General features: G+C 40.9%; 14 protein-coding genes, 1 long non-coding RNA gene and 2 other non-coding genes across 22 annotated transcripts; 8 read left to right on the forward strand and 9 right to left on the reverse strand.

Moving 5' to 3' along the window:
• Window positions 1-13,413: 13,413 nt before the first annotated feature.
• LOC145450577 (nostrin-like) lies at window positions 13,414-16,621 on the reverse strand. Its single transcript, XM_080329093.1, has one exon. The coding sequence runs from the start codon at window positions 15,962-15,964 to the stop codon at window positions 14,309-14,311; it is 1,656 nt and encodes a 551-aa protein (XP_080185219.1). The 5' UTR covers window positions 15,965-16,621; the 3' UTR covers window positions 13,414-14,308.
• A 12,512-nt stretch (window positions 16,622-29,133) lies between these two features.
• Window positions 29,134-33,882, forward strand: LOC145450666 (porphobilinogen deaminase-like). The gene is made up of 10 exons (XM_080329175.1): window positions 29,134-29,302; window positions 30,409-30,481; window positions 30,571-30,620; window positions 30,678-30,811; window positions 30,870-30,947; window positions 31,009-31,207; window positions 31,289-31,438; window positions 32,347-32,400; window positions 32,472-32,570; window positions 33,464-33,882. Exons 1-10 carry the CDS (start codon window positions 29,240-29,242, stop codon window positions 33,653-33,655), a joined length of 1,092 nt encoding a protein of 363 aa, XP_080185301.1. The 5' UTR covers window positions 29,134-29,239; the 3' UTR covers window positions 33,656-33,882.
• A 1,143-nt stretch (window positions 33,883-35,025) lies between these two features.
• Window positions 35,026-70,880, reverse strand: LOC145450102 (synaptotagmin-16-like). 4 transcript variants are annotated; one of them, XM_080328588.1, is made up of 12 exons: window positions 70,629-70,880; window positions 66,390-66,548; window positions 45,960-46,097; window positions 44,308-44,475; window positions 43,218-43,312; window positions 43,018-43,152; window positions 41,890-42,129; window positions 41,672-41,830; window positions 39,947-40,057; window positions 39,132-39,318; window positions 37,973-38,088; window positions 35,026-35,989 (listed from the first exon to the last, which is right to left on the reverse strand). In XM_080328588.1, exons 1-12 carry the CDS (start codon window positions 70,651-70,653, stop codon window positions 35,792-35,794), a joined length of 1,731 nt encoding a protein of 576 aa, XP_080184714.1. In that variant the 5' UTR covers window positions 70,654-70,880; the 3' UTR covers window positions 35,026-35,791. The 4 variants fall into 4 exon arrangements, with proteins under 4 accessions (XP_080184714.1, XP_080184713.1, XP_080184712.1 ...); XM_080328587.1 differs by lacking the exon at window positions 70,629-70,880 and adding an exon at window positions 70,219-70,476; XM_080328586.1 differs by lacking the exon at window positions 70,629-70,880 and adding an exon at window positions 67,708-68,255.
• LOC145450107 (uncharacterized) lies at window positions 57,003-58,571 on the forward strand. The gene has a single exon (XM_080328592.1). It carries the CDS (start codon window positions 57,397-57,399, stop codon window positions 57,943-57,945), a length of 549 nt encoding a protein of 182 aa, XP_080184718.1. The 5' UTR covers window positions 57,003-57,396; the 3' UTR covers window positions 57,946-58,571.
• Window positions 61,405-63,330, forward strand: LOC145450106 (uncharacterized). Its single transcript, XM_080328591.1, has 3 exons — window positions 61,405-61,432; window positions 61,843-61,915; window positions 61,979-63,330. Exons 1-3 carry the CDS (start codon window positions 61,420-61,422, stop codon window positions 62,832-62,834), a joined length of 942 nt encoding a protein of 313 aa, XP_080184717.1. The 5' UTR covers window positions 61,405-61,419; the 3' UTR covers window positions 62,835-63,330.
• A 2,784-nt stretch (window positions 70,881-73,664) lies between the features above and the next one.
• LOC145450470 (RNA polymerase II-associated protein 1-like) lies at window positions 73,665-88,895 on the reverse strand. Its single transcript, XM_080328991.1, has 19 exons — window positions 88,007-88,895; window positions 87,819-87,939; window positions 86,750-86,936; window positions 86,513-86,680; window positions 83,667-83,821; window positions 83,101-83,258; window positions 82,789-83,020; window positions 81,467-81,710; window positions 79,001-79,170; window positions 78,800-78,937; window positions 78,054-78,207; window positions 77,781-77,926; window positions 77,520-77,708; window positions 76,660-76,779; window positions 76,444-76,583; window positions 75,805-75,937; window positions 75,310-75,481; window positions 74,766-74,930; window positions 73,665-73,909 (listed from the first exon to the last, which is right to left on the reverse strand). The coding sequence occupies exons 1-19, from the start codon at window positions 88,842-88,844 to the stop codon at window positions 73,718-73,720; spliced, it is 3,822 nt and encodes a 1,273-aa protein (XP_080185117.1). The 5' UTR covers window positions 88,845-88,895; the 3' UTR covers window positions 73,665-73,717.
• Window positions 88,896-89,268: 373 nt separating this feature from the next.
• LOC145450208 (serologically defined colon cancer antigen 8-like) lies at window positions 89,269-100,110 on the forward strand. The gene is made up of 11 exons (XM_080328715.1): window positions 89,269-89,522; window positions 89,582-89,716; window positions 89,827-89,943; window positions 91,063-91,301; window positions 92,029-92,320; window positions 93,300-93,477; window positions 94,006-94,208; window positions 94,859-94,991; window positions 99,476-99,650; window positions 99,747-99,948; window positions 100,008-100,110. Exons 1-11 carry the CDS (start codon window positions 89,370-89,372, stop codon window positions 100,023-100,025), a joined length of 1,845 nt encoding a protein of 614 aa, XP_080184841.1. The 5' UTR covers window positions 89,269-89,369; the 3' UTR covers window positions 100,026-100,110.
• Window positions 97,609-99,018, reverse strand: LOC145450227 (uncharacterized). Its single transcript, XM_080328730.1, has 2 exons — window positions 98,216-99,018; window positions 97,609-98,156 (listed from the first exon to the last, which is right to left on the reverse strand). The coding sequence occupies exons 1-2, from the start codon at window positions 98,289-98,291 to the stop codon at window positions 97,696-97,698; spliced, it is 537 nt and encodes a 178-aa protein (XP_080184856.1). The 5' UTR covers window positions 98,292-99,018; the 3' UTR covers window positions 97,609-97,695.
• A 1,984-nt stretch (window positions 100,111-102,094) lies between the features above and the next one.
• LOC145450205 (metastasis-associated protein MTA3-like) lies at window positions 102,095-130,127 on the reverse strand. Its single transcript, XM_080328712.1, has 19 exons — window positions 129,970-130,127; window positions 129,770-129,910; window positions 120,581-120,648; window positions 120,420-120,513; window positions 117,978-118,104; window positions 117,081-117,144; window positions 116,903-117,017; window positions 115,583-115,682; window positions 112,703-112,802; window positions 111,705-111,893; window positions 110,241-110,374; window positions 107,981-108,054; window positions 107,754-107,914; window positions 105,123-105,360; window positions 104,308-104,460; window positions 103,705-103,803; window positions 103,612-103,640; window positions 103,461-103,552; window positions 102,095-102,633 (listed from the first exon to the last, which is right to left on the reverse strand). Exons 2-19 carry the CDS (start codon window positions 129,798-129,800, stop codon window positions 102,438-102,440), a joined length of 2,064 nt encoding a protein of 687 aa, XP_080184838.1. The 5' UTR covers window positions 129,801-129,910; window positions 129,970-130,127; the 3' UTR covers window positions 102,095-102,437.
• Window positions 108,442-157,606, forward strand: LOC145450223 (uncharacterized). The gene is made up of 4 exons (XM_080328727.1): window positions 108,442-108,463; window positions 155,264-155,682; window positions 155,743-155,853; window positions 156,801-157,606. Exons 2-4 carry the CDS (start codon window positions 155,299-155,301, stop codon window positions 157,086-157,088), a joined length of 783 nt encoding a protein of 260 aa, XP_080184853.1. The 5' UTR covers window positions 108,442-108,463; window positions 155,264-155,298; the 3' UTR covers window positions 157,089-157,606.
• Trnah-gug (transfer RNA histidin (anticodon GUG)) lies at window positions 135,892-135,963 on the reverse strand. The gene has a single exon. It is a non-coding gene; the product is annotated as a tRNA-His (tRNA).
• Window positions 135,969-136,040, reverse strand: Trnam-cau (transfer RNA methionine (anticodon CAU)). Its single transcript has one exon. It is a non-coding gene; the product is annotated as a tRNA-Met (tRNA).
• A 25,298-nt stretch (window positions 157,607-182,904) lies between the features above and the next one.
• Window positions 182,905-196,292, forward strand: LOC145450202 (glycogen phosphorylase, brain form-like). The gene is made up of 21 exons (XM_080328710.1): window positions 182,905-182,951; window positions 187,449-187,657; window positions 187,723-187,818; window positions 188,848-189,000; window positions 189,059-189,206; window positions 189,273-189,409; window positions 189,468-189,608; window positions 189,668-189,779; window positions 189,850-189,932; window positions 189,990-190,133; window positions 190,192-190,431; window positions 191,208-191,371; window positions 191,434-191,563; window positions 191,625-191,726; window positions 191,988-192,068; window positions 192,128-192,253; window positions 192,323-192,444; window positions 192,500-192,599; window positions 193,150-193,292; window positions 193,368-193,575; window positions 195,930-196,292. The coding sequence occupies exons 3-21, from the start codon at window positions 187,726-187,728 to the stop codon at window positions 196,113-196,115; spliced, it is 2,613 nt and encodes an 870-aa protein (XP_080184836.1). The 5' UTR covers window positions 182,905-182,951; window positions 187,449-187,657; window positions 187,723-187,725; the 3' UTR covers window positions 196,116-196,292.
• Window positions 196,293-200,507: 4,215 nt separating this feature from the next.
• Window positions 200,508-201,977, forward strand: LOC145450234 (uncharacterized). Its single transcript, XR_013918457.1, has 2 exons — window positions 200,508-200,783; window positions 201,786-201,977. It is a non-coding gene; the product is annotated as an uncharacterized LOC145450234 (long non-coding RNA).
• A 3,001-nt stretch (window positions 201,978-204,978) lies between these two features.
• Window positions 204,979-215,128, forward strand: LOC145450200 (glycogen phosphorylase, brain form-like). Of its 2 annotated transcripts, none has more exons than XM_080328707.1 (21): window positions 204,979-205,136; window positions 207,755-207,945; window positions 208,004-208,099; window positions 208,743-208,895; window positions 208,955-209,102; window positions 209,168-209,304; window positions 209,363-209,503; window positions 209,561-209,672; window positions 209,743-209,825; window positions 209,885-210,028; window positions 210,083-210,322; window positions 211,137-211,300; window positions 211,359-211,488; window positions 211,551-211,652; window positions 212,112-212,192; window positions 212,260-212,385; window positions 212,455-212,576; window positions 212,632-212,731; window positions 213,327-213,469; window positions 213,535-213,742; window positions 214,766-215,128. In XM_080328707.1, the coding sequence occupies exons 1-21, from the start codon at window positions 205,010-205,012 to the stop codon at window positions 214,949-214,951; spliced, it is 2,934 nt and encodes a 977-aa protein (XP_080184833.1). In that variant the 5' UTR covers window positions 204,979-205,009; the 3' UTR covers window positions 214,952-215,128. The 2 variants fall into 2 exon arrangements, with proteins under 2 accessions (XP_080184833.1, XP_080184834.1); XM_080328708.1 differs by lacking the exon at window positions 204,979-205,136 and adding an exon at window positions 206,943-207,056.
• A 1,359-nt stretch (window positions 215,129-216,487) lies between these two features.
• Window positions 216,488-219,331, reverse strand: LOC145450204 (beta-hexosaminidase-like). Its single transcript, XM_080328711.1, has one exon. The coding sequence runs from the start codon at window positions 219,166-219,168 to the stop codon at window positions 216,676-216,678; it is 2,493 nt and encodes an 830-aa protein (XP_080184837.1). The 5' UTR covers window positions 219,169-219,331; the 3' UTR covers window positions 216,488-216,675.
• A 10,606-nt stretch (window positions 219,332-229,937) lies between these two features.
• LOC145450216 (uncharacterized) lies at window positions 229,938-254,269 on the reverse strand. Of its 2 annotated transcripts, none has more exons than XM_080328724.1 (10): window positions 253,807-254,269; window positions 253,503-253,603; window positions 247,050-247,130; window positions 240,548-240,641; window positions 240,259-240,347; window positions 238,977-239,105; window positions 235,406-235,566; window positions 233,066-233,250; window positions 230,552-230,697; window positions 229,938-230,243 (listed from the first exon to the last, which is right to left on the reverse strand). In XM_080328724.1, the coding sequence occupies exons 1-9, from the start codon at window positions 253,928-253,930 to the stop codon at window positions 230,555-230,557; spliced, it is 1,107 nt and encodes a 368-aa protein (XP_080184850.1). In that variant the 5' UTR covers window positions 253,931-254,269; the 3' UTR covers window positions 229,938-230,243; window positions 230,552-230,554. The 2 variants fall into 2 exon arrangements, with proteins under 2 accessions (XP_080184850.1, XP_080184849.1); XM_080328723.1 differs by having other exon boundaries at window positions 230,559-230,697; window positions 253,807-254,267.
• Window positions 254,270-269,937: the final 15,668 nt, after the last annotated feature.

Here is a 269,937-nt window from a genome sequence, read left to right on the forward strand (position 1 = left end):
AGTAAATCAACCACACTATTGAGATTTCGTCTACTGCAGGGGTTCTCAACTGGGGGTCCGCGAAGCCTCAAAATAGTTAAAAACCTAATTCGTATTTTTTTGAATTAATAAAATCACGAGGCAGTTTCGCTTCATTACTAGTGAAACTCCAGAGCTCACATCAACAGAATGGCCGTCTGAGATGAAATATCCTACTGTGCAGACTCATTTTAATTGCTAAATTGCCAATAGCCTACTGATACAAACATTTTGCTGTTTAGAACTGTTTTGTTTGAGATTATGGGGGAAAAGTTGGATGAGTATAAGATCAATCATTGTGACTTCAAAATGTCAACAAAAATCCATTTATCCTGTGATATACATAACCATTTTTCTGTGATAACTTCAAGATAAGCTGCTAGATAAAAATGACAAGGCTTGACGTTACATGTTCATTAAAAAAAAAATTCGTCAATTTTGGTGTTATCTTTGTTGCGATCATATCCAAATGTGTCGTCGCAAGCGTAACGCGTTATTATTGCATTCGCCACCACTTATATTTGTGGAAATGGATTTTTGGCACTACTTTATATCAAATCGAAGCAGTGTTGGGATGACTCGAGTCAACTTTTTCGTATGACTTGACTTGACTCGAGTCACTTTGGAAAAATGACTTGACTTGACTTGACTCGCAGCTTTAAAAATGCGCATTGACTCGTGACTCGGAGCAAAATTTACGAGTCAATTTCAAGTCATCAAGTAAACGGTGTCGAATAAATCACTGTATCTTGTATATGTTCGGATCGTTCGAGATACGCCGGTGTCACTTGTGAGAGCAGCCAGTCATTCACTGATCGTACGATACACTGATCCTCGATTGTTAGATCACAAATAAATAGACCGCAAACTAAAGTATCACAGCTTGCGTTGTCGTAGTAGTAGTAGTAGTAGTAGTAGTAGTAGTAGTAGTAGTAGTAGTAGTAGTAGTAGTAGTAGTAGTAGTAGTAGTAGTAGTAGTAGTAGTAGTAGTAGAAGATTACTCTAAATAGCAATGTATCTCTGTTTCTTAGACGGATCAATGCTTACGTTGCGCAGTGCTCACCTTTACCAACTTTTATGTAGCCTATGATTTAAATCAAACAATTATAGTTTGGGCGTTTATTTACTCACGGATGTATAGATGTTGATTATGTCCTATATTTTGGCTGATAATAACTGACTGTAGCATGTGACTGTGCAGTTACTCACGTATTTTATTAACAATTCTACGTGTGCGTGAGTGATACAACGTCTTTTCGCAGGTATATTCAACTAGATATTCGTTATTTGATTCAAGATAAATGATCAGCATTGATCAATTAATCTGTCTTTCACACAGCCAGCAAAGTGTAATGACTTTGAATCATCACTCATACATCGAAAATTCAATTTGACTTGAATTGTGACTTGACTCGTGACTTGACTTGACTTGACTCGAGTCACCTCCAAAAAACGAGTGACTTGACTTGACTCGAGTCACCTTTGAAAATCGATTGACTTGACTTGACTCGAGTCAAAATCTGCAATGACTCGAGATGACTCGTGACTCGAAGGTAGTGACTTGATCCCAACACTGAATCGAAGGCGCGAATTTTCAAGACAGGACCACGTATTTCAAGAAATGCAGCTGCAGAATTAGCTTTGAAATAATAAAATGCAACCCAATTACCACATGAATAGTATGATCTTACTTTCAAGAAAATTCATTTTGTCGCTGTTTATCACTAAGCCTATCCCAGTTATCATTTGCACAAGTTAAATGACGATTGCACGATAGTTAAGCTAAATTTGAACTATAACTTCGTGGGGGTTCACGGGAGCCCGTGACGGTGCGAAAGGGGTTTGCGAAAACAAAAAGGTTGAGAACCACTGGTCGATTGGTACTGGTACTTTAAAATGCGACCAGAGACTGCTAAAGTGGGGAAAGTTAGTATATTATAAATGCGCACCATTCGATATCACCAAACAGAGTTATAAAAAGTGGGTTTTAACAAACTTTAACTGGTAACTGAGCAGCAGTCAACACAATGACTTGGACTCGAACTCTCGTCATAATACCATCACTCAGACTTGAAGCTCTGCTCACTGAATTGTACTCGGACTGGACTCGGTGGTGAATTGAAAATGACTCGACTTGACTCGAGTCAAAACTATAAAAGTGAGATTTTGACTTCGTTATAACCCTGCCTGATGTGTCTTTAATAATGACAAAATTTACAACGCAGCGAGAGGACATCATTGAAGTCGAACAATCATTCTGTGAAAGCAGACAGTTGATTTTCGACTGCGCCGTCGCAGTGCTCTGATGATGAGAAGTAACCAGCATTTTTCCATTTTACCCAATCCGGGAGTAGGCTATTCGAGGCATATTTTTGATGACCTTTATACAGTATTTAAGACATTTATTAACTAAAATACGTAATACACCTAGGCCAACAACTGTAAGGTACCACAGGGAAGCGAGTGGCGCGGTTGGTTAAACACCAACGTCACGACACCCATGAAAGTGATTTCTATCACGGTTTTGACCTACTTCTACGTGTCGGAGGTTTATATGGATTCCATTGGGCCGACATCACTGCAATCGCAGTGCATTGAAAAGCCAAGACGTAAAAATTGAGCCAAGCTACATAGAAGTTGGCAGCAGCGACGGCGATCGAGACGGATGGGTGTGAGAGAGACTGAAGAATAACTATGCGAGTGCGATAGAGGTTGAAAGACGTTCCTGAGAATATCAAAGACCGATGAAAATTATGAAATTTGTGTCGAGGAGCACAGGGCCTAAACCGGCGATAAGCTCGCTGTGTTGTGCCCATTAACACAATACAATATAATCATAACGTACCATATAAGAACAAATTAGGAGCTACACAATACATAGCGGAGAATATCGGTAATCAAGTAATTATCGGTTGAATAAATGTAAAGGGCGAGACAATCGGACACAAGATTGCGCAACAATATTGACTTCAATATTGACAACAGTATTGACTAGTATCTTTCATAGAGGCCTATCCTTTTTTCTGGTGGGATGGTTATTGACAACAGTAAACACTAAACAGTCTATCGGTTTTCTAAACATTGTTCAGATATGTAAGTCCTCGAATTGGCAGTCTAATCCTAGAATTCTCGTTTTTTTGCAAAACGTTGCCTTGGCGCGCGAACATATCATTGATTGTTGTTGTTTGTTTGTTTGTTTTTGGGTATTCATGGTGCTTGTCGACTACTATGGTCATGTACACCAGACCGATATTTTTCATATTTTTTGTAACTGCCGACTTATAGCACGACCCACCTCTAGGCTTTTGTAAGACACCTCTGACGCGGATGAGGTGGCGATTGTTGTTGTTGTTGTTGTTGTTGTTGCTGTTGCTGTTGGTGGTATTCATGGTGTTTGTCGACTACTATGGACATTTGCACCACGCCAATCTTATTCCTTTCCATTCCTTAGCTGCCGACTTCTAGCACGGCCCACTTCTAGGCTTTTATAAGACACCGCTCCCACGGATAAGATGGCGATGAGGAGCCTAGATAAACCTCCAACACTTAGGTAGGAATTCTGGAGTCGACCTCGGTCGGACTCGAACCCGCAACCCATTGGTGTTGCAGCTGTGGATTGCGCCACTTTACGCTATCTCCCTACTATCTTTGCTGCGTTACTGCATTCAAGTTTTAAGCACGAATATATACCTATCATCGTCTCAATTCCGGATATTGCATCATAAGATCGAATGTACCGAGGTCAGTAGGTCCATTGAGTTTTGAAATCTGAGTATTTTTCATCACTGTCTCCCATTAAGATCGAACTGAGAAATCGTGTACCGTAACGCATACGACAATCCTGGTATACCTTGCGGTTATTCAGCTCTGAAATACTGGCTTTACGATTACCGTGATATTTTGCGGTTTGCCTAGAGGAGAATGAAAATTCGCATGATGATCATCGCACGTGGGATTGTATTGGAATACGTAGATAAGATAACTATAACGAACCTTGTCTTTTATTTGTAAAACGGACGTGACAACTATGCGAGATTGAGAAATGAAAATTTCGCCAGTCAGTGATCAGTGATAACAGGCACAAAAGACGATGATATGTTATATTGTAATATATTCACAATTGAATTGTATATTCATACTGAAATGAACCCGAATATTTTCGGCTGACACTCGTCAGGGGTAATCGTCAGCAACTAGTAGAGAATGGGAAGGAATATTGTATGTCAACAATCGTATCTCAAAATATGACGTCACCAGCATGAAATTTCGAATAAGAGGTTATATTTGCAGCCACATTTTAGATGGGTGGCAACTTTTCCTCGTGAATCCTGTATCTGAGGTTCTCCAGAAAAATTAAGATAGATCCCTATAGTGTATCGACGGCTCGCCCCGGTTGGAAAAGTGCAGTCTGTAGCTGTTTTACTCAACCAGCAAATGCAGGGGAAAACGCCCTCTACACTAAGACGTCCACGAGCTTTTAAGGAAGGAACAAATTAAGCAAACGAAACAGACGTTATGCAATGCCCGGATCGAGATTGTTCCTCCGGGTGCCAGTAGGGGAGACCGGGGACAATTTTAACACTTTTCGTATTTTCCAACATTACGTGCTTTTCTCGTGGAAATTTCACTTCCAAAGTTTTATATAAAGAAGCCAACAACTCGATAGTTGATATGAAAACTAAATTGGAACTCAATCAACAATCAATCATGGAAATTTTGGGTCGCAAAAATCGCTGCTCAAATGTTACAATCGCCCCGTACCCAGGGGCAATTGTACCACCCTTGCGGGGCAATTGTAACAGTGTTATTTATAACTAAGCAGAAACTAAAAGAACAACGAAAACGGAAGCACAAATTGTAATATTGCATGAAACTAAAGGAAGAGACGTTTGAACGCTTCCAGGCTACGCCCCATCGCATTTATGGCATCTGAATGCAATATCACCCTTCGTGTCTTGTTCAAGCTTAAAGTGTACAAGAGACACATTCATTCTATCATCTCCATACACATATTCGGCCTCTTTTACCAAGGTTCTGTTGTTCAGTGGGCATAATGGGTTGGTCATTCGGTCACCTGCGAAACCGACCTGGCTAATATATCTTGGTTGAATGGGCCGATGATATTGTAGTAAAACGAGGACGCAACATTGTGTGGCGTCAAAGCTATAATGACATTTATCTGTGCTGTAGAAAATTAACATAAATTGTTCACATCAAATATCAAAATGTAAGTGGGCCATGATCATAGTCAGAGGACGAGAATTAAGCCATGACTATTGAAGTTCGACACACCAAAAGTCGATCAACATGATAAAGGGTGGTTGAATCACGAAAATAAGCGAACCGTCAGATTCACATCAACACTATTGTATGGCGGTTTCGCCAGATGATCATGTTAGAATTGGGATCGCAAGGCAGTATCTGTTCTGTTGAACTTCTGGCTGTTGCAAGATTATTCTGCAGTAGATGAATGGTAATACCAACATATGAACAAAGACATTCAGAATTGATAACATACTGTAACGGGGCAAAAGTAACAGAGTGTTACGATTGCCCCTGACACTCTCGACCATGATTACCGTCTCAGTATGGTACCTTCCCGGCGATGCAAGTCCTATTCTTTCCATCACCACGGTAGACTATAGTAACATTGTTCCAGCTACACATATTACGTTGTAACTACTTGAGGTACTATTCGTCTAGCAGGGCTGGCCAACCTTTTTAGCCAAAGGGCCACATTCGATTGACGAACTTTCGCGCGGGCCACTATCCGCGCGAAGCGCGAAAATTTTTTGAAGTTCATAGGTCAATAATATTGTCACCTGACTATATTGCGGGCCTGCTGTATATCGCTGGGCTAAGTTTGCGAGGACTTGACTATTCGGCGCATGGACATATCGATATCGAAAACAGCGACCAACATGCGTCAATCATTTCGTGCCTAGGTTTCATAGTCGACGGTCTTACTGCGAGAGCAAACGCAAGGTCGCATATGTTGAACGACGCTTTGTCTCATAATCGCTAATATAGTTGGACTCAATCTGATACATTGGGTGTTCTTCAATTTTCACAAAAGGGCAACAATATTATGAACAAGAAGTCGAGTGACAACATATTGCGCTAAGCTTGTAGAAAATTTTTACCTTTGATAAATCTATCGCAAATTATTCTGCTTTATTGTAGTGTACGAAGATATACCAATAAATGAATGGCTCATGGATCTGCCAATGCGTCGGAACTCATATTTTAGCCAACACATCTCAAGTGTTGCTGCCAGACTAATCAAATTTTTGGTTGGCCTTGCAAGTTCACAATCTGTGCAATCCATTTTTGATGATATTAGAAATTTTGGAAATTACCTCGCGGGCCACTCAAAACTTTCTCGCGGGCCACGGGTTGGCCGGCCCTGGTCTAGACAAATTATTCCAGACCAGAAAAACTTTACTCAGGGGTCAAAAATTTCGTTTTTTGCAAATTATTCCGGGGTTTCGCATCGAAGCTCAACGTAACTCCGGGTATAATAGGAGAGATAACTACTGCATGCGCACTTAAAATATCAGGCTGATTTCTCCATCCTACTAGCGGTGAGGTCGATTGTTACATTTGCCCCTAGTTACATTTGTCCCCGGTCTCCCCTATACTCCTGATCCCTACTGACACCTAATTAAAGTGAAGCAGTACTTCTGAGTGAAAAACTTCGCATAATATCCTGAGTAGTGCGTTCTAGGAGTGCTTGTGCTGCTGAGTGCTCTGTGGTTAGGCATGTTGCTACGGTTTGTTTGGTCATCTTTCCCCCGATTACTCGGCAGATTGGGCAAAATACGTCACAACACCAAACTTTATCTATTGTCATGGCCAGTACGAATTGGCCTATACATACAATTTATGCGACCCACGACCTCGGCCATCACTATAATCTGGTCTTTAGTGCGCACGGAAATTAGCATTTTAATAAAAATCTTGCAATTTCACAAAACATGGAGAATAAGAATTAATATTCAGACATACGGGCTTGATTTTCTACGAGAAGCCAGCTGCATCGTAATTTTAATTATCTCGACGGGCGTTGGAACGAACCTAGTAAAATGAGCGATTTAAAGCTTCTTAATTATACCCATTTCCAGTGTTTTTTTTATTAAATATCACGGGACACTGGTGGCTATAATTATTTGTCTTCGATGTGCGCTGCAGCTTGAGATTACAACTAAACTGATGTCGAAGAAGATCTTGTACATATTTGCAGTCTCGTCTGCGATGGTCCTCGGGCCAAAGCTTTGCTTGATGGATCTGAGGAGTACCGTACAAGTCAATGGAGGAGTCGGCGTGATTTCTCTAGCTCTACACTATGTAGCGAATATCTTCAGTGGACTCGTATATCCTTTTGGTGTACAAACAATAGGGCTAAGGCGTATCATACTCTTGGGTGATTTCGTGTGCTTTATCTTTATTCTGGGAAGTCTCCTCACTGGATGGGTTGGTGTTATTCCAACATCGATATTGTTAGGTTTATTTAATGTACCGTTATGGGTAGGTACGTGTTCTGTGGCCGCTTCGTTTACCATTGATAACGACGGCGAGTCCATAACAGACGGAGAGAAAAACGTACGCCTGTTTCTCACTGTTGTAACCCTGGGACAAGGTTTGACAAATCTCATACCCGAAGTGGTTCTTCGAAATTCGGGTGGGGAATTGATTGCAACGAATGAAACGGATATGGCGCAATGCTCAGCTAAAGATTGCCCCACGAAGTACGAGTTCGAAAGCGATGTGCCGATATTTGGAAGACTGACTCCTACACCATTAAGCTACGACATTCTGATTGTCATATTAGCTGGGCTGGTGGCATGTGGAATGTTCATCCATTATTTGGTGCTTCCCAACGATCAAGGTTCCACTTGTGAAGAATCTCAACATCTGGTTGATCACGATGAAAATAGAAAACGTACAGTTAATCAAAGTGGAAACTTTTGTGACAAACTCACAAAATCGTTTATTTCGATGTATGGTGTATTAAAAAATCCAATGAATTTCTTCACGTCACCGAGTGCTCTATGGTTCGGATTTTTTCTCGGATTTATACGGTCGTCGTTCACTCGATCGTACGTTGCATGTACTTTGGGTGTCCGCAGCATGAGTCGTATCATAGCCGTCGTTGATTTTGTGCAATGCTTAATGTGTTTAGTAGTTACATGGCTTAGGAAATTTGTATCAATTTGGCACCTTTCCATTATCAGGTCAATAACAAATTGCATTGCCCCTGTACTGGCGTTGACATGGATACCTACCTTCACAACATTATACGTGCCATACGTAATGGCGCCCCTGCTGGGAGTTTCATATGCTGTGGGTAGAGATAGTATATTACACCATCCCCGTAATCTATTACACTGACAGGGATCCCGCATATTCTATGAGTACCGTATATTTTTGCAGTGGATCTGTCATTTCTCTTGTTATGTCCATTGAAACGTGCACTTATTGGAGCATTTAAGTTATAGCTACAATTTCGTTGTTGTCCAGTGTCCTACTTCTAGTCGGACACTGTAAAAGAGAGAGAGAGATATGATATTCTTTTTCGCCTGCACCATCGAGATGCTTTGACGACGGAGTTGCGATACGGCCCCATGAGGTCATCTAGTCTGCGCCCCCGTTTTTTTTTCTCCTCCGTGCTATCCGTGATTGCTGAGCGCCTAGCAGGATAGCTGCGGATACCAATTTTCAAGTCTTTGGTATGACCCGGCCGGGGATCGAACCCACGACCTACCGCTCGAGAAGCCGGACGCATAACCATTACACTATCTCACTGTAAAATGCACAAATCGCTGTAATCGCTTCGGTTTCAACTCAACTTTGAAGTGAATATACGCTAATTCGAGAATGGACAAATTTACTCAGTTGAGTGGGCCATAGACGTAATCGAGAGCTTAAACCAGGAGTTCTAAATTAGTGGGCCGTGGCCCACTGGTGGGCTACAGGAGCATTTTGAGGTGGGTCGCAGATATATTTGGACAATTGTACATTTAGTGAAAGTTTAGGTATATATGTGTTATGTTATTCGCTCAAAACTATATTCAGATTATCGAATTATACGTAGGTTAGCTTACATAAAACTTTTTATACGACTCTGATGAGACGTATATAGTGGCATGAATGGAGTCATAATGTACAAGTCCAAATTGGGAGAGGGAAACGGCGGATTTTGTCGGCTATAAGACAACATACGGCTAACAGCAACGAAATTAATTTCGATTATATAATAACGGGAAGTTAATGCTCAAGTAACCAAGAATTCCTATAGGGTCGTATGTCGTAAGCCGTTGAAAAGGGTTTGCATTAGACGCGGACATCAGTGCATTTCATCTAGATCAGTGCTTTTCAATCTGTGTGACGATTCGCACTTGCACGAATGAAAAAAATTCAGGGCGAATGACAAGCGTGGGGCGAATGAAAATCCGGATAAGTGCGACTGAAAATTGTCTATATTGCTCGCTTTTTCTGACGTTGCATATCATTCAAATAAACTTAGAATATTAAGTACAGTGAGTCAGTAACTTTCATAATTTGGAGTCAATTCTAAAAAAAACTGCTGTGTTTTCCAGCTCACAGGTGAGGAACGCTCCAGATGCGTTTATAATGTAAAGTCCGAGAGAATATTTCTGCGCGAGATGCCAGTGTTGACATTTGGCATATTTTAATGCAAAGTATTGTAATTTTGGCACATATTCATGCTATGGTTGGCACCAAAATTTTGCGTTTACCACGTTGGCACTTACCACTTTCTTCAACCAACTATCTGTAACAAATGCTGTTTACTCGCGTACCTATAACCAAGTATGTCAGGCTGTTAAAAATAAAATTTGAGTAAGCACATTGTGTCTTACGTCCGATGAATCTTTATCTTACATAACATCGAATCAGTGTTGGGATCAAGTCACTAAACCTTCGAGTCACGAGTCAATTAGCGTCATTGCAAATTTTGACTCGAGTCAAGTCGAGTCAATCGATTTTCAAATGTGACTCGAGTCAAGTCAACTCACGAGTCAAGTCACAATTCAAGTCAAGTTGCCTTTTCGGAGTACGAGGCAAGATTACGTCACTGCAATTTGCTAGCTGTCTGAAATACAGATCGAGGGGTCATTTATTCTGAACCGATGAACTAATATAGAGTTGAATATACACCGAAGAAGGTGCTATATCGCTCGCATATAGGTAGAACTGTTAAATTACGCAAGTAATTGCATAGCCTCAGTTTATAGTTACCAGCCAAAATGGAGAATAGAGAAATGAATTGATGAGATGCAATACATAACCCATTTACATATCGATATGATATAATGGTTGAGACTTGAGGAGTACATAAACTAATTTAGAAGTCAATTTCAATAAAACATGACTCGAGTCATCCAAACACTGCATCGAAATATTAAGTCACTGGGCAGTTTATCTACTGACCATTGCAATACCCTGTTCGTGATGCGAACTGCACTATTTGGGCCTAGACACGCTTTCATGTTCTTGGACCGGTGATCTCCGGCCGAGTCTAGATCGTTAAGGCATAGGCCTATATATAATTAATTGATGATGCCACTAAGCTTGCTGATCCATAGGAAAAATTTGCCTAGTTCATTCTGCAGCTTAATTTAAGTTTAATTAAACTGCTGAAACTTATTCCTCCTTATGTATAAGGGTATTTGGGATATTAAAGATAATTTGGCATTATTCCAGTATGTCTGTTAATATTGTACGATTGCCCTAACATCACTTCGGCTTTCTTGTGCACGGTACACGCTGCAACTCTGTCAGCACACACGCAACTTAGAGGGAACATTGCATGAGAGCCATCCCGCAGTTGGCAACCCTGGCCGATATAACTGTGTGTTAATCATGAATCTTATGTAAGTAATAAATATTCAATAAGGTGTAAGTGTTGCCTTTGACACCCGCAAGGATACCGCACGTTGTTCTTGATAGATATGTTGATTTGTGCATTGCATAGATGAGAAGTGCATGAAGCCTAAGCCTATCCATAAATACGCGTCATCAATGACGCGGATTGTGTGGGTTTATATACAGGCCGTGTTATTTTTGGCATTTCAGGAGCCAGATGCCAAAACTGTCAAAAATAAAAATTTGAAAATGCCAAAAATAAGCAATTTTTGGCATATGCCAAAAATAACACGGCCTGCCAAATAGTGTATTTCGTTCGTGGTATTGTGTTAACAGGACCGCGTTACAAGCGAGAAGAGCGTTTGTGAAAGGCAGGTTTCTTGATCTGGGTCCAGCCCACCCATTAGGGGTGAAAGCATGGTGTCCTAAATGGTGTGGGCACAGCGAGATTAAACGGCTGACTGTATTTGGTTTACGTCATACTTTCCATTTGTCCAAAGGCAATTTTACGACCATTTTTGACCGGCTTGTCGGGCGCTAAATTTGATAAAACGGGTATCAATGAGAAGCTGCCGCAGTAATGATTATTAAAATATAAATTATATTCTGCTCATGGAACTGGAACCCCCAAATTCAACCACGATTTTTGCATTGTGATCGAGTTGAACATTGTGACGCAACAAACTGTCTGGCTATTTCTGAGCTGCATAGTCTCGTTTTGCCAGACAGTCATGTTGCGTCAATGTTCTTTAACAAGCTAACCTTCCCAGGACTCTTCCATGCGAGTTGGTAATATTAAAGCCACCTGAAGTGACGAAAGTCCTCCGAAAATATATCGGTAGACTGAAGGAGAAATGATAGTCGCACTACTAAATAGAATGTGTTGAGAGACAACACAGGAAACTCCTGGAAAAGGATCGGGAAGAAAATTCTTTCCGCGACGAGATCGATGGCACTGGCGAAGTGATCTCTTTTCATGATCCATGGAAGCCGGTTCGGCCGTCCAAAGATTTTGAAACTCTGAACTCCGTTTATGGATGACTGGCAACATTCTTTCCCTCAACGGCTACTGTTGAAGCCGGTATTTCCCAGATTCGCTGGGCGAGAAATGAATTTAGGAGAAACTTAGCTGACCTGAGTTTGGAAGCACTGTTACAGTGCAAACGATTTAAGTCTATTCGACAGCTGTACCAATCAGCTATTGAGCGTGTTTGTTAGGCTTTTCTTTTTTTTTTTCTTATTGGCACCGATTCCGATGGATACTGCACATTTTGTGGTTTCGTTTTATATTTTTAACCTTTGAAATCGTTGGTTTTTTTCTTCTTCTTATTGTTTTTTGGCACTGATTATACGTGGATGCTGCACATTTTGTGGTGTCTTTTGACAAACTAGCCCAAATAAAGCGTTTTTGTGACTAATTCTAGGCTGAAACTATCTATTTAGAGGACGATGCCAAAACTGCCAAAAATAAAAATCGAAAATTGCCAAAAATAAGTTATTTTTGGCAGTTTTGGCATATGCCAAAAATAACACGGCCTGTTTATATAGCAATGAATTACAGTTTTAATGTCCACCGTACCATCCAAGCGGCTAACATACCTTATAGTACGGTGGAGCGACTGTTCGAATGTTGTCAGAAAATGAACCACCAAAGGTGTTAGTCGCAACATTGATACTACGATTCAAGTGCAGTTACACTCGTTCTAAATGCGAACAGCGAACACATTCACGTCGCGTGGAAAAGTGATATTGTTGCGAGTGAATATTGTTCTTGGGTTCGCCCTTTCAGCTTCGAAGGAAAAGACTGCACGATGCCCATGGAAAAGCAGCGAACACCTTGAGAACAACGGGAGTTCGATAACTGTGATTTTTCTACTGCAGTGATTTTAGTACTTGATTAATCAATAATACGATACGCTTAATGTACAATAATGAAGCTCTGTACCTCCAAGAAGCCCTTCGAATACAAATATGATAAGTTTCTTTATTTTATTTTTATGTGGTAAATTCCGTCTGACTGGTGCGAATGAATTTTTTTTTTCAAAAAGTGGGAATGGAGCTCAAAAAGGATGATAAGCACTGCGTTGGTGCAAGTAGGCTCATCCTCCTACTTATCAACTGATGTAACTCTGTAAATTGCGATGTTTCCGAATGATTTACGTATGAGGCAGTTTCGTGAAATTAATTGACGCGGGATCAACCCAGAGGTCATTCCGGAACGTGGAAATGCTCTATTTGTATTTGCTGCCATAAAAGATGAGAGTATAGCTTCTCGTGTCATCTACCGGATCAGGTCAATAATATAAGCTCCATGAGACTATTCGAATACCCTGTAGCAGTGGTTCTCAACTTTTACTAACCTGTGGAACACTTGCGTTATATGCAAGCCTTTCCGGAACCCTAAAATGTCGCTTGATTCATAAAAATAAAAACATATCATAAAACTCATCTAACTGCACAGTGCACATCTGGTACATTACTGTAGATAAAACTACAATGCATCAACAGACTGTTAAAACAGCAAAGCCATTAAAATATATTTTTCACACATTGGCATTTCAGAAAGATGGGATTTTGAATTCAAATCCCAACCTCCACCGCATGCATCATTCCGTCCGACCACAAAAGTCGAAATTCGAGCCTATTTACCTGCAATCAATGGAGTCCAAGACAGGAATATCACCACAAATCATATGTATAAGTTGAGTGTCGTCTTCACCTCCGGGGAACCCACAAGACTGGTTCAGGGAACTCCTAGTGTTCCGTGGGGCAGCGGTTAAGGACCAATGCCCTACAACAGTTTACTATCTATAGCAGGGGCGGCCAACTCGTGCCCCACGGGTCAAATGTGGCCCCCGATGCAATTCTCGAAATTGTTCATAATATCCAAAAAAATAGATTACCCCAGGTAGTTTATGTTTAACTTAATATCATGTCCTGGCGAAATGAGCCGAGCGGTATACAGAGGCGACCAACAGTCAATGTTCCCTTCAATTTTTCATGAGTCTGTGCTCACCAACTCACTGTGCGGTCCCGTGGACAGCAGGACGTTTTCATGGCATAATTGTTATCGATTTTGATGCGTTGTAATATAAGCTCTATTTTTCAGTTACCTTTATCGGACGACTGAAAACGGACATCAACATTCAAGTGGCCCGCGCAACGGTTCGTAAATCTCACGTGGCTCTCTTGCCGAAAAGGTTGGCCAACCCTGATCTATAGCCTATATTTCGTAACCATAAAAGACGTGTCCGCTGGTTATCCTGTGGCAATAGGCACGTTACTGAGACAGAAACTGGGTTCCTAAAAAGAGATAAGTTCCAATAAATCAAAGAACTATGTATGATCGAATATCATAGTCATGCATATATATATATCATAAATTCTTGTTAAGTCGATGACTTCAAACCATCATTTCCTCCGTCGTCAACACCTCGTCAACGTAGCTGGCGGGAAACACACCGACATTTCCGCGGAGTTCCCCCCTCCACCAATCGTGATCGCATTTCTCAATCAATCTTATGACGTCACCTTCGTCTATCGTCAATTCATCATGCTGGCGCGAGTCATATCTGTACTTGGCGATACAGGTTTTCGTGGCAGGGTGGGCATGGTTGAAATTCTGAGGTGGTACAGGGGCATGCTTTCGGGAGTGTCCGTAATTTCGTTGCATACTCTGTAATTGCTTGGCTGTTAGCGTCCCGCCTTTGTCGCTATGTAACCTATGATCTCTACGCCCCACGCCAATGTCATCCACTGTAGTTCGGTGAATTTCCGACCGGGCCCTTTGCACAACATGTCTTTGGGAATAATCTCGGTCGGTAACAAACACGTCGTTTTCTTCAGCCGAGTCCAGTTCTGAAAATGGTATCGTTACTGTGGAATGCATAATGCCTTGCTTGTCAAGATGATGCTGTATGGATTCCGTAAGTGGGTGCAGGGCAACGCCACCGTCACCCTTTATACTCCGGAGAGATTTCTGCAGTTTGGAGCGGTTGATGTCCAGAAAACGGATCATAGCGGTGGTCTTTTCGAAGCGCTGTTGCATAGCTAGTTTGTCGTCTTCTGAAGCGCGCGATGACTGCGCTTTTATGAGGTTCGAAATGCCTTGTTTGTGAGCTCTCTCCTTCTGCAGGTCGCCGAGGAATTTTTCGAGCTGCCTGCTGATACCGGACACGCGCCTGTCTTCTTTCATGCGGTTCGTGAAGTTTTCGTAAAAATAATCGCACAACATCAATTCGGATTTGTATTTCGGTAATTTTCGGTTTTGAACGACGATCCTGATTTCTCCCTCCGCTTCGAGATTCTGCGTTTGGCCGTTGAGTTGCTCGCACGCTGCCGACAGCTGTTTAGACATCCCAGTTAACGACGTACAGTACGACATCGCGATTCGACAGAGATGTTCCATTTTACACCGTTCCGACTCCTGGATTTTGACGCACGAGGTTTTGCTGACCAATTCCCACTCAGTCTGTTGTCTCTGTAGCTCAAGTAACATTGAATAATAGTCGTCCTCGGTCCTTGAGAGAAGCACATCCGTTTTTGATTGCTTCTGGGCAAGTTTGCTTTCATCGTTTTTAGTTTTAGGTCGCGCGCCTTCTTGCTGCTGGGACAGCACTTCCCTCTCTTTACAAAGCTGATGATGACGCTTTTTCAACTTCGAATGCTCCCCTGCTTTGTCGGCCATGCTCTTCCAAGCGCTGTCCACAACAGTTTCTAAGTTTTTCCGGGATTTCGCTAAGTTATCCAAAACCGACGACGACGATTTTATCGTGTCTTCCAGTAGACCCGACCAGCATTTTTTATGTCCTTCGGCCTCTTGTTCCATTTGCAAAGATATGCTTTTCCATAATGTCGATAACGGGGATGTCATCAAGTTAGAGCAGGCTTTGTTCAATCTTTGTGAGAGTCTCTTTATTGATTTCGAGTACTGGATCTCGCAGGTAGCCCTTTCACTCATAACAGCGATTACTTCTCGGCCGAATTCGTCACCTTCTCGACAATGTTTTTTCAGCTCGTTGAATCCAACATTTCCTATGAATGCCTCTGCGAACTCCATTGTGTCTGACAATAATGAGGCGACAAGTATAGAGTTTCTGGGCGCTTACTTGGTTGCTGTATTTTCCACCATGTCAATATCACTACACCGTGCGGTTAATCAATAATTTATCGAGTAGTTTCGCTGCTGTAAGTAAAATTGATGCTAATACACACGGAGTATACAGGTATTTAGTGTGCACCTTCCTGTCGCAATATCGGTACGTATTGTCAACTGCAAACCATTAAGTAACTACAATATGCAGTAAACTCTACCGCAATGTTACCTTGTAAATGGCGATTCTTCAACTCGCCCAATATGTCCATTGTCCATCTTCCTATATATCATTGCGGCATACACTGAAGTTACAATACTGAATAAAGTAAGTTTTGTGTCACATTTTATCTACCCTCTCGTACATTGGCATTGACAGCAGTACTGCTCTATAAGGGATATGTACTCTATTATGAAACAGCTCCTCATACTTCATGCATTTAGTAAGTATTGCTATCGTCCTGTGATGCTACTACAAAATACATATTTTATCACAGCATGAGCGCTAATAATTTGAAATGTTAACATTGGCTAAACGCAGAAGAAGAACGACTTGTCATCATAATCCACGAAAACGAGTTGCCCTGCTAACCTCGTCGATTAATAAGCGCGTCGATGGAATTTGATATCACCCGAAAGTAAACCATCGAAGCGGTACTCTATACCAGTCGCCGTACGTACACGTAAAAATACCCATGTTTACGCAACGCAAATGTTTAAGAATGGATAGATAGAAATACGTTGTTCGTTCGATAGCGTAGTACTTACGCACCCGACTAGTTTAGTCGGGCTTCGTTTCAATCCTTGTCTGCCACACACCTTGTATTGCACTGAAATCCTATACTGTTAAGGCAAAATTTGGTACTGAACAGAACTTAACCGAATACAAGACAATACAGCACTACACTGGACAACTCCTTGGTACGCTGCTGTATTAGCATATTATCGCGATGAACAATGTGATCAATGCGTTTGCTGAGTTCAACAAATTCTCTCAAACGGTAAGTAGATCACACGCCAAATCTGAAATATCGATATAGTCCTCTGCATCGACCTATCTAATTTGAAATCCAAACGGATTTCATGATACATTCATACATTCGACTATGGGTACAGCCTTCTTCAGGAGAATACTACTTAGCCTATATATTCAGAGTATGACCCTGTGTTAGGAAATGTTTATAGATCGAATTGTATTCCAACGTATCGTTCCATTCATATGTAGATTTTCCTCTCTCGTCGTTCTCGATGGACGGCATGCCTATACCATAGATCTATTGAATTTACAAGTGTATTTTTTCTTACGAATAGACCCGCTCAATCCAACTATTAACTAGGAATCGATGGCTTACTCACACTCGGTACTCACTACTCATCGTTCTTCAGTGGTGCAAGTAGCATACGGGATTATAGGTTGTAAGCGAATGTATGAGTACTCGTATAAGTACTCGTGAGAAATAGATTAGAACAGTGCTTTTCAACCTGTGTGACGGTTCGCACCTGTGCGAATGAAAAAATTTGCAGTGCGAATGACGAGCATGGTGCGAACGGTGCGAATGAAAATCACGGATGAGTGCGAACGATGAAGGTGGTGCGAACAGTGCGAATGAAAATCCCATATGAGTGCGAATGAAAATCGTGAATAATTATTGTCAATTTTTCTGGCCTGGAATAATTCAAATATACCTTATAGGAAATTCAACGCTAGTGTAACTTTTGTTGTTGCGACGCAATTGTAAAAAAAATTGTTTAAGTTACGACGCACCACTAGTCGTAGCTCTCACAAGCCGTAGTGAATTAATATTTTCGCCTCATAATTATTACGTAACCAAAAGCTTGGTTTGGAAGCTGGTGTAGTGGCAGACATACAGTATATCAGCCCGTCTGAGCCTGCGACAGGCTGGGAAAATGACGTTAAATTGACTTTCTGCTTACTTTCGCTAAACAATCATCATACTTCCGTAATACCAGTTCGATTAGTGCGAGGCACGAGGATAGTAGTAAATATCACAGACGCCCATTTGCAGGTTACTGTAACGCAAATCTTACCCCTTCAAGGATTATTAAAGTATAGATTGCAAAAGATATAATTTTGGGTCGACACGGTGCCAGAGCTATGTGCTAATATGTATGTAGTATTTGTTGAATTTATAGCAAAAATCCTGCGATATATTTTGCAAATCTAAGGTCACGGTGTTGGGTACTGGAGCGAATAAGCTTTATCATGAGAATTCATGATAATATTTGTACGACTGGTTTTTCTGGAAAACATATGGTTGAGGACCATTGGGATGAACTACTGTAGTTACTAGGGATCTGCAACGAGCTAGTTCACGTCTATGAGACCCATTCATTTCGAGGACAACCCTTTCTGCGTCGGGTCACCTGAAGACGGAAAGGTTTGGTCAACAAACGGCTGATAAAATGCGGTGACAAAACATAAGCGTCGACAAAACCTTGGCCAAAGATGACCGATACTCAGGCCTGTTTATTTTTGGATTTCTCCAAAAATAACAAAAATAGCTTAGTTTGGATGTTTTCAAATTTTATTTTTGGAGAATCTCCAAAAATAAGAAATGAAGGTGTTTTTAGCCCTAATACTACATAGAAAACTTCACCGAAAGCATGTTATTATCATGTATTCATGTTCTTCAACACATCGACATCATCAGTGATCTTGATCTAACTTTCTAATACTTTCGTCACAAAGTCTTTGGCCTGGAGAATACCCTCCAAAGAAAAATCAGCGGGTGACGCCCGGTAGAGACCTTTCTCCCTGTTGATTTTCGAGAAATCGGCTTCGACCGTCGCAGTTGTGGGAGACATCGAGCCATGTGGGTCCAAAGAACTGTCGCTCGTCAATAATGCACTTGAAAGTGACGTCCATTTTGCAGTGTTGGGATGACTCGAGTCATGACTTGACTCGAGTCAGACTCGAGTCAACTTTTTCGTATGACTTGACTTGACTCGAGTCACTTTGCAAAAATGACTTGACTTGACTTGACTCGACGCTACAGAAATGCGTATTGACTCGTGACTCGGAGCAAAATTTACGAGTCAATTTCAAGTCATCAATAAGTAAATGGTGTCGACTAAATCACTGTATCATGTGTATATTCGGATTAATCGCGATATGCCAGTGACATTTGTGAGAGAAACCAGTCATTCACTTATTGTACGTTTCACTGGTCCTCCATTGTTACATCACAAATAAATTGAGCGCTAACGAAATCATCACAGGGTACGTTGCCGTAGTAGTAAATAGATTAATAGCAACGTATCTCTGTTTCTGAGACGGCTCAGTGCTTACATTCAGTGGCGTAGCAGCCACTTGGCGGTTCTGGCTCTGCGCCAGGGGCGGCAGGCTCCCAGGGGGCGGAAAAATGAGGCTGCACAGTGAGAGAGAGAGAGATGGTATTCTTTTTCGCCTGCACCATGGATATGCTTTGACGACGGAGATGTGATACGGACTTTATAGTAAGGTCACCTAGTCTGCACCCCCGTTTTCCTTCTCCCCCGTGATTGCTGAGAGCCTAGCGCGATAATCGCGGAAACCAGTTTTCGAGTCCACGACCTACCGATCAAGAAGCCGGACGCATCACCATTAGACTATCTCGCTCGGCACAGTGTACAGACAGTGTACACAGCCTGCTAAAAGAAGCGTAATTGGTATTCCTATAGCTGGCGTCCCGTGAGGTAAAATTTAATCAAACAGGTCTCAATCGAAAGCTATAGTGTCGCGCTGATTCCGAGAACACGAATTAATATGTTAACATGGCGATGGAACCACTCTGAAATAGCCGTCAAGGCCTATTGTTCGGAGAGTTCGCAGAAAAAGGAGAATGCCTGGCGAACAATCAGAAGATGCTGGCCTCAGTGTTGTTGAAGAAGTTAGACGATGCATGTTTCAAGCTTTGGACGGATTTAAACTTGAAGCTGAAACTTGGTTTACCGGCATACACCACTAAAATGATATGTTTGGATTTTTGAATTCCCACGCGCTGCTGCAAAGCGAAAGTCACAATTTATTCACCAGCGCTTTTAGAAGCACATATGACGACGAGGTGGACTTTTTGGAGAGAAAATTGTCATGTCTTATACCTTTGAATTAGGGATAATATAAATCAGAAGATTGCTAGCTTTTCGTACAAACCAATATGCGGCCTCTAGGACGAACACAAATTAAGATATGATCATATGAAGTTGTTCAACTTAAGATTTTAAAATGATTAAGAGGCTGGTGCGGAGCAGTGAAACCACGTTTGATCGTAGTGCAACAGCGTTTGATGTTTTACAGTGGTTAGTCAATGTAAAGCTACTTAATTCGACTTATTTACGTTCTACCTTGAATGATGATAGGCTATCAGCTCTATCCATTCTGTGTATAGAAAGAGACTACGTTCCAAAACATGAATTTGAGGATATTATCGCTGATTTTGCTTTGAGGCGGCTATTGATTTTCTATTTGCACAATACTTTCGTTCACTATTTCTTGTGTTTATTATTTTTGGCCTTGTAACGTTGAGACGGTGAGGCTGAGACCGGGCATATTATTTGTAATAATTTTTATTGACAAGATTGCTTGAACACGAATCTATGTCGAAATTTGCTGCGGTTTACTTAGGGGGGCGGCATTTTAAGCGAGAGCCAGGGGCGGCAGCACATGCTGCTACGCCAGTGCGTACATTGCGAAGTGATCAACTTTAGCAACCCTCTTGTATGATTTAAATCGAATGAATATGGTTTATGCATTCATATTCTCGCGGATGTGTAGATGGGTAGTGTATTATTGTACCATATCAATTTGTTTAAACTTGTCGAGGCTTTGTATTCGCTCCTCTATTTTGGCAGATAACAACAGACTGTAACATGTAGCTTTAGCAGTTTTATACGTGTGCGTGTTCAATACAACGCCTTTTTGCATGTATATTTAAATTTATATTCGCTATTTGATTCAAGATATATAGCTAATTCATCTGTCTTCCCACAGCTGGAATATGTTACGACTTCTAATCATCACTCATATACTTCGAAAATCCAATTTGACTTGAATTATGACTTGACTCGTGACTTTTCTTGACTTGACTCGACTTGAATCGAGTCACCTCCAAAAATCGAGTGACTTGACTTGACTCGAGTCACCTTCCAAAATCGATTGACTTGACTTGACTCTAGTCAAAATCTGCAATGACTCGAGATGACTCGTGACTCGAAGGTAGTGACTTGATCCCAACACTGCCATTTTGTATCGGACAGACATGGATTGGAATTGGTCTTCGATATTCTGTATCTGCTCATGTGTCCACTTGTTCGACAGCCCACCCCGGTGTTTGTCGATCAATTCACTGAGCTGCAAATAAAGTAGCTTACATATACGTATCACTCTTGTTTATATTATTAGAATCTAAAAGAGCGAGAAGTGTTTGTTCTGTCCTACCTACGAGGTTGCACCTACGAGGTTGGTGTGGTAGACAGGGCAGAACCCGTTCATTGTCGGCAACTTCAATTTTCTTTATGCCGTCGATGAGCCCTGCTATAAGGCTCCTGGATGCCTCGAACGTGAACTGCTTCTCTTCTTCGTCGATATTCTCGAGAAGGTCGAGGACTGCACAGTGCACACTCTGATCCTCCATGAAATTGCGTGTCTCAGTGAACTTGATAGCCCAGCACCCTCTGACCAGAATTCCATAGACTACTCCTTGTCGCTTCGACATCTTCCTGTCTTTTCATTGTATCGCATTTTTGTGGTGTATTGAACTGATAAAATTGCTAATAAACCAATGATGATGAAGACCTTCCTTGCCGCGGGTGGCATTGTCCCAGTTCTCAGCTAGGCACCAAGCTCGAAGGCGTTCGAACAGGCGATGGAGGTCATCCTGATGCTCCACGATCAGATGGCCAAGTCCCTGAATCTTTGTGACGGTGGTGCTCACCTCTGTGGCCATGCGCTCGAGGACGATTAGTTGGATCCACTACTGCAGCGGAGGTGCACAGGCCGGACTTTTATTGTTTATAACCCCGAGGAGTTTGGCACGGTGTCTAGTCAACCAAGTGGTCATCTTCTTAATTTACAACCAACATGTGTCTACAAACTTGGGGCACATACTTTTCTTTTCCTGGATCAAGCCCACTTGCCGTTGGAGGTAGCCATTCTGTCCCATCATCGTGTGGACGAAGTTATTGTTGTAGAGGTGGCGGTATTCGGCCTGCGTTACAAGGTCCCGCCCGCACAACACTCGCACCATTTCATACCATGCCGCCTCTTCAACCCTTGTCGTGTCGCCTCTGATCCTTCCAGTGAGTGGAAGTACTTTTACCGTTTCGGAGACCCCCTCCCGCACACACATGCTGTTTTTGTGTGTGTTTGTGAGTTTACTGGTTGTTTCAACAGTATTTACACTGCTCTGACTTGTGCATTTCACTAAAAAACTTGAAAAAACATCATCCAAAAAAAGCTTATTTTTGGATGTTTTCAAATCTTATTTTTGGAGAATCTCCAAAAATAAAAGCTAATATCCAAAAATAAACAGGCCTGCCGATACTGGATGGCCAATTCATTCGATATGGATATGCTCCATTGTCAGCACGGAATAGTCCCGTTCTTGCAATCTGAGTAGACCAGGGGTGTCGAACTCAACTGACGTCGCGGGCCGGATTCAACACTTCAGATCGCTCGGCACCTAAATTCCCCATTCCCAAAATACCTTAAAATCCATGCCTTATTTTTCATTGAATACTCCATTAACCAGCGTATATACACAATAGTGTGTTACATTATATTTCGGATCATGGGGGTTCTATTCTAGCTGCATCTTTTATTCGCATACAGTGGAATTGGCAATAGCGTAATACGATGATTGGGCGGTGAGTAAAGTTATAAGCCTATAAAGCAGTGGCTCTAACGATGGTTTAAGTTGGCATATTTCTATCCTCACTTCGTTTTAGTGATATATTGGCATCAACCCTGCGAATGCGTTGTGAGGAATGGAAACACGATCGTGGGAATTTGCTTCATAGTAATATATCGCGAATCGAGTTTCTCTAAGAGGAATGGTAGACCATGTAACCTGCATATCAGGGTTCTGGCGTTTTCCATTCTGTGAATAACTAATCTTTCGTCAGTAAAACGAGTTCGCACTTTCTTGCCTTCTCGTAATTGGGTGTCAATGTCAGCGACCTGGTACTAATGGTGACTAGAAACCACAACGCCGTAGTGTGGTGGTTATGATGTTGCTCATAAACATGCTCGACATGTGCTATCTAGGGAGTATAGGGGGACTATATATTGATTATATTTGTTACTAAAAATCTCAACATCTTTTAGAAATGTTCTGGATATGAAAAGCATTCATCAATCTACTCAAAATTGCTTCCCGGGCCGGATGAAATCACCTGACGGGATGAATGCGGCCCGCGGGCCGTATGTTTGACACCCCCGGAGTAGACAGTAGTACAACTGCGACACGCAAAGGAATTTTATTCATCCTTATTTGAAATCGCGTCCGTCAGACACATTCTGTAGAGCTGTGTTGGATAGAATTGTTGTGTGCGCGTTCTGTATGTCATGCATGTCCGTCAGATCATAGCATACTACTGTAATATTAAAATGAATTCCTTTTTATGGGTGAGGATCGGGTCGCGAGATGCCACGAAAAAAACTCCGATTTTGGTGGTTGTCTAAATAACTGCTTTAACGTTATAAAACTGTCATGAAATCTCATGTTAGATTGAGCTAAAGAGCAGAACACACAGTATCGTGAGTTTATTTGCTATTACCACATATACTCGCGAGACATAAAATGGGAAATCGAAAAAAAAGTTGGAGCAACGTATCATAAGGTAGCGAGCTCAAATGTGCCTACTCTCCTTGATCATTTGGACCTTATGTTCCAAGACATAAGGCAAAAGCCTCAACACACACAGGTGAATTATTCACACTTCCAACATACTGGAGCTTCCTAGCTAGACCTTTCTGTCAGCTCTCAAAATCGATTTTGTCCAGCAAGCATTTTTCACTCTTGAAAAATACGCTGTATGTTGGATAGGAGGGCAGAACAGAATTCAAGACCTGTTCATCCAAGCACTATATAGTAAAAGGGTTTTAGTAAAATAGTTGAAATCAAAACGAGCGAAAATAGTAGCCTATTTAATGAGACACTTGATAGCTTAAGATAGATCGTAACCAATTTGTTGCACATCTGAGCAAATAAATGTTGTATTTTCATCTTCTTTTTGTATAACAATATTCGGTTAGTTTGTGCGAATGAAATATATTTTACAAAAACAGCGCGAATGAAGCTCAAAAAGGTTGAAAAGCACTGGATTAGAATATAATAGAATAGATTGGAACCATTCTATAAAATGTTATTTGATGAAACCTACGGAGAAGTTTGGAAATGACTGATGCATAATGAATATGTATCTGAGGCTACTCGGTCATCGTATGCATATCGTTGATGAGTTGTCACTGTCAGACCTGGCCAATACCAACGCGGGATCGTTGTGTTCGCCATGTTGTTGAGTTTTATATATCGTCGGGCTACCAGTCCTCCTTTAGGAAGATTTGTCCTCCGTTTTCAGGTTTTTGAAAAATATCCTCCGAAGACGCCTAATTGTCCTACTTTTTGGGAATTCGTCCTCCTTTAACCGAGCGAGATAGTGAAATGGTTATGCGTCCGGCTTCTCGAGCGGTAGGTCGTGGGTTCGATCCCCGGCCGGGTCATACCAAAGACTCGAAAATTGGTATCCGCAGCTATCCTGCTAGGCGCTCAGCAATAACGGATAGCATGGAGGAGAAAAAACGGGGGCGCAGACTAGATGACCTCATGGGGCCGTATCGCAACTCCGTCGTCAAAGCATCTCGATGGTGCAGGCGAAAAAGAATATCATCTCTCTCTCTCTCTCTCTCTTTACTGCTTTTAGAGATAAGATAGTGGATAGACTCGAGTGAAAATGGGCATAAATGACTCTAAATATGAAATTAGTGGTTCGAACGAAAGTGACGACCTTTTTTTAGTCAACCAACCACAAAGCCACGAAAAATTTACCATTTTTGGGGGGGGATTTTATTCCTGTAGCCTATTCTAAGTTTGAAAATTTTGAAAAAGTATCCTCCTTTCCTGATTCTAAATTATGGTAACCTAATACATCGTCGTGCCAACAAGGATTTCTCCCGCACCTATGCGGCCACACACGTTATCACAGCATACCCGTCGCCCACTATAATACATTTTACAATTTTCACGATCGTCACGGTTGTAAATTCTAATTGTTGAGGATTCGACAGCAGATTCGGAGACCAAATTCCAAATTCGTATGTGCCCTCGTAGCTTATAGGACTATACTAGCCATACTCTTCACGTTTAACACGTTTGCGACTTTCTTTGGGTTGAAGCTTACAAAAAAAAAAGGTTTTACGTCGTTCCAAATTTACTTTGGAAACCCCTACGATTGGTAATGAGGGGAAGTTAATTTATTGTTTTTTTTTATTGCTTTGTGCAACTATGTAAATCAACTGAGAATGTGGTAGAGATCTTTGCTCACGTTCTCAAGTCTATTCATAAAATTTCATCACTTCAAAACATCACAAAATTGCAATACAATGAGAATGACAGGAAGATGCCGAAACGACTAGGAGTAGTCTTTGAGATCAGACACCCACCTTGAATATTGTACTGCCAGCTATACTTTAACACAGGGCCGTAACTCGCGCACCCCAAACCCCCCAATTGGGGGAGGCCCGAGCTCGAAGGGGGCCCAAAATCATTTCGTGAATTAGCATTAATTATAGAGTATTTTTTGGAAATTTGTGGATCTTTTTCAAAACAGTTTCGCGCTGGGCGCGATTTCAAGTTGCCAAATATCTTTACTATTGGGTACTCTTCCCCCACGAAAAAATACGCAACATATATAGAAATGGGCATATCGGCGTTGGCCATTACCGTGCCACGACGCACCAAGACATAAAGTTTTAGGCCATGTAATATGCGACTCCAAGAAGTGTGCCAGAACGTGTGCGAGAAAACCGTGGCCGAAAGGGACTGCCCTTATAATTACCGAAAACTTTTTTATATATAGGCCTACAGAATACACATAGGTTTAATTGACTGGCGCCGAATGTTCCTGTCTTTGCAATCTGAACCTCACTAGACAAATATTCTACCATCCCGCAGGGAAAGATTATATGGCAGTGAAGAAATCCCAATTTGAAATCGTGTGAACTTTTAGTTTAGTTCGTTTGGGCGATTCTATATTTTTTTATGTAACAGACAGGAGGTCACGAAATAACATCATGTAACGAATTCATAACAAAGGGTCCGCCCGCCCGAATATGTTCAATTATTATTTACGGACTCTACAGTTTCGAAGACACCTCACTCAGCTATCCAGGTAAGTATGAGTAGATAGGACAATAAATTCATAACAATATATGTCCAATTACCGACCTTATTGACCGATTTATCATGACTTACCAAAATATTTCGCGCCTCGCGCTGACTCACGAAACGGTACCACTATAATTACGTGGTAAAATCGAACACCGTGATGGGGGACGGTTTATCACCTTATGGAAGCCCATGACTGAATTTTTTTGGGGGGTGGGGCCTAACGAAGTGCTGTTTCGTTCCTGGCAACGGGTATACACCCGGAGGTGTTTAATTATTATTGAGGGTTCCTACCTTTTCAAACACACCTGACTCATCTCTACCGGTACATCCGATTGCACGAGCAGAGAGAGGGTAAAAATTATTAGCAATATATATGCAATTCCCGATCATATTGACCGATTCAGTCATCGAATTATAAAAAAATTTCGCGCTTCGCGCGTTTAGGCTATAAAAGCTGACACACTGAATGGACAGCCAATGTAGATAAGAAGTAATGGGAAACAGCGCAGAGGCTGATGGAGGTCTGGGGGCGAAGCCCTCCAGAAGTTAGGTTTATCACCCTATGGGGGCCCAAGACGAACGTTTGGGGGGGCTAACGAAGTGCTGTTACGGCCCTGCTTTAACATGAATGTATTTTTTAAAGCAATCCATATTAAATAACGTTCATGCGAGGTTGTGGGTTACAACACTAAACAGCATCATCCTTTATGATACGATGAAGAAATATTCTGACGATTAAATTTCGTAGCACTCATGCAAATACAAGTAGGCTATATTTAGTCCGAATCATTCTGACCAAAAAGCTTCAAAGCATCGATACTGTATTAAGGGATCTCACTCTCAAAAGTGGTAGGCCTACAGTGCCCTCTTTCTTCGATTTCAACTGCGCTGCAGAATAAAATACTTCGAAAACTTTTGTGGAAAATAACCCGAGCTAGCGTGGCGGGAGTGTTTTAACGGAGAGCTGGCGATCTAAAAGTACGCGCAATTCATTTTACATGAATAATAGTAAACCACTGAATTCATGAAAAATGTTACAAACATATCGTAGGTATATATTTCTCACGGAGCGCGACGAAAAACTTCGAGATGTGACAGATTTTGTCGGATGTAAATTTGCAATGAGAACTCAGAAAAACAAAGAACTGTTTTTCTACTACATATTCGTATGGCCATAGCCCCATACTACACCATATATTGTCACGCCATTTTTATTCAGCACCCACATTCCGCCCCCTGAGCCCAGCGTTCCCCATACCGCCCCCTGGGCCAAGGACAGTCAGTCAATCAATCAGGTTTATTAATATTTGCATAGTTTCAAAACCATAAATTATGAACCATATTGGAACCACATTTCCCCCTGCGACTTCGTGCAACATCAAATCCTGATTTCCTTTATTCAACTCAGTTTATGACTACAATTTTACTTTTCAAATGACTGTAATAACCGGCAGAGTTTCATTTTCTACCATAAATATTAAAATATTCTGTGCAAGCTTCCTGTAAATTTCTCTCTCTCTCTCTGCCCTCTACCTTGCTAAAACGAAGCCAAGCGTGGGAAATGACAATGCACAATATCAATACAAGCAAGGGTAGCGGTCGGTCAGCTGGTGTGTCGTAATCTTCGTAGGTTACGGTACCGTATCAATCTATAGTCGTACGGGAAGTAATGTACGGACACGATACTACTTAGCATGGATATCCCTGCTATTTCGTTAGTAGTAAGTACTTGGAGGTTGGAAGTGAGAGGACGTTTCTATTGTTGGGCACTGGGCCCACTGCGCCCAGTCATGTATATAGTTGAAATCGAAATTCAATTTATTGCTAATAAGGCGAGATCGATATGTCAGGTCGTGGTCCGGTGAAATAGAGGGCTAACTCGTGTTGATTCAGTAGAAATTGTTTGTATTTTGACTTGAATGTGGACGTCCTCGGTGCCTGTCGGATAGTCGGCAAGATACTGTTCCGTTCCACAAATCAGGTCCGGCATATTTGATGAAGCGATCATCTTTTTTGTCCACCATCTGATAGTTGGACGTGGACACGCGTGTGTCGTACTTGTGCAATTTGATACCGAGGTAAAGAAGTCATGGGAGTTTTCGGCCAGTATGGAATCGGTGTCCACGGCACGCGGGATCACTCCGACTTGGTCCCCCCAGTTGCACGCGGTCACGCCGTCACGGGTCGTTGATTTTATTTTAAAAATAAAATGAAAAATGAAAAAATGAAAAAAAAGTCAATATTCTCAGCCACCCCAAATGCTATATTCCAGTTAGTGTGTGGTATATAATGTTCTGACCTAATCCTTAAGCCAGGATCTGTTGATTACTGTGTGTTGGTAAAGTACTTGCCCCTTGTCTTGTCAGTTGTTATAACCATTAGCATCTGATCTCTTGTCACTGGCTTAGCACAGTCATTTGAAATCAGTAACCTTGCTTGTCACGCCAGTTCCGTCACGCGAAAAAAATCTCCTGTCACGCAGGATTTATTTCAAAAAAAGGACCGAGATTCCATAGCGGGTTTTCGGGGCAGTGGCCGCAGTGGAACTGATATATAAACTTGGCAATTTCTAGTTTCCGCATATCTTTCATGTTTAGGACACTGAATCTTTCGAGCAGTGATTTGTAAATAGTACTTTCCAAATCCTAAAAGTTACTTTGGAAACTCGTACCGTACCTGGCAAGCTATAGATCACTGTAGAAGAGTGTGGTGCTTTGACCATTGTATTTGACATTCGATCATTGTCATTTATCAATGATGTCTCTCTGCAGATTTTCGTAGGCTTGTGCATAGGGTTTGGCATTGTTAAACTTGGAAAATCTTGGGAGTATTGTAAACTTGTGAATTAATAATCATGCCTCCGAGTCAAGATGATGGAACTACGAAAATTTTAAAGATTGGTACAAGAAAGAGTCCGGTTTGTAAATATCATATATCGATAGACCGATTACTACCAGAATGGAATTAAAGTCCTATGCAGTGTCAACATTGATCATGGCTCCATCCAGGGATCGCATTAGATGAAATGAGTCATTATCAAGATCACTAAGTTGCCACCATCCATTCATAATGCTTTATCACTGCATTTTTGCACAGTAATTTTGGCACTTCTTCGATAGTAGGAAGACATTGAGCAATGTTCACCATGATCATTCTTAGGTATAGCGAAGACTAGACTATTCATTCTTAGGTATAGCGATCAATCCAAATTTGGATAGGTATAAATAACGGCGCTTCTTCGATAGCAGGAAGACATCGAACAATGTTCACCAATGAATGTTTCTCATGAACTCATCAAAATTTATAAGCGTTAAAAGTATTGTTCTTTTGCCTTTGGAGAGACGGATATTTGGGTTGTGAGTGGGTAAGGGTCAAAGGTGGGATATTAAGATTAGGGTTGCCAAGGGGGGATATTAGGGTTGGAGGTGGAGGATATTAGGTTGGGGACGGGGATATTAGGGTTCGGGAGAAATATTCAGGGTTAGAGGTGGGTTAGGGTACGGTATATCCTAATATTAGGGAGCCTGGGGTATTACTCGTATTAGGGTCGGATATTGTGTTCCTCACCCCAACCCTATATCCCCTGTCCCAATCCTAATATCCCCTCCCCCAAACCTAATATCTCCGAGCCCAACCCTAACATCCCTCTACCGAACCCTGATATCCCCATCCCCCAACCCTAATCACAATGCGGGAAAAAAAAACATTTTATTTTGACGTGTTCATGAGAAACATTCATTGGTGAACATTGTTCGATGTCTTCCTGCTATCGAAGAATCGCCGTTATTTATACCTATCCAAATTTGGATTGATCGCTATACCTAAGAATGAATAGTCTTTGAACTAATGTCCAAGTGGCCTGTTTTAATAAATACACAGCCCACTATCACACAGATTTGTGTAATTTTATAGAACAAAAGTGGACGTCATACAGTCTTGTACATGTGAAACATTGTTTGTGATACGCAATTATTCGTAGTCCCGCGTTAGGTTAGAAGTGACGCTCTCTGGTTTCGATTTCAGCTGGCAATGTGGCAGACCGAATGGGTCGTGGACGAACTCAAGAAATTGGATAAAGATCTGATGATTGAGATTGGTTAGTTTGCGTTGTTCACTTTGTTAACCTGATTTTTTTGCACCGATGTTGGTACATATTTTGAAACCCAACTCGTTGCCTTTTCACAGTTCCGATGTCCACTACGGGCGATAAAATTCTCGACAAACCATTGCCAAAAGTAAGTACAAGACAGCAGTTTTTATTCAGTAACTTTTTAACTGTACGTTACATATAGACTGGCGAGAAAAGTCTGTTCACAAAAGAACTGGAACACGCATTAGCGTTAAGAGAAGTTCACATCGTTGTCAACTCCATGAAAGACATGCCTTCCACATTACCCGACAATTTAACCATTTCGGCAGTGGCTAAGTGAGTCCCACTAGGATTTTTTACTCTTGCGGTACTTTTTCACAAACTCCATATTTAGGAGAGAAAATCCAGCGGACGCAGTGGTGATGCATCCGAAACATAGAGGAAAGCGATTAGAAGACTTGGAGGATGGAAGGTGACTGACACCCCATTTTCTCTGCCTCGAAGCAGTGTTATGATTTCGAGTGTATTTTCAGCGTTATAGGTACAAGCTCGTTGCGTCGTATTGCTCAATTGAAAAGGAAATTTCCGCATTTGAAATATAAAAGTGTACGGGGAAATTTGAACACGAGACTGCGAAAGCTGGATGAAGCCAACGATTACAGCGCCCTCATTCTGGCAGCGGCTGGTTTGAAACGCATGGGATGGAATGACAGAATTTCATATACATTAGATGTAAGAAAACTACATTGCCGCTGGATGTCGCGTTACCAGAATGTTCGCATCTTGATCGCTCGTTGATTTGATTTATTTCAGACGGAGGTATTCATGTATGCTGCCGGCCAGGGTGCTCTTGCGGTGGAAACACGGGCGGATGATGTAGAAACTATTGATCTGGTGTCAAAGCTTCACGACAAGCATACTGTTATACAGTGCATAGCAGAGAGGGCCTTTCTGAGGACTCTGGTAAGGAAATGATCTTTTGCGGAAATATCGAATTCACCATCGATTTGTGATTTGAACTGTGCTAATTAAAGTACCTGATTGGTTCGATTCCGAATCGATTATTACACTAGGCCTAGCCTATTACGCATTGTGACTCCATATCGGTAGTAATGACCTGGAAAATTCAAAAACGTATCCTTTTGTGGCCACAAGAAAAATAATGCCACTGATATGTCATTGAAGAGCTTCTTGGAGGTACAGAACTTAGACAATAGACAATTGAATAGTATATTCATATTGAAATGAACCCGAATGATATGTCATTCAAAATATTTCTATATTTCTTGACCATGAAAGTATAAAAGGTACATTTTAGTGGATAAAATGACTCTTGGTGTGAAAGGCGTTTGCGTTTTGTTGCTAGAAATTATCGAGTCGAGCTAGTAGCTTACCTCGAATCGTTACAAATGATGCTCGACTTGGATTTGAGTACTTGAATGATTGTGCCAAGCTCTATTTGCAAAAGCATTTATTCCAAGTTTTTTGGGTATTTTAGCCGCTAGCCTATTTTTATCTTGGGTATTTTTACCCGGTCATTGTCGCAAAGCGTATCGTCACATATTTCATAATCACTTTAAATGTACGTCGCACAAGAGACTAATTACAGGACGATGTTGGCGGTGAATAATTGTCATTGGCTGGTAAATCATTCACGCTTTATCCTTCTACCTTATCGAGCATCAATGGTTCAGACCAGAGAGACATGTCGGGACGCTGTCATTATGTCTCCCGTGATTAGATAATCTGTGGCACATAGGCCTATTCACGACGGTATTTGATTATTATTCATAGTGACGTGTCAGGTAGTTATTGGTAAGAATTTGGTGTTATGCAATGCAATGTTTGGAGTTACAGATATGTTTTTCCAGGAAGGAGGGTGCTCTGTTCCCACTGCGGTTCGTACGTACATTAAAGACGACGAGGTGATAAATATTTTACTAATGAGTTATTGAAGGTAAGGTCAATCGAGCCTTCCGTGAACTTGTTATTTTAGCTCTATATGAAAGCCGGTGTGTACAGTTTGGACGGATCCGAGGCCCTTGTCGCGGATATGCAAACTTCGTTGACGCCAAATGAAGAATGGGACAGAATAGTGAGTGATGAGTGTTACACCTACTTCATTGAGATGTATCTTATACGATACCCAAATACGTGCGTTATCATAATGTGTATGAGCTGCTTATCACTTGCTTTCATGGTGTGTGTGAGGTGGTCAGTAATGAGTACGTTTTTAGAGGTTGGTATTCAATAGGTTTTGCCTGCTTATATTACATACTCAAATGGTTGTTTTAGTCTGTTTTCGCTTCACGGTTTAGTAGGCAAAACTACATTTTTAGAATTTTGTAAACTATAAAATAGTTTCGGGATATGTTTGAGTAACTTCTACGAGTGATAGTGTCGTGACAACCGGCGAAAGAACTCGGGCTCTATCATGGGCGTATACATCTTCCAAATTGTACCTATTAATGGTGTCATTGGATATTTTTGCGTTTGTCGCTGAGATGCAATGCAATCTTAAAATTGGCCACCTGCGATCAACTGCTAAAACTGTGTGACCGATCGACCAAGGCTACTTCACGACACCATTTACTTCGCTATTTTATACCATCAATTTCTACGTCCGCTCGAAGTAGCTTTGAAGTCACTGGAAATCGCTGCTTCAGCTTGTAATTGAGTAAAAAATTTGTGGCGTCACTTTCTCACTTCTACTTCTACATCAGCACCAGCTCTAACTACTTTCACCACCTCTGGATACCGAGTGATATTATGGTGGCGGCAACCTCTCGCCGTTTGCACTCTTAGAATAGGGTCACCCGTAGATAGCTACTGGTTTGTTTGTGTTTGGTGAGCTGCCGGAGTGATACGGTTTATCACTCTGCTTCTAATATACCAAATATCTCTAGTCTGACGCCCGAGGCGTTAAACTATCAGCTTTATCGGGGCCGATTGCTTAGCGACCTTTGTTCAGCTCATTATTTCTCTCAGATGACATCGGGAGACAGGGAGGCGAGCTGCGAATTCGCAAGCATCACCACCAGCTACCACTTCGTCAGTCCCTACTTGCTGAAAGCCGCCGGCCATCTCGGGCGAGACATCGCCATGCTGCTGGTGAAGAAGGGCGCGCGCCGCGTGCTGGACGAGGCGCGGAGGCAGAATCTAATGAGCGATTCGATATGAGTTTTGAGTTCCTGCTACATGATGAGAATCGGTGCAAGTGCTTTTTTTGTAATTCGCGATCGCAATACACAGCCATTCGCCTTCGAGCGTGACGTGGTGGATAGCAGTAGCACGTATATTTTAACCGATTCGAGTGATAATTCGTGCCGCGTGTCTTATGAAATCGATTGCTACAACATTATGCTTGTACGTATTTTTAAATTCGAATATATGACTTTGATGCGATGCATATGTCTGCTTGCGATAGCTTGGACCAGCAGCTCTGAACGCTTCTTCAGAGCGGACCCCTTCAGTTTGGACTCACTAACCGCGGAATTTTGGGAGCTGGTGACTAAAAAAGGTCAACACTTTTGCTCGGTGCTAATCGAGGCATGATTACAAGTTGGAGAGCGAAAATATTAGGGTTCCTATGGCTGTTGTGACCTGAATTGAGAACCGGATAAAATAGGGGCAGGAGGAGTCAGTCTTAAGCTGAGATCTTGTTAATCAATGTGGTTGTGTAATTTGGGCGTGTGGGATTTCATAGACCCGTCAGCTAGTTCACGGATCTCAGCTTAAGAACTTAATAAAGAGGAGCTTAATGAATAGGAACTTTCTTCTGTAGCAATGCGGCTACTGGTTGGAATTGAACCAAATTTGGTGTGTAGGCTTAAATTAGGTATCCTGAAAATTTTATCAAGTAGCCAGTACGTTTGAGAAAAAAATGTCATTTTTGAAGACCCCTAGTGTACGTCCTTCATCGGGTCTTCTTTGACGCCGTAACGACGAGCGACACGGGGAGTGGATCACAGATGAACCTCCGACATCGGGCTTTCAACCATTGCCGCCAGCATAAGTAACGTTGCAGCTCTCCGCTACGCATTTTCACGATCTCGTTGTCAATGATCATTCCTTATACTACACTCGCAAAGGTTGAGGCAAGTATAACCACTCGGGTATGTCGTGCAAGTCGCCAAAGTAAAAAATAGGGGCCTACTGGCTTTGTACGTCGATATCTAAGATCTGATACCCGAGCTATCACTTCAACCCCGGACACATATGACTCCAGGAATCAATCGGCCACTTTGCTTTTGCACTCTCAAACACAATCTATTTCGCACAATATATCATCGCCTCGCACTAAAATTTTTCGCAAAATGTAAAGACAATAAAGAAACATCAAAAATATGGGTGGATTGCTATTTAAACATAGTAGAGTGCTGGAAATTCCGTTTCCAATATGATTCATAAATAACAAACTGAGTTTGGTAGGTTGGTGAATCAGATGACGAAACAATTACTCGATTTTAAGCTAGAAATCAAAGCCAAACAGGCAGGCTAACATATATAACCAATAACCCTATAGCCTATACGGTGTCAGGTTTCCGGTGTGCGCTGTTGATGGTTAATAGATAAGCTCCGTAGTGTAGGCCGAAACGCTGTATAGAGTGTAGAGTATGTTATCAAGTCAACCGCGCCGTTGAGACTTCATCGTGTCATGTGCAATGTACATCTGCATCCGGTATTTTGAGTAGATTCTCCGGTCAGTATTATACGGATCAGCTACGTAACGCTTTCGAAATAAAATCGACAAAGGTGTCTATATTTCGGCTAACGCTATTTGCAGATGATTTGACTTCGTACAGTGGGAAGGTTTATGCTCCCCAACTCTTGAATAACCGGTGCTGAATTCCGAAAATGCGAGACCAGAAGTTCGCACTCTGATCGCGTAATTTCCAAATATAAAGTTTCAAAAGACAATATTTCAGACCTCATAACGGTCACCGCATTGCCATCAGCGTCCCGGCATAATGCCTATTGTAGCAAATTACCATATTCACCTGACATAAAGGTATAGTAAAGGGTAAGTTCTAAATGCACACGCTTTGAATTGTCGCCTATGTATTTCGAATTTCCTCTGAATTCATCCTAGGATACCAGGTATTCGCTCCATCACTCTCAGCGGAAGGAACCGATTGACCGAAAAACGTTATATCCGGACTGAAACAGGATTGGGACGACTCTAATATCTCGTCGAGGACCGTATATACCGTGCAAATTTTCATCTCTGAATATAATCGCACAGTATCTTTAAATTCCTTCACGACGGGCAGTGGAAGTTCCAGCATGATATGGCGGCTCTGGCGTGGAATAAGCCTACGTATCGGCCAGAGCGTGCCAGCGACATATCTCTTGTCCCTTGCCCTCCTTCATCTCGACCCAATGTTGCTCGTCGATGTCGCTACTGCTGTTCCTGCCCATCGATACCCATCCGATCATTTCTTTCTTTTTTATCGTTCTTTTACTGAAGACGCTCACCATCAGCGTGACTTCGCTCAGTTGAAATAATGCGACCTGTAAAGTATAGATATGAGTAGGGTTGCATTTAAAACAAATGGTTGTTTAAAACACTCTGTTTAAAACACGTTTTAAACATGATTTTAAACAAAAGCCTTTTAAAAAAATTGTGTTTTATAAGTTGAATAATTATGAGCCTATATTTATTCCATAATTGTGTAAATACTTTCCAAAAAACATGTTGTGTGAGCCTATACGGACGATTACCACGCGATATAGCCGACATATACGATATGGGATGGTTGGAACCCTCAAAGTAGTCGGTTCAACAGCTATAGTACGTAGATATTTCGTCAAAGGAGCTATATTTACCGTATATTTTCAATTGTCAATGTCAATCCACTATGGCGTCACAACAGCATATTCGTGGCGTCATGCATGGTTTAAAAAAGAAAAAAAAAAACATGTTTTAAGCAAAGACCTTGTTTTAAATGAAGCCCTAGATATAAGCGGGGGTGGTCAATAACGTAGTAGGCCCTACTTCTATTTGGAGCACTCAAGTAGGTTTTCCCTACCTTCCCTTCTACTTAACATTATTTGGCAGAACTACCCGTTTTTACACTTTGGATTTTGTATGGTTGGAAGCAGTTTTGGGATTTGTTTGGACTATTTTCCGAATTAAATTGTCGTGACAACCGGGCGACATATAGCCCGCATATCATGGCAATTGAATATATTTTTCGAAAATTGCACCGATTTGGAGTGTCATTAGCATATTGCGTGTACTTTGCGATATTCAAAGTAGCCACCTGTAACTGCTTTGTGCGGAACTTCACCCAGAACTACTTTTGAAACTATTTACTTACTTTATATACCTTTCATTTTCTGCTTCCACAAGGTAATTTTGACACGTCTTAGAAATCGTTATTTCTACTTGTTAATGAGTAGAAATGTACTTGAACCTGAGTATCTACGCTGACTACTTTGATCACCTCCGAGTATATGTAAAGTTAGGTTAGATTGTCAAGACTGATGGCCTTCATATTAACGGGATATAAAGGCTATTTTGACTCTAATCTGCTATTCATTTTGAGCACTACAACTTTGTGTGGGCGTTGTCTGTCACGTTTGGAACCATCGCAATATTCCGCAAGTTTCGACACTATTGAAAACGTGGCTCCGCAATAATCATGAACAACATAATTTCGTCCCAGAATTCCATAGTAAGGTTCAAAATCGATTACCAGTGGACCCAGCCCTCGGTGAACCCAGCCTTACAAACTCGGCCCTCGGTGAACTCGGACCTCGGGAACTTTTGTAATTAAGTGTATTAACAAGTATTATTATGAATTATTAAACTAATAATGTTTATTATCAACTGATTTGTCGATCTTGTAAGGAGGTCAGGGCATGCGTAGATCACGCAGTCACGGCGTGATAAGATCGATTACCAGTGAACTCGGACCTCGGTGAACTCAGCCTTACAAACTCGGCCCTCGGTGAACTCGGACCTCGGCCCTCGGGAAATTTTGTATTCACCGGCAACCCTAATATCCCCCTCCCCTAATATCCCACCCCCGGCAACCCTAATATCCCACCTCCGGCAACCCTAATATCCCACCTCCGGCAACCGTAATATCCCACCCCCGGCAAACCTAATATCCCACCTCCGGCAACCGTAATATCCCACCTCCGGCAACCGTAATATCCCACCGCCGGCAACCCTAATATCCCACCTCCGGCAACCCTAATATCCCTCCTCCGGCAACCCTAATATCCCACCTCCGGCAACCCTAATATCCCACCTCCGGCAACCCTAATATCCCACCTCCGGCAACCCTAATATCCAACCTCCCACAACCCTAATATCCCACCTCCTCCAACACCCGCTTACTCAATCCGTGAATACAAAATTTCCCGAGGGCCGAGTTCACCGAGGTCCGAGTTCACCGAGGGCCGAGTTTATAAGGCTGAGTTCACCGAGGGCTGGGTTCACCGGCAACCTCAAAATCTACCGGGCAGGCATGATTCGAAACTTACTTGAAAATAGAAATGTTCTTTGAATACGGGATTGGGCTGCCCGCGCCGTATTGTGGTCTTGCTCTGTGACATCTCTTGACAAGCGGAATTCAGTAAAGAAAGTTTCACAAACGTATCTGCAAAAATGCTGTGTTATTAGGATGAGTGTATTACTCGGGCTAAATATATGTACAATCGCAATGTGAATTGAAAGTCAAAGTTTGCATGTAACTTCCCATAGAAACCGTACTGACCGTACGTTATATGCTGTACTGAAAAAATTGAACAACGACAGAAACATCATGGAAGCGATATGCTGCTGTGGTAAAACAAACGACAAAACAAAAATAGCAATCTAAAACCAAAAAGTGACAAGTCAAGGGCTATTAGAGTTCTTCTTCACGAATCCGGCGTATATAACAAGTCCAGTGTACACATCATTATTTATGCCGTATCTCTCTACGAGTCTTCAGTTTACTTTAGAAAGTTATGGGCATATTCAGGTCACGCAGAAACGAATATTAATGACATTTAACTGTGGCAATAATATAAATAATGGTCTATTTTATTTCCATGAACTCGAAACTATTACTAAATACATTTGAAACTCGCCTTATCATTCATATCAAATACAATTAATGTCGCCATCCAAATGATCCTCACGGATATTTGAACAATCGATGATCAAAGCAGGCCTATAGTCCTTGATGTCATTTAAGTAGAAGTATGGAAGTAATGCTACGAAATTCTAATGACGAAAAAGTAGAAATAGTGATTCACAATCAACGAGAAACTGGTTAACGTAGACACAGATAAAGGGAGATATAATATATTATATATATAAAAAAGTAATATAAATATATATAAAAAGTGTTTATCTAACTATAGCTCCAAGAAGTATTTCTCACACACCAACTCTTAATATCGCAGGATGCCTCTCCGCGACTAACGCTGAATAACTAACGGTGCTACGAATCGTACATAGGCACATATTTATGAGGTGGAACAGGAGTTTCATTGTTCGAAGGAAACGGAAAGATAAATGATAAAATAATGCATTTCGATATAAATATTGTTTTATTCTCAAAACATATTCCAAACACGCCTCATCATCCTAAGTCAGAGTATAAAATAAAATCGCATGTGACGCGCCTTCACGTTGGAAACTAAATAATGTTACCTGGTGGTCTTGACATCGCGAGATTTCGGAAATGCGAACCCTTTATAACTTGTACGCACAGCCGTCCGGTGGGCGCGCTGTAGGACAATCCGATTAAGATTTCGGGAGGACTGCCACCGTGAGACAAGCTCATCATAGACGACGAACGGCTCCCGGTCTGATTTAGCGACGTGTCAGAATCTCCGCGCTGAACAAACAGGAGTTGAATTTATTGCCGTCCGACACCCGAATGTCCCGCAAACAAATATAAAGATTCCAGAGTTAAGGAGAAATTAATGCGTAACCGTATCCTCATGTATACGCAAGGTTTGTAGGTTATTTATTTGCAGTAAATATGGCGTCATTGAATTTCTTAAGCAATAGGTGGGCCGTTTTCGCAATGGAGGATATCTGTGGCGTAGAGTTGCTCAAAAATATCCTTTTTTTTAATTTTAGTGGCTATTTGATCAAATCGTTGGGTTTGGTAAAAAAGCCGCACACCAAATTTGGCTCAAAATTTCAGATTTTGGGAAATTCTTTAATTATTAATTTTAAAATCACCCACAGCAAATGGTAATATTTCAAATCCAAAATTTCTACTCCAATAGCTTCGCTTCTACAGGTTGGAGCTGAGTCAAATTTGGTGTCTAGCGTTTTTTAAGCAACCTCACAATTTTATCAAATAGTCAGTGAAATTTGCAGAAAAAAGTTGTTTTTGAATAACTCTGGACTAATGACCGATTTCTTTGAGGGTTGAAAAGGCTCGCCGCGATGTCCAAGCCTATTTCGAACTGAAATTATTATCTTTAGAATTGCGGAAAAGCATTCTTGCTTACGTTGATGTCCGTTCTTGGTTCCATTTGAAGTTGAATCGTGAGCTGCGGGTCCCGGATTAAATTGAGCTCGTCGAATCGAATGACGGCTTCTCCTATCAAACTGTCCGTAATCTAAACACGAATCGAAGGCAGCATTATTGGTGATACGACTGCTGAATGCTGATGTATGAAGTTCCATTGAAATATTTACCAGTGTCAGTCGAATATATTGTAGCCATCGTTGGTACTCAATATTAATATATTATACGATGCGGTTATATACCTCTAAGAGTCTCTTCAGCGTTATTCCAATCAAATGAGAAAAATCATTGTATAAATATGAAATATCTCAGGCTTTTTATGTTTCTTCTATCACGAGCCTCAAAAGACGCCTTTCCATTTGATGTGTTTGTTTTAGTTTGTGGTATTCGTGGTGTTTGTCGACTACTATGTTCATGGTCATTTGCATCAGGCCGATATTATTCATTTTATTCCGTAATTGCCGACTTCTAGAATGGCCCACTTCCAGGCTTTTTGTAAGACGCCGCGTGCGCGGATGAGATGGCGAGGAGCCTAGATAAACCTCCAACACTTGGTATGGTACTCTGAAGTAGACATCGGTCGGACTCGAACCCACAACCCATTGGTGTTGTAGCTGTGGAGTGTGGATTATATCTAGGGTTACTATACGTCCTCTTTTAAGAGGATTTGTCCTCTTTTTTGAGATTTTGTCATCTTTTTTAAAAATTGAGGTCATATTTAAAGCAAAATGCGAGTGATATGCCGTAAATTAGCACAGCAGTGACGCTCAAACGGTATTTTGAGCTCTGAGCGAAAAGATGACCTTTTTTTTAGTCAACCGATCACAAAGTGGAAAAATTTCACCGAATTTTGAGAATTCCTCTCCAGTTTTGCAAGTCTCAAATTTCTGAAAAAGTGTCCTCTTTTTAGATTTCCAAAATATGGTAAGCCTAATTATACCACTACGCTATCTCGCCAGGTATTCGTTTTAGTAAGCTATATCTAGTTATAAAAGACAACCGCAATTCTCCATATATCTTGAAGTTTCACGGGACCGCATCTAAAGTTCCTTGGGCAGTTTCAGTGTGACACATTCGGGCAATTTACAATCATGTATTTCCAGTCTACATAAAGCTACTGTCTCGTCACCATTAAACAAGCTGTCGATGGCAATCCAAATCCAACTTTAAAAAGCATACTGGAAATGCGATGGGCAGCGACACGCGAAAATCATGCATCTGATAAGTCTAGTTCGGTACTATCAAATGATATCAACTGGTTCCCACAAAGTAACACGGACACATTTGGTCAATGTAGCCATCGTTGGTATACTCAAGTAACGTTGTAAACTTATACTGAGGCACTCGTAAAAGAAGCCACTTCCAAGTAACTAAAAAGTATGTATTCTAGGCCTAATGTTGCCGAAAAACTGAAACCGTCAAGCAGAAAAAAACTACTAGTATAGTGAAAACCTATAGTCGAGTATTCCGAAATGTACTTCGTTACTGATCGCTTCTCCACACGTATGACAGATGCAAGCAGTATGAATATTACCGATTTTTGTCTTTCAACAGAAAGCAAGCAAGCGAAGTTAGAAAGGGTATGGCCTGGGTTCCTTGATTTCATTTTATCGCTATTCTTTGAACTTGTTATGAACTGGCGAAGTTGGTTACAAATGACGTAGTAATTGATTGATTGATTGATGGTTATTGGTCCGGAACATACCTTCCCGATTCCGTAAATGCGCAGCCTCAGCGCTAAGCCTTTCAGCTCTTCGGGCGAGGCTCGCGTAAGCTTGAAAGTCTCCGCGAAACGCGGCGAGGAGATGTGCTGCACTTTTGTTTTGTATTTCTTCCGCTTTTCCGGTAACAGCACGGCTTTTACCTAACCGCAAATGACAAAGTCAGCGCTGTCATAGTTAATGATGAGTACAAATCACAAACCTGCACGATGCTAAACCCGCCTCTGGATTTTGACGGCAGGTCGTGGGCCTCGATGATTGTGACTTGCAGCTTCTTTTCTGATACGGAGTATTGCACCGCTACGTCCAGAGTGCCGCATGAGGAAATCGGTTCAGTAGCACCGCCATGATATTCGTTATCTTCCTCTGACGTAGTTTCCGTCAGGGAACTATCCTTGTACTGGTAAGGCCGTTGACCGTGACGGTAATCATCGTCAGAGTCCTGGAAGACGGAAAGAAGGAGTGTATTATATATTTTGAAATCATAATTTTGTTTGAGATTCAAATTCATATCCAGAATTACTTTCGGATCATGCCCAATCCCGAATAGGGTTGCATTCAAAAGAAACTGTGTTTTAAAACACTTTTTTAAAAACATGTTTTAAACAGCGGTTTAAACAAAGGCCTTTTAAAAAAAATGGCGTTTTTTTCAAGTTGTAAAATGTGTAGGTACTTTCCAAAAAACATGTTGTATGAGCCTACGGACAATTACCATCCGATATCGCCGACGTCTGTCAATATGGGATGGTTGGAACCATCAAAATAGTCGATTCAACATTAATAGTACAGATATTTCGTCAAAGGAGCTATATTTACCCTATATTTTCAATTGTTAATGTCTATCCACTATGGCGTCACAATTGAATATTCGTGACGTCATGGCTTACAAAAAAACTGTTTCAAATTAGGGCCTTGTTTTGAACGAACATGTTTGATTGAAATTGATTTTTGTTTTAAACGCAACCCTAATTCCGAATCTGATGATATCGCGTCTCGCAATAACCTCGATACCACGGAAAAAGATAGAGTGGAATATGGTACGTATCGTGAAAAGATTTTGACTGCAATTCGAATATGGTAGCTTTCTGGGGATAGTGGCTGCTGCCAAAATGTCTTCACACTCTAAACTTAAATTGATACCACTTCATTCAGCACGCAACACCCTTTCTAATTTTTTTAAATCATTAATCCATATCCGATCCAAATCCCGGCAAAATCTGAGAATCCGTTTTCAAAATTATCCATAACCATACTATACTTAAGTACTTCGAAAAAGTATATTAGTAGAAGTACTCCGTTACCGACCGCCTCTGGTTTTATTATGACTCACTTGAGAAGAAGAGCCGTGTCTCTGCCTTGCGTAGATACTGCCAGTCTCTTCGGCATCCCATTTGTCATCTTCGGGCACGGATTCGAGCGAACGCCTGCTGCCCATGGACGGGCTGGGAGTCTTTTGTCGCACTGTCTGCAAATGAAGAATTGCGCGAATGAAATTTATACACCAAGCTCTGTCTTGACAGATTTACGCACCCTTCTGGCGAACTCGCGACCTCGCCTTCCTTGGGATCCCTGGGATGTTATGGAGTCGTTGTCGCCGTCGGCACCGTAGACAAAGTTTGTGGCACCTGAGTATGTGAGATATGACGTCCGGGCAAATGTAGTGCGATTCAGAGTTGGGCCACCAGAAAGTATGCAGCTTTTCCACATTACGTTAGAAGTAGAATTATAGCTATACGCATTTTTCTCAAATTAGATTAGAATCAGAATTACTGAATTCGAAAACAAAAGCGTGAGAATGACAACTGTCTGTCCAACAACCTTGACTCGTTTCGCAGTGCACAGCTCTCCCGTAGCATTTTAGGGAAACCATAAATTTGATTAGAAATAAAAATAGAGCATAGAATTATTAGAATTAGATCAACGGCATTTCGCTATAATTACTCTAATTAGACTGGTACGCCTGATACGGTGTATAGTATGCGAAGAGTATAGGTATTTTCACAAGTAAGATTCATTGCAAGTCCTGGAGACGAAAGTATGCTGGCATCATCGTAATATTCCTCAAAAGGCCTACATTCGTGAACGGGTCAATTCTGACTTATAGATAATCAACATAGGAGTGCCGTCTCCAATCTATATTTCCCATATTAAAGGAGCGCTGCTCTACATATGACGTGGTCTCAAATTTGAGTTCAAATCGTGAAAAACATTTCCGCATACCAGCCATTTTCCTTGGAAAGACAACGTATTCGAACTGCAGCTACAAGATTTTTTTTCACGAAATGTACCTTTCCAATAATCCTAGCTCTGTGGTACAACCGTCACGCGTTTGCAATTTTCGTGAAACCGGGTAACGATTTGGGTATCGAATTTGAAACGGATAATAATTTCCATGCCAGTGTTGACGGAATATGAGCCAGAACAACAGATGCGACCTCCAATTTGAACGCGATAATGAAGTGTATTCACAATGTGGTTTTGGATGTAGCTCAAACACGAAATAACATTTGTATTCAAAACATAAAATCGTCTCGTTTTATTCCGACATCGCGGATGCATTATAGTGACGATTGCTCATAAATGCTTATACAGACGCACAAGTAATGGAGAAATAGCTCACCACTATCCCCAAGCTTTGTTTCGCCGGGAGAATAGTCTCCCTGTTCACGGAACTTCGCTGCCTGTGGTGATTTGCTTGGTGACGACACGTTGGGCGACTGGTGTCCACTTGGCGAGGATCGCTGCTTCAAATCGTCCTCTCTTTCCAATTGTCTTTCTCGGTTATATTCTGAAGCAAATCGTGGCAGATCGCTAAAAGATTTGGAACTTGTGCACGTATTTGCCAGAGTTTATATAGGGTCCCGGTAGATTGTGAACACAAATAGTAGAATCTAACGCACTGGGAACAATCATATTCAAAAACCATACAAGTTCATGTATGTCCTTTTACAAACACATGTATCAAACACAAAGTTGTAACATTTGCAAAATTCATCGGCGATTTCAAAATCTCTTAATGTTTCATGAATGGAGAATCATCGTCAAGTCCATTGATTTGTTGTACCGACATATTTTACAGAGAGCGAATGACTACGTCATAATTGTTGATAACAATTACACTATAGTTGAAAATCATGTCAGTCGGTTATCAAGTCAGAGCATCTAACTTGATTTTGTAAACACATCAAACAATAAGCCTTCCCGCACCCCCAAAAAGGGTAAACCAACTCACTGTAAAGTTTGTCGCGTTCTCCTATTCTCAATTTTCGACGAAGCGATTATATAACAGGCCGCAGCTTTTGAGATATTTTGGAAATATCGAATTTGGTCAGAAATCCTGAGCACTTCACTTCGCTACGCTATAAATATCAATCTTGTTTCTGCGATGATGCGGACAAGACCACTTCTGGCATACTTAAAAAGATATGGAGTCATGTGGTTTAATGTATCACTTATCCCTGGGTATGCTGTGTCGCAGTAAAATGGACTTTATGTCTGATAACAGCGCAACGTTGACAGCTCATTAAAAACTGAGTGGAACTAACTATAAGCTACAGTCGTGCGCTAGGATCCTATTGACATCTAAATCTATATTAAGCCCGTTTGAAAGTTAATCAATTCAACAACATGGAATAGTCATTTGGCTGCTTGTGCTCTATTTCCCAGTTCGGCAAAACCTCAACTCCAAGATCTTAGCTACCAAAGCAAATGTATAGAACTATGGATCATTCTTCTAATAGTTGGTGAGATTTAAGTAGCCTGATTATTATAACACGGGGATTTTTTCAACAAGTTTATACATACAATTCATTGTGTATTTTCAGTATATGCAACAAGTTCGGCAGAGTCGTATGCAATCCACGGTATTCGTCAATTAAATAATAAGACGTAGTCATTGGTAAAGAATTTACTTCCAACAGCATGCTCTACTTATGATCCCTATGACGTACAATCATACGCGATAGCTACAGCGATTTGAGGAAATAGCCTGCTGAAACTTCGCTATCGTGTTTGCACAGTATTTGTGGATGTTGTCATAACGCATTGTCTGTCACACAAGGACACCGTGAACCCAAATGTGGATAAAATAGTTCGGTTAGTATGTGCACTGTGCAATGTCCATTAGGTATACTATATGAAGGCGGTAATATCATATGCAAAAGCAATCATATATAGAATGTATCGGGTTTCTCACTCCAAAACCGCAAACGCATACGCCAGAAGCATTTCTGCAAACGGATCGCCGCTAACTGTGTTTTCACAAAAACTCACCATTTTCGATCGACAGAGCTGATGACGACATCGTGTTTCTGCTCGACCTTGATTTTCGTATCGTTCTTTGCATTACCCGGGCTGTTTCTTCCGCGCTGTCCAGCGACGACGCGCTGTCGGAGTCGTCGTAAGACTTGGCTGAAATAGCGATGTACAACGTGAATTTGATATACAATAATTATTACCACCTGGTGCGGGCCATCATATAATCGTATTTATGCCTGAAATTTACCATATTTTCTCGTTTAAAAGTAGGCCTATACAGCCTATTCTTCGGCATTGAACGGAATAGTCAATGACGCCTTATATAATAACTAGACTAGACTGATACATATCCACAACTTGATTAATTCACAGGTGTAAAAGCATGTTATACACCTCTGGTGTGACAATGCAGGTGCGCACGGGACACGAATATGTGACGAATCCATGTGGACACGTGACGAAGAAAAAGACATTTCCTACTGTATAATCGGGCCAATAATTTGTAGAACCATGACGTTCTTAAACGCGTTGAGAAGAATATAATTTTAATAATGGCACCATAAAGATGTATTCCACCATGGCCTACTAAGTAGGGCTGGGCACAATGATTCGAGTACTCGAATCTGAATCGAGTATTAATTTTAATGATTCGAGTCGAGTAGTAAAAGACGATTTTTTCGAGTACTGAAGTTATGGGCTCCCCGCAACTGAAAGTTAATTTACGGACGATAATTATAGTTTTGATACTATTTTCCACTGTGGAAGTCTTCAAACCTTGATTGGCCGTGTCGCAGCATACCAGACATGGTACAAAGCAACGAACGTTACTGCAAATAACACATTTCCGAAGTCATGATCACCTCACAACATTGTCAAGAAGTGCAATCAAATCGGTATGGTCAAAAAATACCAAAGTATCTTTACTGTGACGGATAACAGGCATTTTGTTCCTTGTGGTATTATAAATGGTACATATTTGAACTTTGACATAGTACATTCTGTTGTGACGTCATAACGAGCGATACTCGATTACTCGACTCGACTCGAAGCGTTATACGTGATTCAGAATCGAATCACTTGGGTACTCGATTTTGCCCGGCCCTACTACTAAGCCATGATTTCACTCGCAGATACTAATATTCGACAACATGCTTGTCGCTTCTCGTTGTTACGAAACCGTTCCCCGACGAAACTCAGCGCTAGGTCTAAGTGTTTTATGTAACATAAGTACCGATTTTTTGTCGCCTTTTTTGTACCCTTGGAGTCGATCTTACAGATTCTCGAATCGGGGCCCTTCGTTTAATGCGACTCGATGACCGCGATATGTCGGATCCATTATTGCTCTTCGGTGGTTCTTTCTCAACCACAGTGATATTATTATTATCGGTACTAGCGTAATCTTTCTCTTTGGTTCCGTTAGCTTTCATTTCCAATTTGGCCCCGGCGACTATATCCGTCGGATAATTCCGTACTCCGAATATGGAGAGTAGTCCGCGACAGCACATCAGAGACGACATGGTGAAATATAGTTTCCATATACAGTGTATATATTATAGTTATACAATATACACCTATGTGGGTGCGCGCTGTGCAGATTATATAAGGCACTTGGTTTAATAATCGTCCATCTGTAATTCTCGCACAATCTCGTCTATGCTCGTCACTCATCTCAGCCAACAGATACATAACTTGCACCGCGCTTTTCTAACTATATGCCTCGAAAGTTCCGAGGGACTAACATTTCACTTTCAAAATAATTCTCGTCGAAATCGCTGAAGGTCAACAGCTGATATGTCGGCGTGGATAACGGGACGTGTTCTCAACTATTTTTGATTTAGAATGGGGGCAATGAAGCGACCAAACGAAAACAAGGAAAGCGAGATTGAGGCATGCTATTAAAATGGATGACAAAAAAACAACGGGCGCGAAATATGACGAAGCCATGTAACATTCGCTTTCTGTGAGAAACACTGCCAGTCAACTTGGATACTATGAAGAATATTTTGACAAATGATCTTGTATCTATATCAGTCGATATTTGAAGATTCTGTTCGATATCGATTTTTGGGACTCAATAGCGGCCCGTCCAAATTATGTTATCTTCATATTCATCTGTTGACTTGGAATAATTAACGGTCGATTGGAGTCGACAAAACCAAGCAGCACTAATATCGTGGGTGCAGAACCGGGTTAAGATCAACTTTGTTTATTTGCTCAAGGATGACAACGAATATGTGTACCATGATCGCGCGTATCGTGAGTTACGATTCACCCAGATATACCCGGTAATCCCGGATACTCGCGATGAAACAGGTCTCATCTAAATATACTTTTCGATAGAAAATGTAATCCTACGTGCCTCAAAGTGTAGGCTATTTAATATGTATACAGGCAGAGCAGCAGATGGCATGACGAAATTCCATTTATACAGTCTAATAAAGGCTGCTTAAAATTCACGTGTATTATTAGCTACGTGTTCTCGAGCCATTCATGTTCAGTGTGGTGTTTCAAGTTACCAATAAGGCATTCGACTAATGGCGTTACTATGGCGTTTTCCAGTTCTTCCTGAACACACACATCTAGGTACATTCGTACGCATTGCAAGCAACATAATAATTTAAAAAGAGGTAGCATATAAGAACGAATTCGGAACCGTGGCCTGGCGTATGCTATATCTAGGCTACTTCCTGTGGCGTGAGTAACGTTGTTCAGTTACGGGTGAACTTACAACAATTTGCGAGCAGCACCATTATCATATACCTAGTAAGTATACCCGCTCCTTCATAACTAAACGTTCGCCGAAATACGAGAATTACACCACTTCAGCACTGCATGGTATAGCACGCGTCAAGACTTTTACGGAATCTGAAGGATTCTGAAGCGAACCCTACGACAGAGAAGACATGACCAGAAACAAGATAAACCTCCAACACCTAGGTAGGAAATCTGGAGTCGACCTTGGTCGGACTCGATCCCGCAACCCATTGGGGTTGCAGCTGTGTATTATACCACTACGCTACCTGGTCACTGTGATGCATTGGGAAATAGATTGTACTATATCCCCATTCCCCCAAATGCCCTGAAAACGATGTTATCGAGTTCGCGCCTTAAGCGTGGGAATTTCTCTGTTATATATTTACTTATTTAGCATTCTTTGAACAAGTCCGATTGCTAGCGAACATCACGTGAATAAGCTACCGTAATTTCCAGAACCAAACAGCGGACCATGTGCGTCGTGTATACTTAGACTTAGAATGTATCTATTGCAGAAAATATACATAGCGTTATGACTGTTCAACTTTTCATTCATTCATTTGTTTAAGAATAGTTTCATCGATTGAAAACAGCACAATAATGAGATACAATGAAAAGATACAAATGAGTGGAAACGACCTGGAGCAGCCCATGATGCAATGATATAATCTATAATCACAAAAAAAAATCTTATCAAAATATGTAGTTTAAATTCTGGTAAAATGCTCAAATATGTCGTCCATCTAAACTCGAGTAACTCAACCCTCAGTTTATAGCAGTGAACGCATCGGAGACTATATCACGCTCGACCCGACGAATACTCACATATTCTACGCCAAGCATGTCATTTCTTATTGTACGTGTTATGTACACGCATCGAGCGACTTGACTCCAATAAAAGTTGCTGGAATTATACGCTTTGATGAATAACCGTACCGTAAAGAACGTCATTACTTATTGATACACAATAATTCTCAATTTCAATACGCCACGACGGATAGCACACTAATCTCCGTGTAACGCGGTCTGCGTCTATAAGATACGTCCGAGGCGATCTACAGTGGGCGTACAATAGTTTGGCGTCTCAAAGCAAATATTGATGGGATAGCCTAAGGAATTTATAACTTTTGTTTGCATTGACGTATAGATACTTGTGTAAACCTTTGCGAATTGTACGGTCTCAAAATATGAGGAATTCGGAACACTTGAAAAATAAACCGTAACACGCAATGACACGATGTACGTAAAGGCCGCTTTTATAATTTGAAGTGTTAGTGGTGCACACGTGAGTCTCGCCATGTATCCACATTCCACACGAATCGCAATTTATTTTTGGTATACCACACATTAATATTACAACATTCAGCAAATCGCTTCGGACTCATATATTTATTATGTTGTGTTCCAATCTTTTGTCCGGTGTTAAACCCAATATCAGCGTCGGTCGTCATACGGACGCCCAGGTTTAATTGCGTAATGCTGTTGAAATTTTTCTTCTAACTATTGACATTGGCATACATATCGGCATAGGATATTTACGCAGATCTTTGGAAAATCGCCTCGCGTTATCAATCACGCTAAATGCAGAGAGGTGTACCACTGTACCGCATAGCGGATATACATAGGTAAGTCGCTCCAGTCTAAATTATATCACCAGCTTTGTTTAATAGCTTATTTGATGACTAAGTAAATCACTAAGTCTGGATTAATATTACTCGAAGTATCGACATAATGTCATGTTTTCTTCTTGTGTGTCCCGTCATTCTTAATTCTTTATATCTGTATTGTGATCACTGAACATTTGAACAGTTGGACATTCAGTGAACATAGCTGCGACTAGCGGGCCGACAGCGCGGTATCATGCATAGTGGGTAGGCTGATCTGGTGATTTTATACCGGGCCGATATTCTTATTTTGATTCATGCACAGCCCACTTTCGTTCTTTTGCAAGACGCTACGTGTGGATTGAATGGCGACGAGGAGCCAAAATAACCTCCAACGTGTAGAAAGGGGTTACGTTACGGGGTCGACCTTGGTCGGACTCAGGCCTGCAACCCGTTATTGGGTTGGCTGTTTCAATTGTAGATTTCAACAAGTAGTTACGAATTACAACCTCTATCCTCTGCTGCCATTGAATTACATGCAGTTTTCTGGCGTTTTGAACGGATGGATATATTATTAAAACGAACTATAAATTAGGGATGGTGCGAACCTCTGAAAGGTTCAGGTTCGTGTGAACGCGAACCTTTTTGAAAGGTTCTGTGTGAACACGAACGTGAACCTCATGACGTCACGTGACGTCATATTGCTAATTCCAATCCTATCTTTCAGTGAAGTGATAGCCTATGCACAAGTACACTTGTTGACTTGTACAGTGTACGTCAGGGGTGGACAAACTTTTGAGCTCGCGGGCCGCATTCAACATCTAAGTCCATTCGCGGGCCGCACTATATTGAATTGAGATTATTAGCGAAAAGGCAAATTGGTAATTAATCATATAGCAGTGGTTCCTGAACTTTATTAGACACGTCATCCTTTATGGTAGTGAAAAATCTCGCGCGCCCCTTTATCGTGATATCACAAAATATCCAAGAGAGGAATCAGAATGCTAGCAATCCCAGCGGATATTTTGATGGCATTTAAGGTTATGGCTGTAGACGAGAGAATTATCAAATATGAAATCTGGACAATAGCAATAACCATGACTTGGAGGCAAATCGCGCCGAGCGCAAAAAAATTTTCAGTTTACTGCGGCTTCGCGCCTCATTTCAGATGCTACTACGCCCCCCAGTTTGAGAACCACTGTCATATAGTGAACGAAGAAATATGGAGATAGTATATAAGTGGATCGTCAGTAACCAGTTTGTAAAGAAAAACGCTCGTGGGCCGAGCATTCAACATCTAAATCCATTCGCCTGCCGCACTATACAAAATTGGGATTATAAACCAAAACGCAATATTGGTATTTGATTATATGGTGAAGATGTGGAAATTCTATATATTTTTATTTAAAAAAAACCATTGCTTTGAGGATATGGTACGCGCGTCAGAAACATTGGCGAGATTTCAAAAGCTGCTGGTCGACCTCAATATAACCAATTTTCAAAACTAGGGATGAAAATCGGTTGTCCCGATTCTTAGAATAGGATGGAGATTTGAATCTGTGAGCAGTGATCTGTATAAATTTGCTGATTCTACTTTTGGTTCATCTCCAGGACACACGATGCCGGCAGCGTCATTATCATGTTAACTTCAAATAGGCTATATATAGATTTGATAAATATAAATACTTCTGCACATACAGAGAACGAATCTACCTACAACACGCGCGAATCGGTTTCTTCAAGAACAACACTAAAAGTAATAAACTTTTTGGAGTGGCCAATGTAAAATTACATCGTGATCTGAAAGTCATTCCCATTTTGACTTTCTGGAATGTTTAGCAATTAAAACCTTTTAAAATGCGTGGGCCTGGGCTATCGCACCAGCAATGAAATAAAAATATACTAGTCAGAATATAACTTATAATTATCATGGTCAAATATAATGAGAAAAAGTTTAATCGAGTCCCTGCAGAAATTAAATTTCTACTGCGCATTTCTTCAATATTTTAAATTCGATTCTTGAGCCTTTCGCGGGCCGCACAAAACGGTGTCGCGGGCCGCATCCGTACACGATACCTAGCGACGACTCGGGCCACATAATGCCACAATGCTGAGGTACATATTGGAGTTTTAAACGTCGCTAAATGTATCAACTGAGGCAATCAAATGATATAATAATCCCATAAAATCAATATTTTCCGTCGCTTAGCCAACAATTTCGACGACGGCTTACAAGGGAATAAAAGCTTACGCCTTAACGGTCTAGCCCAGACCGGACAATGTATTCAGCGTCTGAGTATTGCTACATTGATATCGAGCAGAGTGTAAAACAGGTTTCTATACTTGCTACCGATTTTACTCCATTAACAAGTTATACAGCAATAGCCAACACCTCAACCATACGGCTTTGGATTTAATGATACAGTGAACCTATACAGTCAAGTTTGACCCCGAACTCCTGCTAGATTTTTTACATCAGAAAACGATATTAATCTCATTGATTGGTGGAGTAAGCATCATTGCCGATCCCACTGTACTAACAGTGTGTTAAAAAGCCCAGACACAGAGCAAGCCACGCTCTCATAAAGTCGGCAGCTGAGACCCGAAGACGGACGCATGCAAGAGAAAGAGTGAAAGAGTGAATGCGCTGAGTGAAAGTCGTCCAACGAAGCAATGCATGATGTTGAAGATACTGACTGTACGATGAATCTGAACTGTACTATGAAACTGAACTGTACCTATATCTGTGTCGTGACGCACAAGGCCTAAACGGCGATAAGCGCCACTGTAATACCCGTGTAATAATAATAATAATAATAATAATAGCCAACACCTCAACCGTACGGCTTTGGATTTAATGATACAGTGAACCTATGCAGTCAAGTTTGACCCCGAACTCCTGCTAGATTTTTTACTTCAGAAAACGATATTAATCTCATTGATTGGTGGAGTAAGCATCATTGCTGACTACGCATTTCGCTCGTGATGTTGTGTGATTGCGGGTCAAGCTCACAGCAGAGAGTCACTAAATGTTCGCAAAGGGTAATAAAGCTGGATATTTCGAGCAAACATTTGTAACAAAGCAAGTAAAACTTTTGAGATTGTCAAGGTGCATGGTCGTTTACTGTTTATTTTTATACTGCCAGCGCCATGCATAGAGTGGCCCGCAGTTGAAATGCAATAAATTTGAACGAAAGATGTCATAATGAAGTGAAAATTGTAATAATACGCGAAAGGTTCACAGTGCAGAACCTACCAAGGTTCTGTTGTGAACGTGAACCTCTAAAATTCCGAGGTTCACACACAGAACGCGAACGTGAACCTCGCGTTCACACCATCCCTACTATAAATATCAGTAGAGACATTGGTTAAAAAATTTAGGTACTCCGTCATTTGATTTGCTGAATTTTTCTTTTTTACGATGCCCATCTTCGCCATTGCTTATTTTTATTCAGGAATAGGGACCGTGCCTTCTGTGTCCAATGGCAGGCGAATAAATACTCTGACTCATGCGTACAACCACTATGTTCCGCGCTTTAACCAATTGTACGTGAATGCACGCATTACGAATTTGCGATGATCAATCACGACTGACTGATGTAGAGAAAGTACGCTGTGTAATTTCTTTTCTGTCTTAGGCCACTAAGCGGATCTTGTAAGCCAGGGATATCGGAAAAACTGCCGAAATATTTACGCCATAGATCGGAACGACCGACAAGGTTCAGACTATATGTTACTAACAGCGGACGGAAATGAAAATGTGTTCCGATTTGGTATGGTGCAGCTTACAAACTGTAGATTACATAAATGTATCAGTTCTTCAGTGTAGCCTTTGGAAATGACTTACATATACGGCATCAGTCGTTGTTATTAGGGATGGTGTGAACGCGAGGTTCACGTTCGCGTTCTGTGTGTGAACCTCGGAAATTTAGAGGTTCACGTTCACAAACGAACCTTGGTAGGTTCTGCACTGTGAACCTTTTTCATATATTACAATTTTCACATCATTATAACATCTTTGGTTGAAATTTATTGCATTTCAACTGCGGACCACTCTACGCGTGGCGCTGGCAGCATAACAAAAAATGGACACTAAACGAGCATACCTCTTGATAATCACAAAAATTTTACGTGCTTTGTTACAAAAGTTTGCTCGAAATATCCAGCTTTCCATTTGTGAATATTTAGTGGCTGTCTGCTGTGAGCTTGACCCGCAATGACACAACATCAAGGGCGAAATACACTACATGTAGTTAGCGAATGATGCTTATTAAACCAATCAATGGAATTGATATCGTTGTCTGATGGAAAATATCTTGCAGGTGTACGGTGTCAATCTTGACTTCATATGTTTATTGTATCATAACAACAGAATCCACACTATTGGGATGTTGGTATGCTACAGCTGTATAACTTGTTAACTTAAGGGTAATATCGGTAGTAAGTATAGAAACTCGTTTTACACTCTGCTCAATATCAACGTCGCAATACTCAGACGCCGAATGCATTGTCCGGTCTGGCCTAGACCGTTAAGCTTATATTCCCTTGCAACTCCTCGTCGAAATTGTTGGCAAAGCGACGAAAGAGATTGATTTTATGGGATTATTATATCATTTGATTGCCCCAGTCGATATATTTGGCGACGTTTAAAACGGTAATAGGTACTTCAGCATTGTGGCATTATGTGGCCCGAGTTATCGCTAGGTATCGTGTAGAATAATATAGACCAGTGCTTTTCAACCTGTGTGACGGTTCGCACTAGTGCGAATGAAAAAAATTGCAGTGCGAATGACGAAGGTGGTGCGAACAGTGCGAATGAAAATCCGGATCAAGTGCGAATGAAAAATGTGAATAATTGGTAATTTTTGTAACGTGGAATGATTCAAATAAACCTAATAGGAAATTCAAGGGCAGTGTAACTTTTGTAGTGGCGACGCAATTGTAAACTTGTTTCACTTGCGACGCACCACTAATCGTAGCTCTCACAAGCCGTGGTGAAATAATATTTTCGCTCTATAATTATTACGTAACCAAAAGCCTGGTTTGGAAGCTGGTGTAGTGGGAGACATACAGTATATCAGCACGTCTGAGCTTGCGACAGGCTGAAAAAATTACCATCATTACAGACTCACATTTGAAAGTTACCGTAACATAAATTTTTATCAATTTTTACCCTTTCAAGGGTCAAGGCAAAGGGTGTAATTTTGGGTCGACACGGTGCCAGAACTATATGTTAATATGTAGGTAATATTTGTTTAATTTCTTGCAAAAAATCCTACAATAGTTTTTACAGATCCAAGGTCACTGTGTTGGGTACTGTATAGCCAATAAGCGAGGCACGCAGAAAAGATGACTTTATCATGATACTTCATGATAAGATATGTCAGACTGTTTGTTTGGAAAACATGGCCGGTGTGTTACTACATGTTACTAGTGTACGGGTATGTAACGAGCGAGTTCAGGTCTATGAGACTCATTCATTTCGAGGCCAACCCTTTCTGCGTCGGGGCACATGAAGACGTAAAGTTTTGGCCAACAAACCGCTGATAAGATGCGGGGCCAACATAAGCGGCGACAAAACCTTGGTCTAAAAACTACCGATGCTGGATGGCCAAAACTTTCCATATATGGGTATGATCCGTAGACAGTAGTACAACTGCGACATGAATATGAATTTAATTCGCCCTAATTTAAAATCGCGTGCGTCAGACATGTTTTGTGGAGCTGTGTTGGGTAGAATTGTGGTATGCACGTTCTGTATGTCATACATCTCTGTAAAATCGTAGCATACAACTCTAACGTTACAAATGAATTCCATTACATGAGGCTCGAGTCGCGAGATGCCACAAAAATTGAGATTGAGTGTAAAAGATGCTTTACCGTTATTAAACTGTGATGAATTCTTAAGTTAGATTGAGCTAAAGAGCAGAACACACAGTATCGTGAGTTTATTTGTTCCTTCCATATACTCGCGAAACAGAAGCTGGAGCAACAAGGTAGCGAGCTCTAATCAATGTGCCTACTCTCCTTGATCGTTTTGCACCTAATGTTCTAAGACATAAGGCAAAAGCCTCAACACAAACATGTGGATTTTTCACCATTTCGACAAACTGAAGTCTCCGGGGCCTTTGTGTCAGCTCTCCAAAACGATTTCTGCCAGCAAGCATTTTTCACTCGCCAAAGATACGCTGTATTTTGCATAAGAGTGCAGAACAGATTTCAGGACCTGGCCATCCAAGTACTAGTAAACGTTCTTGTACAAAACCCAACAATTTGTTTGGCCGATAAGGGTTTTAGTGAAATAGTTGAAATCAAGACGAGCGAAAAAAGTTGCCTTTTTGAGAGAGTTGATAGCTTAAGATAAATAGTAGCCAATTTGTTGCACATCTCAACAAAATGTTGTTAAGTATCTTAATTTTCTTATTCTATAACAATTTTCGAATAGGTTGTGCGAATGAAATTTATTTTTCAAAAAAAGTGCGAATGGAGCTCAAAAAGGTTGAAAAGCACTGATATAGACTATCACTTCGCTGAAATGTTGGGGTGTAATTAGCAATATGACGTCACGTGACGTCATGAGGTTCACGTTCGCGTTCACACAGAACCTTTCAAAAAGGTTCGCGTTCACACGAACCTGAACCTTTCAGAGGTTCACACCATCCCTAGTTGTTATAGAGAAGTTGAGGTATCGTGAGATCTTATCAGCTCATAGTCTGCGATTGATGCGTACTAGACTGGACAAAATAGAGTAGGCTACCTGCCTGATTCTAATCTGAATCAAGTATTTATTTACAAATTGATTAGAGATATATGAGAGCATTAGTCCACACTCCAGACGTTTTCGAAGATGTGAAATAGTTGCCTGTTGACTTCTTAGTATCGGGGCGTTTACGATCTAGAAAGGCTGCATTATTTTGTTCCATATGTTGTTAGCAATCTTAAGTGGGACAATAACATTCAATAGCCAGGGCAGTCCAAATGAAGTGTATTCTTTTCTACATATCCTGAATGTATATATAACATTTATATTTATAGTATATATGCTAGACTACAAGTTTTAAACACATTTCCACTGTCACTACGGGGTTATAGATATGGCGGAGCTTTACAAGATACAACAGGCGGTGTCGGAGTATTCTTCAAACGTCAACAACAACTTCCCCGATTTCGCGAGGTCAATCATCAACTTCGTCAACACTGAGAGACAGATAACAGACGAAACGAGCCCGATGGAATTGCTGGTAGATGCCGGCTGCGGTAGCGGTGGCCCAACGAGAATTTTCGCGCCGTTTTTCAAACGCATTATCGGAGTCGACCCAAGCGAAGAGCAGATCGCTGCAGCCGAAAGCGACACCAATTGCGACAATGTGGAGTACATGGTCGGATCTGGCGAAAATATCCCAGTCGGAATGGAAACCGCGGACGTCATTATCTCGTACTTTGCGATACAATATATGAATTTGGAGAAGTATGTTGCTGAATGCAGGCGGGTTTTGAAACAGGAAAGGCTTGCTTTATCATTCGGTCACGATTACAGTAATATCGAACCGCTCGACTTGGGTGACAGTAAACCTGTTCAGGACCTACTGAAGTCATTTTTTGAAGTAGCAAAGATCTTCTTCGCCGATAACCGGCCGGATTAAAGCTGCTGGCTTGACCGATATCAATCGATCTTTGACAATATCAACGGCATAAGCAAAAAACGCGTGGACGATATCTGTCATCGACAAGAAATGAGACTGATCGATTTCAAACTCAGACTTCTCTCGATACCGGAATATCGCAGTTATGACGAAGACGTGAACCTCAAAACTGGCAAGCACCCAGTAGATGAGCTCATGCTCGACATCAAGCGACGATGGGAGTTATCACAGTTACCCGACGACGCAATTCGTATCAGAATGACGTATTTTTTCTTCGCGATATGCTTGCGAAAATGAACCCTAGGCTTCGACTGACCGATGAACATTTGACCCAGAACAGTGGTTTTTAACCCCTGGATCGCACCGACGGTTCGGTTACGAATCTGAAATTTGACTCATTCTGTATTCTTTAAACATGGCAGAAGGACCAGCACCACGACCATTCGACGAGGGTCCTAGATAACCTCCAACGCTTGAATGGATTCTGAAGTGCTTCATTTACATATTGCTCCTGTTATAGTTTCGACCTCTATCCTATCCTCTCGTGGCATTACAATATCCTGGTGTTTTGAACCGGTGGACATGATATATTAAAACGAAATATATGTCCGTGCAGTGATTGGCTTTACACGCTCAGTTTGTCTCATCTTCACAAATATTGTTTCATCAATGCCGAATAGCATCGGTGTCTTTTGTGTTCTATGACATGCGTATAATACTCTTTCCTCAGCGCACAACGGCTGTTTGTTGCTTTAGCGTTAACCAATTGCACGTAAAAGACACTGATTTCAAATTTAGGATGACCAATAACGGCCAATTGTTCTACACAAGCTACGTAAGCATAACAGCCGGATAGTTGATTGTGTTTCAAGCCGCTGAGATGACCTGGTCTGGTGTATTAAAGGAATCATCCATGCACGGGAAACTGGATAGAAGATCAATGCAAAATTTTAAAACTGTATGACCTTCACGATTATCGGTTGGAAGGGAATCAAATTTGGTGTACAACGTTTTTTTAGGCAATCTGACGATTTAATCGCCTAGCAAGCAAGATTTGGAAAGGAAATTTATGAACACTGAACAGCCATTGTGTTCAGTTAAGTCAGGAGTGGCATTGCGGTGTTGTCTTCTCAAATCCCTTTAGCTACACATATGTATTGGCCTCCAAGTTCCATGCTCATTTTCCATGTCGTTTCAGGGTTAGAGCCTGACAAGACACAACATGTGGATTGTGGAATCATACTACTCGTCAAAAGTCACGGCAGATCCGTCTGCCTTGACATCGCGTCATCAAGCAACAACCTCACCAAGACAGAGACAGGCAGATATCAAACGACTCGAGCCCGATGGAACGACTGGTAGCCGACTGTGGCGAGAATCTTCGCGCCGTTTTTCAAACGAATTCTCGGAGTTGTCCCAAGCGAACAGCAGATCGCTGTAGCCAAAAGCGAGACTACGTTGATGACGTTGTCGTACTTCGTGATAGTCTTGCGAAAATAATTCGAAAGCTTCGACTGACTGACGAATGTTTCAACTAGATCGGTGGTTCTTCATCTCTGAGTCGCGACCGAACCTTAGATCGCCGAGCCTACGAAAATGGTTCGCGACGACCTGTTCGTTACGAAACTAAAATGTGACTATTTCTCCATTGAGACATAGTCGAAGGACCAGCGAGCTATTAAAATATATTCATGGAAGAAAGGAGATAAATTCCAACTTCCAGGGATGAATTCTGCAGTCGAGTCGCTCGGACTCGAATCTGCAGCCCGTCGGTGTTACAGCAGTGCAACGTACAAATACGCTACTGTATTCTCACCGCCACCGCGGTGGATCTTTGATATATACTACGTGCCGCGAAGCTTTTTGGAATAAACTGTATCAATCAGTGGTTCCTAAACTTTGACAGCCTGTGCCACACTTGTAGAAAAATACTTATTGCACTTGTGCCTAGGGTTGCATTTGAATCAATTGGTTGTTAAAAACACTTTGTTTAAAACATGTTTTAAGCAGTGTTTTACACAAAAACATTTAAAAAAATATTGCGTTACTTTTTAAGTTGTATAATTATGCCATAATTGTGTAAATACTTTCCAAAAATCACGTTGTATGAGCCTATGGACGAATTACACCCGATATAGCCGACGTATGCGATATGGAAAGGATGGAACCCTCGAAATAGTCGGCTCAACGGCTATAGTACGTGGATATTGGTACGGAACGAATGTTCTGATGATGATGTCCGCTGATCGTAAAAATGCTGCATGACGATGTAGTCCTGGTTAAGAATATTTTTGGTCCGTATATGACAGGGGTTGGAAGCCTATTTCGACAAAGGAGCTATATTTACCCTATATTTTCAATTGTCGATGTCAATCGACTATGACGTTACAATTGAATATTGGTGACGTCATAGCTTAAAAATGTTTTAAACAAGGGCCTTGTTTTAAACATGTTCGTTTTAAATTGATTTTTGTTTTAAATGCAACCCTACTCGCGGCACACTTACAAGGGAAGAAAAGTTTCTGAAAAAGTTATTTTCACGTGGCAATACGATGAATGTGCTTTTGATGCGAACATTTGGATACTGCTGAAACGCGGTGGCATGTCATGCATATCCGTTGCATTCTTTACTTCCAAACCGTCCCTCTCGTTTACGTCTTTTAATTTTCGTTAAAGCAAGAAAGACCTGATAAAAATGCCGTTCACTTGCAATTGGCAATATAATATTGATTTACTTTTGCATCGATCATGGAACATGCATAACCGTGTTTTGTCTTCAATTCTTAGCAGTGTCTCTCGTTTACAGCTTGTAATGTCGGTCAAAGCAGGCGAAATATGTTCAAATAGCCTGAGTTGATGAACATGTCAATGGGAACACAATTCGGATTGCTATTGCACCGATCGTGGAATAGGATTTGGAAGCGTCCATTTATTTCGTGTTAACAGCGATTGAAAAAACTGGTCGTTTCGTTAATGAATGAGGTGGTCTTCTATTTCAGCAGAATCGAATCGATTCCAAGTCGAGTATTTATTCACGAAGTCTGGAAGAATGTTCAAACTGAATAGAGGGACTTGGCCGTGTAACCTCAGATGTTTGCGAAGACGTGTAAAAGTGGTCAGTCAGGAGTGACGTGGATTCTCAAATGCGCATCGTCATAATTGTTTTATTTTATTGCCGAATAGAATCGGTGTTCCGTGACAAGCGTATAAGTACTCTTCCTCATGCGTACAACGACTGCGTCGCGCTTTAACTAAAGCAATAGCAAGAAAAGGCACGCATTACCAAATTGCGGATCAACAACTACTGAACGGTTTAGAGAACCTGCGCAAGCGTGACGGCCGTGTATTTTCTTGTCTACCTTTGGGGCCGCTAAGCGGATTTTGTAAGTGAGGGAATCGTCAATAGCTTAGTTCTGACAAACTGCGGTACAAGGTTCATCCTTATGTTTCTCAACACCGGAAGGAAATGAAAACATGTTCAGATGCGGTAGGGTGCAGCTTACAAAATGCAGATTAGGCTACATACATGCATGTAAAATTGACTGTAGATTACTGAACACGTTGTCAGTTCTTCAGAGCAGCTTTTGTGTTGACGTCGTTATGGCATCAATCGTTGTCATCGGTTAAACTAGAGAAGTTGGGTGTCGTGAGATGTCATCAGCTCATAGTGTGCGATCAATGCGTTCTAGGCTGAGGAAAATAGAGTACCTGCGTGATTGGGTTCCGAGTCAAGGGTTTATTTACGAACTCTGAACGAATGGTCGAAATGAGTAAAAAATATTTGAGAGCCCGAGTCCAGACGTTAGCGAACATGTGAAATAATGGCCTGTTAACTTCGTAGTATCGGGACGTTGACCATCCGGAAATGCTGCATAATTTTGTTCCTTATGTTCTTAGCAACCTCAAGTGGGACCATAACATTCGACACACAGGGCAGTGCAGATGCAGTGTATTCTTTTCTACATGTTATGTATGTATTGTATACATAATATATGGACTACAAGTTTTATACACATTTCCACTGTCACTACAGGGTTATAAATATGGCAGAGCTTTACAAGATAGAACATGCGGTGTCAGAGTATTCATCAAACGTCAACAACAACTTTCCTGATTTCGCAAGATCAATCATCAACTTCGTCAGGACTGAGAGACAGCTAACAGACGAAACGAGCCCGATGGAATTGCTGGTAGATGCCGGCTGCGGTAGCGGTGGCTCAACGAGAATTTTCGCGCCGTTTTTCAAACGCATTATCGGAGTCGACCCAAGCGAAGAGCAGATCGCTGCAGCCAAAAGCGACACTAATTGCGACAATATAGAGTACATGCTCGGATCTGGCGAAAATATACCAGTCGAAAAGGAAACCGTGGACGTTATTATCTCGTACTTTGCGATACAGTATATGGATTTGGAGAACTATGTTACTGAATGCAGGCGGGTTTTGAAGCAGGACGGGCTGGCTTTATCATTCGGTCACGATTACAATAATATCGAACCGCTTGACTCGGGTGACAGCAAACCTGTTCAGGACATATTGAAGTCATTTTTTGAAGCAGCAAAAATCTTCTTCACAAATAACCGTCCGGATTTAGGCTGCTGGCTGGACCGATATCAATCGATCTTTGACAATATCGACGGCATAAACAAGAAACGCGTGGACGATATCTGTCATCGACAAGAAATGAGACTGATCGACTTCAAACTCAGACTTCTCTCGATACCGGAATATCGCAGTTATGACGAAGACGTGCACCTCAAAACTGGCAAGCACCCGGTAGATGAGCTCATGCTCGACATCAAGCGGCGATGGGAGTTATCACAGTTACCCGACGCGGAAATTCGTATCATAATGACGTATTCTTTCTTCGTGATATGCTTGCGAAAATAAACCCTAGGCTTCAACTGACAACGAACATTTCACCAAAATCAGTGAATCTTGACCCCTGGATTGCGACGACGGTTTGGTTACAAATTTAAAATTGGACTCACTTTGTGTTATTTAAACATGGTAGAAGGACCGGCACCACGACCATTCGACGAGGGTCCTAGATAACCTCCAACGGATTCTGAGGTGTTTCATTTATATATTGCATCTGTTCTGGTTTAGACCCCTATCCTCTCATGGCATTACAATATCCTGGTGTTTTGAACCGGTGAACATGATATATTAAAACGAAATATATGTCCGTGCAGGGATTGGGTTTACACGTTCAGTTTGTCTCATCGTCACAAATGTTGTTTTATCATTGCCGAATAGGATCGGTGTCTTTTGTGTTCCGTGACGTGCGTATAAAAAAAACTCCTTCCTCGGCGCACAACCGATGTTATTGCTTTCACCAATTCCACGTTAAATAGACTGATTGCCAATTCGGGATGATCAATAACGGCCAAATGTACTAGACAAGTTACGTAAGCATGACATGCTTGTCTTTTGAGCCGCTGAGATGACCTGGTATATTGAGGAAATCGTCCATGCCCAGGAAACTGGATAGAAGATCGATTGAAGATTGTAAAACTGTAAGAGGTTGCAAGGGATTAAAATTTGGTGTGCATCGTTTTTTAGGCAACCTGACGATTTAATCGCCTAGCAAGCAAGATTTGGAAAAATTTTTTATGAACAGCCCTAGTGTTCAGTTAGGAATGGCATTATGGTGTTGTCTTCTCAAATCTTTTTTGCTGCAAATATGCGTATTGGACCTAAAGCTCCGTGCTCATTAGGGCTACTCAAAAATTACTTTTTCTCAAATCGTACTGGCTACTTGATAAAATTGTTAGGTTACCTAATTTAAGCCTACACACCAAATTTGGCTGAATTCCAACCAGTAGAAGCGGAGTTATTGCCGTCGAAAAATTTGGATTTTAATAAAATAGTATTTTCTATAGTAAATAATTGAAGAATTGGTCGCCGTAAATACTATTTTATTCATAATCCAAATTTTTCGACGGCAATAACTCCGCTTCTACTGGTTGGAATTGAACCAAATTTGGTGAACTTAGTTTGTATAGACATATTAGACAACCTATGAACCTAACACTTTCATGGGGTGAACAGAAAATTTTCAAATTTTTTGTTATTCATTTTAATATAATAAGTAGAGACTTTCTTCTCCTGTAGTAATGCGGCTACTGGCTGGAATTGAACCAAATTGCGAGTGATATGCCGCAAATTAGCACAGAAGTTAAGCTCCGGCGGGTATTTCAGAGTGAAAAACGGTGATTTTAGCTCTGAGCGTAAAGGTGACCTTTTTTTATTTTCTTTATTTTTTGGTCATCCACCTGGCAATGTTGAGAGAAAAACGGTATTTTGAGCTCTGAGCGGAAGTAATGACTTTTTTTTACTTTTAGTCAACCACCTGGCAATGTTGAGAGAAAAACGGTATATTGAGCTCTGAGCGGATATGATGACCTTTTTTTTTTTCTTCAGTCAACCGATCACGAAGTGGGAAAAATTTACCGGTTTTTGAGAATTCTTCTCCGGTTTTGCATGTCTGAACTTTCTGAAAAAGTGTCCTCTTTTTAGATTTCCAAAATATGGTAAGCCTATCTAAGATGGTTGCGAATATGTGTAAAAGTGGTCAGTCAGGAGTGATGTGGATTCACAAATACACTATTATAGAGTCCCCACAGGCTGTGTCGGGCAAGAATGGTATTTTCACTGGATTAGCGAAGTCCTGTTATATTTGCCATGTAATTTCGTGTCTGCGGTGGATAGACATTGACGAAATGAATGATGAACGGTCAGTTGTTTCTGCTAAACTATATCGGTCTCAATGTTTTATGCCTATTTTCTCGTACCGTTTCAGGGTTATAGTCTAGATGTCTAGCGAAACGAGAGAGTAGCTCAAGAGAAAAAGAGCCAGACAGCATTGTTGCGTCCCAATGCCAATCTCCATAACAATGAAAATTCGAGGCTGATTGTGGGGGTTCCAGGGACGCGAGCGGAATAAAATTTATATTTTCGTAATCAGTGCAGAGTCAGCTTTCGATTGATATCCGTTTTACCAAATTTAATGCTCGACAAGCCGGTCAAAAATGACCGTCAAATTGCCTGTAGCCAAATGGAAATTGTGACGTGATACAATTTCACTGAGGGCGTGATTCAGTAAATTCTGAGCTCTGTAAGACAACTTTTGGATTGCCAGAAATCCTACTGTAGCTGCCGTAAAATAGGTCTGAGTAAAGCTTCAGCGAAGCGGAACGAAGCTGCAAAATCGGTCGTTGCCATTGTACGTTTACATTCTATAGTCGACACCATATAGGAGACTATGGTGTAAAAATACTGCGGTATCTCTTCGTGATATGCTTACGAAAGTGAATCCAAGGCATTGAACAATTCATCAAACTAAGTGGTTCTTATGACCGAGGTTCACGACCATTGAGTTTGCGAAAATTAGTCGTGACAACGCTTCGGAATTGACACAGAGTAGAAGAACCAGCATATGCCATTTAATGTATTCAAGGTTAAACGCGAGTCATATTGGCATGTTACTGAAAACAAATCACTCACTGACCGATATCCAGAAGGGACATAGTCTTATAAATGAGTGCACATGGTACTTGATAAGAAGCAACTTCCATCATCCATACGTACCATAATACATGCATACATTCATACATTCATTCAGTCCTTTCTTTGATTCTGCTTTGTCGGGTGAAAATTTTTCATACTACATTGAACATTAAACTTGAAGCCACTCATGATTTCTAACCATTGGTTAGGTAGTGATTGCTGCGATCCGAGCGTAAGCGGTATTGCGATCTGTGTGAATGCCGGAAATTTTGCACACAAATAGCGAATGGACTATCGAGATCAGATATTGCAGAAGCAGTCGGTTTTTGTATCTGGCGAATTCGCACACCGAGGTCGTTGTCAATTCGATTTCAATGTTCCTGTTTGATGGCTCAGAGTGTATACCACTCACTTTGAGTCTACAAATATGAACTCATGACGATGCCAAAGTTGCCAGAAATAAAATCAGCTATTTTTTATGAATGTCCCACCATTTCAAACTTAGTGGTTGGATGACACGATTTGCGCGTAACCAATAAAGACAATTCTAACGAAGTAAGTCACGATGATGCATGTCCAAACGCTAGTTATGATACAAAAACTTTCCTTCCTGGAAAATCCTTCGTAGCCCTAACCAACGTAATGTGAGTGAGACTCCCGACACCCTAATTTACAAGAGAAAACATCCAACGACAAGCCATTCCTGCAAATCGCCTGTCTTTCATTCGCGTGTAAAACTGCAGATTGACAATTCAACATAATCATAACCACTACACACTACACTGCACGGACGACTATTTGGTGAGAGGCGGTACCTTACCTAATATTGCTAAACGGCGACGTCTATTGTTCTGTTTAAATAATTCAACACTAGGAACAGTCTCAGACATATGAGATGAAAATATGTAAGATTACAAAACGCAGAGTACTCACAGACTGAAGATCTCCGAGAATTGCTGGCGGGTCGCAGCAGGGGGTCGCATCCATCGCATTGTCTGAAGCACAGTCTCTTGGTGATGAAGAGGAAGAAGATGACGAGGAAGACCGTGCTGCAGATAACACCGACCAAAAACCACACCGCCGTTTCAGATACTGAAAATGTCTCAGCTTCAGTGTGAGGAAAAACACTATCCGTTATGGTAGCAGAGGCAGACCGTTTTCCGGTTCGATTTTATATGAAAGCGGATTTATATACAGTTCACAGCATACCGCACCATCATCAATTTCGCACTAACCCCAATTTGGACACAATATATAAGCAACACCACTGCATGGAACAATTTTCCCCACGCGCCATTAATAATATGCACGCATAGTCACGAAAAAGGCTCACACAGGGTACATATCGACTAAGATGCAGCTCAATTTACTACGAAATCATTCGAGGAAGATACAGCTCGTTTCAGTGGCACGTTTATAAGCACAGAAGGACTTGGTCATTTTATAGACTAACCCACACTTTGCATGCATCTTAATTCCCCGATCATTTTAGGCTATTTATCATTGAGTGTGCTCCGCACGCATCTTTCTAGCATCATCCCTCGATATTCTACTATATATGTGCTATACAGTGAGAATTAGATTGAATAACGTCGCCGAGTCTTTTCGACTACTTCCTTACACTGTATCGCAATTTACCATCATCCTGAATCGGAACTATTACAATAAAAATACGACGATGGTAATGATGACCCCATATACTCTCCCTCTACCGTCTACCATAATATCTCATTAATAATTTGAAATCAACAGACACTCAAATATCTGACATCCAAATGACTTGTTAGTCAAATGAACACGACTGCCCACTGAGTGCCCAGCTGGCCATGTAATAACTAAACTGGAACAACCTACCCAATGCACGTAAGTCGAAGAGAGTTTCATATCGATTCGTCAAAAAAATATGATGAACAATTTGTCCATGTTTCTCTGATTAAGCTATTTGTTGAGAAACTGTTACAAGGTTGGATTCGCACCGCGATTATTCTACACTTCCGACTAACATCAAAAGTAAAACACAATGGACAGCAAACAAAACGAAAAATAGGGATACATATCCTGAAAAAGAAAAAAAACGAAACACTTGTCTATTGTCTAATTGTTTATTCTCGCGTGCCACTGAATCTGAATTACAGCTGATTCAAGATTTTCTGGTATTGATTACATCCTGAAAAAATAAGCTCTCACACAAATCAAAACGGTTACGAAAATTTCATGCATACACAAATAGATTCAGAATAATTCAAATTACTGTAAGTCGGAAGAGTCTTGTTGAGAAGCTGCATACCGCCCTATATTCACTGAAATGCCCCCACTTCACAGATTTCACATGGCAGCATATATAAATCTTAGCCGCTCGTGAAATGCATGCAATGATGAACGTCCGATTTCAGCTTCGATTTTCTTACGCACAACGGCACTTTCGCAAAACTAAATAATCATTGATCAGGATATAATAGGCCTGCAGCCTTACGCAATTGGTGCAACTGGTCCTCGATGCAAATTTGCGTGGGAACAGGATCATAGATACAGTATTTCACTTGGCGGTGGTATAGCACCGGTCGTTGGTGCGTTCAGCGTAGATGATCGGTAACCATATGTGAATGACTCAACTGCAATCAATCATTCATATACGCTAAATGTCATCTTACTTCCCGCGTGCGCTAGCATCAACCCATCCCTATTTGTAGGTCATCAATATTGATGAAAGATGTTTCCTTCTTGAGATATAAATATATATGCATATGCATTACAATTATACATATATTATAAACACACTTGCGGGAGGGAATTGCGACAAGGTGAGCCTAAAGCAGCCGTACTACACACTGACATGCAAAGCAAATGCGTTTCGTCTTATTATTAAAATTGGTCGCAAAATCAACATTCAACCCACCGTGTACGCCAGAAACACCAGTAAGTGCACATTACACATTTCCTATGCATGGTTAGCAACCGTATTTACGAATGTTAGACGCAAAGAACAACTACGCATATTAAATACTATAACTCTGAAGCTATCCATGATTCATGTTAATTATTCAGTAGTTGACTCTCATCAGTCACACCCAGGCCGTGTTATTTTTGGCATATGCCAAAACTGCCAAAAATAACTTATTTTTGGCATTTTTCGATTTTTATTTTTGGCAGTTTTGGCATCGTCCTCTAAATAGATAGTTTCAGCCTCGAATTAATCACAAAATCGCTTTAATTGGGCTATAGTTTGTCCAACGACACCACAAAATGTGCAGCATCCACGTATAATCAGTGCCAACAAACAATAATAAGAAGAAAAACCTAACGATTTCATAGGTTAATAATATCAAACGAAACCACAAAATGTGCAGTATGCATCGGAATCGGTGCCAATAAGCAAAAAAAGAATGAAAAGCCTAACAAACACGCTCAACAGCTGACTGCTACAGCTGTTGAATAGACTTAAATCGTTTGCACTGTAACAGTGCTTCCAGACTCAGGTTAGCTAAGTTTCTCTTAAATTCATTTGTCGCCCAGCGAATCTGGGAAATATCGGCTTCAACAGTAGCCGTTGAGGGAATAATGTTGCCAGTCATCCACAAAAGATTTTCAGAGCTTCAAAATCTTTGGAGGGCCGAATCGGCTTCCATGCATCATGAAAAGAGATCACTTCGCCAGTGCCATCGGTCTCATCGCGGAAAGAATTTTCTTCCCGATCCTTGTCCAGGAGTTTCCTGTGTTGTCTCTCAACACATTTTCTTTAGTAGCCAGACTATCATTTCTCCTTCAGTCTACCGATACATTTTCAGAGGACTTTTGTCACTTCGGGTGGCTTTAATATTACAAACTCGCATGGAAGAGTCCTGGGAAGGTTAGCTTGTTTAAGAACATTGACGCAACAAGACTGTCAGCAGCTCATAAATAGCCAGACAGTTTGTTGCGTCACAATGATCAACTCGATCACAATGCAAAAATCGCGGTTGATTTTGGGGGTTCCAGTTCCATGAGCAGAATAGAATTTATATTTTAATAATCAGTACTGCGGCAGCTTCTCATTGATACCCGTTTTATCAAAATAAGCGCTCGACAAGCCGGTCAAAATTGTCGTAAATTGTGTAACGGCCCGGTCTTCGGATTGGAAATGCTTTATTACGGAGCTTCACATACAAACTGCAACGTATATCGACATCATGACACAATAAGGCATTACGCCGTCGGTCACACGACCGGCCAGCACGACGACCAAACCAGATTACAAGAAACCACGTGCACAGTTCATGACCACAGATACAATAACAAGGTTAACAGCAGAACTTGGGCTGCTGCAGTTGCCTTTGGACAAATGGAAAGTATGACGTGAACCAAATGCAGTCAGCCGTCCAATCTCGCTGTGCCCACACCATTTAGGACACCATGTTTTCACCCCTAATGGGTGGGCTGGATCCAGATTAAGAAACCTGCCTTTCACAAACGCTCTTCTCGCTTGTAACGCGGTCCAGTTAACACAACACCATGAACGAAATACACTATTTGGCAGGCTGTGTTATTTTTGGCAGATGCCAAAAATTGCTTATTTTTGGCATTTTCAAATTTTTATTTTTGGCAGTTTTGGCATCTGGCTCCTGAAATGCCACAAATAACACGACCTGGTCATACCCTTATGGCGTGCATTGAGCCCCGTACAGAAACAATTAACCCGTAGGGCAGGCCTATTTAAAATAGGAAATTACAGAAACAATTGACCCGTAGGGCAGGCCTATTTAAAATAGGAAATTTTCGAACTTACTCGTATCATAATGAGTTTTCACAGCCATATCAGGAGACCATAACCAAATCAAACACTGGTGATGATATATCCAAAGCAGCTAACGATTACCTAGCTAGACCTACATATTTCGATGCTGCTCCGCACATTACATAATCCATCAGGCGGATTTATACCACAACCAAACCCTCGTGTTTTGACTACTTCTCTCAACGACGTCGGCTAACTCAATCAATACTGATGATTCGGAACTTGTAAAACGACAAAAGATGACTAATATCCACATTACGTGATGTTAGCACAATTGTCAAACCGGCATTAAAACGTGGACATTCGGTATTGGCCTCTACACGAATGTAAGAAATGAAACGAATACGTATGTACTAATGTAATAACGTACGTGTAGTAGAATTAAAACAATGGCGACTTACCATCTTCCAATAATACTTTCGCCATAGTGTTGGCTTCCTCGCATTTTAATTCACGCAAAACACTCGCTCCGGAAGCTATACTAGGCACGTAACCTGTGCTATGCTCATTTGTTCAGCGCACCTTATAGGAAACGTCGACAGATGAATTTTTCATGTGGGCTTCATTGTAACAGTCTGCGTCGCAACTCCGGCTTTGGCGTCACGCTAACACGGTGCTATGGAAATTGACGGGGAACTTGGTTCGATCAAGGACAGCTGTTACTGTCAATACGATGTCCAAAAAAAGGAGATCGGTTTACTTTCTTTTGTTGGTGGAGCAACTCCCATTGTGTTTTTTCCGGTTGTAGGAGTCGCGCGGCCCGCTCACTGGTTTGATTATTGAAGCATGCTTGATTTAGGCCTAGCGTAGTCGGTATTATGACATCTAACTTTTCACTGTGTTTCAGAGGTGAAAAAAGAGCATTCAGACGGATGTAGAGATTCTGGATGAATTCATGATTATTGTTCTACCTGAGCATTCAATATTTTAAACGACTTCTGAGATAATTAAAATCAGTATCAATCGGATATTGGGCGATGACAGGGTTGCAATGACTATAACACGCAATTTTCACGTGGCTCGCCATGATTCGATTTATCTACTTGAAAATTGGAAATGGCTTTACGTAACTTATTCAACCTTTGTATTGATTCGGCTTGTACTCGATTCACCGAGTCAAAGTACTCGAGACATTCTATGTGACTTAATTGAAGTCATATATATTTCGAAACAACGTTGCGTGCTAATTCAAGTTTCCGAGATATTGATGGACACATGAACAATTGAACATGAGCACTGAGCAGTGAACACTGAGCAGTTAAGAACGGCGTTTGGACAGTATGTGCATGTGCATTGTGCAATTGTGCAGTGTGGAATGTGTGACTGCTGCATGCAACGCGATTTTACAACTGCATTAATTTAGCGTCGACAGAGCGCTATACCTGATGACATTTGTAACAATACAATTACTGATCAATGTGTTCCCAGATCCGGCATAATGGCAAGCTCCAGCAGCCTCTCACCAGCGTGTACTCTCTGCTCCCACGTGAAACCACACCGCCCGCTTGGGGACATCACATTGCCACCAACTGAAGCATAAGATAGATACAAAAACTTACAAGAGTTGATTAGAGAAGGCAAAATAATCTGCAAATTAATTGATTAATATTGCACGCGTCCGATATAAATTACACGATCCAAGAACTAGTCGAATTAGGCAAGAACGAACGCGAGACATTATCTATTTATTTAGGCCTTTATTTGGGTTACCATATTTTTGTGGCACAAATTCCGCACGCTCTTTGGCGCCGACTAGCGTATTCCAAAAGGAGCACATTGTCAAATCAATATGACGTCACACCAGCAAAGCTTTGTCTATATCGACTAGAGGTGGTCACGATCCGGTTCAGGAGTATGCAGTTGTGTGTTGTAAGTTGTAACCAGGACCGAAGTCATATATTTTCAGCCCCTCCCGCCCAAACAAACATTGATCTTGGGCCCACCGTAGGGTAATCGATGCAACTCCTAAGGGCTTACTATATGCATGCGGCTTCTATATATCTGATCGTAAAATGGTTTGAATGAATTTTGCCAATAATATGTTTCTTTCATGTATTACTATATAATTTTGATCCTCTATCCGCCCACATGATCAGAGTTAGGGGTAGAGCTGGTGGAGAATGATGAATTCGAAATTGCAGGGAGCGTAATCGTACATGGTTGAATCATGTTCATGTCACACCGATAAGATTATTTATCAGACTGATGCCGATGCGCATCACTGAGCTACATAAAGACCGCACACCCGGCGGTTTCCAACCTTTTAAGATCGCAACTCCATTTTCAATTTGAAAATGTTCCGTGGCCCAGCTCAAAATCTGATAAGCTGATTATCTTTGCCCCGGCTTACTCGTACGGCCTATTTTGGAAGGTGATTACGTTCAACATCCTCTCGAACCTCATAATATAGTCAAACGAACCCACGTTTGAGAACCACTATCTTTAAATAAAGCATCTAAACGGCCTAAAAAGACTCTAGGAATATACCGTTCTACTATAATAGCGATTACAATTAGACGTATTTATGTAAATGGAAGGTTATTTTTATTTATTTTTGATCGCAGTTTTTGCGAGGGTGGTAGTCCCCATATTAAAATCAATACAAGTGATACTAAATCGCGTACCGCAGCGCGAAGAAAAATTTCATGTAGCATAAATCTGCCCAAAAATAATATTGTCTGAGTTGATTAACAAAAAAAAAATTATGAGCTTACTTCAAGCCTTCAAAATTCCGGACATTCAAGCATTTTAGCAATTCCTCCCGGACGCAGTTTTAACAGTGAAATTCCGCACACGTCCGGGAAATTCCGGACGTATGGCAACCCTACTATAGCAGGGTTGTAACCAAATCACAATTAAGGCTCCGAGTCACAAGTCAATCTGAATTTTATAGTTTTGACTCGAGTCAAGTCGAGTCATTTTGAATTCACCACCGAGTCAAGTCCGAGTCCAAGTCACCGAACAGAGGGTCGAGTCCGAGTCATGGTATTATGACTCGAGTCCGAGTCCAAGTCATTGTGTTGACTGCTCAGTTTCCAGTTAAAGTCTTGTTAAGTCCACTTTTTTAAACTCTGTTTGGTGATATCCAATGGTTCGCATTTATAAATTACTAATTTTCCTCACTTTTAGTAGTTTATGGTCGCGTTTTGAATTACCAGTACCGATAGACGAAATCCCAACAGTGTATAGTAACTTGACTATTCTGTGAAATTACAATGAAATGTAGGTCTTGGCCGTCTGAGTCTCGAGTCATATGACTTGGTTCGAGTCATGCGCAATGACTCGAGTCCAAGTCGAGTCAATACACAGATTGACTCGAGTCATTTCCGTATTTTGAGAAAATGACTCGAGTCATTACAACCCTGTACTATAGGCCCTAATATCGAACCTAGCCTTGAAAATACACCGTCCATCGAGATCCCTTGATCAGGCTGTAGTGATTTTAGCGATTAGAAAAATTGTATTGTCAGAAATATATTCACAACACACATCAACGACCAAGAAATTCCAAATCGGCACATCTCGACGCAGTCGCTTTCTCGGTAAAGCGGAATCCGACTTCCACAGCACAATCGTCGCTCGCCGGCCGGTCGTAATGGAGGATGTGTTTCCGAATGTCCTCGGACCTTATTTTGCGGACGCCTATGTAGATTTCCCGCCTTTGCGACGGGTGCACGTCGACCTGAACGGCGTTGGTACATTGAATGAAAACAAACGATCAGTTTCCGATGCCGCGAATAAAAATTCGAGTCGGTTTTCAATTAAAACGAGTGACAGGTATCGATCCGAGGCTATTGCAAAAATTACTCCACATTGTAGTGCCATGTTGCGTGAGACCCGTCTTACAATTTTAAAAGTATCCCCACCCCCGTTCAATTGCTAAATGTTGTCTCCAATACCTTACATACCCTTTCAATGTGGTCATGATATGAATAGTTACTGGTACCCGTTATGGTCGCGAGAAGCCCCGACATTTTTTTCAGATTCACGGAATAATTTCGTCATTGATATCCGTTTAGTATCACATATTACTATCAAATACTTCTCGTTATTCAGCCCATGTGATCAGATTTCACCGGTAGAGTTGATGGAGGAAGTTTTTTCGAAAATTTAGGGCAAGTTATAAATGATGGTGCGTTTCCGGCTGGGCTTATTGTTCTGTACTGTGGAGCTCAGATTTCAAAGGGCGCTACTATATAAAAATTCTAAAATGAAGTCGCTTTGAATCGCGCATGGCGCGAAGAAAACTTTAAAGTAAATAAATTGAGTCAATACGTAAATTCAATTTGCATGCCGACGGCCGCTAACACATACTAATTGAATTACGTATCGCCGGCCGCACAAATTTCTTTCTATCGCCGTAGGTTGGCCACCCCTGTCGTAAAGGTTAACTCGAGTTGAGCCAGATAGTATGCAGCTTGAACACCTCCTTGTTTGTGAAGAAAAATTTTGTTCTCACTAAAGCACCGGAGGCTGTCTTCAAGAGCACAAAACTCGCCGCCAATTGTATTGTAACGCGAGCCGCGAAAGGCACTTACACTCTTGTCAAAGAGAAATCCGGCCGTGTGATGCACTGCGATGGTGTACAGAACGGGGCAACGTGCCCGACTGCAATTTCCCGTCGCCAGCGCTCGCAGGTACGAACGTATCACGAATACATCGTTCTCAACAGGATACAGGTACCACGATAGAGGAATCAGCAGCTGCAAAGTAATGTGCATGCAAAATCGAGATAACAAGAAATAGGTGGGTGCATGGCGATCAAAAAGTAATAGAGTGTAAACTTGACCGGTACTATTTCCACTAAACGGGCAGAGTCGGAGACACAGGTTGAACAGCGTCGATGCTCACTCAAAACATCCCACACTGACATTGAGACGCCAATCGTTTTCACTACGTCACAATGGATATTCATGATGTCACGTCAACACCAAAGAAATTCGTCACCCGAAATTTTTACCCTGCCCACTCCCCAATCCAAACAGCATCAATCATGCAATTGGAATTCTTCAGCATAATCAAGTTTGCTGAATACATACTGCAATTTCTGGATAATTTCAAAGTGACGATTCCAAAACTTACCTTCGATATGGGAAGGGTCATAGTGCGGATCAACTCGACGTGGTCGCACCACAAGGCCTTTTTTATATCCGTTATTCCGCCGCGCAACTGATGCAAAGGCAGCAATACCGCTGCTGCGAAAAGTTCATCGCCAAACGACACACTCCCGTATTGTTCGAGCAACGACAAGAAACTGCAAGATAATGATTCATTTAATAGACTAACAACAAACTAACACTTACTAACAGCAGAGAGACAACAACTGAAAGATACTATCAGCGTACTGGCAAAAAGTGGGCTCCGATTCGATTGCACACTACAAAGTCCCGCAATCATTTTCCCACAACGATTCATTTCAGTGAAGGATACAGACTTTGGAGACATGGCGCGTCATGATAGCCAATTACCACGCCTTCCTCTATCAACAGTAAATAAGGTAGATATTGCACTGCATTAAGACGTGACATGAGAAATAGGAATAGTTAACTGCTGTAAATACACGGTAAATTCCCTTACAAATCAAAAAACGACGAAATGCCCGGTATTGATTTTGAAAAATCCAAATCTTCTCTCCTGCAGGATTTGCAGTAATGGGAAAACAGAAAAGCCAGGCATTCTCTGACTGGATGTTCCAAGAACAAGTCATTTCCTAAAAAAGAATACGCAAGTGCCAGGAGTAAAATACTGAATGGGAATTCGTATTCCAACGACGCAGTAGTGAAGGACTATCACCAAGTAGTCATTTCTAAAAACAAGCCATTAATCCCGCACTTATGAGATTTAAATTTATTAATTTTCCAATGGCTTTAATCGGAGGTACACTATACATTACACGAGTACGTCTTTGCAATACTGATTCGCATCTCGGAAAGCACAATATATCTCATGTGTGACAACACAGCCGACTGAGGCGAAAGTCAGACTTGCCCCCAAAATTTGGTTATTTTGAACATTGTGACATCATGCTCGGCAGATACATCAAACTTATTCTAGCCGTTGCTGAAATATTCGCCCATATCAAAATTTTCATTTCAAGTACACCATCGCAAATGCCATGTTACCGGTTTATGAGTATGGTCAGTTGTTTAAGATGATTGGGTGCAGTCAATCAACAAACTGATAGCAACACACGCGTAACAAGCTGATGCAACTTACCTGCAATGAACACGCACATAGCCCGCACCAACTTCGCAGTCAGCGAAACATTATCCAAACAATCCTTGCAGACCAGCTCAATAAAACAGAGGTAACGGAGACAATTGGCAGTGTGTGTCAAACAACCGGCCGGCAAACTTCTGATTTCCCACGAAAGAAAGAAAGAAAAAGTTTTCCGAAAACAGCGTAGTTATACGAATAACAGATATACTTTACCCATTGAAGCTGTAATCATACAACTGCAGTAACGGAATGAAGGGCCAATCGGCTGGGACGCAACTGCTGTGACTGGGTGGCAGCAGATAGGATGATATATCGTGTACTTTGTGGAAATACCTGAAATACAGCATCAAATACTCTTGACACAGTCGTTGTCCACACAGCCGCTGCTCTCAAAACTCGTAACAGTATTTACATTCTTTGATTTTGGACTCAGGACAGACGGCACATAATAATACCATTGACAGAATATATGTGCAAGAGACTGCACCTGAGGTTGCTCAACTAGGGAGGCTAAGATTCTCGTTAGGAGTGATTACATTGGACAAGGACATGATGCAAAATAGATATATATCAGAGGCACAGCCCATACCTAACCATTTGGTTCTAAAGTTTGAGAAGGCAGACTTGGGCATATATGGGCATGCGAAAAGGAGGGACGTACACTATATCGACCACAAGATGCTCAAAATACAATATACCAAGTAAAAAGGAGAGATGAAGGCTTTGTAACTGATATTTAGACATAGAAAGAGAGGATCAACCTTAATAGGATCATCAACCATTATAAGCCCGCAAACAGGCAGTCCTCTGCTGCCAGAAAGAGTATCTCTATACTCTGGGGATATTGCATTAATGTAATATGCCTCTGTTATACCGTCACCTATGTGATGTCATGTCATTAATGCGTCAGTTTACTAGTCATTAATATGTCATTACAACAAAATTCCTTTTATATTTCGAATTTGATTAACCGCATTTACTAACATTCCAGATGAGATTCAGTTGAAAAGCTTAAAGTGCAATAAATTTGGCAATAACAACATATTTTTGTTGCGATATTAAACAATCCACACCTCAATTTCGATTTCTCTAGCGTTTTAGCGTCGATCGTCAGACTCTGAAGGTATGTGGCACGAATCGACGGCAACGCCGTAATGGCAGATTCCAAAATCTTCGACGGTGCTGGCGCCATCGATGATGTCACTTTTGACATATCCAAGGCCTCAATATCTCTCGTAACCGTACTCAAAGTCGGAAAAGACCTGCGATCAACGCCAGCGTTGGATCATTTACGACGCAAATCCATATCCGTGTAACCCGAGCACCTCACTCACCTGAGTAAATCGATGTGGAACAAAGCATTGGATAGCATGTGGTGCATCATATGTTCATCGCCATCCAGAAGCTCGCCAAAACACCGAAACGCCGCTTTGAAAAAGAAACGGCTGTGCTTAGAAGATGGCGGCGGCGTGTTAGCAACCTGAAAAATATAAATTGTACGACCGAGTAAGTAGCAAGATATTGTTTAAATGTTTACACTTACATAATATCGTGGCATGACTATGAAGTGATACATATATATAAAAAAAGTCATACAATACACCTACCACTTTCAGATGCAGCAATGCGGCCCAGTAGAGTGAGTAGGTACGACTTTTTAGCAAGAAGATTTTCGCAATATCATATTCCAGCATCCACTCACAATTTTCAGCAAGATGAGAGACAGTTGCACAGAAATGCTGACAAACGGACTTATCTAAACTGAAAGCACTGAACATTGATATCCCGTCTCTAAAAGAGTGTTATTGACACACCGAACAAGCAGCAAATACAGAAGCACAGGGTTCCTGGGACTGCAATTAGCATCAAATATTTTACAAGTTAGGACATTATATATTTTTGTCCTTGATGTTTTGCCGGCATATACATCGACTCATGATATACATACACACGATCTGTGCATATATATAGCATGAGTGCATGATGTGCATATAGCAGTGGACAAAGAAGGTGCAGATATAGCCTTGTAAGGCTTTTCAAGTCTTGCACCACTTCTCCATGCTGTCCCCACCATATTTCGACAGAATGCAAGTATAACAAATGAGGAGTGAATTATGTAGCCATATAGAATATCACATCACAAACGACTTGTATATTTGGGGACTCAAGCCATAGATTAGCATGAATTCAGGGCTCGTTACTAAGAACTGACGGGTTCTGTGCAATTTTAACAAGCTCAGACTCGTGCTTATATTAATATTTGTAAAGTCAGCTACCGTACGCAAAATCATCACAGAAGATGAAGTGTTTTTTCTGAGTGCAACACTGTAATCTCAGTATTCAATAAATTTACCTGATCAGCGCAACACAACTCTGCAAATATGACGACAAAAGCTGAAAGTCACACACGCATCCCGGATTTGGCACAGACAAAATCCGAGGCAAGGCAGATATCGTTTCTCCACTAGTTTCTTTGATCAAACGTGGATACCTGCCAAATCAAATTCACATTGTAGGAGAAGTAATCAAAACCTTATCGTTCCAACTTTGTTACCCGATCGATTTCATGTATTCAAAAGCCTGTTTCAAAGTTGTCGTAGCGATTTTCTTTGTGAACCGAGTAACACTCTGAATGTCACGATCTGTCTGGCTTCTCAAATGATTGCAGTAACAGGAAAGATAATCCAAAGTCGAGCCGTACAGGACTTTCAACTCGTCTGAGATCTAAAATAAGATTATACTGCTTTCGGGTGAATCATTTTAAAACTCCATACTGATCAGTAGGGCGCTTTTTTGTGACATGTCAAAATAAGCCAAAATTTGGTCAAAAATGTAGCGTTAGGTCAAAATATTGTCAAAATTGTTTACATAGGTAAAAATATTTTGCAACCTGGATTTCGTTTGTATCATAGATGTTTGCACTGTCGTTGAACTTATCATTCGACAGTTTACAGCTTGTAGCCTACTTTATAGGCCTACCGTTGTAGACGGCCAATTGCCTGCTCATAATGAATCGGTCAAATGAAACAAATAGGTTGACATGGTGTTATGCTGCCCAGCGGCATCAATATCCTAACTGAAGCAAGACTGCGTGGGCATTGGTTCTTATATCGAGAAGCGCATGATGAAAAATTGTGATGTACACACCATTGTTAGAATGAAGTGTGTGTCACCAGCAAAGTACGCACAACTTCAGTGTTTCCAGCCAGCAACTGCTGCGGTTGAATGGTCTTTCTCCATTCTTGGCAAGCTATTTAGTAAGGACAGACACTTTCTACCCGAGAATGTAGAAAAGGATATTTCGTTGTACTGCAGCAAATTTTAATTATCTCTACCATAATGCATGATGTAACTACTGGAATTCTTGATAGGTCCAGATTTCGTAAAAAAAGTTTTTCAGGCCAAACTACTTTGTAAGAACAGACAGTTCCAACCAGAAATAAAGATAAGTAGTACACTTCTATATTTACGTGTGAAAAAACCTAATTTACAGACATGAGGTCAAAATTAAGTTTATTATGGTCAAAAAATGTCAAAATCTTCCGCTTTTTCGGTAAAATAAATCGCCCTACTGATCAGTACTATACTGAAGATTACGGTGGATACTAAAAATATAGGGATGTGCAAAAATGGACTGCACATTATACTGATATAACATATATTCAGAGGTGCTCAAAGGAGTCAGTGTGGCTACTCCATTAACATGGTCGATTTCTACCCATTTACAAGTGGAAGTCTCAATGTTCATAACGACAAAACTCCTTAACGAAAATCTGTAAGTAGCTTCAAAAATTGGATTCGATCGAGGAATGCCTGCTTCCAAAATTGCAAGATGCATCTTCGTGAATGCAAAATTGTGATCGACACTATAAATCCGCAAAATATTCCAAAATTTATTCAGTTAGTGTGATACGGAAGCTATTTCACTCAAATAGTTTATGCAAGTATATGTCAAAACTACGATCTACTTTTCAAAGTCAAAAATAAAAAAACAAGCGGTTTTGCCTGAAAAATGCTCAAGTAGAAGTGGAAGTAGCTTAAAAACAAAATGACTTGGGAAAGAAGTTCAAGTAGGCAAAAATTACTCTGAAAAGTAGAAGTACTCGTTACTGACCAGTTGACCACCTCTGGACATATTTAATGATTTCAATGAAATAATGATCCAATCTAACCTATAGGCAGGCCTATATGCATCTTAAAGTACCAATAACATATCGAATATAAGCATAAGTCTCTAAGTCGGTCGTCCTCAACCAGGGTCCACGAAGCATTTTCAGGTGGTCCGCGAAACCTTCAAATTTGTAAAATGGTAGATAACCTAATTTATATTTAGTTTTAAATTAGAGAAATCACGAAGTACTTTCGCTTCATAACTGCAAAAACTTCAGGACTCACAGAAACAGAATGGGCGTTTGAGATGAAATATTCTACAGCGCAAACTCCTTTTAATATCCAAATTGCCAATAGATTGCCGATACAAACATATTACTGTTTAGAGATGTTTTTCGGATATTAGGACAAATTTTTTTGGCAGAAATCCTTGTTTCTCCTGTGATATCCATAACTGCTATTGCAGAATAACTTCAATCATGAGCCGTCAGATATAGAAATGACAAGGCTGGGCGGTATATTGGTGCCATATATGTTGCGATAATAACCAAAGGCGTCGTTGGAAGTTTTACGTGTATTCGCCATCACCGACACGTCCGCTACAGAATTCGCTATGAAATAATAAAAGTCATCCTAATTTCTACATAAATAGTATGATGTCATTTTCTAGAGAGGTGATTTTGTTCTTGTTTATCACCAGCCTACAGTTAATATTTGTACAAGACAGATGACGGTTGCATGATAATAGAGCTAAATTTGAACTAAAGCTGTCTGTGTGTGTGGGGTCCATGACAGTCCAAAGGGGGGGTCCGTAAACCCAAAAAGGTTGAAAACCACTGCTCTAAGTCCACAAGCAACATGATGGCTTACACCGGCTCTTAATCTACAATCTGCGATAATTCACAATTACCATAGATCCTCTCGATGATTCCGTCAAATATTTACTCAACACATCACACATGATCTCGATTTGCGCCGTTATTTCCTTCCATTCCAACATATCCCGACTTTTCGACGAAAGTAGTACGGTCGCGCTCAACTTGCACACAAGCTGAGCGCGACGAATCAGATCCAACGTTGACTGGTCGTTGTCTGCGTTTTGGAGTCGAGCAATTACAAATTGTATGAATTTGGTGATTATGGAAAATAGCTCTCTGAAAAAACAAAGAGAATCAATTAGTTTAAAACAGGGTTGTAATGACTCGACTCCAACTTGAGTCGGGATTTTCTGATGACTCGAGTCATTTTCTCAAAATAAATGACTCGACTTGAGTCAATCTGTATATTGACTCGACTTGGACTCGAGTCATTGCGCATGACTCGAGACACAGGCGGCCGAGACCAACATTTCATTGTAATTTCGAAGAATAGTAAAGTAACCACCCTGTAGGAATTTCGTCTATTGGTACTAGTACTTAAAAATGCGACCAGAAACTGAAAAAAGTGAGGAAAATTAGTATATTATAAATGCGAACCATTCAAAATCACCAAACAGAGTTATAAAAAGTGAGTTTAACGAGATTTTAACCGGTAACTGCTCAGTCAACACATTGACTTGGACTCGGTCTCGAGTCATAATACCATGACTCGGACTTGACCCTCTGCTCGACGACTTGGACTTGACACGGTGGTGAGTTGAAAATGACTCGACTTGACTCGAGTCAAAACTATAAAAGTGAGATTGACTCGTGACTCGGAGCCTTCGTTACAACCCTGGTTTAAAAATTGGACAATTTGGGGATGTAAAAATAGAGCAGATATTGCAACACCGCAACAACTCAACCTGAATTCGAAGCTAACAACGTTATGATCTTCGGGGCCAGGTGGACACTGGATGCGCCTCCTATCTGCGAATGTGAAATCCTGAATCCGCATAGGTAACACAATTAGTCTAAAATCAAATAGGCCTACTTATTTTTAGTTCATAATTATTTCAATGGAAAACTCGAAATTCAGAATTTTAACAAGAACGAATTCGTAACAGCAGCCAGGACGGTATATGCCGATACATTTTCATAAACTTGTGATATGATTTTTGATTAACAATGTTGTTTTCAATTCTCTGCTATTTGCTGACGATTCCCCCTGAATAGTGTCAGCCGAAAATATTCGGGTTAATTTCACTATGAATTACTATTTAATTGTATATTGAAGTTGGGTACCTCCAGATCAGCAACGGATTGATACGCCTTAATATCGATGAAAATCAACCTTCAGCCCTGATAAACTTACTTGAATTTTTCACAAAGAAGACCGTACGAGCATAACACAATCCAGAATCTCCAGACTTCGATCTCGACGGATAAACGCACATTATCGTTACCGCCGTCATTACAGCCAGCAATGTACTTGTATATAATAGTAGTCACGGTCTTGCGGTCGTTAAGCAATCTCGAAGACAAGTGCCTGCCCGCCAGACACATCGTACGAAGAAGTGCAACGGACTGTGGGCAACGACATCCATCTAAAACAAATACAATTATGTTTTGTGAATTGTGATTGCCGGCTAACAGGTCACTAAAATACAGCTTTACAATACATTACCTGGACTTAGAATCAAAGTATTGATGACATAATCTATTAGCCTTGGACATTCGTAGACCGCAACAGCCGATTGTAGGGAATGCCTGCAGATGCGGGTGATAATTTCCAGGCACTGACCTACCACAAACATCCCGGGTCTCGTTACTTCGAGAATATACCTGGAAATGGGTATCATCCATAAATGGCTAGGATAGTGGTAATGGTAAGTTATGTGATAAATATTTATTTATATTATTTCCACATCAGATATGCATATAACTGGTATAGACAGGATCATAGGGCCGGCAAAAAGTCATGATCAGAAAAGAAGACCAGGGTAAACTGCAAGCGACAAAAAGAGATTTATGTCTTCAGAAAAAATCCACTAGCCCAAGTCTACTGCTCGGTATGACTATGGCTCAACCATACAGTCATCAGAACCAACTTCAGTAATTACTAGACCATGAACCAATTACCATAAAAGATCAAGAAGTGCTACTGTGCAACCATATAACTATATATCACCTCCATAAAATTATATTTGCCAATTCACTGTCAAAGGAGATATTTTACCATCAAACAAATACCTCAAACGTAGCAGTATTTTCATTCTAATCAAGCCGGCGATGATATCTTTTTGTGCGGCATCATGATCAGTCGTATCTTGCTCGATTTTCACACCTGGATTCAGGCTCGGAAATTCACACCCGCGATCAGTCACAAATATCCGATTCAGAGCATCCTGAGGGCGGATATAATAAAGTTAGCTGAATCAGTAGAATCGTGTGATTAAAAACCGCTAATCGTGACGCATTTTGGGCAGAGATAATAAGGTTAGTTGATCCGGAAAAATGCTCTTCGTGTGATTAAAAACTGCTAATCCGCACGCATAAACTTTGATAAGGTTCGGGCGATGACGAACTAAACGGATTTTTCACTTCTACGAATCTCTTCTTACTAATGCGAGCTGGCGGGGGGTTCGTCCTCACGATTTTCCAACGGGTCAACAAGGTCCACAACTTCCATTATTTCTGGCTATCTGCGATTGGCGTTACTCGAAATCAAAGTCGTGTGTAATCAGTACCGTATATACAGCGACGAAATGAATTACAGAATATAGAATAGATACATCGCTCTGCAATTGTGCGTGTATAATTGGTTGATTGTTGAGTGAAGCCATATTTCCTTGGAGACAATCGTCACGGTCATTAGCGGAAATATTTGCGACTTGCGAGTACGATTATTACGCAGTGTACGACTGTACTTAGGGCTCTTCAAAAATGACTTTTTTTCTCAAATCGTACTGGCTACTTGATAAAATTGTTAGGTTACTTAATTTAAGCGTACACACAAAATTTAGTTCAATTCCAGCCAGTAACCGCTTTGCTACAGGAGAAGAAAGTTTCTATTTATTATATAAAAATAAATAATAAAAAATTTGAAAATTTTCTGTTCACCCCATGAAAATGTTAGGCTGTCTATAGAAACGATGCTCACCAAATTTCATTCAATTCCAACCAGTGAAAGCGGAGTTATTGCCGTCGAAAAATTTGGATTTGAATAAAATAGTATTTACGGTGACCGATTCTTTGTTTATTTATTATAGTGGTGCTCACCGTAAATACTATTTTATTAAAATCAAAAATTTTCGACGGCAATACCTCCGCCTCCACTGGTTAGAATTGAACCAAATTTGGCGAGCATCGTTTCTATAGACAGCCTAACACTTTCATGGGGTGAACAGAAAATTTTCAAATTTTTTATCATTTATTTTTATATAATAAATAGAAACTTCCGCAGAACCGTCCGCAGAAACACTTTAGCCAAACAGTAACAGAATCTGACTGTCATCCTTGTTTGTGTTTATGTATCTTTTTGATTAAAACTTATGTCCTTGTCGAACAAATTGTGCTCGTTGCCATTGCCGAATCTGGGTGTGCAGGTATGACTAGCGCATCCTGTAATCGTAATTATTGCGGGTTTGCAGCATGCCTGCAATTTCGCCATCAGTGCAACCTTGCCGGCCAATTGTACAGTTCGATAAAATAGATCACTGCTATGTATTTCGCACAGGGCACTGATGCTAATTTCAGCAAACTAACGATCCTTATTAGATGTACAAACTCGACCTCATCGTTAGAAACGTAGATTTCCTCGCGTGCTCTGAGAAACACCATCTCCTATCGCGATTTGACGACCAAATATACGCTCACCTTCTACAAATTAATAATGTGCATTATATGCATCGATGAGGGCCGCAAGCCGCGTTTAAAATATGTGAAAATGAATTTTTTTCCAATCCGAAAAAAGGGGGTTCTTAAATCTCGACAAATGACCTAAAACTTCAATAAAAATTGGTTTTAGGGATTGCTTCGATTTTCCATCCGGCAACCCCCCAATGTCTGCGCGAGAGGGGTAAAATTACCCGTCTCGGCGACCACTGGTCGTAGAGTCCTGATATATAGCTCAAAAGTTGCCAAAACATGATGTTTCTATCTGTATTAAGAAAGTTTTCTCCATTGCGAACACAAAACGAGTTACAGCCAAAAAACACTAAAATCTTGAAGCGGGTAAATGGCAAGAGTAACTAAGTTACATGTTAATGTGATTAACACAAGAACAGCTAAATAAATCAATCTCATTATGTAAAAGCTCATTGGTAAGGGCTGTTACTCCATCTATTTTCAGAACAGGCCAGCGGGCGATTCAACTGGTCCTTGCGGGCTACCTGCGGCCTGAGGGTACCGCATTAATGACCCCTGAGTACACGCTGGTGTTACTACTCATTCCAGTGACGAATGCCGAGCGCGCGGCATTCAATGACCTAATTTTGCAGTCATCCCGGCGGGAGATCGCGTCGCGTTACATTGTGTGATGTGCATGCACACTTTGATGTGATGTGCACTGCACAGACGAATCTCGCTAACTGGCCGCTGCCGTGTGTAACACTGATAATACGACTTGTTGAATTGCAACTGAATACTGGCATCAGAGCTAATAACGGTCATTTCGAAAGGACGGGGTTTTACGTTTCAAAAGGACGGGGGTTTCGACACCACCTGACTACGCGCCTGCCGCCACCCCATGCAAAAATTAAAGTCGCCGCCTGTAAGTTAACACACAGATGTGACTGGTTAAGAAAATACGGCACTCAAATAGATCACACCCAATTGCGGTGCTTGTCTTAATACTATAATGTTTACTTCGATAGATCTTCAACCACAGAGCACTTTAAATATTCGTCAGTGTGCATGTGCAAAGTAAAAAAAATTTACAGGCTGATTTGTATTCCTTTTTGCCGCAGCAGGGCTGGAAAGACCCTGTATCATGAAGCATAATCATAGAAAATGTTTAAAGATAGCAATAACAGCTGCCCCGGTAGAGACATATTTCAAAACTTCACTAGGTTTTACAGCATTACTCCTAAACTTACCTCACTCGTTGGATCACAAAGCAGCGAATGTAAGGCAAACACCGAGGCTTTTATCAAGGTTTCCGATTGCTCGTCGAGAGACCAGCGTAGAAGAAAAAGAAGCCCGGCTTCAAGAATACGTTCCAGGAATTTTTCTGCCGTTTTTTCACAAAGCTCACCTGCTTTGGCCTTAAATGAATATCACATCAGCCTCAAAACTGTTTTGAAGCTTGGCAACATGTCAGCCCTATCTCCCACCTTGGCAATGATTTTTCCCAATAAAGTTATGGCGAGCACCCGCTGTTGCGTGAATTTCGACCTTGATAATATGAAAAGTTCATCCAGAGTGTATCCTGGTAACCCAGGCTCATCCCCGTGGTGGTGAAGTCCGAGATGAGTAGGTACATCCTCCCCAACATCCATTATATCTCCATCAAAATTAAACCTGACAACCAAAACAAAGTACAATAATAATTAATAAATTTACATTTTAGAAGCTATAAAAAGATCGTTGATCTTGTAATATTGAACTTGGAGCGTAACCAACAGGGTTGTAATGACTCGAGTTATGACTCGACTCGAGTCCGACTCGAGTCACGATTTTCTGATGACTCGACTTGACTCGAGTCATTGTTTCAAAATACGGAAATGACTCGACTCGACTCGAGTCAATCTGTGCATTGACTCGACTTGGACTCGAGTCATTGCGCATGACTCGAACCAAGTCATTGACTCGAGACTCAGACGGCCAAGACCGACATTTCATTGTAATTCCGAAGCCAACACACTATTGGGATTTCGTCTGTTCGTACTGGTACTTGAATATGCGACCAGAAACTGCTAAAAGTGAGGAAAATTGGTAGGCCTATATTATAAATGCGAAACATTCGATATCACCAAACAGAGTCATTAAAAGTGGGTTTACCAAGACTTTAACTGGAAACTGAGCAGTCTATACAATGACTTGGACTCGGACTGGAGTCATAATTCCATGACTCGGACTCGACCCTATGGTCGCTGACTTGGACTCGGACTTGACTCGGTGGCGAATTGAAATGACTCGACTTGACTCGAGTCAAAACTATAAAAGTGAGATTGACTTGTGACTTGGTTACAACCCTGGTAGCCAACCATATATGAAGAACGATTTCATAGACTACAGAAAATCATGCTATATTACACAGGTGCTACTTGTGCTGCAAAATTCAAATAGTCTATATAAGTATTCTTAGTTTATGTGATGTAACAGAAAATGAACCAGTTTCCGTGCATCTGGGTTTATCATGATTAACTATAAATTTACACTCCGAGGTAATCAAGCATTCACCTGTGATCGGATTTTACTTCTTTGAAATTACTTTTTGGAATTTCTTCGGTCCATGCGAGTTTCTCTGGTTCCACAACATCCATGTTAAGGTAGCTTTGCGTTGGAAATTCAGGCTGAATTTCTGAAGAAAATTGAAAACTGACGAATTAATCTAAGAGACACGAATACAGTTTCAGAGGTAAGCCTACCACTTGGTTTATGTTCCGCTTTGTCATCTTTCTTCAATGTCAATGTGTCGTTTCCAATCTGTCGACGTGAATCGTTTTTCGCGGTGGACTTTTTTCTCCTCAAAAAGTCAATGATATCCGGACTCATTTCTTCAAGTAGCTTATTTCTTTCAGTTAAAGCGTCAGATTCTGACATTGCCGACAATCTTTCCAAGTTTTCTTCATGGATTTTCTTACTCTCTGCCAATTGATCGCCACCGGACAGTCCAGACCCCGACACAATTGCCGATGAGGGGTATAACTTGGTAAGACTTTCCATAGGTATTGTGCTCGGTAACGGTCGAAAACCACAGGACTCGATGATACTATTCTCACATGATTGTTCAGTGTTCAGGCCATATTCTTGATCTGACTTCTTCTTGAATTGAAGAGCGAAAATACTCTTTTTTGATTGCTTTTTTCCTTCTAACTTTGTGATTGAACGATGATGGACCGTAGGGAAAGCGTTCGTCCTTGACTGTGGGAAAGTGATAGGTACATTATTCGTATTTCTTTCCATAATTTTCGTCAAAACGGAAGTAATATGCGTGTCTTTCAAGTCCATTTCTTCACTCACGTCGTCGACATTGTCATTTGCCGCGGACTCGTCGAGTTTTGTTTTCTTTGGTGAATCCACATCCATTTTTATGATGTCTCTCTCCGCTGTTTGTGATGAATTCACCGTTTCCCCCACATCGCTTACAGGTTTACGCTTTCTAACCACTTCGACTGCTGGTTTTATGCCGCTTTCTAAAAATTGTCGCTGGAATTCAAGAAGATCGTCTTCGGTGTCTTCGACTTTGGGGCGTTCAAAAGACATTACGTTACTGATGATCTATACGCTGGTAATGTAAAGAAATTGAAAAAAAACATAGAAATTTGTGGTAGAACGAAAAGTGTTAACGAATGATAGAGTCATCTATTCCGTGCCTGCACCGAATCTGCTTGCTCATTTGATAGCAGATAATAAAAAAACATGTTGAAATGTGGAGGCGAAGGGGTTTCCCCAAAAAGTTATTTGACTTTATGGTTGAGTAAATTTCGTCGGGCCAAATGGAATAGTACTTTACACCGAGGTAAGCATGCATATTTATTTTCCAAGATCTTCTAAATACTATCAACAAAATTACTCTACATTCAAAACTATTAACAGTGTTTTAAATTACTATACTGCATCATGTATTCATGTTCAATAGCGCCATCACTATCAACATCAAAATAAACTAACGGCGGCTGCAGATTTTGAGAAACGAAATCTTTTCGCTGCGGCCTGCGGGTGATAATACATAATCCATAAATATATATTTCTTGTTCGGAAGGAAGCTATTCTGAAGCAGTGGTAGTTATGTCGCGGAAATCGCAATCAAATCGCAGGGATAAACATCGCCGTGGAGCAGATAATCCTCAAGACGACGACGGAACTGCGGAGATTTTAGACGTTCTCAGGCTACAATCAGAATACATCGATCAGATTGAGAAGGTAAATAAAACCATGAAGGTGAGTGTTCGATAATTTTTAAATAAATCACAATATCTTTAAAGTGGTTGTTTTCTCAGGACGAACTGTTTGCGTTCAGAACACGTCTGGAGGGGGTCGTGAGAGAAAATCAGAGTCTCCATGATAATATACGTTCAAATGTCGTCCAGGAGACAATCAGCAAAGCCAGTTTGTTGGCTGAAGAAAATCAAAGGGTATGATCTGATTACCTAAAGTAATTTCGCGTCAATTCACAGATATTTCCTTATGCGTTCGCCAAACGTGTTTCTCAAGACAAGACACCTATTTTTAACACTGTTTCCAGGAGTACATAGAGCAGCACGAAAGGGAATTGTCAGAAAAATATCACTCGTTACACGAATCTCATTTAACAAAAAATTCTCCAAGATCGGAAACCTTGAAGCAATGGACACAAGAAATGGTAATTATTGGTAGAAATATTTGATAGCGGCAAAGGATTACCAGAGAACCCGGCACTTGGAGAACCCGTCCCTACCAACTCGGCCCTCGGGAAATTTTGTATATCAAGCACGCGTGGTCTACTTGTTGTGGTATTCACGGTGTTTTTCGACTACTCTGGACCTCGGTGAATGCGGCCCTCGAACAATTTTGAAATAAAAATGCATTAAATGTGTACCCGGCCCTCGGGAAATTTTGTATTCACCGGCAATCCTAATATCCCACCTCCGGCAACCCTAATATCCTAACCCTACCCTTAATATCCCACCTCCGGCAACCCTAATATCCCACCTCCGGCAACCCTAACCCTACCCCTAATATCCTAACCCTAACCCTAATATCCCACCCCCGGCAACCCTAATATCCTAACCCTAATATCCCCCCTCCCCCAACCCTAGTATCCTACCTGAACCCAATATTCCACTCCCCGAACCCTAATGTCTCCCTACCCCACCTAACCCTACAGTTGCATTGCCCTTAACAGCCTGCTCTGACCAACTTCACACAATCAATTGAATCAGGTAAATGTCACATCTAATATAATGGAATAAAAACGACAAAATCACATCTAATATAAATAAAAACGACAAAATCACGCGTGGTCGATAATGTGAAAGTCGCGTTCTTTCCCGCGCTTGGCGCTTGCGCAATCCGTGATCACGTGATCTGATCACACCGTGACTGCGTGACCTACGCATGCCCTGACCTCCTTACAAGACCGACAAATCAGTTGTTGATAATAACATTATTACTTTATTAATTCATATTAATACTTGTGAATACACTTAATTTCAAAATTTCCCGAGGAATTCACCGAGGGCCGGGTTCTCCAAGGGCCGGGTTCTCCGAGGGCCGAGTTGGTAGGGACGGGTTCTCCAAGTGCCGGGTTCTCCGGCAACCCGGCAAAGCATTTTAAAGACTGAGCACCGGGTATATAGACATTGCTAAAGGCATAATTATAATATTTGGCAGGGGAAGCTTTTCCTGTCTTGTAATTGTATTGTAGGGCTACCTTTCTGCTAATACTGCTAAATATGCAGGTAAACCCATTTTATTAATAATTAAAATATTATCTTCAAAGAAAAATATCAAGGCAATCTACGAAGCAAAGATCGAAGGGTATGAAGCGGAAGTGAAAACGTCAAAAAAGGACCTTGAAAATGCACTCAAGGACTCGGCAGAATTACGGGAGAGGATAAGGACTCTGGAAGCCCTGTTGAAAACTCCAAGATACGACGCAAACAATCCCTCATTTAGTCATTTACAAAAAGGCAAAATCGCACTCAATGCAAACGCACCGTTAATTGAAAGATTGACCAAGTAAGTTTAATGATAATCCAGTTACAAAGTGACCACTATTGATCTATTACTGTTCACCAGTGTAAATTCCCATTACTGGTATTACCATGTCAAACATTTTAGTTTTTAAACTATTGCTCAAACTGTTCTTGCAGCTGATTCAATTTGTTTTGTTTTATTTTTTAAAAGTATGTCACATAGAAGGCAGTTTACAAAAAACTTTTGAGAAAATATCTTATTATCCAATCACCCAGTTATCCGATTTAGCTCCGTGTATCACAACGACTCCATAGTTTTTGGTAAATTGTGCATCATGATAAAGCATATCCTGCTTCTTCAGTCATATAGCAGAATACATGTAATTTTTAAGGTCGTCGCTAGCCAATCGCTGTAAAATTTCGCGCTCACATATTGTCAATTCATCTTTACTGCTTGGTGCGAGTCTGGCCTATTCGGAAGAGCACTTGACGGGCTGCTTAATTGAATTTCACGACAGTTTTCTTATTTTGTTTTATGTTGTGTTACTCTTCATTCAGTGCCCACATTATTTTATTATTATCTGTTACCCAAGGTAGGTGTTTGATTGAAAAGCTGTTCAAGTTGTTTCCACTCTTAACCGTGTTATCATTGTACCGAAATCTTGTGCTGTTTTTGAATGATAAAATTAATAACAATTTTCAGTGACCTTTTCCGCGTCAGCTCCAATTTACTCTGCTTCGCTCAATAAGCAAACAACTAACCATTACAGAGAAAGAGATGACCTTATGAAGTCAGTCGCGTCGATGAGAAACTCGGTGACGGACGCGCAAAAGACCGAGTCTGCGCTACGACGAGAAATACAAAAAGGCTTGGCTCTCGTCGAAGATACGCAGCTGGAGAAATCGCAGCTCAAAACGGAGAACGACCGGTTGAAAAAGGACTTGAAATTGACGAGGCAAAGACTCGAAGACGAAATCACGTCTGCGCAGAATCGTATGGCCGAAGTGGCGGCGCAACAGAGAAAGGCTTGTCGAGAGGAGATAAACGAATTGGCCAAGAAGGTGATGTTTGTTTGGTGGTCAGTGACGAAGTACATCTACTTTTTGCACACTTTTCCGTACGTCCGCACTCGAATCAACATTTATTAAATCCACCAACCACGCTTGTGTCAGCAGAATAAATTTTTGCTCAAGCCACTAGTTTGCCTAGGTACTTCAGTGTTGTATTCATTTCTATGATGTCATACTGGCATGCATACAATGTAGTTAGATGCAAGTTTTTGAAATTCCTTATTTGCTGACGATTGTCCCTGAAAAGTTTGGAGTGTCAAGATATTTACGTAGCCTAATGATTATATTAATAAACTCTATAGCCTATTAAAGTTCTCTACTCAAAAAAGTTCCTTCAAATACTTTTTGTAGTACTCAAGTGAATATCGTTCTAAAAAATACTCCTCTTCTACTTAACGGTTTTGAAGGAAAAAACTTAATTATGTTTTACTATTTGATTTTGTAAAGTATAAAGTAGTTCTTGGATAGGTTTGCATCACTTTTACGGGTGAAATCGTCATGTCATGCAACGCCCTCACCAAATCTGCTTTTTGATACTACTTGAGTGATTTTCAGACCTCTTGACTTTTTATATCTACATGAAGTCTTGTCATGTTTTGACGTGATGGAATTTTATGAATGCACTTGAAGTGGCTCTGATACTCCTAAGGATTGATACCTCTACTTATAATTGTATAGAAATTTACGGCATTACATGTACTTGAGCAGCAAAACACCGCTAAACCGAGAAAGTTCTGTAATTAGAGAAAACCTCTGAGTACTCTCTATGGACAGACAGTAAAAAAAACTTTTGCGCCATTTTGTTATTGGCACTCTTATATTGACTACTTATTGCCACTGATGTTTTTTTACCTCAAAATTCTTACGGAGTAATGGGAAGTGTGACGGCACTTGTTATGGCACAGTTATTTGCCCACTGCTATTCTCAAAATGCATGTGTTTGTCTCTGAAAAAGCTTGTTGTTATATAGGTTGGGGAATTGACGACCATCTCATCAATGTATGAGGATTCGATTCAAAGCGCCGCTAAAGAGAAAGCTTCGTTGTGCGAACAATTGCAAGAATCGAAGCGGCAACTTTTAACGGCGAATGAAGATCTCGGACGGATGAGATCGGAAATCGAATACGAAGTTCGGTCGGCTCTGAAAGGTGCCCTCATTTTCCTTGTTTGTAATGCATGAGCATTTTTCGGCAGTCACGACTCGCGTTTAAGATGTTGATTGAGTCAAAACTATTAGTCTCGTGATAGCGAATGTCATAATATGGAAGCATTCAAAATAGCAAGTCTTTAAAAGTTTTAAGATTTTTCGTAATTTATCAATTCTTTCATCATTTCTAAACACCATAAGATCGCGATACCATGAAAAAACAAGATGGAGTTGACTTGCAGTAGTCTTTCAATCAAACACCCACCTTGGACTACAGATATTAATGGCATGTACATGTACATCAAGTACATCAATGAAAATTAGCAGAAGATAGCGCTACTAGGAGACAACACTAAAAATGAAATGGCATGTATCCATTGTATCGGTAGTAGAAATCTATTCAAGCACAAGTAAAAACGATTGTTTTTGATGAATTCTTCGAGGCAACATACATGGCTGGACATGTTGACCGCCCGGGCTGCATAACACTTTGGTGTTTGAAGGATTTGTATTTTTGCGTCATATATAGGATATAAAGGCGCTGAAGATGAGTTGAGAAATACCAAGCTGAAGTTACAAGAGGAATTGTCACGGACGAAACAAGAGCGGGTGCGACTGGAGCAGGAAGCGTCCGACCAGCAGCGTCGACTGCAGGCCGCTCAGGCCGACGCCTTGGCGAGCAAAGAGCTGAACGTCACTCTCACAAAGCAATGCAACGATGCTCTTAGCAAGGTGAGAAGAAATTTGGCTGGAAGTTGCGCCATTTGCTAGTGATCCGACTTTTCTACGAAGCTTAATTCAGGCATAGGATGTGCAACATTGACCGCAGGCTGGCTGCGTTAGTGCCTCGATATATCGTCGCAGTGAAATCAGTAGCTTATGTTCATTTCATACAATTTGACTAATACAACCATAGCCAAGATAGGGCTGAAAGAAAATGAAAATCTTACAAAACCTCGAATTTTCCAAGATGATAAAAATGGACACAAGCTACTCTAATATGTTCTGTAGATCAGTTCTTTCTAATTTGCGTCAGTGATTGATATTGTGTTGCCATTGAATGAAAACCAATATATCAAATTTAATGTTCGGTTGAAGCTTGATTTCATGGTGGTGGTTGAAATGACACTTGATAGCAGTTATTCAGTGTTTTGGTGGATTGGACGAAACTTTCTCGGTATCTTACCGTGACTCTTACCTCTAGATTATACAAAGGGATGAACCAAGTCGTTTATTTGGCATTGCACCCCGGTGTTTTGGTGAAAATCTGTTTTAATTATTTGGATTTCTGGAATCTCACCAGGAGTCTTACCCTCTTACCTATACAATTGATGTAACGGTAATGCATTTTACTGTTTCATGTCGGTTTTTCCGTTGCTTAGCTCCAGAAAGCGAAGGATGCGGGCTATCGGTCGGAACAAGCCTTGAAAGAGAGTCTTCGGGACCTTCAACTTCGAGCGGAAGAAAAGGAGACGCGTTTGGAAGACATCATCAGGAAATCGTCGATAGAGTATCGTAAGCGTTTTGGTATTCTTACGTTTCGAAGCCGATGACATAGCGAAGGTGGTCATAGTAGTCATCATCAGCACTCAAGTAGAAGCTCTAGGCCTATTTTTACCTAAAAAACTGAAAACTCCGACGTAGAAGTAGTCTGAAATTATAACCACTGAGTAAAGTGCAAATAGGCAAAAATGACTCGGAGTACTCCGAAAAGTACAAGTACTTTATTACTGACTACCTCTGTGCTGCAGTTTGTGACATTTTAACAGAACATTTACCCTGCTGACTCAATTATACCGGCGATGGGTGAATGGAAATAGCACTGGAAAATCATGTAGGCTTTGTTGGGAGAGAAAGGATGATTTGTCTTGAATCGTAACATCGACCTGTCCGATGCTCAATGAAGGATGGAATTTTTGGTGTCCGGTCAATACCGAGAATGCTATTACCGAGAATGCTATTACCGAGAAGGCTATTACAGAGAAGGACATTACCGAGAATGGACACCACCGAGAATGGACATTACCGAGAATGCAATATATGCAATTATAGAGTATGACTGGAGTGACGACTCGATTGTTCTCCCATTGTTAGCCGGCAGAATGGTCACGGTCAGATGGATGCACCCAAAACAGGATAGCTCAGTGCTTGTTTCAATGGCGTTCAAGGCGATTCGTCGTGTATTTCTTGAAGTTGCGTCGGAATTAGTTAGACAGTTCAACATTTAGGTAGCGGTGGCGAGTCGTTATGACTGGTGAATAATACTGTGTAGCCTATGATACATTTCTCACGAGATTGATGTGATATTGTGGCTTTGATCCTTTGTAGAGTTTGCTACGTATATGAATATAATGACAGAAGGTATGGGATATCTGGTTCGTGTGCATTGGCTATTGTGAGATGACTTCATGGAAAGAAAGACTGAAGAATACTACAAAGTGAACAAGTGGAAAGATATTGAACTATACCGATATGCAATTCACAATATCGTTGATTGAAAATATGTCCTATATTAACTGCAGAAACTCGAGTATGAATATAACAAATAATATTGCAACTGTCTTGTAGTCTTATATAATGCCTGTCCGATAACCGCAGAAACTTGAGTATGAGTAGCAGGACCGTAACTGCCACACCTCAAACCCCCCAATCGGGGGGGGGGCGAGCTCGAAGAGGGCTCAAAATTATTTCGCGAATTAGCATAAATTATTGAGTATTTTTCAAAAATTAATGCAACTTTTTCAAAAATTTTTCGCTCTTCGTGCGATTTCGAGTTGCCAACTTTCTTAGTTATTTGGTAGCCTACTCTTCCCCAAGACAAAATACGCAAGATCTATCGAAATGGACATATCGGCGAGACATTTAAAGTTTTAGAACATGTAACATGCGACTCCAAGAAGTGTGCCAGAACGATCGGCAGCGAGAAAACCTGGGCCAAAAAGGACTGCCCGCTTACGCTGACCAAAAACTTCGTTATATATGCAAAATGCATATAGGTTTAATTGTCCATAGGCGCCTAAATGACTGGCGCCGAATGTTCCTGTCTTGGCAATCTGAACCTCAGAAGACAAATACCATTCCGCAGGGAAAAATTGTATGCCCGTAAAGAAATACCAATTTGAAATCGTGTGCGTCGTTAATCTAGTACATTTGGGCGATTCTATATTTTTTGATATAACAGACAGGAGATCATAAAATGACATCATGAAACGAAGTCATACCAACGGGGCCGCCCGCCTGAATATGTTTAATTATTATTTACGGGCCCTACAGTTTCCAAGCCACCTCATTCAGCTCTACCGGTAAATCTGACAACGTGAACAGAGAGAACAAGAAATTGATCGCAATATATATGCAATTCCCAATATTATTGACCGATTTTATCATGAATTATCGAATATTTTCGCGCCTCGCGCTGGCTCACTAAACTGTGGCCCTTATTTCGTGACAAAAGCGAACAACGTGATGGGGGGGGGGGGGGCGGTTTATCACCCTATGGGAGCCCAAGACCCAAGTTTTATTGGGGGGCCTGGCCAAGTGCTGTTTCGTTCCTGCGAACGGGTATACGCCCGAAGATGTTCAATTATTATTGAGGGGTCCTACCATTTCAAACACACCTCACTCAGGTCTACCATTAAATCTGATTACGTGGGCAGAGAGAGGATAAAAATTGATAACAATATATATTCAATTCCCGATCATATTGACCGATTAAATCATGAATTTTGAAATTTTTCGCGCTTGGCGCGTGTGGACGACCAAATCTGCCCCACTAAACGGACGGTGAACACAGATGATGACTAGCGGTAAACATCGTATAGCCAATGAGGGGTCTGGGGGGCGAAGCCCCCCAGAACTTCGGTTTATCACCCTATTGGGGGCCCATGACCAACGTTTTTTGGGGGGGCTGACGAAGTGCTGTTACGGCCCTGATGACTAGAACAAGAGCCTTGTGTAATGTTAATGTTCTGCCTGAGCTCGACTCACAATAGCCAGAGCTTACTCCTTGAAAGTGTGCAAAATCGCACTTGAAGGGAACTCGTTGTCATTGCCAAGAACACAGGAAGACGTCTGCCGGTCGACATTAGTAGTAAGCCAATGCACCACGTCAAGGTTTCGACCAACGCATTGGTTTCCTTTTTTAGGTAGGGAACCTCAATGTGGATAGGCAGCATTTGCCACAGAGAGAAAAAACTACCATACTAAAAGAGCATATTGTTCATTTTTTTTTCAAGCCATCTCGCAAACTTTTGGAAAATTTGGAGGACTTTTTTTGCTTCTCATGCAATGCAAACTTTGCAAAATTGTGAGAGAAGATGTTGTTCAAGTGTCTCATTGCCTTGTCCATGACATCCTCAACCTCATTTAGGTCTGAGCCAGATTGAAGTGACACAGTATGAATTAATTTGTTATAGAATGGATCACAGTGAATTGCGTCAAGTACCCTGAAAAAATTGATCTTTTTCAGGGGTTTTCCCACTTCTTTACTGTAGATAACATAAAAGCGGAGAACCATGCCATGAAACTGTTCAGACGGGCTCTTCAATCCACCGACTTTCTTCTGCATCACTTTAATGAGGTTTCCCGATGGCGCTGCAGATGTTAGGCATGTGGCAATTGCTTCGTTAGCTTGCTTAGAAATGGCTCCTAAAAGCACTCCACCAATATATTCAAGTATGTCTAAAAACATGTCAAAGTTTTTCCATGGAAAGGCAAAGTATCAAAGGCTATTTACTTACCAGATTCCTTGCTGTTGACTCCTCCAATCTCTGTGATTGGATCCTGTTCTTTACCGCACACGAGAGAATCAAACATCTTCAAAAGTAATGCTGAAGCTGGCAATTGCGGCAAACCCAGCAACTTGTTAGCTTGGTGACAGATATTTGAATAATGTTGATAAAATCCGTCAACACCAAGTTTGCAATATTCAGAATGGAGTTGTTTCACCAATGGAACAGCTTTGGTCACGTCTAGTTCCTCGAATGATGGGGCGCATTCAAAGTATTTTTGCTATTTACACAAGCCCTCTTTAAAACAGCAATTACCGCATCCTCAGATATATCCCAAGTACTGGTGGGAACTTTATGATTTTTGTAATGTTTTTTCAGAGCTTTCACAGTCGGAAAGGATGCTTCGCATTCCTCACAAATCACACCTTTCCAGTTATCGAGTCCTTCGAAACATTCTTCAATTTCCATTTCAGTTAGTCCCTCCCAGTCATCCCAAAGTGATGCAGCTGAATCAGTCATGATACCGATTTCTATCCGTGTCGAAATATGATCTAAATCTGGCGAAAAATATAACAGAGGCTACAAGGTATTATTCACTAGTCATAACGACTCGCCACCGCTGCCTAAATGTTGAACTGTCTAACTAATTCCGACGCAACTTCAAGAAATACACGAAGAATCGCCTTGAACGCCATTGAAACAAGCACTGAGCTATCCTGTTTTGGGTGCATCCATCTGACCGTGACCATTCTGCCGGCTAACAATGGGAGAACAATCGAGTCGTCACTCCAGTCATACTCTATAATGCAATGCAGGCATGTTATGCATGTCGTGTCGTGCATGTCGTGTGTGTGCATCAAGGCGTTGCCACATTAGGTATCGATTCTCGGGTATATATTTCTCGACAGGTTCCGTTACTTTAAGCTAGATTCTTGGCATTGGCCATTCTTGGTAATGTCCGTTCTCGGTAAAGTCCGTTCTCGGTTATGTCCATTCCCGGTAATGACCATCTCGGTAATAGCATTCTCGGTAATAGTATGGAACCAGAATTTTTGAGGTTGAATCCGGCACTTGAGCCGGTCATGTTTTTCGAAAAAGGCACTTGGCCTATGTTCTCCATGTTTATGTTCAGTGAGGGAGTAAAGTGACGTCGGTTCAACAGCATCACCATTTTTATTCAGATTTTCATTGAATTAAAACACCACGACGGGTTAGAAACACGCGTGCAATACGCACGAAATGCACCTGAGATCCTTTATTCCGTTTTAGAACAGCGATTGTCCGAGCTGGAGAATATTAGTTCAAAACAGGCCAATCTCATTGGGAAGCTGAGGGACGAAGGGAAATTGATGGAAGCCGAATTGACGCGTGTGACCAAGAAGTACCGGAAGGAAATTGGGATTTTATCGCAGGATAAAGACAACGCCACGGCGCGGTTGAATAGGTATTACGATTGTGACGTAATCGGAATTGTCAGCTGAGGCGTATCATAAGCTCTACGCTTAGAGAAAGCTGTCCTACCACTACTCTTCATTTACAGGCTGATAATAGCGAACAAAGACTTGGAGGAACAGGTTGTACAGCACGGTATCACGCATCGAGAAATGCAAGTGCGATTACGGCAGCTGGACGAACGAACCAGGCGGACAACCGGGTACGCGGCCGACGTCGTGGAAGAGAATGATAAACTCAACCTTGACAAGTCCGCGCTTTTGAGAGAAGTGGAATTTTTACAGTGTCAGGTAGCAAGGTTTGTGATCGTTTGAAGAATCGGGCTTACGTTGTCGGTTTCTTTCTACAGGTGATGAGCGAAGGCTGACGAGGGAATGTCTGTTTTAATTGATCTTTTCGTATCATGCTTGTCGCCCAGAGTATATTTTGTATGAATAAAACGGAACAAAACAGGTTGTTGACATGATATCCGAACAGGCAACGGGCGTCCCGTGTGTGCTTTGGTGATATTTGATAAGTCGCGCTGTGAAATGACATTGCATGAACCAAGGCTGCCCACGGTGCAGTGAGCAGCCTGGGGCCCGCAGAGCATAATGTGAAGTGCGAAGAAATTCCAGTTGAGAATGATGTGCGGCCCACGAAATTGGATTCTGATATAGTTTGGGCTATCTTCAATAATCAATGAACGAAGAGAATGGCCAAAAGTTATATGCTGTCTCCGCGCATAACTCAAACATCAACACATCAATAGCTGCATAGCACATATATACCATGAAACGGGGCTTGAGGCGTCCCCACTATATCAAGCTTTATGACAGTGGTTTCCAACGTGGGCGATATCGCGAAAATAGCGAAGGGGGCGATGACGCGTCAAAACGGCTAACCTTTTTTTTTAGAGAACCCGCGGAATTTTAGTTACAAAAGTGCGTCAACTTAGCCATCGAGCCGAAAATTTGACCTTTTTTTAGTCAACCCGCCGGTGATTACAGTTTGTATGCCCAATTTTCGGTACACAAGATTTGGGGGGCGATGATCGGTGTTGACCTTGCTCAAAAGGGGACGACGGGTCGAAAAAGGTTGGGAACCATTGCTTTAGGAGGAAATAGTATTTCAGCTAGTAATGTGTCTCGCCAGTCCCAATATCGATTCCTTAGTCGCTGAAATGCGTTGTCATCAGGTATCGTGCGCAGATCGTAGTCCATAATAAAATGATGTTTAAGATCTTGATATTATTGTTATTGTTATTGTATTTCTACTTATTTAATAAAATATCACCTCTTTTGTGGTAACTATGTCCATCGCCCATGCTAGAGTACAGCGTAAATATTTAAAACGTGGTGGGTCTGATGAGGCCTGTTTTGATTCGATATTGCATAATGCATACTTGCGGCCCGCGGCCTCTAGAAATTTGAAAAGTGTGCCCGCGACACGTTTTGACTTGGTGACCCTTGCACTATAGTACACAATACACAAGAAATTTACTATTGATGCGAAAGTTTAGTTTCCATACTAGATATTATCAGCTCAAGTCCAAGCCAACTAGAAAAATGTCCAGAAACACTTAAAATTGAGGATACCCATTTTCTATCAACCAATGTAAGACCGACGGTATCCCAGTAGTTTGCTTTATTTATACCTAAAAAATTGGCACCATGTCAATGACAAGATTGCTGACATTCCATAACATCCAAAAGCAGCTCTATATGACATATTGAATGGAATACTGAAACATTTAGAAATGCTCCGCGGCCTACCTGAAATAGCGCGTAAGCCTGCATGAAAATGAAGATTTAGTGGGGCACTTCCAACGGATTGAGAGATTTAACGATCGACCTCTGCGTACGCTACCATATCCTTCATGGGTACACAGATTTTCGTAAAATTATAGTAATAGCTAAAGCTCATAAACCAAACAGCGTAAATTCGTAATGTTCGAAAGAACGTAAATCGACCTGGGTGGCCTTGGCGACCGCCCACCCGAAGAGTTAACTAATCAACGTTATATGTCATGATGTCACCACAGTGCACTAGGACATATCCGCGCTCTATTTCGATCCGGAGCTGATACCTGCGCACCAAACAAACCCAGGTATGGTCCAGACCTGATATCTGCTTACTATTTTCATCCAGACGAGCTCTGACACTGATATCTGCGCATCAAATGCCCCCAGGCATGGTCCGCGCCTGATACCTGCGCACTGAATTAGTTCAGAAATGCTTCAGACAGGATATCTGCGTCCTAAACGACGCGTGACCTTTTTATGTCCTCAACGTCTGCGGTTTTTGGTGATGTCTGAGTATATCCACTTGACCCTAATAACTCAACTCGATAAATTTCTGCACACCAACAATCTAACGCTAAAAATCGCAAATGCATTATATCGTCCTCACCCCGCACCCAGATCCTAGACGCAAACACAAGCCCACAGGGGCGTGTCCCGGACGCGTTTTATTTCACAAAAAAATAGTAACAACGTCCCTCGCTAAACGCACGCAAATTTATTCACAAAGGCGTCTCAAAGCGTGAAACGACAAGCAACTCCACGGGCGGGGCCGCCAACGGTCCCATACGCTCCCAGCAGCTATAGAGAATAAATAAGTAAAAATGTACAAACGGAAAGACGGGAAGGGGGGCAAATAGTCAATCACACGGCAGCGGGCCGATGACCCTCGCCCCCCGGCCGGATATGGCCGGTCCGTTTGCTCGACCGGGGCAAGCCTTCACTCTTAGGCTTTTCTGACGGACAAATCACAATCTGCGGGGCCCGACGGCCCATTTTCAATCGTCGATCACGATGGGCTCCGGCACCGCGGCGGTTTTGGTCCCGTCCGCCGGCGGGGTGGCCGATTTGGCCCGGGCGTCCGACGAGATGACGGCCGTCTTTTCCGGGGCGGCTTTCGTCGGCAGGATGGGTCTTTGGGGCCTGCGGGCCGCGCTACGTTGCTCCGGCACTTTGATCTGCTTGCGGAATTCCCTGAAAACGAAAAAATAGTGGTTTCATCAAAAAAGTCGACTGGAGCAGAAGTAGAGCTTTGGTCGTAGTCAGCATTGCTCCTCCAACAGAAAAATATGTAACACAGTAAATTTTTAGAATTAGCAATTTACAAGACATAGTAAAACTACCTCAACTGGATATAGAACTAAAGTGAATAGTAAGTTCAGTCGAAGTGTCGCATATTTTTAGCAGTTTGTCGGAAGCGGCTACTTTAAAAATCGCAATACGCATCTTTTCGATTCTAAAATATTTCTCCGGCTTCTCCCGCACCTGTGCACGTACAGTCTTTGAAATCTGTGTCGAGTAAAGCAGAAAATTCGCATGACCTACTGAATTTCCACAATGCGCAGCTAGAACTAGAACTGCACACTTTTCAAAACCCGCAACTAAAGCTAGAACCGACTAACCCACAACTAGGCTTACTCGACTAAAGCACAATTAACTAACAACTGATAATACGAATCGCTGAATAGCAAATGAGCAACGAAATATTGGAGATAGAATCGGCATTTCAAAAAGACAGGGTGTAGAGTTTGAAATGGGGTGCGTATCGACCCCTAACACCAAACCCTTGGCTACGCCGTTGTCAGTAATGATGACTATTGAGTTAGCAATAGCTGCAAGAGCATCACGCAACAGAACATCGGTATTACGACACATATTTCCTAGTTGCACCACAACTATTTTTTTAAACGCGCAACTGGAACTAGAACTACTGACTTTGCAAAACCCGCAACCACAACCGTCAAGTGACTAGATTGGTATTTGTACGAGTCTCGACTAATTTCGAAACAGGGCATGCTTACCGGACTCGATCGGTGCAAACGAAAAATATATCGTCGGAAACTTCAGCCGCGTTCAAGCAACGTTTCTTCTTTTGCGGGCCGTTTTGAATTTTCTGCGTAAAACGAAGACAAGTCGCAACAAACGAAAAGCGCACCATCAAAGGATACTTACATATAAGGATCCGGAATGGCCGTTTTTCCCTGAAAAAAAACAACAACGATATGCTCAGAAACGTGACAGGGAACACGCGATCAAAAGACTCACCGGGTTGCACGCCGTTTTCCCTCGGTCTTTTCACGCCCGGTGACGCTACCGCGGCTACCTTGTTTCTCGGGGTGGAATGCGACGCCACGCCGAGAAGAGCTGCAATCCAGTAATGACAGGTCAGCTACAGGTCCCGAATATGGACATGAAGTAAACTTACGCTAACTTCCAATAAGAATCCTATGTATACGATCACTATCCGACTACAGAGAAACAGGCTATAAATGAAGCAAGGGACAAAAGGAAAAAATGATTACTAGTCCAATACAAACACGAGTCGAACAATGTCAACGTAAATGCACAAAAGTAGCAGCTTTTCAAGCTGGAGCTGTATTTGGACATGAAGTTTTCAAAATTGAAGCTGGATTTGGAGAATCTGTTTTCAAAAATTTCGTGCTGTATTTGAACTAATTCCAACAATTACCAAACTTATACATGTTACGAGTTTGATTCTGAATTTGAATTTGAAAATACAAAAACGGACTCGAAGATTTGGCTACTTCGTACGTAGATCTACGGGTCGTTTTGTAGCTGGATTTCGATTCAAATCTAGAACAGGATTTGAAAACATCAAATCCGCCGAAATACCAGCGATGTACTCACATTTGTTGGTGTTGACAGCCGGCAGAGTCCTGTCCGCCTTGACCCTCTCCTCGGACAGGGTCACCAGGCGAGCCACGACAGTCGACAGCTGCGGCCATTTCTTACGCTTGACCGTGAGCTGGTCCTGCGAAGCGTTCGGAAAACGGAGTTGGCCTGAAAAGAAAAGGTAAAACGTCACGACGCGATGTCATTAAACCCAAAAACTGCGTCGCGTTGGCAACCGAAAGAAAGGAAGCGTATCGGTTCTATCCAGAGATAGTAAGTAACAAAGTAGTTCCACTTTTTCCAAGTGTATCAGTTGATTTTCCTCATTCCGCTATCGGTACTTCATTATGTGACTAGTCTACTTCGACTTTTAGTTCACCGTCACTTTCGTGAGTGAAATACCACAATGATTACAGTGTTTTTACGCGGCGGTCGAGAAGATGCCGGTGGTGGTGTCATGAAAATCGCTTTGGCAAAAATTTTCTTTTACCCGAGTCCTACAATAACGAAGACTCTGACCACCTCTGGCTCTATCTGACAGACATTCGCAACAGGCAATATTACCCACCCAAATCTCAAGTTACTGTTTAATATTAGTAGGGGATTTGTCAGAATCTATCCCGAACCAGAGACTAGAAGTATATGTCGTTAATCGTCTACCGTGGGCCGGAAAAACTACAAATTCAAATCGAGCTTAAATTCCAACTCGAATATTCATTCTAATAAACATTTCATCCAATCCGAACCAAGTCTAATCTTAATCTGATTTTTCAAGACCAAAACGATATTCCCGAGTGCAACAAAACCAATATATATATACACTAGCTCACATTCGGCCTTGATAGCGGCGATGTTGATCGGGTGAAACGGCCGCCGGCTGTAACGCCGCGGCCCCAGTATATCGGAGCAGAGCCTTCTCGCCAGTCGCGTGAGTTTGGTCGCGCACAGGAAGAACGCCTGCTTGGTCTTGAGCGATATGCGTTGCGAGCCGCCGCGGACGTTCACGCCGTGATGGTGGTTGACGGCAGGCACGGGCAGGATTTGGTGGGGCGGTCTGTAGCGAAGCTCCTGGCAAAGCAAAATCGTGTTAAGAATAGGGGCGAATCCGAGCACGGTATTAATTGTGATTAGTCTGGTCGAGTAGTGGAATTCAACTTTTTCGAATGACAAAAATATACGTCTTCACATCAAAAGTGATATTTTATGAACAAAAAACGTAGTTTTAACACTGTTTTTCCACTGTTGGAGCCCCGAAACCTCGACTGGCCATGGTACAGCATCAACAAACACAATACGGAAGGATACTAACGGATCGAGTATCGACATTTCTGTGAAAACAAGCCACGAAATAGTCATGGTTTAGAACAGTGGTTCTCAACCGCCGGTCCGCGACGACATTTCTGCCGGTCCGTCAGATATATTACAATTTTATACCTAAATTTCATGATGCAATGTTGAAGGCTTGTCCATTGATAAAATAAATAAAACATCAAATTTTAAACTGATTCATAACTTCGTGAGGTGACATTAGGGCTGGACTTTCGCCAATGAACATGAATCAGCGTATTTATTCGAAACTTTTTCCAGCATTTTTCAATTTCTTTTCGCGCTTTGCACGAATTAGTGTGCCCAGATGCCTTGCTTATTAGGTGCCCTTCTCCGAGAAATACGCATGATTTATAGGAATTTCGGCGTCATCCATTACCGCGTCACGACGCACCAACACATAATGAAGTTTAGGTTAACATGGGAATCCGAAAGGTGGACCAAAAATTCGGCCGCGAGAAAACCGCTTCAATTGTGAATGATCGAAAATTTTCGCCATTGGCGCGATCAGTTGCGTAAACTCTATGTTTACGCTGAATAGAATGGATGTGATCACAAGTACAGGTGAAATATCCACCCAACTGTAGGGTCTGGGGGCGAATCCCCCGGAAGTTTGGCTTATCGCCTTGAGGGGGCCACAAGACCAACGTTTTTGGGGGTGGGCTGAAGAAGTGCTTTTTTGGCCCGGATTTGTGGATGGCCGGTATAGCTGCTGTAATGTGTTTTCTTGCGGCACGCATTGTATTCGTAGTTGGCAGAGTAGCCTTCGTCTGGTGGCAGTGGGCAATGAGCAAGGTAGCACGACAAGATGCTTGGTTCGACTCCGATACGCTTCTTCTCTCGAAATTATCAAAGGGAAGAATATTATTGGAGTTGGCGTGGTCGCTTAAACCCACGGCCTTCGGCGCGAAAGACTGTAAACGACTCTCGGCGGTAGCACGTTAATCTGGCAAGGCAATTTTACCTCGACTCGGCAGACTCACTACCATAAAATCACATGGATGCCATCATGGATATAATTAACTACGATGAAAACCCTCTAAAAGTCACTCTCTAGCACCATATAATTGCAAAAAACGGTTGCATACTTTACATTTTGGCCTCATTTCAATTTTGAAATTTCACCGGTCCGCCAGACATTTTTTGAAATTTTACCGGTCCGCGAGACGAAAAAGGTCGAGAACCACTGGTTTAGAACAGCACTAGAATGAGTCAAGCATTGAGTCACTTTTCCATCAATTAAATTCACTGAACGTTTTAATATTTGCACCCCACAATCGATTCATTCGTCATTTTCGCTCCCCGTCTCTTAAAATCTTCCCCAGTGGGGCAATATGGCCTCCTTTGGAAATACGCGCCTAGCCAGACGCGAACCACTAGAACGAGATACATGTATGGATTTGGATTTTAGCAGGGTTGTAACCAAGTCACAAGGCTCCGAGTCACAAGTCAATCTCACTTTTATAGTTTTGACTCGAGTCAAGTCGAGTCATTTTCAATTCAACGAGTCCGAGTCCAAGTCAGCGAGCAGAGGGTCGAGTCCGAGTCATGGTATTATGACTCGAGTCCGAGTGCAAGTCATTGTGTTGACTGCTCAGTTTCCAGTTAAAGTCTTGTTAAACCCAATTTTTATAACTCTCTTTGGTGATATCGAATGGTTCGCATATCTAATATACTAATTTTCTTCACTTTCAGCAGTTTCTGGTCGCATTTTCAACTACCAGTACCAATAGGCGAAACACCAATGGTGTGGTTACTCTACTATTCTTCGAAATTATAATGGAATGTCGGTCTTGGCAGTCTGAGTCCCGAGTCAAGTGACTTGGCTCGAGTCATTCGCAATGACACGAGTCCAAGTCGAGTCAATACACAGATTGACTCGAGTCATTTCCGTATTTTGAGAAAATGACTCGAGTTAAAGTCGAGTCATCAGAAAATTGTGACTCGAGTCATTACAACCCTGGATTTTAGGCCCCAGGACAGAACAGGATTCGGATTGTGAATATCAAATCCGCTAGACTTCAAAGAATCTCTCATAGCGTACATATAGAGAACGAAAGCAATATCCGACAACTTACAGGTTAATCTCAACAGCTAAAATAACTAGTAGAAAATAATTGAAAAATGGCCGCCACCTTGTCCGTCCCCTTGATCTTGTGATTCTGCATCCTCTCCGACCGGCTGTTGGGCGGCATCTTCAAGCCCCCGTACTTTTTCCAGTACATCCAGCAGGTGCCGCACAGCCTGCAGCCCATCTGCGGCGGGCCCCACGAAAACCAACTGTTGGAATTCGACGCTGGAAAAAAGAGGGGCGCAGCGGTAAAAAAAGCCACCGCAAAACGCGCCAAATTCCACTACTCACTGAAGCAGCCTTCGCAAAGCCGGTCCGGCGAATCTCCGTTGGAGACTTTGATTTGATTGGGATTGGGCTTGTTGCTGCAAGAGAAGCGCGGCACATATATAATAACCGAAGAATGTTTTGCCTGCTTGGTTACATCTATTTCTGTTTACAGCGGTTAGGCAGAACCAAGCCTAAAATGCCTTACGTTTTACTTCCTGATTTCTACCTCTACTTTTATGTTACTTCTACTTCTAATTGACTACCAACGATGACAACTTTGACTACCTCTGAACGACAGTAAAAAAATGGTATCTTGGTCGATCAATTTAACGTGGGTTTAATCCCGTTATGTAAGCATAGGTACTAATACTATCGTAATTTTCAATGTATAGTGCGCAGAGCGCACCCGTGTATAATACGCACCCGAATATTGTAGGCCCCGACGCACCCTTGAAATGGCAAGTTGAAACTGGGAAAAAGCCTGGAGTATTTGGTTGTATTAAGGTAATTGGCTTGATCGGATACTTTAGTTAGTAATAATTACTGGTTGAAAGCTGTATGAGTTACGCCTGAAAGGTAACCATACGACGGAATTAAAACTGTGTGTGAGCCACGCCTGAAAGGTGGCTACATACGACGGAAGAATTAGACACTGTTTTATCACTAATTGTCGTACACTGGCATCTTTGCCTGACAATTTACAAGTGATAGTGCATACTACAAAGGAACTGGACACTGTTTTATCACAAATTGTTGCACACTAGCACCTCTGCCTGACAATTTATAAGTGACACTTATGGTATAGGTGACCCGTATAGAGGGCATTGTGCCAACGCAATCTATACGCTGCTGTCATAGCTACATATTCAGGTGTAAACACTGTGCAAGGCTCACCCATGTATAATACGCACCCGAATATCGTTGGCCCCCGACGCACCCTTAAAATGGCGTGTTGAAACTGGGAAAAAGCCTGTACCCACGTATAATACGCACTCCCTGCATGAGCAGGTGATCGAGCAAGCGTCCGATACGAGAGCATTGTGTTTGTACGGAGCGTGTTTAAAGTAGCCAGAAAAGAAAGGTGTATCAACTAGATTTCCACAATCACAAGGGGTGCGAACGTGTGAACCAGGCACATCCTTACAATGGGTGAAAATGAGTCGAATACACCTACGCCGTGGGTGGAAAATAGGTGCGGTAATCAGATTTCCGTCAAGTCCGCGCACGATGGCTGAATGTGATGCGTGATTGACGACAAACAAAAAGAAAGGTGTAATTGCAACTTGCAAGATTTATTTCGAGGGACATTTTTTCAAAATTCTTGTGCCCATGCATAGTACGCAACATGCACCCCTCGATTTTAGGACAAAAAATTTATTAAAAGCTGCGTATCATACATGGTACTTTTTCGCAACTCAAATTTTCACCAAAAACCTGCATACTTTCGTCGTGGATAGGAGCGTGTGATATTTTTAAATCCATCGTCCTTATTGGAGGGATTCAATTGTTTGTCAAATCGAATACGAGTATGACCTAGACGTCAAACACCAGGGTTGTAACCAAGTCACAAGTCGATCTCAATTTTATGGTTTTGACTCGAGTCAAGTCGAGTCATTTGCAATTGACCACCGAGCCAAGTCCGAGTCCAAGTCGGCAAGCGGAGGGTCGAGTCTGAGTCATGGTATTATGACTCGAGTCCGAGTCAATGTGTTGACTACTCAGTTTTCAGTTTAAGTCTTGTTAAAACCACTTTTTATAACTGTTTGGTGATATCGAATGGTTCGCATTTATAATATACTAATTTTCCTCACTTTTAGCAGTTTCTGGTCGCATATTCAAGTACCAGTACCAATAGACGTAATCCCAATAGTGTGGTTGCTTTACTATTCTTCGAAATTTCAATAAAATGTCGATCTTGGTCGTCTGAATGTTGAGTCATACGACTTGATTGTCCAATGTCCAAGTCAAGTCAATACGCAGATTGACTCGAGTCAAGTCATTTCCGTGTTTTGAGAAAATGACTCGAGTCAAGTCGAGTCATCAGTTTCTGGTCAAGTCAGTCTTTTTCAAGTGCCAGTACCAATGGACGAAATCCTAATAGTGTGGTTACTTTACTATTCTTCGAAAAGGCTCAAGTCCATTCATAACTCGAGTCATTACAACCCTGTCAAACACTCTGTGGTGAACTTGAACTTTGGAAAATGTAGGGCCAACATGAGTTCCTTGACCAAAAAAACTGGAGAAAATTTGAATACACATCGATATGTAGGCCTACACTTACTAATTTGGTATGTAGACTTGTTTCAATTTGTTTTCGGCCTCGGCAGCTTTGATTCGCTTCTGCTGAACGTATCGGTCCGAGGTTTTCCACATGTAGTAATATTCCACAATGCTCGGAAGAGACTTCCATGATAACTGAAAGTCATAATATGAATATATAATATATTCATATTGAAATAAACCCGAATCTTTACGGCTGACACTCGTCGGGGGTAATCGTCATCAACTAGTACAGAATTGAAAAGAACATTGCATATAGCCTAAACAAATGTCTCAATATATCAATACGTCCTGAATATATATCAGACCAGACTTGGCTTTGAAATTTTGTTTATTATATTTAGATCTAAGTAGTCCAAACATATGTTGATATAGCAGTAGATAGATATAATGTCAACCCAAAAGAAGTAACGACTAGGGCTGGGCAAAATCGAGTACCTGAGTGATTCGATTCTGAATCACGTAAAATGCTTCGAGTCGAGTCGAGTAATCGAGTATCACTCATTATGACGTCATAGCAGAATATTATTTGTCAAAGTTCAAATATGTACCTTTTAAGTGACCACAAAGAATATAATGCCTGTTATCCATCACATTGCACTTGGTGACAATATTGTGGGATGATCATGACTTCGGAAATATGCTATTTCCAGTAACGTTCGTAGCTTTGTACTTCATGTTTCGTATGCTACGATACGGCCAATCAAGGTTTCAAGGCTTTAACAGTGAAATTAGCATAAACTCGTTGATCATTGATAAACTCCTCGTTGATAAATCAACTTTCAGTGGTGAGGAGCGTATAATTTCAGTACTCGAAAAAATCGTCTTTTACTACTCGACTCGAATCATTAAAATTAATACTCGATTCAGATTCGAGAACTCGAATCATTGTGCCCAGCCCTAGTAACGACTTCATCCAGTTCATGTCTGCACGATAACGTCATAATAAGAACCAAAACAGGAACAAGGTGATCAACGAGGAGCATAAAGTGCATCTCAGTTTTGGAATGCTATATATATATCGACTTCTCCATTTGATAAAATAAAAAAGGGCAATTGGAATGCTGCCGTTATGACGTCACTAACGGACGACGTCACAGTATACCCATGACGTCACATCACATACATGATGCTATGATACACCTATGAAGTCATTTTGCGTGTGAAATAATTTCGCCTCAATCACTTTCAATCTGACCAGCAGAATGCAAACCACAACTTAAATAGCAAATACTCCCCTCTCTTACATGATACATCAAGACTTCACATTCACGCAAATTAGTTTCGATTACTCACGAAGAGACCAACACTATATCAAATGATATCATACTTATAAACAGGATTGAGTGCACAAGTACTAACCAGTAAAACACAACACACACGCCTGCTAATCGAACAAAAAAGCGAAATCGCGCGTCTAAATCAGCAACAACCTGTGAAAGTAATAACAAAAACCGTGACTCACAAAGTCCTGCCTGATGTCCGAGAAGTCCTTGCCGTATTTCTCCAGCGCCTCCTCGAACAGGTTGGCCTCAGACGGGGACCAGTCTTCCATCTCGTCCTTGCATAGAACCGGGCCACCGCGAGGCACCAGGCACTCGATCGCCTTCGAGATGTCGTAGCCGTTCTTGTGTAGCGTGTCCATGGCGTGCAGCTGCGCGTGTCAATTAGCAAAATACAATCAAAACCAGCTGAGATCAAAGCGTTAATACAGCGATTGTCGCGGTTTTCTGCAATGCCTCTGCAGGATCCTATTACAATCGCGAGAAACGAGGGCTTTTTGCGTCCGTGAAAACTGCTTTTACCGGCGAATTCGGCATTAGAATTGTAATAACTACTATCATTATGCAAGTGATACATCAAGATTGTATTAATATATTCCAAAACGAATGTTACACTGAATATGAGGGTCAATTGTGATACACGGCATTTGGTGAGTTAGGTTCAAGATACCGGTAGGTTATGATTTGAGGACGTCAAGTGCCGAATTTAACATGTAGTATTCACCACGTTCCGAATTCACTGGTAACCAAAACGGCTGGTTGACCGCGATTGCTAGAATCAACACAATCTGTATGTATAAGTAGTTCTTCGAACAAACGCAGTAAAATAAGCAGATCATGGTGCCGACTCTCACAAGCCTAAACTGAATATGAATCATAGATCCTTGCCAGCGTTCATTGAAAGAGATAGGCCGATGACCAGACGTAGTGTCCTCTAATGCTTTACCATGAAACGAACGCAATAAAAGGTACATATTTGTCAGAAGAAATTGGTTTCCAACCCCACACAAGAAATATTGAGAGGCCGGACGTAGAGTCCTCGATTACTTTACCGTGCGTTGAACGCAATAAAAGGCACGGGAAAGGCCGTTACTGCTGCCTGAAGAACGCACGGAAAGATGGTGCTACACAAAACCGTCCGGCGAACGTGTTCGTTGTAAAAAAGCGAAACTATACGTACCAACGTTATATCTCTTGAAGCGGCGGCGGCGCTCATGTGTAGGCTAGGCTGCCTTATTGTACTATTGCAGTCCAGCGCTCGCGCGAAGGTGCCTACCGATCTGTAGATAGATTTGGATCGGTTGAAATTCGCGTGCATGAATGGAATCGTCATTTTACGCGTACAATATACGATTGAGCGAGAAATCTAGCTGGAAGCTCGAAATTTATGTATCAGTTCCATTGCATTCAATTCACCGCGAAATTCAACGACAACTTTACGTCGGAATCATATTAGTTGACGCGATTGTTGATATTTTATACAGTGTTGTTTTCAATTCTCTACTGGTCGCCAGTGATTACCCCTGACGAGTGTCAGTCGAGAATATTAGGGTTAATTTCGATGCAAATATATTATTCAGTTGCATGCTGAATTTCTGCGCCTCCGAGAGACACTTCGGAATCAAAAGGGCGCGAATTACGCGTCCGGCACGAATTACAAGAATACGAATTTTCCCATCAATTATGACACACCACGACTGCGGAACTGTCGGCAATCAGGCAGCTCCGGGCTTGTACAATTGTCAACATTCAAGTCAAAATACGGAATAAATACTAGCCAGCGCTCGAGATTACTGGACCGCGATCAGACTTAGACTACCGACACACGCCACTTCATTTTCACCGCTTGCCCTTTTCATGTTATATTGTATTACTTTTCATTCAGTGTGCAGGCATCTTACATTTACATCTTCTTACCCAGGTGGGTATCTGATCTGATTGAAAGACTACCCCAATTCGTAATCTCTGGGTGCTTTGAATCGATAAAAACGCTAATAGCTAACAGACAGAAAAGCGCCCCGTTAATTACGCTTGGAATACAGACGCGCGATTGCAAAGTCACGTGCGACAAACGGCTAACATCTTCAATCGAAATTGCGCAACCACGCCACGTCATCACCACGTTTCGTTAAAAACGCGTAATAGACGTATGAACAACTGAACGGCCGAAATTGATTGCTCTAAATAGAGAGGCGTAAAAAATGCCGGACGATATACGCCAACTAAAGACGCGCTTCAAGATGACAGATGAGAGAGGACTGATCAATAGTCAAAATTTCAGCGATGTGAGCGACGGACACCCCGGCGCGCGCTTCGCACACACACGCAACGCACACGCACGCGTCTTCAGCGACACAATAGTTTTCGTTCGAAAAAGCTTGCAACCGCCTAATCATAATAAACGGGGCCCCCGGACAATGGAATCACGCGAACAACAGCGTACTCGGCCGGGCCTGACAACGACGGACTATTCCTCGCCGTGACCGAAACATTTTTCAAGTAGATCGGTCGGGCGAGTCGGCCCGTTAATCACGAGATTTGCATACTGCTCGCGACACGAGCGCTCGTGTCGCGAGCCTTGGTATGAATTTATGCGAGCTCACGAAAGCGGAAGTTCGAGACTCGCTATGGATGAATCACGAATCCAGACTCCGTACTCGAGAAAAATCTCGGCGATAATGATATGACACCCAAAATTAATCAAAACTCAAATTAGCCCGGACGACGGGGCCCGCGAGAAATATAAATCCTAGCCGCCTGGGCAAGTTGCCTTGTTTATCAACTGCATCCTCGCCCGACACAATAATCACACAGGAAATTGTACAGAATATCATTTAGAGCGCTTCGCGACCGCGACATCGCGCGCCGACAAGCGCGAATATTGCCAAAGACGCAACACGCAAGAAGAGCTTTTTCCACATGTATAACAGTCCTGCTCGTTACACGGGTCGCTGCTTGAACGGGAATTAGAGGGCATTCAAAAAATTTGTACTCTTGTACTGTACGCCTGATGATTTACTGATAGCATCACGGCAAACCCCACGCCGTACAAGTGTACACAGTCGGAGAATCCAACTTCATCGATCTGTGCAACTGTTAGTATTTAGTAATCACTAATTCAATAAGTAGGCTTGGTCACTTCAATCGAAGCAAATTTCGTCAGTAATACGTTTCCAGGTCGACAATAACTTTGTAGAATACAATTTCATTGGCACAAATACTCTCCGCGAATTTTGATTTCAGAACAGTAGATTAGCCAAATATCTGACTGGTATTCATGACCAGGCCTAGCACTAAGTCGGTCCTTGTGAAAATTGCTGTCGTCCTATGATTCGTCCCGAAAATACGGTACAGTATGACCACAATGACTATAGACTGATCCGGTATGCCAAATCTAGGAATCGCCTATCTTCCAGGTGAAGTACCTTTATTCCGCATGAATTTTGACGCGAAAAACAGCAACCGAATATCGAGCTGATATAATCATAAGCTAGCCTGCGGTGAAAACTGCTGTCAATTAACGATTCATTCAAATAATTGGTTACAGCATAGGGTTACCATATTTTGGAATCGGGAAAGGTGGGCTCTTTTTGAAATTATAAGACTCACAAATACTGAAGTAGAATCGGAAAAAAGACTGAATTTCCCACGACATTGTGGTCGGTTGACTAAAACAGAAGTCTACTTTATGGCTCAACTCCCGAAATAGTCTTTCTTTCACATTTACTGTTGGTTGACTTGAAAAAAAAGTCGTCGCTTATGTTTGAATCACGAATTTACTTTTAAGCATCGTTTATGCCCATTTTCACTCAAATCTATCCATTATCTTAGCTCTAAAAGTTGAAAAGGAAGACGAATTGCCAAAAAGGAGGATATTTAGGCGTGCTTGGAGGACATTTTCAAAAACCTGAAAAAGAAGACAAATCCTCCTAAAGGAAGACGTATGGCAACCCTAGTATAGCATGACCATGACCACATGGAGAAAGGGCCGGTCCAAATCCAGAAGATGCGAAGACGCAAATAGTTCAACATCGTCATATCCACGCCAAGAAGTACTGACCTCGCAATCACTAAAAATTGGTCTATTTGTTGAGAGGAGGCACCGTTTCCCGTTGTCCAAATGGGTACCTCGATCTCTTGCTTGTCTCGCGGATCCGGACCTGGTCAATCGAAAAATGAAATGCAAATCAAACTGCGGCACAATGGCAATTCGAACGTAAAAAACGGAGGGAGCGAAACATTCTCAAACAGTGAAGTTCCATATCAGTGCCATCACCCATCACGTCATCAAAAACCAGATGACTTATGACTTGGACTGTGCTAAGTGCAGTAGGCCTATATAAGCGATTTGATTCCTGAGTCTAGTGTTATGCTTCTAATCGTGTATTCAAGTATCACTCATTATGACGTCACAACAGTGTATGGCAGATTTTTTTTTTAAATTTTTTAATCACAAACCCCTCCAGAGTTCCCGCAAGTATCCCCAGAATTTGAGAACCCGATGACTTGAAGGTCATCACATCAAGCCGCCTTTCACGGACCCCTGGGTCCGTGGACCCCAGTTTAAGACCTCCTGGTATTGGTTGATTTGGAAAAGTTCAAATGTACCTTTTATATGACTACAAATTATAATACTGTGATAGTTTTCTACCATAGGCTACCAATTTCATTTCGCTTGGAGACGATGTTGCAGTTTGGCCACTAGTGAGTTTCTACCAATGTGTGCAGTGCAGCTATGTGCTGCATATTTTCGCTCCTATGATACTGCCAAGAGAGGTCTCAAGGCTTCCTACTGTGTAGAAGAAGTATACATGGAAACTAAATTTCAGTAGTCAAAAATTTCAGAAATTCATTGATACTCAATTCAGATTCCAGAACTTGAACCATCGTGCCCAGCTCTACTTATCACTGAAGGCCTACAACGTCAGCAATGTTCGAAAAAAAGAATTCGCAACCCAAGAGGACCTTCGGACACGACTGCAGTCCGGTTCTGAAGCTCGTGGATGGCCAAGGTCAAGGCTCGTGCACCAGACATGGTATTGTCAATTGTCTATAAACAGATACGGATAGGACGGTTTCAAAAATGAGCCATCTGCGCTGCGTACACTGACAGTGTGGAAAATAATAGCCGAAATAATAGTATGCAAACAGAATGTGAAAATTTTTAACATGGATGGAAGATCAACTATTGAATCATCTATCAAATTCCTTCTCGGTATGGTAACTGTGCCGTTTAAGGCGTAGGACACCAATGGACAATAGAACGCTGTTAGCATGAGCAACAGGAAACGAAGCGCAGATACAAGCAATGCACGAAAATCGATAAGCCTCACAACAGTTAGGATCATATCATGAATCATCACGCACTAATAAGACTCACCTTCAAGTAGATCGGGTATTTCTGCTTGGTATTTCGAACCGACACGTATTTCGCCCTTATCCGCGAGCAGCGTCTTTTGCGCCGGGTCGTAAACCAGTGAATAAAAGAAAGCGTCCTGAATGACAAAGACTCTCCGTTGAAGATGAGTAGAGTACGCTCTGACGTTTTATCGACTTACATCTTTCGAAGTGTAATTTCGCAAATCTTCGGTTTCATTCAATAACGTAACGCTGCATTTTCCGCTAAAATAAGGACATATCTAATCAAATTTACAATTACAACAATCACGGGTGAACGTTGGAAATGATATTCGCAAAAATATAATATGCCGGACGGCCGGTGCTACCCTTTGCATGAAACAGCTACTTAAATAACACAGGCATACTACAAGCAAAGAAAACTTAATCTCTAACGGAAAGGAGCAGTATGGTTGTCTATGAGTTTCGGCAGTACAAAGCCGTCCCTGACAAATTGAAACATGACCATTAGGCCTACGCCTTGGGCTTTGGCATATGCCTGTCGCCGGTATCATTGGGGCAACGATCAACCCGTAGTCTACAGTTTAAAAAGAGAATATCCCAGAGACTTCAATTTGGCGTTGTGCATCGTAATTATAATTTACTTGCAAACATAGAGCTTCAGGTCATGTACTTATCAGCTTACGATCGACAGCTTTCAAGTTAGAAGAATGCTGGTAAGCTATGGCTCATCCACAGAACCGCTCAAAAGCATGACCATGACCACCCTGGAGAACAGAGCCCGCATTGCATTACTCTGAGAGGACGAATAAAAACAAATCTGAAACACAAATAATGTATGGGAATGGGAAGAGCTAAGACTCATTATTTTTCAACCATAATATTCGTTTTCATAAAGGAAATTCAGATAAACAAAACACCTCCACTTTTAATTTGCAAGCTACTTCATATCATAACGCCACTCATACCTATGATTCATGCAGATTTGTCAGTTTGCAACAACCATGATATGATGAGATTTTACAAGTGTGAAAAAACCTATCAGTATCAAAAATCAACTGTTCAGGGAGTAATGTAAAATTTCTTTTTGATCTTACCGAATATGTGTTGCAGGTAAAGTGTCGAGTTGTCTTGATAAATATAATTCTCGATGATTAAGTTGATGTCTGTCTGCCTCTGTTAACTCGCTCGTCGTTTCCGTGTCCATTTCCTCCTCCATATCACCTGGAACGAGACAGACAACGAATTAACCAAGGTGTCAGAATTCCACATTATCAATGTCCCTCGATTTCAATACTTGCCCTAGCCAATCCTATTTCATATACAACAGTCTGCGAATGGCTTATAAGGGAGCTATGGTGAATTTTCAGGGCACCACAACCTCCAGGAAATCGAGGAATGTGTTGTCCAGTTGACCACACTCCATTGTTGCCTGGGAATTTTCTCAAAGACATTGCTGGTCGTATTAGAATTTTCGATCTCAATCCCGAGTAAAAATCTGGCGATCTGGTGAACCAGGACCCGGAAAACACTCTGTGCCATTCCTTATTCTGCCATTAGGCCTTAACCGTGTGAGTGTTGTCACAGCGGATCACGGATTTGCATTGTAGTCTGTCTGCGGTTTTGAGTCGGATATCCTGCCCATTCGCCGGACGTGGGGCCAGCACTGAAATGGATTTTGCTCGCCAGTTGCTGGGATTTAGGGTGACGGCCGTCAATGCGATTTGAAACCGGGCCGGCATATTGCAAGGCCAGTGTTCCGACCGCTGATCTACAGAAGCTGACATAACAATTAACAATCCACTACAGTAAAGTAGCCAGAATGAAAATTTGGAATGTTTAAAGAATTAATTGCGAATGATGAAGTCATAACTAGGGCAATTTTTTTTTGACATGTCAAAATAAGTCAAAGTTAGGTCAAAATTGTGGCGTTAGGTCAAAAATGTCAAAATTGTAAACAAAGTCAAACATTTTTTACAACCTGCATTTCGTTTGTATCATAGATTTTGCACTGTCGGGAAATTATCATTTGACATTTTACAGCTTGTAGCCTACTTTATAGGCCTACCGTTGTAGACGGCCCATTGTCTGCTCATTGTGAATCATAAACATTCAAATAAAACAAATAGGTTGACATGGTGTTATGGTCAACGTACCTCAAAAAAGTTTTTTCAGGCCGAACTACTTCGTAAGGACAGACAGTTCGAACCAGAAATGAAGATAAGTAGTACAATTCTAACATTATGTGGGAAAACCTAATTTGCAATGCACACGTTAGGTCAAAATTTGGTCAAAATTATGTTTTTTTAGGTCAAAATCTTCTGTTTTTAGGTAAAAAAAACTGCCCTAGTCATAACACACATTTAGACTTTTTTCAGTTGGTGCACTTACTCAAAGTCAGACTTGGTTGTATTTGATTGGGACTCGGGCACCCGGTTTCTACTGTGTCACGTTCAGTCAGACGTGATTGCAAATGTGTCCATTTTGCAGCAGTGTTTTAGTATATTAACTTTAGCCGCAAACCTCAAGTCAATGGCGGCCAACCCGCGAGCGAGCGACCCGCGAGCGAGCGGCCCGCGAGATCATTCTCGAAATTAGTTATATTATCAAAAAATATATCATCCAGGTAATTTATTGTGTACTTGCAAGGCCTACCAAAATTTTGATTAACCTGACCGCAAAATTTGGGATGTTGATGACTGAACTATCAGTTCCGACGCATCGGCGTAGCCAGGGGCCAGCCACATGTTCCGAAGATCTTCGTATATGAGTAGAGAATTTCGTGGAAGATTTATTTGACTTGAAATAATTCTTATCAATTTGTGCGAGTTATTATCACTCGATTTCTTGGTATTGGTAGCCCCACTCGAAAATTACCAATTACAGATACACACAATTTACAGAATTAGGTCTAACTATATTCAGAGTTATGAGAGAACGATCATGCAAAATGCGACTTCGCGTCTGCACTCGCAGAAAGATCATCGGCGCTGAAACTTTTCCAATCAGGGATAGATGCATGTTCGCCGAAATCTTCGATATTTATATGTCCAAGAGTCGAATAATCTTTGCCTTGTCAAATGAGCCCAGCGGTTTACAGAGGCGACCCACAAGTAACATGATTATTGACCGAATTCATTTATTACCTTCCAGCTTCCACCTACGACATTTAGTTACACACTAACTTTCCATGACATAATTGTTACCGGTATTGATTTTGGTGATGCTTAGTAAGATGAGTATTGTTTTCACCGTTACCTAATCCCTGTTTGCTCCTATCGGACGACTAAAAATTGGTCATCAACATTCAAATAGCCCGCACAATGGTTCGTAAATCTCACGTGGCCATGTGGACGAAAAGGTTGGCCGCCCCTGCCTCAAGTCATATCCCTGCACACATACGGGGAGATCCAGTGAGTTTAAAGCATGATAATGCATAATACAAAGAAAATGGTTTTGGACAAGACAAACACAGAAGCAGAGTGCAAATCTTTACGAAGATCACAGGATGCTCTTCAACTTAAGCAGCTTCAACTTACGAGCATGCTTGTCTGCAAGCTGCAATAGACTGCTGGAAATGTCCCGTCTCCGGTAGAAACACACGACTTTGGCTTCAACGTTTCCATTTGAAGTCTGAAATGAAAACAACACGTTCAAAGCTGCCCGTCTTTTTTCCTGCGCAAATATTAGTTCGACTCACTTTATTAAGTTCTTCGATTCTTCTTATTAAATATGGATTACTTGACGAATTTTCGAAATATACATAGTCTGAAAAACGAGAGTGATGTATAATCTCTATAATTTATAACCCATTTCACTTATAAAGCATGCAAAACTACCAGTTACCGTACTAGACCAAATGGAAGGGGTTAAATTGGAATATAATTAGTTTGATTGAATTTCAAATGCAAATTCTGCGAACAAGTGCGTGTTCTCAGGATGTGATGAAATATCAGGCAGGATATTGAGTCATGGCGAACAGATAAACAAAGCCATGCTGTCTGTGTGTACTTGTATTTTTTATCAAGCAACCATAAATTATATCAGTTAACTGCATACGGTATATTAAATATCGATGATCAAATATCTTTGCCTTCACAACTATGATTACCAATGAACTCATATCACTTTGATACAACCGTGTTTGGTGCAAAGCACACGACAAACATGAATTCAGGAATTTCTCTCAAAGACTGCAGCGGCATAGCAATTTCTCTGCAGGTAGTGTGACCTTTCGGTAGAATACAATTCATGTCTTTGAACAAACTCATTGAGGGAATGGAATTTCTGCTGATAAGTGTAACTACAAGGTCTACTCTTACACTCAAAGGCACGTGAATGCGTAGCGGTTTGATGGAATACGCAGCACCAGAGTGCATATTCCAACTTTCACAACATGATGAATCTGCTTAATGGTTAAAAGAAGTACATGCTGTTGCAAAGCTGCGTTTCTGCCATTCAGGAATTAGTTGTCGATTTAAATTTACCTAATGGTTTCGAAAAAGAAAAATGAACAAAGATAATGTCATCAGATAATCATAAAGTGCATGATTCATCGCTATGAAACAGTGCACTCATGCTTTGAGGCACGTAATTGACCACGAAAACCAAATCTGTCGTATCTAATGCACATTATCACTGCTATATCTAAAATTATTCCATGTAGTAGGGCAGTAGGCCCTAATAATCTCACGATTGCGTTACCAAGATGATCATACCATTGTGAAGTTATAATTATTCTTATTAAATATCAGATGTTCTTGATGATGTTCTTTACTTCATATCTAAATTTTCACGACTAGGATAAAATGGCTGAAACTAATCAGTCAAGAACATAGTTTGTGAAGGACGCGTATAGTTTGAGATCATACACATTCCAACCAAAACTGATCAGAAAATACACGAGCGCTTGTTCGCCACTAAAAACTCAGTCAATAAACCTATTATACCGAGATTTTCTCTAGTATCAAAATGATTTAGAACTGATCCCTAAACCTAAACCACAAAATGACCCATGACATAACAAGTGTCCTGACACATAGCTTATCAATGATATCATTATAGAGATCTAAGCCAAAGTAAAGATATTTTACATTCCTGAGGATTCCACTAATAAACCCTAGTACAACGTAAGGCATAAATATAGTGGCATTCTGAAATGGACCATACCATATAGGGAGTCATGATGGACTGTCCAATTCAACAAGCTAACCAACTGATCAAATAGCCTATAACAGTGCTTTTCCACCTGTGGCATGGTATGCACTTGTGCGGATGAAAAAAATTGCAGTGCAGATGACGAATGTGGTGCGGAGTAGTGCGGGCGAAAATCGTAAATTTCTTACATGAGTGTAAACCTAATATGAATGTGAGGTGAGGTGGCGCCCTGACTTTTGTAGTTGTGACGCAATTGTAAAAACTTGTTTCACTTACTAGGGACTCGTGACTTTCTTTGATCTTTTCATTTACTAGCGAGATAGAATATGGGAAATTGAAGAAAAAACACAAGTTGGAGCAAATTATGATAAGGTAGCGAGCTCGCCTTGGCAGTTTCGGAATTTATTTGCCAAGCCATCAGGCAGGAGCATTAAAACAAACGTGGTTTTTGTGACATACTCTCAAAACGATTTCTGCCAGTAAGCATTTTTCACTGTGGAAAATATGCTGTATTTCAGTTGGAGTGCTGGTTTGCTGGATGGTTCTTATAAAGACATGGCCATCCAAGCATGACAAGTCATTCTACACAACTTATTTGGACGAAAACAGTTATAGTGCACTGTAGTTGAAATCAAAACGAGGGAAAAGAATTGTCATTTTAACGAGACACTTGATGGCTTAAACCGGTAGCCTACTTGTTGCATATCTGAACAAAAGATTGTTGTGTATCTTCATTTTCTTTTTGTATAACAATTTTCGGTTGGTTTGTGGTTGAAAAGCACAGGACTTTCACAAAGATAACTATCAACCAGCCATACTAAGAGCTACAACTGTCATTGTAATGAACTCAAAAAAATTGCATTGAATATATGAATACTGATATGAATTACTTTAGCACAAAGATACATGGCGCAAAACAGTTCGGCGAATCTCAAGGACCATGTGGGTGTGAGCAACATGGTAACATCATTTATCTCATGGTGCAAATTGTAATCGACAGATACTAGATCATTTACAAGCATGGAGTGAAAGATTGTAGACCTACATCAACAAATAATAAATATATTTAGTTGCTATTGTCACAGAAACTAGGAATCCTACAAAGAATTTGAGTTATTGACAACTGATTGTTAGGAAAACAGCATTCATTCGCCTTTATCAAAGGTCAACTATGTTAAAAACTATGTGCTTTTGAGTACTGAGTAGTAGCTAGTAGGGCACCATAGAAATACCAATAACTAACAAATCCATGTTGAGTGACTTTTTCAACTTGGAAAACCAAAATTCAGATGCTAAAAAGATTTGTATGTAGCAACCAAAAATGGGGTGTACACTGTACGTACAACTTGAAATCTGGGACCCAAATGCAATTCGTAAAGATAAATTGTAACAAAGTGTTGATTTATGAATGGTGCGCGAATAACTACCGGTAATTGCTTTTTTTAAAATTAATTTATTGTGGTAGGACTGGTATCCTACGTGTGTTTGAGTGAGTAGTTGCAATTCACCTGGAAGCAGAAAACTGCGGTCAAATTTGATCAATTCGTTCATGCCTGTGACATGAAAACATGCTGCAACACACAGATCACCAATGACAATGAAGGACCACATGCAAACCCGAAGCCTTCAAGAAATTCATCCGAAACCTCCACTTCGATAACTAAATTTTGACGTAATTTACAGCCAATCATATCATATAATTAGCCTATGCATTTTACATACAGTACCAGTAACCAGTATTAAAGTGGTAACCTATAAAGTTTTGATGTTACTTCTGACTTGGTTAGCGTATTGAGGGATATCGTATGTGAATTTGACCCCATGGCGCAATCTTTTCAATTCATTTTAATAATATACATAAAATATTATAGGCCTACCATCATTATCAACTTTTGCAGTAAATTCTGTCACCGACTTTTTTGATTTTTATTGGCCTACACATCACCATTCAACGATATGAAAATTAATCTTGCAGTTGCTTAGAAATGGTGCTTCAAAATTCTATCAGTTATTGAATGAATGCTATATAAATATTAGCACACATCAGTACCGGTCTATGCATATTTTAGATTCTTCATGGAGCTGCTCTCAGACCCTAAATGACTTGATTTACCAGTACTACGGATTTAGATGGTGTGAATGCAATGTGTATTGTGTAATAGGGTTGATTCCGTGTGATATATGGCCCCCAGAACTGCAATCAGTAAGGCTCAAACATTTCGGGCACAGAATACAGTCCAGTGGTTCTTAACCGGGGGTCCGTGAAGACTTTTCAAACCAATCATTTGAAAAATCATTTATAACCCAATTTGTAATTTTTAAATTAAAACTTTAGGATTCACATCAACAGAATTGCCATCTGACATGAAATAGGCCTATCCTACTGTGCAAACTCATTTTAATGGCCAAATTGCCAACAGTCTATTGATACTAACATATTGCTGTGTAGAGATGTTTTGTTAGGGTTTGTGGTAAAAAATAAAAAGTTGTAAAGGTCAATCAGAATGACATTGGAATGTTTGCAAAACATTTTGGATTTGAAGTTTTCAGTCTCAACAAATTAGTGAACAGTCGTTTGGAATATAAATTCCAGAAGACTTTTTCCAAAACTGTCCTGTGAGATAAATAGCCTAACCACCACTCCAGAATAACTTCAAGATGAGCGCTGGATAAAAATGACTAGGCTAGAAGTAGCATGTTCATTAAAAATCTATTTCACAAATTTAATTCCATATATGTTGCGATAATAATACCCAAAGGTGCTATCGGAAGCTTTATGCGTTATTAGTAGGCCTACATTGAGACATTCGCCTCCACCCACCACCTATATTTGTGGAAATGGATTTTTGGCACTCATTCATATCAAATCGAAGGCGCGGATTTTCAAGGCACGAACACGTATTTCACGAAATGCAGCTGCATAATTCGCTTTGAAACAATAAAAGTCTACCCAACTTCAACGTATAGTATCATGTTATATTCAAGAGAACAGATTTAGTTGCTGCTTATTACAAGCCTACAGTTAATATTTGCACAAGACAGATGCGCGATGCACAATAAATGAGCTCAACTGAAACTTGAGGGGTTCACAGGGGTCCATGACGGTTCAAAAGGGGTCCGCGAAGACAAAAAGGTAGAGAACCACTGATATAGTGTAGGCCTATACAGTATATTCCATCAATAATATTATAAATGAAGATATATATTGTTCTGATAACAGTCAAGTCTATTCTGAAGGTTCTCGGGCACTCTAAAGGTCAGTTACTAGGTCTACTAAGTTAGAAATTAACTATACATACATATTTTTATTGCCATACTCACAAAGTATTGAAAGCACTTACATTAGATTATAAAAAGGTTTGATTTAACTTTTTCAGTCCTTGAAATTCAATCTAGACCGTCTACAAACTTTTTAGAATTTTACCGAAAAATTGCAATACTGGTAGTCTACTGTCTGTAGTACATGTGCTAGAAATTTCTTAACAGAAATGGTAACCAGATTTCAATGACTTACAAGGCTTTGAAATCACAATTGCATGTAAACTTATCGTTAATGATACTTACGATATACCAGTACTCCAGTAGTCTAATTGAGCGCAACTACAATGAAACGGCTAGCCTGACAAATGTGGATATATGCGAATAGGGTTGTGACTAATCTCACTAAAAAGCTTCATTTTGAGATGCTACTATAAGCTTTGGCAAAAATCAGGTTGGGTAGTAAATTTAACCCAGTGTATGTGATGATGCTCCCAGCCAGTATGTTTGCGTTTGCATTTCCTGATAAAACTACCATCGTTTATTACATAGCCTACTCTACAGTACACAAAAATCTCAAATCAAGACCAAAGGCCGACTACACACTGAAAGAAGCTGTCGAAATTCCCAATAACTACCGTATGTATCATAGAACAAAATCCATTTAATCTGCAACAAGCAAAATTAGTTTTGTAAATTTTGAAAAAGCAGTTGTGCAAACATTTCATCTGCTAATATATATACATTCATTTGCTGAATTTTTTATACATGATGCTGATCACACACTAAACAGGCCGTATAATGCTGGAACAACACACTAGGAATTGATCCACGGATTAGATCACAAGCCACCCATAGTATAGCAGCCAATGACTTGGTATGCAGTCAGAGGTTGATCAACAACTTGATACTTAAACATTGAACAACATTGTCATGAGACAGCATCGAAATAATTAATCAAATATCTTAAATCCTAGATCACTCATTTAGAGGGTGACCATAGTTTCAATAATAGGCAAATAGCATTCATAACAGCTGCATAACCCCCATTCACATTTGGACTGAATGCAGGACTTCTGATTATGTGTACACAATTGTAGCACATCAGTATGATAGGTGTAATATGAAAGCATGCGCTGCACTCTGTCAATGTGACCTTGAAAGCGACAGTGGAAATATTAAAACTGGTATTGCAGAACGAAATACACATTTCAAGTTCTACATATACGATTCAGTTTCAGTCAGATGGAGAATTTTGCCATCCGACTAGTAAACAGATAATGATAGGAACAAAAATCATCAAGGCATAATAAATTTACAGTTTAATTACACTATGTGTGCCACTTCAAAGTTGGAGCGGGGAAGGGATTATATATTTAGGTCGGTTGCCGGTGAACCCAGCCTTACAAACTCGGCCCTCGGTAAACTCGGACCTCGGTGAACTCGGCCCTCGGGAAATTATGTATCAAAGCTGGGAGCTGGGATATTAGGGTTGGCGGAGGTAGGATATTAGGGTTGGTGCAGGTGGGATATTAGGGTTGCCGGAGGTGGGATATTAGGGTTGCCGGAGGTGGCATATTAGGGTTGGGGGAGGTGGCATATTAGGGTTGGGGGAGGTGGGATACGAGGGTTGCCGGAGGTGGGATACGAGGGTTGCCGGAGGTGGGATATTAGGGTTGGGGGAGGGGGCATATTAGGGTTGCCGGAGGAGACATATTAGGGTTGCTGGAGGAGACATATTAGGGTTGCCGGAGGTGGGATATTAGGGTTGCCGGAGATGGGATATTAGGGTTGGGGGAGGGGGGATATTAGGGTTGCCGGAGGTGGGATATTAGGGTTGGGGGAGGGGGATATTAGGGTTGCCGGAGGTGGGATATTAGGGTTGCCGGGGGTGGGATATTAGGGTTGGGGGAGGGGGGATATTAGGGTTGCCGGTGAATACAAAATTTCCCGATGGCGGAATTCACCGAGGGCCGGGTTCACCGAGGTCCGAGTTCACCGAGGGCCGAGTTTGTAAGGCTGAGTTCACCGAGGTCTGATCGATATGTGAACGTCGCGTTCTTTCCCGCGCAATCGCATACCCTGACCTCCTTACAAGATTGACAAATCAGTTGATAATAACATTATTAGTTCAATAATTCATAATAATACTTGTTAATACACTAAATTACAAAAGTATGCCCTGACCTCCTTACAAGATTGACAAATCAGTTGATAATAACATTATTAGTTTAATAATTCATAATAATACTTGTTAATACACTAAATTACAAAAGTTCCAGAGGGCCGAGTTCACCGAGGCCCGAGTTCACCGAGGGCCGAGTTTGTAAGGCTGGGTTCACCGAGGGCTGGGTTCACTGGTAATCTTTAGGTCACTATCGGGTAGCTGACAATTCATGTTGATATCAGCCCCATTACATATAAAAGAACCCAAAGCACAGAGTGGTGATGTTATATTCAACGAGATTAGCGAGCTCTCAAGGGGATGAACAAATGATCTTCTTCCTTAATGCAAAGCATAGCCTACGCTGTTTGTTCAAACCTCACACATTGCGATTTTTAATTTTCATTTCGATTTCACTAGTTAATCTATAGCAGAAAAGACTCTGTGGGCAACATTGGGCCTAAACCCAAATGTTAATTGGGGCCAGATTTAAACCCGAATTGACCTAGAAAAATAGTTCAAATTTTATATTGTTGATTTGTCGAGAGATCAATGAACCTCATTCAGAGCCGAGACATATCTATTCAAAACTGCAGACTAAACCCGGCCAGGCCAAAACCCGAAAAGCCCAACGTCCACCTTAGCTATGCGGAATCGCATTTGAAAAGTACACTTGCAGCAGTAGCTGCTTATAAAGATGGTGCATGACATACTCATAACGAATTTCCACAAAAATTGTATTTTTATATTCCTTTCGAATAGTCTCTTCTTCGAACTGTAATGATATCTTTTGATTCGTCCAGATAGCAAAATTTATGAACAGATTTTACATACGAACATAAGGTTTGATCTAGTAACTGTACATTTTGCTAATACTTTTACAATCGTGGCGAAACTAATATCCTGCAGCCTGTGTGGTAAGTTTTTTTAATGCAATGCGAGTCAAGCAAATGGCTGTATAATGACAAAAATATAGAAAATGGTCGAATGTCATTCAAAACAAGCCAGGAGCTATAAATCCACGAAGAAAAGTTATCTGTAAGTGTGACAATACGAACTGGAATCATGGTAGATTTTTACCGCAATTAATTGAATTTGTGACAGTTACCTATATGATGTTCATGGGATGTTTTCAAGTGATTTACAGACAGGTAGGCTACCTAAAGAATGTCGTTCATATCATTGAAGGTGCCAGTTTAGCGTTGCAGTAACCCGTAACCCGCTTAACCTGAGGTAGTCTACAGTCTACCTATGTTAGGCAACCTATTACAGCATTCTTGGTGACAATGTATTTTCATCATCTAATGACCCCCTACCAACTGTTTGTGTGTATTAGACACGGATTTTAAACTAGGTTACAATAACGGTCAATTTCAAGTAATAAAGTCATACTTTTTTGTACGTCTCAATGGGAAAATATTAATCTATTTTTGGTATGTATAATGTGGCGATAAAACTGCACGTGGCACGGGCAATCGCCCATCGAGACACCCCCAACCGTGATGGAGTAGGTAGTCCAGCAGCCAGCCAGTCAAGATCATGGTCTAACCAAGCAAGCAACATTAAAGGAATTCTAATCTGGTGGGATAGGCCTGCATATTTGATATAATCTATACAAAGCAAGATTCGAATCTGTTTTTTACACTTTATAACACTTTATATTTGGGTATTGGTCAAGGAATATATTCTTTGAAATAGAATTTACAGACAACCTCAACAGTATTTGAGGATAACATGTTACAATTAATAATGAGGTGTCAGTCATTATGCAGTCATCATCACTAATCAAACCAGAATAAAGCTAGCTGAGAAAAAGAGGGCCAGTTCAAGATTTCATACTAGGAGTGTGAAATAATGTTTCTTTCACATACACAGGTAATCCCAGGATTCGCGCAAATTTCGTTCTGCAGTTAAATGTATACTAAGCCAAAGACGGCAATACAATAACCTCTCAGCGTAGCAGAGCCGAGTTGCATTCTTTGTGGAAGCGTGGTCAAAATCACTTCGTTCAAACCCTAACAGCGCGAACATGCCGCAGATGTGTAACATTGGTTCAAGATATGTAAGGTCGCGAATATTGTGTAAAACAAATTTTTAAGAATATTGAACAACTTGGAGGCATTTCATACGTTTCAATCGAACACAACGCGACCAAACAACGCGCTCTCTGACATCATAGACTCTCCGTTATGGTTGTTTGAATTAATCACACGCGCGTCGGCTTCGCGCGATATCGAGAGACTCGAGACAGTGAAACATAGCGGTCATTGAAATAGTCAGATAATAGAAAATATATGCAAGGAAACTTACCTCCAAGACGGTACATATTATTTGAAGCCATTATATTATATCCTCCAAATCAATATACTCCTGTTAGTTCATTATAATCCATAGAAAAACGCGCCAACGATCTTCCTGACCCCTCTACGGGCAAGTCCGCGACTGCTTCCTCTAAAATGGAATGACGTCACACCTCCAATGCATTTGTCAACGTAACCCTATTTACTCACTTCGCGCTTTCGCGTACTCGGGTCTTATACGCTTCTCACAACTGATCCCAGTTACGATTTCAATTCCAATTTCATTAGCACGGTGTTTATGAAATACAGTATTTCGGGGTCTTTGATAACAAAATTGTTTTAATTTCACCAGTAAATCAAGTCCACAATCAGCAAAATAGTTGGGACAACACGAAAAGCGACTTTCTCCTGTGCTCACGGAGCTTGTCACGTTCGAAATCGTGAGTACAATAACTCGTGTTATGGATCGAACCAAATCTTTCGAATCCCCCAAAAATCGCACTTCGGTCGAATATAGAAGGTGTAACTTCACCGTATAACCGACATTAATACGAATGCCATTCATGTTATCGGGCCGGCTATCTGTAGTCATTTTGGTCACTGGGACTTCAGGCACATCCATAGTGTCCTTAGTTGTCACTATTTTTATCAATATAAACTTTGCAAAACGGATTGAATTGTTTGATTCACGAATGGTATGCCAACACCTAATCTGACAGTTGGGCATTGGCAATTCGGGCATTGACGGTTTTGATTCAATGCTCTCAGATAGTTTCGGCATAGACATACATAATAATGTACTCATCATTCGAAACAATGAAAACAAAGTCTAGTTCGAACACATTTATGCCAACATTTAGTTCTTCAAGTTTCCCTTTCCGCGCGTAAGACAACCACAAATATAATCATCAAAGGCGTATCGTCCATAAGAAAAATAAAGACAGATAAGGGATACCATACGCGTGTTCGTTGAGTCAATTACGCAATCATGAGCGTGCACGCCCGACGCTCATACACACATTAGTACGAATTGTTTTTCCGAGTATAGGCCGATGTGTTTCTACCTCATTCCGTTGCGACCTTGCGAGTTCAGCTGGCGAAAGCAAATTCAATGTCCTACTGTCATATCTTTTTCATTCTACCTATTAATACAACCGTAAAGCCATCGGTACTAGCTCTCAATAGCGTGTTGGAATACTATACCTGCCCTCAAAATTTTACAAACATAGTATACATATTTTAATCCAGTTATTATATACCCGTCGTATATATTTTCAGTATAATACACTCTGCCGTTCAGTCCACATTAACTATGGGACCCGAATGAATTGTTCTTACATATTACTTTATTGTTACTGTAACTGCATCAACTATAGATTTTACTACTTCAACTTTAGTTGTAGCCTACTTCCAGCTTCATATACTATCCAATGTTTCTGAAATTTACCGTTCGAAAGATTGCCTGTTTGACAATTTTTGACAAGCGACTCGAATCACTTTATTCGATCATAACTGAAAGTTTGTAAACCAACGGAGAATATAGCGCCTAATATTGTGCTTTAAAAAATATTCCGTATTTGTAGCGCCATTATCTATATTCATGTAAATTTGAAAGCTGTTGCATATGCTATTGACAATCTCACACGGATTCATATTCAGTCTCACCCAAATAGTCAGAGTTGGTCAAAGTAGTCGTCAATGCTAAGCTACTCAAGTAGATCCAATAGTAGAAGTACACGTGAATTTCTACTCACACACTCACACAGCCGGAGTAAAGATTTTTAAGAAATTCCAAAACCATTTCAACTAGAAGACAGAAAGTACTTAAGCAATAAGTAGTTAGAAAAGTAGAATGGGATTCGGCGTCGCAGACTTGAGTTAGGCCGTCGGTAGTGAGAGCTATCAAAATTCCAAGCTGCGTCCAAATGACAAATAAAGAATGACTTATGCGTCCCCCTAAATGTGCAATATTGACAGTATAAATTATGATACCTTAGTATAAGTGTTACATTACCTGCGTTGCTAATGATGGCGTATGACCAGCAAGCCCACAGAAACTTTGGATATCTCAGTAGGCGGAACATTTCAACATCAAATTTTTATAGGCGTGTTTGTTGTAAGTCACTCATAGGCGTACGAAATTCCCGAGACGTGACTTCATCCGTCCCAGGGTAAATTTCCTCCCAGACGATTGATAATGATAAGTTATATCGTGAATAAGTGAAACATGACATTGGGTATGCGAAAAGAGGTACGATGCCAGAAGAGCAGATACTATGGCTTATCGCGTAGGCCTACGTGTTACGTCACAACGTGATTGCAGTTGCATTCCATCGATTCCATGTGTAAAAACGTGAAAGTGACATCTGATCAAAATTACTTGCAATCGTTCTCGTGGTCAAGTTTTATACCGCACAAATCATTGTCAGTTGGGGTCGTGTAATAGGTGTGTAGACTCGGGCTGATACCGTTTGTACTGGCAACATACTTGCATTTATATTATAGAAATGAATGGCAAAGATAAAATTTCATACATCGTATCCACCAGAATTCTCATTCTCATTCTATACGTCTTGATAATGTCGATTGTCGAGTCACTTTCTGAACGCTTAGAGTTAAAAACTGTCCGGTGATGTGGCGCCACCTACTGATGTGAGGTTTTAGAAATTACGAGTTGATTGGTGTCATTTTGTGTGATGGCTAGGGTATATGTAGGCCTACTCACTTTACCTGTACTGTCAAACCAAAAAGGTCGAAATGAAGTATAAGCATGCGTATGGCAATTCTTGTGGTATCCTGAGTCGACGAAAATATAGAAATAAAACGATACTGTTATAAAACAGATATTAACGAAGTCATACACGCAGCTGCATTAATAACACCGATACATCTTCTCACAGTATGCACATTGCACATTGCATGATATGCAAGCAATGTGCAATATGCACAAAGTGTTTTATTGCCCATTTATTGAAATATAGTATTATGTCTGATTTATCGTTGTTCGTACGACAAAATTATTTCTATATTTCGAATTTGGTTGACCGCATTTACTGACGATCGCTTCTAATGAGAGTCAGTCAAAAATCTTTGAATGGAATAAATTTAGAAATATGAACAAATTGAACACATATTAATGTTTGTTGCAATATTGAAGTTCTGTACTTCTAAAAGCCTACACTATATCAGAGAAAATAGCGAACCAGTGTATATCAACAGAGACAATTTATGATGCACAATTGCACAAGTATGCAATATCACGCTTCCCGATGACAAAAAAGTCGTATTATCCGCATTGCAGAATCAAGTTTACAGATTCGATTGACAGATCAATGCCAGGAGCTGTTCACTATTGCGGGTGCGGTTCAGACAAAACCAAATACTATGAGCGATAAAAATATGCTACGATTGTTAGTATATTTGCTCTCGCCAACTTACAGTTATGGCGACAATATGTGTAGAATTGTGGAAACATATATGTACCGTGAATAATTCAAATCCACGCACACGTAGTATTATCAGCTCTGCAGCGAAACATAACACCGTTTGGCTAGCTCAATGAAACTACTTTGCGGCAATTGTCCCGTTCGACAAAATGCAGGCATTTCACTTGGAATTCAATTATAAGTGTAGTGCGCATGCGAGCGTAGCGCCGCGCATTGCGTGCACAGTGCACACACGCGGCGAATACGTCAGTACAAGCCGAAATCAATCTGAATACGCAATAACGCTCTTTGCCCAGATAGCGAATTCGGAAAGCGGATGAATAAATTCGAAATAGTCTCGAAATTCGTGTCATGATTGGCACGAACTACGTAGTCCTCCGCCGCGCAGTTTAATAAACATTAATTTAGCTGCGCACATCTACAATTCGCGGCAAAGAGGAGGTAAAACGAGAGAGCCGAAGAAACGAGAGAATATTAACTCGTGCCCCACCGACCAACATCTGTCGAGTAACGGGGCAATCGATTATAATAAACAAAGGTCAATTTTTTTACTGCGTTATTACGAAATAATGTGGCCGTGGATGACATCACTCGTGGATATTCAAATGAAATGACCAACACGCGAGAAATTTGAAGTCTCGGTAATTATTCGGCAATTATCAGGCCATGTTTATTATGATGTCACATCGAAAAACGTCATCAATGTTGAAAATATCTTCAGTGAGATCTCATTCATCCATCCGCTCTTAGAAATTGCCAGAGGTCTACAGCCACCGAACGAAATGAGTGTCCGTCACGAGGAAAGTTATGACTTCGACATAGCAATGATAATGAAGTCATGACATACTTCTTGAGTTGGATGACAAGAACTTTATAAAACTTCCTCGTTAACCCTCGGACTTTGTCACTGCGAGCGCAAATACCCCGAGATCAAATGGATTCTTGGAACCTTCGTCAAGTTTTTAATACTTTCTCGAGATCGTTCAGAAAGAAGACATTTTCCGTATATTCCCGAAGATCACGATATGTCATTTAGTCTAGTTCCGAGAAGTAGTGTATAAGTATAGGCCTATACTCAAAGGGAATCATTCAATCAATCATATTTGCGGAAATATATCAGAGGAAAACATCACATACGATGAAATGTTATATAAAGGACTCGAAACGAGCTGGTAAAGTTCATCAATGAAAAACACCTCCTATACTAGGTATAGTAATACCGCAAAGGGGAAGATATTAATATTAGGCATGCATAGTGTATGAGAACTATAGAAAGATATCATAAAAATGAATGGGTAATCGAACTGCAGAGGAATTAATCGGAAGAGCTGAAGGGGAAATCGATATTTCAAAACGCGACAGGGTAAAATGGAGCGCTGGCTAAGTCGAAATTGCTTCGATTTTCGTCTTGAAGGAAAACTGGACAATGGACATACTCGAGATCTCTTTCTTAGAAAGACAGACAAACAATTTATTGTTTTGTCAAAATTAAACAATATAGGCTATACTGGGCCAGGAATGCCATATGACCTGTTGTCACTTCCGTGGCAACTCAGTAACACGCATAATGAGATGAACAGGCCTAGCAGGCTACATATAGCCTACATATGCATTGTAACAGTGAATAGTATGCAAGTCATACCCGTAGAATATAATTGAATGAGTGGGACAAGGCAATTCGATTTAGTGATTCAGTGTTCTGCATCTATTCGCCCGAATGTGGCATTGGAACCAAGAGACTCTTGTATGTTTTGATATGTTGAAGGGGAACAGAGGGCCAAGTTAATATGTCACATCAGGGATTCAGGGGTATCGCTATATCTGATTAACTGTTGTCACTGTCCTCCCAAATCAAACGACTTCACGCTTCAGCGAATCCACGGCTTTCTATACTCATGCTCATTGCTCATGCTCACTGACGGAAATGTTGTCAATTTCGGAATTTTCGTCCTTGGCAGACTTCGTACAATATGCCACTGTCTCAACATTCGAGAAAGGAATATATAACAGGTAATCAGAAGACGAAGGTTTTCAAATTTATCAACAATACACCATTTTGTACCTTGTACAATGTACATCCATCCCCGTAAAATAAAGAAAGGAGGTGGATAGCCACTATCTACCTGCGAAAAATATTTGCATTAAATGTATATAATGTACATTTCCATCGACTATTTTACCATCATCTGGTAATGGATCTCTTTTCAAAAGCATGAATTTGAGAGAACTGGTGGGAATCTATTGCAAAATTGGCAATCAATATAATGATATACCCGAGGTTTGACTGAAAGACTGGTACATTTAGACTACAACCTATCTTTGTTTCTTATCGCAACCTTGTAGTGTTTTGAACTGATGGAGAACGAGATGGCGCAATGGTGATGCGCCCGGCTTCGTGATCGGTAGGTGGGTCATGGGTTCCACCCCCGGCCGGGTCAGACCAAAGACTCGAAAACTGGTATCCGCGCCAAGGCTAGGCTAGGCGTTAAGCATCCACGGATAGCATGGGGGAGAAAAAAGCAGTGGTGCACACCAGACAACGTTCGTTCGTCACAGAATGTCCAACTCAAACTAGAAGCGTTGTAGTGGATTTAATTGGTCGTATAGGCTTTACAAACGGATTTGAATCAACCTTCTTTTCATTTCACAAATTGCAATGGGACGTTATGAAAAAAAGGAAAATCTATGCTGTGACCAGGATTCGAACCTGGGTTATCACGGCCACAACGTGAGGTACTAACCACTATACGATCACAGCAACAGTAGCAGAGGATGGTTTCGATCCATCGACCTCTGGGTTATGAGCCCAGCACGCTTCCGCTGCGCCACTCTGCTTGCCGTGCCTGCGTTCTTGATAATGCGCCAAATTGGGTTTCTCAGTAGACGTTGCTACTGCTGAGGTGGCAGATCTCATGAATATTTTTCTTGGAGCAAAACATCATCGGAATCCGGCATCAGACTTTTGCTCTGACGTTGTGACGAAATCTGAATATATAAATCCAAATTCATGTTCAAGGTGTTAGCTTTCCATGTTAGCTGGGATAAAGAAGAATAATGAAGTGCCTTTGAGTATGATTGTGATCGTATAGCTTGAGACCGTGATATATTATGCAGTAATCGCAATAATCTTTATAGGTCTGAGACAGTCTATCCGCTTCTACTGTGTGCGGGATTTCTAATTGGATCGGTGTCCTTGATTAGTACTCCATGATACGCCTCAGTATTTTGATCAAGTTTTTACGCCAAATGATTGACTTGCAGCGCAGCCACTGATCTACTATAGCTGTTTTATTTGTATAGATTATTCGAGTTTATATAAAAACTGTAATCAAGTAGCCACTACATACTGGGGTCAACTTTTTGTAGCTATGTGGTAAACGTTTGAATACATTGTTGTAGCTCCATCGTATAGTTCTATCGCCGGCTCTTGTTCGAATCATTTGGACAAAAGGAATAATTAGAATGAATTTCTTCTACGTGGTAGTTGAGTTTGATCTTATTATATTATCCCACTTATGAAGGCACTACGCAGCTGTTGGAAGCTGATGGTTTATAAAGTCAGGTTAACCGACGCTATAGGTGACACTATAAAAAAAACGAATGAACCGCACACGAATCCATCGATTCAAATCAGACTGGCCCGATGCACGAAAATTATGTTCTTACAGTAACCGGTATATTGTGTCGTTTTCATCCTATTGTGTGAAATCAAGGGTCGTGGTTGGCAAAGTAACATGTCCATTGTCCAAATAACGCATGTTTTCTAGATATTCACTTAAATCCGAAAGAAGTAAACGTAGCCTACATCTCACATATGGCTTCGAAAACTAATCTAAGATGTCTGTAGTCAATCTATTTATTCGTGTGCCTTTACCGCCTATCTATCTGAGTATAGTATCCCATTGGATTATATTTTACTAAATACTGTACGTTAGTACCATGTATTCCTGTAATAATTATCCGAGATTAATAGAACATAAACTGTTATCTTAGTTTCCCAAATCCTATTCCTTAAACTGTTGTTGTCATGTCCAAATCTAGATATAGACATATAGACATAATTTTTAATTCAAATATTTGTATCTAGTTTTGGGTCACGAAGCACCCAATAGTGCAATATTCAAAGGTAGCACAGCGTAACCCATGCAGACGACAGCGTTTCACGAACAACAACAACGCAAAACAGTGTCTGTACAAATCTTGACGTAACTTTCCACGAAAATTATCCATAGTTGGTTATATACGTGCTTGTTACTAGGGCTGGGCAAAATCGAGTACCTGAGTGATTCCATTCTGAATCACGTACTATACGCTTCGAGTCGAGTCACTCATTATGACGTCACAACAGAGTATACCACTTCAAAGTTTAGATATGTACCTTTTATGCCACCACAAAGAACATAATGCCTGTTATCCGTCACGTTAAAGCAGTGGTTCTCAACCTTTATGACCTCGCGGCACCCTTTGGAAATGGAAAATGGTTCGTGGCACACCATCACAGTGGTTCTGTACTTTTTTGGCTAACGGCATCTGCAAACTGCCATAATACTTATTAGCACCCAGAAGTAACGCTGACTAAAGTGAACACTTCCTTTCTTTAGAAATAAACTTCTCCATTTGATTATTTCTGTAAGAAAACTTTTGTGCGTATAGGCGCGTGCCTCATATAGCTTACTTAGCCGTGATAGAAAGTAGTCGTTTTCTTCGGGCCAGAATATCGCTCCTTCGTGATTACAACAAACAGGACGGGCTGCCCTTGGATACTACTTCATAAGATTTGTTTGACAATAAGTTTACCCATTGCCGCATTGTGTCGAAGAGGTCAAGCACGATCTCTGATGACGATTACGGAGGCGAAGAGGTGTAGGGTATACCAGGCTAGAGGCTATACAATGTATTACCACACAGATCGTGTATCATGCGTGAGGATACGATAGCCATACCTCGATAGTTATAATGGCAGTCACCCGCAGTTTAATTATACTTCCAACAAACCAAGATTATAACCTCAGCGGCGAAGATGTTTGCTGACTGATATACTTTGATCTACCTTACTTCACGATTTTCGTATTCGTCGACAATGACACAACGTTGTGGTAGTGCTATAAGCCAACGTTGGGATCAAGTCACTAACTCACTACCTTCGAGTCCTGAGTCATCTCGAGTCATTGCACATTTTGAATCGAGTCAAGTCAAGTCAATCGATTTTCGAAGGTGACTCGAGTCAAGTCAAGTCACTCGTTTTTTTGAGGTGACTCGAGTCAAGTCAAGTCAGGTCACAAGTCAAGTCACGATTCAAGTCAAATTGGATTTTCGAATTATGAGTGAGGATGCAAAGTCATTACATTTTTCTAACTGGGTTAAAGACAGATTAATTGGCCATTTATGTTGAATCAAATAACAAATATAAAGTTAAATGTTCAGTGCATGCAAAAAGGCGTTGTATCGTCACGCACAATGAGAACCGCTAATAACATACGTGAGTAACTGCTGCGTATAGCTACATGCTACAGTCTGTTAATATCATCTACAATAGAGGATCTAATACGAAGCCTCGAGAAGTCGAAACAAATTGATATGGTACAGTGGCCTGCACTACCCAACACATCCCCGAGAATATAAACGCATTAACTATGTTCGTTCGATTTAAATTATACAAGATGGTTGGTAAAGCTGAGCACTACGTAATGTAAGCACTGAGCCGTCTCAGAAACAAAGATACGTTGCTATTAGATTTTCTACTACTACTACGACAACGGAAGCTGTGATCTTTTCGTTTGCGGTCAATTTACTATCAGTGAATTACTGGTTGCCCTCACAAGAGACATTTTCGTATCGGGAACAATCCGAACATATACATAAAGATAGGCTGATTTATTCGACATCGTTTACTTTATGACTTGAAATTGACTCGTAAATTTTGCTCCGAGTCACGAGTCAATTGACATTTTAGAAGCGCCGATTCAAGTCAAGTCAAGTCATACGAAAAAGTTGACTCGAGTCATCCCAACACTGCTACAAGCCTATATTTTAACGGAAGTGCGGGTACGATAATCGCAATGTAGATTGCAATGTTTGTAATTCAAATATGTTAACGCGAACATCACTTCCAAAGGAGTTCATAGCTCGCTAGTAATTGGGGACACAATTAGGATTAGAAAACTGCATTGTCATACAGGAGCCGCCATGTCTGCTCTTCTCTACGATCAATCAACATATCGCGCAAAACTGAATTTAGCCTTCAAGTCACGCTATATATCCGGTAAAGCGAATTCGAGGGGGTTATTGATTGCGGGCATGACGTCAATTTTGATTGGTCAAATGTACAAACTTCACATCAAGTTCGATTTAGATTATTGATCGTTTGCTATAGACTAGAATTATTTTGTGCATAATTTTAAAATTCCGAAGAAATCGCTCGCGGCACACTTGCGTGACGTAAATGGCACCCTAGTGTGCCGCGGCACCCCGGTTGAGAACCACTGCGTTAAAGATAGTTTGGTATTTTTTCTACCATACCGATTTTATTGCACTTCCTGACAATGTTGTGGGATGATCATGACTTCGGAAATGGGATATTTCCAGTTACGTTCGTAGCTTTGTACTATGTCTCGTATATTCTGCGACACGGCCAATCAAGGTTTCAAGGCTACCTCAGTGGAAAATAGTATAAAAAATATCATTCTCGTTAGTAAATTAACTTTCAGTTGCGAGGAGCGTATAATTTCAGTACTCGAAAAAATCGTCTTTTCTATACTCGACTCGAATCATTAAAATTAATACTCGATTCAAATTCGAGCACTCGAATCATTGTGTCCAGCCCTACTTGTTAGTTGTTACTCGTCCAATCATTTGATCGTATATTTGCACTTTGTTCAAAACATGTATTGAACTAACCAACGTAGGTTAGTTATCTATATAGTTTAAGACAGGGGCTGGAAGCCTTTTTCGTCAATGGAGCCATATTTACCCAACATTTTCAATTGTCAATGTCAATCCGTTATGACATCATCACTAAAAAAAAACAATGAAACCATGTTTTAAAGAAGCGCCTTTGTTTTTGGAATGTCTGTTTTAAATGCAACTCTACGTGTCGTCATCTGGTAATGGATTTACTGAAAGGCATGAATTTGAGAGAAGTATTGGTAATCGTAATACCGAATCGGCGGCCAATATACTAAAAAATACCCGAGATCAAAGTGAAACACTAGTTCAATTAAACTCGGCTCAATCCTATCTTTCTATTTTATCGCATCTTGTGATGTTTTGAACTGATGAAACTATTTTTGAACGAATGAATGAATTTGCAAAATGCGCGAAGAGCGAAAAAATATATGTCAGGTTCAATGAACTTGAGTAGGTAAATCTCGCTGCTACAGAATCCGCGTAACGACTAAAAATGAATCTGATCCCTTGCGATCCTTGATCCTCACTAATTGAAGTTTTGGTGCCTTATTGATTGTAAAATGCTCGAAATGTGATGCAGGTCCACAGTATAGTTCACGTTCTTTGTATAGCTGTATTTTACACGCATATTGTCCGCCGTTGCGGCATCTCTTCCGCTCGGAAGAACAACACTAATCCTAATTTCACAGCAATGACGAGGTACAATAACATCTAACTACAAGATAATTCTCTAATGAAAGTGGCGGAATTCATTGGTCAAATAAACAGTTTCGAATCAATCTGGTGTTGTGATATTGTGAAACAAACAACTAAAGATCTGCCGTGACCAGGATTCGAACCTGGGTTATCACGGCCACAACGTGAGGTACTAACCACTATACGATCACAGCAGGGATAGCAGAGGATGGTTTCGATCCATCGACCTCTGGGTTATGACCCCAGCACGCTTCCGCTGCGCCACTCTGCTCGCCACGGATGTGCAGTGCACGCGATAACGAGAGAAATTCGGATTCCTAGCAGCTGTTGCAATTGAGGTGATAGATGTCATTATTAAATTTCTTGAAAGAAAAGATGTTCAGTTCGGATCAGACCATCTGAATCCAGCATCAGAAATATGCTCTGACTTTGTGCCAAAATCGGACGGTCTAGTCTAGATTCAAATTAAGATGAAGAATAAAGTACCGTTGATTATGATTGTGATCGTGTAACTGTGGGACCGTGATAACATATGCAGTAAAGACGTTAACATTATAGTTCTGACACAGAACTACCGTGTGCGGGGTTACCATATTGGATCATGCCCACCCATGCCCAGTGCTCAGTGATCCACCTCAGAATTTAGCTCACGTTTTTACGGCCAATGCGAGATAGCCACAGGGACACTATAGCTGTGTAATTTATAGAGATTCCATAGGTATCTATAAATACTGTAACTGTAATCCACTATAGCTATCTTGCTTTTGAACTATACAAACTGGACTCAAATTTATGTAGCAATATTTGGTAAACGTTTGAAGATATTGTAGCTGCATCATATAGTTCTATCGCATCTTTAGGAGAGATGCAATAATTAAAATTAACTGCTTGTCCATGGTAGTTTAGTTTGATCATGTTTTAGCGATATTATTTGTTTTCTCCACGGTATACCCAACTAACAGAGTTACTATACACACTACACAGCTATTATAGAAGGTGATGGCGTTGCTAGGTTGACATTTTAAAGTCAGAATAACCGACGCTAGGTGACACTAAGAAACCTAAGGAACTGCACACGAATTCGTCTATTGAATGAGGCTGCCGCTATAGATGGAAATCATGCTTATGCACTAACTGGTCTTGTGCCTCATATTGTGTCTTTGTCATCCAATACGAAACTAAGGTTCGTGACTAGCAAAGTTAACGCATTTATCTACCGCATCTTTACAAGGCATAGCCTACTTTAGAAACCGAAAGAAGAAAACGGACATCTCCGATATGGCTTCGAAAACTAAAATTATAGACGCCTATTAACAGAATCTATTTATTCGTGTGTCTCCATCCATCTACCTGAGAATAGCATAGCACTGGATTCTAAGAGTGTACAAATGAGTACGTTATTAACATGTGCCTATGTATTCCTGTTATAATTATCCGAGATGAACTCTGAACAGGAATGATAAATTTAAATACCGAGTCAATGTCTTATATCACAGGTCTCAAACTCAAATGTGCTCGCGGGCCAATTTCCTACTTTATGATGGCGCCGCGGGCCGCAGCACCAATAATAGGGGAATTCAATGTATTTCAAAGTAGGCCTTATTTCCGGGTTTCGAACATAGGCCTAGCCTACTCCTGATAACTAGGCTTTATTGATAATGTCATTACCGAAGTCAAATAGAATAAGCGTTTGATTTTACTTTCGAATATTAGAACAGATCAATAACAACAACTTGAACATAATGGATCCGTGCCATAACAATAGAAATATGCAATCGCCGAAGAATCCATTGGTGTTACAGCTGTGAAGAGTAGGCTATGACCAGTTGATACTCGCCACATTCAATTGGCGATAATAACATATATAAAGGTACTCAAGATGACACAGGATGTAACCAACTATACATCAAAGGGGCAACATAATGTCAATGGCGGTTGCCATACCTACCTGCTTAGATATCTAAATAAGCTACGCCACGCAAGCTACGACCTTTTGATATTTTACTATTTCTCCTACCAGTTTCATAGTTTGTTCATTGTGTTCTATATGGTGTGGACACAAGCGGATCTCACGGACCAGTGAAATTGATCTACGTCACACTTTCCATTTGGTCAAAGGCAATTTGACGGTAATTTTTGACCGGCTTGTCCAGCATTAAATTTGATAAAACGGGTATCAATGGCAAGCTACGACGGTACTGATTGCGAAAACATAAATTCGCAATCGCCAAAATAAGCCTCGAATGTTGCATTGTGAGTCAGTTTGGCATTGTGACGTTACCATGCCGTTTGATCAGCTCAGGAGCAAATGCGCACGAGCGTGAGAGTGTGAATGCTCAATCGCTTGCAGCTTGCGGTGCTCCTCACCTGCTCCATACGTCATTGCTGCGTCACAATACCAAACTCACTTACAATGCAACATTCGAGACTTATTTTGTGGAGTTCCAGGACCACGAGCAGAATAGATTTATATTTTCGCAATCAGTACCGCGGTAGCTTTCGATTGATACCCGTTTTATCAAATTTCATGCTCGGCAAACCGGTCAAAAATTACCGTCATATTGCCTTTGACCGAATGGAAAGTGCGACGTATACCAATTTCACTGAGCCGTGAGATTTGCTTGTGTCCACACAATATATAGGACACCATGGGTTTTTGCGTGCGTGGTTGTACCAAGTCACGGCATTCCGAGTCACAAAAGACCTTCTCTGATTGTAACGTTTGACGCGACGAGTACGAGTACGAGTAATTCTACAGAAGGTCGCGCCCAAGTCCAAATCACAATTTTCAGTCACGAATCATCAACGGGTCATGTTTTACCATCATAAACAAGTAATGTCACGTAATAGTTGATCTTCCACTGCGTGGTAACTTTAGAAAGAGATGTGTTAGTGAAGTTTGATGAGTAGTTTCAGGCTTCTGGAGTAGTTTTATGCGAATTTAAAAAAATGGTAGTTAGATATTGTCGAATGCTTCGAAATTCAAAATGCCGTCGCGGGCCGCACAAAATGGTCTCGCGGGCCGCGTGTTTGAGACCTCTGTCTTATATAGTTTGCCGAGTCATATATAGGGTTGCATTTAAAACAAAATTCAATTTAAAACAAACATGTTTAAAATAAGGCCCTTATTTAAAACATGCTTTTTATGTTTTTTTTTAAGTCATGACGTCACCAATATTCAATTGTGACGTCATAGTGGATCGACATTGACAATTGTAAATATAGCTCCTTTGACGAATTATCTGTACTATTGTTGTTGAACCGACTGTTTTGAGGGTTCCAACCATCCCATATCGATATACGTTGGCTATATCCGGTGGTAATTGTCTGTAGGCTCATATCACATGTTTTTTGGAAAGTATTTACACAATTATAACATTATTTTACAACTTCAATTTTTTTTCAAAAGACCCTAATTTAAAGCACTGTTTAAAACATGTTTCAAACAAAAAACACCGTTTGTTTTTAATGCAACCCTAGTCCTATCCATACCATTGAAGCCGTTTTTTCATGTCAAAATCTGTACAGTGTACATCGATGAGTGAATAAATTCGCTCCACCCCGCTCCACCCCATTCCGGTTAATTCGGGATTCCATATATCCTATAATCCACATAAACATACATTGCGCAAAACTTCGAAACCCAAACATTCCGAATAGGTTCAAAGGTGCAAAATTTGGATTCATCAAGTCGAAACCCATATTCATGGTCATCTTTGGTCGTTATGTTCATTTAGATATGTTTGGGAAGAAATTTTCTAAAGTACTGGGGAAAAATTTTGCGTCGCAAGACACCCAATACTGCAATATTCCAAATCAGCGTAGAGTAACAAGTATTGCCGTCGACATCAATATCAATAATCGTCAGATTATATTTTCATCTGATCAAGACACACACAACGACAACGAACAATGAGATATAAGACGCAATGTGATGCAAGGAACAGATCTTAGGATGCCGAACGGCCAGATGCGGTCTCTTAAACTGACATCCACCTTAACCTATCGTATACCCCACCATTGCATTCAATCCATGGAAAAGTGGACGATTCATTTTGATGGGGGAGCTGTCGGCGGTCTACTGAGTTTCCATCATGCTCTGACATGCATGGTCGACATTCATTGGGTATTTACTGTGAAGTTTGCAACCGTAACGTCAAACTTCTTGAACTTAGTCGCAGCCTTCCTTGTCCAGATTCCAGACGCCAACCGTACTAATGCAGTTCTCACCAAGATAAATTTGATTCATGATATTCTTATTTGTAGCAGTTTTGTTCTTGCATTATTTTACCCTCGGAGTAGTAATAACTCGTGCTGCGACGCTCCAATTTCGTTGCATTGCGCATTTCTTCGTTATGTGATTAGTGCTCATTTATTAGCGGCAGTTTCTTGGGCTATATCAATTGGCAATATATCTGTGATGGCACAAGACCTGTGATTCTTATACGTCGTGACGAAAAATTGGGTCACCTGTTAATAGTTATTTGTTTGGGTTGCTTGAAAGCGTGTTTGCAACTAACTGGCATGTACCTTAGTTCAATATTGTTGGCACCGGCGTGCCATGGGACAGGGAAAGCGTCTTGTTAACCAAATTTGGACAACTAGATAATTCTAGTTGTCAAATTAAACTAAATTAGAGCGGAATGCCGGTATTCTAATCTAATTTGTGACATATTTCTTTGCTCTAATTCCAATTCGAATCTAATTTTTCCATGCTCTAATTTTAATTATAATATAATATATGGTTTTCCGGTAAATGCCCCAGGACAGTATAGTGCGAAACGATCCAATAAGCTTTCCAGATGTAATTCTAATTCTAATCTAATTTGGAAAAGCTTAGAAATTTCTAGTTTTCCAAGTCTGGTTATTACGCCATCAAATATTCAACTCGAACGCAGTGAACAAATATTAGGAATTTATCCGAGCATTCATTACATTACAACATTACATCGCAAACGGATTTGTGACTCTACTGCATTTATCCAATATCGTCTTACATACTGTGTTATGTCTGTCTCGTTGCATTATTTGTCAGTAATACACACTATGTGTTTGAATCTGGCGACTTATTTTGTCAGGTGGGAAACTTGAGAATTACCTATAGTTGACTCAAGTATTGAAGAGTTTCACGAGTCCACGCTAGGAGGAGTTTGAACCTACCATAAACTTGAGAACTACCAAGGATCTTTGTTACAGTGTAGTGCCCTATGTTCTTTTTGGATGTTAATCTCTATTTCGCGGCTCTTTGTTTGCTATTTCCATTCCTTGTGAGTGCGTTTTTTCATCGGGTCTTTTCCTTGGCTTTTTTGACGCGGGGGAAGAGGACATATCGACGAATCATAATGCACAAATCTTGACACTATAGCTTCCCGTAAAAATTATATAACAATAGTTAAACACTTTTGTTACGAGTCCTATCTATTGATCGTATTTCTCGTGGTATTTTCAACAGGTAAAATTGCTAGTAAATGATTAATTGCTATTTCTAGTTTCTGAAGAATTCGTTTCCTGCTGAATTTCCCAATTGTTTCGGAAACATTGGAAAATTGGCGGGGATACGTTTTTGTCAAATACTGTGTACTTGCTATCACATTTACGCCGGTTATTTGACGCATCATCACCCATTCTCAAGGGATGGGGAGAAACTGTCTGCTACCCCCGGCATAAACTGCAAAGTATGCGTGATTAAGCGTGAGCCCATAGAGATGCATTCTTAAAATTTTTCTCAAAACAAAATACGTCTAGTAACTTGTATGCGTCGTCGTGCACGCAATCTTGTAGTCCGAGACGGAATACGTTGGCAAATCATTGGACTGTATCCTCCCAGATTGAATCGGAAAGAATGTAGCAGGACCATTGCAAATTTCCAAATTGTGATTTTCACGTATTTATCATACTCTACATTACATACTTAAGTCATGATTTTCAGTCGCCCTGCATTTATATATTGCATTGTATGTTTTAAAATTTATGACAACATTGAAGCAATTTTTAAACATTGCAACGATCTCATTTGAATGATGCAACGTAGCAAGCGATCGCCACAGAAATCACACGATTATCGTACTGCTTCTTACCGTGATGCGTTAAGATCATGATTAGTCAGTATCGCAACAGTATAGTAAATGAGTATTCTACTTATATCTTTGTAGTATCGCCATGTCTGTTCGAATCTCGTTCCACTTGTTTATATTGCATTCGGGATTACGTGAGGACAACAAATCAGTTTTCTTCCTCACAGATAGTAATCGCCTACAGTCACGTCTGCGTTTACCACATACCGCGTGTGGTCAACAGCCGTGACGCAAGGAGCCATTGTGCGTGACGCGTTGGCGGAGAAATCCTCGTGTTATCGTGATCGGGAGTCGCGATAGTAAGTGTAAGTAAATGAAAACACTGAAACTAACAATAATTTGAAGAAGAGAGGATTTGAGAATAAATCTATAAGAAACCAAACAAGGAAAAACCTGAAATTTCGGAATTTGTTTCGGATAACATTACAAGTTGTGGGTGGAACATATCTCAATATCTGCTATCGCCGATACTCATTCGCAAGCATATTTACCCAGTTGCTCCTCAGTACGATTCTGGTACAGGCCCGTGATATCGAACTACTGAGATGTCGTGAACTGTCTTTCAATATTACTTCATATCCGTCGACAGACAAATTTTAATCGATTGATGGGAGAACAACACTCTGATATTTCGACCTGTGAATGCCATGCTAGGCGTATTGTCATCAGTACCAACACTGAATATTGGCCGATATGTAATTAGGCTTATACAAATTTAGGTATGCATTTGTCGGATAAATCAGTGAGAGAAGCCTGACAATAAGAGGGTTACCATTCTCAAAACCAACAAAAAATAGCACTATCCGTCAATATGCGGAGTCGCTGACACAACGGTTAATCAGTATATAGGTTCCAAGTCACCCTGCGGTGAACAGGCTTCGGCTTTAATATTAATATAAAATATATAATTTGCGATGTGCTCACGCTATTTCATTGCGACCACAACAAAAAGTGACAATAGCTCAGGATTCGGCCAATGCCCACACACAATACTAACGCAGGCACACATACAACTGTACCGTTGCATATCTCTTTCTCACGGGGAATGGTAAACAAATAGTAACAGCCGATTTCAGATGATGCGATTCAGCGACATTTGATATATACACTGGACAGCTATTACATCGCTTGACATATACGGATACCGATCGTGGAATATATGTTTAGCGTGGGGTGCTGTGGGAGTTGATGCTTGCGTAATACTTTGCACGACTTGTCAGCGATCGAAACACAGCTTGTGATGAACGCGCCAGTCCCTCGAGAGCAAGGCTAACTCCAGTCACTCAGTGACGCAAGCAATTTGGCCCAAGGTGATAACTCGGCTTCGCGTTGACGTAAGAGACGGAACAACTGAAACATTTATGGTAATGCCGACAACTTTAGATACATTCGTATATTTAGAATATTCGTAATGCTTATCAACGTTAGGCTATTTAAAAAATGACCGCAAGTCATCATTTTCAATTACGCAAAAATGGATAAAAAATAATCCAAATACTGGTCATTCTAAATTCCCAAGTCAGATAGATTAACGTGGCGACAGCCTGCATGTTGAATATATTGATCCTATCTAACATATCTTAACTGCAGATTAGTGAAATAATTATCACTGTATCAAAATATGAAATAGGTGACCTCGAGCCTCGATGATGAAAAAATATTGTTAGCAACAGATATCATATCTGCGACGGTAAAACATTGTACTAAATAGCCGAAATAAAGTCTCTCATGGGCCAATTCACTCAGCCCTCCAGCACCTCCGTGTATTTGTCGCAGCGAAGGACTCCATAGTTACGGGGTTGAAAATTCTTCCCTAAATTTGTCTAAATACCAGGTAAAAGAACATGTGTAAGAAAATACAATGTTTTTCCTGTATATACGTACTATATTTCATCCTATGAAAAGTCAGGGTTCATGGATTTTCAATCTCACATTTTTTATGACCGGGGAAATAATTCTGGAAACCGCGGGATGACGTGTTACATGTTAGCGTTTGTGATCATGATTGACGCGGGAAACTGGCCGACGCGACCTTCTTTGTGTAATAAGATTACTGTGAAACCAGCCACGCTGACAAATTCCGGGTTTGCTTGAGCTTTCGACTTGGTCGTTCATTTTTTTACTTTCAAAACCACACATAATACATTTAATACAGACGGGACATCGTGCGCGGTATAGTTAATGTACATATGAAGTCTGTGGACTTCCCAATAGTAGGCAGTATTCCTATGGTGGGTGGGTAAGCACGACATGAAGTAATCACGTGTTTGCAAATAGCAAACAATGCCTACACATGTATCTGTTCGGATGCCTAATACTAAAAATGTCGATGACCAAATGACCACATATCGTCAACAGAACGGTATTATTAAATGATGGAGTGCTTCTGCTGGTCGCAAACTGAAACTTTATATATCCTCCTCTGCTAACAACCCGTCTCTCGCTTTGGACGGAAGGAAACTATATAAGAAATTGTGGCACTTGCAACTACAATTTGGACACACGGCCCATCGACCTTATATGGAAATATATCGCATCGCCCAAGTCTGACACCAATCAAACACAATTAAATGAAAGATAATTACATCCAACGGAAATACCCTCCCCGAGGTCAATGACTATGTGATTTTCAGAAATAGGTCATCTCTACAAATTTTAATTAGCAAGCTTGCATGAAGAAGCAGACAATATTTTGGATATTACGAACATGGTTACCATTAGGGCTGGGCAAAATCGAGTATCTGAGTGATTCGATTCTGAAACACGTAATATGCTTCGAGTCGAGTCGAGTAATCGAGTATCACTCATTATGACGTCATCACAGAATGTAATATGTAAAAGTGCAACCACAAAGAATAAAATGCCTGTTATCTATCACAATAAAGATACTTTGGTAGTTTTTCGACCATACCGATTTCATTGCACTTGGTGACAATGTTTTGGGATGATGATGACTTCGGAAATGTGATATTTGCAGTAACGTCCATAGCTTTGTACTATATGTTTCGTATGCTTCGATACGGCCAATCAAGGTTTCAAGGCTTCAAAATTGAAAATTAGTATAGAAACAATTATTCTCATTGATAAATTAATTTTCCGAGGCGAGGAGCGTAAAATTTGAGTACTCGAAAAAATCGCCCTTTACTACTCGACTCGAATCATTAAAATTAATACTCGATTCAGATTCGAGTACTCGAATCATTGTGCCCAGCCCTAGTTACCATACGTCTACATTTAGGAGGATTTGTCCTTCTTTTTCAAGAAATTGAACATGTCCTCTGAGGACGCACACGTGATATCCTTTTTGGCAATTCGCCCTCCTTTATAACTTTTACAGTCAGGATATTGCACAATGTACAGGTACAACTAAAACACTGCGTAAATGACGCGAAATCGACGAATGTGACGTCACTGATGACTAAAAAAGAAAAGTACCACAACTTAAATTACGTTGGACCGAGTCTTCCTGGACCTGAGTTGGAAAAATGAGGTTCTCAACCAGAGTCCGCAGACACAAATGAGTTTGAGGAAAGTGTCCATTAGGGCTCTTCAAAAATGACCTTTTTTCTCAAATCGTACTGGCTACTTGATAAAATTGTTAGGTTACCTAATTTAAGCCTACACACAAAATTTGGTTCAAGTCCAACCAGTAACCGCTTTGCTACAGGAGAAGAAAGTTTCTATTTATTATATAAAAATAAATGATAAAAAATTTGAAATTTTTCTGTTCACCCCATGAAAGTGTTAGGCTGTCAATAGAAACGATCCTCACCAAATTTGGTTCAATTCCAACCAGGGGTAGCGGAGTTATTGCCGTCGAAAAATTTGGATTTGAATAAAATAGTATTTACGGTGACTGATTCTTTGTTTATTTATTATAGTTGTGCTCACCGTAAATACTATTTTATTCAAATCCAAATTTTTCGACGGCAATAACTCCGCTTCCACTGGTTGGAATTGAACCAAATTTGGCGAGCATCGTTTCTATAGACAGCCTAACACTTTCATCGGTTGAACAGAAAATTTTAAAATTTTTTATTGTTTATTTTTATATAATAAATAAAAACTTTCTTCTCCTGTAGCAAAGCGGTTACTGGCTGGAATTGAACCAAATTTTGTGTGTAGGCTTAAATTCGGTAACCTAACAATTTTATCAAGTAGCCAGTACGATTTGAGAAAAAAAGTCATTTTTGAAGAGCCCTACTGTACATAGGTGATTCTGCGAGCTTTCATTCAACATAATTTATATAAGTCGTAAAAAGTAACTTTATTCCAATCATCTTGAAATCCAGTCTCTTTTAAGCCCGACTTTTCTGACTAAAGTTAGTCTTCGTCTTCGATTACTTCACACTTCAGGCGTGTCTTTCGTCGATTCTTATGAAAATCAGACATAAGAACTTCAAGCCGGCCGCGATTTGAAGCGATTCTGTTGCGTCACTATGCACACACCAGTGACGCAACATATCTCTTATAAAAAAACTATATTCGCGTGCCCATTGCACTAGTTTAAACCTTGAAAGTTGGAACGGCAGGGCGATACCCTGGCTGCGCGACTCGATATTACGCTATATAAGCAATCATCTTTAAGTAATTGGTATTCTGTGCATGACCCCCTTGAGGTGTAATTCTTATGCCCTCTCTCGTTCTATAAACCCTAGCCCCAAAAATAAAACTAGGAACATTCTCGAAGGAAACCTTAAAACCACGAACTAAAAACAACAACAACATAATTTTCAACAGAATTGGTCAACACGCTTCACCTGTTGCATATAGTAGTTTTGGTGCTGTAAACTACTATGCCTGATGCAAACACGGTGTGTTGTCAGAATTCAATGGGCTCGTAACTACCGGTTTGTCGTCTTGGCCAATTACTCATCCAAGGACCTCCAGTTTTCAACTTGATCAGGTTGGCGGAAAAGCCCAAACTTTAAGTTTACAATATGCGCATTGTGCATGTCTTCATCTACAATGTAACCTTGATTCTAAATCACTGTATTTTATGTGTTCAACGGGCTTATGCTAATACTTCATTTGCATAGTTGAGTCCGCGAATACATTTGCCCAATTAAAATTTAATCCGCAAACTAATAAGATTGAGAATCACTGTTATAAAGTATATAGAACATATTAATTAGGCTACGCTGATCAGTGAACAGAACACTGAACAGTACCCTATGGCCTGTTACTGTGTAGCTTATGTTTGGAAAACAAAGTACAGAAGTTCAACTACGTAACATTGATCTATTATAATCGGATTCTGCAACGTGGAATTTGCTCAGAGTTGCCATCGCAATCGAAAAATCATAACCCCGAATCCGAATCATTACATATACTATCATACGCCAGGCTCGGGTGCTTCCACTATCGATGTCGTTCAGGTAGTCTTTCGTAATGCAAGTAACCCAGGGTATATATAGATACTCTATCGGGTATCTCGTTCCTAATATGTGCACAAAGAGATCGGTGACATGAGAAGTGTCAAAGCCGAGTTCACTTTTTCGTCAGTCCCTTGTGCAGCATTACTTTCAGTTCTCATACCAATATAAGGATAGTGGATCGATATGAAGTTTTCATTCCAGTTGTTACGTCAAGTTTCGACGATTATTTTTCGGGTGTTTCTGGGATGTGATATAACCTGAATCTTAATTTTGGAAACAATTGCATTGTCAATCCGGTAAATATCTATTTACTGAGACAATTTACAGCATGGACTCGCTTCCGGAATTCCATAATTATTTCATTCCAGAGAATTCGAGTATTGGACAAACTGCAGGTGTCTGAGGAAATTAGGACATTTAAACGTCGCACACAAACGAATTTTAGAATATAAATTACTCTGCAGGTGTTCCCTATTGTGGGTAGGTATTCCAGTGCAATTATTTATCGTTTTGGCGAAATTGAATGCATTTTCAGGACGCTATAACGTCAATGAAATAAGCTTTGGATATTGGCCGAACTTGGACATTGTGCGTATAAATCTGAATAAGTTTGAACGAGTGTCCGACACTCGAATGCGAAGCTAGTCCGTATACTATAGTTACCATTTACATCAATTTTTCATCATGCACTTCTAAACGCCACAAAATTGCGATACTAGAAGAACATCTGAAGAAGTCGAAACGACATGGATTGACCTTTCAATCAAATACCCGCCTTGGCCTACATATATTAATAAAACACGTACAGGTACACAGGAGGCATGCTCAGCACATGCAGTATGCACATTGCACACTCACCCACTCAGTTTATCAACTCTCCGCGAAGTATAGTACAAATAAATTATTATCACGTGTTGCAAACATCTATCACCTGATTGAAAATTTTACATTTCCGACGGAGGTATAAAACTTGGTACGACAAATAGCAGCAATCACGTGCTCGTATCTCGTGCCTATATCGTGCTTGGATAGGCATTTGTATGCAACGATACCGCGCAGGAACGTCACCTGTACAATTTGCATGATCGTGTGTTGTTGTTTATTAATCAAAAATATTTGGCGTGTATCGCCTGACGGCTTTTTGCACCACGGTCAATGACATTATAAGCGAAGGAAGGAGGTCGTACGAAATAACGACAAAATATCAGGCAGGAGTAGAATGATTGCGTCTTATATTCTCCGTTGTTTCAATGTACCAGGCGCGGAAAAACTCAAAGACGAAAACCAGCATGGGAATCTGGTTGAGTCGGGTCTAAGTTTATACTTTCATACTTTATGACTGGCAACCAAGCGTCGTCTAATTGAAATATGTCCGTGTTCAGTAAGCAGGGTCGACACATAAATATGTTTATAGCACGTGCAATCCTTAGGACCTGCTTGATATTGAAAATACAGGACAATCCAAATTATGATTTGTGCTATTGTGATCGACCTACATTCGTATTTCAAAACGATGCCGAAATTTCTGAGATGTTCCTATACTTTGTCACCTATTTCGAGGGTCTAAAAATAAGTAACCTGTGCAAGATATATATGATATATATATATGTATATATATAGCCAGAGATTTCTAGATTTCTAGAAATCCCTGTATATAGCCTAGCACTCCTTAACGAATATGAGTAATGTTAAGGCGTGGATCAGCGTACTTATTATCACCAAAGTTTGAGCTAGATATAGAACCAATCAAGCATCAAAACACCCGGAGAAAGAATGACAAAATATGGTATTCACTTTTGTTTCCAGACTTTTTACTATTCCGATATTTTCCAAAACCCCAAAATTGCTTATTGTACAGCTCATTGCTTATACTGTGTCCTAAATCAGACATTAGAATCGCATTTACTACGATGATTCCAGAGGCCACGCATTACCCATTTCGATACCTTCTTGTGGACAGGTGGGCACCCTATCAATATTAAGACAATCCACAATAATTACAGTTACTCCATTGTAAAACTCGCATTGTTGGCCAACTCACAGAAATGGCCGGGCTACAATGTTACAGTGAAAAAATCTCAGTCTAAAGTAATTGCTACAAGTATTGAATAAGGAAGGATATCTTTGTTTTAAGTAATTCAATAACCAATTAGGTTCAGCGATAATACGGACGTACCAGGCCCTGCACTTCAAGTCATTCTCCTACAACTTTCATGTGATCTGAATGAAATTGATTTACACAGGTATAGTTCGCAGCAGAAATAATAAGAATTATAGATCATGGATCATAGCGTCAAGCTTCACGCTATTCATAGTATATATCAGACCACGGTTCAACAAACCAAAAAAAGGTACTTGTGTGTTCCCATACTCTCAAGATACACATTAGGAGTCATCCACCTGTTTTCGTTGGTGACCGGTCACAAGATATTGAAAAGCTATAGCTCAATAAATTTCATCAGCTTGATATTTAATTGCACCACTCACATGAATGTAAAGAATTGAAGTTAATTGCCCCGTGTGATTCACGCAGGGGTTGCATCACGTGGCAGAGATATGACGCTAAGTTTTGTCAGGCAGCTTGTGGCGGTACAACATCGTTGACACTGGTATTCAAAAGTGGTACGAGAGAATATATATATGCTCAAGGTCCGAAAAAGGAGGTATTCATTTGTTTGTTTTCCTGCGTGCTTCGATACAACCTAGAAACTCTCTCGCAACTATACGATGCGGTAACATCAGCGCTATTTTTAGATCTGACGATCTCTTCGCCGGCCTTCTGACGATATATATATTGAGCCTTCGCTCGCTCAATCGCACAACATGATCTGAATTTTGCGCTGGCTTGAGACAAATAAAACCTTCTGAGCGACCTATAAGAACTATAGCGCGGGATTGATATTCTGAATATTGACTGAATTCGTACAACAACGAAATTATCCTAAGGTCACTAGAAATTTAGAAGCATCGTCCGTCGTAATTGAAGATTTTACAATCCTTTCAGAATTGTATAGATTAATATTCAAGTTTGTATTATCAATGAAACTGCAAATGATGACGCATGGTGATATACACCAGTACGAAGACTCCAAAGGGAATATGGTAGCGGGCTACCACAGCCCGAACGACTCGGCTTGTTATCAAAGCACGCCGCATTACATTGCTTCGGAATATATAGACAAAATGTTCACGAGAACAGCGCCAGATTCAGTGACAAGTCCACCTTCAACTACTACTGCGCTAATGGATACGACAACATCCGAATGTGACGCTGGAGTAGTGAACGAGGACCTACTGAGAGAAGCGGAGGAACAGCTACGGCCGCTAATCAAAGAAGAGCTGCGACACACAATTCAATGTAAGAGAGCCGCGAAAGGACTGCCGTCTCATGTCGAAATTGAATACAAAATGCTTAAATCCGAGGTAGGTTTCCTTGTGCCGTCACATGGAAAAACAGCAAACACGCTATACTCGCACTTACAGCCAGAGACTCCGGCAATGGCAATAAGGCGCCAAAGGAGAAGGGACAGGAATAAGGTCGCCGCAGCCAAATGCAGGATGAAAAAGAAATTGGTTTCGGAAAAATTGATGGAGGTAGGAAGTGACAAAATATGAATTTCAGCAAATATATGCTATTGTTGATATACAACGTCGTCTCCAATTCTCTACTTGCTGACGATTACCCCTGACGAAAATCAGCCAAAAATAGTCGGTTCATTTCAATATGAATAGACTATTCAAATATCAAATAGTGGTGACAACTGACAATGCTATCTTATAGCCCGTAGCGAATGAGCCCATTTCGTGTCTGTTTGGAGCGTTAACATATTCCCCAAGGCTCAAAGGATTTATACTTTGGAAAGATATGACTGAACAGCGGGATGTACATAATGAGCACTCTGGGAGACGAGCGAACTCCGTAATGACAAATATAGGCAATGCGCATTGCGCATGCAAGGATGGGAAATTTCACTTTGGACAGAATGGTTGCGAAGAAATCTGATTTTACCGTCGACGGCTTAAAATATTTGGCCCATAAACAACACGCAGGCGGATATATTAGGCCGTACGGATTGAGTGAAAAAGAAATTTTGACCAAATCTTGATAAGTGGAAGGATAACGCAGCCTTAGGATGAGTAACTCACACGCAAATTCTGCATTTGAGACTCAAAACCGAGACTATCAGAGAGCATATATCGTAAAAAGCTAAATATAAATAGATAAACTCGCAGTATGATATCTAATTAATTAAAATATGATGTCGGTTTTAACGGTTATTATATTTTGTGATGCGATTATTGATGCACAATGTTCTTTCCAATTCTCTGCTAGTTGCTGACGATTACTCGGACGAGTGTCAGTCGAAAATATTCGGGCTCATTTCAAAATATGAATATACTATTCAATCGGTCATCATTTGGTATCCGCTCAGAGAACACCTTCTGAGATCACGCAGTCATATTTATTAAGTTATCTACAGCTTTTATGTCTTCACTTCGTTATCAGTATTATTATATATGATATTTCTTTCTTCTCTCAGGAATCAGAACTGCTAGAAAAACAGAATCAAAAATTGAGGATCGACGTGCAACGTTTGCAAGGCGAACGACAAAGACTAATCTACATCCTAAACCTCCACCGTCCGACATGCATAGTCCGCAGTCAACTATTTCCGAGTTATGAAGAGCAAGCGTCCACCACAGCCAATACCCAGTCAGTCACCGAATGTGATGAAAACTACTCCATAAGAAACGATGCTATGAGCCCCGAAACATCACCTGTCTATCGCAGTGTCATAGTCAGGAGTGACTCTGTAGTCAGTTCTTGAACATCAGATATTATTGGAGAGACATGATTTGACACCCTCAAGCCATTGCGTACTTTGCACAAATGCACACTTGTGGGGCATATGCAGGCGTATGACTCGTGGAATACAGCGGAGATCGTAAGAACATCTGCTGTACTAATGGGTAACCCACAGATGGATAGCAGAGCTTTGATTGGTAAACACAGGTGATTTGGGCTGGGCCCACACACATACCGAATACTTGGGTAGAAAATAGCAAGCAAAATATTCACGAAAGATTACTATGCATCAATAAAAGCATTGCTGAAATCTTGTGACGGTACAACCGATTTACTTATAACTACAGCACGATATATAATAATGCAGGTCTATGCTTGTTGGCTGCAACAAATATGTACTTCTCTGTAATATCAGTCAATTTCAGTGTTATTCTGTTCTTTGCCAATTGAAATTTACGACATGTTGTTTTATTTTATACACAAATATTTTTTACGAACCTCTTCTGACGAAAAGAATAAACATGATATTGCACTATGGGCTATACCGATAGTTATTCAATGCCGTTTATGCGGTGAAGAGTATAGCAGAGAGTGTATACCAGTGATGAGCATCGGAGCGGAGTTGGAGTGGATTCGCAGCGGAGTTTTGCCGATTTCGTGACAGTCGGAGCGGAGTCGGAGTTTACTACAGATATTTTTTCGGATAATTTCGGAGTATTGTAACTTTTGTCTCCGATATCTTTGGATAGCTCTGACCAGAATACACTATTGATTATGATTACAAACCAAAACACAGACAGTTGACACCTTGTAAAGTTGTAATAATATGACGGGTAACATGCGAAAATGATTGCCAAGTGCATAAAAACCAGCCATCTGCACTGCAATCGGGGACTGGAGAGTAAACAATACTATGAGGCCAACCATATTGTCACATGTACCACGTTGTACCATGTACCATGCTTGCCACTGTTTCGGATACTTGACGAGATTCATCGGAGTATCTCGGAGTCTGGGATTGAGCTCTTCGGAGTCGGAGGGAGTTTTCTTCAGACACTAAAGTTGTTGGAGGGATTCGGAGTCTCGAAAAGCACTATCCGCTCATCACTGGTGTCTACCTCTTCCACGTATTCAGATTTTCTACTGCGATGAGACAATTTTGTCGCTCAAGTCTAGAGAAATGACACCGTTGTATTACCGATGTTGCGACGTTAAGATGAATATATAAATATGTTGACAATGTATAATTATTTGCACATCGATTTTCCATTGAATAATACTGTATATTCAATTGTATATTGATGTTCTTTACCTCCAAGAGTCTCTTGAAACACGTCGGATTTCGTCATATTTCTCCTATGGGTTGCATTTAAAACAGATGGTGTTTTAAACACACCATGCTTAAAACATGCTGCTACTCAAAAGTTGTATATAGGCTATTATGCCATAATTGTGTAAATACTTTAAAAAAACATGTATTATGAATTATGATCCTTCAGACGATTTGTGCCCGACATAGTAGACGTACGATATGGGATGCTTGAAATCCATCGAAATCTCGTCGGTTCAACAGTTAGTATGAAATGGATGCACTGATGATGTTGACTGCCGACCGTAAAAATTCTGTATAACGATGTATAAGTCCTGGTCAAAGGTCCGTTTAAGACAAGGATCGGAAGCCTTTTTCGTCAAGAAGCCATATTTAGCTTACATTTGCAATTCTCAATGTCAAACCACTGTGATGTCACAATTAAAGGTCCATGATGTTATGACTAAAACAAAAACCAAAATAAAATTTAAGAATACACGATGCAGTAATGTAATTTTTAATACTTAACAGACTCCAATAGAGAAAAGAAGAGTCCAGACTCCAATAGAGAAAAGAAGAGTCCAACGCCGCTGTCACCAGTAGAATCGGAGTCGGTGGAGTTTCTTCATTGTAGATAAAGTGGTGGCCAACCTGCGGCCTTGAAAGGAAATTTGCGCGGAAGTGGACATAATTAGATGAGCGTGTGCTGGCGGCCGTCGACATGAAAATTGAATTTACGATTTGACTCCCGAATTTTTGAGATATTTCATTTAATCTTCAATATTTCTTCACGATAGGCGCGATTCAATGTGATATCATATTCGATTTTGATATATAGTCGTAGCACCCTTTGCAATCTGAGCGAACAGTGGATAAGGAAAATGATGCACCCCAATATAGCAATAGCAATTTCGAATCATGCGCTCCTTTCGAATGCAATTTATTTCTGGTATGTTTTGGAGATTCCAATATCTTACTTTTATACTGAAAATCCTGATGGGAGGTCACGAAAAAACAACACGCCCTGAAGTGACTATACTAACAAATGGCCAACCCGAAATTTTTCAAAACAATTCCTCCATCAACTCTACTCTACTCAATCTCATCTCTTTGGCTGAGAAAGGATAAACATTTGATAGTAATATGTGAAACTACGAATTCTAATGACGAAATTCATAATTTGCGCACTCCCCGCGACCATAACCGGTTCTAGTCATTATTCGTAACATGACCACTATGTAGCGATTTCGATGCATATAGTAAGAAGATATAAACAAAATTAGTCCGGCGTTCACCAGAAATGGACATTGGACATGGACAGTTAGCATGGGTATTTAGTGACAAGTTAGTTCAGTGTGACTATGTCCTGGAATGCGGCTGTACGCCGTATATGTAATCGCAATGCGGCCGTGAATAACAAAAAGGTTGGCCACCCCTGCTCTAGTACCATACTTGCATTTACGGTTGATTTCAATTTTTCAAGGTCCACCGGTCCACTAAATATTTTTTGAAATTTTACCGGTCCGCGAGGTGAAAAAGGTTGAGAACCACTGATCTAGACAACATTGTAAGAATGAAGCAACACGCGCTGTGTCACCACGCACAACTTCATTGCTGTCAGTCAACGACTGCTACTGTTGAACGTTCTTTCTCCATTCTTGGCAAGCTTTTTAGTAAGGACATGCACCTTCTACCCAAGAATCAGGGATATCTAGACTAGGGATTGATAACTCTTTCGGCCTATTACCTGATGAGGACAAAATTCAAATTATTTGTGAGGACTGCTTTCTACGCCTACGGACCCTTTCGTTGCCCAATATTACTCCTTCAAGTTAGAGAGCAAATTGTTAACGACATCATGGTGACCATGACATCATAGCGACTATACTTTTCTTTATTATAATATTCATAAAATGGCATGCAATTAATTGATTAGAAACACAAGATAAACTGTTACAGGACATGCAATACCACCAATTCTGGTTGTGCCAATCCTTGGAAGCCATTGACGTAAGCTTCCTAATTTTACGTAGTTTGTTGCTGGCGGCCCAACAAGAGATGGTTTCCTGTTGAATCGCTTAAGTTCATTCTTCGCAAAGCAATTGAAAGCTGTTTGGACGATGGAGTAGGCTCAGCAAGTCCACCTCGATCAGCCAATTTGAATATTCTTTTGGCCTCTTGAGGGAAGCAGAAATCCAATTCCGGAACATCACGGTCGGTTATCGGTAATTTTTTGCAATCCATGCACTTTCGTCGCACAGAAATTGATCGGCCAATGTATCCACTGACAAAATATATAACACCGGCCTATTCAGTTGTGATAAAATTCAGCGGTGCGGAGATAGGCAAAAGAAAGCTCACCAACCATTTGTAATCTTTTGCAGGTTGTAACATAGTTGCGGTCAAAGGTGGTTGTTGTTCATTCAAATTCAGTATACTCTTCAAACGATGCTGCGGAAATAAGCTCAAGCAGCGGAACTTCTTTTCCGCAAGTAGTGACTGCTTCACTGACATGTGAAAGTTTACCCTATTAGCATGCCGGTACATGCCAAATCTAGCCTCAATGGGATCTGTCATGACTTTTTCGGTGAGAAAATACTTCACGCAATGTCGCTGTTGAATGTATTTTGACAGTGAAACGACTGCGGCCATGGTTGGAGTACAAGCCATAAAGGTCTCGTTAGTGATCCCAGCTCTGTCAGATCTTTGCCACTCCCTGAATGTAGTTATGGCTTTGTTCAGGTATGCTTCCGCTGGTTGGACACATCCTACCATTTCGTGTAAAGGCATGTAGAATTGACGTCGCTTCCTGGTAGCTTTATTAGGACTTTTCACGGATATGATATTCCATATATTTTCAATGAATTCCAGATAACGCGCAGTTTGTAAAATTCCGTAGAATTTGCAAGAGACTCCTTCAAGTAGGGGCTACCCATATGCCTTAAGCCCAATCACAGTGCTTTTAATGAAAACAGCAAGAGCGTGTATAGGCGACTTCGAGCAATACCGCTAGGATTAAAAGATACCTTAGTCAATTTGTGAGCCGCTTTGACGGGAAGGCTTTCTTCAAGTTGATACGATTTTCGTATGTGGCTGAACTTGGCATCGCACGACTCTCCTAAAATATTCTCATGAACTGCAGTGGGAGGATTCATCGGATTTTGTTTACAAAGTTATTGTATATATTTTGGAAATTGTGGTTAAATCAAAAATGAGAAAGAGTTATTCTCCACTCCTCACTTGGCTTGATAGTTGGACGAAGCTGACCACCACAAAGCTCAATGAAGAAAACGTGGTTATCAGTTGACAGCGCTATCTGCAGGAGGAATTCATCCAAAGCCTGCATGACAAATTCAAACAACTTTCGAAGGCGGTCTGTGTCCAATTTTTCAACTGGAAGCAGGCAGGCGATATCTTACTTAACTTGCTTAACAAGAGACTGGACCATAAACGCCAGTACAGTTTTTTACAGGTTTGCCTTCCTCAGTCAGACCCGCGAATGAGCCATTGGTGTACTCAATTCGTTGTGCCGTATATACCAGAGTTGGATCAATTACATGAATTCAGTTTAATTACAATAACAATAACAATTACTTCCTTGCATGTTTCAATTAGATTACAATTACAATTACTGTTAAACATGTAATTAAATACTATCACCATTACAATTACATTTACCGTTAAACGTAATTTATTACAATTACCATTACAATTACATTTACTGTTAAACATGTAATTGGCTCGGTAGAGAGGTGCCCTCTGGCAACCGTATTGACGTAATTAGCAACAATCTCAAGCTAGTCATGTTTCATTCATGATACACTTTAATCAAAAAACTCGAACGTATTCAAACTTTACTGATCATGAGTACAGGATACTACAAACACAGAATTTTTTTTTCAAGCGACCAAAATTTTGAGCGACTGGCAACGACTATCAGCGAATAGGCTACAAGACCGGCAGTGAAATGCAATCAAACGATTACACAAAGCCTGAATTTATTTTGGCAATTGTTGCAGCAAGCCACAGTACTGGTCAGAGATTGATAAAATAACTCTGAAAGTGGTGTAGGAAATGGTTCATCACAGGTTTCACAAGAGTTTGTTTGCTTTTCATCCATATTTGAAATTTCAAGATTTAGTTTAGCCCACTTGTTCACAAACTTTTTAGGAACTCCCCCTTCACGACAGTGAAATATTTCGTGCCTTCATTATCGTCATATCATACAATGAAACCGGAATGTTTGCAATCCTTACAGATAGTTTGATGGTATGAAAGGTTATGGCGGTTGATGAGAGAATTCTCCAATATGAAATTCGGACTATACACAAATCATTAACTATGAAATGAAGGTAAATCGCGCCAAGCGCGGTTAAATCTTTTAATTTACCGAAGCTTCGCGCCCCCATTCAGATGCTTTCGCGCTTAACAAAGGGGTCACGCCCCCCTATTTGAGAACCACTGGTTTAGCCTATATTGTAGTTCGCTACGTATTCTGTTGCTACTGAAGTATGGGAAACAGTTTAGCATGGCTGAATTATCTAGTTATCTAGTAGGCTAATTATTTTATGCTGTGATATTCAATGTAATTGAAATTGTAATTAAGCAAAATTTTCATCAAATTACAATTACAATTACACAAAATAGAGATGCTTCAAATACAATCACAATTAGCCTACATGAAAAAAATGTAATTACATTCAGCTCAATTACAAAGTACAATTGATCCAACTCTGGTATATACCTCGTCTATTATGAGGCATATGATACGATCGCGAGGTGTTAAGTCTTTTAAATAATGCAATTCTACTTTTCCTGGCTCCACAGTCATTTTTGATGATATTAGGCGAGCCGACTCGTCGAACGTAAGGCAAAGAAATGCTTCAACCTTTTGTACAGTACATGACTAGTCAATCTCCACAGGAAAGCTAACATAAGGTTATCAGGTGAGTATCGGCGACCTTCTGGGTGGATTTGAATCAATTTCAACTGATCCAGAAAAAATACCAACACATGGGTCATACAGCCATCCTGTAGAGCTGTGGACTCTGCCGTAGCGAGGAGATAATCATCAGAATAGACACAGCAAGACTAATGCTGCTCGAGTCATCACTGCCACTATACAGTTTCCTGCATACATCAAGCAGATTGGCTACCTGGCTGGTGCTTTGTACAAATCCGGTTGGAAGCACGTTCTCATACATCATAACATCAATCTATGGGAACTGGTTTGGAATTAACAAAAGCAAATACTTCCAAATTATGCTTTATGACAGGGGCGGCCAACCTTTTTGGCCAAAGGGCCACATCTCATTGACGAACCATCGCGCGGGCCACTAATCGCGCGAGGCGCGGAGATTTTTCAAATGTTATTGGTCAATTTTATTGGTCCTTGAGTATATTGTGGATCTGCTGTATATTGCTGGGCTCAGATTGCAAGAGCTAGACTAATCAAATTTTTGGTTGGCCATGCAAGTTCACAATCTGGGCAGTCCATTTTTGGTAATAATCGGTGTCGATAAAAATCACTGTATCTTGCATATGTTCGGATTGTTCCGAAACGCTGGCGTAACCCGTGAGAACGACGAATCATTCAATGACCGTGCGTTTTACTGAGCCTCCAATGTTCTCCCACAAATAAATTGACCACAATCGAAGTGATCGAAGCTTACAGCTTATACCTTGTCGTAAACTAGTAGTAATGTAATTCAATAGCAAAATATCTATTTCTGTTCTCTGTTCTTACTTTAACCACGTGCCTAGATCGACTAGGTCAGTAAACAAGCCTATCGATCGATCTGCACTTGCTCGTCGGTGTAAGGAAGCGGTTGACTCTGCTTCCTATAACCAGGTCTCAGCGTCAGACTTGTACAAACTAAACATTTAGTTAGTTGACGGTCAACTAACTAACGATTTTTTGAGTAGTTCTAGTTCTAGTTGTAGTTGCGGATTTTGAAAATTGCGTAGTTCTAGTTCTAGTTGTAGTTGCGGATTTTGAAAATTCCGTAGTTCTAGTTCTAGTTGTAGTTGCAGATTTTGAAAATTCAGTAGTTCTAGTTCTAGTTTTAGTTGCGCATTTAAAAAAAACATTAGTTCCCGAACAACTAGAAAACACTCGTGTGTCATGCCCTGCGCGATGAGAACTCTCCTCGCGTGACAAGTGAGGTTACTTAGGGTTACTAATGTGATCATGACAAAGGATCACATGCTCACTGTTGGATCATAGTTAATACATTGATTATGCCGAGTTCACTGCTAACTCGGCAAATTTACAACACTCAACAGTGCGCAGTGCACGCGATCTCCCGCTGAGGTTGTTTACTAATTGGAATGTGAACTAGTGATCTCCTGCTGTGCGCTGGCGAGTATTATCTCGGAACTCAGCTGTCGCGTCTGCTAAACTTACGAGATTTGATTCGTGATGATGATGCCGACCACGCCTGCCCTGACACAAAGAGAAGACGATCTGTATTCTCCCAAGGTATCTTTACAAAGGAAATTGCAGAAATTGCCTGGGTCGTCTCGTCCTGGCTCTCCAACGCACAAGAAACCGAGACTCTCACTCTTCAACTTTCTACCTCCAAGTCAGTGTCGTCCGCTTGAAGTTAAATCCGGCCCGTCTGAGGTGAAAAAGTATGCGAGGGAACAGCAACTACCCCTGGGTCAGAATGTGCTAAACTGTTGGCGGAATATGACCGACTTGCCAGAATTACGGAACTTGGCGAAAGATTTTCTTGGGATGACTGCGACATCTGCGCCCAGTGAAATGGCTTTCTCGCATGCTGGGATTTTGTATTCCCCAAAGAGGGCAAAATTCAACGAAAAAAACATTTTCGCGACTTATGTTGATTCGCTGCAATCAGCAACCGCTGCAGAAAATGGTTTAGTTTATTCTGTACTGATTACAGAATAGTTCTGTTTGTCTGATTTTTCAGTAATTTCGTTGTACCGACGTTCATGTGGAAGGCTGGAACGCCGAATTCGAATAAAATAAAAATGAATGAGTTGATTGAGAATTAAATTTAGTTAGTTGTGTTTTAGTTAGTTAGTTGCCGATATTTAAACTTCGTTAGTTCTAGTTATAGTTCTAGTTGCGAGTTTTGAAAATTGAGTAGTTCTAGTTCTAGTTGCGGAATTTGAAAATTGGGTAGTTCTAGTTATAGTTATAGTTGCGCTTTTTGAAAATTCAGTAGTTTGTACAAGTCTGCTCAGCGTTCACCTCTGCAATTGGCCAACATTTAATGAACTACCCGGTGTGTGCCAGTCATTACAATGACAGTATGTTCACTGTGATTGCTAAATGCAGATCTGCCTTCCATCTGTCTGTCTTAGAGTCAACCATAATAAAATTGACCAATCCGGATTTATGTCGGCAGAAAGAGTTTCTATATAATCTCAAAATTTCCCATTAATATATACCGCTATTTGTCTGTGTGTTGTCTTCCGTGTATTATAGTATAATTTCAGTGGCGGCTCGTCCTATAGGGCAACTGGGGCATTGCCCCACCTAAAATTCTGTTCAATAACACTTCTTCACCATTTATAGACGCACACCTATCTATATAAACCGAAATCACAGCGAAAATCGTATACTTCTTGTCCTTTCGCTTGTAAATGCCCATATATAGCGAAGTCTCTGCGAAAATCGAATTCTCTTCTGTGTTTTCGCTTTGCGAATGCCTAGCCGGGGCTTGCCCCGGTAGCGCTCATAACAAGCTTTCACTGTCTATTCTCTCAAAGCCGCGCACAATAAAGAAACGGTGATTTACTCTCTCCTATTCATAAAATTACCGAGCAACCGGGGCACGATAGCTCTGTGCCCTTAAGGTGTGATGTAACAATCGTATCTATAGCTGAACTCTGTTACCGTCATCTGCGTTTAGTTGACCTTTGCTGGTATAGGTCGATTTTAATGGGGTTTCACACCATGAAAACTCTTGAAACTTGTTCTGTCATGTTGTGATGGTGGTATTTAACACTGCCCCAAGTTTCAGGGTTTCTACTTAAAGTTTAGGGTAGTAATTCCGTTTCCGAAGTTGAGTGTGTGCTGATCCGTCATGTATCGCAAACAGATTTTACTCAAAAGCCGGTATTGGTATCCATTGGTTTTGACGATGTTCAATACCGAGATCGGTTATGACATTTGGCACGGCAAGTCTTAATGTTAGTATCGAACGCTGTACCAAGTTTTAAGTTTGTCACTGAACTGTGTTAGTGGTAATTTGGCTTCCTAATTCGAGTGAGAGCTGACTAGTCATTTATCGCTAACAGATTATACGCAAAGCCGGTATTGGTCTCTATTGATTTTAACGATGCTCCTTACCTAGATCTGTCATAAGCTTTTGCACGGTATGTCTTGATTTTAGTATCGAACGCTGTGCCAAGTCTCAAGGTTGACACTCAATGATTAGGGCAGTAATTTCGTTATCAAGGTCGAGTGTGGTAAAGATGTGCTCCGATCTGACACTTTAGCCTACAACACATTGCGGATTTCACGCAAAAGCCGGTGTATCTGCGGTAACGTTAACTGAGATGATGATATCATTCTCAGTTTGCATTCAAATATTTACTTTAATATTATATTCTCCAATGTCAATTTCACCGTGAAATTGTGGCCTTCAAGCCATTTGCTTACAACCCCCTGTCAAGCGCGATAGTTATTTCGTTTTCGATGGCGGCTAACAGCTGATCACTTGATCAGCCTATTCCTCAGTAAATTTTACGCAAAATTCGGTGTTGGTCTGTTCGCATTAATTTTGACAGTGTACCATACCGAAAAGGGCCATGAGGCCACTTCTCGATAATGTCATGTAACAGTGTACCAAGTTTAAGGCTTTCATCCACGTATTTATTCGGTAATATATTTTCCAAAGGCGATTTCGCAGCAGACCTATAAGACAGTAATAAAAACGTATGTGTCGTGTTACAGTCTCCAGTTTCAAGGCCAAAATCTCTTATGCTGTACCGACTACCGAGACCAAATTTCCGAGGCTGCTATTCTTAGTTCTTTAGAATGATGTTTTGGATTCAATAGGACAGGCCCAATCTATGAGATAACAATTGCGTATCTGTCCGAATTCGTTGACCTTTCCAATTAGGCTTACGCTATCTCTCGAGTTATAGTCATTTCCATTTCTGCAGATAATTAGTCAGGTCTAATGCGAACATGAACCGTGTTGAATCTTTGTTCCGTACGCCGTTTACGCAGTTACCACACTTCAAGTCACAGCTCACCAGCAGACCTCTCGTGGCACATACGTTAAAATCACTGTTGCCGGGAAATTCATATTACCGTACCATCATTAAGTTACTTGTTTACGTTGGAAAACGCCATTGTGACGTCATCTTGATAAAAGTCGCTTGCAGCCCTTGCCCCACCACCCGATATTGTCACGAGCCGCCACTGTATAATTTGATTTTCTCTCGTCTCTTGTTTTGACCAAAGAATGTAGAAGGACAAGAAGTGCGAGGTCATTGTTGCGTCACGCCACTGTTACGCAGCGGCATCCATTTTGGTCTCAAAAGACCACAAAAACAGCCTGAACCTATGCGTGCGGCTGTAGTTTTCGGTCATATTGGCAGTGATATTTATGGGATTGCGCTCGCAACTGGGATATTGGACATAAAAACCAAGGTGAATTTATGTATTTTCGTTGTCTGCTGGTCGTTTTTATTTCAGATCACCCCGGACTACCACAGCAAAATGCCTTTCTGGGCTGCCCCGAATTGTAGGCCTACATATGGCGATATATTGACAATCTCAACCTAAAGGCTTCTTGAGAGAATTTTATCCTATTGAAGCAGGAGATGGAGCTAGTAAGATTCAATATTGCCGATAGGAACTTTCCGCATAGATACTGCAACAGCATAGACCACCCACTACGATATAAAGTCACCCATCTTACAATGGGGGAGTTCCACTTCATTTTGGACACACGGTGGCGATAAAGATAACTCGACCCTAATCTGTTTTGTTGCTATATGCTTTACTATGGGACTGGGCTAAACATGGACCTAATTTCGTGTCTTGACGTACAACGAGGATGGTGAAAGTATCCATATCAATATAAATACTACGGTGTAAACTCAATTGATACAAATAGCATCACCATATCCAAGAACAATCAACGAGAATACAAGTGTGAATTGTAGATTGTAAAACCACAAAAATGAGCTGGTGAGCCTTAGTCATTCTTGATCATCAAGTTTGAACTTGAAAATCTTGAAGCTTTTAGCAAAGTTCATTGCGCTATCAACATAATATGTATCAGATACATATAATAAGAGTCCAGGTAGCAAGCAACCGACAATAGTCCTGTTTTGTTGATGTCATATGAGATCGTTTGCTTCACTATCTTACAACTAAACCTAATTTCCAAGTCAGTTGGAAGTACAAAAATGACGCCATCCTTCAATATCCGACAGTGTTCATGGATATCATGAACGCAATAGATAGTTCGTAATCCAGACTGGAAACAGTGGTTGTTTTCGCCAATAAGTTGCGCATGACAGAAGGTGTACTTGCATAGAATAATTAAGAATGAAGCAAAGTTGTGTGTAAACTTGTCACCAATTCCACTCAGGCTCATAATCATCACTGGATTTACTCATCTTCACTGATACTCTTCTGGGTTCAATGTCCAACAGCTGTAATTCAATCCATACGGTAGGCAACGCACCAGAATGTCAAAGAAGAAGTTGTAGTGACTGTACTTGAAAAAAGTACCAGTACAATATTTAATGGATTTATCATCGGAATGATGGTTGCTTTTCACTATCAATTATCAAATATGCTTCTTTCGATAACGGGTGAATCACTTAGATTCAGCTATCCCCTTTTCCAAATTGTTGAATTGACTGAATAAGATGCCGTGACTGATGACTCTACAGTTTATTCTTTTGCAACAGCTTTCGACACTGACCTCTTTCATTGAAAACAGATGAGGCTGCCTCAATTGAAGTTTCATCAGCTTCAGTGTAATTCAAACACATGATTTTTTTATGTTGTAGGACCTCACAGCCTCATTACATAATTTTCCATACCACACAACACTGATGGGTGAACTGATTTACTGCAGGGGAAGCAGGATAAATTATGTTGGTGAACTGATATTCTGCAGACAACTTTTCCAGGACTAGGCATCCTCCATACCTCTTCTTCGTAAACGGAACCATCCTCCCGAAAACATTCTGTTTCTAATTGATGCATCTTTTGATATCAAATGACTATCATCCTTACGCAATGAGTAATATAACAACAGCCATATCATACGACTCTAGAAAGTTTACTGCAATGTAAGGCGTAAGCTGCCTGGATGTCAATGTCCATCACGAGTACAACACGCCAAGAAATAGCATCATTTTCGTCGGCTAACAGCTATTTGATATCCATATGGAAAATTTATATAGATCTGGATACTTTCACCATCCTCGTCGAACCTCAAGAGACGAAATTGGGTCCATGTTTAGCCCAATCCCATAGTAAAGCATATAGCAACAAAACAGATTTGGGTCGAGTTATCTTTATCGCCTCCGCGTGTCCAAAATGAAGTGGAACTCCCCCATTTGCAGCTACAAGGCCGGTGTCAGGATAAAGATGAAGAAATTGCGCGTTATTATTATTATTAAAAGTTTAGAGTCACCCTTATCACCTGTCTAGGTCTTGTGTGCCACGGAATACAGTGCAAACAAATTCAGGGAGAAAGATGAAGAAATTGTGCGGTTGAAATCGCTGGTAATGCGAAACCCTTGTGAAATTATAATTGTAGCATTTTGACGATACAAATACACAATGAAAACCATATACAAGATACCCAAATGTGATTAATAGCGGAATTGCGCAATTTATGATCGTTTCGGTACTTGCATGTAAGCTCGGATACCAAGGAACAGATGGAGGAGGATAGGAAGGTTTTTTTCAACAAGGATCAGATTCAGGCTTTAAAAAGAGAAGGGCAGGCCTCTGGATGCAGATGGGCTGGTGATACAATTATGTCAGCACTGAAAATCGGGTTTTCATTTGGAAAGCACGGGTAGTTTTTGAGCTCCAACAGTGTTTCTATATCGAATGTAAACATTCGATAGTGTGTAGATATCTGAGTAAATCCTTTAGCTACCAGGAACATTTTTATTAATTTTTAAATATATTCTCGGGTTGAGGCTCGTTCCAGTTTCTTAGTAATGATTAATTGGAGTATAAATTAATCACTCATAGTCGGACTTCATAAATAAAGGGTGAAATTATCCAAAAAATAAATTTTAATAGAACCGGCGAGCGCGTCTGCTGTAGGCAAACCGAAGGCAGATCGCTGCAGCTTTTGAGACCAAAATGGCGGACGCCATACGTAACAAATGAAATGACGACACAATGACCTCGCACTTCTTGTCCTTCTACATTCTTTGGTTATGACTACCGGTACAGCTGACTTTGCCTAGCGTTCATTTTTTATTATTGTATTATTACGTCATATATTGCCATTTTGGTTTTCGTTTGAATCTCTCTCTGTATGCTTATTGTTGTGCCGTTAACTCTCGATAAGGGGCACACGAAAAGTCTTCGAGTTAATAAATTGTGTAGCCTCAGTTTTTTAGTTACCAGCCAAAATAGAGGATAGAGAATTGGAATTTACACATTTACACATAGATATGATACCATTCGAGCCTGCGCCAATGGTTGAGGACTATATAAACAGAAAAGGACAGAAATATACATTTTGCTATTCAATTACTTTACTACTAGAGTTACGTCAACGTAAGCTGTAAACTTCAATCACTGCTTGTGCGGTCAATTTATTTGTGAGAGAGCAATCGAGGCTCAGTAAAACGCACGGTCATTGAATCATTGGTCGTACTCACGGGTTACGCAAACGTTTCACGAACAATCAAGATACAGTGATTTTAATCGACACCGATTACTTGATGACTTGAAATTGACTCGTGAATTTTGCTCCGAGTCACGAGTCAATCCACATTTTTGATACGCCGAGTCAAGTCAAGTCAAGTCATTTTAGCAAAGTGACTCGAGTCAGGTCAAGTCATGCGAAAAAGGTGACTCGAGTCTGACTCGAGTCAAGTCATGACTCGAGTCATCCCAACACTGGTATGTACGTTGTACAGTGTACCTGACCTGTACAACAACAAATTAGAGCCAATGAAATGACTCAGATGGTCAAGTAGCCTACTAGGAAGAGACTGACAAGCTCATGTGTAGATTTGAAGGCGATGATTCTTTGCATTTTTGGGCGACTAGAATGGATGAGTATCTAATGCTCTTCAGTGTGGTTCAAAAATGCTTTTCAATTCCCACATCTAATGCACCAGTGGAACGTGTATCCAGTGGATGTGTATTATTTTAAGGCCATGCAGCTTTAACATATATGAGAATCTTTTTCCACTTTAGTATTTTTTAAGTGTATTAACTCATTGGTTTGATCTGCTGTCTGTGAAAACACACAATACCCTCCGTCCATTTGACGTTTGGTTAGGTATGTGCATTGTATTGAGTAATAATGAATGGCTAATGTTGTGTGATGTTCGTACAATAGGGCAGATCCAAAATAACTTTTATATTCTACTGGGTGGCTATACTTGATAAAATTGTTACGTTGCATAAAAAGAACTCTGAATCTGACTTAATTTTAAAAAGTAGAATAAATGATATATAAGAGGAGAAAATTTTGGATTTGAAAATAAATGGAGTATTTCTAGTGAGAGAGAGAGAGATGATATTCTTTTTCGCCTGTACCATCGAGATGCTTTTGACGACGGACTTGCGATACGGCCGTGAGGTCATCTAGTCTGCGCACCCGTTTTTTTCTCCTCCATGCTATCCGTGATTGCTAAGCGCCTAGCAGGACAGCTGCGGATACCAATTTTCGAGTCTTTGGTATGACCCGGCCGGGGATCGAACCCACGACCTACCGGACGCATAACCATTACACTGTCTCGCTCGTTAGTGAGAAATGCTTTCATATAATATAATTACATACTAGTAGTAAGCCGACTATTTTTTTCTTATCCAAAATATTCCACTCTAATAATTTCGCTTGTTCTAGTTGGAATTGAGCCAAATTTGCTATGAATCTATTTTTACACAATCTAACAATATCATGAGGTAGCCGGTAAAATTCAAAAGTCTCTATTTGTAATTATTCCAAAATATTTTATCTTAGCATTGCTTTCTACTGGTTGGAATTCAGCCAAATTTAAGTTCTTTTTAGAAAATCTAACAAATTTAATAAGTAGCCTCCTTTTATAGATTTTGTCCTCATTTTTGAGAATTTTTGGTAAATGTAGGGCAAATTCGACTAAGATAACAGTAAATCAGCACTAAAGTAACGCTCTGGCGACTATTTCGGGAGCTGAGCAAGACAGTTGACCTTTTTCTGATTAACCACCTGATAATGTGAATGCAAAACTGTACCTCTATATAAACGTTTATCTGTTGATTCTCTACCAGCTTGTATCTAGACGTGAATTCGTTGGTTCTCTATCAGATAGTATGTAGACGTTAATTCTCTATAAGCTATTTGTGAGCGGTCGTCGATGTGCTCGTAATAAAACCTGAATGCTTGTATTTGTGATATATCAAACTGACAAGACAGATATTTGATTTAAAGTTCTAAGATTAGTAAAGTTATCGTATTGGCGGCCTGTCTCGTCTATCGGTAAATGAGGCTAGGAACTCTCCGTTATCTGCCTAAATAAACATGCGCCAAGAATATGATGGAGACAAAATAAGCATGTTTATCAAACAAGCAATTCGATATCACCCAAGTAGGATTGACACATAAGTTGAACATGACTTCAATACTGTGACTTGGACTCGAGTCATAACACTATGACTCGGACTTGAGCCTTAAAACGGTGACTTGGACCAGACATGGGGTGATTACTTCATGAATGTAATCGATTGCGATTACGATTACTTCTTAATGACGCGATTACGATTACGATTACAGCAAAATCAGGAAGTAGTCGATTACGATTACGATTACTTTGGAAAAGTAATCACGATTACTCACGATTACATTTATTTTGCATCTTAGAAGTGATATTGGAAGACAATATATGGATTGTGCTGAAAAGGCCTACCTTCCTTTAAAAAAGATGCTTCATTTGCTTGTTACGTCATAATGTACCCATTGCCCATTTTTATAGAGGACGATTTATCGCACCCAACGATTTGCATTCTTCTCAGGTCCCCCTCAACAAAAGAAGCATAGATAATTTATAGTGGGGTTGCATTTAAAACAGATGGTTGTTTAAACATGATTTAAAGTGTATTTTAAACAAAGGCTTAAAAAAAATTCTGTTTTTTAAGTTGTAAAATTATACCATAATTGTGTAAATGCTTTCCAAAAACATGTTGTATGAGCCTACGGACAATTACCACCCGATTTAGCCGACGTACATCGATATGGGTTAGTTGGAACCCTTCAAATTAGAGCAGAGCATTAAAGGCATGACAATTTGTGTGTGCGTCTCAAGAAAGTTTTTCTTTTAGTCTGCTACGTTTGGGATACAACAATATCTTTTGATTATATAACAGACCGTAGGTCACGAATTAACAACACACACGAAAGTAATTATAACAAGATACGAGACGTTATAACTATGAATTACGTGCGCGCTGCTCTGCAAGTAAATCTGACCATCGGGGGCAGAGAGAGGATTAGAAATTAATAATAATATAATGCAATTACCAATATTATTTACGAATTTCAGTCTTCAACTTGAAAATATCACCCCATGGGTGCCAAAAACCAACGTTTGGACTGGGGGACGAATTGCTGTTTTGGTCCTGATTCTTGCTACAACCCACGCTAACTTGATATATATGGCTATAACGGCAGGTCCCAATGTCGAGTAAAGAATTGTGAAATAACGATTGGTGCCCGTTTCAAGTAGAGTCATATGAGAATAAGATGAAGATAACATAAAATTCTGCTTTCAATTTAATACAGATGCTGCACTGCAAGCTGCCGTTACGAGAAACGGCAAAAACGGCTCGGTTATGATATATATCAGCAGCTGTTGATTTTTAATGCTTCGTTTTGGAAACCGTAATGTTTTATTTGACGAGTACAAAATCTCAAATCCTTGTCCGATGTTCGTACGTACTACATAGGCCAGCGTTTAACATCAACAGCGTTTAACAAAGCATAACCAAACATCAATACACAAGTTACTATTTTAAACTGGGCAGAGTGGTGATTAATTATCCTGCTGCGAGGTACTGGCGTGTGGAACGTGTCGATAACCTGATATACTGCACGGCGGGTGTTCTTTCTTACCAGCACACTAATGTACGTACAGCGAATATCTATTTACTGCGGATACTTCTTACGCAATGACTAGCAAAGCTAATAGGCTACTTCTGACGTAATAATGAGCAATGGCATTTGGAAATCAGACGTTAGTGCTATCACGAACCTGGTATAATATCTCTTCCTTGTTCCCGAATGTTCACTTTATGTCGTAGTCCTTGTACAAATAGAAAGTAATCGTTCTTTCACAAAGAAATCGATTAGATATGGGAAGTAGTCGATTACGATTACGATTACTTCGGAATTTTTTCGAATGTAATCGATTGCGATTACGATTACTTGAAAATGCTGTAATCGTCGTAATCGATTACGATTACTAATCGCGATTACCCCATGTCTGACTTGGACTCGACTCGGTGATGAATTGAAAATGACTCGACTCGACTCGAGTCAAAACCACAAAAGTAAGATTGACTCGTGACTCGGAACCATGTGACTTGGTTACAACCCTGTTTAAATGCAACGGGTCAACGCCTTCTGAAACTAATCAAGTGCAACGATCTCTCACATGATGGTAGAGAAATTATCGGACAACGCATGTGTCACTGATATCCCATGATGATGCGATCGCATAACGTCAAACGAAATTAACGTCCGGCAAGGTGTGTAGTCGTCAGGCAAACTCGCTGAATAACCGGCACATAAGCGCCACGCGTTGAGACGTTGGTAAGACGAGAATTTGAAGTTGACACAGGACAGTCAGGGTTAAAGAACACGAAAAATAGCAAAAGAAAAGCAATTCTGTGACATTTACACAATTGAATATTATATTGATATTGGAATATACCATTTTATATCTTCGACTGACACTAATTAAGGGTTATCGTCAGCAACTAGTAGAGAATTGAAAAAAAAACATTGTATAACAACAGCAATCATGTCTCTGACAGAATATTTGGTGATACTATTGTTGATATAAAATGTTATTTTCGATTCTTTACTAGTTGCTGACGATTGACGACTCGTTCGGGAATTCCAAATTGCTGTCAACTACGCAATGAATATTTTTGGGATTGTGCTCCACAGATCGTGGTCACTGGTAATCATTGGTTAAAAGTTAATCAACGAAAGTTGGTGGATTAACTTAGTGATCAGTGATATTACACCATAATTTGCGGCGTTCGGTGGTAGGCCTACAGTTACGGGATGTATCGGGTGGCATTGTAACTGGAGGTATACGAGAATTATATTGTTGTCATCTAGCAGTTGCTATCCTGAAACCCGAATGGCGGTTTTGAGACTGTCTACTACCTTGCGTGGTCGCTCTTCAACATAAATATTTTGTAACTAAAATGAGTACCAGTAGCAAACGTTCCGAGAATTTTACATTTGCACTCTCATGGGTATTGCGCATACATAATAGGGTTATTAATTATTGTGAAAATAAGGAGACTGATACCCCAAAGGCGATCACAGCCTCGGGAAATTAGAAGGGATTCCTGCCTCCAATCGGCTAGGCTAGCGCAAAACAGAATTTACGCAAAAGTCGTTAAACTGAACCGAGGAAAGTATTATGAGTGTAATACAGTGCAAGCATGCAGTTTCTACAAGCCAACAACCAGAGTCAAAGAATTACAAATTCGTGTTCGAAATTATGGGACAGCGGAGACGTTTCCGTACCTGATAACATTCTGAAGTAAGCACCGCACAGGCGCACATTGCAAAATTCAGCGACTATGCATGATGACGTAGCAAACGGCCCAACGCCGTTTCCTAGGTACCGGCGTCAAATGCGTCACTAATCATTGATTTAGAGATTGACAGTGAATCAGCAATCAGCATCCGTGGAATGCACGATGTGATATGGTCTGATCACTGATTACTTATTCAGTGATTACATGATAATCTGACCACGATCTGACGAATCGACCCTCAGTTCTTATTCATTTGTTTCGAACCGTGAGTCTATAACCAGTAGGCAGTAGTGATAGCAGTAGTGCAGTAGTCGTTCTTGTGTCCGAGCATATTCTGTAATTGATCTTGAGCTCGCGCGATCATGTCCTCCGAGAAGAAACTGTATCGCCCTGCTCCGGAGTCGATGCAAGAGAGCACTGTAAGTCTAGTCCAAGTATGTCTACGTGAAATTTTACCGATTGGGTGATTGAAGCTATAGTGAAAGAGAAATGCTCAAGTAGCCTATAAGGATAGTTTAGAATAGCTCAGCCTTGGAATCACCCTATTAATAATATGGAAACCACGGAATTTAGGAGCTTACTGAGTTAACAGTCAATACCCTCAACAGTTTCAAGCACCATCCTTGTTACCCGGTACTTGTCTTCTTTCACTATATGACGCAAATAGGCACCGACACTGTTTCATCACTTATATTGTGCACTTTTTCAGATCAAACAAGGCGTCTTGAAAACCTCAAACCCTGGGTTTACCGGGAGCAATGTTGATGCGAATGACTCCTCGCGTCCACAGGCTGTTGTGTCAAGTCCATGCAACATTAACAGGCAGTCCAGAAGTATGTGAATATAATCAATGCATACCGTGCTGGCATACTCAGGCGTTCCTACATGCTGACATACCGTAATTGTTATTACATCAAGTTCACACTCTTTCTATAGAGGGTTCACTGAGATTTCGTAGTGTGCGATCAAGATATAGATCTCGCAAGTCCGTAGAGACAAAAGAAAATCCATCTTCAACTTCACTGTCGAAGCCTACCTCGAGCTTTTCATCATCTGCCTCAAGCAGTTTGAAGTAATGTTAATTTTCTGCAAATCAATTTCCTATCAGCTACAATCCACTGTTGTATTTCAGTGCACGTGGAGACCAACTGGTTCGGACAACTCAAAAAACATCAACACCGTCGACATATCCACGTAGGGAACTGGTTGAATCTTGTATCGCTAAGCCGACGGAACGTGAGTCTTATCTTTTTTCTACACAAAATATCCTGATGTATTTGGTATCCATGAGCAGCTGTAGTCGACATATATGATAGCCAGTGTTTTCCTGTAGGGTTAAGATACATGCCATCCACTGAAGCCACTTTTAAGGCATTCATTCATATATTCAAACATACCCTTATGTAATAGCTTTAGGATGACTATTGACTAATCAAGCAAAATACCAGTATTATATAGAAAACCGGGGTCTTGAATGAATACTGGTGGTGAACATATGATGGTGTTTCATATGCTAGTAAGTGCAGTCACATGTAGTGTGAAAGGAATTCTGTTTTTGAAATAAATCGGTGCGCGTATGGAAAGATGAGGATATACTTCAGTGTGGAAGGAGTGCCTTTCATTTCTGCCTTCCAACCTTTTTGGCCAAAGGGACACATGAGATCTACGAACCATTGCGTGGGCCACTTGACTGTTGATGACTTTTATTAGCGAACCGGATTAGGTATATGATGGTGAAAACGACAGGCATCAAAACCGATAAGCATTATGTCATGAAAAATCAGTGTGCATTAATGGCAAAAATATTTCAAATGAAATGAACGAATTTGGTCAATAAAAATGTCACTTGCATATACTGTGAGTCACATCTGTATATAGTTCGGCTCACTTGGCAAGGACAGGATTACTTGGATTTTGGATGTATAAATAGCGAAGATGCTTCAATCTTTTTGTGCAAAGGTTTCATTTGCCGATGATCTTTCTGCGAGCGCACATGCAAGGTCGGATGTTGGACGACACGTTCTCTGATAAATGCGAATATAGTCAAGACTCAATTCTATAGATTGGGTGCATATTTAATTTTGAAGAAGGGGTACCAATAATAAAAGCAAGAGACCCAGTGACTATAAATCGTGCGAAGTGCTACGTATAATATCAAGTGAAATATATCTGCCACAAAATACTCTACTTTACCGCCATGTATGCAGAGGTTTCCGAGCCCTGTTCTACTTCATAGTAATTCACGAAGATCTACGAAAAATGTGGCTGGCCCCTTGCTATTTAATTGCTTCGGAACAACTATTTGAAATGTGTTCAAAAATGTCAAATGGCTCTGTATCGGCTTCTACTGGTAATTACCTATCGATTTGCGTCATTATTTAGAGGTCCCACCTTTTCGAACACACTTCACTCGATCAGATCTACCGGTAAATCTGATTACCTGAGCCGAGAGAGGAAAAATAATAATAGCAATATAGATGCAATTCCCGATCATGTTGACCAATTCAATCATGAATTACATAAAATTTTCGCGCGTCTAGGCTGTACAGTGTTTTATCCCATGATGCTGACGAATGCTTATGCTGTTGAAATTTAGATACCTCCCGGTATGCATCAATATGAATTAAGTCAAATTACAGTAGAATTATCTAGTTGCCCAAACCTAGTACTGGCATCAGTACACTGTCCACAAACAAAGACCATGTTAAGAAAATCATCACTGCATAGCATAGCAGCATTAGTTCATTCTATGCGCCATGAAAAAGTGTCATGATATAATATATACATGCGGAATGCAACATCCACCCGCGCATTTATAATTTGATGAAATATTATTCACGTGTCCGCTGATCCAGGAGTGAGTTGCATGCATCTACAACTACATTCTAATGGTTTGGCAGGGGTGTGGGCGTGTGGCGCATTTGGAATACTCAAGAGATGCCACGAGTGCCCTGTCTATAGAATGATATTTTGGGTATTAAAGCCACAGTAGCTTTTAAACATTGCCGGTTTGAATATATTTTCAGTTCGGGTCCCCGGCTTGCAGCAACAAGGCCTCGTATGACTTTGTTCTCGTAATTACTCAATGTGGCAAGTTGCTATAGTCTCAACCCTCAAGCTCTGTTACATCAACGCCTTCTCTGCTCCATAAGCAAAATCAATTGCCTCCCACAAAATTAAACTTGAAACCAGGGTCAACAATAATTAATAATCAATAAACGTCAGATTATATTTTCATCTGCCCAAGACACTCACATAATTTACAATGCGTTATACAATACCAGGGCTGTGGAGTCGGTAAAATTTGCCACCGACTCAAACTACAGACATTTTCATTATACCGACTCCAACTCCGATTCCGACTCGTGAGTCTTTGAGCGTACCGACTCCGACTCCGGTTATTTTCTCAAAGAGAACTCCGTCTCCAACAGTATTACCATAGTCTCCTGTATGGTGTCGATACAAGCAAATCTCACGGCTCGGTGAAATTGTAACACGTCACAATTTCCATATGGCTACAGGCAATTTGAAGGTCATTTTTGACCGGCCTGCCGAGCATTAAATTTGGTGAAACGGGTATCAATCGAAAGCTGACTCTGCACTGATTACGAAAATATAAATTTTATTCCGCTTACGGCCCTGGAACCCCCACAATCAGCCTTGAATTTTTCATCGTTATTGAGATTGGCATTGGGACGCAACAATGCCAATCTCCATAACAATGAAACATTTCAGGCTGATTATGGGGGGTTCCAGGGCCGCAAGCGCAATTTCACTGAGCCGTGAGATTTGCTTGTGTCGACACCATGTAGGACACTATGGTATTACCAATTTACTTCGAAAACTATATGCCACAGTGACGTCTAAATGACTATCATATTACCATTGAATACAAATATAAGATTAACGATGGCATGCCAAATCGTTTCATTGTGGCACAGCTCGAATTATTCACCCTGCAATTAACATGGAAGAATGCCTATTCAAATATACTTCCTTTTTTATATTTTATAAGTTTTTATAGCATGGACTCTCTAATATTCTAATGTGTATGAATCATTCAAACATTAGATATATCCAATCCTGTATAATTAAAATGTAGATAAAACAATGGAAGTGTAGCATCGTGTATGAGTCAGCAACTAATACAGATATGTAACTTACTAATTTTCTCATTACACACTATACTGATTACAAGCACACACACTGTCACTACTAATAAACATTGGTCAGAAACTAAGGTTTCCATATTTTAACAACCCAAATTCCGGGCACTCTTCAGCGCCCACTAGCGGATTTCAAAATGAGTTATGACGTCACACCAGCAAAGCTTTGCTCATAGACCAGAGGTGGTCACGATCCGGTTCAGGAGTATGTGGCTGTGTGTTGTGTAACCGGAACCGAAAGCACATATTTTCAGCCCCTTCCCGCTCAAATGAACAATGATTTTGAGCCAACACTACGGGGTAATCGTTGCAACTTCTGGGCGATGGGTGCTTGCTATATGAATCTGGATTCTCTGTGCATTTGGTCGTTAAATTATTTGACTGAATTCTGTCAATAATATTGGCTGTTCCATATATTGCTATATCGATACTACTCCCCTTCCACTTGATCAGAGTAGCGGTGGAGCGGGTTGAGAATGGTGAGTTCGAAAATACAGGGAACGTAATTGCACATCGTTGTCATGTTCGTGTCCTGCTGATAAGATTACTCATCAGCCTTATGCCAGTGCGCACCACGGAGCTTTAAAATCACCCTACATCACCACTATCTCTGAATAAAGCATTTAAACGGCCTTAATATACCGTTCTCCTATGATTGCGATTACAATTAGGCTTATTCCTGTAAATGAATGTTGTTTTTGTCGGTCCGTGGACATATGAGCATGCGACATTACAGCATGCGAGACTTCGGCATGCGACAATTTAGCATGCGACTCATGAGCATGTGGGTTAAATTACGGGTTAGGGGTAGGTTAGGGTTGGATTTATGGTTGGGTTAGGGTTAGGCTTTAGGTTAGGTTAGGCTAGGTTAGGTTAGGTTAGGCTATGTTTCGGGTTAGGGTAAGTTTTTGGGTTATACAGTCACATGCTGAAGTGACGCATTCTGATGTGTTCCATGCTGAACTGTCGTTTTCCATTGTGTCGCATGCTCAATTGCTCATGTGTCGGGCAACCGTTTTTGTCAATATTTTATTGCAGTATCATACATTGAGTTCAAATTGATTTCAGTTCTTTTGTCTGCAGAACATACATGTTCAAGCATAAGAGCAAGTGTAGTAATGTCTCTATTTTCCGAAAATATATAGCTACACTAAATATAAATTTTACGATCCACAATTTTTGTTATTTACGTATACTCTTCGCGCAGTGTTGAAACCGTATTAGATACGACTTCTCCGTATTGCTCTCCGCCCAAATTTAGGGCCTTATAATATGGGACAGGGAGACATGCCATGGTATTCTCTAAAACGGGGACTTCTAGTGAACAAAGGGTTAGTCTCGCATTTTCATATCAATACTATAATTTGCATCGCATGATGTGGACAAATACTTATTCTGTCGAAAATTGATACCTCCTTGGATGCATCAATACGAATCAAGCTCTCTGCACCTTTCGCATAGCTCAATTTGCAGCTTTTGACAGTCCATGCGAACGAATTAAAACTGTTTTCAAAACTACTTCTTACTTGAGTAGGTTTAAAGTCAGTCAATTCTACTTCTACTTCAAGTAGTTTTAACTGGCTTATGGAAGAAGTACTTCTACCCGTATTTGAGTAGATTATTTCTTCACTACTTCTACTGCTACTTGAGTAGCTTTCTTGACTACTTTGACCACCTCTGCTAAATGCTAATGCGTCGTGGTCCTAAAATCGTTCACATAATACCAATACTCAATGCAGCTGCTCCCTCTGGCGGTTGACTAATAATTCTACAATTTACCAATGTGGTAGGCCGAGAATATATTGATTGGTGTCCAATCTCAGCAATCTGTACCGAATAATAAAACCATTCTCAAACAGTCACACGAACGTGCGATGTAGCCGAAAATATAGCCGATACTAACGTAATGTTATTGTTCCCTAGAAGACGTCACAACTAGTATCTCCACCACAAGGCAATGACTATCGACTATATATCTATAACTGACAACCTATTGAGATATCCATTATAGGCTACCTATTTAATTTCAACCACCGCGAAGACGGCATAATAAGCACAGTGTTAATATTAATATCGTCTCGTGCTCTTCCTCGGAATCAGCGTGCATGATATCCAGAATACAGTCCATTTTCGTTGTAAATCTAAACTGTCCCAGCATGGAGTCTGGCTGGAAGAGGTAAACTGTCGGAACGGAGGCCTGATTGCATCGGGTATAATCAACAAAATATCTGATCTGTTGAGCTCGCCAAGTGTTGACGGTATACGCATTTGGCGCCAGTGTCGGAAATGCTGTCGTTTGACGTTCTGGGTATATTTATTTTCATTTTTGTTGTAGTCAAGTCTGTTATTTCAATGCTTTCGCGCAGGGATATCTTGAAACTAGATATCCCTGGCTTTCGCGGAAGATAAAGACAGGCAATGGAACAAAACCGAAAAAATCTGCAACGGGTAAGTACTATAGGCTATAAAATTTTAGATCGACGTTCTGAGTATAACGATGATTTAAGGCAAATGCCTGGACTCAAAGTGCAGCACGACACACGGACTTATCGGTAACCACCGCTTCGAGATTGTAATATTCTTTCAAAATATGTACCGTATAGAGAAGAGATAACAGTGGCGCTACTATCAAATATATTTAGTCTTCTATAAGCACAATCCACTGTCAGATACGAAATTCTTTGAACCCGCGATCGGAAGATTCCTTCGTTTTCATGATATTTCTGCGAGATAAGTGAGTTAGTGTAATGCTGATGCGTATCGGAAAGTCGTGACTCGTGGGTTCGATCCCCGGCTGGGTCAAACCAAAGACTGAAAAACTGGTATCCGCGGTTATGCGGTTATCCTGCTGTGCACGGATGTCGGATAGCATGGGGAAGAAAATACGGTGGTGCAGATTATAGATGACCTTGCTTGAAGGCCGTATCGCATCTCGGTGGTGCAGGCGAAAATGAATCTGCTCTCTTTCTCTTTCTGCCAAAGGCCAAGTAAACTCTGGAATATATTGCCGTTGGTCGGCTCCTGCAAGCAGCATGCGGTTTTCGGCATGAAAAGAAGTACGAATTGAGAGTAGGCTGACCCGGATGCGCACTGGACAAGCGACGAAACGAGAAATCCGACCGCAATTATGCAATATGCATGTTTAGGAGATTAGCATACGCTCCTGTGTTATGCATGGAACGGTGACCGTAGGGCTACTTCCTGCATTCCACATTCTACCTGGGCTGAAGTTGCGAGAGTTTGCGACAATTGGTTCCCAATTTCAAACTGCCCGGAGCTTTGATGTAGGCCTACATTGCATATAATCCACAATCGCGTTCGTTTCACTGCTCGATCGTCCATCTGCTGTTGGGTTGTAATTTCAGATAGGGATGAGGAGTAGGCCTATGATAGGCTTACCATATTTTGGAAATGGAAAAAGAGGACACTTTTTCAGAAATTTCATACATGCAAAACTGGAGACGAAGAATTCTCAGAAACCGGTAAATTTTTCCCACTACGTGATCGGTTGCCTAAAAAAAAGGTATTCACTTTCGCTCAGAGCTCAAAATAACGTTTTTAACTCCACGTTGCCAGGTGGATGACTGAGCGAAAAGAAGACCTTTTTTTTCTTTTCGCTCAGAGCTAAAATCACCGCTTCTCCCTCCGAAATACCCGCCAGAGCGTCACTTCTCGGCTAATTTGCGGCATATCGCTCGCAATTTCATCTAAATCTGGCCTAAATTTTCAAAAAGGAGGACAAAATCTCAAAAAAGAGGACAAAAGGGCGTCCTCCGAGGACACTTTCAAAAAAGTCAAAAGAGGACAAATCCTCTTGAAAGAGGACGTATGGTAAGCCTATAGGGCCTTATGAACTATGACCGCTCTTCGTGAATATTTTTAGGTTAACGCATTCGCGGTTGACAGCCACCAATAAATTGTTCCGTTTCTATTAGGGCCTCCGGAATCCTCATTGTCGCGGGCTTCTTGATGATCGCCAGTGTTGGTCTTGAAATCACAAAGGAATATATCCGCAACTGGCGCAGAATTGCTAATGGCGATGTTCGGTATTGCGGCAATGATGTTCTATTATCATACTGTCCTACACTATGACATGATCTAGTATCCTGGTAGTTTGACCTCTGAATATCATCCTAGCTAGAGTGTCCTATGTGGGTGAACTTCTGTCACACCACTTCTTTATGCACTCATCTTTACCGAAAAAAAAGTGGTAATTATATCAGGGTCGTTAATGTTGAAATCCATAGTGCTCTTTCCTTATGAATGATTTTTTACCACGCGCGTCCACGTCGTCCAAATATCATATGATCGACCGAAAAGATCATCGCTCTATAAAATATGCCGGACCTGATGTGTGGAACAGTATTCCGCCGGCCATCCGACAGTCGACGAGCATGTCCACATTCAAGTCAAAATACAAGCAATTACTATTAAATAAATACAGTGCATCCTCAAGATTACCGGACCACGACTGACCTATCGATATCGCTTCCCATGACATGCCGCCCTATTCTGGTCGCTTTCTTTTTCTATACTGTATTCTTTACTTTCATTCAGTGTGCATGCCTCCTCTTTACTACGCCTAGGCAGCACCGTAACTGCCGCACCCCAAACCCCCCCAATTGGGGGGGCCCGAGCTCGAAGGGGGCCCCAAATTATTTCGTGAATTAGCATAAATTATAGAGTATTTTTTGAAAATTTATGCAATTTTTTCCAAAATTTTTCGCGCTCCGCGCGATTTAAAGTTGCCAAATATCTTCATTATTTGGTACTCTTCCCCCAAGAAAAAACACGCAAGATTTATAGAAATGGACATATCGGCGTTGGCCATTAACACGCCACTACGCACCAAGATATATAACGATTTTGAGCTTATTCCATGCGACTCCAAGAAGTGTGCCAGAACGATCGGCAGCGCGAAAAGCTTGGCCGAAACGGACTGCCCGAAAACTTCGTTATATATACAAAATAATAGGTTTAATTGTCCATAGGCGCCTAAATGACTGGCGCCATATGTTCCTGCCTTGGCAATCTGAACCTCATAAGACACATACCATCCAGCAGGAAAAATATATGCCAGTGAAGAAATAGCAATTTGAAATCGTGTGCGTCTTTTAGTTTAGTACGTTTCAGCGATTCTATATTTTTGATATAGCAGACAGGAGGTCACGAAATAAAATCATGTAACGAAGTCATACCAACGGGTCCGCCCGCCCGAAGATGTTTAATTATTATTTACGGGCCCTACAGTTTCCGGTAAATCTGATAACGTGAGCAGAGAGGACAAGATATTGATAGCAATATTAATGCAATTCCCGATCTTATTGACCGATTATATAATGAATTATCGAAAATTTTCGCGCTTCGAGCTGGCTCACTAAACAGTGCATCTAATTTCGTGGCAAAAGCGAACACTGTGATGTTTATCACCCTATGAGAACCCCAAACCCAATTTTTGTGGGGGGGGGGGCGGGCTGACGAAGTGCTGTTTCGTTCGTGCCAACGGGTACGCCCGAAGATGTCTAATTATTATTGGGCGGTCCTACGTTTTAAAACAGACCTCGCTCAGCTCTACCGGTAAATCTGATTACGTGAGTAGAGAGAGGATCAAAATTGATAGCAGTATATATGTAATTCCCGGTCATATTGGCCGATTCAATCATGATTTACTGAAATTTTTCGCGCGTCTAGGCGGGAAAAGCTGACCCACAAAACGGACACTCAATGCCCATGTAAAAAAGCGTCAAAAAGCGGATAGCCGAAGGGGGGTCTGGGGGGCGAAGCCCCCCAGAAGTTATGTTTATCACCCTATGGGGGGCCCAAGGCCAACGTTTTGGGAGGGGGCCTGACGAAGTGCTGTTACGGCCCTGCGCCTAGGCCAAGGTGGGTGTCTGATTCCATTGACAAATCCAAGTCGCTTCGACATCTTCCTGTCTATTCATTGTATCGCATTTTTTGTGGTGTATTGAACTGATAAAATTGCTAATAAACCAATGATGATGATGTTGGCTACTCCGAAAATTCAATGAACTGCACACTGCCCACTGCCCAGTGCCCATGCACAGCTGGGGGCTTGTCGTTGCAGCACTCAACAACTAGTGAGGCACTGTAGGCTGTGTTGCGCACCTAGCCACGATACGTATTATTCCGTGTCTGGCGAAAAGCAACGATTGTCATCACGACTGTGGCTGACTAGCGTATGATTATAGAATGTTTACATTCTATAGTATGATCGTTACGTGCGCACTGAAGAGCCCCGAGGTAACCTCTGGCTGTGCAGTGTGTATATTTTGTATGTAAACAATCTGGGCTAGACTAACTGGTATGCAATGTTTCGTCTACTGTCGTCGGCCTATCCGGATTAGACTTTCTTCGATGAAGCAAGTAATTTAGGAATCACATTTCGGGTTATAAATGTGAAGTAAATATGATTCCTCTAACACTCGACTGATTATGGCGTGATAATCGAAAAAATTTACTCCGACGAAAGTCCGGTAACCGGTTTGGCTTGATATCGACGAACGCAGCGCAGACACCTCGAAAGCAAATCAGTGCAGCACCAGCAGCAGCGGCGTATACGTGACCTTTCGCGCAAAATCGCTCGTCCCATCGTCACCTATAGTCATGATAGGAAAGGGCGGATATTCGTTGCTCATTCATAGGATTCGTGCGCTGGAGTGGTATTGGGATGTCTAGCTGTAGGTGTTATCCTTGTTGACGCGAAACTGCTGTCTCAGAAAGATTGGCTGCGATATTTTACCCATGATAACAGCACATGATCATTTTTAAGGCTCTTTCTGGATACTGTGCTCAGTTTACTGGCAGTTCTTGATAAAGCGAGTTGTAGATTAATGCATCGTTCGTTTCCTTTGTGAGAGTCCTCACTCTTGATAAAGACAAACTTTGTTAATAAATAACCACTTGTTTGTACTCTAATAAATGCAGGTCGTGTGACAGTGACTGATAAAAAACCCACAAAAGCCCCAATTCTGGGTAAAGCCCCAATTCTGGGTAGACTGTTTAAGTCGAAAAAAGCTGATAAGCCTGCAGGCACTGAGAAAGTTTCAACGCGGACTGTCAAACCCGGGTCATCCGTTGGTCCACAGAAAAAAGGCCACCCGTCCGGAGCTCGCAGCAAAACAACTCGCTTGGCTGTGAGTATATGAATGTCAATTCTTCTGTGTTTTTTTTTTATCAATATGAGTTCATTGTTATGAAGCCCATGGCTCAAAAACCATCTTCCGACCATGACAAGCGCAAGCAGATATCTGTACGAGGAGTAGCGTCATTGGACAATGTTGCAGAAATAAGCAAAGTACGTGAATTTCATGCATTATACGCGCGTTATCTGTATCAACAAATCTCATGCACGTACCAAATGCGCAAAATACTTAGGATAAATGATGTTTATCCTAGGGCAAGTTTTTGCAACCTTTTTTATAGCTTCCGGCAGCTTTCTAAATACTCGTAAGATATGTAGAATGCTGTTTTAAGCTGTTTGAAGGAATCTTATAGTTTTTTTTTTGCAACTTTTGTCCATTTTTTTCATGCAACTCTTTGCAACATTTTGCAACTTTTTCGATTTTTCATGAAAGTATTTTCGGTTTTGGTGAAATACACGGCCAAACTCGACTGAAACACCGTAAATCAGCACCGAAGTACGGGTATTTTGGGAGCTGAACCGGTAAATTGACCTTTTTTTTAGTCAACCGAGCAAAATGTGGTCTTTTAGTGCAACTATTGCAACTTTTGTCAAAAATGAATAAATAAATGCTACTTTCCGCGGATTTAACTGCAACAAAAACTTGTCCTATTATCACTGTGTGGGGATTTCGAATATCAGCACTGGATTTCGTGCATTGCAAAATGACTTCAAGCTACATAAATTTGTGTAGCAAATTTTTAAAATATATGTGTTACCGCATGTCTCCCAATATAAATCACTGTCGCAATTATAAATATCAACACGGTATGCAAGATGAAGGTTTCACCTCTGTGCTATGTAGCCTATGAGGGGACACTACAAGTAGCGTACACATAGTTACTACACTGGCTGGTTTTTTACTTTTGCACGAATTGCATTTGAATTGAATTAGATATTATGTCTTCATCCTCTCCGTCCTGAAGCGATGCCTCTATCGATTCATATTATTGGTATCTTCTAGCCCCAATCAATAGCAATGCCGCTGTGCTTCAATGTCTTATTTCAATAGGCAGGATGACATTGATTCGATGTATATTATGAAACCGAGTTCACAATTATGGCATCTAAAGCGTTCCATAGAAATGTACCGGATTTGATGTGTAAATCTTGATTCAATCGTTTCGCCGTTTTGATTTTTAGGCGTTCAATCGCCATCTGCATTTTACACTCGTCAAAGATCGCATCGTCGCAACACACAGGGATTATTACTTCGCGTTGGCCGAAACTGTGAGGGACCATCTCGTGGGAAGATGGATTCGTACCCAGCAATATTATTACGAGAAAGACCCAAAGGTATAAACTCTGAAATGCTCTTTGTCTTTCCGCATAAATAGACAGCTTGAATTTGTAGAGAGTGTACTATCTTTCTTTGGAATTCTACATGGGTCGCACTCTCCAAAACACAATGCTCAACTTAGGCGTTCAAAATGCGTGCGACGAAGCAATGTATCAATTGGGACTTGATATTGAGGAGCTGCAAGAGCTAGAAGAAGATGCGGGTATAGAAATGTTTTGGCGTTTCTAATTCACTATATTTATCATCCTACTTCATATAATCTTCATAGGTCTGGGCAATGGCGGTCTCGGAAGGTTAGCTGCTTGCTTTTTGGACTCTATGGCTACTTTAGGGATGGCGTCCTATGGATATGGTATACGTTACGAGTATGGAATATTCAATCAGAAGATTCGACAAGGATATCAGGTACTTGACTTTCTTCATAGGCCAATATTTCGTTAGTTGGTGCAGTACGTTATTTTAGGTAGAGGAAGCTGATGATTGGCTTCGCTTCGGCAATCCTTGGGAGAAGGCAAGACCAGAATACATGATCCCAGTACCATTCTATGGCCGGGTTGAGAATCCCAACGGCTGGGATGGTCCTAGCAACTGGTGCGATACGACGGTACGTACCTAATATTTTGTCAGTCCGTTGATGGAGTGTGACACTTTTAGTCTTCGTAGACCACGTACGCTATGCCATACGATACTGCGACTCCTGGATATGGAAACAACACTGTGAACACGCTTCGTTTGTGGAGTGCAAAATCTCCGAATTCTTTCAATTTGGATGTGTGTAAGTACAATTGTGAACTTGTACCTCGAGTGAGACTTGTGTGGTATTCATGCTGTTACATATGTTTCAGTCAACACTGGGGATTACATCAACGCAGTGTGCGATCGCAATAGAGCAGAGAATATTTCCAGAGTTCTTTATCCCAACGACAATGTGAGTTGATAAACAAATCCTAGTTTACGTGTTCCTTTTGTAAACGATTGTTTTCAGTTCTTTGAAGGAAAAGAACTGCGTCTGAAGCAGGAATATTTTGTGGTTGCTGCGACCCTTCATGATATCATTCGTAGATTTAAATCGTCAACATTTGGTTGCCGGGACAAGGTTCGCACATCGTTCGAAGCCTTCCCTGGTAAGGTACGGCCTATTTTCGATTACAGTAATACGTGTGCTGTACGTAACATATTGCTTCAAGGTTGCGATACAACTCAACGATACACACCCGTCGCTGGCTATCCCTGAGCTGATGCGGATACTCCTCGATGTCGAGAAGATGGATTGGGACAAAGCGTGGGAAATCGTCTATCGCACATGCGCTTACACGAATCATACCATCCTTCCGGAGGCTCTGGAGAGGTGGACTGTGTCGATGCTGGAACACATGCTACCGCGACACCTTCAAATCATCTATCTCATCAATTCGAAGCACCTCGAGGTAAGTCGTGATGTGCGGTTTGGTATCTTGAAACCTGAGGTCGAAAAATTACTGGTAGTTCGAAGTATACGGGACAAGGCATCATAGATTTTAGCACTGGAGTGCGAACATGAAAGGTATAGCTATTGAATATCTGAAGTTGTAGATGAGTGATTAACACTGGCTGAAACTACTCCACAGCTGTCGATGATACTTGAGTACTGGAAGTAGAAGTAGTGTAGACTTGCTGAAACTAGTAGTGTGGACTTGCTGAGACTACTTTGAAAGTACAGAACTAGAGGTCTTGAAATTACTTGCACAACACATGGTACACATACTTTTGTCAGTCAATCGCCAGTTACCACGTCAAAACATGTTACATCTTAGACTCGGCTAACACAGATCAACTATCATTGCTCTGAGTGCCGACATCTTGCTCAGAAATGGGCGTAAATCCATCCAAACACTGTAGTTAAAACTGAAGCTCGAATGTATCGAGTAGTTTGATTTGGACCTGGCAAGTCGAAGTGATCTTGAAGAACTTGATGGAGTACCACAAGTACCTACTTTAGTACATATTATTGACTTTCAAGATGCAATGTTGAATCCGAGGTTGGCAATTGCTAGCACATGAAGTACAGTACTTGGATTGATTCGATTAGCTACACCTACGAGTTCTTTGTTTTTGAGTTACCGAGTTGTCTTTATGTGTGGAATTATTGTGTAAATTGTAGATTATTGTTAGATCACAAATTAGTTGTAACATTTTTATTCACATTCCGGACGTTGCTTTTCAGACCGTGAAGAAAATCTTCCCAGACGATCCTTCCGCTATCAAGAGGATGTCGCTGATCGAGGAAGAAGGGGAGAAGCGCGTCAACATGGCCCACTTGTGCATCGTCGGGTCTCACGTGGTCAACGGTGTGGCCGCGATTCACTCGCAGATTCTCAAAGACCGAACGTAATTGAAAACGTGTTTGGTTTTGATATATATAATCCGTCTCATTTGCGGTCCTGTTTCAGCTTCCACGACTTTTACGTCATGTCTCAGAAATTGGGCCAGACGAAAAAATTTCAGAACAAGACGAACGGAGTCACGCCGAGAAGGTGGCTGCTTCTATGCAATCCTGGATTGGCCGATCTGGTTGCGGAGGTAAGCGATTTTGTTGAGAGGCAGGAAATCGAACGTTAATTTCGATGCAAATGTTGTTCAGAAACTGGGAGAGGAATGGCCGAAAAAGTTGGATCAGCTCACGAAACTGTGGGATTTGCACAAGGATGATAAATTCATCAACGATGTGGCCAAGATCAAACAGGTGCGTTTGCGATCAATTCTTGATTGATTTTGTTTAAGTGAAGTAGTGAACAGTTTAAATAATGCTTGGTGTTGCTTTCGCTTAGCAGATTTTTTCATTACATCTGTCTTCTGGGTTACGGAAATTTTTCTACGCAGTCTTGAACACTTTCCGGTCATTATTCAAGTGTAATATTACAATGCTACTACTTACGTCACTGCCCGGTTTGTGTCGTTGATTGCTTTATGTATTGCAAACCTCATTCTCAAATTTGCTGCACAGGAGAACAAGTTAAAGCTGGCGAATTACATCGAAAAGGAATGGGGTATGAAAATAAACCCGCAATCCATGTTTGATATTCAGGTCTGCAGGGCATCTAAATCTTCCTGGCATTAAGAATGATTTCGCGTTATCTCTCGCAGGTGAAAAGGATTCACGAATACAAACGTCAGCTCATGAACGCTCTCCATATCATAGTGATGTATAACAGAATCAAAGCCAACCCGAACGGCGATTTTGTTCCCAGAACTATCATGATTGGTGGAAAGGTAATTGCGGGAATAAACAAGACTCTTGGAAAGTGCCATCTCCTACCCTCTTATTTGCTATTTGAATAGGCTGCTCCTGGTTATCACACCGCGAAAATGATCATCAAGCTCATCACGAGCATTGGCGACAAAGTGAATAACGATCCGGTCGTAGGAGACTTATTGAAAGTTGTGTTTTTGGAGAATTACAGGTTTGTTTGGTGCGGAAGTCCTTCGGGTTTTGTGCTCAACCCTATTATTTGCCAGAGTTTCTCTCGCCGAAAAGGTGATTCCGGCGGCAGACTTGTCTGAGCAGATATCTACTGCTGGCACGGAAGCTTCTGGTACCGGAAACATGAAATTTATGGTGGGTTATTGGATACGTGTCTGGTATCGTTTCTTCCAATTTTGCTACTAATGGGAAAAGTAAAATGTTCTAACCAATATGTACTGTATTTGAGTGCTTCCTGAGTTTGTGCTGCTTTATATCTACGTCCGTCATTATTGATTTAGTTTGGGTGCGGTGATTTGTGTACTTCTAATCCTAATTGAGTATTAATTGTAAAGATACAAATCGAGCTGCGAAAGATCATCTTTGAGAGTACTCGAATTGCTGTATACCAGGGCTGTAACGAAGTCACATGTCGATCACTGTAATAGTAAAGTTAAGTCGTTTTCTATTCACCATCGAGTCAAGTCCGTGTGTAGTGGCCCGAGTACGAGTCGTTGTGTTTTGACTCGAGCCTGAGACCAAGTCATTATTTTCACTGTTCAGTTTTCAGTTCAATCCGGTGATATTCGCTTTTCCAACTCTTCTCGAGTGATAAAGAACGGCTCGCATTTTAAATATAGTAATTTTCCTCAGTCCGTCAACCTAGCATTCCGCAGGGCAATTTTGAGACTTCATTGTGTAACAGATGAATGGAGCTCTTACCATTGGAACTTTGGACGGCGCCAACGTCGAGATGGCTGAAGAATTAGAAAAACTCGCTAAAGGTCCTGAGCCGGAAAATATCTTCATTTTCGGAATGCAAGTTCATGAGGTCAACGAGTTGGACAGGTATTTGAGTGAATTTCAAGCGATTTTCCAAACACCTGGTTACACCTGGTAAAACCAAACTTCTATCTCGAGCAGCAAGGGTTACAATCCGCGAGAGTACTACGAAAAGTCTCCGGAATTGAAGATGGCGATCGATCAGATCTCGGGCGGGTTTTTCTCTCCCGAGCAGCCGGCGATGTTCAAAGAGTTGATGGACCATTTGCTGAACCACGACAGATTCAAGCTGATGGCGGATTTCGACGCTTACGTGCAATGCCAAGATAAAGTCAACGCCGTGTACAAGGTGGAATTAGTTTCCTGAAACTTGAACTTGAAACTTCCATTATAATTTAGCAAGAATTGTCCAATATCTACGCATGTTATTCTTTTTCGAATTCTAAATTCTTACTACTCTTTCCGCACACGTGTTCGTAGGGGGCCTCCTAACTTGATCATCGACATCAGGGCGGACCAACCCAAGGTTTTGAGTGGCCCGAGAGGTAATTTCCGAAATCTCTAATGTTATCAAAAATGGATTGCACAGACTGTGAACTTGTGAGGCCAACCAAATATTTGATTAGTCTGGCCGCAACACTTTAGATTAGATGACTAAAATATCAGTTCCGACGCATTGGCAGATTCATGAGTTCGTCACATATTGGTAGATATATGTAGACTACAATAAAGCGCAATAATTTACGATTGATTTATCAAAAGTAAAAATTTTCTGCACGCTTCGCGCAACATGTTGTCACTCGATTTGTTGCTTTTATTATTGTTGCCCCTTCGTGAAAATGAAAGAACGCCTAATGTAGGGTTGCCATACGTCCGGAATTTCCCGGACAAGTCCGGAATTTCACTGTTCAAACTAGCGTCCGGGAGGAATTTCTAAAATATGCCAACTGTCCGGAATTTTGAAGACTTGACGTAGGCTCATAATTTTTTTCGTAAATCAACATAAAAATATTATTTTTTCGAATATCTAGGCTGATGCATGATGTTTTGCTTCGCGCTGCGCGCGATTTACTATCGCATTTATTGATGTTAATGAGGACTACCACCCTCGCAAAAAATGCAATATGATATAAATATTAACAACCTTCATTTACTGGAATAAGCCTAATTGTAATCGCAATTATAGGAGATCGGTATATTCCTAGAGATCGTTAAGGCCATTCAAATGCTTTATTCAAAGATAGTGGTTCCAAACGTGGGGATCGTTTGCCTTTATTCTGGGGTTCGCGAATATGTTGAACGTCATCAGCTTCCGAAATAGCCCGTAAGTCTGGGCAAAGGTGATGACTTCCTTCAAATTTTTATCTGGGCCAAGGAACATTTAGCAAATTGGAAATGGAGTCGCGACCATAAAATGTTGGAAACCACGGGATGTGGGGAGTTTATAAAGCTCCGTGGTGTGCACCGGCATAAGGCTGACATGAACATGACTTAACGATGTTCAATTACGCTCCCTTTATTTTCGAACTCATCATCCTTCACCACACCAGCTCTACCACTAACCCTGATCATGTGGGCGGGGAGTAGTAACTATATATTAATACATGAAACTTGACCAATATTATTGACAGAAGTCATCCAAAAAATTTACCGACTAGATGCATATAGAAACCAGATTTATATAGCAAGCCCCTCCTTCCAGAAGTTGCATCGATTACCCGGCCTGTGGTGGGCTCAAAATGATTGTTTATTTGGGCGGAAAGGGGCTGAAAAATCGTGGTCTCGGTCCTGGTTACACAACACACAGCCACATCAGGGATATATAGAACTCCTTCTATATATCCCTGAGCCACATACTCCTGAACCGGATCGTGACCACCTCTATTCTATGAGCAAAGCTTCGCTATTGTGACGTCATAACTCATTTTGAACTCCACTAGTGGGGGCTAAAGAGTTTCCGGAATTTGGGTCACAGAAATATGGTAACCCTAGCCTAATGCATCAGATTGAATCTAACTATATTCGCGATTACGAGACAGAGCGTCGTTCAACATATGCGACTTTGCGTTTGCACTCGCAGAAAGACCGTCGACTATGAAACCTAGGCACAAATTGATTGACGCATGTTGGTCGAAACTTTCGATATCGATATGTCCAGACGCCAATAGCCCAGTCCTTGCAAACAGGTGATATGCAGCAGGCCCGAAATATAGTCGGGTGACAATATTATTGATCTGTGAACTTCATAAAATTTTCGCGCTTCGCGCGGCTAGTGGCCCGCACAACAGTTCGTCAATCGAATGTGGCCCTTTGGCTAAAAAGGTTGGCCAGCCCTGATCGACATAGTCGTCAAGGAGTTAACTGAAATATTGGAGGGGTGTCATTGTTGTCACAATCGCATTCTTTATAGGGGGCCTTTGAGCTTGTCAACAATGTGTCGCGTCACAGATTCACTGACGTCGTGAACACAATGAACTCGCAACGTTTTGGTCGAATATGATCGTTATTGATGGGTGGCCTTGGTTTATTTGCACTATTCGAGATCTTTTGCAAGGGACATCTAGGATTTCCGTGCCAGCTTTCAGGACCATTTTGTTTTTGCGTTACCGGAACCCCTAAATCGTAGAATTCTAGGTCGCGTTATTTACCTAGTGCAACTCCCCACTTAAGGAGATTTAATTTATTGTGATATTTCTTTTGCAGGATCCGAAAGAATGGACCAGCCGCTGTATCTGTAACATCGCGGCATCTGGAAAGTTCTCCAGTGACCGAACCATTTCCGAGTACGCCAGAGAGATCTGGGGTATCGAACCACGTCCGGATTCCAAAATCCCGGCCCCACACGAAGCCCTGGTACGTTCCGATCAGGCCGCGTTCGAGGATTATTGATTCGATCTTCGGTTGCAGACATGCTCGTTCTGTTTGGCGTTTTGGTTGTGTACGTTCATATAATGCACAATTCGCTTTAAATATATATTGAATGTAGTAATTTTTGTCACTGCCGGCGCGCTCGCTGTGTCTGTTGTTCAAATAAATGGATCACTTTGTCTGGGATCATGCACGGAATGGGCTGTTCGGTTTTATTTTTTGCAGGCATGGGGTGGAATGCCGAGTTACCGCTATCACATGCATGGTCAAACCGCGATTGTCGAGCTAAAATTTGACATCCTCAGTTCCGTTGGCGCAGTGTGCTCTTGATAGCAAACTGCAGTGAAATGATGAGTTGTCACAGCGAAACCCAACAGGACACCAAAGTTACGGGGTTGAAAATTGTTCCCTAAATTTGTCTAAATAGCAGGTAAAAGAACATGTGTAAGAAAATACAATGTTTTTCCTAGTACTATATTTCATCCTATGAAAAGTCAGGGTTCAGGGATTTTCAATCTCACATTTTTTATGACCGGGGAAATAATTCTGGAAACCGCGGGATGACGTGTTACATGTTAGCGTTTGTGATCATGATTGACGCGGGAAACTGGCCGACGCGATTTTCTTCGTTTAATAAGATTACTGTGAAACCAGCCACGCTGACAAATTCCGGGTTTGCATAAGCTTTCGACTTGGTCGTTCATTTTTTTACTTTCAAAACCGCACATAATGCATTTACGGTGGTAAAATTTACCACCGACTCAAACTCCAGACATTTTCATTATACCAGTGGCGGCTCGTCCTATAGGGCAACTGGGGCATTGCCCCACCTAAAATTCTGTTCAATAACAATTCTTTACCATTTATAGATGCACACCTATCTATATAAACCGAAATCACAGCGAAAATCGTATACTTCTTGTCCTTTCGCTTGTAAATGCCCATATATAGCGAAGTCTATGCGAAAATCAAATTCTCTTATGTGTTTTCGCTTTGCGAATGCCTAGCCGGGGCTTGCCCCGGTAGCGCTCATAACAAGCTTTCACTGTATATTCTCTCAAAACCGCGCATAATAAAGAAACGGTGATTTACTCTCTCCTATTCATAAAATTACCGAGCAACCGGGGCACGATAGCTCTGTGCCCTTAAGGTGTGATGTAACAATCGTATCTATAGCTGAACTCTGTTACCGTCATATGCGTTTAGTCGACCTTTGTTGGTATAGGTCGATTTTAATGGGGTTTCACACCATGAAAACTCTTGAAACTTGTTATGTCATGTCGTGATGGTGGTATTTAACACTGCCCCAAGTTTCAGGGTTTCTACTTAAGGTTTAGGGAAGTAATTCCGTTTCCGAAGTTGAGTGTGTGCTGATCCGTCATGTATCGCAAACAGATTTTACTCAAAAGCCGGTATTGGTATCCATTGGTTTTGACGGTGTTCAATACTGAGATCGGTTATGACATTTGGCACGGTAAGTCTTAATGTTAGTATCGAACGCTGTACCAAGTTTTAAGTTTGTCACTGAACTGTGTTAGTGGTAATTTCGTTTCCTAATTCGAGTGAGAGCTGACTCGTCATTTGTCGCTAACAGATTATACGCAAAGCCGGTATTGGTCTCTATTGATTTTAACGATGCTCCTTACCTAGATCCGTCATAAGCTTTTGCACGGTATGTCTTGATTTTAGTATCGAACGCTGTGTCAAGTCTCAAGGTTGACACTCAATGATTAGGGCAGTAATTTCGTTATCAAGGTTGAGTATGGTAAAGATGTGCTCCGATCTGACACTTTAGCCTACAACACATTGCGGATTTCACGCAAAAGCCGGTGTATCTGCGGTAACGTTAAGTGAGATGATGATATCATTCTCAGTTTGCATTCAAATATTTACTTTGATCGTATATTCTCCAATGTCAATTTCACCGTGAAATTGTGGCCTTCAAGCCATTTGCGTACAACCCCTCGTCACTTGATCAGCCTGTTCCTCAGTAAATTTTACGCAAAATTCGGTGTTGGTCTGTTCGCATTAATTTTGACAGTGTACCATACCGAAAAGGGCCATGAGGCCACTTCTCGATAATGTCATGTGACAGTGTACCAAGTTTAAGGCTTTCATCCACGTATTTATTCGGTAATATATCTTTCAAAGGCGATTTCGCAGCAGACCTATAAGACAGTAATAAAAACGTATGTGTCGTGTTACAGTCTCCAGTTTCAAGGCCAAAATCTCTTATGCTGTACCGAGACCAAATTTCCGAGGCTGCTATTCTTAGTCCTTTACAATGATGTTTTGGATTCAATAGGACAGGCCCAATCTATGAGATAACAATTGCGTATCTGTCCGAATTCGTTGACCTTTCCAATTAGGCTTACGCTATCTCTCGAGTTATAGTCATTTCCATTTCTGCAGATAATTAGTCAGGTCTAATGCGAACATGAACCGTGTTGAATCTTTGTTCCGTACGCCGTTTACGCAGTTACCACACTTCAAGTCACAGCTCACCAGCGGACCTCTCGTGGCACATACGTTAAAATCACTGTTGCCGGGAAATTCATGTTACCGTATCATCATTAAGTTACTTGTTTACGTTGGAAAACGCCATTGTGACGTCATCTTGATAAAAAGTCGCTTGCAGCCCTTGCCCCACCAGCCGATATTGTCACGAGCCGCCACTGCATTATACCGACTCCAACTCCGACTCGTGAGTCTTTAAACGTACCGACTCCGACTCTGGTTATTTTCTCAAGAGAACTCCGACTTCAACAGTATTACCAATTTACTTCGAAAACTATGTGACGAAACCACAGTGATGAGTGATGACTATGACTATCATATTACCATTAAATGCAAACATAAGATTAACGATGGCATGCCAAATCGTTTCATTGTGACACAGCTCGAATTATTCACCCTGCAATTAACATGGAAGAATGCCCATTCAAATATCCTTCCTTTTTTCATATTTTATAAGTTTTTATAGCATGGACTCTCTAATATTCTAATATGTATGAATCATTCAAACATTACATATATCCAATCCTGTATAATTAAAATGTAGATAAAACAATCGAAGTGTAGCTCTCGTGCAACTAATACAGATATGTAACTTACTAATTTTCTCATTACACACTATATACTGATTACAAGCACACATACACTCTCACTACTAATAAACATTGGTCAGAAACGCAATTAGGAAGTAGTGACATAGCATATGTCTAGTCTACATGCACTTACTCAAGTATTCTTGGTCTAGGACTTGCAGTCTTTCTTAGTCATTTGTTCGACCCAAGCAGCTATGCTACACTAAACACTACAAATATTTTTAATTTTGTCAAGTGGGAAGCAGCAGTGGTTACACTCTTAGAAATATTCGTAGATTTACCCAAATTATACCGGTAAATTTGTCCCGTCAGTTATATTAACGGTAAATGCCCGTTAAATTAATATACGGACACGTCAAAAGTAAATTTACTTGTTTTTAGAGGGTAAAAATATTACAGATTAAATTCGTAGAAGCAATTTACGGGATAACCAGTATTTCAGATTTACTTTTGGATTTGTAAAAGCAATTTACTGGATAATAAGTATTCCGGATTTACTTTTGCATTCGTAAAAGCGATTTACTGGATAATCATTATTTGCAACATTGCTATTGCACTTACAATTCGATCATTTTACACGCTTACGGTCTTATGGACCTATATATATGTGATTTTCTTCATTACATCATGTTTCAATCATCAAGCAAATTACGACATCGATGGCCGTGCTGAATGCTAATCGGTGAATGGCATCCGAACATTTGGGCATTGCAGATACCATCGTTTATATCGCTCTATAAATAGTATCCTTTGAGACTGCAAGGTCTAGCAATAGTAGCATGCCAAGCGAATTTGGTATGTTATGTAGTTTTACTGCAGGTATTATCTTTTGTGTAATTATCTGTTGGACCAGTTCTGCCACCATTGTAGACTCCTTAACGCATGTATGATGCAAACTATATATCGAAACACTGGAGCTGGTGTTTAGCCGCCATGCTCCTTTGCCATTGCGACGAGAGTAGTATACGTCCTTTACCTTTTTCCTGCGAATGGCCTTATGAATTGTTTGATCATGAATTCGTAGCTGCTCGAGCGAACAGTACATTGTGACGTCATACATATTCCAGACATAGCGGCGTCAGACGTCAGACATATCTGAGCCTGAGCACGTGCGGCTGAATGTTCCGAGATAGATATTATATCGACGCGATGTTTTCGTATTGGATAATGACAAGATGCGTTGCTGTAAGATATTGAGGGTTTCGAAGCCACAGCTTAACTCTAGCTTTAGAATATTGCAGGTGTTGATAGCAGATATTGTAGGTAATAGGTATAGCAGTGTCCGAGCTCAAACCTGGCAAGTTATTCTCAATCCTGTTTCTGAAGACGTATGTATTTTCGTTACAGTTTAATGGTGAACAGAAGCTATGGCTTATAAGAATGTATTACATTTTCTGACATTGAACTACACGAAAATGGAAGCGTTATGGCATTATGAATCATGACGTCGAATGCTTATGTGATAGAAAGGGATCATTTCGCCTCTCGCTTCTAGCACGGTGCCGTGCGAAATACATTGGACGTGCGATGCAAAGGAATATTGCCAGAAAAGTTTGCAATCACGCTGGAAAAGATGATTCAGGTACGAAGTCCTAGGCCAGGGGTATCAAACTCAACTTGCATCGCTGGCCGGATTCAAACTTTCAAACCGCTCGCGGGGCGGATCAGTCAAATCATTCCAAAATGTTACGGTACATCAAAACGCCCGACCTTACTTTTTGCTTGAATAGTTTATTATCAATCCTGTATACATTTTGGTATATTACATAACATTCACGATCATATATGGATGTATTCTAGCAGCACCTTTACTCGCAAACAACGGAATTTTGGCAAAAATTCACAAAGATTGATCGTTTGAATTCTACCGCTAAAACACTGACTCTAACGACGGAATAAGCTGACATATTTGTATGCTCCCTTTGTTTTATTCGTAATCTGCCGTTAATTCATCGTATGCGCTTTGAGGAACACAAGTGATTTAATTGCAAACGCAGACGTTAGAATATGGCTCATTATTAATCGTCATTCGGGTTTCTCTGTCTGTCTGGGGCCTTTGAGTAGTGATACAGCAGTGCGACCAAATATATTTGAATTGTATTTTTTATAACTAATATATTCTCCATGCGACCTGCATATAACAGTTTTTTTCTTCACTTCACGAATAACTACTTTTTGGCTCATTTCTTCATAAAAATAAGAACTCAGTGTGCAGTTTTGGAAATGGATGTCATTATCACCAACTTGTTCCTGATGATGACTAGAGTAAAACCACAACACCACTGTCGGATAATTATATCACGGTCTATGATCTTGACATTTGTGGCCTTGCGGGAAGTATTTCTTACAATAATATCTCAACATTTGTTAGAAAATGTGCTGGGTAATACAGGGGTTTTTCAAACTACTCAGAATTTCTTCGCAGGCCGCATGCGGCCTACGGGCCTTATGTTCGACACCGCTATCCTAGGCCATCATTATTCGAGAAATTGACAAGAATATGAAAAGTCGCAGTATGTCATACTATAGCGTCTCAAAGTTTCCAAATTGTAACTGTGTTGATGACTGCATAATCTTTGTTCAGATTATAGAAGAACCTACAAAAGAGCATGGCCCAAAGTACAGTCCTTCAACTGCTGCTGAAGTTTTGATGAAGCCCTCTTCATTCAGGCAGTTGCTGACTGATGATCTCCACAAGAAAGACTGGATTTTCGTCATTATCCACACTTACTTTTTTTTACGTGTTCCCGCACCAAATAAACCTGATTCAAATTTACTGGTCTCAGGAACGTAAAACTGCTGCAAGGGACCAGACGAGTATATTGATATTACTGCAGATTTCTGTTACCTTTAGTTACAGAAATTTTCTGTAAAATTTCCTACGGTCAGCATATGTAAAATCATATTACGGGGAGAGTTATTTCGAATTTACTGGTCTCATCAGCGTAAAACTGCTGCACTGGACCAGACCAGTAACTTGGTATTACACCCGTTTTCCGTTACATCACGTAACGGGAATTTTCCGTAAAAATTTCAACAGTCAGTCTTTGTAAGAATAAATTACGGTCAATAATATTTACGGGAAAATATTTTTCAAATTTACCGGTCTCAGAGTCGTAAAACTGCTGCCAGGACCAGACCAGTAATTTGGCATAGAATATTTTTAACAGTGTATATTTACATCAATTTTACAATTTTACAAAACAATTTTACTGTGTCAGAGTATCATGGTATATAATTCCAAAAATTGCATCAATTTGTGACTGCATATTGGGATTTTTTCCTCTATGCAACTATTTTAGTTATTATTAGTAATTTAATAATACCTTTGAAAGCAATTGTTTTCATAATAAAGAAGTTGCAGTCGGAGTCAGTTTTTCCACGACTCCGACTCCAGCCACTATAGTTTTCACGACTCCGACTCTGACTCCGACTCCTAGGCGTGCTAAAAAGAGACTCCGAATCCGACTTCATAAAGCGAAAATTAACCAAACATCGACTTCGACTCCACAGCCCTGTACAATTCACAATGCTATGTAATGAACAGATAGGAGGCAGAAACGACCAGCTGCGGTGTCTTGTTCTGGCATCCACCTCGGCCTAGCCTCCGATGTCACGGTCTTTTCGATGTTAATCTATATTCTTCGGTATTCCCAGACGCTCCACCTTTAATTTTTCATCGCATCTTTTTTTCTGGGCGTTTTTGTCGCCGTAAGAAAAGCGACATGGAGGTACGAGGAGCCCAGAATAACCTCCGACGAAGGGACTTGAACCCTGCCGACGCTCACCAGTCCCGCATGCGACAGTATTTTGCTTTCTGCCGTTCTTTGAAATGTTGATTCAGTTCTGGGCTGGCGAAAGCGGGAACCATATTCCTCTGACAGGGTGCCGCAAGACAGGGCCAAAAAGACTGGGCAGTTGAGCATCACTGATCTAATGCGCGGAGGTGGTCAGTAACGAAGTACTTCTACTTTTTGGAAGTACTCAAGTAGTTTTCTTCTACTTCTGGTACTTACTCAAGTAGATCTGATTTATCTTCTTCTACTTCTACTTCGTAATATTTTGTGTCTACTTACTTTCTTTTCGCCATTTTTAGTTTGTCAAGTAGAAGTAGTTTAACCCCCCAATACGAAAGATTGTCTGAGGAATTTCGGGGCTGTTTTCCCGGAGTACCAACCTTTAATATTCATAAAATTCGAGTAAAGCCCAGAAATTTTGTCGCGCTTCGCGCACAGTAGTTGTGGGGTTACAAATATGTGTTCACGAAAGTATCAGTGAATATAATTTAGGTACCGGATTGCTTGATTCCGCTCCCACCGCATTGTCGCCCATATCAAATATTCCATCACAGTAAATATGGCTCACCATAACGTTTGAAACTACCGTTTCGCAATCTAGCAATTACCTCTCATATCGTAATCTAGCAGCCCATGATGTGTCCTGCTAATCTGGAAAATCAGGCTTTTTTAAAACGTTACACCTGTTTTAGCATATCACCTTCGAAGCTTTATGGACAAAAGACATGAAATATATTTTCCGCTTTTTAGAAGTGGTATTTGTATTTCACTTTCAATTACGAGTATCATACATTGAGTTCAAATTGATTTCAGTTCTTTTGTCTGCAGAACATACATGTTGAAGCATAAAAGCAAGTGTAGTAATGCCTCTATTTTCCGAAAAAAGCCACACTAAATATAAATTTTACGATCCACAATATTTGTTATTTACGTATACTATTCGCACAAAGTGTTCAAACCGTATTAGATACACGACTTCTCCGTATTTCTCTTCGCCTAAATTTAGGGCCTTATAATATGGGGCAGGGCGTCATGGTATTCTCTAAAACGGGGTCTTCCAGTAAACAAAGGGTTAGTCTCGCATTTTCATATCAATACTATAATTTGCATCCCATGATGTGGACAAATACTTATTCTGTCGAAAATTGATACCTCCTTGGATGCATCAATACGAATCAAGCTCTCTGCACCTTTCGCATAGCTCAATTTGCAGCTTTTGACAATCCATGCGAACGAATTAAAACTGTTTTCAAAACTACTTTTACTTGAGTAGATTTGAAGTCAGTCAATTCTACTTCTACTTCAAGTAGTTTTAAGTGGCTTATGGAAGAAGTACTTCTGCTCGTAGTTAAGTAGCTTCTTCGTCGCTACTTCTACTTCTACTTGAGTAGCTTTCTTGACTACTTTGACCACCTCTGCTAATGCGTCGGAGTCCCAAAACCGTTCACATAATACCAATACTCCATGCAGCTGCTCCCTCTGGCGGTTGACTAATAATTCTACAATTTACCCATGTGGTAGGTCGAGAATATATTGGTCTCCAATCTGTACCGAATAATAAAACCATTCTCAAACAGTCACACGAACGTGCGATGTCGCCGAAAATATAGCCAATACTAACGTAATGTTATTGTTCCCTAGAAGACGTCACAACTAGCATCCCCACCACAAGGCAATGACTATTGACTATATATATCTATAACTGACAACCTAATGCGATATCCATTATAGGCTACCTATTTAATTTTAACCACCGCGAAGACGGCATAATAAGCACAGTGTTAATATTGATATCGTCTCGTGCTCTTCCTTGGAATCAGCGTGCATGATATCCAGAATACAGTCCATTTTCGTTGTAAATCTAAACTGTCCCAGCATGGAGTCTGGCTGGAAGAGGTGAGTGTAATTATCGGAACGGAGGCCTGATTGCATCGGGTATAATCAACAAAATATCTGATCTGTTGAGCTCGCCAAGTGTTGACGGTATTCGCATTAGGCGCCAGTGTCGGAAATGCTGTCGTTTGACGTTCTGGGTATATTTATTTTCATTTTTGTTGTAGTCAAGTCTGTTATTTCAATAATGCTTTCGCGGAAGCCAAAGACAGGCAATGGAACAAAAACGAAAAAATCTGCAACGGGTAAGTAGGCTATAAAATTTTAGACGTTTCTGAGTATAACGGTGATTTAAGGCAAATACCTGGACTCAAAGTGCAGCACGACACACGGGCTTATCGGTAACCACCGCTTCGGGATTGTAATATTCTTTCAAAATATGTATAGAGAAGAGATAACAGTGGCGCTACTATCAAATTTATTTAGTCTTCTATAAGCACAATCCACTGTCAGATTCGAAATTCTTTGATCCCGCGATCGGAAGATTCCTTCGTTTTCATCATATTTCTGTGCGATAAGTGACGAGTTGGTGTAATGCTGATGCGTCCGACAATTCTTTATCGGAAGGTCGTGACTCGTGGGTTCGATCCCCGGCTGGGTCAAACCAAAGACTCAAAAACTGGTATCCGCGGTTATCCTGCTGTGCACGGATGTCGGATAGCATGGGAAGAAAATACGGTGGTGCGGATTAGATGACCTTGCTTGAAGGCCGTATCGCATCTCGATGGCGGGTGGAGGCGAAAATGAATCTGCTCTTTCTCTTTCTCTCACTGCCAAAGGCTAAGTAAACTCTGGAAGATATTGCCGTTGGTCGGTTGATCACCTCGAAGCTCCTGCAAGCAGCATGCTATTTTCGGCATGAAACGAATTGAGAGTAGGCTGACCCGGATGCGCACTGGACATTGGACAAGCTACAAAACGAGAAATCCGACCGCAATTATGCTTGTTTTGGAGATTAGCATACGCTCCTGTGTTATGCATGGAACGGTGACCATGAGGCCTACTTTATGCATTCCACATTCTACCTGGGCTGAAGTTGCGAGAGTTTGCGACAATATTGGTTCCCAATTTCTAACTGCCGGGGCTTTGATGTCGGCCTACATTGCATATAATCCACAATCGCGTTGGTTTCACTGCTCGATCGTCCATCTGCTGTCTGGTTGTAATTTCAGACAGGGAGGAGTATGAACTATGAACGCTCTTCGTGAATATTTTTAGGTTAACGAATTCGAAGAGATTCTTGGAGATACAGAACTTCAATAGCCTACAATTGAATAGTGTATTCACGATTCATATTGAAATGACCCGAATATTTTCGGCTGACACTCGTCAGGGGTAATCGTCATAGCAACTAGTAGAGAATTGGAAAGAACATTGGTAGTATATATCAACAATCGTATCGTAAAATTCCAATTCCATTTGTGTGCTTTCGAGTCGACTTTTATCAAAATACACAAACTGAAACTCTGTCAACAAAAGCGAGTTCGTGTGCCACCTAAAAATAGTGCTGAACGCTCTCTCATTCATGAAATTGGCATTGAAGGGGGCGCGAATGAAGCGGCCAACTGAAATTTTTGCGCGCTACGCGCGATTTACCTACAGTTCGCGCGTGTTTCTCTATATACACACAGAATTTCATATTTTTAATTCCCTCATCAACACTCATAACCTTCCATCCCACCAAACAATCTGTTGGGGTTGCTAGCATCCCGGTTTTATTTTGTGTTATGACGATCAGTGGGGCGCGAATTTTTCTCTATCAAAAAGGGGGGGCGTGTCTAAAAAAGGTTGAGAACCCCTGTCCTAGAGGGTCCTATGTGGGTGAACTTCAGTCACACCACCTCTTTATGCGCACTCATCTTTACCGAACAAAAGTGGGAATTATATCGTGGTCATTAATGTTGAAATCCATACTGCTTTCCTTATGAATCGGAGTGTTTTTTTACCATGTTGGCTACTCCGAAAATTCAATGAACTGCACAATGCCCATGCACAGCTTGGGGCTTGTCGTTATGCAGTACTCAACAACTAGTGAGGCGCTGTAGGCTGTGTTGCGCACCTAGCCAATATACGCATTATTCCGGGTCGGGCGAAAAGTGACGATTGTCGTCACGACAGTGGCTGACTAGCGTATGATCGTTACGTGCGCACTGAAGAGCCCCGAGGTAACCTCTGGCTGTGCAGTGTGTATATTTTATATGCAAACAATCTGGACTAGATAACTGGTATGCAATGTTTCGTCTACTGTCGTCGGCCTATCCGGATTAGACTTTCTTCGATGAAGCATGTAATTTAGGAATCGCATTTCGGGTTATAAATGTGAACTAAATATGATTCCTCTCTAACATTCGACTGATTATGGCGTGATTATCGAAAAAAAGTTACTCCGACGAAAGTCCGGTAACCGGTTTGGCTTGATATCGACGTCTTCGACGAACGCAGCGCAGACACCTCGAAAGCAAATCAATGCAGCACCGCAGCAGCGGCGTACGTGACCTTTCGCAAGTCGCTCGTCCTATCGTCACCTAGTCATGATAGGAAAGGGCGGATGTTCGTTGCTCATTCATAGGATTCGTTCGCTGGAGTGGTATTGGAATGTCTAGCTGTAGGTGTTAACCTTGTTGAGGCGAAACTGCTGTCTCAGAAAGATTGGCTACGATATTTTACCCATGATAACAGTAACAGCACAGCAGGATCTTTTTTTAAAGTTCTTTCTGGATACTGTGCTCAGTTTACTGCTTGTTCTTGATATAGCGAGTTGTCGATTAATGCATCGTTCGTTCCCTTTGTGAGAGTCCTTACTCTTGAGAAAGACAAGATTTGTTAATAAATAACCACTTGTTTCTACTCTAAATAAATGCAGATCGTGTGACAGTAGCTGATAAAAAACCCACAAAAGCCCCAATTCTGGGTAGAGTGTTTACGTCGATAAAAGCTGATAAGCCTGCAAGCACTGAGAAAGTTTCAACGCGAACTGTCAAACCCGGGTCATCCGTTGATCCACAGAAGAAAGGCCACCCGTCTGGAGCTCGCAGCAAAACATATCGTTCGGCTGTGAGTATATGTTGTCAATTTATTGTGTTTTTTATTAATATCAGTTATTGTTATGAAGCCCATGGCTCAAAAACCGTCTTCCGACCATGACAAGCGCAAGCAGATATCTGTACGAGGAGTAGCTTCGTTGGATAATGTTGCAGAGATAAGCAAAGTACGTGAATTTCATGCATTATACACGCATTACCTGTATCCACAAAGGTCATGTACGTACGGTACCAAATGCGAAAAATACATGTATGTATCACTGTGTGGGAATTTCAAATATCAGTACAGGATTTCGTGCATTGCAAAGTGACTTCATGCTACATAAAATTTTATGTGTAGCAAATGTTGAAAATACTTCTGTTACTGCATGTCACCCAATATGAATGTTGCGATTTTAAATATCAACACGGTATGCAAGATAAGATTTTCACCTCTGCGCTATGTAGCCTATGAGGGGACACTACAAGTAGTGTACATATAGCTACTACACTGGCTGGTTTTATGAATACATGCTTTAAAGGTTCACTTCTGCGTGAATTGCATTGAAATTTGGTTGAATGTTGGGTCTTCATCCTCTCCTTCCTGAGGCGATGCCTATGATTCACGTTATTGGTATCTTGTAGCTCTAATCAATACTCAATAGCAATACCGCTGTGCTTCAATGTCTTAATTCAATTGGCGGGATGACATTGATTTGATGTATATTATGAAACCAAGTTCACAATTGTGGCATCTGAAGCATGCCATAGAAATGGCCCGTATTTGATGTGTAAAACTTCATTCGATCGTTTCGCCATTTTGATTTTCAGGCGTTCAATCGTCATCTGCATTTTACACTCGTCAAAGATCGTATCGTCGCAACACACAGGGATTATTACTTCGCGTTGGCTGAAACCGTGAGGGACCATCTCGTTGGAAGATGGATTCGTACCCAACAATATTATTACGAGAAAGACCCAAAGGTATAAACTCTGAAATGTTCTCGTCGCTTTCCGCATAAATAGACAAGTTGAATTTGTAGAGGGTGTACTATCTGTCTTTGGAATTCTACATGGGTCGCACTCTCCAAAACACAATGCTCAACTTAGGCGTTCAAAATGCATGCGACGAAGCAATGTATCAATTGGGACTTGATATTGAGGAGCTGCAAGAGCTAGAGGAAGATGCAGGTATGGAAGTGTTGTGGCGTCCCCGATTTACTATATTTATCATCATACTTATACAATCTTCATAGGTCTGGGCAATGGCGGTCTCGGAAGGTTAGCAGCTTGCTTTCTGGACTCGATGGCTACTTTAGGGATGGCGTCCTATGGATATGGTATACGTTACGAGTATGGAATATTCAATCAGAAGATTCGACAAGGATATCAGGTACTTGCATTGCTTGATTGGCCAATATTTCGCGAGTTGGTGCAGTGTGTTATTTTAGGTAGAAGAAGCTGACGATTGGCTTCGTTTCGGCAATCCTTGGGAGAAAGCAAGACCAGAATACATGATCCCAGTACCATTCTACGGCCGCGTTGAGAATCCCAACGGCTGGGATGGTCCTAGCAACTGGTGCGATACGACGGTACATACATTATTTTGTCAGTCCGTTGACGGAGTGTGACACTTTGGGTCTTTGTAGACCACGTACGCTATGCCATACGACACCGCGACTCCTGGATATGGAAACAACACTGTGAACACGCTTCGTTTGTGGAGTGCAAAATCTCCGAATTCTTTCAATTTGGATGTGTGTAAGTACAATTGTGAACCTGTACCTCGAGTGAGACTTGTGTGCTATTCATGCTGTTAAATACGTTTCAGTCAACACAGGGGATTACATCAACGCAGTGTGCGATCGCAATAGAGCAGAGAATATTTCCAGAGTTCTTTATCCCAACGACAATGTGAGTTGATGAACAAATCCTATTTTATGTGTGCTCCTTTTGTAATCGATTGTCTTCAGTTCTTTGAAGGAAAAGAACTGCGTCTGAAGCAGGAATATTTTGTGGTTGCTGCGACCCTTCATGATATCATCCGTAGATTTAAATCGTCAACATTTGGTTGCCGGGACAAAGTTCGCACATCGTTCGAAGCCTTCCCTGATAAGGTACGGTCTATTTTCGATTATAGTAATACGTGTGCTGTAACGCATTGCTTCAAGGTTGCGATACAACTCAACGATACACACCCGTCACTGGCTATCCCAGAACTGATGCGGATACTTCTTGATGTTGAGAAGATGGATTGGGACAAAGCGTGGGACATCGTCTATCGCACGTGCGCTTACACGAATCATACCATCCTTCCGGAGGCTCTGGAGAGGTGGACGGTGTCGATGCTGGAACACATGCTACCGCGACACCTTCAAATCATTTATCTCATCAATTCGAAGCATCTCGAGGTGAATGATGTGTGGTTTGGCATCTTGGGACTGTGTGGGTCTTTGTGTTTTCCTGGCTGGAACGCAGCGGTAAAAAGTAGCCATTGCTGATGCTCCTTGAGGCAATGTGATATGGCCAAATTTCTTGACGACTAAACGGGGAAGTTGTCATTAATACCTGACTACCTGAATTGATCACCAAAGGACTGATAATTAACGGCAGTTTCGAATAAAACTGACAAGGTATCGTAGATTCTAGGACTAGAACGTGCAAACATAAAAAGTATAACTTTCGAGTATTTGTAGTAGAAGTGATCAACACTTGCGGAAACTACTTGAAATTATATAATAGCTGTTGATGTTACTTGAGTACTCCAGTAGCAGTAGATTTGTAGTCTGAAGAAATATAACACGAGTTTGAGGCATCGCATACTTATTCAATCAATCCCCAGTGACTGCTTTAAAACATGTTAGATCTTAGGCAAAGCTAACGCAGGAAACTATCAGTGCTGCGAGTGATAACGTTTTTGTTCAAGTGCAGCAATCCAGCCATATACTGTAGCTTGAATGTTTTGAAGAGTATGATATGGACTTGGCAAGTAGAAGTAGAAGTGGTCTGAAAAACTTGATCAAGTACTACACGTAGACACAACCTACTTAGTACAGTCATATCCAGGGTTGTAAGGACACGAGTGATGACTCGACTCCAGTCACGATTTTTTGAGTGACCGAGTTGCCTTTAGAGACGTACCGGTATGACATTGTCTTGTAAATTGTTGTTGAAAATTACAAATTAGTCGTAACCTTTTTAAACATTCCGGACATTGCTTTTCAGACTGTTAAGAAAATCTTCCCGGACGATCCTTCCGCTATCAAGAGGATGTCGCTGATCGAGGAAGAAGGGGAGAAGCGCGTCAACATGGCCCACTTGTGCATCGTCGGGTCCCACGTCGTCAACGGTGTGGCGGCGATTCACTCGCAAATTCTCAAAGACCGAACGTACTGGAAAATGTGTTTGCTTTTAATGTAATCCGTCTCATTCGCGGTCCTGTTTCAGCTTCCACGACTTTTACGTCATGTCCCAGAAATTGGGCCAGACGAAAAAATTTCAGAACAAGACAAACGGAGTCACGCCGAGAAGGTGGCTGCTTCTTTGCAACCCTGGGTTGGCCGATCTGGTTGCGGAGGTAAAGCGATTTTGTTGAGAGGCAGGAAATCGAAAGTTAATTTCGATGCAAATGTTGTTAAGAAACTGGGAGAGGAATGGCCGAAAAAGTTGGATCAGCTTACGAAACTGTGGGATTTGCACAAGGATGATAAATTCATCAACGATGTGGCCAAGATCAAGCAGGTGCGTTTGCGATCAATTCTTGATTGATTTGTCGAAGTGAAGTAGTGAACAGTTTTAATAATGTCTGCAGGTTGCTTTCGCTTAGCAGATTTTGTCATTACCTCCACTATCTTGGGGTTACGCAAATTTTTCTTCAAAGTAGAAAATAACTTGTGGGATGTGTTTCGATTGATGTAGAGTGGAATTACCATTTGATGGCCACAGAAAATAATTTGAAAATCTCTGGTGTTTGCAGCGCTGGAAAACTGTGCCATGTCGAGTTTGATTCTGTTCGCAGCTTGTCCCATGGTAGCTTTGTTTTGAATTGTTTGTTTCTTCCTTTTTGAGTGCCAAGTCTTAAACACTTTTCCGCTTGTTACTCAAGTGTAATATTACAATACTACTACTTACGTTACTGCCCGGTTTGTGTCATCGATTGCTTTATGTATTGCAAACCTCATTCTCGAATTTGCTGCACAGGAAAACAAGTTGAAGCTGGCGAATTACATCGAAAAGGAATGGGGTATGAAAATAAACCCGCAATCCATGTTTGATATTCAGGTTGGCAGAGCATCTGAATCTTCCTGGCATTAAGAATGATTTGATGATCTTGCGTTATCTCTCGCAGGTGAAAAGGATTCACGAATACAAACGTCAGCTCATGAACGCCCTGCATATCATAGTGATGTATAACAGAATCAAAGCCAACCCCAACGGCGATTTTGTTCCAAGAACTATCATGATCGGTGGAAAGGTAATAAAAGAATGAATAGGGACTCTTGGAAAGTGGCATCTCCTACCCTGTGCTTTGCTATTTGAATAGGCTGCTCCCGGATATCACACCGCAAAAATGATCATCAAGCTCATCACGAGCATTGGCGACAAAGTGAACAACGATCCTATCGTGGGAGACTTGTTGAAAGTTGTGTTTTTGGAGAATTACAGGTATGTTTGGTGCGGAAGTCCTTCAGGTTTTGTGCTCAACCCCATTATTTGCCAGAGTTTCTCTCGCCGAAAAGGTGATTCCGGCGGCTGACTTGTCTGAGCAGATATCTACAGCCGGCACGGAAGCCTCTGGTACCGGAAACATGAAATTTATGGTGGGTTATTGGATGCGTGTCTGGTATTGTTTCTTCGGATTTTGCTACTGCTGGCAAAGTAAAATATTCTGACCAATATGTACGACATTTGACTGCTTTCACTCAAGCGTTTTACCTTTTTTGTTTTTTGTCAAGTTTGTACTGCTTTATATCTACGTCCGTCATTATTAATCTAGTTTGGGTGCGGTGATTTGTGTACTTTTATTTCTAATTGAGTATTAATTGTAATGATACAAATCGAGCAGCCAAAGATTATATTCGAGAGTTCTGGAATTGCTGCATACCAGGGCTGTAACGAAGTCGCAAGGTTCCGAGTCGCAAGTCGATCACTTTAATTGTCAAGTTGAGTCATTTTCTATTCACGATCGAGTCAATTCCGTGTGTAGAGGCCCGAGTCTGAGTCATTGTGTTTTGACTCGAGTCTGAGACCAAGTCACTATGTTCACTGTTCAGTTTTCTGTTCAATCCGGTTCAACTGACTTTTTCAACTCTGCTCGAGTGATATGGAATGGCTCGTATTTTAAATATAGTAATTTTCCTCAGTCTGTCAACCTGGCATTCCGCAGGGCAATTTTGAGACTTCATTGTGTAACAGATGAATGGAGCTCTCACCATTGGAACTTTAGACGGCGCCAATGTCGAGATGGCTGAAGAATTAGAAAAACTCGCTAAAGGTCCTGAGCCGGAAAACATCTTCATTTTCGGAATGCAAGTTCATGAGGTCAACGAGTTGGATAGGTATTTGAATGAATTTCAAGCGATTTTCTAAACACCTGGTAAAACCAAACTTCTATCTCGAGCAGCAAGGGTTACAATCCGCGAGAGTACTACGAAAAGTCTCCAGAATTGAAGATGGCGATCGATCAGATCTCGGGCGGGTTTTTCTCTCCCGAGCAGCCGGCGATGTTCAAAGACTTGATGGACCATTTGCTGAACCACGACAGATTCAAGCTGATGGCGGATTTCGACGCTTACGTGCAATGCCAAGATAAAGTCAACGCCGTGTACAAGGTAGGATGAGTTTCCTGAATTTCTTGGTTTCTGTTTGTGTGATGCAAGAAGCGAACTGACGAGCAAACTTCAACCGGGCCAACTCCATTATAATTTAGCACGTGCTGTAATGCGTACCCTCTCAATTGTCCAATACCTACCAGAGATGAGCATGGATTAGGATTAGGATTTGAAAAAACAGGATTTGTGAAATTTTGTCGGATTTGGATTGGATTAGGATTAGAGATTTTTTTCGGAACGGATTAGGATTTGGATTGGATTAACCGATTTTCTTGGAGATTGATATGTCATGTGGCGAATGGCGACAAACTTTGTTCAGATCAGTTGATAATGTACTTATGGTTGCTAAGTTATCTTGAATCAAGGGTATCATTGGTTGTGAAAGAAAATTTTCTAATCCCTCCGTTGCATTTATTAGTATTTTTTCTGAATTTCCAGTTGGAATCGGATTAGGATTGGACATGGACTTGAATATGAAAAAGTTATGGATTAGGATTTGGATTTGGAGGTTCGGATTTGGATTGGATTAGGACATAGAAATTCCAAATCCGCTCATCTCTGATACCTACACATGTTATTCTTCTTGGAATTCTGAATTCTCACACCCAAGTTCGTAGAGGGCCTCAAACTGGATCACTGATCAAGTCGCGTAATCGACCAAGATGACGTCATAAAGTTCAACTGAAATATTGAATGGGGTGGTATTCAAGCATTGGTATTACAATCGCGCTCTTTATAGGGGGTCCTTATGCTTATCAACTATCAAGTCTCGTCACTGATTCATTGTGGCGTCAGCACAGATGACGTTGCAATGTTGAAGTCAAATATGATATCCATTGATGGATGGCATTGGTTTCTTTGCACTACTCTGAGATCTTTTGCAAACGAAACGGGAGGAATTCGTGGTCAGCGTTAAGGACCATGTTGTTTTTGCATTATCGTTATCGTCACTAGGTTGCGTTATTTACCTTGTGCAACTCCCCACTTGAGGAGATTGAATTTATTGTGATATTTCTCTTGCAGGATCCGAAAGAATGGACCAGCCGCTGTATCTGTAACATCGCGGCGTCCGGAAAGTTCTCCAGCGACCGAACCATTTCCGAATACGCCAGAGAGATCTGGGGTATCGAACCACGTCCAGATTCCAAAATTCCGGCCCCTCACGAAGCCCTGGTACGTTCCGATCAGGCCGCGTTCGAGGATTATTGATTCGATCTTCGGTTGCAGACATGCTCGTTCTGTTTGGCGTTTTGGTTGTGTACGTTCATATAATGCACATTTCGCTTAATATATATATTGAATGCAGTAAATTTTGTCACTGCCAGCGCGCACGCTGTGTCTGTTGTTGAAATAAATGGATCACTTTGTCTGGGATCATGCACGGAATGGGCTGTTCGGTTTTATTTTGTGCAGGCATGGGGTGGAATGTCGAGTTACCGCAATTAAATGCATGGTCAAACCACGATTGTCGAGCTAAAATTTGACATCCTCGCGTTGGCGCAGTGTGCTCTTGATAGCAAACTGCAGTGAAATGAGGAGTAAGAGTGTAAAAATAGACAGGCCGCTAGCGACTCCTACTATTGGCGAAGTCTATGAAGTGGGGATAATAATGGCAAGCTCCTAAGCAGTTGGCCATTACACGGATCTGTTGCGATTGCGACAAGCCTTAAAGACGGTTGCATTTTATTATACGTAACCCAGTAGCCGTTCGACAAGATTTGAAGTCTTGCTGACAGCACGAGTTGAAATACATAAGTGTACAAAATGAACTGGAATTATTAGTTACCTACCCCTAGGGTTACCATATTTTGGAATCGGGGAAAGGAGGACACTATTTCAAAGTCTTCAAACTTATAATGCTGGAGTAAAATCCGGAAAAAGGTAAATTTTACACGACATTGCGGTTGGTTGACTAGAAAATGGTCAACTTTCCGGCTCAACTCCAGAAATGCAGTTTTTCTTACACATATTACGTTGGTTGACTAAAAAAAAGGTCACTTTGTTTGAACCACGAATTTCCTATTTAGCGTCATTTATGCCCATTTTCACTCTATTCTAACCACTATCTTAGCTCTAAAGCAGCGGTCCTCAACCGGATCACGAAGTATTTTCAAGGGGTCCGCGAAGACTCTAAACTTGCAAAATGATTAATTAGTACTAGTACAAGGCAGTTTCGCTTCATTACTGCTACAATTTTATGACTCATATCAACAGATTGACCGGCTGAGATGGAATATCTTATTGTGCAAAGTCATTTTAATTGTCAATAGCCTACTGATAATAAAACATTGCCGTTTAGAGATGCTTTGTGGGGTTTTTTGGAAAAAATAAAAAATAAAGTTGGAATAATAAGGTCAATCAGCGTGGCTTCAAAATCCATTTTTCCGGTGACATACGTAACCACTATTCCAGAACAACTTCAAGATGAGCTGCTGGATGAAAATGAAATTATTTATCGATCGGTCATGTGTACACTGTACAATCCCCGCCAGACCATCGAATTGACATTATAAGTAGTGTCCCAGTCTTCCCAGCTACATGCTCAGCACGCCGGAATCGCGCGGTAATGGTGATTCCGACTCTCAGCCTCTTGATTAAATTTAATTCCATTTATGCTAAAACCAAATTGGACATGCCATCGTAGCAGTCAGCACTAGCCATCAGCCACTCTGACTAAAACTTGCAGCACAGCGCCAATACTTTCCAATCACCTTCTGGTCTAGAGCTCAAAAGTAAATACACTGATTCAGTTGAATCTATTTTGTTATATTAATATTGTTTCTATCCTACATAGATGAAATATTAATATTGCTTCTATCCTATATAAATGAAATTAGCGGCAGATGAGGTCTGCCGCACCACACAAGGGCACAAAATGAATTCAGGAACACATACAATTGCATATGATAAGTGCAAGGGAAAGAACTACCGCACTAGAACGTCACTGTAACAAGCCGGCTCATACGCGATCCGACACAGGTCGCGAATACATAATCACGACCCTTCTCAAAAGCTTGCATCGACACTGGTGATTCCCCGTCAATCCAAGTTTCAACCCCCTTTTCTTTATACTTGAATCGAAGATTCGGGTAACCACATTCGACAAATACCTTTTCGTCCGTTAATTTCACACCCGGCGGCGGAATTCGGAAACTCACCCCCATCTCGTCAAGCCTACGCAGCTCTTTAAAACCGAGGGTGTTGGCGAAATCGCGCCAGTCCTTATCCAAACCTACGCTGTCGGTAGATTCTTCCCATTTGGACGCGTGCCAAGCTCTCTCGGCGATAGCCAACAGCCTCGGAAAGAGCATGTATTCCAATTTGCTCTCGCTTCTGATCAATTCTCCCCAAACGTGAGACTGAATCCCCAAAATGGAGGACTTTCTTTCGAGCTTTGCGTGTTCGATCTTCGAGAAATCACGGCCCTGACAGGCGTACATGTCATAAGGCTTCATGCCGAAGACAGTTTTCGTGTCCATCATTCTGACGCACCACGTTAACCCGCATTCTTCCGGATCAGGCTCATACGGATGATCAAAGTATGTGTGTGTCGCAGACGACACCACAACTTGATAACCTGAATTCGCTAAAATATTAGGATTGTGACGCTCGTCTCTTCTGGATATTCTCCATGCGTGAACAAGTCTCGGCACATCACACTTTTGCTTTTGGGCTGGGTCCCATATCCCGTCGTTCCAAACGGCGAGTTGCAGTTTCTTTTCACGGCATATCTCCTCCACGTAACCGGTGAAATATTCTTGCAATGTTGCGGTTTTCATTTTCGAGATGCCATCATCTTCATCATTTTCGCATTCGGAAAATACATGTATATCAAGTTTTGAATCTTCGAGAAAATCGTTACATGCTGGTGACCCATCCCATGCGCCGACTGGCACTTCGTCTCCGCCTACATGAAATATCTTCAAAGGCTGTATAGGCTCGTGTAGGTCTATCAAAGTCTGGACGATCTTGGCGGCAAAATTTTTCGTACCTTCAACACACGGATTCATTGTGTTATTTGAAAATTTTTGATCGGAAGAATACATCGACTTATCGTCCAAATCGAGCAGCAAATACTGTTCCGCCGATTCTTTGTCGCCTTTCGACATGAAGTATTTGTATCTCGCCGACATGGCGACTACAGCAGCGTAACTATGCCCGGGCATGTCCACCTCTGGAATGACTTGGATGTGATGGTCGGCAGCGCATTGTAAGATGTTACGATAATCCTCGACGGTGTAGTATTGATTTACGGAAGAATTGTGGTACGGTCCAGACCCTAACGTGGGTTTGACTGCATACCCATCACATGAAAGGTCATGATCTCGTTTGGCGCCTACGTCCGTTAACTCAGGCAGGTCTTTAATTTCGAGGCGCCAACCTTCGTCGTCTGTGAGATGGAAATGTAATTTGTTCATCTTGTAAGCTGCCATTACGCGAATAAGTTTCATGATTTCTTCAGGTTTAACAAAATTCCTGGAGACGTCAATGTGAAATCCGCGATATTGAAACCGAGGTGCATCGACCACAGTCCCGACTGGAACAGTTTTGACGTCACTTTTGTCGCTATCTTCAAGCATCGATATCATACTTTGTACTGCGTAAAACATTCCGGCTGGTGACAAACTGCTTAAAGTTATACTCTGTCCGTTGGGATTGATGACTATCTTGTAACTTTCATTGCTGGAGTAGACATTAGAAATCTCTTCCGATCGGAATTCAATGATTCCGGTATCTTCGCCCATAGGATTATTTGACACTATGTCCAAGTTAAGATATTTTGACAGCATAACCGCTTCATTTTCAAATGAAGAATTTGCGTTGAGCACAACCCACCGTTTTTCTGACAGACTTATTTTTGTCTTTGCATCCAGTTTTGCTTCCAACGGAGTGGGGAGTATTGGAATTGGTGCTTTTCCAAGATTTTCAACCACGCATCGGTCATATCTTTGTTCCGGAGAGAACGGATTGGATGGGTCTGTTTTGCTCTTTTTCCATTTTGCTTGATCGTCAAAATCAGCTACAAACGACAGCGATTCATCCGCAGTAGATGCGATTATCGCTGGCTTCAAACCGGGCTTGGCCACGTACCAATTTGGAAAGATTTTCGATCTTGATATCGTAGGTTCGTCAGTTATGAAATGTATTACCAGCTTCCGCCCGGGGAGTATTTTCTCAAATTTTCCGGTGGGGGTCAACTTGAAAAGTCCGCCCACCACATGCTCTACCAATATTTCAAGATTGGCGGTCTCAATTTGGCATAAATTGTAGATGTAGATGGACCAGCCATCCTCGGGTATTGCTTTGTCTCCATCGTTCGAGAAAGTAATCTCTATTTGGCGCGGTTGCGTGAAATTCGATAGCACTTCGTACTTCACTTTGACGCTTTTCGCGATGTAGTCCAAAAGATCTTGACCAGAGATCATATTGTTATCAGTATTTTTAGTTTATCAATCTCTGTTCAGTTTGCAATATACCGGTATATATTATTGATTACTAACTTACGTGCCCACCGAGAGTTGTGTATCTATCCGTAAGGTTGGTAATTTATATATACAATACACATGAGGATTACGGTAGGTTAGTTATCTATATTGAAACAACTTTAACGTCACTCATAAGGGGAAGCACCGAACAGTTCATTTCCGTTTCGCACTGAGCGTCCTCTAGCGACAATTTGATCACGACCTGACGCTCTCAGTTCACAATGGTTCACAGGGGTGTCCGGTCAATACCGAGAATGCTATTACCAAGAAGGACAATACCGAGAATGGACATTACCGAGAACGGACAATGCCGAGAATGGACATTACCGAGAATGGACACCACCGAGAATGGACATTACCGAGAATGCAATATATGCAATGCAGGCATGTTATGCATAAGCACAGGTCGCGTGAGTGCATCACGGCGTTGCCACATTCGGTATCGATTCTCAGGTATAAATTTCTCGACAACGTCCGTTACATTAGGCTAGATTCTTGGCATTGGCCATTCTCGGTAATGTCCATTCTCGGTAATGTCTATTCTCGGTAATGTCCGTTCTCGGTAATGTCCATTCTCGGTAATAGCTTTCTCGGTAATGTCCATCTCGGTAATAGTATGGAACCCACACAGGGACCGCGAAGGGCGAAGCACGTTTCTTAGCATTCAAACGACTAAAAAACACTAATCTTTGGAATATAAAAAATTTCGGGCACCTTATAATTTTTGAACCAAACTCGATAGGGGCACTGGCGTAGCAGCCACCTGGCGGTTCTGGCTCTGCGCCAGGGGCGGCAGGCTCGAAGGGGGCGGCAAAATGAGGCTGTACCAGCCGGCTAAAAGCAGCGTTATTGGTAGTCCTATAGCTGGCGTCCCGCGAGTTGAATTTAATCAAACTGGTCTCAGTCGAAACCTAGTGTTGCGCTGATTCCGTAAACACGAATTAATAAGTTAACATGGCAATGGAACCACTCCGAAATAGCCGTCATGGCCGGTTGTTCTTAACAATCGCAACACAATGACCAATTGGCCATGATAATGGAAATTATATCGAGCGCTTATTCGGAACTACGCCGATTTTCAGACTAGCATTTGAATTGTATTTCCGGAATCAGGCCACCAATAGCTTTCGATGAAGATCAGTATTGTTAAATTTGAGCACTCAGAAGGCCTTGCCAACTATAGGATGACTAAGACCAATTATGCTGCTTTTAGCTGGCTCAGCAGTAGGCTTGTCTGCGTATTCAAGTGTGAGAACTAAGTTGCGCAATGCGCATCTATTCGTAGGTTAGTGGTCTATACTCTGAGTTACGATTTGGTACAGCAGACCGAGATAGCTGTGAAGGTAAACCAGTCCTAGGAATTGCTTAAGTTGGTAATAAATGTCAGATTGACAGATTGTGCTTAAATTTATACAAGTGTTAATTAAGACTCGAAAATAAAACGTGTCAAGAGAGTGTAGCTTTCTTTAGAAAGAAGAAGAAAGCAAGACAAGCAGAAATACAGAAGCAGATTTAAACGTCGCCAAATATATCAACTGGGGCAATTAAATGATATAATTATCCCATAAAATCAATATCTTCCGCCTTTGCCAACAATTTCGACGAGGACTTACCAGGGAACATAAGGAAAGGAAGGTGTATTTTTGTCTTTGATGTTTTTGCAGCATATACACCGAATCATGATATACATACACACGATCTGCGCATATGCATACCATGATTACATTATGTACATATGCCGCCGGGCAAGGAAGATGCAGATATAGCCTTGTAGCAGTGTTGGGATGGCTCGAGTCATGACTTGACTCAAATCAGACTTAAATCACCTTTTTCGTATGACAGACCGGAAAATGTATTCGGCATCCGAGTATTGCTACATTTATTTTTATCATGGTGTGAACCGGGTATCTATGCTTGCTACTGATATTACCCCATTAACAAGATATAGCCAACACCTCAGTGGCACCGATTTGGTTTTAATGATACAGTAAACATGAAGTCAAGATTGACCCCGTGCGCCTGCGAGATTTTTTACTTCAGAAAACGATATCAATCTCATTGATTGGTCGAATAAGCATCATTCAATGACTACATAGCTTATTTCGCTCGTGATGTTTTGTGATTGCGGGTCAATCTCGCAGCAGAGAGTCGCTAAATATTTACAAACGGAAAGCTGGATCTTTCGAGCAAACTTTTGCAACAAAGCAACTAAAACTTTTGAGATTGTCAAGTTGCATGCTCGTTTAGTGTTGGTTATTTTATGCTGACAGCACCATGCATGGAGTGGCCTGCAGTTGAAATGCAATAAATTTAAACCAACGATGTTATAATGAAGTGAAAATTGTTATATATGAAAAAGGTTCACAGTGCAGAACCTACCAAGGTTCTGTTGTGAACGCGAACCTCTAAATTTCCAAGGTTCACACACAGAACGCGAACGTGAACCTCGCGTTCACACCATCCCTAAAAAACAACCATCATTCACTGACATAAGTTTAGTTGTAGTCGCAATTATTTGAGAATGCTATATTCCTAGAGTCGGTTAAGGCCGTTTTTGAATGCCTTAGTCAAGGATAGTGTTGAAGTTGTTTGCCTTCATACTGCGGGTCGCGAAGATGTTGAACGTAATCACCTTCCAAAATAGGCGGTGAGTAGGTCTGGGCAAAGGTGCTGACCTTTTTTAGCAATCAGCTTATCAAATTTTGAATTGGGCCACGAACATTCTCAAATTGGAAATGGAGTCGCGACCATAAAAGGTTGGAAAATCACTGGATATGCAACCTGCTGATGCGGACCGGCATTTAGGCTCATGTCTTATCCGTGTGACATGAAAATGACTTAACGATATATAATTACGCTACCTGCGTAATTATCATCCTCCACCGGCTCTACCGCTAACTCTGATCGCGCGGGCGGACAGAGGATCAACATTTTATAGTAATTTATGAAGAACCAATATTATTGGCAGAATTCATTCACAAAATTTAACGACCAGATGCATGTAGAAACCGGATGCATATTATAAGCCCCCCAGAAAGATGCATCGATTACTTGAGCTGTGATGAGCCCAAGAGGAGTGTTTGCCGTCTGGAATAATACGGCGCAGCTTAGGCGCATGTGTGGACGAGAATGAGAGTGTGAATGCTCAATCGTTTACGCACCAATGGCCAATACGCTGGCGGTTTGCGCTGCACCTCAACTGCTCCCAGACGGCATGGTTGCGTCACAATACCAAACTCCGGTACAATGCAACATTCGAGGCAGATTTTGAGGGGTTCCGGGACCACGAGCGGAACAAAATTTATCTTTCCGAAATCAGTAGCGTGGTAGCTTTCGATTGATACCAATTTGATCAATTTTCGCGCTCGGCAAGCCGGCCAAAAATTACCGTAAAATTGCCTTTCACCAAATGGAAAGGGTGACGTAACCAATCGCAGTGAGCCGTGAGCTTTGCTTGTGTCCACACCATTGTAAGACACTACGGGCAAAGCTTTGCAATCGTTACGTCACATTGAAAGATAATGTATTCATACCCTATTTAAAATCCGATAGTTGGCGCTAAAGGTCGTCCGGAATTGAAGTCACAAAAATATGGTAACCCTAATTCATGATGATGTGCCCGTCTTGGCCATCATTGGTTGAAGGTCAGTAGTCCCGATCAGTAGACCCGATCAGTAGTCTAATTGTCACTGTTTTGTTGGTGCGACTTGTACAGTGGCGTACACAGGGGGGTTTGAGTTGGGAATCGAAACCTTGTCCTTTTAAAATGCCAATTCTATCTCCAATATTAATATGCTCATTCGTAATTATGCGATTGCTATGAACACGCTGTTGCGTTTCGACCTAACAATACGATAGAAGGGCCGCATTTCTGAACTTGTTTCATAAACGGAACAACAGTAGGCACACTAATTTGCAATACTAATCCACTAGGCTATAACGTTTATCGTTTTGTGTTATAATTATTTTTATTGGTTTTGTTCTTTTAACGCTGTGTTGATGCATAATTCATTTTGTGTACCACTAATCTACCTAATATATTAGATGTATATTAAAGAAGATTCTTGTCTTTTATTTAAGATTCCGCTAAGGCTTGCAGATTAGCGTAAGTGTTCCGTAGATCAGTAAAGGTTAAGAACCAGCTCTGGCAGAGACCACAGTTCTATAGCATGCTCTCATTCGTATCCCATAGGGCGATCGAATTATTATGTTATTGAAAATAGATATCTCCTGCATGGCATGTAGCAGCACAAACTCAGCCACACTTTTCCATACTGCCACTCAAAGTACCTGTCACGGATATTGCTACATTCAATTGTAATCTTGTAGAAATCTTCTACTTCTATCCCTACACGAGTGTCAACTTCGTCAAATACTGCAGCAGTAAAGGTGTATTGCTCTGTGAAGTAGGCCTACAACTCAGAAGTATAGCTGTCCAATATTAGGTTGTAAGCTGTCTGATGAGTACTTAACTTTGAGAAGTCATTTTCGCTGGTCGACATGGCTCTTCTTAAACACAGATATTACTCAAAACATACGGATATATTTCAGACGTTGATGCAAGTAGGTTTAGCAAATGAATCTCCCTGATTCTCTCGAGTCAGGTGTTTTATACTCGATGTAAATTACGACAGGATGTCTATCGACTGCCAGAGTACGGCACGATAATATACGAAATGTGCATGTCATGGTTGAACGATTACAGCGATCTGCGCCGCTGCGGGTCGAATACGGTTTTCTCTAGGCCTTGTTGAGTAGTGAGACAAACCACTTCATGTCGCTGATCATAAATATGTATATTGCAGACAAGACCGGGGCGAACAGCGTCCGGATGTCCGCCGACTTCCAAGCGGTAGGAAACCGGACGTGTATATGACCGCCGGACGGGCAGCGATTGTCATTCCTGCTCACGTGGAGGTATTGAATGTCGGTGCTTCTCACCAGGAACACCTGAGTCGCAATGTATTTGTAGATACGCGGTGAATCTTACTCGGAAACTGTAAAGGGCGTGGTTGCGTGTGCACATCCTACACGATATGCTAAAAATAAAATGATAAAAAAGATGATTTAATTCGAACGGTGGCATGTCTGTTTTTGCTTCTATCCGTATAATCGACGATTGAAGAGGCGTTTTCTATCAGGGCTGGTGGTATGGAATAAAATCTCCATACTCCACACCCACCTCACTCGTTCCATACCGTATTTACAATTTTCCAAACCACAGCAACATTCTTCCATACCATACTTGATACATTTTCCATGCTATCGCAGTTGCCCAACCTCTCAGATAATATTATATTTTTGATGTGTGAAAATTTTCTGGCATTTATATTTTAATTATTTTGGATGAAAGTATCCATTCAAACAGATCTGATGCACACAATGCCATCCCCAATTTCTTTTTGTCATATGTCAGCGATAATCATCGACGACGGAACGTAAACTGGAAATGATTTCCAAGCTCAACAAATTGATGTAAATATTCATGTCGCTGCTACATTGCCAGAGTCTTGTTATTTTAAAACTCCTCTGGAAGTTACGATAAGCGAAATGTAAGCTCTGCCTAGGTGTTGGAGTTTTATCTTATAGGTTCATTCTCATCATATCATCCGTTTAAGCGGTGTCTTATATAAGCCTAGAAGTGAGCCGTGCTACAAATCGACAGCTGCGGAAGCGGAATGAAAATCAGGAAAATTAACGTGGTGTAAATGACCATAGTAGTCGACAAATACCAGGAATACCAGAAACAACACCAAAAACAACAAGCAGCAAGCTATATACCTAACAATTGGGAATATGGATGGCTACGTTTGTAATTGCAATTTTGAATGTCACTTACAAGGAAGTATATTTCTCGCCGACGATCAGAGAGACAATATGGATTAGGAGACTGCATTTTCATCAGAGGCGGTCAAAGTAGTCAGGAAGGCTACTCAAGTAGAAGTAGAAGTAGCGACGTAATCATATACTCAAGTACAAGTAGAAGTACTTTTTTAGAAGCAACCTAAAACTAGTTAAAGTAGAAATATAATTTCCTGACTTAAAATCAACTCAAGTAAGTAAGCAGTTTTGAAAACGGTCATAATACGTTCGCATGGACTGTCAGAAGCTGCAAATTGAGCTATACGGAAGGTGCAGAGAGCTTGATTCATATTGATGCATCACATGAGTTAGGGTTGCATTTAAAACAAACGGTGTTTTAAACAGTGTTTTAAAGAAAAGCCTTTTTAAAAAAACAAAATTGTATTTTTTTGAATTGTAAAATTATGCCATAGTTGTGTGAATACTTTACAAAAAAACATGTTGCATGAGCCTACAGACAATTACCACCCGATATAGCTGACATATACCGATATGGGATGGTTGGAACCCTCAAAATAGTCGGTTCAACGGCAATAATACATATCTTTCGTCAAAGGAGCTATTTTTGCCCTATATTTTCAATTGTCAATGTCAATCCACTATGACGTCGCAATCAAATATTCGTAACGTCATGGTTTAAACAAACAATAAAAATGTTTTAAACAATGGCCTTGTTTTAAGCATGTTTGTTTTAAATTGATTTTTGTTTTAAATGCAAGCCTACATGAGGTATCAATTTTCGAGAGCATAAGCGTTCGTCCGCATCATAGGATGCAAATGATAGTATCGCTATGGAAATCGCTATGGACGCTAATTTTTGTTTACCCGAACACCCCGTTTTGGAAAGCGTCATGGTGCGGCGCGCTCACCCATATTATTAGGTCCATAGTTTAGTCGAAGAGCAACACCAAGAAGCTGTATCGAATACAGTGTTAGACTTTGCTAGATTAGTATACGTCATTAAAAATATGGCGGATCGTAAAAATGCCATACCATAGTGTAATTTTATTTTCGGAAAATGGAGGCATTACTACACTTGCTTTTAAACTTCAACATGTAAGTTCCCCATGCAGATCCAGACAAAGGAACTGAAATTAATCAGAAGGCAAACTAATGATACTGCGAATTAAAAGAGAAATACAAACATTACTTCTGAAAAGCGGAAAATGTGTTACATGTTTCTTGTCCAGATAGCTTCAACAGTGGTCTGCTAAAACAGGTCTCACGCTAAAAAAGTCAGAGACCACTACGACAGATTAGGACACGCCATGCTGGGCTGCTAGATTACGATATGATTGGTAAATGCTGGATCGTGCAACTACTAGTCTCAAACGTTATGATGGCCATATTTAGCCTACTGTATGAACTATTTCATATGGACGACAGTGCGGTGTGAGTAAAGGGAGTCACGCTACCACTACCTAAATTGTAGCCTATTCTCTAATACTTTCGTGAAAACATACTTGTCACTCCATATTTACTTTGCGCGAAGCGCGATGAAAATTATGGACTTTACTTAACTTTTATGAAAATTAAATGTTAGTACTCCATGAAAACAGCCCCGAAATTACTCATATATCAGTTTCTCTTTCGAATTGTAGGATTATACTGCTTCTACTTGACAAACTGAAAATAGCGAAAAGTAAGTAAGTAGATGACAAAATATTACGAAGTAGAAGTAGCGAAAATGAGATTTACTTGAGTAAGTACCACAAGTAGTGAAAAACTACTTGAGTACTTCGAAAAAGTAGAAATACTTCGTTACTGACCACCTCTATGATTAATCAACACATCTATAAATCCATGATTTCAAGGATGTGTGGTATCGGGTGCGGATAATTTGCTAGTAATAAAGGTGGAAGGCGTGACAGCAACCTTGCTTTTTCAAATATACCGACGGACTATATTTTTCCGATGTTGACACCTAAATAACTTGAATGAAGGCATTGCATTTCTCGTATTATAAAAGAAAATATTATGTTGTACTGCTTAATGAGCAGTTATCAGCAGGCAATATTTTAAATGGGGTTCCAAGCCTCTAGCCCCCTCCCCCCCAGCATGGCCTGCATGACCTGTCGACGAAAACAACATATTATCTTAATGGAATCAATTACAAATTCAATTATACGTATTAATTCAGAACAACGCTTATATATTTCATGTAATTCCTCATGGCAAGCACGAAGTATCATGAAAGCCCTATATCGGTTGTTCGTTACTTATTGGGATTGATTGTGTCTCGAGATTAACTTTGGGAATCAGTTTAAGGTACAACTCTTTCCTCAAACTTCGAGCTTGATTGAGTACACGAAATGTCGAACGTCATCTGGATACATTCCGTTACAATGCGGATTTTCAAGAAGTATTTTTTCGTAGTAATCAAGTCCGTGCGGGATATGGCAGAAGGGGGCGGTTGTTGGCCGATTTGCTGATATTGAACCGCTATATGTGCACCAAAATCGCGAGTATAATTGCTAGGAAAAGTTATCTGGATTCCTATAGTCGTGGATGGCGCGAAAAAATTTTCGCCTGGAAAATTAATTTCGTCGATAATATTGGTTGTTTCATATTTATTGTCAAATATTTATCATAGCCTACGTGATCAGATTAACCGTCAAAGCTGATACAGGGACTGTCTTCAAAAATGTTGGCACAAAATTTATGATGATTCATCTTCCGCTTCTTTCTTGATCACTTTGTTGTGTGTTGTTATTTTTTGACCTCCCATCAGGATTGTAGGCATAGTCAACATATCTCAAAGACTTAGGAACCAATTCGTTGATTCAAATTACGTGTTGACGGCTGCCAACACACGCTAATTTCATTATGCGTGGAGGGCCGAATATTGTTTAACGGATTCATGCGACCGTGCGTCTGCAGATTGACCACCTCAGGCTTGTTGAAATAAGTATCAGTAAAGCTGCAACGCATTGGAAATGCTCACTACTAATCAGGGCTCGAGGTTACCGAACCGCCATCTAATACAGTGGTTCTCAAACTCGACCACCACCCCGAGACCCCGTGGCTACACCCCTGCAATTATATACCTACACTGCGCTATTGAGCTCTCGCGGTGGTCTTCATGAATCATTATAAACAGACATAGCAAGCTTAACGCATGTCAACTCCATCCTGTTCTATTCCGAAATGAACCAATTAGTCCAATACCGACGTTTAAATGATGAGGAGAAGCATCTGCATATGACATCGCAAAAGGAATGTAAATTACAAGTTGCGTACACTCCCGTACAGTTGATATGAACATTGAACGATGTTGCACACCTGGCCTACCTGTTCTGAAGCATAAACGTGTCTATTTAGTGTGATAGCCATAGTCATCGCTCCATTGTAATGCGGATCGGGTACACCCCTGTACACCCAGAGGTGGTCAAAGTATAGTCAAGAAAGCTACTCAAGTAGAAGTAGAAGTAGCGAAGGAAAAATCTACTCAAGTACGAGTAGAAGTACTTCTTCCATAAACAACCTAAAACTACTTGTTGTAGAAGTAGAATTGACTGACTTTAAATCTACTCATGTAAGTAGGTAGTTCGATCGTAATTCGTTGGCATTGATTGCATTGTCAAAAGCTGCAAATTGAGCTATGCGAAAGGTGCAGAGCTTGATTCATATTGATGCATACCAGGAGCTATCCAATTTTCGACAGCATAAGCGTTCGTACGCATGACGTAATGAAAATGATAGCATTGATATGGAAATGCGATACTAATCTTCTGTTTACTCGAGCAACACGTTTTAGAAAATATCATGGTATGGCACCCTCCATCATATTACAAGGCCCGTAGTTTAGTCGAAGAGCAACACGGAGAAGTTGTATCGCATACGGTGTAAACACTCAGCGCGATTAGTAAACGTGAATAAAAAATATGGTGGATCATAAAAATGTCATATTTTGTAGCTTTATTTCCGGAAATTAAAGGCATTACTACATTTGCTTTTATGCTTAAACATGTATGTTCCCCAGACAAAAGAACTGATACTAATTAGAACTCAAAGTATAATACTCGGAATTGAAAATGAAGTATATATTATATACTACTTCTAAATGCAGAAAAAGTATTTCATGTCTTTAGTCCAGAAAGTGTCAAAAGTTGTATGCTAAACAGGTCGAAAGCTAGACAATGTCAGAGCCCACTGTTCCACATTAGGACACGCCTGGTCTGCTAAACTACGATATGATAAGTAAATGCTAGATTGCGAAACATCAGTTTCAAACGTTATGATGGGTCATATATACTGTGAATAAATATTTCATATGAACGACGATGCGGTATGAACGGAACCACGCAACCCGCTACCTAAATTATATTCACCGATACTTTCGTGGAATCATATTGGTCACTCCATATCCACTGTGCGCGAAGCGCGACGAAAATTCTGGGCTTTACTCAAATTTTCTAAAAATTAAATGTTGATACCCCGTGAAAACAGCAACGAAATTCCTCAGGCTATCTTCCTGATTGGAGGATTAAACTACTTCTACTTGACAAACTGAAAGCAGCGAAAAGTAAGTAAGTAGATCACAAAATATTATGAAGTAGAAGTAGCAAAAATTAGTTCTACTTGAGTAAGTACTAGAAAAAGAGGAAAACTACTTGAGTAATTCAAAAAAGTAGAAGTACTTCGTTACTGACGACCTCTGTGTACACTCCATCTGAGTGGTACACCCTTTTAAAATGTTGACGTGTCAAAAAATTTGCCCTAGTTATCACTCTCACCAGGCTGCAAAATCCGCTAAATACTACGACTAAAGCTTACTACTACATCGTGAAATGTCGACGAAAACGACGTAGGCCTATTGTGTTTATTGAATCAGTTACAAAAGACCGTACATATTAATTCAGAACAACTCATATATATTTCACGTAATTCCTCATGGCAAGCACGAGGTATCATAAAAGTCCTATATCGGTTGCTCGTTACTTATTGGAATTGATTGTGTTTTAAGATAAACTTTGGGAATCAGTGTACGGTGCAGCTCTTTCAACAGACTTCATGCTTGATTTAGTACACGAAATGCCGAACGTCATCTGGATACATCCCGCTACAGTACGGAATTTCAAGAAGAAGTATTTTTTCGTAGTAATCAAGTCATTGTGAAATACAGCATACTGCGGCGGTTGTTGGTCGATTATCTGAAATTCAAGCATAACCTCACCAAGAAGCTACAGCTCTCCTACATAATAGTAATTTTACGTAGCATCACATCAAATATTACAAAATCGAAAGCAAAGACTGGGTTAGGAATCGTAACAGTGAAGAAGTCATCCAACATACGAACACCTCCTAATGCGGTGTCTTACAAAAAGCCTTGGAATATGCCGTGCTATAAGTCGGCAGTTACGGATTAAAAATGAAGAATATCGGCCTGGTGTAAATGACCACAGTAGTCGACAAACACCATGAATGCCTCAAAAACAAACAAACAAACCAACTAACTAACCTACTACCTGCATCCGTTTTCATCTGTACTCCATGGACAATCCGGAATCCCGTTGCAAATACGACTTTGATGAATGCATCTGTCGCCATAATAGCAGCGAGTTGTGGTATTTGGACATGGCCAGGGATGACGCTTCGGTAATTCATCTAAATGAGTAGGGAGACGTTGTTGAGCAGGTTTACGCTTGGAATGCTACCATTCGACGATGGGTGCGAAATAGTGTCGGGACCAAGGGGAATACCGATCCCGGGATTCCGGGCTTACAGGCTATTCTTTTGATCCCGATCACGGGATTAATCCCGATGAATTCCCGGATTTCTAGTGGTGAGCGTCGGCGCCATCAAAGCAGGAGGCCGGCGTTCTATTACAGCCGGCACTAGGTCGGCATCGCTCGGCATCTCCGTATATGTTCATTACATAGCATTGTGTGCGTGTCTTGGGCAGATGAAAATATAATCTGACAATCGACTATCGATGCGCTCGTGCTTTTGAGTCAATATTACAAAAATATTTGTTGTTTTTATAGCTTGTATGTGTTTGTGTATTTTACTACTTTGCTAATCCCGGGATTAGGAGTAAAAATCCCGAAACTCCCGACCCTGGAACTTCAAATTTGATCCGACTCACTGCGAAAGTAGTCCAGAGGTAACGAAGTACTTCTACTTTTTCGAAGAACTCAAGTATAGGCTATAGTTTGCCATTACTTGCATCACTTACTCAAGCAAATCTAATTCCCCGCTACTTTTACTTCTGTTTGGTAATATTTCGTGATTTACTAACATACTTGTCGCTATTGCCAGTGTGTCAAGTAGAAATTCCTCCAATTATAGAGAGAGAGAGGCTGAGGAATTTCGGGGCTATTTTGACGGAGTTCAAACAAGATTTTAATTCCAGCCCAGAATTTTCGTAGCACTTCGCGCAATGTCGATTTGGAGTGACGGATATATTTCCACGAAAGTATCCATGGGTATAATTTAGGTGGCGGTTTACGTGGTTCCGTTCACACCGCATTGTCGTAGGCTACATATGACATGCTTCATCGCAGTAAGTATGACTCATCAAAACGTTTGGAGCTACAGTTTCACTACCTAGCATCTATCTTATTATCGTAATCAAGCGGTACATGCCGTGTCCTGTCCCGAAAAAGTGGCCTTTAACCTTTTTGAGCGTTTGACCTGTTTTAGCAGACTACTGTTGAAACTTTCTGGACAAAAGACACATGCTTCCGCTTCACAAAATATAGTTTTTGTATATCTCTATCATTACGGAGTATCATTACTTGGAGGTAATTGATGTCAGTTCTTCCGTCTGGGGAACGTACATTTTGAAGTTTAAAACCAAGTGTATTAGTACTGCCACTATTTTTGGGATATTGAGAAGAGTGTAAAACGGGTTTCTATACTCGCTACCGATATTACGCCATTGACAAGTTTTATAGCAGTAGCAACACCGCAATCGCACGGATTTGGTTTTTATGATACAATAAACGTATGAAGTCAAGATTGACCCCGTACGCCTGCTAGAGTCACTAAATATTTACGAACGGAAAGCTGGATATTTCGAGCAAACTTTTGTAACAAAGCAAGAAAAAGTTTTTGAGATTGCCAAGGTGCTGTTGATGATGTTTTTTTAATGCTGCCAGCGTCATGCATAAAGTAGTCTGAAGTTGAAATGCAATAAATTTCATACAAAGAGATTATACTGAGTGAAACTTTTAATATATGAAAGAGGTTCAGAGTGCAGAACCTACGAAGGTTCGTTTGTGAACGTGAACCTCTAAACTTCGGAGGCACACACACAGAACGCGAACGTGAACCTCACGTTCACACCATCCCTAGTAAATACTTTCCAAAAACATGTTGTATGAGCCTACGGACAATTATCATCCGATATAGCCGACGTATATCGATATGGGATGGTTGGGACCCTCAAAATAGTCGATTCAACAGCAATAGTACAGATTTCGTCAAAGGAGCTATATGTATCCTATATTTTCAATTGTCAATGTCAACCCATTATGACGTCACAATTGAATATTCGAGACATCATGGCTTTAAAGTAACTCAATGAAAAATTAGTTTTAAATACGTTTTAAATGCAACCCTATGGATATATAAGAGAAGCACTAGAAAAATAATTTATTATGATATTCGAAATCGTAACAACTTCACTTATTAGGGCTGAACGAAATCGAGCATTATTTTGTTCGCTTACGAATCGATCAATATCAAGATTCCGTCGAATTTTCGAGTGCCACTCATCATGACGTCCCCAAATGTCTAATTACCAGTTCAAGAATATATATATGTCCTTATGAGCGTGAGTACAAAAATATTTATGCTACATGTTTGAAGTGTAGCGATACGCTACGATCTAAACGATAATTCTCCCCAATTTCAATATTTGTAAATCATTTGCATCTAAGATGATAAGTCACAATCCGTACAAATATCCTCGCAGAGAGCATTAGATTGCTTTTCAAAACTGATGAGAGGAAATAATGCAACAACCCACCAATACACTCGACAACAGCCAGTGTGTTACTTGGGCACCCTCTGGTAGACCAAATTCCACCTCCAATGCAATCAGTCAGCGCCCATTCGCCGCCTTTGCAATTCACATTATTCATGAATACGTATTGCCCGCTTATGGCGAATGGCTGCTGCGGCCACGAGCTTGTGGACCATGCGACTCCTCTCCTGTGAATGTTTTTTTAAGTGAACCTTGTGTTCATGGAAAGAGAGCTGAAAGAATTTGGTTACTTTACCATGTAAACCAGGGGTGAGCAAACTACGGCCCCGACAATATTTTTGTGGTCCGCGAAGGCATCGAGAAACGCAATTGAATTATTGATACAAATGCGTAGTAAGAAATTGACTACTATGGAACGACTAAAATAATAATAACTTTTTCTTAATATATTTTATCATGATATAGATTAAGTTATAATATTAATATTGCATTTTCTGATTTAATTGTTAGCACGATGGACCGACCTTGGCGTCTATGCATTTTGAAACGCTTCGGTTGCTAAACGTCCAAGTATATCACAAATGAAATCACTTCGTTCCGATGACAACTGTGATTTTAGATTAGAACTTTTAGTGTAAAATGCTTAAGACAACAGTAAATTATGTTTATGTCGTCCTCACAAAAGACCATGAAAAGCGCGAGTTTAACACAGCAAGCCCTTTGCTGAAACGTATTTAAATGTAACATGCTGGTTATGGAGCTGTCTGCAAGTGTGTTCTGAAGCTTACCCGAACGCAGAATCCACATATCTATAAGCCGATCGGTGTCCACTTATTCAAATTTCCATCAATAATCATCACAACCTATACTTTCATCCTCAACTCAGAGGAATTGATTGAGAATGGCCAGCTTGTAAAATCTAGTTTATGCTCCCGCACATGTGCGTTATCATGAAATCAACATCCGAAATTATTGTAATTTTGATCGGAAGAAAAAGTACGAAATACGAGAGCGACAAATCATCGTATCTCATCCTGCAAATTGCTTCGCTTGATTCATAAGTCGCCGTTATGTCGCCGTGAAGCCGTCCTAGACTGAAAGCCTATATAGGAATACGAACTATCCATCCAAGTATAGCTAATTATGTTAATGGTTATCGAATATAACTATAATATAAATGAACATTAAAGGAATCCGGAAAGTAAGAATACAGATCGGGACGTTAATGAATTTTAAAATGTTAGCGCAAGGACTACTACCATGCCTTCTAGTGAGCTATATGAAATAAGCCTTAGCCTACTTAATATAGAACAAAGGAAATGGTGTCATAGTACCAAGATACTATATTGCCGAGTGTAGCCTACACTCTTGGGGCAAAAGAGTGAGTATTGCGACCCAAAAGGCCGAAAAGGGTGGTACACTACAACATAACCTAACTCTGAATTATACCGCTGCTATAAATCCTACGTGCCACGCTCTTATCTTCTTACATTCCTGCATGCATGCATAATTTGGATTAAAATATTGGACTCGATTTATACCGCGGTATAAGCCTGAAGTAGATTATGATTTCGTGTGATATTGGTGTATATTCACACCCGTATATCAGGGGTGGTATACGGGTGGAACTACACTTTTTTCGCTCTGAATATTATTTGTTGAAACGAGATTTTATATGACTATTATTCAGATTTTCGGAGGAAATACTTTCATCATTGAAAAATGAGCCAAACGTAGCTATATGTTTACAGATACGAAAACGCCAATGCGGAACCGCTATAACTAGTTTACATAAAGATATAATTCATATATTTATGATCGCACTGCTCTACGTGTTACTTCCCAACCTATATAGGTCCCCGGAATTGGGAAGAGAAACCCGACTTGAGATTTATTAATAATTATAACCCAATTCCATAACGTCGGTGTTTACAGTTAAATATCTTGTATTCCTCATACGATGGGCTAACACCTGATTACGACTACAGAAAAGGGAGCACAGAAATTTGCCAACTTATGCCGTCGTTAGAGCTACTTTTTTTAACGGTTCTTTACTGTATTCAACCAGACAGGCGGACATTCGTAGTATTTCTGCTAATTGCATTGTTCGTGAATAAAGGTGTTGCGACTTGTGTATTATTATCTATAATAAAGTATTCGAGTGAAAAGCAACGATACGAGGTGACATTTTGGAATCAGTAGACTGTCCGGCCCGCGGGTGACTTGAAGGTTTGAATCCGGCCCACGACGCAATTTGAGTTTGGCACCCTGATTCACAGCATGCTTTAAAAATAGACAAGAGTTTCTCCCACTTAAAACGGAATTACAACTATTTCAGTACAAATTTTGAAAGAAACATTGATATCAATGAATTTCTCTCACCAAAAACCGAGATATTTACACACTACTTCTGCATTTCCATGGCTCCAGCTATCCCCGCAAATAGTGTCCCATTGTCGCAGTTCGTAGTTGTACATCTGCACAATACCAAGCGAACATGGTATGTTTTCTCCGTTTTGAAGACAGTGGAGTTTCAGATCACCCTGAAATATATGATACAAGGTAAAATTCATCATTATTTCACGACCTGGATGTGCGAGTGCAACTGACGTTCACCAATAGTACACTAATGTTGATTTTGCCAGATCGAAATTTGAATCAATGTTTTATCTATGACGTTCCTTTGATATATATTATTGTCACACTCGACTGATATAATAACAAACAGCTATTTGCAACAACCAAAGGTACATAACTTTTTTTTGTTCACAATAAATAATTTGCTTTTCTCTCTATCCTAAAGTCGCAAAACCACAGATTGGTTGGTTATACTACGCAAACTATTCGGTAGTACATTGTGGTCCAACAATTTCTAACTTGAATACGGTCTTGATTATACTTCCATCCGGTGTATCTGAATAATTAAATAACCCAGCAATGAATTACATTTAGCATATTACAAATAATCGCGGTAATTTTCCAAGAAAAGTTGTGTGTGCATAATGGGTCTATATTCTGGGGGGGCTTCCGTAATTTTTGTTAACCGAACACTAGACGTTGATAAGCTAGACTCGACATGTCATCGGATTGTTACATCCCTCCAATTCAATAGACAAAACAATCTACTTTAATTGCGGAAAGCGATGAGGTATCAAATGTTTGCCCTTACATCAAAACATCCAGAAGATAAGAGATATATTTAAAAATGTCCATTTGCACAACAGCGGTATATCGTACAAGCAATAAGTTTCTAGAATCGAGGTATTGAATAACGTGAAAGTGTTTTCCAGTGTCAAGTCATTATATTGAATAAAGCTTATATTGCAACATCCTGATCAATTTGCATTCATTGGTCACAAACTGCATGCCACTACGCGAAATAATTCTTTTGTACTCAAACACGAAAGCATAGGCTACTTGTCATCAATCGTTTTCATCGAGCATGAAACTCAAGAAACTTATTTACTTACTACGACACGAATTCTGATTCTTTCCTTTGCAAATAGGTACTAATTATTTTTTTAATAACACTTTATCAATTTCATCGAGTTGTGTTTACGATATTAGTGTGTGTAAGTGTGTGTGTGTGTGTGTGTCATACTTACGGTCCCGTATTAAAATTGCCTCGAATTGAATAAATGCGAGAATGGTTGAAATGTTTTGAATATATTTACATGTGGTCTTCCTTGCGATTCTAATCGAAGCATGCAGCATGGACTAACTGTAGCTCATCTCTCTCTACTCGGTGATCGAAATACATGCATTCACATTTGAACAACGATCTTGTTTCGTCACGTGAAAAAATCTGCACTGTCGCAATAAAATAAATCAATACTCTACATAAGATGTGTAAATCCTTTTCTCATTCATAATAGTACACTAGCAGGTACTCTAACCGGTATCAAGCGGTTGGAGAAGACCCATGCTTGTGCTAACCTTCTGTAGAGTAACATACTACATTTCTCCGTGGGTATATTAAAAAAAAACATTTTCTTTTGGAGATCGGACAACCACACTAGACAATTTCATATCTGCTGTATTGACGACAGTTTCAGATTGATTTCAAAGAACAGTGACAAAAATATTCACCGAGAACTATTCCGATATCTTTGTGTAATCGCATATTCACTTGTTCTAGGCTGCATCGCATCAAAATCCTCGGTTACTCACATACAATAACAATGTGTTGTTGTACACCGGCATGTATGTTTTAGAACTTGAGAATAATACAGGTTTCGATATGTCTGTAATGCCTGGGTTCGTGCTTTAGATTTTCCAGAATCGAAAAGTCTAGATAAACTTTGGTAACTTTGGTAACTGGTTGGTACATGGATAACGTTGTTCGGAAAATGGATGAATTTATGATCCCCATCGTGCTAACAATGCCGCGTTGTATGCTTGTGAGTTTTCTCACACAGGTTCACTATAATGTGTCACTCATCATTAGTCAATACATATCGCTCCATTCAGTTGAAATCGGATATTAGAAAGTGTGTAACCGGATCCGGATATTCACTGTGAATCATTGAACCAGCGACAATAAACAATTAAACATGTTAGAGCCCATGTTTTGTCTTCATGAAAAAATACAATGCGTATTCCATCCACACTTCCCCCATACCAAGTATTCGTGTATATGAGGTGTATAAACATCGGGGAACAAGGCGGGCTTCGATCTACAGACATTGTCATTTTGATGCAGATCGGATGCCATCAAGCAAATTCCGTATAATGTCATAGTAAGACCCAACTCACCCATTGCATCAATTCTAATATTGCAGGGTTGAATGAGTCCGAGTCTCGCGCTATTACAGACTGCTACCCCGTTCGCTGATTTACTCGATGACTTCATCAGTCATCACATGACCCTATCTGATGACACGACGAACTTTCTCCCCGACTACTGGTTGTAGTTGTTGTGGTTGCTTGTGGTATTCATGGTGTTTGTCGACTACTATGATGGTCATTTACACATGGCAGATATTTTTGATTTTTATTCCGTAACTGTCGACTTCTAGCCCGGCCCTCTTCTAGACACCGCTTACGCGGATGAGGTGGCGAGGAGCATAGATAAACCTCCAACACTTAGGTATAGGAATCCGGAAGTCGACCTCGGTCGGACTCGAACCCGCAACCCATTGGTGTTGCAGCCGCGGATTATACCACTGCGCTATCTCGCCACCCCGACTATAGAAACTCTATTCATATTGATGGATTTGCAATAATATTATCTTGATATCAAGGTGGTAAATCAACATATTCGGATATGATTCAACTTCACTTGTAGCGCGAGTTTCATTTCAAGTTGACAAAGTAACACATTGATTGAATATTCTAATGATTCTTATGACACAACTCAAGTTAACCCTGTTCTAGAAGTTTGAGAACATAAATAGCGAGCGTGTGAATAATCGAAACGGATCTGAAAATTGGTCAAGACAAGTATAGGGTGCGGGGTCATCACCACGGGCTTTCTGGCAGGTCACCCCCGCATTCCTAAGAGACCCTGCTAGTGTGCCATCGATTACATATAATGCTAACAGTTGCAGGACCAGTGTCGAATCTCCAGAGTATGAAATTGCCATGCCTTGAGGTATATAAACTGCCATGCGTCAATAATCCACTTGGTAGTTTTCTATGTATTTGTATTTGTATTTGTATGCGTGATAAAAATCACAGGTAAGGTTGCCCTAAGAAAATTAATATTTGTCAGGAAGTTTCAGCCGAACAGCGCAAGATTCGACATAATGCCAGCAGTTCAAATATGAAAATACGTCAAAAAAGCCACTTGGTAGTTTTGGTAGTTCTAGTGATAAAGAGCCGCAATCAAAGGCTAGAAAAGTCGCATGCGGCTCGCGGGCCACAGTTTGCACACCCTTGTAATTTATCATACAATATTCTGACGCTATTAATCTGAAAACTCAGTATTATTGGGAAATCGCCAGCAACGTACCGTGAAACTGCCTCCTCCTTCCCAAGGCGGCGACCCTCGGTTGCTTACTTCTTCCATGACTGAAGCTCTGGTTTTGACAGGCAATTTGCGAACTCTACGAGACGGTGGGTAGTAATCGGGCTGACGGGTCTAAAATACGAGACGTATACGTGTTGGTCCGCAAATATTCACTTATTCAGCGACGAGTGACGACCCGGCACCGTAACGAAGCACATGCAATCGCGATGTCGCCACATTCTGGCTGTGCTAGAGCATCCACTACATTTCGAGCGAAGCAAAAGCTCATAAGCAATACAAACAAATGATACAGAGCCACTGCATGAAGATAATATACAATCCGAATAGAGGCAGTTAGCGGTAAACACATGGAGCGCTGTAGCGCATGAGGCAATTGACAGGCAAAATATGAATGAAGGATACATATTTAAGAACACCACAAAAACTCCATCAGTACTTCTCGATGTATCTGCGAAGCGTTGTTCTATTCCGTTCGCACCGGCTCGCCCGAATAGCGGCGCCTCATCATGGTCATTGCTATCGACAACAGTAGCACTAAAACGGCGATCTCCCCCACGAAAGTCCGTCTCAAATATCTAGTCACACTGGCACAGCAGTTTACTATTGTTTGAGCCAGGGCCGAAACAGTACTTCATCAGCCCCCAAACGTCAGTCTTAGGCCCCCAGTAGGATCGCAAGCCAAACTACGAAGTGCAAACTGGGCCTCATCCAATTGTTAACGCGTAATATAAACGTATAAACCAGAGTTACCATACGTCCTCTTTTTAGAAGATTTGCTTCGCCCCCCAGACCCCCCTTGGTTATACGCTGTTTACCGCTACTTATCATCTGTCTTAAGCGTCGGTTTATTAGGTCAACTATTCCCGTCTAGACGCGCGGAGCGCAAAAACATTCAAAATTCGTGATTGAATCGGTAAATATGATCGGGAATTGGATATATATTGTTATCAATTTTTATCCTATCTCTGCCCACGTAATCAGATTTACCGGTAGAGCTGATTGAGGTATGTTTGAAAAGGTATAGGACCCCTCAATAATAATTAAACATCTTCGGGCGTATACCCGTTCGCAGGAACGAAACAGCACTTGGCCAGCCCCCCAATAAAACTTTGGTTTTGGGCACCCATAGGGTGATAAACCGACCCCCCCGTCACGCTGTTCGCTTTTGTTAGGAAATAATTGCCAGTTTAGGGAGCCAGCGCGATTTTTCACGATTTTAGTGCAAACAAAAACATTCCTTAGTAATGAAAAAAATGCCACAAACCGGAGAATTCATGAATGTCGAAGGTAGTTGTGACGAATGGGTTCGTCGACTCACCCCAGACTGGGTTGGAGAGGGTCGAGTGGCGCCGGCTGAAAGAAACGTTGCAATGACTCATGTCGTTGGGACGAAATTCAACGAAGTAGTTGTCGGACAAAATTCCAGTTGAAATCGAATAATAGGTTTAGAATGGAAGGCATGTTATTTAACCGGCATTCTTTCTCCTCTGGCGTAATAGATCGCCCTATTTTCGACGATTTCAGGTCTAGAACGTTGCAAAAATGCGTCATACCTTGGCTGTCGTGCCCCGGATTTTGCCTTGTGTTCTGCTGGGCATTAGCTCTGGTTGTTACAGGTGATCCGCCAGACTGTCCGCTGTTACGTGGCTGAAGGTGGTATAAAATATGATGCGTATGTCCTCAACTCAAGTAGTCATCAGTGATGAGCATCGGACGGATTCGGACCGGATTTTACGCTATTTGGTACAGTCGGCTCAGATTCGGATTTCATCGCAGATTTTATTTTGGATATTTTCGGATAGCTGTACATTTTGTACAACTTTGCTTAGGAAATTTTTGCATAGTTTTTACCCGACGCAGGCTTAGCCAAATTTTACGCCAAATTTTAAAAGGATTTGTCCTTTTTCAATATATTGAAAGTGTCGTCGGAGAACGCCTCGATGTCCTCTATTTCTTTAAAAAGTGTCATAAAATGCATTCAAAAACTAGACCGCGACGTAGCGAACATCAGAGTTTCGTAAAAATCGGGTGAAACGGAGGTCGAGTAAAAGTGTTGATCTTTGGTCAAAAACTTAAAATTAACCATTTTCTTTTCCTGTTTAAAAAAAGTTTTAAATTTTTTTAAAAATCGTCCTTATTTTCACATTTCAAAATATGTTAACCCTATACCAGATGCGATTTCTGATTTGATGTCAGATGACAAAATCGTCAACTCGGCAATTAAAACCGACAGTGTACCCCTGCACTCTAAAGTCGGTCGGTCAAAGGTCAAAGCAAACATATCAGCCAACTCTAGGCTTAGCCTTAGTAAACGATACGCCCTAAATGTGTTTTAGCTCCGCAGATTCTTCGGAAAAGTAATGATATTCGGATATTTTCGGATTCTGGACGATATTTGTGAGATTAGGATGGATATTTTGATCAGACTGTTTGGATTCAGATGGTAGCTTCTCGGAGAATCGAGCTGTCGGATGGATTCCCATTCACAGAAATCAATATCCGCTCATCACTAGTAGACATATTTTCAGTGAAGACTGACGACCCGGCACCGAAGCACATGCGATGTCGTCACATTTTAGGGGCGCTATAGAGATATATCACAGCATGTCCCACTCAAGACAAGCGCGAGCTCATAAGAAACACAAATATAGTATAGGTTACTAACCTACGTAAGTAAACATGGAATTTTCATATTCATTGTTCGAAAATATGGCACGAAAGGAGAGGTTAGGCACAATCAGGCCAAGTCTCACCTGTGACGGCGCAACTTTTCATAAATAGTGTGGAATATAATTTAGAGATGGTGTGAACGTGAGGTTCACGTTCGCGTTCTGTGTGTGAACCTCCGAAAATTTGAGGTTCGCGTTCACAACAGAACCTTGGTAGGTTCTGCACTGTGAACCTTTTTCATATATTGCAATTTTCACTTCATTATAACATCTTTGGTTCACATTTATTGACTTTCAACTGCGGGCCACGCTATGCATGGAGCAGGCAGCATAAACATTCAACACTAAACGAGCATGCCCTTGACAATCTCAAAAAATTTACTTGTATTGTTACAAAAGTTTGCTCGAAATATCCAGCTTTCCGTTTGTGCATATTTAGTGTCTCTGTGCTGTGAGCTTGACCCGCAATCACATGACATCAAGAGCGAAATACACTGTATTTTGTCAGCGAATGATCCATATTCAACCAATCAATGAGATTGATATCCTTTTCTGATGTAGAAATCTAGCAGGCGTACGGGGTCAATCCTGACTACATATGTATACTGTACAGTGGCGGCTCGTGACAATATCGGGTGGTGGGGCAAGGGCTGCGAGCGACTTTTATCAACATGACGTCACAATGGCGTTTTCCAACGTAAAAAAGTAACTTTATGATGGTCACATGAATTTCCCGACAACAGTGATTTTAACGTAGGTGCCGCGAGAGGTTTGCCGGTGAGCCGTGACTTGAAGTGTGGTAACAAATGTTTTATTCATTTATTTTTAATCAAAGGATTATTTTACAAAATGTACGTGAACTAAGAATCGTCCCTATGCCACGAATCAAGTATCAGGTCATCCTTAGTAGCATGCGTTTTGATTTCATGGTAGAGTTATAGATTACGCAAATCGATAGACCCTAAAATCCGACCGTCACCCCAAATTCGAAATCCGGATCCAGTCCGGCCAGGTAAAAAAACATTGAAATCCTGCTCCTGCTCCTGAACCGGACTGTGGCCATCTCTGGTTACGACCAGGTGATAATAGGCAACCAAAGCGGAGGCACCCGGCGTACGATTGGATCAATAGACTGGACAACTTCTAGACCTCTCATTTTCGCTCTAAAGGCAACTGCGTAAACTACGTACGGAATAAAGATTCAATACGATTCATGTTCGCACTTGACTTGACCTGACTAATTCCAATGACTAGAACTCGAGAGATTGCGTAAGCCTAACTGGAAAGGTCAACGAGTTCGGACACATACGCAATTGTAATCTCATAGATTGGGCCTGTCATATTGAATCCAGAACATCAATTTGAATGGTCTTTGAAGAACTAAGGACAGCAGCCTCGGAACTTCGGTCTCGGAACAACGTAGGACATTTTGGCCTTGAAACTGGAGACTGTGACACAACACATACGGCTTACTGTCTATAAGTCTGCTGCGAAATCGCCGTTGGAAAATATATTAATATATAAATACATGAATAAAAGCCGTAACTTAGTATACTGTTACAAGAAATCATCGAGAAGTAGCATACGCAATCTCATAACCCATTCCGGTATGGTACACTGTCAAAATCAATGCAAACAGACGAACACCGAACTTTGAGTAAAATAGATCGAGGAATAGGCTGATCGAATGATCAGCTGTTAGCCGACATCGAAAATGAAATAGCTATCGCAATTGACAGGGGATTGTAAGCAAATGGTTTGAAGGCCACAATTTCACAGTGAAATGGACATTGGCGAACATAAAATTATGCGAATACTTGAATGCAAACCGAGAATCTTGGTTAGCTGTTTCATGCGATCATCGAGATATACCATTGGAAATATCATCACCGATCTCGTTATGGAACGCAGACTATAGATTAGCACAGACCGACACCGGCTTTTGCGTGAGATCCGCAATGACGTAGGTAGGCTAAGTATCAGATCAGCGCGCATCTCTACCATACTCGACCTCGAAAACGAAATAACTGCCTCAATCATTGAGTGTCAACTTTAAGACTTGGCACCGCGTTCGATACTAAAATCAAGACATACCGTGTGAAAGCTCATGACAGATCTAGGTATGGAACATCGTTAAAATCAATAGAGACCAATAACGGCTTTTGCGTAAATTTGTTGGCGATAAATGAAGAGTCAGCTCTTACTCGACTTTGGAAACGAAATGACCACCCACATAGTTCAGTGACAAACTTAAAACTTGTTACACCGGTCGATACTAACACTTACCGTGCCAAATGTCATGACCGATCTCGGTATAGAACATCGTCAAAATCAATGGAGACCAATACCGGCTTTTGAGTAAAATCCGTTTGCTGTACTATGTACATGATAGATCAGCACACACTGAACTTCGGAAACGGAATTACTACCATTATCTTTAAGTAGCAAGCCTGAAACTTGGAGCAGTGTTAAATACTACCTTCACGACATATCATACCAAGTTTCAAGAATTATCATGGTGCGAAACACCGTCAAAATCGACCTATACCAGCAAAGGTCGACTCAACGCATATTACGGTAACCGAGTTCAGATATAGATACGATTGTTACATCACACCTTAGGGGCGAGTAGGCATATTTGCCCCGGTTGCTCGGCCATTTTACGAATAGGAGAGAGTAAATCACCGTTTCTTTATTGTGCGCGGCTTTGAGAGAATAGATAGTGAAAGCTTGTTATGAGCGCTACCGGGGCAAGCCCCGGCTAGGCATTCACAAAGCGAAAACACAGAAGAGAATTCGATTTTCGCAGAGACTTCGCTATGTATGGGCGTTTGCAAGCGAAAGCACAAGAAGAACGCGGGTTTCGCTGTGATCTCGGTATATATTGATTGCTGTGCGTCTATAAATGGTTAAATTGTTATTGAACAGAATTTTAGGTGGGGCAATGCCCCAGTTGCCCTATAGGACAAGCCGCCACTGATACTGTATCATAAAAACCAAATCCGTGCGACTGGGGTGTTGGCTATACTCGTGTATAACTTGTTAATGGGGTAATATCGGTAGCAAGTATAGAAACTCATATTACACTCTGCTCAATATCTATGTGGCAATACTCTACGCCGAATACATTGTCCGATCAGGTCGAAATTGTTGGCAAAGCGACGCAAGATACTGATTTTATGGGATTATAATATCATTTGATTGCCTCAGTTGATACATTTGGCGACATTTAAAACGTCAATATGTACTTAAGTACTGAGCTATTATGAGGCCCCGAGTCGTCGCTCGGTATCGTGTACAGTAGATTAATATAGGCAATCACCTAATTGAAATATGGGGTTGAAAATAGCAATATGACGTCACGTGACGTCATGAGGTTCACGTTCGTGTTCACACAGAACCTTTCAAAAAGGTTCACGTTCACACGAACCTGAACCTTTCAGAGGTTCACACCATCCCTAGAATATATAATCACTGATATTAATCAAATGTAATTGCTACGCCGATTACGCAAATCTGAATATTGATCGACTTCCAAAGTATTAAGCGTAGCATACCGTTGCGCTACACGCTTACATTCTACGGCGATGCTAGAGTGGTGTGAACGAGAGGGTTGCGTTCGCGTGCTGTGTGTGTACCACGGAAATTTAGAGGTTCGCGTTCACAAACAAACCTTGGTAGATTCTGCACTGTGAACCTTTTTCACATTTATTGGAATTTATTGGAATCAATGAAATTGATATCGTTGTCTGATGTAAAAAATCTAGCAGGCGTACGAGGTCAATATTGATGTTATATGTTTATTGTATCATAATACCGGAATCTGTGCGATTGGGGTGTTGGCTACTGCTGTATAACTTGTTTAGTGGTGATGTCGGCAGCAAGTACAGAAATTCATTTTGATATTGGTCACAGAAGAATAGCTTGCTTTGAACAACAACAACAACAACAACAATGATGTGTTCCAATTAAAATCAATTTGAGCATTTCAAAATGCTTTACTCAATCTTCTTCTGAATCAGCTCGCGGGCCGCAAAATATGACCCGTGGGCCGCGTGTTGGTGACCCCTGATTTAGTACAAAGATACGAACGTTACTGGAAATAGCACATTTCCATAGTCATGATCATCCCACAACATTGTCACCAAGAGCAATGAAACCAATGTTGTCAACCACTGTGCAAGTGTCGTGTGCCGCGAACTATTTTTAGTAATGGTTGGCAAAGAGCCATATCTTATACCCAAAAGAGCCATATATGGCTCGCGAGCCATAGGTTCCCCACCGCTGGTGTACTGTATATACCGTAGCCGTGCGTTGTTTACTGCCGTTCGCGACTCCGTGTACTTGTCATGATTACGTCACAACGACAAAATTCATTCTATATTTCGAACTGGGTCAACCTCATTGACTGGCATTCGCCCCTGAAGAGATCTATCCAGTCGAAAAGCTTCTAGTGGAATAAATTTTGCTACCTGAACGTATTGTCTGCTGCAATATATTCATATTGAAATGAACCCGAATATTTTCGACGGACACTCGTTAGGGGTATTCGTCAGCAACTAGTAGAGAATGGAAAATACCATCGTATGTCAACAATCGTATCACAAAAGTGATTCGAGTCGAGTCAAGTCATACGAAAACGTTGACTCGAGTCATCCCAACATTGTCAGTCAATAATGGTCATCAATGCTAAGCCGGCCTATTACGGCCGGCCATGAAATTTGGTTATGGCCGGCCATGAAATTCACTCATGACAGGCCATGAAAATGAATTTTCAATTGCTGCCAAGGAAGTTTCATATTTGTCATAACGAAACTCCATCGCCGGCCACAAAATTCCCTGACCGCCCAGACGTCCATGGGATATCACGTCTTATGATCGGCTACAAAAACTACGTGGTCAGGAAGTGACCAACTTTTATCAAGTATATAGCGCAAAATTCTAAGGAATGATTTCTTAAACATCCTATTAACTATTTCCAGTATGGCTGCATCCTCTTTGATTTGTATAACAAAGTACTATAGGTGATGGCTTTTTCACATCTCAAGTTATCTTATATGACTGGGCTCTCAAGCCAGATGTTCGGCAACCCCAGCCAAGCACGACAGCTCGACAGCTCGTACAAACAGAAACAGGTTGCTTCTAGTTTTTTGACGTCAAGTTTTATTGAGATAGCTTAGTTAGTATGAGGGCTGTGTTATCGCTTTGCTTCACTTTTAGGTGATACAACGAAACCTTTCGAGTATCTCATACCATAATAATTGAAAAAAACTTGTGCATAAAGGCAACTTCATACTCTAACTTTTGCTCAAATTAAATGCAAATTTTTCACGATTTTAGTGCAGCAAAAACTTTCCTTAGTAATCACAGAAAAAATGCTACAAACCTTAGAGTACATGAAGTTCGGAGGTAGTTGTGGCCGCGGATTTTGCTTTGTGTTCTGCTCGGACTGTCCGCTATTACGTGGCTGAAGGTGGTATAAAATATGATGAGTATATCCTCAACTCAAGTAGTCATCAGTGATGAGCATCGGACGGATTCGGACCGGATTTTACGCTATTTGGTACAGTCGGCTCAAATTCGGATTTCATCGCAGATTTTATTTTGGATATTTTCGGATAGCTGTATAACTTTGCTTCGGATATTTTTGTATAGTTTTTACCCGATGCAGGCTTAGCCTACCATACGCCAAATTTTAAAAGGATTTGTCCCTTTTTCAATATATTGAAAGTGTCCTCGGAGATCGCCTCAATGTCCTCTATTTCTTAGAAAAGTGTCATAAAATGCAATCAAAAACTAAACTGCAACGTAGCAAACGTCAGAGTTTCGTAAAAATCGGGTAAAACGAAGGCCGAGTCAAAGTGTTTATCTTTGGTCGAAAACTTAAAGTTAACCATTTTTTCCGGTATTACAGCTGTCCGAGATTTTAAAAAGCGTTCTTATTTTCAGATCTCAAAATATGGTAACCCTACCAGATGTGATTTCTGATTTGATGTCAGATGAAAAAATCGCGAATTCGACAATTAAGACGGACAGTGTAACGCTTGTGATAGGATTGGCAGCACTTTAAAGTAGGTCGGTCAAAGATCCAAGCAAACATATCAGCCAACTCTAGGCTTAGCTTTAGTAAACGATACGCCCTAAATGTGTCTTAGCTCCGCAGATTCTTCGGAAAAGTAATAATATTCGAATATTTTCGGATTCTGTACGATATTTTTGAGATTAGCATGAATATTTTGATCAGACTGTTTGGATTCAGATGGTAGTTTCTTGTAGAATCGAGCTGTCGGATGGATTCCCATTCTCAGGAATCAATATCCGCTCATCACTAGTAGACATATTTTCAGTGAAGACTGACGACCCAGCACCGAAGCACATGCGATGTTGTCACATTTTAGGGGCGCTATAGAGATATATCACAGCATGTCCCACTCAAGACAAGCGCGAGCTCATAAGAAACACAAATATAGTATAGGTTACTAACCTACGTAAGTAAACATGGAATTTTCATATTCATTGTTCGAAAATATGGCACGAAAGGAGAGGTTAGGCACAATCGGGCCAAGTCTCACCTGTGACGGCGCAACTTTTCATAAATAGTGTGGAATATATAATCACTGATATTAATCAAATGTAATTGTTACGCCGATTACGAAAATCTGAATATTGATCGACTTCCAAAGTATTAAGCGTAGCATACCGTTGCGCCACACGCGTACATTCTACGGCGGTGCTAGAGTGGTGTGAACGAGAGGGTTGCGTTCGCGTGCTGTGTGTGTACCTCGGAAATTTAGAGGTTCGCGTTCACAAACAAACCGTGGTAGATTCTGCACTGTGAACCTTTTTCACATTTATTGGAATTTATTGCAATCAATGAAATTGATAACGTTGTCTGATGTAAAAAATCTAGCAGGCGTACGAGGTCAATATTGATGTTATATGTTTATTGTATCATAACAACGGAATCTGTGCGATTGGGGTGTTGGCTACTGCTGTATAACTTGTTTAGTGCGGTGATGTCGGCAGCAAGTACAGAAATTCATTTTGATATTGGTCACAGAAGAATAGCTTGCTTTGAACAACAACAACAACAACAACAACAATAATGTGTTCCAATTAAAATCAATTTGAGCATTTCAAAATGCTTTACTCAATCTTCTTCTGAATCAGCTCGCGGGCCGCAAAATATGACCCGTGGGTCGCGTGTTGGTGACCCCTGATTTAGTACAAAGATACGAACGTTACTGGAAATAGCACATTTCCGTACTCATGATCATCCCACAACATTGTCATCAAGAGCAATGAAACCAATGTTGTTAACCACTGCGCAAGTGTCGTGTGCCCCGAACTATTTTTAGTAATGGTTGGCAAAGAGCCATATCTTATACCCAAAAGAGCCATATATGGCTCGCGAGCCATATAGGTTCCCGACCGCTGGTGTACTGTATATACCGTAGCCGTGCGTTGTTTACTGCCGTTCGCGACTCTGTGTACTTGTCATGATTACGTCACAACGACAAAATTCATTCTATATTTCGATCTGGGTCAACCTCATTGACTGGCATTCGCCCCTGAAGAGATCTATCCAGTCGAAAATCTTCTAGTGGAATAAATTTTGCTACCTGAACGTATTGTTTGCTGCAATATATTCATATTGAAATGAACCCGAATATTTTCGACGGACACTCGTTAGGGGTATTCGTCAGCAACTAGTAGAGAATGGAAAATAACATCGTATGTCAACAATCGTATCACAAAAGTGATTCGAGTCGAGTCAAGTCATACGAAAACGTTGACTCGAGTCATCCCAACATTGTCAGACAGTAATGGTCATCAATGCTAAGCCGGCCTATTACGGCCGGCCATGAAATTTGGTTATGGCCGGCCATGAAATTCACTCATGACAGGCCATGAAAATGAATTTTCAATTGCTGCCAAGGAAGTTTCATATTTGTCATAACGAAACTCCATCGCCGGCCACAAAATTCCCTGACCGCCCAGACGTCCATGGGATATCACGTCTTATGATCGGCTACAAAAACTACGTGGTCAGGAAGTGACCAACTTTTATCAAGTATATTGCGCAAAATTCTAAGGAATGATTTCTTAAACATCCTATTAACTATTTCCAGTGTAGCTGCATCCTCTTTGATTTGCATAACAAAGTACTATAGGTGATGGCTTTTTCACATCTCTAGTTATCTTATATGACTGGGCTCTCAAGCCAGATGTTCGGCAACCCCAGCCAAGCACGACAGCTCGACAGCTCGTACAAACAGAAACAGGTTGCTTCTAGTTTTTTGACGTCAAGTTTTTTCGAGATAGCTTAGTTAGTATGAGGGCTGTGTTATCGCTTTGCTTCACTTTTAGGTGATACAACGAAACCTTTCGAGTATCTCATACCATAATAATTGAAAAAAACTTGTGCATAAAGGCAACTTCATACTCTAACTTTTGCTCAAATTAAATGCAAATTTTTCACGATTTTAGTGCAGCAAAAACTTTCCTTAGTAATCACAGAAAAAATGCTACAAACCTTAGAGTACATGTAGTTCGGAGGTAGTTGTGGCCGCGGATTTTTCTTTGTGTTCTGCTCGGACTGTCCGCTATTACGAGGCTGAAGGTGGTATAAAATATGATGAGTATATCCTCAACTCAAGTAGTCATCAGTGATGAGCATCGGACGGATTCGGACCGGATTTTACGCTATTTGGTACAGTCGGCTCAAATTCGGATTTCATCGCAGATTTTATTTTGGATATTTTCGGATAGCTGTATAACTTTGCTTCGGATATTTTTGTATAGTTTTTACCCGATGCAGGCTTAGCCTACCATACGCCAAATTTTAAAAGGATTTGTCCTTTTTTCAATATATTGAAAGTGTCCTCTGAGATCGCCTCAATGTCCTCTATTTCTTAGAAAAGTGTCATAAAATGCAATCAAAAACTAAACTGCAACGTAGCAAACGTCAGAGTTTCGTAAAAATCGGGTAAAACGAAGGCCGAGTCAAAGTGTTTATCTTTGGTCGAAAACTTAAAGTTAACCATTTTTTCCGGTATTACAGCTGTCCGAGATTTTAAAAAGCGTTCTTATTTTCAGATCTCAAAATATGGTAACCCTACCAGATGTGATTTCTGATTTGATGTCAGATGAAAAAATCGTGAATTCGACAATTAAGACGGACAGTGTAACACTTGTGATAGGATTGGCAGCACTCTAAAGTCGGTCGGTCAAAGGTCCAAGCAAACATATCAGCCAACTCTAGGCTTAGCCTTAGTAAACGATACGCCCTAAATGTGTTTTAGCTCCGCAGATTCTTCGGAAAAGTAATAATATTCGGATATTTTCGGATTCTGTACGATATTTTTGAGATTAGCATGAATATTTTGATCAGACTGTTTGGATTCAGATAGTAGTTTCTTGGAGAATCGAGCTGTTGGATGGATTCCCATTCTCAGGAATCAATATCCGCTCATCACTAGTAGACATATTTTCAGTGAAGACTGACGACCCAGCACCGAAGCACATGCGATGTTGTCACATTTTAGGGGCGCTATAGAGATATATCACAGCATGTCCCACTCAAGACAAGCGCGAGCTCATAAGAAACATAAATATAGTATAGGTTACTAACCTACGTAAGTAAACATGGAATTTTCATATTCATTGTTCGAAAATATGGCACGAAAGGAGAGGTTAGGCACAATCAGGCCAAGTCTCACCTGTGACGGCGCATTTTCAAGTCAATTACAATATTTATGGGGTGGGGGCCCTATGGTACCATAGTCAAATCAAGCAAAATAGATGGACCAACTAATCGCTTTAGCAACAGAAACTCGCCTACATATATATAGGCTGTAAATCATATAGTTATCTGTGGTGTTTTATCGCTATTACGAGGTATTTGAAAGTCAAAATGTCGAGTTGCGGGTAATATGTATGTGGCATTAGTTTTGTAAGTTTAGGCGTAAATCAAAATATGATTTTATGCCAATATTTGAGTTGATGTAATCAATTTTATTCTTGAGGGTCGCGACGAAACATTCTTCATTGACTTGCTGTAGCTTAGCTTATAGTACACAACATAACAAGTTAACAAATTTGAGTTTTTGAGTGTGTGTCTCATAGGTCCCATGGTCGTGTGCCTTTGGACCCACCGGGTGGGGACCGATGACACGTTCTAGCAACAAATTTTGAACGTTCATAAATATTTTTTGAAAAGGCGGATATTCGTGTAAATGTATGCGATAGGTAGAGCCTGTATCGAAGTGTTGCGACAGCAAAAGATCTGCTATTCTCGGCTGAAGATTTGAGGGCCAGAGATCATTTTGCAATTTTTGATCCATCGGTACCACATCTCCCCTACTTGTCATGATTACGTCACAACGACAAAATTCATTCTATATTTCGAACTGGGTCAACCTCATTGACTCGCATTCGCTCCTGAAGAGATCTATCCAGTCGAAAAGCTTCGAGTGGAATAAAATTTGCTACCTGAACGTATTGTTTGCTGCAATATATTCATATTGAAATGAACCCGAATATTTTCGACGGACACTCGTTAGGGGTATTCGTCAGCAACTAGTAGAGAATGGAAAATAACATCGTATGTCAACAATCGTATCACAAAAGTGATTCGAGTCGAGTCAAGTCATACGAAAACGTTGACTCGAGTCATCCCAACATTGTCAGACAGTAATGGTCATCAATGCCAAGCCGGCCTATTACGGCCGGCCATGAAATTCACTCATGACAGGCCATGAAAATGAATTTTCAATTGCTGCCAAGGAAGTTTCATATTTGTCATAACTAGGCTTACCATATTCTGGAAATCTAAAAGGGGGACACTTTTTCCGAAATCTGAGGCTTGCAAAACCGGAGAAAAATTCTCAAAAACCGGTGAATTTTTCCCACTTTGTGATCGGTTGATTAAAAAAAAAAAAAAAAAAAAGGTCTTTTTTCCGCTCATAGCTCAAAATACCGTTTTTCTCTCCGCATTGCTAGGTGGATGACTAAAAAAAAAAAAAAAAAGGTCATCTTTTCGCTCAGAGCTGAAATCACCGTTTTTCACTCCGAAATACGCGCCGGAGCGTCACTTCTGTGCTAATTTACGGCATATCACTCGCAATTTGCTCTAAATCTGACCTAAATTTCTTACGCCCTTAAAAAGCGGGACGCTTTGCTGACTGGGCGGGACGCCGGGACAAGACGTTAAAAAGCGGGACTGTCCCGCCTAAAGCGGGACGTATGGTAAGCCTAGTCATAACGAAACTCCATCGCCGGCCACAAAATTCCCTGACCGCCCAGACGTCCATGGGATATCACGTCTCATGATCGGCTACAAAAACTACGTGGTCAGGAAGTGACCAACTTTTATCAAGTATATTGGGCAAAATTCCAAGGAATGATTTCTTAAACATGCTATTAACTATTTCCAGTATGGCTGCATCCTCTTTGATTTGCATAACAAAGTACTATAGGTGATGGCTTTTTCACATCTCAAGTTATCTTATATGACTGGGCTCTCAAGCCAGATGTTCGGCAACCCCAGCCAAGCACGACAGCTCGACAGCTCGTACAAACAGAAACAGGTTGCTTCTAGTTTTTTGACGTCAAGTTTTATTGAGATAGCTTAGTTAGTATGAGGGCTGTGTTATCGCTTTGCTTCTCTGTTAGGTGATACAACGACACCTTTTGAGTATCTCATACCGTAATAATTGAAAAAATTGTGCATAAAGGCAACTTCATACTGTAACTTTTCCTCAAATTAAATGCAGATTTTTCACGATTTTAGTGCAAACAAAAACATTCCTTAGTAATCAAAAAAATTGCTACAAACCCGAGAATACACGAATTTGTTTCGTGGCGTCGAAGATCGTTGTGTCGAATGGATTCGTTGACTCCCCCCATACTGGGTTTGAGAGGGTCGAGTGGCGCCGGCTGAAAGAAACGTTGCAAAGACTCATGTCGTTCGCACGAAATTCACCGAAGTAGTTGTCGGACAAAATTCCAGATGAAATCGAACAGTACGTTTTTAACGGAGGGGATGCTATCTATTCACCCGGCATGCTGTTTGATCTTGCGGAACAGATCTCCATACTTTGAAGATTTTAAGTCTAGCTCATTGCGAAAATGCTTCATACCTGGGGGGCGGTATTTTATCTTCAAAGCGCTGAGGCGTGGTCTTCTCAAAGAACGAGAGGCAGCTATTTCAGCCGCTGCAATAATTCCCAGTATCAAAAACGTTAATATCCATTTATTCAGCATTTCAGTTGGAGTAGATGTCGTGCCAGTCGGCCGTCAAGTCGATTTTTATAGCTCGTTCTGAAACTTATAAAACGAAAGAACATACTCACCATCTGACCCGTGTAAGCGCAAAGCGGTAGCGGTATCATATAAAATGCCTATAAGAAGTGAGCCGTGCGACAAGTCGACTGATACGGAATCATAATGAAGAATATCGGCCTGGTGTGAATGGCCATCAACACCCTGAATGCCACAAACAACAACAGCCTGTTATATGACCTATCTCTCAGTGGTCGACAGTCTGATGGTTGGTTCACTTTTGCAAGTTGAGTGAAGGTTAAAAATTATATAAGCTACCAAATGAAATTAAACAAAAATCGATGTAATTGATACTTCTGTGTTACTGGCACTGCCGTAAGTAGTTTACGTAATTGCTGGCACTTGATAGTGTCAGGTTCAGTTGGGATCGCTGGCATGGTGGCCCTTATTCAGATGGTGCGTTGGCATGGTGTAGACCCCCGCGATATCTGACATGGTGCCCGTAATGTATATAGGGATTAGGGATCGCTGATGAGGTGGTGTTTTGGTCGCGAGATAATAATGAGCAAAAACCTACGATCGGTAGCAAGATAATCAGAAATTAGTGAGGTAATATTGACCAAAAACCTACGATCGGCCGTGTCTCGAAAATGAATCGGTGATCAGTATGACTCAGAAACGATCGCTGACAATGTGATACCAGTAAATAAGTAATTAGGACATCAGAGAACCAGTTTTTGGTCGTAACAAATTTTAAGAAGTGTTTTTGGCTCTCTGTTCGAACTCAAATACTTTTGAGAGACTAATCTTTTGTACGCGATCGAGCTGTTGAATCGTAACCTGAATATTATAATTGATTTTGTCATAGTTTGATTTGAAGTCGGTTGCTGACTTTCACCCACGCTGCTGCGTTTCGGATTATTCGCGCCAGGGATGTAATTAGGGCCCGACCGATATTCGATTTTTGGGCTGATACCGATAAAACCGATATTTAAAACCCTTCACCGATAACACCGATATATTCAGCCGATATTCAAATAATGTGGAATCTACCTCAAAACGCGCATTTTCAAAAATGTAGAACAATTATTTCAACAGCTTCACAGCCATTGTCATACTCGAACACGGAATACACCAGAAAAGCTGCATCTGGACACCTTGAAAGTGTAAGCTATATGAAATATAGCAATATTCTCAGTCTAAAGGACTATAGTTTTCTGCCTTCCTATACCATGTTATGACGTCACGAAATCTGCATATATTTTGTCGCCATCAATGACCGATTCTGATATTTCTTTTAAAGTGTGATATCGACTCGATATTATCGGCGAACCGATAAATCGATTGGGCTCTAGTAGTAATGACTCGAGTCCGACTTGAGTCACGACTTTTTGCTGACTCGAGTTGACTCGTGTCTTTGTCTAAAAAATGGAAATGACTCGACTTTTCAATTGTGACGCCATAGTGGATTGATATTCATAATTTAAAAATAGAGGTTAAATATAGATCCTTTGACGAAATAGGCTCCAGTTGATATATTTGGTGACGTTAAAAAAGTCAGCAAATATATATACTTCGGTATAATGTGGCCGGAGTTGTCGCTAGTTATTAAATTCACTAAAATGTAGGGTTGGAATTAGCAATATGACGTAACGTGGCGTCATAGGTTCACGTTCGCGTTCACACAGAACTCTATCAGTTTCTGGTTATTTTTGTCGAAATTAAGTTTGTTATTTTCGTAGGAATTGAGTTACTTGAAATCCAACCTCTATTGCGTCTCGACATTTCAACTTCTTACAATACTCAAAAGATCAGATTCCATAAATATATCCCTGTTTTAAATCCGCTTGTAACCTAGTATAACTGATCCAACTAACTGAAGGAGTGTCTGTATGAAACGTAGACAATATCACGAGAGTAGGCTAGATATAATCACTGCAATCTATTGTCGCGTTATTCGCGTGTAATGATAGAGGATATTATTGAGCTCGCTAGTATTCTTATTTCAACGACCTGTCTTTTTATTCCAACCACACATATTCTGAAACAAAATCTGATGATAACGCACACACGAAGAAAACATTACCGAGATTTTACAAGCTACTCATCTCGATTAACAAATCGTCGACATTTCAAATTGTAGAATAGGATCCATTATAGTCTATATCAGTCATACAAATTTCATTACCCCCGACGCCGAAACCAACACACTTTTTCGTTGATTAAAAACAAATCATTCATATTATACTCATCAGGGTTTCGGTACCTACAGATATAGATAGAGTTGTGTTTCAAAAAAAATTTAAAACAAACATATAAAACAAAACATGTTTTGTTTCTTGTTTTGTTTTTTTCGATGCCATGACGTCACGCATATTTAATTGGGCCGTCAGAGTGGATTGATGTTCACAATTGAAAATATAGGTTAAATATAGTTCCTTTGACGAAATAGGCTTCCGACCCCTGTATATACTGACCAAAAATATCTGAAACCAGGTTTACATCGTTATGCAGCATTTTTACGGTCGGCTGTTATCATCAGAACATCCATCCCGTAATAATGATATGTATCTAGGTACTATAGCTGTGTAACCGATTAGTTCGAGGGTTCCAATCATCCCATATCGTATACGTCGGCTATATCGGATAGTAATAGTCATCCGTACGGGCATGTAACATGCTTTCAAGTTCAAGTATATTCATAAAATTTCATCATTTTTGGAAAGTATTTGCACAATAATGGCATAATTATAGAAGTTGAAAAACACAATTTTTTAAAAGGCATTTGTTCAAAACACTGTTTAAAACAGAAGGTCATATTATCGTGCCACCGATCGTAGGTTTTTGATCATTTTAACCTCACTAATTTCTTATCACCTCGCGGCAAATCGTCTCGAGTTTTTGCTCATTATTATCTCACGACCGAAAGCCCACCTTATCAGCGATCCCTATCCCCGTAGTGTTAGTTCACGAACGACCGTGTTTGTATTGCTCATCACCGCACCATCTGAATAAACGTTAGCTCACCACCGGGTCCACCTGATGCCCTAACACCTTATCAGCGATTACATTAACTATACTGCCGTTCACGGGGAGTGTTTCGTATGTCAAAGCACACTCTTTCAAATATCAAAAACTCTTCCTTTCAGAGTCCATGGTAACCGCTGCACTATCGACGTTTAAGATGAAAATCTTGCCGGAATACTGTCCCGGACCTTGCCGTAAGATAGACCTAACATATTTCCAGCACCTCAAAAGAGGACATGTTTTGGACGGCAAGTAAAATGAAAGTAGAATTGTTACGTTTCAGGTAGCTGTTTAAAATTCACCCGTCACTTGCAGGTAAAAGTTACAAACAAAGAGCAAAGTATTAGAAGTAGAGTAGAACCACTTGAGTAATTCAAAAAAGTGATACATTACATTTTCAATGTTGATCATTCGCGTTTTTGAATATCCGCCATCCGCGAAAAGAAAATCATTTCAAAACTGGTCTGCAGAACAAAAATGTTGCCACCTAATGACAATTTTCTGCAGCAGTGTTTCGCAAACGTTTTTCGACAAACACTCTTTAATGATAGTGAAAATCTTCGCACCCACGTATCATCATATCAAAAAACATTATAAAGAGCAACCAGAATGTTCGCAATCCCAACGCATTATTCGGTGTCATGGAAGTTGTTGAAATTTGAACTATTCACAAAGCAATAATTATGAGCTGAAGGTAGATCGCGCCGAGCGCGAATGAATTTCCAGTCGAATATTTTGTTAAACATGATCATGGACAATGGTATCACGTAGCACATATATATTTCAGCAATTTGTGTGCCTAATCCAAGTATTACCCCACTTGAGTTTAGCTAAAATGTACCTGACCACAAGCTAAATCGAATACCAATGATACAGCTACACACATTCACCAATTGGGCTACACATCATTCTGGGACATCTTCTGATTAGTGCAAGGTTCAGTATTCGTAGGCCCGCGACGCGATAGTTCAGACAAGCTCTTGCGCACTTGGCCTGTTACAGATGCGATTGCTCAGTCCAACGATTATGTCGTGCGCACCTGGCCTATTGGAGATGCGACTGTAGTGTCTAGGCAAGCGATTACATGTTGCGCACATGGTGTATTGTATATGCGATTGTTCAGGCCTGTAGCAAGCAATGAACTTCAATTTCTATCGCGTGCAAACGGCCAACCAACTCAGCAGGAGATCTAATTGGCAACGCGTAACACTGACAATACGAATTACTGGGAGAGATTGCTGAATTTAACGCGCGATTAAAACGAACATGAGGAAAGGTGCGATCTGAAGTTATATTTCGAGGGAGATTTTATTTCAAGGCTTGTTGCATCCATTCATCTAGCATCAGTGTGTGGATGTTAGCCTACGACACAATTGTGACATTGAAATCTAAATATAGCTAGGAATATTGCCATTATTGAAACGTGGAAGTTTCAGCGCACAATAAACTCATTTCCTGTTAGAAAAATATATCGTTTCTCCCGGGCGACTTCGGGCCTCCCCTCATATGCTTTCATGCCCCCAGTTTGAGAACCACTGTTCTACAGTGTGGTGATGATCTTCCCCATAGAGTCATAACTGACTAAGAGATCATTATCATTATTATCATCATTATTTGTATAGTGGCTCTCATGAACGATTAGGTTCTTCGCACCACGTAGGCTACGTGATGACTAGCGTACACAGGATCATTTTTAGTAAAGCATGGAAAGAGTCTGTTCGGTGCATCGTCAACATCTTCTTCGTCACGTCTTCAAGACAACCCGATCACTGCTTACTGGTTTCTGGAGAAATAATCCAGCATCGGGATTCAGAAATTGCACACTTAACTTTAAGTGTATTGGTCCTCAGGTGAGTATAGAATAAATTTATGCCCAATTAAAGAGTGACCAGCTGCATGAGTACCCAGTTCTCACACGTACGTTTTACTATTTGTTTAACATTAACCCAAAACTAAATTGACTTTTCTGCAGACGCCTACTCCTTGCCTGCGATACGAAGTTCTACGTTGAATCGTAAGTGTAACACCCAAGTTCGCACAAAACTTGCGGGGTTCATACCTTTGAAACTTTCTTTACAGCCTACCTCAACGAAATGATATCGTGCGAAAGTGATGAACATCTTTTTTGATACACTTTATACAAATCATATCTATATGAGTGTATTGCGTGTATGTAGCTTCCAGGTAACTCCAGAGACTAGCTCACGGACACCCTGTTTCACGGAGTGCTATACGAAGTAGCGATATTAAGTCAGTCATTCTATTCAATACAACCAGTGAGATGATATTTATTTTCGCCTGCACCATCGATCTCGAGATGATTTGACGACGGAAAAGGTAAATTCACGTAGTCCGTTTTACTTCTCCCCTATACGCTATCCGTGGATGCTGAGCGCCTAGCAGGATAGTCGCGGATACCAATTTTCTAGTCTTTGGTCTTACCCGGTCGAACCCACGACCTACCGATCAAGTGCATCACCATTACACTATCTCGCTTTGCGTAACAGTCAACCTTGCTTTTCATATTGACATATTAATTGCTATTCCTACACTAGAGATGATCATTTGATCAATTGATTTTCTTTTCCAGTATACTTAGCTGTAACCTTTGCGAAGTCCATTCAGTCAGCCAGTTCTTCAAATGGCAACGCTGCTATATATATGTGCTATATGCGAAAAAGCAAGCTTATCAGTTCGGAGAACATAGCTCCAGTAAATGATAGAGCTGTTTTATGTGGATAACGATGCAATGCGTTCATTCGTGTTGGACGCGCTCCTGCGACTCAGTTCGTTGAATACGTCTCGAGTTTTGAGCAGTCAGCGTGAACGATGTGTTCTAGTCGACGATAATGAGCTCACAATCACAGCAAGTACGCCGTACTTCACGAATGGATGCATATCCACGTAAAAACAGGTCTATCGATTACAGGAGCTAGTTCTCCGAACTGATAAGCTTTCTTTTACTTATAGCGAATAGGGTAGTTGGCATTTGAAGAACTAGAGTTTAATAACGCGAAACCAGAGATAGACTGAATGGAATTGGAAAACGTTATAGCCCACCAATCCAACTATAACTGGCCAGTGGTAGGGCTTGACACAATGATTCGAGTACTCGAATCTGAATCGAGTATAATTTTAATGATTCGAATCGAGTAGTAAAATACGATTTTTTCGAGTACTGATATTATACGCTTCTCAGCACCGAAAGTTCATTTATCAGCGATAATTATAGGTTTGATAGTCTTTTCCACCTTGGAAGCCTTGAAACCTTGATTATCCATATCGCAGCATACGAAACATAGTACAAAGCTACGAACGTTACTGGAGATAAGACATTTCCGAAGACATGATTATCCCACAGTATTGTCACAAAGCCCAATGAGATCGGTATTGTCGAAGAAATACTAAAGTATCTTTAATGTGATGGATAAGAGGCATTGATTATATTCTTTTGGTGGCATAAAAGGTAAATATTTGAACTTTGACATACTACAAAATGTTATGACGTCATAATGAGTAATATTCGAATACTTGCCTCGACTCGAAGCATAATACGTGATTCAGAATCGAATCACTCGGGTACTTCATTTTGGCCCAGCCCTAGTCAGTGGTCATTGCTCATTTTCGACCCGAGATATGTTATTCTATGCAGACGAAACTGAACTCATCCAGCACGAACACATCCAGCACGAATAGATGGAGATCGAAGCTCACGCCGTATTGAAATATCTGGGTTTACATATCAACCTGTACCTGATAGTGGTATCAAATATTTCGTTGCGGCAAAATATCATAATTTGCTAATATAACAGATATAGAATGATTTCACTATTCTGCGACGCTGAAGTTATACCGTACACATTTGAAATCGAGATAGTTAACGAAAGGCCTGGGATGCGGAACCAATTACAACTTACGAAATCCACATGCTCGTTACATGATAGTTCGCCCTCATATTTTGAATTTCCGACAAAGTGTTGATGAAGTGGGTAATGATATCAATTTGTCGAATGAGACATTTAAAAACTTAACAGCAGTTGAATACACCTGATTTTATTTCAAATCAATCACATAATTGCGGTATACCAAGCGAGAGATCAACCGGTGGGAGTTCAAACCTATCATATTGATATATTTTATTCATTTTTCTGCCTGCCGATTAGCCAATCAGGAGATTTTGTGATTACTAGTCTTCTCACCGTTCTGTAGTCGATGACACGTCCATTTTTATGCAGCTACTTTCAAACGCTTTCCGCGGAATATTTATCGAATTTCCTGTGAGCTTGATTCTTGCAGACTCATTGTTTTTTTAAATCATTAATCTGTAGAAGCAGCATGAAAAAGCAGTTTATTTTTATATTTTTCAAATTTGGTCAGGGATATCTAGAGAAGACATGGCGGGATTACTTCGTTAGTAGTCGATCGCGAATACGATTACTTCATACCCGCACGATTACGATTACAACACAAATGTAAATACGATTACATTTATTTGGTATCTTAGTATTTCGAGTTAGTTGATGTTAAAAAGGAAACTGATGGTCGGATACGATGAAATCAATGCATGCGGCAAGCTACACGTGCAGTGCATTCTGTCAGTAGAATAATAAACGATACGAGAATGTGTGGTGCTTCTTCCAAAACTAACAACGTATCCAGCCCTAATTGGGCTGGTCAAAGTCGCCCAGACGTCCGCGAAGCGGTCGATGACGTGTTAACCCTGAAGTTCAAACGAACATTTACATCGATTTCGCGAAGACAGTCATTGACATTCAAATACCTCTGTTACATTTGATAAACGTAAGAGATTCAAATTGGTTTTTTTGCCATGCGTCATCGATCGAGCTTGAAAACCCACCCACCAACTCTAAAAAGTCGTTCCGCGGGCGACGACGCCACGAATAATTTCGCCAGCGTCGGCGTCGATGCTTCATTAATTTTTCAAAATTTCAAGGGATCCGAGTTGTCCCATAAGCAAGGCTTGGCTATAGATACTTGGTCCCTTCTTCGTCGATCGTTGAACCGCGAGAGGTGCAGGTATTGTTCGAATATCTGCAATCCATGTAACTAAACATTTTACATCTTTTAACGGGAATATCACTGTCAGTGGACGTGTCCACAACTGGTTGGATATTGTTGGACGACATACGAGACATTTCGCCCTTGATTAAATTATGTAGCGCTGACAACTCGTCTTCTTTGCACCACGCGTCGTTAAAACGCAGATTGCAGCCAGTCGGAACACCTTCTCATTATCATAAGCCACAAATCGTTACTTCAACGAATGCCGAAGAGTATTAATGACACGGTTGAAGTTTCTATTGGTGTAATATTTCTCATGCATCTCATCAAGCCCTGCCCTGCTTACTATCCACGAATACAGAGTATGTCAAAACTTGATTTATTTTTATATTCCTAGTGTTTCGACTACATTGATTATTTTACACCAGGCCGATATCTATTTTTTTATTTTCGATTCCTTATTTTCCGACTTGTAGCACGGCCCACTTCTAGGCTTTTATTTTTTTTTTTTCTAATATTTTATTTCTGCAAATTTCCACAAAATGAAAATGCGATACGAAATAAATATAATCGCGACTTCGGTCACCTTGCGAAAATGGATAAACATAAACGCAGAACAATACCCGCCATTTACGGTGACGGGGAAAAAGATTTTATTTTTCAAAAAATAAATAGCGAAAAATCACAAAATGGAAATGCGATATTAATTAACATGGGCCAGAGAAGACATGGCCAGTTCGCCCGGGGACGGGGGGCACCAACAAACAAAGGCCTCCACCAAAAACACACGATATATGTGGTGGAGGCCGACATACAACACAAAAAATACAGGGGCGAACTGGCGAGGTCCGATTGCAGGCAGTATCATAGTAGTTGTGGTGGTGGAATTCAAAATAAAAATTATTGGTCATAAGTGGGGGAACTCCTCCCCTTAGCATTTAGAACCGCTCGGAAAAACAACTTCAAAAAACTAAAACTAGCAGGGGTCCATTTATGTTAATTTGGGGAGGAGTTCCGTGAATCAATCCAGTGTCCAGTTGCCTGCAGTCGAACCCCGTGATGGCTAGCGGACTAAGCTAATAACCAATAACACAAAACACATAACAAATAAAAAGCACGTGAAGGGGGGGGATCAAGTCCTCTCGTGGTCCCGCACACTACACCAAGCCTTCCAGACACGATGAGAGCCGCGCTGAGAAGCGACCACGGCTCGCTCGGAGACCAGTCTGGACTCGAAGACCGAAACACCCATCGCACGTAAGGTGGTCAGGTTCCCGGGGTGGTAACTCCCCAGGGACCCGACCGCGAACGTATGCATCTCCACCACCTTGGCCGTGGCAACGCGGAGAGACTCACAGAGGTCCTTGTACTTTGAGTGTTTCAGTGCAACGGCAGCGTCCATACTGGCTACTCCATTCTCGAAGGGGCACACCACATCGATGACCAAGACCCGGCGACGATCCGCTAAGATGAGGTCGGGCCTCAGCCGCCTGTTGGCCAATGTGGCGTGCTCCTCGCAAACGCGGTCCACATCGCATCTGGAAAAAGAAGAGGAGCTTGGTATACAGTCCAGGAGCACCCCAAGTACCGAATTGTGCCTGTTCGTGATGCTATCCATCACTGGCAGGCAGTGGTTCAGTACGTGGGGCAGGGTCTCAGTATGCTGTCCGCACTTGCAGCAGACCACACTTGGCTCCACACGTTTTCTAAACCGACCCCGGATCGACCGGAGCGGCAGAAGATTCAGTCGAGCTTTAAGCATCCAGCTACGCTCGACTGCCGTCAGGACGTTGGAAGACCGGAGGAAGCGATTGGAGCTCCCGTACCGGCTGTGGCACTCCACAGTTTTGCCCTGGTCGGGAAGCTCCATCCACCGTGTCTTCCAACGTTGGTTCACCTTCAGGTGAATGAATTTGGTTAAACGACCCAAATCCTGACAGCAGTCGGCGCCTAGAGCCAACTGGTAGAGCCCGTCTTCGGTCACGAGCCAGCGAGCACCGAGACGCCTAGCAACGGGTCGGACCTCGGTCCAAAGCCCGTAGGCGTCTCCGTACGCCCTGGAATCGTGCCCTGTTAGACATTCATTGTACTGTACAAAAATTGTAATGCCGTGGAGCACAAAGCCTTCAACAGGCTAAAAGCACCACTGTTGTTTATGATAATAATACTAATAATAATATTAATTGTCGTCTCCAAGTAGCGACTTATGAAGAATGTGATTGGAGTAGGCTGACTCTGGATCTCCTCCCCAACTGGTACGAAACAAGAACTCCAAATGGACGAATATCTTATTAAAATACCGTTGAAAAATTGCTGGTAATATCCTTAATACAACCAAATACTCCAATAAATAAAACAATAAATGAACAGATCAACAACAGCAAAACAAAGCTGGCTACTCTCACCACGTCGCTCACGTAAATGAACACACGTGCGCTCCGAAGCAGTATAAGTGGCGAGTGAGCCATAAAGAAAATAATATCCACCGTGACATTAATGGTTGTATTAAGAATTATAGTTAAGAAATTGGTTAACTAATTAATTGATTACATTAACTTAACCTAACTTCTGAACTGACGCACCACTGCTGCTGTGGATGCCTGCCAAACGATCTGGATATATCGCACCTGGAAGTACCCACCGTAGGAACAGGCGGATGACCCCAGAGGACTCGCCAACTCTGACGACACAGGAACACCAAAAAGGAGATATTACTCAACATGGCGCCTGTGCAACACCAAACTGCGGCTCACAAAACAGCTCTGCTGTAAAAGAAAAAAAGAAAAGACACAGATGGTCACTGCTGTTCACCGTAAATACTATTTTGAGCAATCAATAATTTTAAAGACAATTTTTTGTTTGAGATTTCATGAAGGAATAGATTGCACTTCGAAAATCCTATTTTATGTCAACCGTACTGCTTCGAAGTACATTTTGGTGGAAACGGAACACCGCATGGATTTTCAAGTCCGGGCCCCCCAAGTTTTTTCATCCGTAACTTTTTTTTTCATTGAGCTTAGAGCAAAAAAGTTGATTTTTTCTAATTCCTTGGCCTCAGAATTGTATAATTAGACATTTTAATTGGTTCTTCACTATAAATAAAACAAACAATATCGATTTTAAAGATTTTTGCATGCAGCCAGGCGCCGGGTTACGGGGTGGCGCAGCCACCCCATGACACATTTATGGGGTGGCGGCCACCCCATACAATAAGATTGAATTCCCGCCGTCTGCGATTTCAAATCGTCAGCGCTGTCAATTAGCGAGTCCGTGATAGCGCGTAAATGCCAAATATTCACCTTTAACCGATACGCGCCCGAATAATTGAACACGCAGTTAATTTGGCAACGCCCCAATAAATTGTAATCCGTGATTAGCAATCAGACAATCGGAGCAACCTCGTTTACGACGTCGATTTCGACACGCTTGCGCTGGGAAAGAAACACGATCTTTTCTCTCGAGCAGACGAGCGAATTCACGTTTCCCTTCTTGTACCATATTCGACGTTTCCCTTCTTGTACCATATTCTTGCGACCATATTCGTTTACAAAATAATTCTTGAGTTAGCTCCGCGATAGTCTCTTTAATTGGAGGCTTGGAGCGCGAAATAGAACAGTGTGTTTGTGTATGCCTGTATGCATTGAAAGTCATTCTTGTGCAAAGTGCGCAACTGCACATATTCATCACTCAAACAAGGCTTTGCTAAATTTTATCGGAAAATGCAACAATGCAGCTCAAACGACGTTATGATGAGCAAACAATTGTCGCGATGTCAGACTTGGAACCCCATTGTGCTGTACGCAAGTTGAGGAAATATTGATTAGATGCGCGCTTCCTCGTTTACACTAGTATTCCCTCGGTGTCACTCGTAGGGCTGGGCACAATGATTCGAGTACTCGAATCTGAAGCGAGTATTAATATTAATGATTCGAGTCGAGTAGTAAAAGACGATTTTTTCGAGTATTGAAATTATGCGCTCCTCGACACCGAAAATTAATTTATCATCACGAATTATAGTTTCGATACTAATTTTCACTGTCGAAGCCTTGAAACTTTGATTGGCCGTATATTGTATCATACTAAACATATCATACAAAGATACGAACGTTACTGGAAATAGCACATTTCCGAAGTCATGATCATCCCACAACATTGTCACCAGGTACAATGAAATCGGTATGGTCGAAAAAATACCGAAGTATCTTTAATGTGATAGATAACACAGGCATTATATTCTTCGCGGTCGCATAAAATGTACCTATTTGAACTTCACCATTCTGTTATGACGTCATAATGAGTGATACTCGATTACTCGACTCGACTCGAAGCATTTTACGTGATTCAGAATCGAATCACCCAGGTACTCGATTTTGCCCAGCCCTAGTCACTCGTCAGTGTTTGATTTATTATTAGTAGGGCTGGGCAAAATCGAGTACCTGAGTGATTCGATTCTGAATCACGTAAAATGCTTCGAGTCGAGTATTCGAGTATCACTCATTATGACGTCACAACAGAATGTGCTATGTAAAAGTTTAAATATGTAACTTTTATGCTACCACGAAAAACATAATGCCTGTTACCCGTCACGTTAATGATACTTCGGTATGTTTTCGACCATACCAACTTCATTGCACTTCTTGACAATGTTGTGGAACGATCATGACTTCGGAAATGTGTTATTTCCAGTAACGTTCGTAGCTTTGTACTATGTCTATCATGCTACGACACGGCCAATCAAGGTTTCAAGACTTCCTCAGTGGAAAATATTATCAAAACTATAATTCTCGTTAGTTCATCAACTTTCAGTTGCGAGGAGCGTACAATTTCAGTACTCGAAAAAATCGTCCTTTACTACTCGACTCGAATCATTAAAATTAATACTCGATTCAGATTCGAGTACTCGAATCATTGTGCCCAGCCCTAGTTATTAGTACTGCGCATTGTGCAGTGCACGGCGTTGGATTACGTTGTCAAAATTGATGCAACACGAGATTATCGGTGGCGCGAATTCTGAATTTATTCGATTAGTTTGAACAGGAACCTTCTATGTTCCAATAAACTTCATAGCTGGACGGACTATATCGAGCGCGATCAAATTTCAAGCCTTTGGGATATGTATTTCTATTGATAAGGTCGCGGCATGCGCCCATATTGCTCTTACTGCAATAACACGTGGATAATTAAAAGCGCACCATTATACGATCAAATTCGACTGGCTGATTGGGGCCTTATACGTCGACCGTAGGCCTTGGGCTGATATTCACCAGCGCGTTGTCGGCATAAAAGCCCCGGGTGCATAGCCAGGAAGTTTTTCATTTATACCTAGAAATCCCGTCGTTTTGAAATGCCAATTCACTATTTCGTATTATCGATGCAGCGCACTGCAAATTAGCGATAGTCATTTGTATGCGAAATGGGTTCGCGGCCTACACGGCTTGACTGATAGACATTTGACATTTCCCCCATCGTGGTGAATTTCTTAATCCCTGGAAGATTAGGATTCATGGACTTTTCTCTATAATGTTATATTAATTTTTGGCCATCGCACGTGGAAACCACGCTTCTCTTGCATGACCGGTTATCGCAGGAATCATCCCGTATACCCGAAGTGGATTTTGATTGACAGACATTTTTCGCAACCTCTTCCGAAATACTGAGTTTGTTTTGCGTATATTTTGAGATGCTTGCTAATTGGTTTTGTATAATTTTCCTCTATTGCGGCAGTCTTACCGCCGCCACCCCGTACCGTTTGATGTGATGATTAGTCTCCCCCGCTGTCATGAGATTTTCGGCGGCTAACAATAACATACGTCTATCCTATTTCCCACACTAATTAACTATTCGTCACGGCGCATTCCGTTATTTGACACATATTGAACCGGCGGCCATTTTCTATTCACTTGACGACCTTTTTTCGTGTTTTTTCCTCTTTCCTTTTAATACAGCTTTAATAAAATTGCCTTTTACAACCCTAATGCCGTTCTGCAATGGTAACATGAACCACGTGTTTCGACTAATTTTAAAAGTAGTTTTGACTTTAATGTACTCCCAAACCATACACTGGATTCCGCTTGTAGGATTTTGCGTTTACAAATAACAGATACTCATTTTCGAGTTACCACCATTTGTTCTAGCGTATGACGCATTCGTCAGACCTAATGTCACTTCCTTTGTGTACATATTTTTTTTCCTTCGTTTATTGTTCTTTTGATAAAATAAAAAACTTGCCTCAGATAATCAATTCGCCAATTTGACTATATTTAATCCAGCCTTACCACGTTAAACCGCACGCTATATGTGTTATATGTTGCAATTATTACGTTTCCTAATCGTACCGCTATTCAATTCATGTAGGTGTCATTTTGTATTGTCGCTAATCACGCCTTTTAGTGGAGGTTATGTGACGCTCTGGCTCTCTCTCATATCAGTATATCACGTGATTTATGTCTTTCTTCTCGCACCACGTGACTGACCATTTATCAGCCTGTGCATTTCAATTACAAACTAGACTCATATGCGATATCCTACTGTATATATTCCATGCATATTCGACCAATATATCTATCTGAGGCAATAATGTCGTTGCATCCACGTTGAAGTTGTCAGATCAAGGACTAACGCAGGGACGTGCGTCTACTACCAAGAGCTAAGTATATCTACCCAGCCACACATTACGTGGGACTCAGGTTACAACTCTAGCAGGTTATCAGACGACACACCTCGCATAATGTGCACTATCGTCCGTGGTTTGATTTAGCGCAGGGGTGTCACTGATAATACGACATGTTGAATTACAACTGAATATTAGCGTCAGAATGGTCATTTCGACACCCCCCTGGCTACACGCCTGCCGCCCCTCATGCAAAAATAAAAGTCGGTGCCTGCAGCGCCACCTAGTGACAAGAGAATTTTGAATCGCATTATCTTTTGAACCGTTGGAAATTTTCCTATTTTTTAAATCTTCATTTCTTGTCGATGATTAGAAAGACAAGGAGGATTTGAACAACGATGCACCGCCCAGCCTACTTTGCTCTAGGACAGTAGTTTTCAACCGCCGGTCCGTGGTGACTTTGCTGCCGGTCCGCCAGGTATCTTAAAATTTTATACCTTAATTTCAAGGTGCAAAATGTTGAAGGCTTGTCAATTGATGAAATAAATAACACATCAACATAATCAGAGCTTCGTGAGGTAACATCTAACCTGTCAACATGTTCGATTTAACTCGAAGTTCAAGCGGTCTCCCTTGACGACATGCGAGAGACAAGTACGAGCTGACTCGCTAAACCGCGCTGTTTGCACGATCATTCGTTTTCGATTCATTCATTTTAGAGATAAGCCCGTATCGTGGCTGCCAGGTGTTTCCGTGCAACGTATTGCGTTCATAGTACCTCTGGTGTCGGTGGACAATGAACAAGGTCTTCAGGAGTAGTGATGAATATAAGTTGAACTTAGCAAAGTGTGTTGAGTCAAAAAATGTATGAGAACCATCGTTCTACCATATTCCAAACTCACGCATTTCCGTGTACAAATGCAGTGTACTCTTGAGACTGTAATTTCACCACCTTACAGTCAAAAAAATCATAATAATAAAGCAATGAAAAATTGTCCTTGAAACCAGCTTTCATATAGCTTAAGTACTTTTATATAGTTTTATAAAATTCGCATTCTATATTGTGTCACGCTTGACCATCGATCAATTTTCGCATCAATTTAACCATTAACATTACACCGCATGACATTTAATACCACATGGGAATATAGACCAATAGACTAGCTACTCCGAAGACCGAGTGCCAAATCTCAACTGAAATCCAACATCTGTTTACACCTTTTCGAATTTTATATTGATAAAACCTGAATGATGAAGAGCTGAATTGAGCAGAAAATCGTCAATTTTCAAAATGACGTAACTTTCGACCCCGGAGTTCAATTTTTCTCAA

This window comes from Botryllus schlosseri, chromosome 11, assembly GCF_051294905.1.
Source record: "Botryllus schlosseri isolate E-star chromosome 11, Bs_hap1, whole genome shotgun sequence".
Classification (NCBI taxonomy): domain Eukaryota; kingdom Metazoa; phylum Chordata; class Ascidiacea; order Stolidobranchia; family Styelidae; genus Botryllus; species Botryllus schlosseri.

Excerpts from the sequence above, each read along its gene's own strand:
- LOC145450577 (XM_080329093.1), bottom strand. The coding sequence starts at position 15,964 with ATGGAGTTCGCAGAGGCATTCATAGGAAATGTTGGATTCAACGAGCTG.
- LOC145450666 (XM_080329175.1), top strand. The coding sequence starts at position 29,240 with ATGCCTCCGAGTCAAGATGATGGAACTACGAAAATTTTAAAGATTGGT. Across the intron at positions 30,948-31,008 it reads GAAGACTTGGAGGATGGAAG|CGTTATAGGTACAAGCTCGT; the intron begins GTGACTGACACC and ends GTGTATTTTCAG. Across the intron at positions 31,208-31,288 it reads GAATTTCATATACATTAGAT|ACGGAGGTATTCATGTATGC; the intron begins GTAAGAAAACTA and ends GATTTATTTCAG.
- LOC145450102 (XM_080328585.1), bottom strand. The coding sequence starts at position 47,461 with ATGTCGTCTCTGATGTGCTGTCGCGGACTACTCTCCATATTCGGAGTA. Across the intron at positions 43,153-43,217 it reads GTCGCGAGTTCGCCAGAAGG|ACAGTGCGACAAAAGACTCC; the intron begins GTGCGTAAATCT and ends CTTCATTTGCAG. Across the intron at positions 41,831-41,889 it reads GCGGGTTTAGCATCGTGCAG|GTAAAAGCCGTGCTGTTACC; the intron begins GTTTGTGATTTG and ends ATTTGCGGTTAG.
- LOC145450107 (XM_080328592.1), top strand. The coding sequence starts at position 57,397 with ATGGCGGAGCTTTACAAGATACAACAGGCGGTGTCGGAGTATTCTTCA.
- LOC145450106 (XM_080328591.1), top strand. Across the intron at positions 61,916-61,978 it reads TATTCTTTTCTACATGTTAT|GGTTATAAATATGGCAGAGC; the intron begins GTATGTATTGTA and ends CTGTCACTACAG.
- LOC145450470 (XM_080328991.1), bottom strand. The coding sequence starts at position 88,844 with ATGTCTTTTGAACGCCCCAAAGTCGAAGACACCGAAGACGATCTTCTT. Across the intron at positions 83,822-86,512 it reads TTTGTGATCCAACGAGTGAG|GATGCTCTGAATCGGATATT; the intron begins GTAAGTTTAGGA and ends ATCCGCCCTCAG. Across the intron at positions 77,927-78,053 it reads CATTGCTGCATCTGAAAGTG|GTTGCTAACACGCCGCCGCC; the intron begins GTAGGTGTATTG and ends TATATTTTTCAG.
- LOC145450208 (XM_080328715.1), top strand. The coding sequence starts at position 89,370 with ATGTCGCGGAAATCGCAATCAAATCGCAGGGATAAACATCGCCGTGGA. Across the intron at positions 89,717-89,826 it reads TGGCTGAAGAAAATCAAAGG|GAGTACATAGAGCAGCACGA; the intron begins GTATGATCTGAT and ends CACTGTTTCCAG. Across the intron at positions 91,302-92,028 it reads TTAATTGAAAGATTGACCAA|AGAAAGAGATGACCTTATGA; the intron begins GTAAGTTTAATG and ends TAACCATTACAG.
- LOC145450227 (XM_080328730.1), bottom strand. The coding sequence starts at position 98,291 with ATGTTTGATTCTCTCGTGTGCGGTAAAGAACAGGATCCAATCACAGAG. Across the intron at positions 98,157-98,215 it reads AGTCAACAGCAAGGAATCTG|ACATACTTGAATATATTGGT; the intron begins GTAAGTAAATAG and ends ACATGTTTTTAG.
- LOC145450205 (XM_080328712.1), bottom strand. The coding sequence starts at position 129,800 with ATGGCTTCAAATAATATGTACCGTCTTGGAG. Across the intron at positions 120,514-120,580 it reads GAATCGAAGAACTTAATAAA|ACTTCAAATGGAAACGTTGA; the intron begins GTGAGTCGAACT and ends TTTTCATTTCAG. Across the intron at positions 107,915-107,980 it reads GCTTTGCGAAGGCTGCTTCA|CGTCGAATTCCAACAGTTGG; the intron begins GTGAGTAGTGGA and ends TCTTTTTTCCAG.
- LOC145450223 (XM_080328727.1), top strand. The coding sequence starts at position 155,299 with ATGAAACTGCAAATGATGACGCATGGTGATATACACCAGTACGAAGAC. Across the intron at positions 155,683-155,742 it reads ACAAAATGCTTAAATCCGAG|CCAGAGACTCCGGCAATGGC; the intron begins GTAGGTTTCCTT and ends TCGCACTTACAG. Across the intron at positions 155,854-156,800 it reads TTTCGGAAAAATTGATGGAG|GAATCAGAACTGCTAGAAAA; the intron begins GTAGGAAGTGAC and ends TTCTTCTCTCAG.
- LOC145450202 (XM_080328710.1), top strand. The coding sequence starts at position 187,726 with ATGGCTCAAAAACCATCTTCCGACCATGACAAGCGCAAGCAGATATCT. Across the intron at positions 190,134-190,191 it reads TCGAAGCCTTCCCTGGTAAG|GTTGCGATACAACTCAACGA; the intron begins GTACGGCCTATT and ends TATTGCTTCAAG. Across the intron at positions 191,372-191,433 it reads CAGATTCTCAAAGACCGAAC|CTTCCACGACTTTTACGTCA; the intron begins GTAATTGAAAAC and ends GTCCTGTTTCAG.
- LOC145450200 (XM_080328707.1), top strand. The coding sequence starts at position 205,010 with ATGCTGTCGTTTGACGTTCTGGGTATATTTATTTTCATTTTTGTTGTA. Across the intron at positions 208,896-208,954 it reads ATTACGAGAAAGACCCAAAG|AGGGTGTACTATCTGTCTTT; the intron begins GTATAAACTCTG and ends TTGAATTTGTAG. Across the intron at positions 209,504-209,560 it reads GCAACTGGTGCGATACGACG|ACCACGTACGCTATGCCATA; the intron begins GTACATACATTA and ends GGGTCTTTGTAG.
- LOC145450204 (XM_080328711.1), bottom strand. The coding sequence starts at position 219,168 with ATGATCTCTGGTCAAGATCTTTTGGACTACATCGCGAAAAGCGTCAAA.
- LOC145450216 (XM_080328724.1), bottom strand. The coding sequence starts at position 253,930 with ATGCTGAATAAATGGATATTAACGTTTTTGATACTGGGAATTATTGCA. Across the intron at positions 247,131-253,502 it reads ACAAATTCGTGTATTCTCGG|CCACGTAATAGCGGACAGTC; the intron begins GTTTGTAGCAAT and ends TACCACCTTCAG. Across the intron at positions 230,698-233,065 it reads GGCTGTTGTCGAGTGTATTG|ATGAATTACCGAAGCGTCAT; the intron begins GTGGGTTGTTGC and ends CTACTCATTTAG.